We start from the raw sequence: 253,880 nt of genomic DNA, 5'->3' as shown, positions 1-253,880 counted from the left end.
AATTCAGGAGAGATATGAACCTGAGCAAGATGAGGTTGAAGTTATTCAATGCGGCATTAAGCCTTTTCACGGCCACTTCCTCTGGCGTCACCAACACACACACTGTACACCAGCAGTATTTTTACACGGGGTATGTGTGTTAAGTACTATCAAGTGCATACTTATTACTTCACCTGTATTTGCTGCCTTGATACCATTAGAGAAACTCATGAATTATAAATAGCATAGTGAATTTGTGATTCCCTGAAGATATACTAAGGTGGACTTTTAAAAAGGCTTTTATTCCAAAGGGAACTAATATGGAGGAAATGGTTTCGACAAAGAAAAAAGAAAAAACGGAGTCTTTGATTAGTTGTGGGGAAGGCAACATAATGTAATGTGAAGAGTAAAGGAGTCAGACCCAGGAAACCCCATAACTATTATGTAAGTTATCTTCAACTGTAAAGTGGTTAGGATCCTGATAGTCTCAAGGGTTTGAGGTTTCATGAAGCAGATAAATGTTCTTGTGAATTGTAGAATGTTATACCAGTGTTACTCATTATTCTAACGAGAGCGGAATAGTGAAGAGAGGCTCCTTCAGAAATTCCTTGGGATTTTTTTTTGGCTTGTGTTTTTTTATATCACAAGTAGTGTCTCTGAAAAATGGTAGATGATTTCAATGTCCACAAATATGCAGGTGAAGACATTCAATTGAGGTACTGTACCCAAAGGTTCAGCAAAATGCTGAACATAGAAAATAACTTTGTAAACAAAATGCAATATTTCTAGACTGTGAGTTATCACCAGTGTACTGCCTATAACCCTGGTCTTAAGGAAAAAGTAGCAGAGCTGAAGAAGTTCTAAGGATGGAAATTAAAAATTATTAAGGAGATAATAGACTTCGTGTTATAGGAAATAAAAATAGCAAGAGTCTTCAATGGTGAGTGATTTTGAGACTACAAAACTATGAATTCTGTAATATTAGAACTAAGCTTTACAAAGCATTCCTTGAAAAAAGATAATTTTACAACAAAGAAAGTAACATTAGACAGAAAAAAATGTACAAAACTAAAATTATGTGATTAATGCTTGGGAATGTTTCCTCCAATGTTCATCTAGTCATGGTTTTCACGCATCACTCTTGCCAATAAAACCAAAAACCAAAGTAATCCAGTGATTGTAAGAAAAGTTACTGTAAATATGTTTGCATTCGTCAGAATCTATGGAGTCTTTTTTAAATTAAGCAAATCTCTACTGTAATTCATACTATCTGTTAATTATAGTAGAAAAGACTTAAACAATGGTAGTATATTTATGATATATCCAAAATTAAGAGTATTACGCAATTTTTATTAGGTTGATCTGTGTTTATTGACTAGGAAAAACAATGTTGGTGGAGAGGAGTGAACAGATCTAGAACATATTTTAGAGGTAAAGGGAATAAGATTTGCTTAGGAATTAACTATGAGGAGAAATAAATGTTCAGAAACAAGTAGAGCACTTATAAACACCTTTTTGTGCCAAATTAAAAACAAAAAAGTTAGCATTAAGTTAATGCCACCATATACATCCTTCCACATTTATTTTTACAAACTTGTGCTTTTGTTTCTAAGAAACATTTCTAGGCTGGGTGCAGTGGCTCACACCTGTAATCCTAGCGCTTTGGGAAGCCAAGATGGGAGGATTATTTGAGGCCAGGAGTTTGCCACCAGCCTGAGCAACATAGCAGGATCCTGTCTCTGCAAAAAAATGTAAAACTAGCCAGGTGTGGTGGCTCCTGCCTGTTGCCCTAGCTACTCAGGGAGACTGAGGCAGAGGATTGCTTCATCCCAGGAGTTTGAGGTTGCAGTGAGCTAAGATCATGTCACTGCACTCCAGACTGAGCAACAGAGTGAGACTTTATCAAAAAAAAAAGCTACATTTTTAAAATTGAAATTGCTTAGTCAAAGAATGCGTTTAAACTTTTAAGATGCATTGTCAGATTATCTTTCCTAAAGGAGTAATTTATATTCCTATCAGCTGTTTATATTCCTGCCTACTCACCATCACTAACTATAATCGATTTTCAGTTTTTGCCAATCTGAGGAATAAAAAATGAACCTTATATGTCAAATTTACGGTTTATTTTCAAGGATTTTGGGATTCTGATCAAATTTTGGTACCTTCATATAAAATTTGGCTTTTAAATCACATCTTGTATTCTCTGCTTTCCACCCTCTTTTATGTTGTTTCTTGGCTTCTGGCCACATGACTACAGTCTCCGCTTTTGTATTCACATCACCTTCTGTCATTTTTTACCTTCTTGCCTCCGTCTTGTAAGGATCCTTGTAATTAATTATATTGGGCCTGCTGAGATAATCCAAGATATTCTTCCTACTCAAGTTCCTCAATTTAATCACATCTGCAAAAACTGCCTTTTGCTATAGAACAATGACAGGAGATTAGAATGTAGATATAAAGCTTAACACAGTACGTCCCCCTTTACCAGGTGGAGCACATTTTCCCTCTTTCCTTGAGTGTGGGCTGGACTTAGTGACTAACTTCCAAAGAACAGAGTATGGAAAGGGAGGAGGAGAGTAACTTCATAGTACAGAAACCTGGAAACACTATCTTGGCCAAGTGGTCAAAGTTAATATCAAGTCATGTTGACAGCATATACTCCCAATATACTGTGATGAGAAGGGCAGTTCACCTCTGAGGTATTCTCAAAACCTATAACCCAATCTAGTCTAAACATGAAAAAAAAAAATCAAACTAACATTGAAGGACATTCTATAAAACACCTGATCAGTATTCTCAAAACTGTCAATGTCTTGGGGAACAAGGAAAGATTGAAATACTGTAACAGACCAGAGGAAACTGAGGAAACTTAATTGATGACTGAATGCAGTGTGCTGTATTAAACTGGATCCTGGAATAGAAAATAGACATTAGTGGAAAAACTACTGAAATATGAATAGTCTCAAGTTTAATAGTAATGTACCATTATTACTTTCTTAGTTTTGACAAATGTACCATGGTTATGCAAGATGCTAACAATAGGGAAAAATAAGTAAGGGGTATTTGGGACCTCCCTGTATTATCCTTATGCCCTTACTTGAAAGTTGTTTCAGCAATAGAAGTTTATTTAAAATATTGTGAAGGGGCTGAGTATTTTTAAATCAACTGCGGTTACTCGTTTTTGTGTATTTGTGTCCAAATGAGTTTTTCTGCATCAAATTTTATCTCCTCTCCTTGCAGAAGAAAGAGAATTAGCCCTTTACAGAGATAACAGTTGCCTAAGCCAGCTCTTTTCTCCTCTTTTTGATGTTCTTCTCTTTTTCTGTCAGTTTGGAGATTGTAGATTATTTGTTTTTTAAAATATCTGTTGTTACATACACATTCCAGTTATAGTCCAAAAAATCTAGTAAAATATCTAAAAGAAAAATGCTCTTCACTGTATTTTTTATTTTTTAAATATGAGTGAGTGCATTTAAGTAATAGGTTATGTTATTATAATTATGAGCTAAAAGTTTTGAAGTGTGATTTAAAGAGTCTTTAACATTACAATTCTGGACTACAAAGTGTAAAAATTGTATTTTAAAAGGTTCATGTACTGTTTCCGATAAGTAGATGAATCTTTGATCACTGGAATGTGTTAATACTAATTTAAAGGCAGCTATGTATCTTCTGATTTTATAGGAAATTAACCAAGTACAATATTATATTTTATATACAATGGGTAAACTCTTCAAAATTTAAGCTTTCTTAATTTCTAAATTAAGTGACATAATGACATGTCTTTAAATATGTTTGATCTTATAAAATTTTTGTAACAACAAATATAAGGACTTATTATTTTCCATATTCTCACATCTAAATCCAAACATATAAACACAATTGCATTAAATATAAATGTTATAAACACAATAATTAAATGACAGATAATTAAAATGGATTTTGAAAATAACATGAGGAAGACAGAGCAAGATAGCCAAATAGAAGCCTCCACCAATCATCATCCCCACATGAACACCAACTTTGACAACTATTTACACAAAAAAAGCACCTTCATAAGAACCAAAAATCAGGCGAACAATCACAGTACCTGGTTTTAACTGCATATTGCTGACAGGCGTTGAAGAGAGTAGGAAAGGCAGTCTTGAATTGCCAACATCACCCCTCCCCTATCCCCTGGCAGTGACTGTGTGGCACTGAGAGAGAATTCGTACATTTGTGGAAGGGGAAAGGACAGTAATTATGGGCCTTTGCCTTGGAACTTAGTGCTGCCAACACCCATGGAGGGAGCATTTAGATCAGCTTTAGCCAGAGGGGAATCGTCCGTTCCAGCAGTCAGAACTTCAGTTTTGGCAAGCCTCACCACCATGGGCTAAAGAGCTCTAAGGTTTAAAATAAACTTGAAAGGTAACCTAGGCCACAAGCACTGCAACTCCTAGGCAAGTCCTCCTGCTGTGCTGGGCTTAGAGCCAATGGACCTGGGGGCAATGTGACCTAGTGAGACACTAGGCAGGGTGGCCAATGCAGTGTGCTTGTATCACCCCTCCCCCAACTTCAGGCAGTACAGCTAGCAGCTCCAAAAGAGACACCACCACCCCCACCTTCCACTTGAGGAAAGGAGAGGGAAGAGTAAAGACTTGTTTTGCAACTTGGATACCAGCTCAGCCACAGTAGGACAGGGCACCGGGCAGGGTTGTGCAGTCCCCATTGCAGGCCCTACCTCCCAGACAACGTATCTAGACATACCCTGGGCCAGAGGGGAACCCACTATCTTGAAAGGAAGTACCCAGTCCTGGCAAGATTCATCACCTGCTTATTAAAGGGCCCTTGGGTCCTGAATAATCAGCAGTAGTAACCAGGTAATACATGCTGTGGGCCTTGGGTGAGACTCTGAGGTATACTGGCTGCAGGCGTGACCCAGCATATTCACAGCTATGGGTGGCAATGAGGAAAGACTCCATCTGTTTGAGAAGAGGAGAGGGAAGAATAAAGGAGACTTTGTCTTATAGCTGAGGTGCCAGCTCAGCCACAGTGGAGAAGTGAACCAAGTAGGCTCTTGGGGTCCCTGATTCCAGAGTTGGCTCTTGGATGGTATTTCTGGCCCTGGGCCAGAGGGGAGCCCACTGCCCTGAAAGGTGAATTCCAGGCATGGCAGCATTGACCACAAGCTCACTACAAAACTCTTAGGTCTTAAGTGAATATCAGCAGAATCATGGCAATACTCCCAGTGTCTTGTAATGTTGATGGACATGGGGAGAGACTCCTCTGCATGGTGAAAGGGGAGGGAAGACTAGAAAGGACTTCATCTTATGGTTTCAGTGCCAACTTACCCTCAGTAGAATAGAGCACCAGGTAGATTTCTAAGGTTTCTGACTCCAGGTTCTGGAGTTACTGCTGCTGACTCCCAAACAGCATCTCTGAACCCACTCGGGGCTCTGAGGAACTTGCCATCCTGAAGAGAAAGACAGAAAGCTAGCTGGCTTCACTGCCTGCTAATTGTAGAGCCCTAGGACCTTCAGCTAACATTGGTAGTAGCAGGAGTGGTTACAGTGGGCCTTCGGCATAACCCATAGCTGTGCTGGCTTCAGGTCTGACCATCCACAGTCCCAGTGATGGTGACCACAGAGGTACTTGTGTCACCCTCCCTCAGCTACAGGTAGTGTTGCAGGAAGTCAGGGACCCTGAATGGAGGGGCCAGCTGGAGCTGTGGCAGAGGAACATAAATTGTGAAGAGTTCATGGACATTTATCAGTTCCCAAATAATACTTTTATAATTTCTTATGCCTGTCTTTAATCTCTTAATCCTGTTATCTTCGTAAACTGAGGATGTATGTCACCCCAGGACTATTGTGATAATTGTGTTAACTGTACAAATTGATTGTAAAATGTGTGTTTGAACAATGTGAAATCAGTGCACCTTGAAAAAGAACAGAATGACAGCGATTTTTAGGGAACAAGGGAAGACAACAGTAAGTTCTGACTGCCTGCGGGGTCGGGCAAAAAGAGCCGTATTTTTCTTCTTGCAGAGAGCCTATAAATGGACATGCAAGTAGGAGAGATATCACTAAATTCTTTTCCTAGCGAAGAATATTAATATTAATACCCTGGGAAAGGAATGCATTCCTGGGGGAAGGTCTATAAACAGCCACTCTGGCAATGTCTGTCCTATGCAGTTAAGATGAGGACTGAGAGACGCCCTGGTTTCCTGCAGTACCCTGAGGCTTACTAGGATGGGGAAAAACCCAGCCCTGGTAAGACTGGTTCCCTGCTCTCGAACCCTGTTTTCTGTTATTTAAGATGTTTATCAAGACAGTACATGCACCGCTGAACATAGACCCTTATCAGTAGTGCTCTTTTTTGCCCTTTGAAGCGTGTGATCTACGACCTGTTCTTACACCCCCTCCCCTTTTAAAACCCTTAGTAAAAAACTTGCTGGTTTGAGGCTCAGCGGGGCATCACGGTCCTACCGATATGTGATGTCACCCACGGCAGCCAAGCTGTAAAATTCCTCTCTTTGTAATCTTTCTCTATTTCTCGGCTGGCCGACACTTAGGGAAAATAGAAAGAACCTACATTGAAATATTGGGGGCAATTCCCCTGATAAAGTAGCTCAACAGAGAGAGATAGAGAGAGAGACAGACTGATTCTGTTTGGGCAAAAACAAGGAAAAAGAACAAGAGTCTCTGCCCAGTAATCCAGAGAATTCTTTCAGGTATTATCCAAGACCACCAAAGCAGTACCTCTATGTGTGTGCAAGAACTACAATATTACTGCATTTAGGGGCCCACTAATGCAGATATGGCTGCAGTGACCAAAAACTTAGATCACAACATCCAAGTCCATTTGAATACCTGGAATGCCTTCCCAAGAAGGATGACTACAAACAAGCCCTACTGTGAAGACTATAATAAATACCTAACTCTTCAGTGCCCAGTCACCAACAAACATCCACAAGCACCAAGTCATCCAGGAAAACATGACCTGAGCAAACAAACTAAACGATACCAGGGGCGAATCCCAGAGAGACAGAGATATGTTACCTTTCAGACAGAGAATTCAAAATAGCTGTTTGGAGGAAACTCAAAGAAATACAAGATAGTGGAGAGAAGGAACTTAGAATCCTATCACATAAATTTAACAACGAAATTGAAATAAGTAAAAAGCAGAAATTCTGGAGTTGAAAAATGCAATCAACATACTGAAGGCATCAGAGTCTTTTAATAGCAGAATTTATCAAGCAGAAGAAAATAATAGCTTGAAGACAGGCTGTTTGAAAATACACACTCAGAAGAGACAAAAGAAACAAAGAATAAAAAAGAATGAAGCACACCTACAGGATCTAGATAATAGTTTCAAGGGGGAAAATCTAAGAGTTATTGGCCCTAAAGAGATGGTGGCGGGGGGCGGGTGGAAAGTTTGTTCAAAGGGATAAAAACAGAGAACTTCCCAAAACCTTCCAAACCTAGATAAAAATATCAATACTTAAGTACAAAAAGATTATAGATTACCAAGCAGATTTAACCCAAAGAAGACTACCTCAAGGCACTTAACAGTCAAACTCCCAGTGGTCAAGGATAAACAAAGGATCCTAAAAACAGCAAGGGAAAAGAAATAACATACAATGGAGCTTTAATATGTCTGGCAGCAGACTTCTCCGTGGAAACCTTACAGGCAAGGAGAGAGTGGCGTGACACATTTAAAGTGCTAAAGGAAAAAAAAAATGACCTTAGAATAATATACCCAGTGAAAATATCCTTCAACCATGAGGAGAAATAAAGACTTTCCTAGGCAAGCAAAATCCAAGGGATTTCATGAACACCATACCAGTCCTACAAGAAATGCTAAAGGGGGTACTTTAATCAGAAAGAAAAGGATGTTGATGAGCAAAAGAAATCATCTGAAGGTACAAAACTCACTGGTAATAGTACACAGAAAAACACAGACTATTATAATACTGTAACTGGCATGTGTAAACTACTCTTAAGCAGAAAGACTAAATGATGAACCAATAAAAATAATGACTACAACAACTTTTCAAGACATAGTACAGTAAGATATAAATAGAAACAACAAAAAGTTAAAAAGCTGGGAGGTGAAGTTAAGGTGTAGAGTTTTTATTAGTTTTTGCCTAAATGTTTGTTTATGTAAACAGTGTTATTATCAGCTTAAAATAATGGGTTATAAGATAGTAGTTACAAGCCTCATAGTAACCTCAAATCAAAAAACATATAACAGATATACAAAAAATAAAAAGCAAGAAATTAAATCCTGCTGCCAGAGGAAATTACCTTCACTGAAAGAAAGACAGGAAGGAAAGAAAGGAGGAAGAAAAGACCACAAAACAACCAAGAAACAAAATGGCAGGAGTAAGTTCTTGCATATCAATAATAACACTGAATGTGAATGGACTATACTCTTTAATCAAAAGATATTGAGTGGCTGAATGGATTAAAAAAAATAAAAACAAGACACAATGATCTATTGCCTACAAGAAAAACACTTCACCTATAAAGCCACACATAGACTGAAAATAAAGGGATGGAAAAAGATATTTCATGCAAATGAAAACCAAAAAAGAGCAGGAATTGCATTACTTATATCAGACAAAATAGATCTGAAGACAAAAGCCATAAGAGACAAAGAAGGTCACTATATAATGATAAAGGAGTCAATTCAGGAAGAAGATATAACACTCGTAAATATACATGCATCTAACACTGGAGGACCCAGATATATAAAGTAAATATTATTGGAGCTAAGGAGAGAGACAGACCCCCATACAATAATACCTGGAGACTTCAGCACCTCACTTTCAGCACTGGACAGATCTTCCAGACAGAAAATCAACAAAGATACATCAGACTTAATCTGCATCATAGACCAAATAAATGGTCCTAATAGATATTTACAGAACACTTCATCCAGTGGCTGCAGAATACACATTCTATTCCTCAGCACATGGATCATTCTCAAGGATAGACCATAAGTTAGGTATAAAACAAGTCTTAAAACATTCAAAAAATTGAAATAATATCAAGCATTTTCTCTGACCACAATGGAATAAAATTAGAAATCAATAACAAGAAGAATTTTGGAAACTATACAAACACATGGAAATTAAACAATATGCTCCTGAATGACCAGTGGGTCAATGAAGAGATTAAGAAGAACACTGAAAATTTTCTTGAAACAAACACAACATATTGAAACCTAATGGGGTACAGTGATACTAAGAAGGAAGTGTATAGCTATAAGTGCCTATATCAAAAAAGAAGAAAAACTTCAAATAAACCAACCTAATAATGCATCTTCAAGAACTGGAACAGTAAGAGCAAACTGAACCCAAAGTTAGTAGAAGAAATAATAAATATTAGAGCAGAAATAAATTGAAATGAAGAAAGCAACACAAAATATCAACAAAATGAAAAGTTAGTTTTTTTGAAAAGATAAAATTGACAAACCTTTAGCCAGACTAGAAAAAAAGGAGCAAAGACCCAAATAAAACCAGAGATGAAAAAGGAGATGTTATAACCAATACTGGGGAAATTCAAAGATCATTAGAGGGTACCATGAGCAACTATGTGCCAATAAATTAGAAAACCTAAAAGAAATGAAGAAATTTCTACACACATACAACCTACCAAGATTGAATCATGAAGAAAGCTAAAACCTGAACAGACCAATAATAAGTTACAAGATCAAAGCCACAATAAAAAGCCTCCCAGCAAAGAAAAGCCTGGGGCCTGATTACTTGACTACTGAATTCTATCAAACATGAGAAGAAGAACTAATACCAATCCTAGTCAAACTGTTCCAAAAAATAGAAGAGGAGGGAATATTTTCAAACTCGTTCTGCAAGGCTAGTATTACCCTGATACCAAAGCCAGACAACAACACATTAAAAAAAGAAAACTACAGGCCAATATCTCTGATTAGTTTCAATGCAAAAATCCTCCACAAAATACTGGCAAACTGAATTCAACAATACATTATAAAGATCATTCATCATGACCAAGTGGGATTTATCCCAGGGATGCAAGGATGGTTCAACATATGCAAATCAATGAGTGTGATACAGCATATCAACAGAATAAAGGACAAAAACCATATGATCATTTCAATGGATGCTGAAAAAGCATTTTATAAAGTTCGACATCCCTTCATGATAAAAACCTTCAAAATACTAAGTATAGAAGGAGCATAGCTCAAAATAATAAAAGCCATATATGACAGACCCAAACTAGTATCATACTGAATGTGGAAATACTGAAAGCCTTTCCTCTAAGATCTGGAACACAAGGATGCCCACCGTTATTCAACATACTACTGAAAGTTCTAGCTATAGTAATCAGACAAAAGAAAGAAAGAAAGGGCATCCAAATTGGAAAAGAAGTGAAATTATCCTCGTTTTCAGATGGTATCCTATATTTTAAAAAACCTAAGGACTCCACCAAAAAACTATTAGAATTGATAAATTCAGTAAAGTAGCAGAATATAAAATCAACATACAAAAATAAGTAGCATTTCTAAATGCCAATAGCAAACAATCTGAAAAAGAAATTTTTAAAAATCTCATTTACAATAGCCACAAATAAAATTAAATACCTAGGAATTCGAAGTCAAAGATCTCTACAATAAAAACTATGAAACACTGATGAAATAAATTGAAGAGGAGACACAAAAAATGAAAAGATATGTTCATGGATTGGAAAAATCAATATTGTAAAAATGTCCATACTACCCAAAGCAATCTGCAGATTCAATGCAATCTGTATCAAAATACCAATGACATCCTTCACAGAAATAGAAAAAAAATCTAAGGTTTATATGGAGTCACAAAAGACCAGAATAGCCAAAGCTATCCTAAGCAAAAACAATGACACTGGAGGAATCACATTACCTGACTTCAAATTATACTACAGAGCTGTAGGAACCAAAAGAGCAGGGCATTGGCATAAAAACAGACACCTAGACCAATGGAACAGAATAGAGAGGCCAGAAATAAATCCACGCATGTATAGTGAACTAGTTTTTGACAAAAGTGCCGAGAACATACACTGGGAAAAAGACAATCTCTTCAATAAATGATGCTGAGAAAACTGGATATCCTTTGCAGGAGAATGAAACTTGACTATTATCTCTTGCCTTATACAAAAATCAAATCAAACTGGATTAAATGCTTAAATGTAAGACCTTAAACTATTAAACTACTACAAGAAAACACAGGGGAAACGCTTCAGGATACCGATTTGGGCAAAAATTTATTGAGTAATACCCCACAAGCACAGGCAACCAAAGCAACAATGGACAAATTGGATCATATCAAGTTAAAAAAGCCTGTGCACAGCAGAGGAAACAATCAACAAAGTGAAGATACAACCACAGAATGGGAGAAAATATTTACAAACTATTCATCTGACAAGGAATTAAAAACCAGAATATACAAGGAGCTCAAACTACTCAATAGGGAAAAATCTAATAATCCAATTTAAAAATGGGCAAAAGATTTGAATAGACATTTCTCAAAAGAAGACATACAAATGGCAAACAGGCATATGAAAATGTGCTCAACAGCACTGAATATCAGAGAAATGCAAATCAAAACTACAATGAGATATCATCTCATCCCAGTTAAAATGGCTTTTACCCAAAAGTCAGGCAATAATAAATGCTGGCAAGGATGTAAAGAAAAGAGAACCCTCGTACACTGTTGGTGGGAATGTAAATTGGTACAACCACTACGAGAACTGTGCATATGATGGATCTAGGTTGTACACTCCTTATGAAAATCTAATTAATGCCTGATGATCTGAGGTGGAACGGTTTCATCCCCAAACCATGCCCTCCCCTTGGAAAAATTGTCTTCCACGAAACTGATTCCTGGTGCCAAAAAGGTTGGGGACCTAAATCACAAATGCAAAATCTTTGAAATAGAAACAAACTTAAGTGTGTTTTAGGAATAGAGTATTACAATGTAATCTGGGGACAGTTGTGTAACATGATGTCAGGAGGTAGGCAGCAACCAGATCGTGTAGTGCCTTTAAAGCTGTTTAAAGGGGGTTTTAATCTTATTCTATTGAAAACGGGAAGCCACCAGAGAGTTTTAAGCAAAGGGCTAACAGATTTAGATTGTTTTTTTTTCCTAACAGAAAACTGCAGGCCTTTCTTTCCTTCTTTCTCTTTCTTTCTTCTTTTTTTTTTTTTTTTTTTATGGAGTTGAGTCTCGCTCTGTCGCCCAGGCTGGAGTGCAGGGGCACAATCTCAGCTCACTGCAACCTCTGCCAGGGTTCCAGCAATTCTCCTACCTCAGCCTCCTGAGTAGCTGGGATTACAGGTGCACACCACCATGCCTGGCTAATTTTTTGTATTTTAGTAGAGGCGGGGTTTCATTATGCTGCCCAGGCTGGTCTCAAACTCCTGAATTCAGGCAATCCACTCACCTCGGCCTCCCAAAGTGCTAGGATTACAGGCGTGAGACACCGCGCCCGGCTGACAACTGGATTTTGAGTGTGGAGTTCAGAGAACAGAATGGGCTGGAACTATGAATTTGGGAGTCATGTGATTGGATGAGATTGCTGGAAGAGAATGTGTAAAGAATGCCCAGGACAGAGCCCTGAGACATCACACATTTGAAAGTATACTGAAGGAGGAGGAGACTGCAGAGTTGGCCAAAATGTAGCAGGGAAACCAGGAGAGTGCAGCACCATAGAATATAAGAAGAAAGCAGTTCAAGAAGGAGGAGTGAATGAGTGTGTTAGTCCGTTCTTGCATAGCTATAAAGAAATACCTTAGACTGGCTAATTTATGTACAAATTGAAACAAGTTTAATTGACTCATGGTGTATTAGTCCATTTTCACGCTGCTGATAAAGACATACTTGAGACTGGGCAATTTACAAAAGAAGGCTTAACAATTTCACGTGGCTGGGGAGGCCTCACAATCATGGCAGAAGGTGAAAGGCAGGGAGGAGCAAGTCACATCTTATGTGGGTGGCAGCAGGCAAGAAGAGAGCTTGTGCTGAGAAACTTCCATTTTTAAAACCATCAGATCTTGTGAGACCCATTCACTATCACAAGAACGGCACCGAAAAGACCTGCCTCCATGATTCAGTCATCTCCCACTGGGTCCCTCCCACAACATGTGGGAATTATGGGAGCTATAAGATGAGATTTGGTTGGGACACAGAGCCAAACCATATCACATGGCTTCACAGGCTGTATGGGAAGCATGATGCTGGCATCTTCTCGGTTTCTGGGGAGGTCTCAGGAAACTTGCCACCATGGTGGAAGGCAAAGGGGGAGCCAGCACTTCACATGGTCAGAGCAGGAGGAATAGGGAGGGGGGGAAGTGCTACACACTTTTAAACAACCAGATCTTGTGAGAACTCTATCATGAGTACAGCGCTAGGAGGATGGTGCTAAACTACTTCCTATGGGAGAAACCCACTCCCATGATCCAATCACCTCCCACCAGAGCCTGCTTCCAACACTGGGGATTACAATTTGACATGAGATTTGGGTGGGGACACAGATCCAAACCATATCACTGAGTAAGATGATAATTAAGCATTGACCTCTGGGTTGGTGACCTTGATAGAGCAGTTTTAGGGGAGGACTGAGAAGAAAAGTCAAATAAGAGTTGATAGAAGACTAAATGAGAGGTGATAAAGTGCATACAGCAAATACAACTCAAGAAGTATTTTTAACAACTGTACATTCAAAATTGGTTAAGATAGTAAATTTTTTGTATTTTTACCATAAAATTTTAAAAATTATAGTAGAAAATAGCAAAATAGTGATAACTGTGTGTTGGAAAATTTTCATAATAAAGTAATAAAGTTGTATTGTTGTTGTTGTTTGTTGTTTAAAAGAGTATTGCCTGAAAGGCAGCAAGGCAGTGGGGCTCTGCCTTGGGAAGGGTGAGGGTCAAGAAAAGGTTTTTTTTTTTTTAATTTTTTAATGGTAAGAGATTAGACAGTATATTTGGCAATGGCAATGATCTAATAGGGAACCTTAGTGTTGCAGTATGAAGACAATAACTTTGAGAAGTGGAGATGCAATATAATCCAGAGAATATTGGAGCTCACTTTTAAAGGTTATCCATCTAGTCCCAGCCAGAGCAATGACTCCAGACCTCTTGTTCAAGCTATTTCTACAGCTACAGCATAAAAGTAAAAAAAAAAAAGAACATAGAAAATGCAAAATGCATATCTATAACCACCAGGGGTCACTGAAGGCCAATTCTGCTTTTGGATTAGGAGAAACCTAAACAGTTAGTTTTAAAAATAGGAATGTCACAGTTAATTTCATGAAATTACTGAATCATGTAATTCAAATGCTATAGATTTTGCTTCCTTGTTCTTAATAATACCATAATGAAATGCATAGTTTTGAGAACATAGAAAATATACAAAAAATAAATTTTAATAGAAAAAGCCACTTTGTTGTAAATTGTTAAACAGCTAGAAGCTAATCTAGAAATCAGCAAACAAAATTTATTTCACTACCATACCACTGAACCTAACTTTAGCATGTAAGTTTTCTCTTAAATTGGTGACTCCATTTCTTCATGTTTTAGGTATAACAAACCATACTTAAAACAGATACTAAAACTAGAGGAAAATATAATTAAAGTTTTATATTCTGTTATGGAAAAAAAGAAATAAAGGATACTGATAAATCAGATTTCTCCAGGGATTATGCTGCTTTTCCTAGTGGAATAAATAATGCTTTATTTTATCAGATTATCTTCATTCAGATAATTATAAAAGTATAGCCGAAAATATTTTTGACAGCTATTTAGGCTCTGAAAGGATCAACTGGCAAGAGGGCACAAAAGATTCGCTTGTTGGACCTCTATTACAAATTCATAGCAATATGTAAACCAAAATGAGAAAACAAACAGAAGGACCTAGCTAGAGTCTAAGCCAAGATAAATATTTCTATAGACTAGAAACAGAAACAAACAACAACAACAACAAAACACACTAGTCACGTGCAAGCAGAAGCCACAGCAAAGCTGGCCTATGACTTAGATCTAGAAAGGCACCAAAAGTAATCATGTTCTCCTTTCTGCTTGACACCATCACCAGCACAGCCGTATTATGGCTACTTGTTTACATGGAATTGTAGAAACCTAGGAAGGGGGAATCAACTTGCTCTTCACTGGTTCTGCAGTATCAGCCTGGAAGCACCATTATAAGATAGGAGAGAGTGAGTATAGAGAGAAAGAAAAGTGGGAAAACAAAAATGAAAATAAACAAAAACATAACTTTCAACTCAAAATGATACTGCAAAATAACATTTCAAAACATATCAAGAACGCTAATGCTGAGAAAGGTAGCAAACCCGTTGAACCTGAACTCACTAAGATGAAATTAATTGTATAGACTAAGGATGCTGACAGACATAGATAAAGAAGTAACATCTGTAAATACAAGAAAGAAGTATGGAACAAAGCCTGTATAAACACACTAAGAACAGGTAGATGTAAAAAATAATTAACATCTTAGGGCTGCCATAGTAAATTACCACAAACAGAGTTTAGATAAATGTATTGTCTCATAGTTCTGGAAACTAGAAGTCCAAAAGCAAGATACTGATAGGCTCTGGAAAAAAAAAACTCTTCATTGTCTCTTCCTAGTTTCAGGTGGTTCCTGACAATCCTTGGTGTTCTTTAGCTTGTAGCTGCATCACTCTAATCTCTTTTTCCATCTTTGCATGATGTTCTTCCTAATGTGTCTGTCTGTGTGTCCTCTCTTTTTCTGATAAGAATACCAGTCACTAGATTTAGGGCCTACCTAATGCAGTATGATCTCCTCACAGTCCTTAACTAAGTACATCTACAAAGGCCCTATTTCCAAATAAAGCCACATACTGATGTTCTGGGTGGCCATGAATGAGAGAAGGGGAAAATACTATTCTACCCACTGCAATAATTAGTAAATAATCTTGGAAATTTAAAAAGTTAGTCCCTAAAATTCAGAAAAATTATTTAAAAGAACCTAATAGTTGGGATAAATGCTAAAATACAAAGTGAGAGAAGTAATAATTGGAAGACATTTGTTTTTAACATATCACTATTAAAAACTCTTTAGACCAAGTTCATACAAAAATTTTAGTAAGAATTAGAATATCCTTAGAGAGTCCTAGAAAATTTGAATCCAAATTTAATAAGCTTTCTCTAATACTTTATCTAACAGTTATATGTGTAGATAAGGAAAGAGAGATGACAATCATCTGCCTAGGAAATAGGAAACATTTTTTTTTTCCAGTACTTATGGAACACTTACAAAATCTACCAAATACTAGTTCACAGAGGATTTTTACAAAATTCTAAGAATGGTTATCATATGTTCTATCTTCTTTGACCATAATGCATAAACTGCAAGTCAACAATAATCAAATTCTTCCAAGACAAAGTATGGAAAGTAAAAACGTATTTCTGGCCAGGTGTGGCGGCTCAAGCCTGTAATCCCAGCACTTTGGGAGGCCGAGGCGGGTGGATCACCTGAGGTCAGGAGTTTGAGACCAGCCTGGCCAAGATGACGAAATCCTGTCTCTACCAAAAATATAAAAATTAGCTGGGCATGGTGGCACATGCCTGTAATTCCAGCTACTCGGGAGACTGAGGCAGGAGAATCACTTGAACCCAGGAGGCAGAGGTTGTAGTGAGCCGGTATCATGCCACTGCACTCCAGCCTGGGTGACAGACTGAGACTGTCTCAAATAAATAATGTATTTCTAAATTACTCATAACAAAGACATAATCCTCCCAAAAATCCCAAATTATGCAAAACTAGATGATAATGAAGATGCTGCATTATCATAATTTGTAGAATGCATCCAAAGCAGTACTTAGAGGAAAACTCAGAGCCTTAAATGCTTTCATTTAAAAACCAAAATAAGGAAGAAGGAGGAAAACAAACAAATTATGAATTCATCTCAAGATGCTAGAAACACTACAGAGCAAGAGTGAAAAAGCAGAAGGGAATAAATAATAAAAAATGAGCGGAAATTACTGATTGGGGGTAGGAAGATATGAAGCATCTAAACCATGAAAGCTAGACATGAAGCAACTAAACCAAAAAGCTAGTTACTGACAGAAATTATAAAATAGACAAAAATGGCTGGGTGCAGTGATTCACGCCTGTAATCCCAACACTTTGGGAGGCTGAAGTGGGCAGATCACCTGAGGCCAAGAGTTCGAGACCAGCCTGGACAGCATGGTGAGACCCTGTCTTTACTAAAAATAGAAAAAATTAGCAGGGCTTGGTGGCACATGCCTGTAGACCCAGCTACTCGGGAGGCTGAGGCAGGAGAATCCCTTGAACCCTGGAGGCGGAGGTTGCAGTGAGCCGAGATATTGCCACTGCACTCCAGCCTGGATGACAGAACAAGACTCTGTCTCAAAAAATAAACTAAAATAGACAAAAATGTAGCAAGCTTAAAAAAGAGAAAAGGCATATATTAGAATTTAAAAGGGATATACAGCTACAAATATGGTAGAGATGTTTTAATTTATAAGACATTAAATGTCTTTATGCCAATAAATTTTAAAATGGAGAGGAAAAGAAAAATAGAGTGCCCGGATAAGCCAATAGCTATTTTTAAAAAAATGAGTAATTATACATATTCTTTAAAAAACGACTTGGCCCAGACGGATTTATAAGCCCTATCTTATATAATGTATTCCAGAGAATTTTAAAAAAGAAGAAAATCTCTCCAACTCATGTTATAAAGTTTGATGCTACAACTGAAAGAAAAGAAAAATTTTCACCAAATTATGTGTATAAAGTAATCTTAAATAGAATATTTCCAAATCAAACTCAGCAGTGAAAAAAAAGGATGAAGATAACCAAGAAGACGTTATCCAGGAATACAAGGATAGATTGATATCAAAACACCTTTTAATGAAACATATCAAATTAACAAGTAGATGAAAAAATAATCATTCCAACAGATTTGATACAGCCTTAGACCAAATACAGCACTCATTCATGTTTAAAAGAAAGAAATCTCAGCAAAAGATGGAAGGAAACTACTTTAACTTAGTAAATTGTATTTATCCAAATTTCTATTTTGAGGATGGCGGTGTGAAGTTGTCACTGACCACAGGTTCATAAACTGTCATTTAATAGAAACCAGCATGAGGCTGAGAAAGTTTCCCTGGCAAGGCTTTATTGGGGCTTATGCTCCAGCACAAGAGATACAGTACAGGAAGAAGAAATTCTCCGAGGGGCTCCCCGAGGGCAGGTCTTTTTGGTGACTTGAATAAGCATGAGGTATGTGAACGTCATTGCATGTGTAGGGTTAAGCATGCAGGGTGTGCAGGCGCAGTGAGAAATCATGTTAGTACATACATTGCATGATCAAAAAAATGGTGGATAAGCCCCTCCTTGGGCAGAGATTTTAGTATTATAATGAGGATCAGTCGTTTTTCTGGTCTTGTGTCCATGCCATGGATAGGGTTAAGTGTCTTGAGTAAGATTTATGGTGGAATGCTGCTTATCTTAGTTTCTTCAAGATCTCCCAGTCAGAGGATATAATGCCAGTGGAGGTGGTGGTGCAAAGTCTGGCAGTTGGCAGATATGGAAAAAATATGTGTTAGTGGGGACGTGTGCTGAGCCTCATCCTATTCTGTCTCAAAGTCAGCATTTCTCACTTTCTTTCTTGGAAATTACCCAAAGCAACAATATAATGAAAAGGGCGAAAGCAAATTACAAAATATAGGAAACTGTTGAAACTCAAATCCCAAAGTAAGTGGGAGGGATGACAAACAGTAGAGGAATCAGAAGAGAATGACTGTTAGTGCACACCTCAAAAAAATGTGGCAAGATACTCCTCCAAGATTAGAGACATATCCTGTGGTGCAAAACCCAAATACTGTGTTTGCAACAAGAACAATGATATGTGCTGATTGGTGACAGAAGCTACTCAGACACTTTGGTTCCAAGAGGCAAAAGATATGGGCCTGTGATAAAGTTTGGCTATGTCCCCACCCAAATCTCATCGCGAATTATAATCCTCATAATCAAGGGAGGGACCTGGTGAGAGGTGATTGGATCATGGGTCCAGTTCCCCCATGCTGTTCTCATGATAGTGAATGAATGAATTCTCAAGAGATCTAGCTGTTCGATGAGTGTGGGGCTCTTCCCCCTTCTTGCACTCCTTCTCTCTCCTGCCGCCTTGTGAAAAAGGTGCTTGCTTCCTCTTTGCCTTCCACCATGATTGTAAGTTTCCTGAGGCCTCCCCAGCCATATGGAACTGTGAGTCAGTTAAACCTCTTTGCTTTGTAAATTACCCAGTCTCATGGAAGTTCTTAATAACAGTGTGAGAACAGACTAATACAGCCTGAAAGGCAATACATTTATTATTTCCAGCAAGCAGTTTATCCCTTTGGCAGAGGAAAGAGAAACTTTACATGGGGAACAGCCTTACAGCTACTTGTCTCCTTTTGTACAGAAGAAATAAAAACAAAAGAATTCATTAAAAAATATGGACCGTAAGAAAAGTTATAGCTAATGTGGAACACAGGAACACAGCCCCAGTATCTTCCACTATACTGTTAAAATCATTAATTGGGGCCGGGCTTGGTGGCCCACGCCTGTAATCCCAGGACTTTGGGAGGCTAAGGCGGGTGGATTATTTGAGGTCAGGAGTTCGAGGCCAGCTTGGCCAACATGGTGAGACCCTGTCTCTACTAAAAATACAAAAATTAGCTGGGCATGGTGGTGCGCACCTGTAATCCCAGCTACTTGAAAGGCTGAGGTAGGAGAATTGCTTGAACCTGGGAGGCAGGAGGCGGAGGTTGCAGTTAGCCAAGATTGTGTCACTGAACACCCGTCTCGGTGACAGAGCAAGACTCTGTCTCAAAAAAAAAAAAAAAAAAAAAATCATTGATTGGAAGGCCATTAGAAGGAGGAGGCTCCAGCACTACCTACAGAAACTGAAGCCCAACTCAGTGGAAGCAGTAAAATGAAATAAGTTTAACCAATCAGAAACCACGAATTAACCTCTAATTTGGGACTTCCCACTGGAATGATCCAAATAAGGCTACTACTCCCCTTAAACCAACTGAATATTTTTCTTTGCCTTGCTTCTACTTTCCCCTTATAACATCCTTCTCCACCTACCCTTCTTTGGAGCACCCCCAAACTACTTGCCTCTGGAGCTCCCCAATTCATGAATCACTATCTATTCAAATAAACACTTTAAAATTATAATTTGCCTATGTTTATCTTTAAACAATGCAAAGTTCCTCCAAAAGCAGTTTTAAGAAAAATGCACTCATTCAAATATAAGTAATCATAAAGGAATGGGTTGAATGGGCAATAAGCAGATGAAAATGTGCTCAATATGATTCGTCATCAGGGGAATGCGAATTAACCCATAGAGATACCATTACCTACCCACCAGAATGTCTTATAATGAAAAAAATATGGACAACATCAGGTGTCGTTAAGTGTGTGAAGCAAATGGAATTCTAATACATTGCTGGTGAGAGTATAAAATGGTGCAACCACTTTGAAAATCTGGTAATATATTAAAACGTTAAACACATATCTACTCTATGACCTAGTTACTCCACTCCTAGGTATTATTAATCTTGGAGAAATAAAATCAAATGTCCACAAAAAGCCTTGTACAGTAATGTTCATAGCAGCCTTAATAGCTACGAACTGAAAACACCTCATGTGTCCATCAACAGAGTGGATTAAAAAAAAAGAAAAATCTGTGATGTGTTCATTTATATGATTACTAAAAGGTAAACACAAAAGACTGGGTACTGCATAATTCCATTTATATGAAGTTCAAGAATAAGCAAGACAAATCTGTAGTGAATAGCAGTTACCTCTATAAGGGGATAAGGGAGAATAAGGGAAATTTCATATTTGAAATGTTACATATATGACATTATATATATATGTGTGTGTATACATAAATATCTTTTTGAGATAGAGTCTCACTTTGTCACCCAGGCTGGGGTGCAATGGCACAATCTTGGCTTCACTGCAACCTCCTTCTCCTGGGTTCAAGCAATTCTTGTGCCTTAGCCTCCCAAGTAGCTGGGATCATAGGCGGGCCACCACTCCCAGGTTTTTTTTTCTTTGTAGAGACGGGGAGTTTCACCATGTTAGCTAGGCTGGTCTCAAATTCCCAACCTCAGGTGATCCACCTGCCTCGGCCTCCCGAAGTGCTGGGATTACAGACGTGAGCCACTGCACCTGGTCTTTCTAAGTCTTTCTGATGAAAAAGTTGGAGAACTAATCGGAAGACAGTGGGTCCTGACAGAAGTGGAAATGGCAACATCTAAGAGAATCAGGAAGACTTAGTGCAGTGAGTCTTCAAGTGTGATCCCCAGAACAATGGCATAGCATTTCCTGGGAATCTGTTAGAAATGCAGATTTTCTGACCTCATCCCAAACCTACTAAATCAGAGACTTTATGGGTGAGAACATCTTTCTGTGTTTTAACAAGTCTTAAGTTTTATAACAACTGACATAGAGGATCTGAAGTCCTCAAACTATCCTCAAGTTTATCCTCCACCTTCTTTGATTAAGGAAGCTTTGCCACCTTTGCACGTGAGAACTAATATTTTCTCTTTGAAGAGCCAAGCCACACTGTCACTACAGCAACCAGAATGCAAAATTAGCATGGCCTGGTGAGGTTTGGCAGGGTGATGTTAAATATTGCTACAGAAGAGTTAGAAATCTAGAAGTTCTGGGAACTTCCTAATTTATCCTCGAACCTTGAGAGAATATTTGTGGGAATAGATTTTAAGGCTATTAGGTCAAGGAGCATGGTCCATATTTTGAATCAGGTCAAATGTACAGATATGGGCACTTCCCAGAGATTAGGTATTCAGGGTGCTAACAAGTTGGGGAGAGACTATTCAATGCAAATATACACTGAACTTTGTCCCACAAAGTCAGAAATCCCCCAAATCGGAAATCCCTTAACAAGTATAAAGGAAGTAATGTTAAAATTTCAGGAAAAGGGAATAAAAGATTGGATAGATTATGCTCATCCAGTCTAGATACCTCCTCACCACATCTTTGATAGAAACTTTTATCTTAGTTATAAAAAATATAGGTTGGTAAGGCGTATCAGTATGGTTTTAGTGTAGGAAATGGAAACCCCTCTGGGTATTGTAAGCAGCAAGGAACCTGCATAGAATTAGATGCTTGCACAGTCATCTAAAGGCCTAGAGAAGCTGGAACGTCGGGTAGGGAGGGCAGCATTGGAAGTGTTACATTCAGGAGTTCTACCCTCCGATAAAAAAAGTCAGTGCAGCCACTTCTGTCTCAGCAGCCACTTGACACCCTTGAAAGTTGTGACCAGACATGCCGAGTTCAGCTGCTGCCTTTGCCGATGATACTCATCCTTGTAACCCAGCAGACCAGCCAACCCAGCAGGAAAATAGCCTCTTTCTCACTTCTGCCTTTCAAATCATTCAAGAGTAGATCTAATTGGCAGAAACCAATTTGTTTCCAGAATATGTGCTGGAAAGGAGTCCAGAGCATGGTTTTTTGCTTTCTAACCTCTGCAGAGCAGGAAGGCATATCAGAGGAAAGGAGCATGGAAGCGTAGTGAACTAATTCTGTATCTACCCCAGAGGGAGCAGACAGCTCTTTACAAAAAGCCTCCTCTGGACTTGAAATGCTGGCTGCAGGAGCTGCCACTAAAATGGGCTCCCAGACCTCAAAGGGATGGGAGGAGTTCAGAGTGCCTGCACCCATTTGGAAGTTATTAACCATCAAAGATAAACTGATCTTGGTTATGCTAACAGATAGGAACATGGCCATGGTAATCAGATTCCAAAACCTAGTCTGACTTTCATGAATATCTGGCTGTGACCAATTAATCACAGGACTCCAAAATGTGATCTTTCATCAAACTGTAGGTTATCTAATATTTGACCGTCCCATCCCACCCCACCACAAATGCCAGGACTGAGCCAACTTCCTTGAAAGGTAAGTTTGGTTGTGGTTTTTTTTTTAACCTATTTTCCAGTCCTGAGCCAGTTCAAGGGAAGACATTAATGATTCAATTGGACTGGAAGTTGAGACTGCCACCTGGCCATTTTTGCCATTTTCCCTCTAAGCACTGCTTATGTTGCATTGCACAAATTTTGATAAGTTGTATTTTCATTTGTTTCAAAATATTTGCAAATTCTTCTTGAGATTTCTTCTTTGATCTGTGTATTATATAGAAGCATATTGTTTAATTTCCAGATATCTGGGGATTTACCAGTTATTTTTCTGCTATTGATTTCTAGTTTAATTCCATTGTAGTCTGACAACATACTTTGTATGATTTCTTTTCTTTTACCTTTGTTAAGGTGTGTTCAATGGCCCATAATGTCTATCATGGTGAACATTCCATGTGAATTTGCAAAGAATATGTGATCTGCTGTTATTAGATGGAATATCCTATAAACATCAATTAGATCAAGTTGGTCAATAGTGCCTTTCAGGTCAATTATGACATTACTGATTTTCTTCCTGCTTGATTTATCAGTTGTTAAAAGGCAGGTGTTGAAGTATCCAACTATAACAGTGATTTTGTCTATTTCTCTTGCAATTCTAACCATCCTCAGCTATCTGACATTCTGTTCTCATGTACATAGATGTTAAGATTGTTATGTGTTTTGCAAACATTGATCCGTTTATTATGCTGTGGTACCCCTCTTTATCCTTGATAATTTTCCTTGTTCTGAAGTCTGCTCTCTGAAATTAATGTATCCACTCCAGATTTCTTTTGATTAGTGTTAGCACAGTATATCTGTTTCCATCCCTTAACTCTTAATCTATCTGAGTCTTCATATATAAAGTGGATTTCTTATACATCACATTTTGTTGGATCTTGTATTTAAATCTACTCTTAAAATCTGTCTTTTAATTGGTTTATTTATGTACTGGACCATTCATATTTAAAATGATTATTGATATAGCTGTGTTCATATTTTCCATGTTTGTAACTGTTTCTTGTTCCTCAAATTGGATTAAACAATAAAGTAGTTTATTATCTCACTTAACTGGAAGTCCAAATGTAGGACAGACTTCAGGCACAATATGATCTTCTGCTCAATAATGTCATTAATCACCTAGGTTCTTTCCATTTTTCTTCTCTGTCATTGTTGTTAGTTTCATAATTTAACATATGTCAATGATGAATGCCATCCTCTTAGATGTGGTGATTTTATGCAATACATTATCTGAATATATGCAGGACCCTCTTCTATGGCCATCTGAATTACTGCAACTACCTTGGTTTCTTAATGGGGCCACAAAATGTAAAAAATGTTTTTTTCCAGCTTTTCCTTTTTCCTTTTCTGTTGCTTATAGGGTGTGTTAATGTGGCTACATTTACCACCGAGGCTATAGATTTAAGAAACAAGCCATAATTAAAAAGGAACTAGAGGTAAAAATAGACGTAATCCAGAAATTGCCATTTCACAAGTCTTCCTGGCATTGTGTCATGATAGTGGGACGTGCTGTTGGGTAACCTCTCAGTGTAGCATAGGGCAAGTCTGCATAAGGTATTTACTTTTTATTAACAGGATATTTTTTGAATTGTTTGTTACATGATTTGAATATGCCACCTCCAAAATTCAGGTGTTACCAATGTAATAGTGTTAAGAGATGGGGCCTGTAAGAGGTGATTTGGCCATAAAGACTCCTCCTTTTATGAATGGGATTAAGGCCCTTATAAAGAGGCTTCACAAAGCATTTGGTTCTCTTGTCCTTCCAGTTTTTCTACCATGGGAAGATGCAGTGTTTTTCCCCTACAAAGATTCAGCATCAAGGCTTCACCTTGGAAGCAGAGATTGGACCTTCACCAGAAAATGGAACATGCCAGCACCTTGATCTTGAACTTCCCATCCTCCAGAACTGACAGAAAATAAATCTGATATCATAGCAGCACAAATAAAGACAGGCTTCTTCAGCAGCTTCACAGAACCTTGGATGCCTCCTGGCCCAGGCGCTGGGGGAACACCTGGCCATTCCTGGGAGATGGAAAAAGGATGCATGGAGGAAAAGAGGCAGCCACCTGGCTCAGAGAACACTAAGAAGCAAAATATTGAAAGAGTTGTAGTGCTTCTCTTAACCACTTCTGTTAAAATGCAAGAGGAGAGAAATGATTTAAAGATAAAATTTGTAATTAAAAGAGAAGCAGAATGTAAAGATTTGGAAAATTCACAGCCTGAGCATATAAAGATTTTAAAAATGTGTAGGGGAGAAAACCAAGAGAGTGGCCAAGTGACTGTTGATATGGAGATTAGGATGGATACAAGGAAGCCAGGTGCTATTCAGCAAGACAATGGGAGAGTGACCCCAAAGGCAATTCAGAGATCTTTGAGGCTGCCATGTCTATCTGAGGCCCAGAGTGCCAGGGCCTTGAGAGAAGAATAGTTTTGCAGGGCTCAGGGGTCCATGGAACCTTGGGGCTCACTGCCCAGGGCTGCCTTGGGTCTCTGCATTCCGCATTCTGGGGCAGCACTCCTCAGCTTTCCCAGCTGTGGCTCAGGCAGGCCCAGGTGTGGCTTAGGCCACCATCTTGGAAGGCATAGCCATACACACCTTGGCTGCATCCAGGTGGTGCTAATTCTGCAGGCTTGCAGAGTGCAAGAGCTATGGAAGGATTATTGGCCTCCACCTAGAATTTAAAGGATATCTCAGACACCGTTGGGGCCCAAGCAGAGACTTGCTCTAGGGGCAGGGACACTGCAGAGAATCCCCACTAGAGCAGGCCTTAGTGAAGCCATGGGGATAGGGTCTCTGCCCCAGAGACCCCAGACCTATAGAAATGCCAGCATGCAATGCCAGCCTGTGAGAGCCACAGGCACTCAACACCAACCTGTGACAGCTGCTTCATGAGCTGTGCCCAGCAAAGCTGTAGGGGTGGGGTACCTTGGGGCCTTGGGGACCTTAACCTCTGCCCCAGTGTGTTCAGAAGGCAGGACATGAAGTAAGGGAAGGTTGTTCTTAGGCCTCAAGATTGGGTGGTGTTTGCCTTGTCGAGTTTTGGAATTGCTTGGAATCTGTTACTCCTGCTTCCCTATTTCTCTCTTTTGAAATGGGAATGTTTATCCCATGCCTAAATACACCATTGTACTTTTAAAGCCCTTAGCTTGTTTGATTTCATAGGTTCAAAGCTGGAGGGAATTTGTCTCAGGATGAATCATACCCTGACTCTTACCCATATCTGATTTAAATGAGACTCTGAATTTTAGACTTTTGAGCTGATACTGGAATAAGTTAAGACTTTGGGGGCTACTGGGAAAGAAGACATGTATTTTGTATGTGAAAAGGATATGAATTTTGGGAGCCACAGCAGAATGCTGTGATTCGAATGTGTCCCTTCCAAAATTCAGGTGTTGGCAATGTGATGATATTAAGAGGTGGGGCCTTTAAGAGGCAGTTAGGCCATCAAGATGCCTCCCTCATTAATGGGAGTAAAGCCCTTAAAAAAGAGGCTTCACAAAGCATTCTGCTCACTTGCTCTTTCACTCTCTCTTGCCCTTCAGCTTTCTGCCATGTGAGGACACTACCAGAAGGCCCTCATCAGAAACTCAAACCTGCAAGAGGCTTGATCTTGGACTTCCCAGCCCCCAGAAGTATGAGAAAATAAATTTCTGTTTTTATAAATTACCCAGTCTCAGGTATTTTGTTGTAGTGGCACAAAACAGACTAAGACATATCAATAGAAAGAAGAATATGAGTGTGTGTAGCTGCTAAGCAGCCAAGAAGTTGGATTTAATGGACATTGCATTTGTCTTGTTTTCATATTTCTCTATATAGGTGCCTTCCTTTGAGGATTGCTACAGTGTTTTTCAAGTAATTATGGTGGAGCTGTCATTTACACCTGCCTTTAGCCAAACCACTGGTTGGGCATGTGACTAAGTCAACTAGAATCTTTCTCACAGGAATTTATTTATTTACGTATTTATTTTTGAGGTGGAGTTTCACTCCATCACCCAGGCTGGAATGCAGTGATACAGTCTTGGCTCACTGCAGTCTCTTTCTCCTGAGTCCAAGTGATTCTCCTCCCTCAGCCTCCTGAGCAGCTGGGACTACAGGCATGGGACACCATGCCTGGCTAATTTTTGTGTTTTTAGTAGAGATGAGATTTCACCATGTTGACCAGGCTGGTCTTGAACTCCAGACCGCAGGTGATCCGCCTGTCTCGACCTCCCAAAGTGCTGGCATTACAGGCGTGAATCACTGTGCCCGACCCTCCCAGGAATTTAATTGTTATAGTGGCAGTGAATGCAATTGAAGTTGAATTATCACAAGAACAGTGCCCTGTAATCCACAGAACAATCATGAGATGTGGGAGGTTCTAATAGCAGTTAAAATTTGATTTTTCTGCATAAAAGAGAACATCCAGATAAATGTCTTGAAAAGGTTTCTCACCTGGAAGAGATGTCTAGATGTAGGTGGTTCAAGACTGATACGACCCCTTCACAACATCATTCTGCCTTCCCATCCTTAGTATGTGGGTCTGACTTTCAGGTTCCAAGTGTGAAAGAAAATAAAATCTTGGGACCCCAAATTCACTATGCCAAAGGAGATTTGAGCTTGACAACTGAGTTGGGGCAATACTGCCTACCATTTTGTTTCCAAACAGAAGGTTGTAATTTCACAATTCCATGCCAGAGCCTTATATATAAGTCAGATTCCCACAATAATAGAAGGCCATACACCTTCCCAGATGGCCTCCCTCACAAATTACAAAGAAATTCCCTGCAAGCCCCTAAGTACATTTCTCCTTATAAACCAGCCCTAAAATCTGTTAAATCTCACAGTGACTGGTATGAGATGGTATCTCATTGTTTTGATTTGCATTTCTTTGATGATTTGTGATGTTGAGCATTTTTTCATACGTATGTTGGCCGCTTGTTTGTATTCCTTTGAGAAGTGTCTGTTCATGTCATTTTCCATCAGTCAGAATGGCAATTATTAAAAAGTCAAAAAACAACAGATGTTGGCAAGGCTTCGGAGAAAAGGGAATGCTTATACATTGTTGGTGGAAATATAAACTAGTTCAGCCACTGTGGAAAGCAGTTTGGAGATTTCTCAAATAACTTAAAACAGAGCTACCATTCAACCCAGCAATCCCACTACCTGGTATATACCCAAATGAAAGTAATTCATTCTATCAAATAGACACATATACCCATATGTTCATCACAGCACTATTCACTATAGCAAGGGCATGGAATCAACCAAAGTGCCTGTCAACAGTGGATTGGATTTAAAAAATGTGGTACAGGCTGTTCTGCCTATGGAGTACATTTTTTTTACTCCGTCACTTTCTTTATAAACTTGCTTCCTTTTTTTTTTTCTTTTTTTTTTTCAAGACAGAGTCTCCCTCTGTTGCCCAAGCTGGAGTGCAGTGATATGATCTCAGCTCATTGCAGCCTCTGCCTCCCAGGTTCAAGTGATTCTCCTGCTGATATGATCTCAGCTCATTGCAGCCTCTGCCTCCCAGGTTCAAGTGATTCTCCTGCTGATATGATCTCAGCTCATTGCAGCCTCTGCCTCCCAGGTTCAAGTGATTCTCCCGCCTCAGCCTCCTGAGTAGCTGGAATTACAGGTGTGCACCACCATGCCCGGCTAATTTTTGTATTTTTAGTAGAGACGGGGTTTCACCATGTTGCCCTGGCTGGTCTCAAACTGTTGACCTGAGGTGATCCGCCCACCTTGGCCTCCCAAAGTGCTGGGATTACAGGTTTGAGCCACCACACCTGGCCTATTATTCTTTAAACCATGTATATAAAACCAAGGTTAGGTATCTGAAATGGGAATATGAGGCAAAATAATATGTATTGTATCAGACAACACATGTGATTTCTCCCCTTCTTTATTTATTGCCTTCATACTAAAGGACATTAGCCAGGTAATATCAATAACTATTTTCAAATGAGAGAAATAGAAACAATCATTTGAAATAAATTCAGCTACAATGCTTTTGTTTATTTACTGTACAAAATGATTAATGTTCACCAATATTATTATTTCATTCTTTAGGCTCATTTCTGTCTTCAAAAAGCAAATATTTATTTGAGGACTTACTAAATGCTCAAAATACTGGAATACTTGAGGTTCTTATAGTCTAACGGATGAGACGGACACCTTAATCATTAAAAATTTGTATACCATCATACAATTGGTATAAGTGGTTTGTGCATAGATCAAGAATGCATCATGGCTGCGAAGTCATGCCAAAGTCAATTGATTCTTCTTATTCCAATTCTACACCTGTAGGATAGTATACTGACAGTGGAGATGGGAAATACATGTAACTCAAATGGTATATCAACAAATAATATTAATTAAGCAATCATCTCTCTCTCACACACACACATACACACACAGACAGCTACCGAGTTTGCAAAAACCGGATTTTGCAGAACAATAGCCCTATCTATCTCATATTGTCTGAAATTCCTTTTTTTCTTTTTCTTTTCTTTCTTTCTTTCTTTTTTTTTTTTTGAGACGGAGCCTCGCTCTCTCGCCCAAGCTGGAGTGCAGTGGCGCGATCTCGGCTCACTGCAAGCTCCGCCTCCCAGGTTCACGCCATTCTCCTGCCTCAGACTCCCGAGTAGCTGAGACTACAGGTGCCCACCACCACGCCCGGCTAATTTTTTGTATTTTTAATAGAGACGAGGTTTCACCGTGTTAGCCAGGGTGGTCTCGATCTCCTGACCTCGTGATCCACCCGCCTTGGCCTCCCAAAGTGCTGGAATTACAGGCGTGAGCCACCGCGATAGGCCTATTGTCTGAAATTTCTATCTAGAAATCTTTCCGCACAGTACTTAGAGGATTTTTATAGAGATCTTGAATTTTCTTTCAAAATAATTTTAAAATTAGACCAATTTAAAATCCCATCATGGTCATCCTAGGCCTTATGGCTTCAAATAAAACTAAAGCAAGGAATTCAACATAAATGCATATTTAGCTGTTGCTATGTTTGAAGCCTTGTGCTAAAGTATGGTACAAAGTTGATTCTGTCAGGGAGAAGCACAAGGAAAGGCACTTTTACAACGGCATGTTGGTTCAGTAAAAGTTCTGTAGCTACTCGTCTCTAATTTAAAAACTGTATATATATATATATAGCTGCATTAGACACTTAGGTTTTGCAAAAGATGCCCTCAAATTTCTTATGATGGTATATACATACGTTCTGGATTACTTGTTACTTAAAAATACTTACTTTTGTCCCACGTGTTCCAATTTTAGGTTACATAAATAAGCACACTACTCCGGACCCACATCTCCTGCAATTCACAGTGCCTAACTTTCTACCAACAAAGATCCGTGCCTTTCATCCTGAAGTGGGCATAACGGAAAGAGACGCAGAAACCTACGTGGATTTAAATCCTAGAGTGCTTTGGTGAAAAGTCCCTAATCTCGGTTTTCCACGTCACTATCTAATGCAGGGCTACATTAAATAGCCTTTTCAAGGTCCTTTGCATCTGCAGACTTCTGCAATTAAAACGCATCTCTTCTTGGAAGATAATTCACCTGAAGCTCCTCTGGGAAATTAGCTTGCTAAGGGCCAGACCAACCACCCGGTAGGAGCGAATCTGGTTTCTCTTTGAAAAGCCTTCCTAGGGTGAGCATCCAGGGCCAGCAACAGAGCGCACCCCCGCACCACGTGTCTGCGCCAGCTGCCGGATTGGCTGAGTGCATTTTAGCGCTGCGGTCTAGACTCGCGCGGTCCCGCCCAGCTGCCAGAGGAGCCGGGACACCGAAGGAAGAGGCCGGAGGGAGATCGCGGAGGGGAGGGGGCGGGAGGGGGGTGGGGTATCCTGAGTCGTCCGTGGTCCGGAGTCTGGAAGGCCCTGGAGCGGCGCCAGTCGACCGGCCTCGCCACAACTTGCCCAGACCAGACACGTTTCATCCTGCGCCCTGCAAGAAGGAGCCGGCCTGCCTCTCCCCGCTTTGCTGCTCCTCGGCCTCCGCGGGCCTGGCCCGCGTCAGCAGCGACCCTGGGGTCTGGGTCCCCTGTGTCGCCCCCGCCCGCCTGCAGCGCCCGGCACCCGCCCAGGAGCGCACAGCTGGGGTGAGCCGAGACCGGGGATGCCCCAGGCGCCCACAGGAGCCGGTGGCGGACTGGGCATCCTGATACCCGCGAAGCCGGCCCTCCTGCCTCTCCAGGCTGCGAGCCGAGCCTCTGCAGATCCAGCTGGCGTAGCCACCGCAGCCCCCACTGCCTGTTTGCCTTCCAAGGAAGGGCGCCGAGGTTCCCCGGGAACCCGCGCTTCTCGGCTTTTGTCTGCGGGTTCGGCTGCCCGGCGGTGCCATGCGCCTGGAACCTGAGGCGCCGCCCGAGGCTGGGGGCCCTGCCCGGGATGGGGGAGGGAGGGAACGGGAAAGCATACCCCCTTCTTTCCTGTTCCGGCCATCTTGTGACCGAGATCCACGCAAGGGGGAAGGGGTGGTCAACCGCACGGCGCCCCACGATGGAGTGTGGCGGCCAACGGAGATGGGTGCCTCGGGCCTGCGGGCCTCTGCGCCCAGATCTCAGCGGGGGCGCGCGGGCCACCTCCACATTCAGCTCCGAAGCCCTTGGCCCAGATCATGGGTTAATCGTTCTAACAGGCCAGAGGCAGCAAAAATAGGAGGGATAAGGGGCCAGGAGCTGATGTTTCCTTAACTAAGCGCCTAAGTCTTTCGATCGTTCTTCATTCACGTGTCCATTCAGCAAATTCTGAACGCCTTCTCCATGCCTGTCCCCTGCTAGGTGCTAGGGATATATACTTGAGCAAGAGAGACCACAGCTCTTGTTCCCGCTCATCCTGCAGCCCAGTGGATGGAGTCCAGAGTCTACAGACCTGCCAGGTCGGTGTCTTGATGCTCTTAAACAGATGGGGGAAGCTAAGTCTTAGGGTTGACAATTTGTTCTAGATCAGGCAGCAAGTAAATGACAGGATCAAACTTTGAAACTATTTATGTCTTTAGCACTTTTTATGCCCGGTTGCAGGGAATCATTCTTTTTTTCTAAAGGCCAATTAACTTGGACATACGGTTAATTTGAAACCATATGAAGTGCGTGTTTTATTTCCTGGATGTTTTTGCATGGGTTTATTTCTAGTTAACAATATCTTGAAAGTGCTAAATATATTTGATATTACAACTTTGCTTCCAGTTACTCTGAATTGTATTTTCCTTTCTTCTGTTCACATATTTGGATGTTAGGAAAGAAAAAAATATTCCTGATGTCTGGTCCAAGCAGGAATTCCCCGGTGGATTGGGGAATGTCCGGCTTTTCCTCAGCTTATTGATCTCTGTGGTAACCACTGGAGGCCCCCAGAAGACCCATAGAAATGAGAGGCCTGAGGTCTACAAGTTGCTGCTAGAAATATTTTAGCCTCTCCAAAACCCAGAATGCAGCCCCGATCCAAGTTTGTAAGGTAAATACCATGGCCCTGTAAAATTTGTTGGTAAAGCTGATGGCTAAAATCCCCCTCCATCTGTTTCTACCTTCAGCATTTTGAGAATGTATCCTTTTGGAAAGACAGGTGAAGTATTACATATTTTGGGGAATTCTTTGGTTTGTACTTTTATCAAAATGTTATATTTAGGCTGCTAACCCACAAAGGAAGAAAGACGCCATTTAAAAAGCAACTTGGGTGTCAGGAATCTAGAAAGCCTGCCATCAAATATGATTAACTGCAAATTTCATTTAAAAAACAACTTTACTGAGATATAATAAAAATGCACCCTTAATTTTAAGGACACAATTCGGTGAATTTGGTCAAGTGTATATTGCTGGGTAATCAACACCACAATCAAAATGAAAAACATTTCTGTTATGCCAAAAGCTTCCTCATGCCCTTTTGCAGCGAGTCCCCCTCTATCACATTTAATTATATATATTTTTATTGCTTAATGTTTTCTAAGTCGTGTGTGAAAGATGAGGATGAATAGATACTACTTTTTTTCTTTTTCTATTAATGATGGAATGAATAGATACTTCTAATTTCAAAGCCTAAGGCCAGGGCTACAGTGAATAAATAACCAGGGGATGGCAGTTAAGACCAAAGGTTCGCAGGGATGTGGCTCCCCACGCCTGCCTTAGGGACATGGAGTGTCCAGCCCCAAAGGCCAGGAAGGGTGGCGCCCTGGGGAGCCGGCACCCAGGAGGTACCCTCTTCGGGTGAACAGCTGTGTCCATTCGGGCTCGTCCAAGAGGTCTTCTCTGGTCCCGCAGGGTTCTGGGTGCACGCTGACTGCGTGCGGGTGGACGCGCTGTTTGCTCCATGTCCGGACCCGGGCGCTGCCATAGCAACGTCCTGGACGCCCAGACTTTAGGCCGCCGCCGCCGCGGAAGCAAGGAACCTGGCCTTCTCCCGCTCCTGAGGGCTGCGGCCCGGGAGGCGGCCCAGGCTGGGTAGAGACCGCCCGGCTCCTCCTATGCAAGCTGAGGCAGCGGATTGGCTTTCAAGCATGGTAAGAGGCGGGAGGCCGGGGCGCCCCCCACGGGGACGCCGGGCTGGGGAGAACCGGGGCTTCCCCGGACCCCCAACTCTCCAGCCTGCCCACCCCCCATCCCCGCCTCCCGCCGCGCTCTCTTTGTGCCCCCCGCAGCCCTTCCAGAAGCATGTCTACTACCCGCTCGCCAGCGGCCCAGAGGGGCCCGACGTCGCTGTGGCCGCCGCCGCCGCGGGCGCAGCCTCCATGGCCTGTGCGCCCCCCAGCGCGGCTTCGGGGCCCCTGCCCTTCTTCCAGTTCAGGCCGCGGCTGGAGAGTGTGGACTGGCGGCGGCTGAGCGCCATCGACGTGGACAAGGTGGCGGGGGCCGTGGACGTGCTGACGCTGCAGGAGAACATCATGAACATCACCTTCTGCAAGCTGGAAGACGAGAAGTGCCCACACTGCCAGTCGGGGGTGGACCCGGTGCTGCTGAAGCTCATCCGTCTGGCGCAGTTCACCATCGAGTACTTGCTGCACTCACAAGAGTTCCTCACCTCGCAGCTGCACACCCTGGAGGAGCGGCTGCGCCTGAGCCACTGCGACGGCGAGCAGAGCAAGAAGCTGCTCACCAAGCAGGCGGGGGAGATCAAGACGCTCAAGGAAGAGTGCAAACGCAGGAAGAAGATGATCTCCACCCAGCAGCTGATGATCGAGGCCAAAGCCAACCAGGTGGGCAGCTGTGTGTGAGCACGATTCATGATCCAGTAAACAACTCAGTTCCCATTTGATAGGCCTGTCCCGTATCACCACTCTTTCTTCTTAAAGATTTATATTGTATATCAGAAGACACAGTATATTTAAGCAAAAACAGTCATTTTAACCAACAAATGTCATGGTTCATTACCTTCTGCAGACGACCAGGGGATTAATAATTAAACAACAAATGTCGTCTGTGGTGCTTTATGGAAGTTATCTAAATGCTGGTTGTTGAAACACTTTCCTCCTCCGAATCAACCTAATCATGAAAAACCATATACAAATTGCTGTTGAAGTCAGTCCCCAAACGATGCAGAATGTTTAAATTTGTAGGATCTTTTTCTCATTTTTATAAACTTTGAAATATTTTCAAACTGACAGACAAGTTGCCAGGAGACTGTAAAGAATTTTCATATGCCCTTCACCCAGATTCCCCCATTATTAACATTTGCCACAGCTCCTCTATTTCTGTATACATATTGTTATTACTTTTGAACCATTTCACAGTGAGTTGCAGATCCTAAATATTTCGATGTGTATATTTTCTAAGAACAAGAACATTCACTTACATAACAATATTTAAAGAATAAAATATTTTTATCTTCTGGTCTTAATCTTCTACTGTTTTGGGTTAGACATTGAGTCCAAGATAAATATTGCAATTTTTGAGTATAACATAAACCAATGTATATTTTTTTTATTGACTAGTTGGAGGAAGTGCAGAAGGTGTAAACAATGATTGAGAAAGATACTGAAGTAAGCAACAGATTAACAAGATTGATGTCGTGCCCTTACTTTCTAGTCCTTTTGGCTAACTATGGCTTAAAAGCCCTCACTGGCCGGGCGCGGTGGCTCACGCTTGTAATCCCAGCACTTTGGGAGGCCGAGGCGGGCGGATCACGAGGTCAGGAGATCGAGACCACGGTGAAACCCCGTCTCTACTAAAAATACAAAAAAATTAGCCGGGCGTGGTGGCGGGCGCCTGTAGTCCCAGCTACTCGGAGAGGCTGAGGCAGGAGAATGGCGTGAACCCGGGAGGCGGAGCTTGCAGTGAGCCGAGATCGCGCCACTGCACCCCAGCCTGGGTGACAGAGCGAGACTCCCTCTCAAAAAAAAAAAAAAAAAAAAGCCCTCCCTGGATTTAGGAATAGTGGAGCTGATGCATGAATGCTGGAGAGAACTGGGTGCAGGGCAGAGGAAATGGTACAGTTAATATTGCTCAGGACTGACCCAGCAGGATAGGGGAACAGTGGCCGGGTGCAGTGGCTCACGCCTGTAATCCCAGCACGTTGGGAGGCCGAGGTGGGTGGATCATGAGGTCAGGAGATTGAGACCCGAGACCATCCTGGCCAACATGGTGAAACTCCGTGTCTACTAAAAATACAAAAATTAGCTGGGCGTGGTGGCACGTGCCTGTAGTCCCAGCTACTTGGGAGGCTGAGGCAGGAGAATCGCTTAAACCCAGGAGGCAGAGGTTGCAGTGAGCCGAGATCACGCCACTGCACTCCAGCCTGGCAACAGAATGAGAATCCATCTCAAAAAAAAAAATAAATAAAAATAAAAAAGATAAGGGAACAATTAGGAATATTATTAGAAGGACTTAGTGTTTGGTCTTGGGTAGACAACCCTGAGGTATAATCTTTAAATGGCACTGGGCGTTGCTAATTGCTTATTTGTTTCATAAATGCTGCTTAAAAATTAAATATTTACAAATAGTGCTAAGATGGTTTTTTTCTTGTGCAACGACTAGAATGGATTCTATTTAAACATTTTTTAAGGGTTTATTATAGTCCAGCTTTAGCAGCCATCTAGTGAAATGTTAAAACCTCTAACATACAGAAATTCTATGTTTATAAACTTTTTTTTCCCTTTTTTGGGGTTACTATAGAAATAGCTGTTACAAGAGAAGATTTTCTTTCTTTCTCTCTCTCTCTCGTTTTTTTTTTTTTTTTTCGAGATGGAGTCTCACTCTGTTGCCCAGGCTGGAGTGCAGGGGCACGATCTTGGCTCACTGCAGCCTCTGTCTCCCGGGTTCAAGCGATTCTCCCACCTCAGCTTCTCGAGTAGCTGGGACGACAGGTGTGCACCACCACGCCCAGCTAATTTTTGTATTTTTAGTAGAGACGAGGTTTCACCATGTTGGCCAGGCTGGTCTCAAACTCCTGACCTCAAGTGATCCACCCACCTCAGCCTCCCAAAATGCTGGGATTACAGACGTGAGCCACCACATCCGGCCTAAGAGAAGATTTTCAAATGTGAATGATAAGTAATGATTAAAAGGTAATGAATCAATTTATCAAATGAGTGACACCTACTACTTTTTCAGCTACCAGACCTTGGCAAGTTGCTTAACCTCCCTGTGCCTCAGTTTCTACTCTGTGAAATGGGAATATTAATTGTACCTACCATATAGCAGTTGTTAATGGGGATTGAATGACTTAGTGCATGGTCTGTGCTTAGAGCAGTGCTTGGCATGTAGTTATTGTTTTTGCTAATACCTGGGAATGAGGGTAAAACATTTTGTGGCATGACAAATACCAAAGCTGACTTATTACAAAATGTGAACAATCACATGACTGCTATCATGTGAGTTTTTCTTTCTTCTCCTATACAGAAAATCCGAAGCCTAGACTCCTTTTTCTGACACAATGATTGGGTCCACTGCATTATCAGCTTTACCTTTGAGAAACTGTGGTCTCATTCTCATTCTCATACCACTTCTCTTTGTCTCTATTTCCTTTACTTTAAGAAATCATAAGAACTGAGTAGCTGAGACAAAAAAAAATAAAGATGCCAGTTCTTGAAGGCTTGAACACACAGACAGACACACACACACGCACGCACCCTAATGGGTTTTTTTCCCATGGGATGTGCACGCGCGTGTGTGTGTGTGTGTTGTGTATAAGGGGGGTAGTGATGGCAATGTGTAAGGTCTTTTTCCTCAATATTCTATTTAAAAAAATTTAAAACATGGAAAAATTAAAACAACAATATAGTGAATACCCATATATGGGGAATTTTAAAAGAAAAACCTCATTGATTTTCAAATAAAAATTAGTATTGAAATGTTATAAACATACAAAAAAGTGCATAGACTAATGTAAGACACACCATATACCCACCTCTTAGATTTAACTCAGGTTAGGCTGGGCACGGTGGCTCATGCCTGTAATCCCAGCACTTTGGGAGGCCAAGGTGGGCAGATCACCTGAGATCAGGAGTTCAAGAGAAGCCTGGCCAACATGGTGTAACACCATCTCTACTAAAAATACAAAAATTAGCCAGGTGTGGTGGTGCATACCTGTAATCCCAGCTACTTGGGAGGCTGAAGCAGGAGAATCACTTAAACCCAGGAGGTGGAGGTTGCAATGAGCTGGGATCGCGCCATTGCACTCCAGCCTGGGTGACAAGTGCAAAACTCCATCTCAAAAAAAAAAAAAAAAAAGATTGAACTCAGGTTAGCATTTTGCTATATTTCCAAGATAGCAAGTGTTTAAAGAGTTTTAAACATCTTAGAAATAAATAATTTTCCCTTCCTCCATTCTCAGAGAAAAATCTTTCTTTGACTATATCCTTCCTATTTATATGAACATATAAAATATTTTTATGAACATATGTATTCATAAGACAGTGTTTTTAAGTTTGAAAATTTTCTATAAATGATATTATACTTACAGATCTGTACTAATCTGCCTAGGGTGCCATAAAAATAACACAGGTTAGATGATTTAAACAACAGAAATGCATTTTCTCACAGTTCTGGAGGCTGGAAGTCAAAGATCAAGATCAAGGTATCAACAGGGATGGTTCCTGGTGAGGCCTCTCTTCCTGGCTTGTAAACAGCCACCTTCTTGCTATGTCCTCATCACATGGCCTTTTCTGTGTTTGGAGAGAGAGAGAGATCGCTAATGTCTCTCTCTCTCTCTCTCTTTTTCTTTTTTTTTTTAAAGTGAAGGGGTCTTGCTATGTGCCCAGGCTGGCCTTGAACTCCTAGGCTCAAATGTTCCTTCCGCCTCAGCCTTACAAGTACCTAGGACTACAGGTGGGAGCCACTGTGCTGCACTTACCCTGTCAGATTAGGACCCCCGCCATATGACCTCATTTAACCTTAATTATCTCATTAAAGGCCTCATCTGCAAACACAGTCACAGTGGAAGTCAGGGCTTCTCTCCCCATTTCGAGAGTTACACTATCCAGGTTGGTAACTTTCACATTCTCTTACTCAACCATGTCTTACTTGTTTTTTTCCATTCGTTTTATATTTATGTGCTCATTCAAAGTCCTTTCACCTCAACATCTCCATTCTTGAGTTTCTCATTTTGAATTGTCTCTTAATTCATAGGATTGTCCAAATGATTTTTCTTACCCAGAAGGCCCAAAAGTGCTGCATTTCTTCAATTCTGTCAAGTTTGAAAGACATATTGGATGAAGAATATTCTTAGTCACACTTTCCCTCTGAACTTTTTAGATGTGGTTCCTTTGTCTTCTGGCAGTAAATGTTGTTGTGAGAAGTTTGAGGGTGGCCTAAAGCTTTTCTTCTTGTGAGTGACTTGCTTTTTCTGCCTGCATGGCTGAAGAGTCCCTTCTTTCTGCTTGAAGCCTAGTACTTTCTAGGGTGTACTTGGTGTTGAATGTTCTGTATCAGTTTTCCCTGGAACCTGGTGAATTCTTAATCTGCAGATTCAGCTTTCACTGCACTTCAGGGAAACTCTCTTGTATTCAGTCTTTAAATTTTGTTTCATTTTTGGCTTCTCTACTTCTGGGAAACCAGTTACCTTTATGTAGTATTGATTTTGTCCATCAGTTCTCCGTACTCTTCGGTTTCTTTCTCATTGCTTTAATCCTTTCCTTCTAATCTGCATTCACTGTGATAAATTATGTCAGCCTTTCCTTTAGTGAGCAATTCAGTTTTCAACAGTGTCTCTTTTATTCCTTGCTTTTTCTTTTCTTTTCTTTTCTTTTCTTTTTTCCTTCTTTTTTTTTTTTTTTTTTTTTTTTGAGTCAAGGTCTCGTTTTGTCACCCTGGCCCTGAGTGCAGTGGCGCAATCTTGTCTCACTGCAACCTCCACCTCCTGGGTTCAAGTGATTCTCCGGCCTCAGCCTCTCGAGTAGCTGGGATCACAGGCGTGTACTACCACACCTGGCTAATTTTTGTATTTTTAGTAGAGACAGGGTTTCGCCATGTTGGCCAGGCTGGTCTCGAACTCCTGACCTCAGGTGATCCACCCACCTTGGCCTCCCAAAGTGCTGAGATTACAGGCATGAGCCACTGCACCCAGCCCTATTCCTTGCTTTTTCTTATTTATTTGTTCAGCAATGATGTTTCAGATCTTTTTTTTTTTGTATTTTATCTTTCTTTTTAAACTCATTCTGTTTTTTTAAAAAATCATATCATTTTTATAGAATGTATGCTACTCTTATGTTCTGTGATGTGAATATATTGTGAAGAACATCTTTAGATTCCTTTCTTAATTTATAGATCCCCTGCAGTAAGCTTTATCTTTGCATGCGATGTTTTTCCCTCCTTTTCCTCCCGCCCTCCCTCCCTTCCTTCCTTCCTCCTACCTTCCCTCTTTCCTTCCCTCTTTCCCTCCCTACCTCCTTACCTTCCTACCTTTTTTTCCCCTTCTCCCTTTGAAAGGGTGGTGTGTTTGCATCATCTCCATCATCATTGTGCGTTTCTCTCATCTTACACTTACATGGGCAGTGCTGCTGAAGCATTGTACTTGCCCTGATAGAGTGGCTGTATTGCAGTTTGACGGCTGGATGGTCTCTGTCTCTGTTAGGAACAGTATTGTTAGAACACCTTCTGGCAACATGTGAACTCTGGGGTGGGGTGGGGAGAGAGGGAGGCATGGCTTCCTCTTCCTTTCCTTTCTCCAGTGCTGTACACAGCCCGAGAGCCTATGTGACTTACATCAGAGCCGGTGTGAGGGGTCCCTAAAGTCCTATAGGTGAACCAAAGCTGTCATGAGCCCGGGAGGTTGAAGAGATGCTTTAGGGATTCTCTGAGATGCAATACCAAGAAATATGCCAGAATATGACTGGGCACCATGGCTCACGCCTGTAATTCCAGTACTTTGGGAGACCAAGGTGGGTGGATCATTTGAGGTTGACAGTTTGTGCCCAGCCTGGCCAACGTGGTGAAACTCTGTCTTTACCAAAAATACAAAAATTAGCTGGGAGTGGTGGCAGGCACCTATAATCTCAGCTACTCAGGAGGCTGTGGCAGGAGAATCGTTTGAACCTGGGAGGTTGAAGCTGCAGTGAGCCATGATTGCGCCACTGCACTCCAGCCTTGGGTGACAGAGGGAGAGACTTTAAAAAAAAAAAAAAGGAAATATACAGAATGTTAGTTTTAGAAACCAAAGCCTGAAGTCTGGATGCAGTTGCACTGATTAAGAGTAAAGCAGCATGGTGAACAAAAGAACATGTTCAGTGACACAGTGGGCATGAAAAGAGCAAAATCCAAATGGAAGGAAACTCTGCAGGACAAGCTTCAGCCCCTTCAGCAAAAGGATAGCAAGGAAAAAAAAAGAGGTGGAGGGGAAACCTATAGACTAAAAGAGTGTTAGGAAACATAACCATCAGTTGCAGGATAGGGATAGGGCCTTATTTGGAACCAGTTATTAATAATTATTCCAAAACAAACCAAATGGTTTTTCTAAGACAATATGTGAAATATTAGGGAAAAATCATCAAATTAACAAAAATTTAAAAATTATCCAAATAGTTGAATATTTGTTATTTAAAAAGGATTTAATTTTTATATTTTATAAGGTAGAATAATGATATTATGATTTGTGTTAAAGTCCTGTCTTCCTTTCAGAGATACATTCTGAAATATTTACAAATGAAATATATAATATCCAGGATTTAGTTCAGAGTAATCCAGGGATGAGGACATAGATGAAACAAATGGGATTTTTGCTTAAAATTTGAATCAGTGTTAAAGTAGAAAAACAGAGGTATACGTGGAATTGACTTCTTTTTTCTCAGAAAATTTATTTTAATAGGTTATACTTCCAAGCTTTTGTTCATTCATATATTAAGCCTGTGTTCTGGGGATAAAGCTAGAGGCCCTGCCCTCAGAAGTCTATGTTCTAGAACCTAGAGGGACTGGGCTGGAGACAATAAACAAGTGAAGTACATAAACATGAAAATATTAGCCAGTGAGATGTATGAGGATGAAAAGAAGACTATGTGATGTGACAGAGACTGTGACAGGCAGGAGGATCTTGAGGATCTTGTTGAGGACGTGCCATCATCCCCAGCGTGGAAGATGCTTGATTAATGACATCTTGAATGTCAGGAGAAGGCGCCAGCCACGGGAGGAGGGTCTGGATAAGATCAGGCAGGGGCAACAGTGAATGCAAAGGCTCAGACTGGTGTGCCTGCAGGACAGAAAGAAGGCTGGTGTGGCTAGAGTGGCAGGGGCAGGTTGTTGTTGATAGAGTGGAAGCTGTCAGTCTAACAAGAGCAGCATCAGGGGCTCCAGAAAGCAGCAGAAGGGCTCCTTTAACTGTCAAGAGGTGGTCTTCACTGCCTTGTCTTCAGTTTGGGAGGAATGCCCTGGTTTTATTTTTATTTATTTACTTATATTTTTACTTTTTGTAGAGACGGGCTCTTGCCATGTTGCCCAGGCTGGTCTCGAACTCCTGGCTCAAGTGACCCCCCAACTACCTTTGGCCTCCTAAGTGCTGGGATTACAGGCATGAGCCACCGCACCCAGCCTGGTTTCATATCTCTCTTTTTAGTCATGCTTTCCATATCTCTTGCTAGGATGGTATCTTTCAGCGAGAAAGTGCCCAAGAAGTAGTGTTTCAGGTACCTGAATTTTTTTTTTTTTTTTGAGATGGAGTCTTGCTCTGTTGTCCAGGCTGGAGTGTAGTGGTGCAATCTCAGCTCACTGTAGCCTCTGCCTCCCGGGTTCAAGTGATTCTCTTCCCTTAGTCTCCCTGGTAGATGGGACTACAGGCACACGCCACTATACCTAATTTTGTATTTTTTTGTGGAGATGGGGTTTCACCATGTTGGCCAGGCTGGTCTCAAACTCCTAACCTTGGGTGATCTGCCTACCTTGGCCTCCCAAAGTGCTGGGATTACAGGCGTGAGCCACCGTGCCTGGCCAGGTACCTGAATTTTAATTGCAATTAAGTGGGACGACAGTCATTACAGACACTTGGATTTGTTGCTCTCTCCTTTTCAGTGCCATTTTTGTGACAAGGCCTTTATGAACCAAGCTTTTCTACAAAGTCACATTCAACGCCGCCATGCTGAAGAAAATTCTCGTTTTGGTGAGTAATGAGTTCTGTTTCAAAGCTCTTTTCTTCCTGCTCCCTTTTTCTTTTGGTAATGAGACTTGGTCCAGTGCATTTCCCAATCCTCTTAAAAGAAGCATCACGGTCCCTGTCAATTCAGTAAGTAAATGTGGAGCCCTCAGGAGGTGCATACAGTGTAGTAGGTGTGAAGATACAGCCACAAGCTGAATGGAGAAGCCCCACTCTCTCTCGAGTTTTACATTCTAAAGGGGGTTGAGGAGACACATTTAAACAGATAAATGAGTAATTAAACAGATAAATGAGTAATTCTCAAATGGTGGCAAATGCGATGAAGATCATAGCGCAGGACAATGGGGTAGAGAGTGATTCCAGGTGGGGTAGAAGTCTTGGAAAAGTGTGTCACGGCCAAGGAACACTGACTGTAAGGGGTGTGAGGTGTGCCGGGATGATGTGTTTGAGGAACAAAAGGGCTGGTGGAGTGGAGTAGAATAGGTGAGGTGATGGTGTGTGGTGAGGCTGAAGCGCTGAGGGCCTGATCACAGGAAGCCGTGAAGGTGTGGGCTGGAATGTGGAGTTTTTATATGCATAAGGTGGAGCCACTGGAGGATTTTAGGTAGGGGAGGGGCATGATCTAATTAATATGTACCTTAGCATGACCCTTCTAGCTGCGGATAGAGACTAGACTGTTGGGACGACATCAGAAGCAGTGGATGAGTGAGGGGGAGGAGGCTGCAATCACAGCCCAGGTGAGAGAGATGGGGGCCTGGACCAGCTTTGTCCCCAGACAGGCGGGCAGGTGAAGATGTAACAGATAAGTTGTGGATCCAGAAGCTACAGAGGACCCTGGGTTTCTGTCCTCCATGTTTGGGTGAATGGTGGTGATGTTTCCTGTGATGGAGGGCCAGGGCTGGGAGGTAGTTTCAAGGAGGAAGAGGGATGAGAGTTTGTACTTGCCATTGGTGTGTTTACATCGTATGTGCAACAAACATGCAGGTGGGGGTACTGGAGGGCTGCAGCTTGAGGTGGAGACCCAGGCTGGAGATTTAAATCTGGGAATCACTGGAGTAGAGCTGGTCTGGCTGAGGTCACCTAGACAGAGAAGAGAAAGTGGTGAGGCCAGCCCCAACGTCTTCCCAATGCTAGGAGCTCAGACAGAGCAGCAGCAGGGAGTGAGGAATAGTCTCTATCAAAGCTGGAGGGAGTATGTTGTCATGGAAACCAAGGGAAAAGTATTTCACGGAGAAGGCAGTGGTCAGTCATATCAAATGCTCCTGAGGTACAGAGTAAGATGAAGACTGACAATGGACTGCTGTTGTCAAGATGGTTGTTGGTGACCTTGGCACAGCAGCTTCAGTAGACAGGTGGGGACAAAAGTCTGATTCCCCTGAGCTGAGCTGAGAATCATGAGGGAGTGGTCCTACTGTATCCAGACATTGGTTTCAATAACACTTATTGGGAAGGAAAGCAGAGACATGAGGCTTCATCTGGACAGAAATGTGAGACCCAGGGACAATTTTTGTTTCATTTGATGTGGGAGATACTAAGATGTGTTTGGGTGCATACCACTGACAATATAGATGGTATGCAAAATGAAGACGCAAGAGAGGGGAGGGGACTCTGAGGTTTACCAAGGAGCCAGGTTTTCTACCATTGAAGTGTTCTCAAAAGCAAAGAATGTAAGGGCTCTTTCTCCATGGGCAGATCAAAGCTTCCTGCAGATTGCCACAGTAACCCACAGAAATTCTTATTTTGATCTTTTTTTTTTTTTTTTTTTTGAGATGGAATCTCCCGCTGTGACCCAAGCTGGAGTACAGTGGAGCCATCTTGGCTCACTGCAACCTCCTCCTCCTGGGTTCAAGTGATTCCCTTGCCTCAGCTTGCCAAGTAGCTGGGACTATAGGCACCCACCACCACTCCTGGCTAGTTTTTGTATTTCTCTTTTTTTCTTAGTAGAGATTGCGGTTTTGCTATGTTGCCCGGGCTGGTCTTGAACTCCTGGCCTCAAGTAATCCATCCCCCTTGGCCTGCCAAAGGGCTGGGATTACAGGCATGAGCCACTGTGCCCGACCTCATTCTGATCTTAAATGTTCTCAGTATCTAGACATGGGTACTTGGCTTATATTCTCAATATCTGCATTTCCCTCCATTTTGGGCCAGGCTGTTTCCATTCTTGCCCATTTCAGTTAAATAGATTATTTAGGAAATAGCTAAGCTTCGTAGAAACAAAAATAACAGCATAATACGCTCATTAATAAGTCTTGAATCACTGATAAAATTTAGCAATATTTTGGAAAGATGAAATATTTTAATTAATCTACCATTCTTCAGCATGAAACTGACCTTCTTTCTCTTCTGTTTCAGTATCTTATTCTAACTCATACTCGTTTCAGAGAGGGTTTCAGACTCTGAAACGAGTATTATTTCTTCAGGTCATCTTTGAGATTCTGACTTTCTACTTTGGTTTCCATACCTTTCATGTCTACACTCACAGACACATGTACATCCATTCAGTCATGTGTACATCTGCATGTAAGTACATGTACATAAGTATTCTTCCTTTCACTTGTTGCTTCCTTTTACAACTTTTCAGTACCTCACTTCTACCCCAGTTGATAGACTATGGCCCAAGTTTGCATTTTGAATGCCCCCCAAGTCCTCTGCTTGTATTAGCACTGATGGGGTCCTCAGGAGAGTTCAGCAGGCACCTAAAGGATGGTGACCACAGAGATTTCAGTATGGTGGTGCCTGCAGAGGAAGCTTTGCTTGCCTTCTGTGATTGAGACAGGCACCTCTAAGAAAAGCCCAGAGTGCCACTGGGTCAAAGCCCCCTGTATTATTCCTTGTTACCATTATTGCTCCCTGAACAGGGCTCTCATGTGTCTCTGTAGGATAATCCAACCTCAACACAGTGGCTGAAAGAATCTGCTAAAAAATAATTCAGTGCCCCAAAATACACTGGGCTCCAAATAAACTAAAGAGCAAAAATTGGCTCATGTGGCATGAAACAAGTAATCATATCCCAAGTAAGAGGACAGTTTCCTTTGTGTTATCAACAGGACTGTACCCCATAAGTTTCCAGGTACATTTGGTAAGAGATGGTGTTTTAACACGATTTTCTGTTGCAACAGAGTATCAGAAAAATGCACAGACTGAGAAGCTCCGGAGTGAGATCGTTGTATTGAAGGAAGAGCTGCAGCTCACCAGGTCTGAGCTAGAGGCTGCACACCATGCCAGTGCGGTCAGATTCTCCAAGGTACCAGGCAGAATTCTGTGGTATTTTAATTATAATTAACTGTATGTAATTCAATTATGCTATGGACTCTAATGAACAGAGGACACTTAAGAGTTTGTAGAACTTGACAAGGTGATTGCATTTTTTATTGCCAATCTACTCTTCAGTATCTTACTACAAAGCACATCACTGGAAATATATTTCTCTATTTTTTGAAAGCCTTTTAGAAAATTGAGGTGGAATTCGTAGCACACACAATTAACTTTCTAAAATTTTGCTTAAAACAGAAGTCTGACACTTCTCATATCTCACTGGGCTAAAGTCAAGGTGTCAGGAGGACCATGTGCCTTGGTAGAGGCTATAGAACAGAATATTTCTTGCTTATTTGGTTGCTGGCAGAGTTCAGTTCCTGGTGGGTGTAGGCCGGAGGTCTACACTTTCTTCCAGGCTGTCCATTGAGGGAGGGCTGCTCCTAATTTCCTTGTGAGGCTCCCCATACTCCTGGGCTCCTGACTCTCTTCCTCCATACTCAAAGCCACCAACAGAGGGTTGAGTCTCCCGCATGCTTCTGATCTGTTTCCTTTTTTCTTTTTTCCCATCTGTGTGACCCTTGTGTCAGCCCACTGGGTGCTTAGAATTACTTGTTCAGAGATACTTGGGGTGATGAAGGGCCCAAGAGGAAAGAGGCCCATGATTCATTGAGTTCTGACTTCTGTGGGTCACTGTGGGTACACTGTGGGTACCACGTATGCCACTGTTGATCCAACAGAGGGTTGACCTTGGTGTACCTAATGGAGAGAGTAAGGTCATCGAAGAGCATTTATTTCCTTGTGACTGTTGGAGTGACAGTGTGCTCGGTTCTTCCTTGTTTCCCCCATGGGGACAGCAAGTGTGACTTTCTAGGGATAACAGCAGTCATTTCACAGAATCACTGACGGAGCCCTCTGTCTTCCACATGGGCTCACTCTTTCTCTCTCTTTGTAAATTGTAATGTACCTATGACGTAAAATTTATCATTTTAACTATTTTTAAGGGTACAGTTCAGTAGTGTTGAGTATATTCACATTGTTATATGGCCAATCTCCAGAACTGTTTTGTATTGAAAAACTGAAACTCTACCCATTAAACAACAGTGCTCCACTCCCACCTCCTTCCAGCTACTTACCCTCTCTGTGATTTTGCCTGCTCTGGATACCTCATATGAATAGAAGCATAGAGTACTTGTCTTTCTGTCATCATTGGCTTATTTTACTCAGCATAATGTCCTCAAGGTTTATCTATGTTGTAGTGTGTGCCAGAATTTCCTTCCTTTTTCAAGCTGAATGATAGTTCATGGTATATGTATGTATACCACATTTTGCTTATTCATTCATCTGTTGTTGGACACTTGGGTTGCTTCCACTTCTTAACTATTATGACTGATGCTGCTATGAACAAGGGTGTACCAACATCTCTTTTAGACAATCATTTTACAGTGTACAGTCCAGTAGCATTTAGTGTATTCACAATATTGTGCAACCACCATCTCTCTAGTTTCAAAACTTTCAACACGCCAGAAAAATAACCCATACCCATTAAATAATCACTCCTACTACCTTCATCTCCTGGTAACCACGAATCTTTTTATATCTATGAATTTTCCTATTCAGTATATATCTTTAAAAAAAAAAATACGTAGACTGGGTGTGGTGGCTCACAACTGTAATCTCAGTATTTTGGGAGGCCAAGATGGGAGGATTGCTTGAGCCCAGGAGTTCAAGACCAGTCTGCGCAACATGGTGAGACCCTGTCTCTACAAAAAATTTAAAAATTAGCCAAGTGTGATGGCGTGCGCTTGTGGTCCCAGCTACTCAGGAGGCTGAGGAGGGAGGAAGATGGCTTGAGTCCAGGAGGTCAAGGCTGCAGTGAGCTGTGTTCACACCACTGCACCACATTTGGCTACAGAATGAGACCCCATCTGAAAAAAAAAAAAAAAAAGTAATGTATGATCTTTCGTGTCTGGCTTTTTTCACTTAGCATGATGTTCTCGAGGTTCATCTAAGTTGTAACATGTATCAGTACTTCGTTCTGTCTTGCTAATATTCCACTGTATGTATGTATGCATACACAATTTGTTTATTCAGTCATCCATTGAAGGATATTTGGTTCATTTTCACCTTTTGGCTCTAATGAATAATACTACTATAAACGTTCATGTGGCAGTTTCTATGTGGACATATGTTTTCATTTTTCTTGATTATATACTTAGGAGTGGAATTGCTGAGTCATATGGTAATTTTATGTTTAACTTTCTCAGGAACCACCAAACGGTCTTCCACAGTAGCTGTACCATTTTACATTTTCACCAGTAATGTTCTTATTTCTCCACATCCTCACTAATACTTGTTATACTTTTCTGTTTTCTTAAGTAAAGCCATCCTATTGGGTGGGTGGGAAGTGGTATCTCATTGGGGTTTGATTTGTATTTCCTTAACAACCAATGATATTGAACATCTCTTCATGTTTATTGTCCATTTGTATATATCTTATTTGGAGAAATGTCTATTCAAATCCTTTGCCCATTTTTTAATTGGGTTGTTTGCCTTTTTCTTGTTGAGCTGTATGAGTTATTTATATATGCTAATAGTTTCATCACTTTAGCTCTTATATTTAGGTCATTGATCTATTTTGAGTTAATTTTTGCATACAGATTGAGAGAGGGGCCCAACTTTATACTTTTGCATGTGGTTTATCCAGTTGTCCCAGTGCCAATTATTCAAGAGACTATTCTTTTTTCATTGAATGTTCTTAACACCCTTGTTGAAGATCAGTTGACCATAGATGTTTGGGTTTATCTCTGGATTCTCAATTCCATTCCACTAGTCTCTATGTCTGTCTTTATGCCAATATCACACAACTTTGATTACTGTAGCTTTGTAGTAGGCTTTGAAATAGATAAGTGTGCATCTTCCAACTTTGTGTTTCTTTTTCAATATTGTTTTGGTTATTCGTGGCCTCTTACAGTTTCATATGAAACTGAGGATTGGCTTTTCCATTTCTGCAAAGAAGGTTATTGGAATGGGATTACATTGAATTTCTTGATTGCTTAGGAGAGTATTGCCATTTTAACCATATTAAATCTACCAGTCCATGAACATGGGATGTCTTTCCATTTATTTAGGTGTTCTTCAATCTTTACAACAAAGTTTGACAATTTTCAGTGGACAAGTCTTTCACCTTTTAGGTTACGTTTATTTCTAGGTATTTTATTCTTTGGGATGCTATTATAAATGGAATTGTTTTCTTAATTTCTTTCTCGGATTGTTCGTTGATGGTATGTAGAAATATAACTGCTTTTTGCATGTCGACCTTGTACTCTGCAACTTTGCTGAATTTGGTTATTACTTTAGTAGTTTCTTGTGTATTCTATTTTCTTTAAATACTTGGTAGAATTCACCAGTAAAGCCATCTGGTCTTGGACTTTTCCTTTTTAGGAGGTTGTTGATTACTAACTCTATCTCTTTATTTATTGAAGGCTATTGAAATTTCCTTTGTCTTGGGTCAGTCTGATCATTTGTGTAGGAATTTGTCCATTTCACCTAGATTATCCAATTTATTGATGTACAATTGTTCATTATATTCTCTTACAATCCTTTTAATTTCTCTAAGATTGGTAGTCATGTCCTCACTTTCATTTCTTAGTCAGGGTAGCTAAAAGTTTGTCAGTTTTGTTGATCTTTGCAAAGAACCAAATTTTGGCTTCATCTATTCTGTCTGTTGCTTTACTGTTCTTTGCTTTATCTTTGCTCTAATTTTCATAATATTTTTCTTTCTGCTGCCTTTGAGTTTGGTTTGCTCATCTTTTTCTAGCTAGGTTATTTATTTAATATTTTTCTTCTTCTGTATTTGTTTTTTGGAGATAGAATCTCTCTCTGTTGCCCAGGCTGGAGTACAGTGGCACAATCACAGCTCAATGCAGCCTTGACCTCCCACTTCTAAGTGGTCCTCCCACCTCAGCCTCCTAAGTAGATGGGATTACAGGCATGTACCACCATACCTGGCTTTTTTTTTTTTTTTTTTTTTTTAATTTTTAGTAGAGATGAGGTCTCACAGTGTTTCGCAGGATGGTCTCAAACTCCTGAGATCAAGTGATCCTCCCACCGTGGCCTCCCAAAGTGTTGGGATTATAGGCATAGCCATCACACCTGGCCCTTTCTTCTTTTTAAATATAGGCTCTTACAGCTATAAATTTCTTTCTAAGCACTGATTTGGCTGCATCTCATGAATTTTGGTATGTTGTGTTTTCATTTTCATTAACCTCACAGTATCTTCCAATTTCCCTAGTGAGTTTTTCTTTAACCCATTAGTTGTTTAAGAGTGTGTTGTTTAATTTCCACATATTTGCTCATTTTCCAGTTCCCTTCTGTTACTGATTTCTGGCTTTATTCTATTGTGATCAGAGAAGATTCTTTACATGATTTTGATCTTTTTAAATCCGAGAAACACTTTATGGACTAAAAAAAGGTCTTCCTGGTTAATATTCCATGTGCACTTAAGAAGAATCATATTCTGCTATTGTTGGGTACAGAGTTCTGTATATGTGTGTTAGGGCTAGTTGGCATATAGTGTTGTTCAAGTTCTCAATTTAGATTTTAGAAACCCTGAAGGTCATTGAGAAATCAAGTGCTGACCTTGAATCTAGCTCCTATAAATCTGAATTTGTATTTTCTGGGGGTGGGATGGAGTTGCACCACCCGAATTGTTATGGTGCCAAGAAATGTTCTTTTATTGCTCAATATATGTTTTCTTTAAAGTATATTTACATTTTATATATTATGGCATGACTTTTATACAAGTTCACAGAACACAAAAAGCTGGGGGCCTTGGGCCTCTGTGTTGGTATTTTAAGGGATGTAAGGACAAGAGGATTCTGTGTGCTGCCTTTAGTTTAGAAAAATCATTGTGCACAGACCTGCCATGATAGGAAATGTTATTCCAAGCCTAACTGAAATAAGCCATACTAGCTAACATTTTTGAAGTGATGCTATGAACTTTTATTTTAAATACTGCTTATTTTCTTCAGACCAGAACTTTTAAAGCTGTGTATTAAAATAATTTCAGGAATACGAAATGCAGAAAACAAAAGAGGAAGACTTTTTGAAGTTATTTGATAGGTGGAAAGAAGAGGAAAAGGAGAAACTAGTTGATGAAATGGAAAAAGTCAAGGAGATGTTTATGAAGGAATTTAAAGAATTAACTTCAAAGAATTCAGCATTAGAATATGTAAGTATTAAACCTAGAAGTTCTTATGGTATTGATTGCCTTGAGAGGTGGTGTTAGGATGGCATTAAGGCCAGGGGATCCAGGAGTTGCTTTACGGTACCCTCGTGCAGACATTCTTCTCCCTGAGAGTCTTGAGGGAGGCATAGAGGAGATAGAGTGAGTCAGAGATGTTTTGCTGAGAATGGGAGCTTTGGCCTTATACTTCAGTGCAGAACACTCGTGGTGAGATATAGAAGACCCTCTTATATGAAGGTCCCTCTTTTCTTATCTGGTTAGGTTAGCCTTGAACTGTAAACTCCTCCCTGAGTTTTGGAACTTTCCATTGTCCAGTGGGAAGGGAAGGAAGCAGACCCAGAAAGACTAAGAACATTTGCCAGGCTCCCTCCTCAACCCAGGCCCTGGTGGGGTCTCTAAAGCAAGCAAGTTATGGCTAAAATGAGCCCCTTTCTATGGGAACAGCCCTGGTCCATACAGCCCCGGCCTCATGCATAGATGACACCTGAGCTGCTTCTTTAGAAAGCAGCCAATCAATCAGTGTCCTCCTGCTAAGAAGTCTAAGCTCCCTGGTTAGATTTGACGTGAGTCTTCTTTGGGGAAAAGGGAGAAAGGAAGGGAGCTGAGCGAAGGTCCTTGAGCTCCCTCTAGGGGCCAACAAGTTTTATAAACGAAAATAGATTTTTGGAATTCACCTGAGGGCTTTCCTAAAACTCTTTATACTCTAGCGTGAGGTTTGGTGAACTATGGCCCATGAACCAAGTCCAGCATACCGCCTGTTTTCGAATGGCCTGTGACATAAGCATAGTTTTTACATTTTTACTTTTTATTTTTTTCGTGACAGAGTCTCTCTCTGTCACCCAGTCTGGAGTGTAGCGGCACAATTTCGGCTCACTGCAACCTCTGCCTCCTGGGTTCAAGGGATTCTCGTGCTTCAGCCTCCTGAGTAGCTGGGGTTACAGGCACATGCCACCACACCCAGCTAATTTTTGTATTTTTAGTAGAGACGTTTTCACCACGTTGGCCAGGATGGTCTCAAACTCCTGGCCTCAAGTGATCCTCCCACTTGGGCCTCCCAAAGTGCTGGGATTACATGTGTGAGCCACTGTGCCCAGCCAGTTTTTACATTTTTAAAACGTTGGAAAAAAAGGCTATTTTGTGACACAGGAAAATTTCATTAAAGTTCACATTTCAGTGTCATGAGTGAAGTTTTACTGAAACACACCCATGTTTGGTAATTTATGCTCTGTGGCATTTTTGTGCAGGAGCAGTAGAGTTGAATGTTTTGTCTGAGACCTTGTGTTACGAATCTGCATGACTTATAACTGTTGCTATTGACCTTGGCTACCTGGCTGAGGTAGTGTTTGTCAGGTTTCTCCACTGAAAATTTTCTCTTTTTTCCTCCTTTCCCTGCTGTCCTTTCTGAAATGAAGTCACTATGAGCAGCCTACACTGAGGAGAGGAGACGTGTGCTCCCCTATCCTTTTGTTTTTGAAGTTAACATGTTACCTTCTGTGGTTTTCTGAGGGTTTTTGCCATGAGTAACATTGGGAATAATATCAAAAGGAAAAGGTAAAATTAAAACGTTATGTCCCCAATGGATTTACTGATGTGGTCCCTGGACAGTGTTGGCCTCTCACTAAACTAGCTTAAGAACCAGGTGCATTCAGTTCTTCTGTTTCTGGTACCTATTAAGTGCCCATAAAAAATGTTAAGCCCCAGCTGGGCCCAGTGGCTCACACCTGTAATCCCAGCACTTTGGGAGGCTGAGGTAGGCAGATTGTTGCGTGAGCCCAGGAGTTTGAGACCAGCCTGGGCAACATGGCAAAACCCTGTCTCTACAAAAAAATACAAAAATTAGTTGGGTGTGGTGGTGCACGCCTGTAGTCCCAGCTACCTAGGAGGCTGAGGTGGAAGGACTGCTTGAACCCAGGGGGTTGAGGCTGCAGTGAGCCATGATCATACCACTGCACTCTAGCCTGGGCAACAGAATGAGACCCTGTCTCAAAAGAAAAAAAAAATAGACTCGTTTAACATTAGAAAGTTAGATTTTCCTTCCCCTTTTTTCACCCTGTACATATTCTGATAGGAAGACCAGCAAGCAGTAGAAACAAACCAGTAAAACCACAGGGAAGCAGAAGCGGGAGAAGCGTCCAAGAGCGTCCAGGAGCGTCCAAGAGGGCAGTCAGATTTAAAACACAGCTACGTGCTCCCTGATTTTATTCTCCGTTTCAGTCTCATGAAAGTCTAACTGTAGTACTGAGCTTGAATTTTATCTTACAGCAACTGTCAGAAATCCAGAAGTCCAACATGCAGATCAAGTCCAACATAGGCACATTAAAAGATGCACATGAGCTTAAAGAAGACCGTTCTCCATATCCCCGGGATTTCCATAATGTCATGCAGCTTCTTGATAGTCAGGTACGTGCAAGTGGGTGACAGCTGCAGTGGATGCCTTCCTTTTTCTCAATGAAGTAATTTACAGTGAGTGTCATCTGCAGAAAAAGTGTTTGTCTTTTTCAGTAACCATAAAGGTGACTAGCTGTTATTTTTCTCCTACAACATGCCTAAGTCATAAGAGGTGTTTGTTACATGCTTGCTGTTGGCAAATAGCATACACAACAGTTGGCAAAACTGTTTTGTTTCTTCTCTCCATAAAATCAATTTGAATTGGTTAGTATAACCTAGCTATTCATTTTCATCTTTCAGATGTAGCTCTCAATTTCAAAAGGCGTAGAAGGGCATATTGAAGCACCAGATTTAGTTTTAGAGTTTAAATATACTGCTAACTGTATTTTTAGTATAAACGGGGTTTCACCATATTGGCCAGGCTGATCTCGAACTCCTGACCTCAGGTGATACGCCCACCTCAGCACAATTAGCAGGGCGTGGTGGCGGATGCCTGTAATCCCAGCTATTCGGAGGGCTGAGGCAGGAGAATTGCTTCAACCCAGGAGGCAGAGGTTGCAGCGAGCTGAGATCATGCCATTGCACTCCAGCCTGGGCAACAAGAGTGGCACTCAGTCTCAAAAAAAAAAAAAAAAATATATATATATATATATATGTGTGTGTGTGTGTGTGTGTGTGTGTGTGTATTGCACTCCAGCCTGGGCAACAAGAGTGACACCCAGTCTCAAAAAAAAAAAAAAAAAAATATATATATATACACACACACACACACACACACACACACACACACACACACACTGCTAACTGGCCAACTGATGATCTCTTACATTTATCAAACATAATCACTTTCATTTGGAAGTGACAGCGGTTTAGGGGAACAATTTTTTTAAACTAGGAAGCAAATAGAGATGAGAGTTTATGAATTCAGGATTTTTTAAAAAAGCCTGGGTTATTCTAAAAAAGGTAAGTAGACTTTGGAAATAGGGACCACTGCTTCTTGCTTCAGTGCCCACATCTTTCCTCCCCGACCCAAATCTACCTGCTCCACTGCAGTCAGGCTGACCATGTCCCTGTCCTGTCTGAAGTCCTTCAGTGACCCTTATTCTGGACTTCCTGCCAGCACGCAGGGTCCTTCGGGTTCTGGGCCCTGGGCCATCTTTCTCTGTTTTTTGCTTTCCTGGCACTCCAGTGGCCCAGCAGCCCATGCCTCTGAGAATATGTCCTTCTTTTTCCTCGTTTCTGGCAGCTTTCCTGCCTGTCCTGCAGCTCCCAGTTTTCGGGACCTGTCTTTTATTCATTCTTTAGTATTCAGCCAGGGGGGCAGGTACCACTTTCAGAAAGTTCTCCTGAGCCTCTAGGCTATAGCATTTCTGTAGTCTCTAAGTGGGACCTAATCACATACACATTATATGTGGATTCTCCGTGGCTGTGTCTACTCACCTCCTGTGCAGAGCAGGGCCTGTCTCTTAATCTTCTTTTAGCCTGCCAGTGGCCATCCAGTGAGGTGCCTGGTATATGGTAGGAAACCAGGAGCTGTGTCCTGAACTGAGCTGTTGACAGTTGCTTCCAGCAGGCTGGAGACTACAGCTGGTCGCTCATGAACTGAAGGATGTGGCTCTAAAATCCTAGGGTCCCACCTAAATTTCTTCTGTTTCTGTCCTGTGAGTTGTGTTGTCAGTTCAGAACCCATGGCCTCGGAAACGTTGGTGTTTCCTTTTGGCCTCTTAGGTTGGCAAACTAGCACCTACTTTTGTGAAGAAAGTGTTACTGGCTATGTCCCAGTAACATTTTATGAGTGCTAGTTCATTTACGTCTTATCCATGGCTGTTGTCCCAATACAGTTGTGGGATGACACAGCTGTATTGTGTTGTGTTGTGTTTTGAACAAGTTGTCTGGCCCCCAGAGCCTATGATATTTACTGTTAGCTCCTTACTAAAAAATTTTTCCTGACCCCTGCCTTATGGTAAAAGATTAAAACCAGATGCAAACGTACTTAAGCATTTTTGACTGTGTATATTCTAAAAAAAAAACCAGCTGTATTAGTCTGTTCTCACAATACTATAAAGAACTACCTAAGACTGGGTAATTTATAAAGAAAAGAGATTTAATTGACTCACAGTTCCATAGGCTGTACAGGAGGCATGGCTGGGGAGGCCTCAGGAAACTTACAATCGTGGCAGAAGGACAAAGGGGAAGCGAGCACGTCTTAAGATGATGTAGCAGGAGAGAAAGAGAGAGCAAAGAGGGAAGTGCTACACACTTTTAAACAACCCGATCTTGTGAGAACTCACTATCATGAGAACAGCAAGGGGGAAGTCCACCCCCATGATTCAATCATCTCCCACGAGGCCCTTCCCTCCAACACATGAGATCTGAGTGGGGACCGAGAGCCAAACTATTTCATCACTAGCTAAAATTTTACCAGACAGATAGTTGTGTTTCATAGGTATTCACTAAAAAGGAAGCTTCCATATTGCATAGATCTCATTGTTACAGTTGTACATAAATTATTCTTTTATTCTTTTGTAGGAAAGCAAATGGACAGCTCGAGTTCAAGCTATTCATCAAGAACACAAGAAAGAGAAGGATCGGGTAAGGTTAAGAAACCAATGGCCTAAAGTGGGCCATTTTTTAAAGGAATATTTGCTTTTCTTTTTAATAAACGTAATATTTGTCCACTTAATAACATTTGGGGAGAAATGTGTAGCAAAATTAAAATTACCTATAATTCTAACACCAAAGATAACCACTGCTACTACTTTCTTATAATTTATTTGTTTTTTTTTCTCATTAAACTTTTTTAATGGATCTCAAAATTCTGTGACTAATTTTTGGTCAAGTTGTTTCTGTGAAAAAGTACTGATTTTAAAAACCAATAACTTAAAACTGCCACACGCAAAATAGAAAACCAAAGTGGTCCACAAAACATTCTCCTTTCCTTCTGAAGGTTTTACGACGCATTGTTATCATTAACCAGTCTTTTACTACTAAACTTAAATGGCCAATTGAAACAAACAGTTCTGAGACCGTTCTTCCACCACTGTGGAAGAGTAGGGTGGCAGGTATTAGGGATAATATTCATTTAGCCTTCAGAGCTTTCTGGGCAGACTTGGTGACCTTGCCAGCTCCAGCAGCCTTCTTGTCCACTGCTTCAGTTTTCTTTTATGCATTTCTGCAAGTATAGAACCTCATATATACATAGTTTTACAACATTCGAATTATGTTTTATAGGTTTGTACACTTTTCACTTTCTATATCATAGACCTTTCCTAAGTTTTATTCTTCAAAATCATGACTTTTAATGACTTCATGATGATCTTATTGGATATATCATAAGTTACTTAATCATTTCTTCATTGTCAAATACATGTTTCTGATTTTTTTGTATCACAGAACTGCAATGTAAGTAATTTTTTAAAAAGGCAAGAACTGTTTACATTAAAATCGCTTTAATGAAAACAAACTTTAATTATGACACTGATTCTCTTTCACCTGAGTACATCAGAAATTTAAGTGTTAAAATGTGTTTACACTAGTGCAAAACATCTAAAGTAGATGTATTTGAGAAGATCTTAAAATAGGAAAACTTCTATTTTTTCACTTGAAATTGTGTTTTGTACCTTAGTATTTCTTGTAAATATTTTCTGAATGGAAAAAATGTTTCCTCTTTGCACATTTTCTAATATTACCTTTCTTAGTAGAAAAATGAAAAAAGACCATATAATATATATGTGTATAATTGCTAGGATGAAGTGTGTTCAGATGATCAAAAAATTTATCAGCTTATATTTCTCTGAAGTGGAACAAATACTGAGAAAGATGGGGGAAAAAAAAGAAACTGTGAACAGTACTAGAGCCAAACTAAAGCAAAGCAAACAAAAAATAAAAATATTTCACAAAACACCTGCAGTTCTTGAGGAACTTCGATGGGAAAGTTAGACATTAATCTACCTATAAGATTGTATCATTGCTAGAAAAGGAAATAGGAACCACTACTTTTCCTCTATTCCATTTATAATATCATTTCATCAGGCAAATAATTTACAGTGATAATACACAGACATACACCCAATACACATATCTATATACATACACATATACAGTAGTTTATATTGAAAATTGTATCACTGATGTGGCAGTTCAATTTAGGAGATATTTACTGAGCATCTGCTATGTACTACACTTTATAAGGCTAAAAAGAGGTGTGGAACAATGCCTGCCCTCAGACTGCTTACAGTACAGAAGGAGAGTAGGAGTGAGGCTACAGATATGGGAATCAGCATGGGATAAATGCAGAGTGCCCTAGGGACTGAACGGAGAGAGTTTCTTGAAGTGGGGTTAGGGCTGTGTGTGGATCATGCCCATGTTTACTTCTTCAGCCTAAACAACTCTTCTGAGTTCCAGATCAGGTAGCCAGCTCAGTACTCGGCATCTCCATGGGCTTCTCAAGTGCAACATGCCTAAAATGAAGTTCTTGGGTTTGTTCCCCAGACGTGGCAAATGGCACCCTTGTTCCTCCAGATGCTCATCTTGATTCCACCTTTCTCTCTCAAACCCTGAGTCCAGGCTGTCTGCAGGGCCCACTGTATGGAACCAGTTCTTCTGTACTTTCCTGTTGCCTCTACCATTAACTAAGCCTCCATTTCTGAATGTGCCCCAGGGTGGGTCTCCTCAATTCCAGCCTTCCCCTTCCTTAGTCTGCTCTCCACAGAGCCAGCAAAATAACCTGGCTGCTGGCCACCATTCTAGCTTCAGCCTGACCCCCCGGCCCTGTCCCCCGCCTCTCGGAACCTCCTCTTTCCAGCTATGATGACTTTCTGCTAATTTCTAGAACATTCTGGCCTTTTCCTCTTTTATACCTGGTTTTCATTGTTGGGAAGCCCTTCCACTTGCTTTTCACATAGCTACCTCCTTCCCTCGGTATGAGTTTTCTATTCTGTGTAGCAAATGACCACAAATTGAGTGGGTGAAAATGGCATGTATTTCTCTTCTCAATGTCCATGGGATAGGAGTCCAGGCAGGGCTTGGCTAGGCTCAGGGACTCACAGGCTGCATTGAGAGTATCAGCTGGGCTGTGTTCCTGTCTGGGGTTCCTTGTGGTTATTTGAAGGGCTGAGACTATCAGGTCCCAGAGGCTACCCCTTCTCCGTAGCAGTGCACAGCATGGCTGTTGACTTCAAGGCCAGCTAGAGTGTGTCTCTCTTGCTTTCATTCTCCCCCTTCAGGAAGGGCCTGGGACTTCTTACTTCTTTTTTTTTTTTTTTTTTTTTAGTGAGACAGAGTCTCACTCTGTTGCCCAGGCCGGAGTGCAGTGATGCCATCTTGGCTCACTGCAACCTCTGCTTCCTGGGTTCAAGCGATTCCCCTGCCTCAGCCACCCAAGTAGCTGGGATTACGTGCCACCATGCCGAGCTAATTTTTGTATTTTTAGTAGAGATGGGGTTTCACTGTGTTGGCCTGGCTGGTCTTGAACTCCTGATCTCAGGTGATCCACCTGCCTCGGCCTCCCAAAGTGTAGGGATTACAGGCGTGAGCCACCACGCCCGGCCTGGAACTTCTTTTAGGGGGCTCACCTGAGTAAGACAGGCCCACACAGAATAATCTTCCATTTCATAACCCCAAAGTCCACAGACTTGGGACTGCAATTGCGTCTCCAGAGTCCCTTCACCTTTGCCGTATTCTGTGGTTGAGAAGCACAATGGAAGTTCTCTTCAGACCAAGGGACAGCATCACACACGGGGTATACACCAGAGGTGCAACCTTGAGGGCACCCTGAGAACCCTGCCTACCCCACTGCCTCTGGCCTCTGGGCCCTGGTCACCTGATGTCACTCTATCCAAGTAGGTAGTCCCTTTTCTTTATTATTCCCATCACATCTCAAACAGAGCTCTGAGCACTATTTTAAATAGTTTACTTGCTTATTTGTTTCCTTGTTTATTGTCTGTCTCTCCAATCATATCATTGGCCGTATGAGTGAAGGGCTCTATCTATTTAGCTCTCCATTGTCTTCCCAGCATCCACTCATGTGCCTGAAATGTGGTTGGCACTCGCTACACACTTGCAGAATGAATGTGGAAGGTAGCTAGACATCTAGCTAGGGCATCATTCAGCTTTGTTTTCATAGACGGAGAAAGGCTGATTGTAGGGTTCAGAAGAGCAGGGTTACCAGAATTGTCTGGAGGTCTAAGCACCATCTGCTGTAGGGAGGACACTAGTCCAGGTTTCCACCCTGCACCCAGGGAGCTTCCCCCGTGGCAATGACTGTGTAGTTAGGACGGTGGCGTTCACCTCCCAGCATATTTTATCTATGGCAGCTAAGATGCAGGATCCCAGGAGCAGTGGACGGTAGTTTCTCTGCACCACAGGTGGCTCGACTGTGCAAAGAGTGTTCTCCTTTGTCCCCCTGCATCACACTGAAGCAAAAGTGGCCTGTCCTTATGGTTCATGTCCTGGTGTCCTGGAGCTGACTCATACTGGCTCTCAGCTGTGCACATTTCTCCTCATCAGAGTGTTTTTTTTGAAAGCTGATTTAACCAGCACACCATTGGTTTCATGAGAACATTTAGAAATAAATGGATATTTGTAGTTGCCATATACTTAATCCTTCTAAGAGTTCTGTGAAGTAGATGCTGTCACTCATTTTACAGGTGAGGGCACAGGGGCTTAGACAGATGCCGTGTTGCCCACGGTCACTGGTATTTGAATGCAGGCCCTGTGTACTCCAGGCATACTAAACTGGCTGGCCTGTCTAGCTCCAGGCACTCACCTGTGAAGCTCCCAGCCGGGAAGGAAGACAGGCAGTGACAGCTTCGAGCGGAGTGGTTGCTTTTCTGTAAGGACACAGGATCTTTTCTTTGGATGCTCTGACATGGTAATCCCTAACCACAGATGCACTTCAGAATTACCTGAGACTCTTTTCCAAAGTACACGTGGCCAGCTCCACTCCCTGAGATCTTGATTTAGTAGATAAGTCTGGGACATGTGGATTTTGGAAATAAACAAACCAAAAGCCACCCAGGATATCCTGTTTTGGATCTATGGTTTGAACCACTGCTCTTAGATCATTAAAATCCCTACTCTTATTCTTCAAGCCATCTTTCTAGCATTGATATTTAGGGACATAATTCAGGTTTCTTTATTAATTGGGGGTGGGGAGGGATTTTTTAAATCCTGGCTCCTTTAAAGCTGTCTGTGTTTCAGGCAGTTGTGGGAACTTCAGTGGCTTCTGGTTAGAATACAAAGCGAGTTACAGTTTTTACACTTTGTCATTGCGAGTCGTGATAGAGAGAAAGACTGACGGTTGTCATGGAGGAAGAAGGTGAGGCCTTTCCTGGTTCTGAGTGGGGCACATGCCTCACATACTGGGTATGTGGGGGCGGATTTGTGCCACCACTAGGCTGCACTCCTTCCTCGTCTGTTGGTTTGGCTTGTTTAGAAGCTGCTTACCTCTCCCTTCTTTGCTCTTAAACCCTAACAGAGGGGTGAATTCAATCAGGTTTAGTAATCTCTGCCTGAGACCTAACTATTAATTATTCCACATGATTGGTGCCTGCTGTTCCCACAATGCACATATTGTATTTCTCTGTTTAGGGGAAGTTGCATTTGCCAACTTTCTATTGATTTACGTAGATTCTTGGCAATTTTTTTTGTTTTAAATAACATTGGTAGGAGTTCACAGGCAGTCACAGATAAGCGATGGCATGCCCTTTTTACCCAACAGAAGACTCTTGAGAGCTTGGGAGGTTGTCAAATAGTCACATAATGAAGGAAGGGAGGATGGGGTGATGGGGACCAGTAGGGAAAAATGCATAGTGCTTGAAATGGGATCACAGAAAATGGGCTCATGAGCTGCAAACTTCAAAATAATTTCTGGCCATGTTTGCCTAGACCCTCTCCATTCCTCTGTCCATGTACTCTTTTCTGTGCCTTTCTGATTCATTCTTAACTCCTCTATTAAGAATGATGTTGGCCGGGCGCGGTGGCTCACGCTTGTAATCCCAGCACTTTGGGAGGCCGAGGTGGGCGGATCACGAGGTCAGGAGATCAAGACGACGGTGAAACCCCGTCTCTACTAAAAATATAAAAAATTAGCCAGGCGTGGTGGCGGGCACCTGTAGTCCCAGCTACTCGGAGAGACTGAGGCAGGAGAATGGCGTGAACCCGGGAGGCGGAGCTTTTAGTGAGCCAAGATTGCGCCACTGCACTCCAGCCTGGGCGACAGAGCGAGACTCTGTCTCAGAAAAAAAAAAAAAGAGTGATGTTATCCCTTAGATATTCCCACATCTCCTTTCTTCCTGGGGCCTGGAGCAACTCCCCATGTAGTTAATCAAGGCCAAGGTCCTAAACCTCCATCCAGCAGCCTGGACATTTTTACTGGCTTTTCCTTCTATTTTCCAGCTCAGCATTTCCCAGACTGCTTTGGAGGCCACTTTTCCAGGGGCCTGTAAAGATGTAGTGAAAGCTCTTGACAATGCCCTCCTTGGGGGAGGTTCTTAGTATCCACTAGGAAAGGAAATATTCTTTTTAGGTTTCACTTGGAAAATCTTTCTAGATTGGTTCCACCCAGTGTTTGTCCGGCCTCATAGGGGCACAGAGCATTTCAGAGGCAAGGCTGTGCAGGATGCTAAGACACTGCTTTTTTTTTTTTTTTTTTTTTTTTTGAGACAGGGTCTTACTCTGTCACCTGGGCTAGAGTGCAGTGGCATGAGCAGAGCTCACTGCAGGCCCACCCTCCTGGGGTCAAGCAACCCTCTACCTCATCCTCCCGAGGAACTAGGACTACAGGCTCACCCCACCACACCTAGCTTAATTTTTAAAACTTTTTGTAGAGACAGGGTCTTACTGCGTTGCCCATGCTGAACTCCAACTCCTGGACTCCAGCGATTCTCCCTCCTTGGCCTCCCGAAAGAGCACTGACTTTGAAACTTGCATGTGAAAGTTGAAGTCTGGGCTCTGCCCCCCTTCGGCTGTCTCAATTAGGGCCAGTGACTTTACCTTTCCAGACTTGAGTTTTCCTATCTGTACAATGGGGCCAAAACATGTGTCCGTAACATCGTGGTGTGGATTCAACAAAATGAAGTGCATCTACTACACAATGAGTGTTAATTTTCTAAAAGCAGGCAAATGAGGAAATGCTGGTCTAGGTGCCCTTGTATACTCATCTCAGGCACGGATACTTCCTGCTCCTTTATTTGATCAGCATACCCTGTCACCACTTCCAGGCCATAGACTTGGAATGTTCTTCACCCCAATTATCAAGCCTTTTTTTGTTTGTTTTTTGTTTTTGAGACGGAATCTCGCTCTGTCGCCCAGGCTGGAGTGCAATGACATGATCTTGGCTCACTGCAGCCTCTGCCTCCTGGGTTCAAAAATTCTCCTGCCTCAGCCTCCCGAGTAGATGGGATTACAGGCGCCCACCACCACACCCGGCTGATTTTTGTATTTTTATTAGAGATGGGGTTTTGCCATGTTGGCCAGGCTGGTCTGAAACTCCTGACCTCAAGTGATCTGCCTGCCTCAGCCTCTCAAAGTGCTGGGATTACAGGCACGGGCCACCGCACCTGGCCTCAAGCACCCCCCTCCCTCCGCCCTTTTTTTAGCCTTCTGTGTTTAAACAACTACTGAAATTGCTTTAAGCACCTTTCCTTCAATTATTGAAAACAAATTCTTCTTGAATTCTTTCTGTCCAGTCTATGATCTTCTATGACATTATCTCTAAAGATGAATATGTCTGTGTGTCTCTGTATCTCTGTCCTCTGCATCTCTCCCTTTCTTTCCCTCCCTCCCTCTTTCCCTCTAATCCCTACCATTCCCCCTCTTTTTCTCAGTAAACATTTATCAGTAAACATTTCTCAGAGAACCTGCTGAAGGCCAGGGATTGTGCTAGTTTCTGGGAATATAAAACAATTAAGATGTGCCTGGGCACGGTGGCTCATACCTGTAATCCCAACACTTTGAGAGGCCGAGGTGGGTGGATTGACTGAGTTCAGGACTTCGAGACCATCCTGGTTAACATGGTGAAACCCCGTCTCTACTAAAAATATAAAATTTAGCCAGGTATGGTTTTGTGGGCCTGTAATCCCAGCTACTCAGGAAAGTGAGGCAGGAGAATTGCTTGAAGCCGGGAGGCGGAGGCTGCAGTGAGCCGAGACTGCTCCACTGCACTCCAGCCTGGGTGACAGAGCGAGACTCCATGTCAAAAAAAAAACAACAACAAAAATATTAAGATGTGCTCTCTGGCCTAGGATGGCCCATGTGGGCATCGGGAGGACAGGACTGCAGGAGAAATTTAGTACTGAGGGTCAGAGCCACTCTGCAGGAGAAGCCTGAATCCTTTATCGTTGCTCATCATGTGTTATTTCATGTTATGTGCTCCAGTTGGCTCAGCTGCTCCCATTATCAGCGTTGTCTATTTGGGGTCATGAGCTCCCTTGGGAACACAGATGAAGCACCTAGAGCAGCCAGGGCCAGGATATACCATGATCAAAGATTTATTCAACGACTTGATATGCACAGATAGCATCAGGCCAGCAAAACAGGCAGGGCATGTACCTGAAATCTGGAGAATGAAGACATTTGACATGCAGCTCACAGATGGATGCCTTTCTTAACTTTTTTTCAGCTCCTGTCACATATAGAGAAACTTCGAACCTCAATGATAGATGATCTAAATGCAAGCAATGTTTTCTACAAGAAAAGGATAGAGGAGCTAGGACAGAGACTCCAGGAGCAGAACGAGCTGATTATAACTCAGAGACAGCAGGTATGTCTGGCGACAGTGTGGCACCGTGCTTCTTTAAGCAACACAGTCTATCTAAGAACATGTGTTTTTACTTTAGAGCATTTGTAAGTGGTATAAGGTGAGGAAGATGGAATATTTTTCCCCTTGTGATTGCTTGTAAAAGTTAGTGCAATAAAATACATTTTTAAAAGGTATTTAAAAGTAATATGTTGAAGATTTATACAGTTAAAGTTCAAAATTAATTTGAAGGTAAATAAGAATTTCTTTCAGTAATTACTCTGAGAAGCAGCTAAATCCAAATGCAACTTAAAAAACTTTTTTTGTTATTTTAGATTCAAGGTGTACATGGACAGGTTTTTTACATGAATGTATTGTGTAATGGTGAGGTTTGGGTAATAACTTTTGCCTCTATGCTTTTAAAGACCACATGCCCTATGTTCCTGGATGATTTAGTGAAAAGGTTAATTTACTAACAACATTATCTGTCCATTATCCCATGTGTGTGTCCCTATCTAATTTCAAACGTATCACTAGAAGACTGTATTTCTTTGCAGATTAAAGACTTTACCTGTAATCTATTAAACAGTGTCAGTGAACCCAAAGGTAAGTGGATGGGATCCCGGTGCTGGCGGCGAGGGACACCTCCCCAATTGCACTGGGCTTCAGAAGAATGTGGGCCCCACTTGTTTATGTGTGCTAAGATGGCATTCTTCTTGTTGTATTAATTTGGTAGATCTGTCCTCTATTATTTTAATTTGAGAGATTTCTTACCACAACCCAGAAAGGTGAAGAATTTTAAAAATCTAAACTATCATGTAGTTGTTTCATTTTTTTAATCAGAGTACTGTTAGGCACATAATACCTGCTTGGGAGCCATTTACCTCTTGACTTATACACTGTAGAACAGAGTTACACGTATAAAAGCACAGGGTCTGTTGACAGACTGGGTTCAACTCCCATCTCTGGCACCTCATACCTTTGTGAATCTCTGCCTCAGTTTCCTCAGCTTTATAGTACGAATATGAATAGTGTTTCAGTCTATTTTCTCTGCTATAATAGCATACCACAGACTGGTATTTATAAAGAAACAGAGTTTCTGGAGGCTGAGAAATCCAAGAGCATGGTGCTGACATCTGGTGAGGGTCAACCTATGGTGCAAGGCATCACCTGGCCAGCTAATGCATGAAACAGAGAAAGGAAATTGGGCCAAAACTCATCTTTTTAAATCAGGAACCCACTCTCAAGAACTAACCCACTCCTGCCACTGTTGCCATGTAACATTGTTACAATGGCAGTTAAATTTCAACTTGCATTTTTGAGGCGACATTCAAGTCGTAGCAAATAGTAACTACATTATAGGCTTGTTAGGAGGATTAAATGGGATAATATACCTATTAAGCCCTCATTAAGTTAGCCATTATTATTAATATTAAGCTCTTAGTAGGCCAGGCACAGTAGTAATCCCCACATTTGTAATCCCCGCACTTTTGTAATCCCCGCACTTTGGGAGGCCAAGGCAGGAACATCACTTGAGGCCAGGAGTTCGAGACTAGCCTAGGCAACATAGCAAGTCCCCTTTCTCTAAAAATAAAAAATAAAAAATGAACTGTGCATGGCAGCAGGCACCTGTAGTCACAGCTACTCAGGAGGCTGGGGTGGAAGAATCACTTGAGCCCAGAAATTCAAGGCTGCAGTGACCTATGATTGCACCACTGCACTCAAGCCTGGGTGACAGAGTGAGACCCACATCTCTAAAAAACAAAAACCAAAAAACTCTTCATTATTCTAAAGTGCTATAAAGGCTTGCTGCGTTATTCTCAACTGTGGCTGTTTGGGGGTTACAGGTTTGTTCTAAGCTTAATGGGAATATGCACAACCTACTGACTGCAGTAGTGATAGCCTGCCTGTCTCCATATCATTCAAGAACTCTCTGTCTCTGTCTCTCTCTCTCTATCTCTCTCTCTCTCACACACACACACACACACGCGCACGCGCACACACATACACACACACACACTCTAAACCAGTCAACACCAGGGCAAGAGCTGACTTTGCAAGAGAAAAAATAAAAAAGAGACCAGAAGGGAGACTGGAAGCCACAGGTTCAGGGTCTCACTTCTGCCTAGTTTTCTTCCCAGTGATTCCAGTCCTGGTTCCTGCACATCTCAGGTTGTTGAGGAATCTTTGTCTATTTAAGGGATGCCAACTGGGAGTGGTACTGGGGGGTATGAGCTGGGTTTCCTCCCCCTTGTTTTGAGGTAAATAGTTGGGGAAAGAGAGTTGTGGTTCCCTTTAACTCCTCTTCAAATAACAAGAGCTCAGGTAGGGAGGAATACTTGCAAAATTAACTAGATATCATAAATATTTGACTGAAAAGTAATTCTGGGGAAAATTTAGCTTCAAAAAGATATCTGTTACACATATTTATTCTCCTGGTTATGTGCTATATATTGGTACATTTCATTTATGTTTTTCATGGGGGCAAAAACTAGGATAAGGGCTACAAAAATTTAATCCATAGCTTGTGATGTTTTTTGTTCATTTATTTTTCTGTCATTTCAGGGAATCCTTTAGCCTGGCAGGCTTTTGAATCTCAGCCAGCTGCTCCAGCGGTGCCTAGTAAGTTCCTATAACAGATGCAGGGCTCCAAAGGTGTCTTCAAATGCTAAACCAAAACATAACTTTTACTTAATATTTTTAGAGACTTTTCTTTGAAAACCAATGTATTTAGAGATCGCATAATGATTTATTTTGATTCTCGGTTTTGACCTAGTTCTAAAACCCAAGACTACAAATATCCACATGATGTTGTGGTGATTTTGATTAGCCATAGCTATTATTTCACAATTTGTCTAAAAAGGGATGACCAAAAATTCCTTGGCATCACCTTACTTTATACTTGTAGACTTCTCAAAGTGACACACTGGGTGACTGTGTGTGTGTGGTGTCACCACACTTTGAAACTGCTGACACTCTTACTGCTGCAGGCTTTGACAGGTGTCTTGTCTGTCCCCACTTGTGGTCAGCCTGGCCATCTGCACTATCTCCCGGAGCTGTCAAGATTCTGCAGTAAACCAAAAGGACATAATCTTTACAGTTTAGAAACTGACAGATGGTTGTTTAAAAATACTAGCTAAATAGTTGAGATCGTTTTGCTTCCATTCAGGAACGAGTAAGGGCAGATACCCATGCCATGTGCACAGGGATCTGACCATGAGAGGAGTATGGGCTGAGGCTGAGTAAGACGGCACCATGCACATGGGCCCAGGGATCATGAGAGCACTGTGTAGTGAGCAAAGGACATTCTTGAGCGTGTTTTGGAATTTGGCACTATTGGCTGGAAAATGCTGATGGTTTTAACCTCTTAGTCTTCTCGGAGGCTTCTTGAAGCTGAAGAAGTTAAGCGGTAGTTAAGGAGAGGAGAGGAGTTTAAGTGCCAAGAGTAGGGTTGAGAGAGGAAGAGATGCTGAACTTATGTCTCATGAAATGAAGGAAAAAAACACATTTCAGAGAAGGACAGAAAGGTCAAATACTAAATTATTCAAACAAACAATCTTCAGCAGCTGACCAAACTCAAATATATAAGCAGAAAAACAACAACAACAAAAAAAACCCAAGGCTATATTTAGTTAGGGTGGTTTTCTCCAAATGGAGTATGCAAAATTATCTGTTGGAATGTGGGAAAAAATTATTAGAGGTTATTTTTGTATATTAATAAATCTCATCCTTTTAATTTTTTCATTTTTTTGTTTCAAAATGTACACATTTATATTATAGTACATATAAAATTCATTTAAATAAATATGTGTATTTCTGGGGGAACTTTTACTGATTGGAGAATGTGGTCAAAAAAATATGGATGCCACTGGCTCTAGAAAATTGCAAAAATAATTTTAAAAAATAGTCCCATAGCCCCATAGGTAGGGGTCCCTTCCGAGTGAGGCCCTGGCTTGTCCCATTCCTCTTCCCAGCATACAAAAGGATCTAAAAGGCAAGGTTCTAATGATGGCAGGGAAGTTTTCATCACTTAAAAGAAAACATACATTCTAAAGTTTAGGATCAGAAAATCTAAATCACAAGGTGAAAGTCAGCTTAGGAGATATGCAATAAATAAATTAGACGTATACCCAGTAAAATGAAGATTTGTAATGTCTAATGTAAGGCAGATATGGTCAAACCTGTTGATTCCACCTGTCTATACCCTTGGTGATTTAGACACTAGTAGAGACGGGGTTTCACCATGTTGGCTAGGCTGGTCTCAAACTGGTGACCTCAAGTGATCCACCTGCCTTGGCCTCCCAAAGTGCTAGGATTACAGGCATGAGCCACCACACCCGGCCATCAGCTACTTCTATAGGTATGCATTTTTTATCTTCACAATGGCTAGTCAGTCATTTACTGATTTACCACCCTTTCATAATAAGGGAATGATTTCTTCTAGTTTAGAGAAAAGACCAAATTGTGAACAATTTTAACAGCATCACATCTTTTGATTCTGTAAGCTGGGAAAATATCTAGATCAGGAATAGTTAGTATTCTGTATTTTTTTTTTTCCTGTAAAAGGCCAGACAGTGATTTACATTAGGCTTCACAGGCTAGATGGTCTGTTTTGCAACTACTCAACTCTGCCACTGTAGTGCAAAATCAGCCATAGACAATACGTAAGTGAAGGAGCTTGGCTGTGTTCCAATAAAAACAGGCAGTGGACTGGGTGGACTGGGTATGTTTCATGGGTTATAGTTTGCCAAAACTTGATCTAGATTATACAAGTTGCAAATGGGTACAAAGGCAGTATTTCCAGAGTTTGTTAGCAATTTACCAATAGGAATTTAACAATTTCACTAGAAGCCATTGTGAAGATAAAAAATGCATACCTATAGAAGTAGCTGATGGCCGGGTGTGGTGGCTCATGCCTGTAATCCTAGCACTTTGGGAGGCCAAGGCAGGTGGATCACTTGGGGTCCCCAGTTTGAGACCAGCCTAGCCAACATGGTGAAACCCCGTCTCTACTAAAAATACAAAAATTAGCTGAGCATGGCGCTGCATGCCTGTAGTCCCAGTTACTCAGGAGGCTGAGGCAGCAGAGTCGCTTGAGCCCAGGAGGCGAAGGTTGTAGTGAGCTGAGATCATGCCACAGCACTCCACCCTGGGCGACAGGAGTGAAACTCTGTTTTTTAAAAAAATAAAATAAAAAAGTAGCTGAGGTTTGTGGCCAGTATTTTTTAGGGTAAGATTAGAATTAAAAGTCTGTCTTGATAAAATGAAGAAGCAGTAAACTAATAGACCAATACTGTTTAGTGAAAACAAACTGGATATATAAATAGTCCAAAGAGGACTCTCAGATAAGAATTGTCAAATATTAGAAGAAGGCCGTTGGAATCTAATTTTCAAGAGAAATTTAAATTAGAGAGGATTGAGTCTTACTTAAGTTGGGTAAACCTCTTTCCACAGGCTGTGACTAAATTAATACCTTCATATAATGTCTTCCAGCCCAGTGATTAGAGTACTTTTCAAAACTGGTTTATTGTGCATGAATGTTCATTGCAGCATTATTCATAATAGCTAAACAGTGGACACAACTTATATGTCCATCAGCTAATGAAAAGGTAAATGAAATGTGGTCAGTTTATAAAACAGAACGTTATTTGCCCATAAAAATACATACTGATATTTATATACATGCTCCAGCATGGATGAACCTTGATAACATTGTGCTAAGTGAGCAAAGCCAGACGCAAGGGACCACATATTGTATGATTTCATTTACTATATGAAATGTCAAGAATAGGCAAATTTATAGAGACAGATAGTAGATTAATTGTTGCCTGGGGATGGGGAAGGGGCAGAAATGAGGTGTGATGGGTATTGTAGAGACAGATAGTAGATTAATTGTTGCCTGGGGATGGGGAAGGGGCAGAAATGAGGTGTGATGGGTATTGGGCATGAGTATTTTGAGGGAGGTGATGAAGAAAATGTTCTAGAATTAGACAGTGGTTGTGGTTGCACAGCCCTGTGAATATGCTAAAAAACCACTGAATTGTATATTTTTAAAAGGTGAACATATCTCCATAAAGCTGTTATGAATATAAGTTTATGTTAGTTGTGTAATATCTTTGTCACTTGAAATATTTGTCCCTTATGGTCTGTATGTATCTTGACTAGTTTGAGGCATATTTGGCTATCATCATGTTCGGATGCTTATGCTTTAATTATGGAACCTCTGAGTTTTTCCTTTTTATGCTGTTTCAGTGAATGCCCCAGCCCTGCACACTTGGGAAACTAAATCAAGTCTGCCAATGGTGCATGGTAAGTTTCAGTAATAGTCTCAGCATTTTATGTGGAGTTGCCACCCTGAGTTGGATAACTTATTAACCAAAAGTGATTATGTGGAGGTAATTAATAATAAAACAGGAAACATTTTAGTGATTGCAAAACAGTTATTAAAACTACAGTCTTCATGTGTAATATTGTTGTAAACTGGACATACCTCCCAAAGTCTTAAAGTATAAAAGGTGTATATAGGTATAAAAGGTTGCCAGACTCACAAGTAGAGATTTTAACTTTGGGTAGTGCCTTGATTATTTATGATTTTTGTGGAAAGTAGTAGGTGTTATGTAAGAATGAGGGTGACCTGCTACCAGACCAACCAACCAGCACATGCCACAGGGCGTATGTGGTTGTTTTTATAACTTTCAATGTGGCAGCAAGTCACCTTTTCTAAACAGTTTGAATGACTGGTTGGGAAAATCTAGAAAAGACATGTGATGGAAACTAAAGGAAATAGTTAGGAACCACTGGGTGAAATCATTACCAGGGTTCAGTTCTTGGACCAGATCAAGAGGGTGATAGTTGTTATTAACATGATCCAATAGATGGGCTGAATGTTTGTAGTCGTATTTCACTTTTTATAAAGTGCTTACAGTTTTTACAGTATGTTCTTTAATATGATGTTTTCCTGTGCTCTGTTGGATATTACAAATGAATTAAGACAGGAGAAGGGCCATCTTTTTCCTGTCTCACATACAGTTGCTCTGGAATCCAAGGATTACTTCACTCTTCTTTCATTTTTGGTCTTTTAAAAAGGTTACACTTAAATCCATGATCTAACTGGTCAGTATAGTGGCACTTTTTGTCTTCATAGATATTGTGGTCTGTATATCATGAACTCTAGTAATAATCCTTTTTACTCATCACTGACTCATGAAGTGTTTATTGCACCTTATTTTTTTCCCGAAGATCATTTCAGGTGGGTCAGTTGTTTTGAGTATGTGATCACAATATGTAATGTGTAAATTCTCCACATATTGATCTTCTTATTTACAAGTGTTTAGAGCATGCAGTTTTTTCCTTTAGACCAGTAACAGATAAAAGTACATTGGACATAAATAAATTTGCTTTAATATTGAATATATAAGAAAAGTATCTAGCAATCATTCTGTATTCATATTATTTTATGTCAAGTCTAAAATCTCTCTGTTGCATCCTTTTGTAAAGCATTGCTGGCCACTTCTCTTTTGTACTTCAACAGTGTATTTTAGTTTCTTTTACTTCCCCGCCCCTCCACTTTGTTATTGTTAGCTTTCTGTATGACATTACACAAGGTCCCTAGTTTCTTTGTCGTATATTTTTGTTGCTAACTAAAGGACACCCCAGTAGGTAGGTTAAAGCTGTCTGGGGTTAATTCAAGGGTCCGGACAAATCGATCATTTCTAAAGCATGTGTTCATGGGGACCCTACCCTCACTGGCCCAGAGCTGAATGAATCAGTCATGCCCCCTTCTTGGCATCTGCTGGGATTGAAATGCTAGTTTTAAATGCCAGCCAGACCTGGCAAAGGGCCTACAGCCCTTGGATGGGGATCAAAGCTGATTTGTGAGCATCTCAGTGGGCAGGAGCTAGGAAGAGACTTGGCCAGGGCCCGCCGACATCCCCCACCCCCTCAGGCCAGCTTCCCTGGGGCGGCAGGGGCGGGCAGGGCAGGTTAGTCATGGATTGCGTAATGTTTATTCGCCTGTTCACTCTCTGTCCTTTGTTCCATCTCAAAGCTTGATGAGGTTCTTTACCATGAAAAATCTCGCGATTTCTTACCATTGTATGTCGGGTCCCCTGGAAACAGACTGATGCAGAAGTTTACAGGTGGGAGGTGGGGGTGCCCTCGGACAGCACCTGTGTTGGGCGAAGGGGACGATGAACCCAGACGCAGCCACAGCGGAGGCCTCAGCTGGCCCTGCTTCAGAGCTGCAGAGCTGGGATGAGTGCTCCAGCTTGTCCTCCACTGAGGCAGGGGTGGGCCCTTGCCCCCTCGCACTGATTTTTCATCTGATGGGAGCTGCCCCAAGGAGAGGGTGAGCTAAAGCAGCCTGGAAGGGACTCCACTGTGAGCTGCTAGGAGCCAACATTGCCAGAGTTTCTGTCCTGAGAGGATCTAGGTAAAATGGGAACCCTTGTGGCTCCCTGCTTTCAACTCTGCTACACAAGCTAAACAGTACAGGCTTCTGATTCTAAGGCAGCTGATAGGATGAAACACGGGTTCTGGAGAAGATAAACAATCGTGCTTGATTCCCATCCCCTAGTATGTGTTTTTTTCTGGACAAAACTCAAATTTTTGTAGTATTTTCACCACTGGAGACCACTTTGCTCTTTGCTCATGGAGCTGTGACTAAATGGTGGTATTAGGATGCCCAGAAAATAAAGTATACTTTGTTGATGTTAAACTGACCCATACACCAATTGCTTAGGTTGCCTGGCCTGATAATGTGGCCCACTTTTAGAGCGATGAGTGCAGTGAGGATGCAAAATAACCACTTTTCCCAAAGTCTATGGGCACCTGCTAGGTTCTACCTACATGTAAAGCCCTCCTTTAATTTCGTCTCTAAATTGTGAGGGGTTTATGTATACATGACTTTAATTGTATGTAGCTACAATGAGGACCACAAAAACTGGAAACTTTTTTTTTTTTTTTTTTGGAGACTGGGCATTTCTCTGTCGCCCAGGCTGGAATGTGGTGATATGATCATAGCTCACTGCAGCCTCAACCTTCTGGGCTCAAGTGATCCTCCCACGTTGTTGAGACTGCAGAGGTGCACCACCATACCTGACTAATTTTTTAATTTATTGTATAGACGGCATTTCATTATGTTGCCCAGGCTGGTTTCAAACACCTGGACTCAGGTGATCTTCCCACCTCAGCCTTCCAAAGTGCTAGGACCACAGGTGTGAGCCACCGCTCCCACTTAGAAACATTTTTATTAGACTTTACAATTATTATTATGTTTTGCTCTCAAAGCAAGTACTCTACATCTTGAAATACTGAAACTTACCACAAGCAATAGTTTATTGTCCAATACAGACAGGTGGTGTGCTCCAGACTTCTGGTGTATTGTGTCTCTTGATGGAAAGAAAGATGGCTTCCCCCTCTGGACACCACTGGCCCAAATAGTGTTGCAGAAGTGGGATGGGGACTGTTGAAAGGAAGTCTCAGTTCAGTGGGATTCCACCCTCTAAAGGAGAATGGGCCTGATCCCTGTCAGGTGACCATGCTTATGTGCAGTCACAAGGGGAAATGTTTGGATATGCCAACAGGATCTCCTAGACATATATCCCGGAAAAGCTCAGGAGAGTCTTCAGTGAACATGTCTTTGACAGGAGTTAACATGCCACGTGTAGTTATCTGTTTCTCCAGCGGTGTTACGCCACTCCTGCCTTCCTTCCTTCACTGACCACTGGGTAATGACAACTGTGGGCCACTCCTGAGTGTAAGGCCAAGGCTGGCATGACAGATACAGAAATGAATCAGAAACGAAGCCTGTCCCCAAGGAACTTACAGCCTATAAAGGAGACCACATGCTTATAATTATGGTGCAAGGTGAGAGCCACTGAGAAATGAAATGGGTATCCAGGCAGGGGAGAGATTTTCTCCATTTGGGAGACTCTGGGAAGACTTCCTGGTGTAGCTGATATTTGGCCATTTGAGCCGTGTAGGAGGTGAATATATTGGGATGGCATCCTAGGCAAAGCAAACAGTAAGAAGGAAAAGGTGGCAGGAAAGCACTGGATGTGAATTAGCAGTGCAGAGTAATTACTTGGCCATGCATAGAGAAGAAGAGGAGATGTGAGGGAAGTGAGGTTGGTTGAGGGCGTTCATGGCAGCTGTTGAGTGCCAGGCTGCAGCTTTCCAGGGTTGTTCTTGGGGCAGTGTGTAGCCGCTCAGTGTTCTTGAGGCTGGGCATGCAGAATTGGAGAACTGGGCTATGGGAGGCTTGGCCTGACCAGAGCATCTCCAAAGAATCTGAGATGGGGAGACCAGTTGTGGGTGTGGGTGTGGGTGATCCCGCATTTGAGATTCCTCCCCGGGAGTCTGTGTTGTGGTAACGAGACTGGAGAAGGAGTGGACAGACCAGCGGTTTGGTGGAGTTGGCAGAAAGGCTGAGCAGGTGATTGGGGACCAGGGCCAGGACCAAGGAAAGTCAGAGCACAGTGAACTCTGATAATGGGTGGACAGCAGTGGCATTTGGAGAAGTCAGGAAGACAAGCCCGGTGAGCGCCAGTGGGCAGGCATCATCGCTTTGTGCGCAAGTCCCCAGATTTTGGAAGCAGGCAGTCCGGATTCACAGCCCACCCCTAAGCCGTGGGCTCAGGGGCTTTGCCTGCCAAGTGCGGAGAACAGCTGTGGCTACCGCAGTGGCCATTGTGATGGTCCAGCAAGGCACAAGCCACTGAGTAAGCTCTGGCCAGTGTTAGCTTCTAAGGTAGGCGTGATGAAGTCCAGCTGAAGTCAGCCAGGGGCAAAAGGGCAGGGCTAGTTAGAGGACCAAGATCCTTTCTTCTGGAGACAACGGCAGGAAACTGACAAGGATTTTTTTGAAAGCCTCCAACAAGTTCATGGGAGACTCAGACCTTTGAGTGTTTTGACTCTTACCCTGGATCTCAGCTCAGGACAGGATCTGGGATGTTTGAAGGCTAGACTGATGGCTTACAAAGCACAAGCAGGGCAGGTCCTTCCCTCCTGATGTGGGACATCAGCCTGCTTGTTTTGGGAGCTGGGGTTTGGCCAGCTTCACTTCCCCAGCCCTTGTTATGGGAGCCACGTTCAGGAATCTCCCCTTCTACCAGAACTCTTCCTCTGTACACAGAGGGAAACACATTAGAACCTGGCAGTTTATCCTGACTCTAGAGAAATAAGTCATAGGAGTATCCCTGTTATAAAATAATAAATATGTGTGAGATGATTTCATGAAAATTTTATTAAAAGTTTCCTCATGACCTTATTTTGATCACAAGTACAATAAAATACAAATGGTGTGACTTTTTAAAATCTGAAATTAGTTATCCTCCTTAAATCTCTGTTTTCAGCAGTTCAAACTAGTAATATAGCCTATTTGTATAATTTTTTAAAATCTTGATGCTCTATAGCAAATTCGAAAAGCACATATTTGGTGGTCAGCAGTTGTGGTACCTGCTGGACTTAGATGCTTCTTCATGGCTATGTCCACACTTCAGCATTTAGGTGATTTTACTCAGTCACAGGCTGTATTCCAGAAGTGAACTTGAAAGTAGTTTAAGATGCGTTTCTCCCATACAGCCAATGTTACATACATTGACTAGGTTGCTGGCTTAGCTGTAAGAACCTATTTATATATACCTAAGCCTGTCTGTCTGTCTGTCTGTCTATCTATCTATCTATCTGTTTTTTATCTATCATTCTCTCTCTCTTTTATCTATCTGAAATAGAGTACTAGAAATACTTTAATGAATACAAAACCAGACCCTTTAAAGTAGGAAGCATTAAATCTGAGATACCACACATGTGGATCCCTGCCCGACCACCTGGTGAGCACTCGGTAACTGTTGGCCATTTTTACCCTGGCCCGTCACCCACTCCCAGGTCTGGTGGTAGAATGAAATGACCTCCCCCTTGGAGGTAAAAGTGGAGAGCTGGTGGGGGGAAGTGCACTATATCAGTCTCCAAGCTGAAGGTGAGTGAACCATGCACCAACTTTGCTGGTTGCATTTCATCCCATGTCTAATGCCTGACCACCATCATTAAACCTTCACCTAAAACCTGACCTTCCCCATGAAGGAAATTTCCTTCAGTTGGTAGGATAGGGCTTGGTTTTATACCTGCTGCTGGCAGGCTTCCTTGTGTATGCATATGACATTTCTCTGGGAATAGTCACCCAAAGACCTCAACTCCCGTGAGTGCGGTTGCCGTTCTAGGGTGAGATTGGGAAGAGTCTTTCCTCATCTGCCCAGCTGTGGGGCCAGGGCATTCCCCAGCCCCGGAAGTAGGTCTTGAAATGCACATCCATGCAGGTGTCGAAGAATGGCTCTCAGTCTTGCTGCTGACCTCTCTCCTGTCGTTCCCCTTTTATCTTCTTGGTCTTACCACTTGAAAACCATGGGGTTATCACCAGGAGCAAGTGGGAATCCCAGGACCTTGGGAATTTTTTATTGTTTTGTAGTTGAAATATTTTCATTAATTTTCTGTTTAGCCACTTGATCGAAATACTTTATAAGTAATGAAGATCTTTTGCAGTTGTGCCTTGTGTCTTAAAAGGCTATCGCATACTAGGTTGATGAATGAGAAACTTTAACTTAATTATTTAAAACTATAATTTCTGTAGAGTGTAGTTAATGGAAAGTACATAGAAATCGAAGATACGATGAAAAGGTGACCATCTATGACTGATTGCCTCAACGTTTTTTCCTCAGTAAATTCTTGCTATTCAGGCATGACTAAAATACCATGGAATTATATCTTTCAAAATCATTTGAAAGGAAACTAATGTTACTTTGCCATTGTCCTGTTTGTACTCTTCTTATTTTTCCTTGTTAATAGAACAGGCGTTCTCGTCGCACATACTGGAACCAATAGAAGAACTTTCAGAGGAAGAAAAAGGTAACAAAGGGCTTGATCAGGTTTACCTGCACAGATTATATTTATATGCCAAAATCTAGGCCTGGAAAATATGAGCCAGTGGTTTTTATTCCACTACATCAAAATTAGGAAAGACATTTAGATTTGGATTTTACTTTCAACCCACATGGAGTATCCTGTTATCCTAGTCCCCTAATATTCTGTTCTGTTTTCCCCTGCTTTGTGGTATTCTTATGCAAGCAGATAAGAAATTTTCTGTGTCAGGGAACTTGAAAAAAAATATGTCTTTATTTTAATGCAGATTTTTCTGATGAGATGATGTATAGACACACACATGTGTACCAGAAGATCTGAAAAGATTTGTATCATAGTGGTGATTTATCATACCCTTAATCTGAAATGAATTGGTGAAGTGCTTATTTCCAAATTATTATTAATAGCAAGAAAAGCATAATATCTAAGTTCTGAATGTGGAATATTTATGTGCAAAACAGTATCTTTATGGTGGAATTTGGAAGCTGTTACAGGTGTTGGGAGATAATTACTACTGCTTACTCATTTCATTTGATAGTCCTAAAAATTCTGTCAATTAGTTTTTAAAGTTTATGAAGAAAGTTTTAATTATGAGGAACATTTTCTAATGTTAGATTTGTAGATTTTGAAAACAATTATATTTGAATCAATCTATCATAATTTTTTCCTATTAATAATAATAATTCACCATATATCACTTCTTTAGGAGAAAGCAAATTGTCAATACTTATATGGGTTCTGGTTTTGTCATTTTTGTCAGGAAGAGAAGTCAAATGATATATATCCTAATACATAAATTCAGTATTTATTATAACTCTTCCCTTGTTCTCTAGACATTTACCATTTTGTTTTTATTTTTATAAGGCTACAAATTGAGAATTGACTACATCAGGCATATTCATAATACCTATATGATATACACTTTCAAGTCTTATCTTGCAATGCTAGTGATCAGCAACTTTTTGATATTTTTATGGGGTTTGTTTATTTTGCTTCCATGTAACTTTGTAATTTGTCTTGACATTGTATATTTTAGACAGACCATTTAGTTTAGGATTGCATGTCTTCCTGTCCCAATAGTTGTTCATATTTGGCACTGATTTTGAAGAGTTTGGTTTTAGTTGCTTGATTTCCTCCTTATTTCTTTGTAATTGCTGTTCCAATGTTTAGAAACCTGCTTCTTTCAGAAACAAGAGTGACTATAGGTACATTAAATTACATAAAGCCATAAAAACTTGTTGAGGGAAATTTTGGGGTACTCTGATGAGCATAACTTTAAAAGATATTGTCACCTTCTTAGGAGGTCCTCAGCCTTGTTCCATTGCTAAACAAATAAATTGCTGGAGGGGGTCATTCCCAGACACTTCCAGCACCTTCAAGACCACCACAGCCCAGGCATCAAACGAGATCCTGCAGGCTGAATCGATTCCACAAACGCCGACTTGATCGAGCTGCACTATTGGCAACTATTTTACAATAGGTTGCCAATATTTAATTGTAGTGCAATCTACACAATTTAATTATCTATCACTAGGTGATAAAGTCCCTTCCAACTCAGAAATTCTGGTTGTTGTTTTTTTTAAATTATTTGCTTTGTGCCACACTACAATACCCTGGAAACCCTGGGCGCATGGTCTACTTAGCAACATTTAGCAGGGCTGAGCCGCCATCGCCAGCTATGGAAGCAACCTCTGGTTTGCCATAATCCCCCTCAACTCTTTTGCCCCACATTGCCTTCTTTGCTTTATGTAGGTAATTGAGTTTCTGAGCCCTATAGGTTGAAGGGAAATAGTGCTTAAAAAATATTGTCTTTAAGTGATTTTCAACCATCCCTATTGGTTTTCCAGAAACGGGATGAACAAATCTTACCCTATTTGAGTTCTGAATAATGACACATCATTTTGCTTGCAAGTAACATGCTTCCGCCTCTGCTACATACATATCATTTACTGATGTCCAAGACATAAAATCCCATATTCTTTGAAGAATCTGTGAAACATGTCAGGGGGTTCGTAGAAAAGGTCACGTACCTTCAAAACTAGAAAAAACTAGTGGTCTTGTAACTTCCAGTTCCAGATTTCACTCACTGCATCCCTCTGCCTGTGCTTTTAGAGTTCTTCCAGTCAATGTAAGATGGTAGTTTGGAATCACTGACAGCAAACACCACCATTGGTTGCTGCCACATTTAGGGGGCTGGCCTGGAAAAGAAAATAACTCTTGTCATTCTCCATGTGTTCAGCTCTGGTGGTAGACGGAAGAGTGCTGAGGACCATAGAAAACACCCCAGGGTCCACGTGCACCGCTGCAGAAACCAGTGACTGCCTCCTTCTAGCACCTCTGTGGAGTTAACATACTGGCAGCAGATTAATTGCCATCAATAAATTCCTCAGCTTGTGCTAACATTTTGCAGATAGGTGCCTGAGAAGCTCAATTTCGGCAGTGGTTTGCAAAAACACTGTGGCTTTTACTAAGAAGTAACTCACACACGCATATTTCTGTGTACCTGCTTTTTGAGCAGAGGCATACTTGATCTTGCTGTTTTATAGATGCTAGAATGTGAGGGCCAGAAGGGATCTTAGAGGGCATTTTATTTTCCAGAAAGAAAACATAGGGGAGATTAACAGCCTGCTTCAGGTTGTTGAGTTTAATTAGTGACAACATCTGGGTTTTCTACTGTCCATAGTTTAGTGCAGAGAGCAAATGGAGAAAGGGAAGCTGATGTGGCCTTTACAGGACCATCTGGATGGCCTTTGGGGAAGTTACTGCTGTTTCTAGTATCCTCATGTGAAAAATCTATCATTACTAGGTGGTAGATAAAGTCCCTTCCAACTCAGAAATTCAAGGATTTTTAAAAATCATTTGCTTCCTGCTACAATTATTTGTTTACCATAAATGGGATGTTGTATGTCTGATAAAACTGATCCCATGTATGGACTGTTGTGCATTAGCCTGGGCATCTGCTTGCTTGTGTTTGAAAATTTGTATTTGAAGGAAATGCTAGTCTTTAGAAAGTTTTGTCTTGGTCTTGGTGAGCAATATGTGCTTTAACTAAAATCTTCAGCTGTGGTTGATTTTCAAGTGATTAATTCCACTTCTACATAAAAACTTTATTTTTCCCTGCCTACTCTACATTCTTTTCTCTTGCTTCCATTGGCCAGCCCCACCCTTGTAAGAATCTTTACCAAGGGTGCCCTAATTATTCATAAATGGTTTCCCAAAGCAAACACCAGTATATAAGGTGAATTTGAGGACAGAGGGAAATGCGTAATCTGCAGTAGTTTGAGGAAACTCAGTCATCAAAATGAACCTGTCATCAGAGCTGAGGGTGATCACAGACACATCGGCAAATGAATTCAACAACTAACAGCAAATGCTCTTCTAACTGCAGCCAAGTCATTCCAGGCATCACTTGCCCCTGTATGTGGCCCCAAGTCCCACAGGAAACAGGGCCCAGAGCCTCTTTTTAGGCAACGCTTCTGTGTACATCCTTCATTATCTGAGATATTGGCCAAAAGAGTCTTCACGTAATTGGGGTAGGGGGTATGTCTATTTCAATGGTAGCACCAAGACTTCCAGGCTCTCTCTTGGTGCCTCTTTTTATTTTTGGCCCTAGACAGTTGCACACTTGATGGCCACCTAGAAGCCAAAGCCAGTGACATAGTGGCTGCAGCTATGATTTTGATGGATTGTTCATAGAAGTGCTTTTTTTGGTGGTTTCAGAATATTTGCAAACATTGGTGGTTAAACAGCAGCATGATTGCTGATAATATAAGATTTAAAATTAGTTCTGACTTTTAATATATAATTATATGCAGTTTTATCACTTCAGCTTAGCAAGCTGCAATAGCAAAACATAGAATAGTATTTTTGTGCAGGATTTTGTTCTTCTATTTAATGTACAAAAAAGTAATTTGACTAATTTTGCTTTCAATAAAACCATCTATTTAATAGAAATACTTTTTAATGTGGGAATCGAACTGGTGTTTAGAAAACATCTTAAGCAAAAAGGCATTTTGTTCAAGATCTCCTGAAAATCCAAGTAGTATGGGTATTAAGAATCCCATCTGCTGAGATGGGTGAGGCAGCAGCAGAAGGGAGAGTCTCTTGGGCAGCCTGGAGCCCTACACCTAGGAAATGGCATTTGATGCCATCCTTTGGTGGGCAAAATGCCCCTGTTAGGAGATTAGACTCCAAAATGGTAGTATAGTTGTCACATTTCTCCCAGATCAGGCCTTGGACAGTCAGTAAGGGTCTGAACTGCCAAACGTCACATCTCTTTAATGAAGTCTTTAGTTCCTTTGTACATAAGAACTCAGGTTTTTAAAGGTTATGCCATCATTCTTCTCCAAACTCTTTTGAACTTGACTTTTTTTTTAGTGGGGAATAAAAAAGGGATAGGGATGGAAGTGAGGAGAGGATGTCCTGTTGTTTGTTGTTTTTGGTTTCTTTGTTTTTAATTATAGGTTGTTTTAAACAAAATACACTTTTGCTAAGACCTTTGTTATCCTTTTTCGTTTTGCTAAATATTTTGAAGGGGATAATGTTTTTCACATCTTGAAATTTTATATATACTTAGCTTCTAGTAAACTAAAAAACTTTGAAAAAATTTTCTTATATTTAAAATAAATTGAAGTGGGATCTCGCTATGTTGCTCAGGCTAATCTCAAACTCCTGGGTCCAAGTGATCCACTCACCTTAGCCTCCAAAAGTGCTGGGATTACAGGTGTGAGCCACTGAGCCTGGCCAAAAACTTTTAATTATTTAAAGTAAATTGGGCTTTTTCTTCATAAGATGATACATAAATTCTAACTGAGTGAGCTTGGAGATGAATTTTTCAGGAAATAGTGATATAATTCTAGTGATAAAACATTAAACTCCTAAATAAATTTTTTTCATCATGCTTCTATAGATACATATATATCTGTAGTTGTCATCTGATTAAGTGATCCAGTCTTTAAAAATACTGAAGTTTTGAAGCAGACATAAAATAGTTTTAAAAGCTACGTAACTTAAGCATTCTGTATTGCGCTGAGTGACTAAAATATCCAAAAAGTTTAAAACATCACAAATACTTACTTGCTGCTTAAAAGCTGCGCTTAGAGATTTTTGATGTATTTGCTTAATTCTTTTTTTAACACATTTTTAAAACCTTATTTCAGGAAGAGAAAATGAACAGAAATTAAATAACAACAAAATGCATTTAAGGAAAGCTTTGAAGAGTAACTCCTCCCTCATTAAGGGACTAAGAACAATGGTGGAGCAGAACTTGATGGAGAAACTGGAAACCTTGGGGATTAATGCAGTATGTTCATTCATTTTTGGAATATTTGTTAGTTTTGCTATGTTTTGTTTTCTAAATTAGAAATGATCATAGAAGAGAAGAAAGCACATCAATTCTGTCCATGTTTGGAGACCAGAGGCTAATGTGACCTACTTTATTTATCAAACACTTGAATAGCGTTCACTGTGTGCCTGGCACATTTCTAACACCTTAACAAATATTAACTCATTTAAACATAGAAACAAATCTCTGAAATAAATGACATTAGTATCTTGACAGTTTACAGAAAAGGTAAGTAACTTGATTAATGTCACACGGCTAGTAATGAAGGAGCCAAGGTTTGTATCTAGGCAGTCACAGTGCTGCTTACATTCTGATATTAACCTCAAATCATTGCCTATTACAAAACCAGCACTTCATTAATACATGTTGAATGAATGGATGAATGGATTGGATTTCATATTGTTGCCAGATTGAATAATTTTGGTATATCATATATAGATTCTTTTTGCTTTTTATATTTTTATTGACATACATAAAAGACACAAATCTTAATTGAACTTCCTTAGTTTGTATGTATATAAAAAAGTGCATCTACATATGCATACATACACGTATATGCAAAGCTTGCGAGCACATATGCATGCATGGGCACACATGTGGATGTGTATAGTGTGTATGTATGCATGTAGATATGTATATATACATGTATGTATCCATGTGTGCATGCAGATATCTGTGTATGTGTATACACATTTGTGTATATGTGTACACACGTTTATGTATATGTATGTTTTCAGATTGCGTATGTTTTCAGAAGTATGTGTGTATGTGGCTATATTTGTGGGTATACATGTTTGCATAATTTTATGTATATAGGTGGATTTGTATGTACATGGATGTGTGGGTATGATCTATAACCAGCACCCAAATGATGAGATTGAACATTTCCAACACTCTGGAAGACTCTCTTTTACCTTCTGCTAGTCAGTATCACCCCCTACTTCCCAGTCGGAGGGAAAGGGTATTCTGACTTTGTTTTGCTTGTTCTTGAACCTCATAAAAGTGGAGTCATACACTGTGTAATATTTTATATCTTCTTTTGCTTATGATTTTATCTATATGATTCATACCTGTTGTTTCATGTAGCAGTAGTTTGTTCTTTATTACCTTATAGCATTCTATTGTGTGAATATACTGCAGTTTATCTTTTCCCTGCTGATGGACATTTGTGTGTCTATTTTGGGGCTCTTCTTGGCTATTAATTCTTGTACATGTCTTTTGGTGAACATGGGCATTTGTTTTTCTTGAATATATATCTAGGGATGAAATTGCTGAGTCAAAGGGTAGGCATATGTTTAGTATAGTAGCTGTTGTCAAATAGTTTTCCAAAGTCTTTGTACCAACTCACACTGTCCCTAACAATGTTTGAGAGTTCGGTTGCTCCACATCTTTTCATCAACTCAGTCAGTCTTTTTAAATTTCCACATAGACCCTTTTTAGGTGGGTTTTGACCACCCTTTGGGCAGTGGAAATCAAAGACATTCATGGAATGTGTGTGGTTCTTGTGCAGATTGTTTCTTGAAATTGTAGTTTTCCATATTGGTTGTTTGCAAGTGGTTTTTTCAGTTTTAATTTTAATTAGGACATTTTCGTTTATCCTAAGATTATTAAAACATTCTTTTTTCTCCTAATGCTTGGAGAGGTTTTCCTAGTTTTTTGTTTATTGTTTTGCTTATTTTGTTTTTGTCTATCTGGGCTTTAAGAGTTAGGTTTTGAAACAGTGATTTGGAGAGTTAACTTAATTTCTAGTTGGATCAGGTGTCCCAATATCATTTGTTGAATAATCCATAGTTTCTCCATTTATTCAAAAGGATATTTTTGTCATATAGGAAATCCCTATATATATTTGGATTTGTTTTTGGACTTTCAACTGTTTTACCTTGTTTTTTTGTGTGTTCCTTTTCCCATACCATACTAATTGTAGTAGCTTTGTCCTGTGTTTTAATATCTTTTATAGGCCATGCCTTCTTCATTAGTCTTCTTATTTCAAAAATTTATTGGTAATTCGTCCATGTTTTGTTTTCCAGTGAACTTTAGGAATAACTTTTCAACCCTTGTTGGGATTCTGATTGAAATTGTTTTAAATTTTGTATATTAAGTAGGAAGGATTGACATTTGTACAGTATTAGGTCTTATCCTCCAGCTACATGGTATAGGAAGACAGGCATGAAACAAATGATTGCCCAGACAAATGAGAGCTCTCTAATTTAGATTATATGAAGTGAAATAAAGGAAAAGTAGAGGAGGGGGTTGATTGAATAACTGAGGTCAGAGAAAACTTCTTCTTGGAGGTGGTACTTAATCTGATGATGGAGATTTCTGTCCTGGGCAACTGGGTGGGTGGTAGGGCCACTCTCTGGGACTGGGAAGGCTGAGGGAAGCAAGGGGGATGGGAACAAAGATGGGAGGTAGCTGTGTGTGTGAGACACTGTTATTCAACAAATATCCCTTTAACTAGTTTTCTTCTGTCTAGATTCTCATCAAATCTAGATGACTTCTCTCAAATTGTCTCTTTAATTATGCTATTTTCATAGTTAAATGTCACCTCTAGCTGGGCACGGTGGCTCACGCCTGTAATCCCAGCACTTTGGGAGGCCAAGGCGGGTGGATCACGAGGTCAGGAGTTCGAGACCAGCCTGGCCAACAGGGTGACACCTCATCTCTACTAAAGATACAAAAATTAGCTGGGCATGGTGGCGGGTACCTGTAATCCCAGCTACTCAGAAGGCTGAGGCAGGAGAATCATTTGAACCCGGGAGGCGGAGGTTGCAGTGAGCTGAGATCACGCCATTGCACTCCAGCCTGGGCAACAGGGTGAGACTCTGTCTCAGAAAAAAAAAAAAAAAAAGAAGTCACCTCTGATGCTGTGATGACCTATTGTTCCTTGTAGAATAACCTTTCAGCCTTTTGGGTTGGCATTTAGTCTCTTCTGCTGGTTTCATCACCCAGGTCTTTTTAAGCATTAGCCTGTGGGACGTGCCTTACCTGTTTCTGCCTCGACACCTTCCTTTCTCACAGGTGTCCCTATCCCATGCCTACCTATCTGGAAATTTCTCCTTGTTTTTACTTGTCTGACTCCACCTGTCCTTCAGGTCACAGCTCAGCCTCCCATTTCAGCCTTCTCTGGCCACTGGGGCCTTCGATGGCCTCTCTCCCTGTAATTCTTCTAGCCTTTGTAGACTCATTGGGTCCTTATGACACACAGCCTCATTGGTCAGCCAGTCATAAACATATGCATGCCTTATGTGCCCAACTGAACTCATGGCCCCTTTGGGGACAGTGTGTTACTTGTTGGGGCACCCTCACCTTCTACACACAGCTGGAGCCCTGTAAGGATGGATTGAAATGTTGGCACAGTTAATGCTGATATATGCCCATGACATGAAACCTCCCAGGATAACTGGCCAACTTAACATCTTATTCTTTCAGGATATACATGGCATTTCAAGTGATCAATTGCATAGAGTACTAAAAAGTGTGGAATCACAAAGACATAAGCAAGAAAGAGAAATACCTAACTTTCACCAAATTAGAGAATTCCTTGAACATCAAGTCAGCTGTAAAATTGAGGAGAAAGCACTACTCTCTTCAGGTAAGCTTGTTACCCACTGCAAATGGGAGCTTAATTTAACAACTTTTTCTTTTTTTCTTCTTTTTGCACCACAAGATATCATTAAACAAATTATTATAATTTTAAATGGTTAACAAACTTCGCCACTTCATTGGCAACCCTCTTACTGTTTGTACTATTAAATGCTGGGTCTTGGATTTTGTTTTTACGGTAAAAACAAAACAACAACCCTAGAGTCTGGCTTTAAACCCTGGAGATGGGATTGTTCATTGCCACAGCAGCATAGGGGGTATTATACCGTTTACCTTTGCTTTTCACTTACTGATCATAAAGGCAATGGAGACTCATGAATGACACTATATTCCAGATAAGTGCAGTGTTTCTCAAATGGATACCCTTTCAACTGGAGAAGTACCCAAAATGATACAACTTCCTTCCAAAAACAGACAACTGATTAGACAAAAAGCTGTTTCTACTGATAGGACATCTGTTCCAAAGTGAGTATTTCAGCCTGTAGATTTATTTTATCAGTGTTTGTCTTAGCTCAGACTGCTTTAACAAAATACCATAGACTGGGTGGCCTCACAGAAATTTATTTTCTCCCCATTTTGGAGGCTGAAAGTCCAAGATCAGGATGCCAGTATAGTCAGGTTCTGGTGAAGGCTCTCTGCCTTGCAGACAACTGCGTTCTTGCCATGCCTTCAGATGGTGGAGATACAGCAAGCTCTGGCCTCGCTTCCTCTTCTTATAAGGCACCAATCCCATCATGGGGGCCCCCATCCACATGACCTCATCTAAACTTAATCACCTCCCAAAGACCCCCCAGATACCATCATACTGTGGGTCAGGTCTTCAGCATATGTATTTGGGGCAGGGGGGACACAGACATTGAGTCCATAACAGTGTTTGGTCCAACTGAGAATCACACTTGTAATTCCTACCAGTCTCTTGTTGACGCTGGGTGACTTTTGTTGCTGCTCTTCCTCGTTAGTATATGTCAAAAGCAAAAATCACCAGTTCCATAGAAATGTATGTGAAATTATATTATTAAATTATGCAATTTAAAAATATTTTTCTGTTGTTTTTTAGAATTAAGAAAAATACGATGGAAGATCCTTTTCCCAGAAAGTCTTCAACTATTACGTGAGTACTGACGGGGATGGGAGGGTCATTTAAAAAATTATTTTCACTGAACATTTCTTTCATTTTAAAGTAGTGTGCTCATTATGGTTGAATGAAGCCATAATTATTTAATATCATAATTTGTCATTCCTTTGTGATATGTTATTTGTGACATGTTACTTTGTTTCTTTATCAGTTATTACATAAGTCAATAGCCCTTAACCACATGTGGTCTCCATTAAGAAGCAGGACACCTGAGTCATTCTTATATCCAACCCCCCACAATGTTGAGTAATTTCTCAATAAGTACATTTAACTTAAATGGCTGATGTTGAGTTTTTATGGCTAGACTCGTGACAGTGTAAGTTTGTTTTAAATGTAATAATTTAGTGTTCCAGTTTTTTGTGGAAGTTAATACTGACCCTAGTAGATCTTCCTCTCTTAGGTTCTCTTAGGATACTAAAAACCCTAGCCCAGTTGCTCATCACCTGTGTGCTACTGATTTAGTTGATTACTGTTTTAAGCCTGTTTTCTTATCTGTAATATGGGATGTTTTAAGTCTCAATTTCCTTATCTGTAATATGGAATAATGCTGCCTTCTTCACGAGATAGTTCTACAAATTAAATGGGAATGTATGAAGAGGGCTTGACTCAGTGCTTAGCACTTGTGGGTACTCAATAAATTGTAGGTATATTGTTACTAATTATGAGTAAGACTAATTTTATCAGGAATAATTTAATCATCATTGCCTTATTCTGGAGATATTGATGACATAAATATCTCTTCATTGAGGCACTGTGTATTAGAGACAATAAACAATGATTCACCCTTCAAAAGCACTTTTCTTATATATAATTTCATGGGAAGAGCATTATTTCTTGGGATGTGGTGTGAATGAATCAACATGTACAAGACTGACACGTTATCTGGCATTTAGGTGCCCAATAAATATTTAAATGAACGAACACTGCTTTGAACTTCTATTTCACTTTAAAATAGGGGTAATAATTCATGTGATGATACAAATGAGATTGTGTATGTAAAAGCTCTTTGCAATAAGGTGCAGTATAAAGAAGCTGTAAGTAATGACACAATTTTAAAAGATGGAGTGGTTTTACTGAGGAAATGTTTTTCTTTGAGAAATGTTTTTCTTAGGTGTGTGAAAACCAAAATTATTAAGAATATACACATTTGGGTATAGAGGAGACAGGCCCTGGCTTCAGCCCATTTTGATAAACACGCCCCATGGCTGGCAGAGATCTGGGCGTGGGAGGATGCTACAGCCGTGGGTATAACCTCTGGCCTCGCCGCCATCTTGGCCATAGCCCCAAAGGCACTTGTGCCCACTGGGAATTACCTGAGAAAGGTGCCACCACTTTAAGAGGCACATCTCTTAATATCATAAATCCTGAAGCGTTACGAAAACAGCGCCCCTGTCTCGGTGTTGATTTGTGTAGGACCCCTCCGTTTAGTTCAGAGGAGGAGCAGGAGGACGACGACCTCATCCGGGCGTACGCATCCCCAGGCCCACTTCCTGTGCCGCCATCGCAAAACAAGGGCAGCTTCGGGAAGAACACAGTGAAAAGTGACGCGGACGGGACCGAGGGAAGTGAAATCGAGGACACTGATGATTTTCCCAAGCCTGCAGGTGAGCTGTTACCTTGGAAAACTCTCTGGAAACTTTATTTAGGACTGTGGTCCTCACCCGGGTGTACCGAGCATTGGGAGTCTGAGCTGGGAGGGTGTGCAAGGAACAGATGCAGCGGATCCCAAAGGCGCCCACAGAAGGTGGGCAGGGCTTATCATGTTCCAATTGAAGGAGAGGAAGGAGTTGGGAATGATACCTGGTGTATTAGTTTGCTAGGGCTGCTATAACAGTAGCATATACTGGGTGGCTTAAAGAACACAACCTTATTGCCTCACAGTTCTGGAGGCTGGAAGTACAAGATCAAGGTGTTGGCACTGTTGGTTCCTGTGAGGGCTGCCAGGGAGGGTCTGTTCCACGCCTCTGTCCTTGACTTGTCTTCTCCTGTGCATCCTCACATCATCTTCCCTCTGTGTGTATCTCTGTCCAGATGTCTCGTTTGTATAAGGACATTGGATTAGGGCCCACCCTAATGACCTCACTTTACCTTGATTTCCTTTGCAAAGACTCTGCCTCCAAATAAGGTCACATTCTAAGCAATGGGGTTTAGAAATTCAACATGTGAATTTAGAGGGACACAATTCAACCCAGGACACTGGGTGACTATGAGAATGGCTGTTCTAATACACTGTGCTGCCTCTTGGAGCTGAAGTAATACTAAAGGAAGACAAGATCTTAGCCTGTCACTGCAAATATTTGCTGAAGAGAAGTAGAGCTGATGGGTCATTATATTTTTTAAAAATTCTGCTTAATGCAATTTTAAAATTATATATTATAAACATATCAGATGTAATTTATTATATTTAATATATTGTATGTAATTTATTATATTTAATATATTGTATGTAATTTATTATATTTAATATATTGCTGGATGTAATTTATATTGTATATAATGTGTATATACCATGTATTTATATAATTAGGTAAAATGTAATTCATTTAAAAATTCATATTGTTTTTGTAAATACCCATACGAATATTCCACTCATGCAGGTTATCTCACTGAAATTAATTTCTGACCACACAGTTGAATGAGATCATCTTTCTTCGATTTAAAATGAAAACTTTAGACTGGGCACAGTCACTCTCACCTGTAATCCCAGCACTTTGGGAGGATGAGGCAGGAGGATTGCTTGAGCCCAGGAGTTCAAGACCAGCCTAGGCAGCCTAGCAAGACCTCGTCTCTATTTTTTTAATTAAGTAAATAAAATGAAAACGTTATAGCTCATAGTCTTAAGGATTATGATTTTTTTAAAGATTATGTGTTTAATTTTTTAACCCCAAAGTACACCAACTGATTTTATTTTAATAATACATAATTACTTCCAAAGCTTAGACTCTTTCAAAGTTTCCTGTAAGGTTATTTTGGAACTAAAGATAGATTCAATTTTTAAATACTTCACTTGCCTAATTTTTATTGATCTTATAGGAGCCGCCATTAAAACACCTACTGAAAAAGTTGAAAAGATGTTTCCACATCGCAAAAATGTGAATAAACCAGTCAGTGGAACTAATGTTCCTGAGATGTTTATCAAAAAAGAAGAATTACAAGAACTAAAGGTGAAATCACTTTTACTTGCTAGATATACATAAATTTGTCTTTTGACAGCACCTTAATGGTCACACTTTTTGTAGTGAAATATAAAACAGATAGTTAGCTGGTAGAGTAGAGGTTGAGATTTTCACCTTTCTTGTTCTCAGTACTGCATTTCTTTCCATTCCATAGACAAAGATATTGGAGTGATAGCTGTAACAATACATAATAAGCATCACACTTTACAGGTTTTCAAGACCCTGTCACATGTATTATTTGATACTTGCAGATATCAAATGGTTTGTACAAAGAAATTTGTGACTGGCCAGAATTGGGGCCCTTCAGATCTTCTCCACTACCCTGGCATGAGACCTCAGGTACTTTTGAGGGTTTAGCCCCACTTGAGAGCCGAAATGAGGGCGGAGCCCAAGCTCCTCTGTCTGCATTAGAGAAGAAGCCCTAACATTTTCCCAGTGGTTCTAACAGCCAGGACGCCAGAAGTGTTTCTGTGGATGGAGCTCTCCCATTGTATTTCTGGGCACAGCTCATCTGTGTTGACTGGTCCTCCAGTCCAGGGCATTTTGTCAAGTTACTTTTATTAGTTAATACTATTTGTGTTACACAAGCCAAAAATGACAGAAAGTCCTGTGTCATTCAAGAGAGAGCGAAAGCATCTTTCTTTAGGAAGGGCATGGTAGAACTGTGTGCACCTTTCGGTTGGGGGCTATTTCTGCAGGCCTTGGTGTGATGTACCCACAGTTAGATGTCATTATTATCACAGAGGTATGAAGCGAGAGCAGGCCTCACTGCTACTCCGGAGCACCCTGACTTTTAGAGTTTCATACTGCTACAGTGTAGTATTTCCGGAATTTTCTACATTCATGATTGGTAGAGTAGGAAACATATTTCCATGGCAGAAACGAAAAAGAGATGATTCAGATTTCAAAATACCAACTTCCAAATCCATTTCATTGCCCTGCAGAAATGACTAGATTTGGAAGTATTAATAGTTCCCCACTTCTTTCCTTATGGTTCAGTGTTAGCTGCTCAGTCTAACCAATAAAATGATTGAGGGGCACCATTTTTTTCTAAGAAACATTAATTATTCTCCATGCCTTTCTTTTAGCATGCGGATGTGGAGGATGAAGACTGGGACGTATCATCCCTAGAGGAAGAGAGATCTTTGGGAAAAAAATCCGGGAAAGAACAGAAGGAACCTCCACCTGTGAAAAATGAACCACATTTTGCTCATGTGCTAAATGCCTGGGGCGCATTTAATCCTAAGGGGCCAAAGGGAGAAGGTTTGCTGCTTTCCCCTCTAATACAAGCTCAATCCATTTTCTTATTAGTTGTGTTTCATCTTTATAAATATCTAATTAACTTATGCTAGTATATCATCCGACAAAAAAGAAAGCTGTCAGTGCTTTATGTTATTTAAATAAGGATTGGATATGTATAACTTACTGATTCATATATATTTACTTGTTATTCTTATTTAATTATAGGACTAATCTTTAGTCTTTAAATTTTTAATTTATTTTTATTTTTTCATTTTGAAACAGGGTGTTATTTTCACCCAGGCCGTCATGGCTCACTGCAACCTTAACCTTCTAGGCTCAAACAGCCCTCCCACCTCAGCCTCTGCAGTAACTGAGGCAGTCCTCCCACTTCGGCCTCCCAGAATGCTGGGATTACCGGCATGGGCCACCACTCGTGGCCCCCAAATTGTTTGTATTCTTTAAATTTTTTTTTTTTTTTTTTTTGGCCAGGCGCAGTGGCTCACACCTGTTATCCCAGCACTTTGGGAGGCCGAGGCGGGCAGATCACGAGGTCAAGAGATTGAGACCATCCTGGCCAACATGGTGAAACCCTGTCTCTGCTAAAAATACAAAAATTAGCTGGGCGTGGTGGTGCACGCCTGTAGTCCCAGCTACTTGGGAGGCTGAGGCAGGAGAATCGCTTGAACCTGGGAAGCGGAGGTTGCAGTGAGCTGAGATCATGCCACTGCACTCCAGCCTGGCAAAAGAGTGAGACTCTGTCTCAAAAAAAAATTTTTTTTATTTTTTAATTTTTTTTAGGATATGGGGTCTCACTATGTTGCCTAGGCTGGATTCAAACTCCTGGGCTCAAGCAATCCTCCTGCCTCAGTCTCCTGAGTAGCTGTGACTACAGATGTGTACCACCATGCCTGGCTTTTATATTATTTTTGAAAATGTCTATATACATATTCTCTTCATGAAGATGCCTTTTAGGAATTAAAATTTCTGATCATATACCTGAATGAGACCACTCTTCTGGCAGTCTTTCTGTATTAGTCTGTTTCCCTTTAAATATTTTTCTTCATTTTCTCCCAAGGGAGGTTTCTCTTGTAGCATTGTAGTCAGTGGGATGAAATACTATGAGATAATTACTTGAAATGATTTTCATATCCCCCAATCTAGAGCCTAGATAAGCCCAATAACTTAGTAAATTTTTTTAAAATTAGAAAATTGTAATTTTTTTTGTCAAAGTAATTCTTGCACATGTTGAAAGCTGAGTTGTTCAGAAGGCTTCTCAATGCCATTCCACCACCTTCATTAGTGCTACCTGCCTCTCAGTAATGGCCTTAAACCACTCTTTGTTGATTCATTGACTTTAGATATTAACTATTGATATCCTGCAAAGACAGATGGGGACTTGGCTCATTTTCACCACCCACCACACCTCTCACGCCTTCTTCACTGTTTTTGTACTCCTACGTATAATTTTATTACTTTTTTTTTTTTTTTTTTAGAGATGGGGTCTCACCAGGTTGCCCAGGCTGGTATCAAACTCCTGGGCTCAAATGATCCTCCTGCCCCAGCCTCCCAAACTGTTGGGATTACAGGTGTGAGCCACTGCACCCAGCCTGTAATTTTAAATTAATACCTGCACATCTCCACCCTTGCTCTTTACATTTTCAGCAGCCTCTCGCCCCTTTGTAAGATAAGCTGTTGCTGCCTCTGTCCTTCACGCTATCTTTTCTCTCACATTGTCCAGTTATAACATAGCTGTTGCATAACTGGCATCAGTTATTGAAAACCAGGAGACCCTGTTTGCACTACAGTGACTCTTTACATGGCCAAGAGGATGCCCTAAGGACATCTCCTGTCTCTTTCCTCCAGCATCATAAACCTGTGCCCCTAGAGGAACACATTTCTAGAGTCAAACTTGAGTGGAATTCTCTGCACTCTATTTCACTGGCTCAAAATCATGGCATTTTAAAATTAACTTCATTGTTAAACCTATCTACCCTAGAAAATCTGTTTTTAACACCTTAATCTCTACTTGGCTTGCTAATTTCATCCTTCTTTCTTTACCATCTATTCACTCAGAGTCAGTAACTACAACACAAATGTACTGAGCACCTTCAACATCCAGGCCCTGAGCTGAATGCTGGGGAAGGAGTGGGAAGCAGGATGTGGCCCCTGCTGTTTGTAGGGTGCAGGGCGGACGCTTGCATCCAAGGGTCCTATGAGTGTATCCTAGAGATGCGACCAATTCAGGGTTGGATTTTAAAGTGGCGTCCTATACATAGCTCATGGGGGTTGGGAGATGAGGATTCATGAACAGATTTAGACACTGAGTGATTGATGACAATATGAAATTATGGATTTTTATAGACTTGACAATGTGCTTGTTTAACCGTTGAGGCCTTCTCTTCTGCCTCTCCCCACCACTTACAGGACTTCAAGAAAATGAATCAAGCACATTAAAAAGCAGCTTAGTAACTGTGACTGATTGGAGCGACGCTTCAGATGTCTAATTCCACATGTCAGAAGATTCTTCCAGAAGCCAGCAGTATTTCAGTATCACAGTGTTTCAGTAACTTGCCTCCATGATTCCAGTGCTTCTGCCTTACCATGTTTCCCACAGCAACACAGAGACTGATTCAAAGAACAGTGGTCTCTTTAATGGCACCTAATACAGTATTGAAAATCAGATCATCAACAGTACTTCGAAGCATATAAAGATGTTTAAGACTTCTGCTGCTGCTTAAAAATAACATGTCATTGAAGTCATAAAAAGTTTTTTCTTCAGAACGGTACTCTAGTGTTAAGTTTTTTTTTTCAACTAATTTTTAAGTGAATTTTTTTTAAACTTACAGCATGTTTTGGTTTGAATTATTAAAACTTTAAAAAATATTTTTCTTATGTATGCTGTCATATCGTAGGTGTTTATATTATAAAATTCTGTTAGTAGTCTTAAAATTGAATTGGTGGAACCACTAATCCCTAAAAGTTAATCTGGTTATTTTTCATGTAGAAGTAAGTTTAATCTGAGTGTGGTGGTGTTCACCTTTGATCTCAGCTACTTGGGAGGCTGAGGTGGGAGGATCGCTTGAGCACAGGAGTTCAAGACCAGCGTGGGCAATATAGCAAGACTCCACCCCTCCACACCCCAAAAAAGTAAGTTTAGAATTAGAATATAGCTAGGTCCAATGTTAAATACATTTTCCTGAAGTACATTTGTCACATTCAGCTTTGAGCCACTGTAAGCATGTTACTATTAAATGGTTGGTTATTTTATATAGCATATTCTTTATCTTGGATATTTTATGAATAAAGTGTAGTTATTTTAAGTGCCAATTAATTTATCAGACTAAATAGAAAATATTTGAGTCATTACTGAATTCACTTGTTTTTTTTTTTACTATTTAAAATACCCAACATGTATTATGAAATACCTCAAAAGTAATTTAGTTACATTCTTAAACATTGTTGAAAGAAAGTTCATATAAGCTGTTTTTTGCATTTTTATAACTTGGTGGTACTATATTCTGTTTCCAAGTAACCTTTTAACTAAAAGATTTGTTGGGTTTTAGATCTCTTTTCATTTGTCAACCTTTTCAGTAAAGCCCTCTGTTACATCACTGTGACTGCGGCTGTGTTATTAGAGATGAATTCTGAGTTAAATTTATACTTATTAGGGGTCTTAGAGAGGGAGAATCTGGCCTTGATTGCTATGCCATATGACATTCTGTCCTAATGGTTAGAACAAATCTTTATCTGTTTCCACCAACCCTGAGATCCTTTTTACTTGTAGCCCATTCCTGCTCTCTAAAAGAATCCTTCCAGCTTCCTATAGGGGCCATTTCATGCAGATATACTCACTTTATATGTATGTTTCTAAAAGCTTTAGTGAAGGCTGAATCCAAGTTTCATGTAGTAGGACAGAGAACGGAAGGCTGAATCCAAGTTTCACGCAGTAGGACAGAGAACAGAAGGCTGAATCCAAGTTTCACGTAGTAGGACAGAGAACGGCAATCTACAAAAATACACCATGCCTAAGATGGCCCATGTGCCACTTTGTTCATTCAGTTATTTATTCAACATATTTATTGAACCACTTGGTCTGGTTTGGTTTTGAACATGCGCTAATTCATTTAATTACAATTTTGCAATGTAGCTATTGTTATAATCCTCATCCTAAATGTGTGAGAAACAGAGTTATTAAGTAACTTGCCAGAAGCCATACAAGTACAAAGTGTCAAGGGGAGACTTTAAGCCAAATTTGTTTGAAATTTGTTTTAAGGCAAATTTGTTTGAAATGCACACCCACACAACCCTGTCCCCCACTGGCCTGTAGGACCTAATCTACCTTTATGTCTTTCAGTTAATTTGTATTTCTGCAAAAGATATTTCAAGGATTATCAAGGTATGGAATTTTTTATTTTTTATTTTTTAACAAACTTGTTCATTTCCTTTTCTTTCCATTGAGCACCTCTGAACAATGTGATTTTTTTTTAAGTCTTTCACACTTCAGGAAAATACTACATTCACCCATGTTGTGATTCACATTGGACAGTTTCTTACTCAAAGATAACACAAATACTAATTCTTATTCATACTTTGAAACTATATTTTACCTCAGACTGCCTTGGTTCAAAGGCCTAGTTTCGACATTACTGTGGCAAATTATTTAAGCTCTCTGCTTTCATTTCGTTTTCTGTAAATGCAGGATGAAAACAGTATGTATCTCCTAGGATGGCTGTGAGGAGTGAGTGAGACAGGACATGAAAGGCGTGTATTAACTGTGATAACTGTTGCCCTTGTGGGCATGTTATATAGGGCTGGCTGTAGGAAGAATCCTGTGTCTTTGTTCAGAAATCCCTGGAGCAACTTAAATGTCTTTAGAAATGACAAGTCTCTCAGTTATCCAGTTAGTTCCGTAAACAGGTTCTGGAAGACACACCCAGATAGAACTCAGCCCGGCAGTTCTGAGTGAGGCACGTACCACTTTGGCTTGGGATGTCCTTAACCCATTTATGCCTGAGTTTGCAATATTTTGAATTTTTCCAATCAGACCTTGGCGATGACCTTGAGCAGTAGGATATAAATAACTCCCACATGCTTAGCGTTCCAATAATGGAACACTATGCATAAACAGGTTTTAATTGACTCCACAGTCAACCACGACCAATATCTCCATCTCAGCTTCTGCTGATGCCCTAGCTCAGGGCTCTGCATTCCATGCCAGGGGATGCCTCAGCCCCTTAACATGGATGTGCCACATGACAGGCAATAATATATTGGCCCCATTAGCCCTTCCTGGAGCAGTCATAATGAATTACAGTCTTACATGTGTCTGTAAGAAACCAAAATTTGCTAAATATATACATGAGTCTTCATCACAGCATCATTTATGAAAACAACTAAATATTCACTAATGGTGCCAGTGGAATAAATCAAAGAACATCCCCCTGCTACATAACTCTGCATACATCAAGGAGAATGCTGTGGCTTTGCTTTTTCAACAGTCTACTGAGCGGCCATGGGCATGTGGATATGGCCATGAATGAGCAAGATCCTCTCTGATCCTGTAGAAGTTAAGTTCTACCACATAACTTGCTGCTTCAACAAAAATATTTAGCTTTTTATATAAATGTTGTAGAATACTAAAAAAAAAAAAAAACAAAAAACTAGAATTTGCCTGTATGCAGCCAGTAACATGTCTATTTAACCTGGACACCTTTTGAGGAATATTCTCAGATTGCCCCCATGCTGTTTATAAGACATTGTTCCTTATATACCTGTTTATGAATGAAAAGAAACATAAGGAGTGGGTACAAAGACTTCTATCTATGAATGATTAAAAAGGCTAGAGTACGAATACTTCTTGAACCTTTGGTACCAAATGCTTTTCATGTTCTATATAAATGTAGAAAACATTTTACAAATCCTGTAAATAACCTGTTTATTTTTTATAGAAAGCCACAACAGAAAATGATTAGTATATAACTATGTAAGAACACTTACATCCATACAATCAACAGATGCTTCAAATGCGTATTTTAAAAATAGTTTTGAGTGTTAATTATGAGAGGGCCTTGATGGGATCATTTTGTGAACAGTTCGCTTTTATAACAAACTCAAGATGCAGCTTGCCAGCGAGCTCTTTTAGACATAAGCATTTTTATCAAACTGTTTTGAAGGGTTTGTTGTTTTAAAATCTTCTCCACCATGATACTTTGTCCGAGAAGACATGACAGATGTGGCCCCGTTGTATGCGTATCTGAAAGGTAAAACATAGTTTGGTAGATTCTATTCTACACATAGGGCAAACAAAAATGGGAAGAAACTGTTTCAGCCTGTCTCTGCCAATATCTAAGTGTAAGTCTTCCTCTTTCTTAGATAGCTTGCTTCTCTCCTCTCTTGCCCCAAGAAGTATTTTCAGTGTCATTTCTGAGTAGGATGGAGAATCTCTGAAGAAGAAACTCATGACTTGGTCATTTGTTCAGTTATCCTCTTACAAAACCATGTTTTAAAACTCATCCTCCTGGAAGCTAGGAGACTTAGTAGAGGCCATCAACATTCCTGCCTACCTAGAGGAAGATGATGATGATGAGGCCAAACTGAAGAACTTGTCCTCATATTCAGACCCTTAGTTCTACGTTAGAATTTTCTTTGGAAGATAATAATGGTAAAACTTTAAAAAATTAACTGTCCTGCTAACCTTTTCCAATTCCGGATTTTGGAAGTTTCTAAGAATCATATGAACTATCTGTAATTTGTCCCACATGTAATGATTTATGATAGCATTCTGCTTTTTAACAGGTCATTTTTGTCTCTTTTTCATACCTGGGTGTTTTGTTGTTGTCAGATATTGAAAAGCAAAATATGACACCACCAATTATGCACAGTGAGGCTCCTGCCCATCCAATAAACAGAGCGGCTCCTAATTCATACCTGTGAGAAAGCATTACACAAGTATTACAGCTCACTTATTTGGAGAGTAAACAGTATTTAACACTGATAAGTCAACATTTACTAAATGCTCATTATGTTTTTTTGCTATTGAAAATTGTGAAGGAAATAATAACACCTTGTGTCTGTAAAATGCTGTAAACTCTTCCCAAAGTGTTTTTATAGCCATTAGACCATCCCAACATCCTGAAAGGAAATGAGGGCATCCACGGGGGCAAGGTCAAAGCAAAAGTAGTCACAGCCAGGGTCTCCTGACTCAGCCAGCACCTTTCCTTTGCACTCTGCCTTAACCTTGCCAAGCTTTCCATCTATTTATTCTGTTCTGCAGCGCAAATCATTTAGGCAAGCTGTAGTTAGAAAATGAAAGGTTGCTTTTCCTTTCATGTTAGTTCAATTTAGTAAATATTAAGCACCTGCTATGTGCAAATCGTCACTAATCGCTGTAGTCTAGTGGGGAAATGGATCAATAGCTATCATTTAGTGATAAATTGCTATTAAGGATCTCCCATATGGCAGGTCACAGTGCTCTGCCGATGACCACAGCAGGAGCAGATGCAAAGATAAGACAGTTCTTCCCCTGGGAAAGCCATGAAACAAAGGTATGAACAGTGCTACTGAGGACCAAAAACAACATCACTTGCAGCAGTGGACTAGAGGAAATCCTTTCAGGGGAGATATATTCACCCAGAGAACAAGGAATGAGAAAAGTACACCAAAATCTCAGGGACTATGTGTGTTCTCATGTTTGTTTAGCTTTCTCTGGAAGAATAGGTTGATTTTAGGTTTTTGTTTGTTTGTTTTTATAAAGAGTAACTCTCACTTGGGGCCCATAAACTTCCACTGCAAGGCAAAAGAAATCTTGGTGCTTTTCAGTGTAAAAGCCAGGGTCAGAGGGTCTGTTTTGATCGCACAGAATCCATAGGGGAGATGAGGCAAGAGACTAAGAGGTCCAGGGGAAGGCAAGACAGGGCCCAAGATTAGTTCCTTCCCCAGGGTGCAGGGGAGCCAAGTTCAAGAGCTGAGGCCAGGCTTCGGTATCAGATCAAGGCCACCCAGTGCTGCCTGGGGTCGTCCTAAGCCTTGCCGCACCCCCTCCTACTTGAAGCGTCACTATCTCTGAACTCTGGCTCTGCACATGGGCAGGCTTTCTGGTGTGGTCTGAGTCGAAGGCAGGGTGGTGTAATACGGTGGGCCCATCACTAGCCAGGGGAGCAGGAAGCAGGGCGTGCTTTTAATCAAGCACGCATGATACCTGGCACTGGCCAATTTTAGTGAACCTCAGTATTTTAAGACACATATCACACTGATCAGGGACACGGGGCCCACTTGTGCATTTTCAGTTGGGATGGAGTTACGTGCACAAGAAATGCTGCTCTGTGACCCTTTCTTTACTCACTCTTGTGTTGCCTTTCCTGGGACATCAGGGCAACTGATAGGGCAAGGAACAGCTGCAACAGAACAACTATGGGGAAGCCCCTCCTGCCCTGGGGCACTAACTGTGCTCTGGCATCTGAGAAACTTCAGTGGGTTCCCTTAAGGGGCAATGGCAGAGACAGAGTGTTTGTATAATTGGGGAAAAACACCCTCAGTCTACACACACACACACACACACACCACACACCACACACGAGAACTGAGCAGGGAAGTCCACAGGTGAAAAAAGAGCTGGCCAAATCGGGAGTGCTGACCTGGGAGTTTCAGAAAAGATACTTTCATTAAATATTGTTACACATCTGAAAAAGATGCCCTGGATTTCTGCAATCAGCCCTGCTTTTATGTTGTTTTAATGAGATTATGCACAGACAACAAGCAGCATGCCTGCCAAACTGGAGGTGCATGTCATTTGGCCCCTGAAACACCTGGAAATCCTAGAAGATGGCATCAGATCTGTCTGTTGGCACCCTTTTACTGCAGACAACTAAAGGAATGAGCATAACTGAAAAATTCTGCATGAAGTACATTATTATAGGATGACTATAATTGTATAACACTTTCTATTTTTCTCTTTTTTTTTTTTTTTTTTTTTTGAACGGTCTCGCTTTTTCCCAGCTGAGCAGTGCTCATCTCGGCTCACTGCACTCTGCTCCTGGTTCCCCTCCCTCCTCCCTCCGAGTAGCTGGACACGCCCCCCACCCCGCTAATTTTTTTTTTTATAGACGTTTTTTTTCTTTTTTTTCCCAGTACAGGTTAGGCTATCTTCTCTCCTGAAACTATACCTTAATATTACTCTTAGTGTAAATATGCCCTGAAAACATGGTCTGAGATTTTTCTGAAAATATTGAGCTTCACTAAAATAGAATGCCAGTGCCAGATACCATGGTTGATTACAAATAAATAAACATCTAATTATTAATAGTGACCAGTTGGGGGATGAAGATGATAGAAATCATAAGCATAGCTTGGCACAATGAGTTCACTGAAAGGAGCATTACAAACACAGACACAGGATTGCTACAAATCACAGGATAAATTACCCAGGTGGATGAGGAATTGGGTCTATGTTAATTTAAGCCGTATTGAAACTTTCTGGAGAAATTTAGGAATCTTGAGTTTGGCTTATATTAATATTTAATATCTTTTTAAATATATCCTTTTTTATGTATCTTTTTCTTTTTTTGAGATGGAGTCTCACTGTGTCGCCCAGGCTGGAGTGCAGTGGTGCAATCTTAGCTCACTGCAACCTCCACCTCCCGGGTTCAAGCGATTCTCCTGCCTCAGACTCCCGAGTAGCTGGGATTACAGGTGTGCACCACCATGCCCAGCTAATTTTTGTATTGTTAGTAGAGACGGGGTTTCCCCATGTTGGCCAAGCTGTTCTCCAACTCCTGACCTCAGGTGATCCACCCACCTCAGCCTCCTAAAGGGCTGAGATTACAGGTGTGAACCACCACACATGGCCCTTTTTGAAAAATATCTTAAGTCACTACATATTGACTGTATTCCAAGGAAAAAATCATTTCCATTTGAATTTCAGTGTGAATTATGTTGGAGACAAACATTTAATAGTATCCATTTGGAGATGATTTCAGAAACCATACATCTACCCCAGTATTTTTTTTTTAACAATTTGGATGTGAAGGCCCTTGTTTGTTCTTTCAGAGACTTTTCCTTCTTTCTGTTGAAAGATACATATCACAGACTTACTCAACAGTGACTTTAATTCACACCTCTCCGTGTCTATCTGGCAAAAATTGATGTGTGTTTGTATGTTTTTATGTTTATTGCAGCACCATTCACAATAGCAAAGACTTGGAACCAACCCAAATGTCCAGCAATGATAGACTGGATTAAGAAAATGTGGCACATATATACCATGGAATACTATACAGCCATAAAAAGGATGAATTCATGTCCTTTGCAGGGATATGGTTGAAGCTGAAAACCATTATTCTCAGCAAACTATCACAAGGACAGAAAACCAAACACCACATGTTCTCACTCACAGGTGGGAATTAAACAATGAAATCACTTGGACACAGGGTGGGGAACATCACACACGGGGGCCTGTTGGGGGGTGGGGGGGGAGGGATAGCATTAGGAGAAATACCTAATGTAAATGACGAGTTGATGGGTGCAGCAAACCAACATGGCACATGTAAACCTATGTATCAAACCTGCACGTTGTGCACATGTACCCTAGAACTTAGAGTATAATAAACACACACAGACACACACAAATAAATAAAAATAAAAATAAATTTAAAAAAAATAACAAAAAAACTGACGTGTGTTACTGAAAGACAGGATTGAGAAAGAGATGAACATAATATCCACTCCAGTTTGTTCCCAAGGCACATATTCTTCCACATTGATTAGGAGACTTATTTAGTCTCTGTCTGGAAATCTTTCTTCCTTTTAGGTAACACTAAGAAGCTAATTTCAACACCTTGGTAAGATTATCCAAATTTCAGATTCTCTGTTGCACGTCTTTTGTGAACAATATCCTCTGGGCCCTTGGCCAGCCTTCCTGCTCAGAGTGTGCCCTCTTTATGACTAATACCAAAGTTTATTCATCATTCTGAAAGGTTGCAAATCTACATGACACTGGACCAATCCATATCCATGGCTTTCAGGTTGAGGACAGAACTTCATTTATGGAGGAAAACATTGTTTTTAGAGGATCTTGGTTGATGGACTAATCAAAAGCTGTGCGTATAACTTCAATATACATGAATAAAGTCACTGAGTGGCTTTAGAAACAAGGAATGTGGAACAAATTTACTTCTAACAGAAATTAAAACACAGATAACCACTTATTATTTTCTCAAAGAAGAAACCGTAAAGATCTAAGGTGAAGCCACTCTCCACCCGGCTGTATGTGGTGCTGTAGGCTGTTGCCCATGGCTCTCATTTCATGTTGAGCTGGCCAGGGCTACACCAACCTGGGGACCTTGATTCTGAGGCATTTCATACTCCAACTCGTATTTTAGCCATTTAGAGTAATCCTAAGGAAATGGAATGCTGAACAACTTATTTTCACCTCCTACTTTTGTCTTCCTGGCACCCAAATCCCTATTCTGATTTAGGTTTGCCATCCATGGGGAGCTGGTATAACCTCCTCTGGTTACCTACACAGAAATGACATGCCAGGAATTGTGCTAATCAGGTGTTCAGGGCAGATAAGAGGGACATGGTCCTGGCTCACAGATCCAGATTGTATAGTCTAGTGGGGATAGTCAGACATTAAACCAATAATTACGGTAAAGTGTGATCAAACAAGAAGAAGAGCATGTTTTTGCAAAGTAAACATTACCGCGGTTCTCCCAAACACACTCAGATGTGGTTCAAGTCAATGTCCATAGGAGCTAACAATAGCTACTATTACTGTCAGCTCATTGTGCCAGGACTTTTCTGTGTGTGCTAAGATTTTTTTTACAAACATTACCATATTCAATCTTCATCACAAGCCTGGGAGATAGGTATTACTATCCTCATTTTACAAATGAGGAAACTAAAGCTCTGGGAGATTAAATTACTTGTTCCATCATGTCTCAGCCAAGTAAATGGTAGACCCAGGATTTAAAACCCATAACTGTGATTCCAAACCATAGCTCTTAATTGTCATGCCATCATCCTTTTATGTACACTTTAAAGATTTTATAAATTTAAAAAACCCAATCAATGCAACATATTTTTAGTTGTCATTTCAGAAAGATGGGAGTTGTCTCTCTCCCTGGCTCATTAAGTTCTCAGTGGCTCAAGAGCTTCAGGGCACAGGATTTTTTTTTCTGAATGCCCTCAGGCTGCCTTTTCTTCTGGCACAAAAAGAGGTGAGGATACCAATTAAAATCAGGGCATGTTGGAGCTGAAAAAGGAAAGAGCAGCCCCTCCCAAAACAAAGCAAGATCCGTTTTAACAAACGAAAGCACCTCATCCTTTTAAGATCCCCAGAGAAGTGAAGTGACCTTGCTGAAGGTCACAGAGCTGGGAGCCAGGTCTTTTGTCATCCTTCAATATTGTGTTTTTTTCAAACATATTGTCCTGCTCCTCATTTTAATCAAGAGTAGTAACAGCCAAAATACATTTTCCAATTACCTTAAAATAACTACCTACGTTTTTTTACAAAGTTTAAAATCCAAAAAATACACTCATATATTATCAAAGTTAACATTTCAAAATTGAATTATATTGGTCTAACATAAAACTTTTTCTTCAGTGCATTGTCTTATATTAAATATAATCTAAGATCTATATAACTGCATGAATTGATTTTATTTTTATATAAATAAGTATTCTACAGCAATTATCTGCATTTCCCCCAAATACGCCTCATTCTTTTGGGGTGCCCGCTGATCCTGCATATCTCTCTGAGGCTGCCACGGTCCAGTCTCTCCTATGAGACGCTCAGCCTCCCCCTCTGCTGGGTTCTCTCCCACTGCCTGGCAGATGCCAAAGGACTTCCTACCCAAGGCATCCAACAAGACTTGCAAAATAGTGGCAGGTGCCTCCCAAATGGTGGCTAAAGTAGGATGGAAAAATTTAAATTGTAAGTGTCTACTTATATATGGAAACTTCATAGAGAATTCTTACATTTAGGAAACCTAAAATAAAGACATTTGGGAGGGGGTACCTAAACAAAAAAACTGCTTTTCTGTGGCTAGATTATAACAGACATATGCCTATTATCCTTCCATGCACTGGAAGGGTAGCTCAGAATTCTATAAATTGTATATATTAATAACAGGTAACATTGATTGATTACCTACCATGTGTCGCTGTGGTGGATGCTTTATAGACGTTTTCTTTGTATTTTCTAAAATGAACATGTTTCAAGGATTTTATTTAGCTCATTAACTAATTAGGGAAGCAGAAATATTAGGTCTGTGCAAAAGTAATTGCAGTTTTTGCTATTAAAAGTAACGACAAAAACTGCAATTACTTTTGCACCAACCTAATATGTTACAAATTGTCCAAAGGTAAATTCAGGAAACATATTTAGACAATCAGGAATGCTGACATGAATTTATAAATAGATATAAAACTGGTCTCTCTCTCTCTCTCTATATATATATATATATATGTGTGTATATATATATATATATATATACACACACACATTTTTAAATTATATATATATTTTATTCCTCCTAACTGAAATTTCATATCTTTGGGCCAATATCTCCCCAATATGTTATCTTCTCTAATCTTCTTAACATTCAGAACAGGAAATATCACCTCTGTTATCCAGTCAAGGCAACTGCACTCTACCTAATATAACAGTAGAGCAAGGGTCAGAACCAGGGCCCGGGCCAGGATCTGAGCTGAGTCAAACTCCAAAACCTCACCCTTCTCTCCGCCACCTGCCTCTCTAATAGTGTGTAAAGTGATCAGTGAGTGTCTACACAGAAGTACTAATTCTTGAAATTATTCACAGAAATTTAAAAACCATCCACAGTAGGACTAAATCTAATGTTGGCTAATCTTTGTTAGCCAAAGTACACTGTAATGTAAAAGGAACATCTCATGTTCCCAAAGTCACATAGTTCAGTTCAAAACGAAATCTGTTGCTTAGCACCATCCATGCCATTGATTTCCATTTGTGTGTGGGTAATTGGGGGGTTTGCTTGACCGTAAGTGAGAAATGAGGCGCTGAGTCATAATAGTTACGGTAGGCACAATAACAGGTTTACAGGCAGACTTTGAAGTCTGAATAAACTGACATCACTGAGAAGGCTGTGCTTCAAGATGGGAAATTCCTAAAATAACAAATACTGTCCTGAGGTGCCTTAGGGCATGGCCAGTATTGCTAAGCATGGGTCAAGAATCCGTGTGCGGATGTGGGTGTACATGGCTTTGTGTTAAGGTAAAAATATACAGATGGACTTGCAGCAAAAGAAGCTTGGGTCAATCAAAAGTGAATCTGACATTAGGAGATCGAGACCATCATGGCTAACACGGTGAAACCCCGTCTCTACAAAAATATAAAAAATTAGCCAGGTGCGGTGGTGGGCGCCTGTAGTCCCAGCTACTCGGGAGACTGAGGCAGGAGAATGGCGGGAACCCAGGAGGCAGAGCTTGCAGTGAGCCGAGATCGCGCCACTGCACTCCAGCCTGGGCGACAGAGCAAGACTCTGTCTCAAAAAAAAAGTGTATCTGACATTTTATTCAGTCTTCAAGTAGCCTACCTGAACACATTTTAGAATCGAACCAAGAGTATCCAGTTGACAATTTTAAATTACTTATCTCTAACTCAATGCTATGACAGAGGTGACCAACAATTTTTAAATTACACAAGCCTTATTTATTTTATATCTATTTATTTATTTTTTGAGGCAGAGTCTCACTCCCTCTTTTGCCCAGGCTGGAGTGCAGTGGTGCGATCTCAGCTCACTGCAACCTCCACCCCCGGGGTTCAAGTGATTCTCCTGCCTCAGCCTCTTGAGTAGCTGGGACTACAAGCACCCGCCACCACACCCAGCTCATTTTTGTATTTTTCGTAGAGTCAGGGTTTCACCTTGTTGGCCGGTCTGGCCTTGAACTCCTGACCTCAAATGATCCACCCACGTTGGCCTCCCAAAGTGCTGGGATTACCGGCATGAGCCACTGCACCCAGCCAAGCCTTATGGTTTCATGCTAGGTCCCCTTCAAACGTGCCTTCTACTTGAGAGCCAAGTGTCTTAAAACAATTATCTCTTCTACTACGTCTCCAACATTTCAACATACATTTCTCTGTGGCTAACCTTAATAGACTACATAAGGTAATATACTATACATTAATATACTCTGCATTAGGGTCAGTATCCCTAATAATAGTAGCTAGCATTTAGTAAGTGTTTACTATGAACTAGCATGATTCTAAACAGTTGAAATATACTATCTCATTTAATCCTGACAACAGCCTCCTAGTATGTATTGTCCTCATTCTACAGATGAGGGGCACTGGGCACAGAAAGGGTAAATAACTTCTTCAAAGTTACACAGCTAGAAAGTGGCAGAGCAAGGGTTTACTCTCAGGCAGCCTGGATCCAGAGTCCTTATTCTTAAACAGTGTGCCATGCTGCCTCTCCCTGTTCCTTTAAGCGATCACCACAAGCACACTCCGTCTTACCATTCTAGGAGATATGCAGACAGGCAGACAGTCCTACACCACTGCAGATTTACCATCCTTGCTGTAAGGGTCATGGAGCATGGGTCCTCTACAAGAGATTCCAAAGTGAGCAACACATTGTTTTGACTTCTAGATGCTTGTGGTCTTGTTTAGGAGAACAGCCAATAAATAAGCAAGTGCAAACCACCCAGTAGGGTTAGGATGGAGGCATGAGGTGGAAAGGGAGTACCCAAAACAGGGACACCCCAACCAAAATGCAGGTTCTGAAGGCTGATCAGAGGTTAGCCAGGATGTGAAAAGGAGAGGAGCAATGGGGTAAGAGCTGAATTACGAGAAAGCAGGGCACACTGGCAGAAATCATGATGTCACGCACTAGTCAGTAAAAACAAAAGAGATGCCAAATATTTAGTTCCCAAGCAGATTTTTAGGTCATGCTAGCATAACAAAAGCATCAAAGTAATTCTGGTGATCTAAGGTGGCCTACACTACTTCTGAACAAACTGAAACCACTGAGTAACACTTTCTTAATATTTAACAGTTGAACTCTGTTTTGTTCTTACCACTTGGCACTTATCTGGAATCTCCTATCTGAGAATATGTGCGATCACTACCAACATTAGTTCATCCTCCAAATAACTTCATGAATGGAGTAAACTTAAATAAACAAACATCCATAATGTATTAAATTATAATAAGTATAGAAGAGAGAAATTAAATATCTTGACAAGGTCACCTGATGAGGTCAATATTCTTTTCAACCTCACCCAGGAAAATCTATATAATCTAGAAATTTACTTCTTACATTGGCTAGTGTCCATTCAACTTGACAACAAGAATGAGATAATTTGACTGAAAGTAGGTAGTTATTCATATGCAAATCAATAAACGTAATCCATCACATAAACAGAACCAACGACAAAAACCACAATATTCAATATCCCAATATTGATTATCCCAATAGATGCAAAATGGCCTTCGACAAAATTCAACAGCCCTTCATGCTAAAAACTCTCAATAAACTAGGTATTGATGGAACGTATCTCAAAATAATAAGAGCTATCTATGACAAACCCACAGCCAATATCATACTGAATGGGCAAACCTGGAAGCATTCCCTTTGAAAACTGGCACAAGACAAGGATGCCCTCTCTCACCACTCTTATTCAACATAGTGTTGGAAGTTCTGGCCAGGGCAATCAGGCAAGAGAAAGAAATAAAGGGTATTCAATTAGGAAAAGAGGAAGTCAAATTGTCCCTGTTTGCAGATGACATGATTGTATATTCAGAATACTCCATCGTCTTAGCCCCAAATCTCCTTAAGCTGATAAGCAACTTCAGCAAAGTCTCAGGATACAAAATCAATGTACAAAAATCACAAGCATTCTTATACACCAGTAACAGACAAACAGAGAGCCAAATTATGAGTGAACTCCCATTCACAACTGCTTCAAAGAGAATACAATATCTAGGAATCCAACTTACAAGGGATGTGAAGGACCTCTTCAAGGAGAACTACAAACCACTCCTCAACAAAATAAAAGAGGACACAAACAAATGGAAGAACATTCCATGCTCATGGATAGGAAGAATCAATATTGTGAAAATGGCCATATTGCCCAAGGTAATTTATAGATTCAGTGCCATCCCCATCAAGCTACCATTGACTTTCTTCACAGAATTGGAAAAAACTACTCTAAAATTCAAATGAAACCAAAAAGGAGCCCGCATAGCCAAGATAATCCTAAGCAAAAAGAACAAAGCTGGAGGCATCATGCTACCTGACTTCAAACTATACTACAAGGCTACAGTAACCAAAACAGCATGGTACTGGTACCACAACAGATATATAGACCAATGGAACAGAACAGAGGCTTCAGAAATAACACCACACATCTACAACCATCTGATCTTTGACAAACCTGACAAAAAGAAGAAATGGGGAATGAATTCCCTATTTAATAAATGATGCTGGGAAAACTGGCTAGCCATATGTAAAAGCTGAAACTGGATCCCTTCCTTACACCTTATGCAAAAATTAACTCAAGATGGATTAAAGACTTACATGTAAGGCATAAAACCATAAAATCCCTAGAAGAAAACCTAGGCAATACCATTCAGGACATAGGCATGGGCAAAGACTTCATGACTAAAACACCAAAAGCAATGGCAACAAAAGCCAAAATAGACAAATGAGATCTAATTAAACTAAAGAGCTTCTGCACAGCAAAAGAAACTACTATCAGAGTGAACAGGCAACCTACAGAATGGGAGAAATTTTTTGCAATCTACCCATCTGACAAAGAGCTAATGTCCAGAATCTACAAAGAACTCAAACAAATTTCAAGAAAAAAACAACCCCATCAAAAAGTGGGCAAAGGGTATGAACAGACACTTCTCAAAAGAAGACATTTATGCAGCTAACAGACACATGAAAAAATGCTCATCATCACTGCTCATCAGAGCAATGCAAATCAAAACCACAATGAGATACCATCTCACGCCAGGTAGAATGGTGATCATTAAAAAGTCAGGAAACAACAGATGCTGAAAAGGATGTGGAGAAATAGGAAGGCTTTTACACTGTTGGTGGGAGTGTAAATTAGTTCAAACATTGTGGAAGACAGTGTGGCGATTCCTCAGGGATCTACAACTAGAAATAGCATTTGACCAAGCGATCCCATTACTGGGTATATACTCAAAGGATTATAAATCATGCTACTGTAAAGACACATGCACATGTATGTTTATTGAGGCACTATTCACAATAGCAAAGACTTGGAACCAACTCAAATGTCCATCAATGATAGACTGGATTAAGAAAATGTGGCACATATACACCATGGAATAGTATGCAGCCATAAAAAAGGATGAGTTCATGTCCTTGGCAGGGATATGGATGAAGCTGGAAACCATCATTCTCAGCAAACTATCACAAGGACAGAAAACCAAACACTGCATGTTCTCACTCATAGGTGGGAACTGAACAACGAGAACACATGGACACAAGGTGGGGAACATCACACACTTGGGCCTGTCGGGGGGTGGGGGACTGGGGGAGGGATAGCCTTAGGAGAAATACCTAATGTAAATGATGAGTTGATGGGTACAGCAAGCCAACATGGCACATGTATACCTATGTAACAAACCTGCATGTGGTACACATGTACCCTAGAACTTAAATAACAATAATAAAAAAAGAAAGTAGGTAGTTGCTTATTTCTAACTACTAAATAGCCACAATGGTGAAAATATTTTATTATATAAAGCTTAAATCCTGAAGTAGAAACCAAATACATGCCAGGAATGAGAAGTGCGACATGATTTTGAAAAGCGTGGAAATAAAAAAGCCTAGAGGATGATAAGACCCCAATACAAGAACATCTGGGCCAAAATATTAATGGTAAATCTCATATACAAAAAAAGAGCCTGGTGCGGTGGCTCACGCCTATAATCCCAGCACTTTGGGAGGCCGAGGTGGGCGGATCACGAGGTCAGGAGATGGAGACCATCCTAACACGGTGAAACCCCGTCTCTACTAAAAATACAAAAAATTAGCCGGGCGTGGTGGCGGGCGCCTGTAGTCCCAGCTACTTGGGAGGCTAAGGCAGGAAAATGGCGTGAACCTGGGAGGCAGAGCTTGCAGTGAGCCAAGACAGCGCCACTGCACTCCGGCCTGGGCAAAGGAGCGAGATTCTGTCTCAAAAAAAAGAATAAGATAACAATTCTGTTCTACTTCCTCAACCAGAGCAATCAGTGAAGTCGTATAACTTTGCATGATTTGAAAAGAAGTTTCTTAATGTTGATCAATTCTTACTTGCAATGGTTTATCTAAGAAAACAAAGCAGGACATTCAGAAAGTCAGTGGTTTGGACAACAAAACAATGGTGGGAGTAACGTAAATAAATTTCAACATCCTGGTATGGTGAATCATGCTAAGGAGTACCTATTACTAGAAGCTTGTAGGATATTTTTTTTTCAGATTTGTTAGTTTTTGTTTTAATAAAAAGGAGGAAGTTAGTTTGACACAGCCTAAAGGGAAGAGTTGAAAAACACTTTTCAAGGCTCTGCAAGAGCTCATGTTGGAGTCATCAAACATAGTCATAGCTCGAATGAAAAAAAGCAAAACAAAAGAGAAAAATAGAGAAATAGCAGAACACGATGAAACTCTTTACAGATTGCAGTTCTGTCAAATGATTGTAGCTTGGAAGAAAAATCTTCCCAGATATGTGGTGGGAAAGGAAGGACTTTTAGAGGAACTAGCCACTGAACATAAAGTGCAACCCTGCCTGTTATGTGCCTGCTGCAGTCTTTACTCCAACTCCATGCTAGAAGCCACTCGTTTTTTTCTCATCCACAAAGCTCCTGTTGAGTTCTCTGCATATAGCAGGAATGTAGTGGGAACTTGGTTCCATGGGCTTAGTTGTGTTTTCCTAACTTGGGCAACCAAGATGTGCCTTATATAGAGTTGTCCTGGGAATCTACAAAGAAGATCCAATTAACACAGCATACAAATCTGAAGGAAAAACAGCAGCAGCAGCAAAGCAAGAACAACAAACCATGCTCTGAGGTCTAAACTCTTTTCCTTAGGGGTTGGGTATTGGAAAGCAAGTATTTGCTCACCAGAAATTTAAACTAGAACATGTGACAAGTCGCTGTCTCTCACTGCGCTTCCTAAGGGCCCAAACACACATGCTCCTGCACGGAGAGATGGTATTTAGTGGCAGCTAGTTTTTGTAAGATTAATGTAAGATAATAGTGGGAAGAAGAGAGCTTTCTTGCTCCATCCTTTGGGAGGCTCCCCCTATCCACTGAGACAACAATTATCTCTGCTAATTCTGAAAGGACTAGGTCTACAGATAAGAATTTCACTTCTAGGTACTGTGCTAGGGAGAGAAGATACAGTTGTATAGACGTTTTCTGACCTCAAGGAACTTAATTCTCATGCCAGCTGATTAAGACACCAAAGACATTGTCAGAACATCCCTGTAGTGGCATCCTCCACATCCCAGCACACCTAGGGTTGGCCCTGCCACAAGCTTTGATTCTACAACGTATTCCTCTCTAAGTTCACATACAAACAAAACCAGAAGCACCAATTATCAAATTCCAGAAAATGCTAGCCAAAGAAGTGCTATCCCTAGAATAAGCCAAAATAAAATATTGCTTTAAAGATGACATTTCAGACCTAGGAAATCAGTTCACTCTGTGCTGATAGGCAATTTATAGCTTATTCATCTTCCCAGTTTTTATCCCCTCTACTAGAAGGTGTTGATAAACGGAAACCAAATGAAGTCATGTTAGTTAACATACTGGTTTTTATACAAGCGTGTTTTGTTTAAATGAGGTCTGAGTTCTTGCGGGTGTCATGTCATTTTTATGCCCCTTTTCTATCATTGTGGGTAATTAGAATCTGATGGTATCTACAGTTCTCAGGCCTTGATAATTCCTTGATCCAACTGGATTTTGTTGAAATCATGGAGGACTTTTCTTTGTGAAAGGCACTGCAGGGAAAACAGAGATGAAGGAGAGAAAGTCCCAATCTCAAGGAGTCAACTCATTCTCAATATCAGGTTTTTTATAGTCTATATTTTCTATAGACCTTGATGCAAAGGGCCTGTTATTTGTAAATATTACCAATGGATAAGCAGTGCTGTTTTTCATGACCCCTGGTTCTTGTGCTTTTAATTACATTAGGTAAATTGGTGAATTGTAGGTGTTATATTTTTAAGCCACCACAGAAAAGAGCTAATAAAGGCATCTATAAAGATAAGCCACCTCTTACATACTATACAGAATTAAAAAGCAATCTTAATAATAGTTAATATGACACAATAAGAGCTAATACAAGCTGTTTGCTCTGTGCCAATCACATCCATCTCTCTCTCTCTATCTCTCTCTCTCTCTCTATCTCTCCTCTCTTAACTCTCACAGCAATTCTGTGAGAGGGGTACTATTATTACCTTTGTTTTACAGATGAGAATACAGACAAAGAGAGAGAGAGAGAGTGGGTAGACAGAGACAGAAAGAGAAATTCCAAGAAGCTAATGAGAATGTAATAGCTCAATATAGCACTAAGAGATTGAAAAAGAGGAAAACCTCTCATAGCACCTAATTACTGAACTGAGTTTAATCAAAATCTGAAAAGAGAATAATAAATTCCAATGGCACTACACAGAATTAGGTGACTGAGGTATAGTAAGCACAGAAAACAGTCACACAAAGATAGGTTTAAGTTATTGTTTGTACACAAATTAGCCTTGATCATTTGAGGAAAGAGTCCAGTGATTTTTAAGATATGGACAAAGATATCCTTAATAATTGTCAGGAAAATAAAACCAGTAATATAGAAAAGATAATGCAGAAGAGTGAGCAATGTGTTTAATAAAATAAACCATGAGAAATACAGGTTTGTTGCATATTTATGATATCAAACCCTAAAATAAAAACGTATCATTTAAATACAATATTTCATTTAAATATCATTAAAATATTTCTAAGCTTCAGAAATACAGCCTCGGTTTTTATTTCAACGTTTGCTGCCATGTACATCTGTGCAAATCTTATTTGAAAGATAAGTAGGAGAAAATTAATAAATCAGGACATGTTTTTGTATCATAGGCAGAGGATAAAAAAGTTATATTGAGGTCTAAAACCCATTTAATAAAATTTGTTTTTCTTTCCCATTTAATAAAATTTCTGAATAAAAACTATTTTTAAATGTCTAGAAAAGGCTGGGCATGGTGGCTCATGCCTGTAATCCCGGTACTTTGGGAGGCTGAGGGAGGAGGATCATTGAAGATCAGGAGCTGGAGACAACCCTGGGCAACATAGCAAAACCTGTCTCCATTAAAAAATGTAAAAATTATCCAGGGCCAGGTGCGGGTGGACCACCTGAGGTCAGGAGTTTGAGACCAGCCTGGCCAAAATGGTGAAGCCCTGTCCCTATTAAAAATGCAAAAAAATTAGCTGGGCGTGGTGGTGCGTGCCTGTAATCCCGGCTACTAAGGAGGCTGAGGCAAGAGAATCGCTTGACCCCGGGAGATGGAGGTTGCAGTGAGTCGAGATTGCACCACTGCACTCCAGCTTGGGCAACAAGAGTGAAAACTCCATCTCAAAAAAAAAAAAAATTATCTGGTTGTCGTGGCACATACACGTCCCAGCTACTCGGGAGGCTGAGGTGGGAGGATCACTTGAGCGCAGAAGCGCAAGGCTGCAGTCAACTATGATCGCACCACCACACTCCAGCCTGAGTGACAGAAAGAGGCCCTAACTCTTAAAAAAAAAAAAAAAAAAAAAAAAGGACGAAAGAAACCTCTTGATGAACATGTAGCATATTGCCACAAAAATTACAAAATAGTGGAATATTATAAATCATGCTTTTTAAGAGCCAGTGTTCTGAAGTTCAACTGCCTGGTTTGAATCACAGTTCAATCAGCCTACTAGTTTGGTCCAAGTTCCCCTGAACACATCACTTGGCCTCTTTCCTCAATTTAAAAAAAGAGTACCAAGAGACCTACTTTATAAGGTTGTTGTAAGAATAAAATAAAAAACATAATAAAATAATATTTGCAGTGCTCTGCTTGGCTCCTGGTGGGGACTCAACATGTGCTAGCTATTATTTTCATTACATTTCATGATATAAGCATTTACTATTTATGCATAAGGTACACTTAAGCCAGAACTAGAAAATCAATTTCCTCAAGATTCCTAAAACCACCAGAAAAAAAGTAAAGCCCAGCTGACCAGCTATTTCAGTAATATACTTCTTAAAAATTCTATAAGATTTGACCTGAAGTCTAAAATAAAATTCCTAGCCTCATTGATAGCAATACACACATACATACGTGAGGCTTCCTAAAGAGGGATGTAGATATATTCTTAGGTAAGACAAAATATTTAATATATTCTGATTTGGTATCCCTGGGGTTTTCCCAATCCAAAGAAATAAGCCTAGGGAAAGTATAAAAAGCAACAGCCCATAGTTTAAAAACAACACCAACAAGCAAACTGATCTGTTAATTCCACAGCATTCATCTGCAAGACTGACCAGCCACATTTGGGTAAAGGTGCCATGCTCCTACAGCATTTTTCAAAAACCTTGCATCGTATACAGTTTCTTTATAAAGGTTTATCAGGAGGAGCTTGTTAAGACAGTAGTTAATACAGCAAATTTAAAAGACCCAGAAACCAGCATCTGGCAAATATCATTTTGAGTGGGCAGCAATCAAGGCCAGGTTTTAATTTTCTATTTGCACACCGCATCATTCTTTCCTCCCCGTCTGACACCTTTCACTTTTCCTCTACTTGACCTCAGTTTCATGATGTACAGCAGACGATGAAGTTTATAGTTCTAAATTTGATGCCTTGAACTGTTTAGAGACAAGACACTGCAATACTAGCAAAGTAATTAAATGCATATTTTGCGTGTGTGGCATATGACACATTTAATCTTGAATGATGTCATCAGTTACCATTTATCAGTATGACTTACTTTCAAAAGTCATATAGGAAATTCATGTCTCTTGGTTGAGAATATTAATTTATATGCACTTCCTGTGAGCTGGAAACAGACTGAGAAGAGTACTTACTTTTGCTCAACAAAGAGAGGATCAAAGAATTCCGTTGTGATTTTGTTTGCATATAGGGAACAGCCGGTCATTGAGCACAGCCCTAACAAATATCAGAGGGAAAGCACTACGGTTAGTGTGATTTCATTAACATCATCAAGTACCTTGTTTGGAAGAAAGTTACTATTTACCTGACAGTATGAATACAATCCCAGCCAAACAAGCAATTTTAGCTTTGGCTTTATCAGAGCCTCCGACTTTGGTACACTTCATTCCAAAGAGCGCAAATATGGAACCAAAGAAGCCTAGGCTGACAGCAGCGATCATAAGTCCTCTACATGCCTGGATATAACCTGCAATCAGAGTAGATGAGTTACGTTACATAAAGCATGTGGCTGTCCAGGTAGAAATCCTCATTTTACGTTGTCATTCTGGATATTTGTTTTCCAAAAAGGTAACTGTGATGGTGAAAACATGTGGCAAGACAAGCAAGAAAGGAAAGCAAGTTGATCTACAGGGAGTGCCTATTCTAGGTCACACACTGTGAAGTGCAGTTTATGCGGAATCCTCAGGATAGATCTCTGTTATTTCCATATTCACCGATGAGGAAACTGAGGCACACAAAGGTTATGTGACTTACCAGAGGTGAGTTAGAAAGTGGCAGACATGGATTCCATCCCAAATCAGACTACAAATTCCATATAATATTGCCTTTCACTGTGAAAAAACATCATCTGCCACCATCACAACCCTGTAGCTCCTCCGCTCATTGGACCTTAAAAGGGTATTTTAATGGTTTTGACATTATCAAATCGTAAGATTTATAACTGGGTGGCAGAAAGAACTCCAAAGAGTCAAACCTTCCAATACTAGTAGAAGCTTATTAATAGGAGACTAACTGGAATATCATCATGAACCATGGGGGGGTCTAAGGGAATATTTTAGTGAAGTACTATTGTTTTCAGGGCATATATAATAAAACTGGGTTTTAAAAAGCACTATTTTGTAGAAGAATAATTTATAGTGACTAAGTCAACTGTTCTCCTATAAATGAAGGCCTTTAAAGTACCCTAGAAAGTATGTTCTGTCAGTTCGTTTGCTCATCCTTCCTGTGCTATTCATTTTCTTAGTCACATATTTTTATTTGCACAGCTAGGGTACAGGGTAAACTTCAGTGTGGCTTTTGTCCAGGTTTTTACATTAACAGGATTTAAACTAATAAGCTTTTACCACATAAGCCATTTTCATTTCAGCCTGAAACAATGCCATATTTCAATCTAAAATAGTGATAGTAGCATATACTGGGTGTTAAGTAAATATTTGCTAAGCAAATGAACATATATACCTACATCAGGTTTACGTTTGGAATTAAACTTTTTAACTGGAAAAAACCTCTTACGTGCCAATATATGACAAGTCATTTATTATTGGTGTTCAAGCAAAGCCACAATAAATAATAATTCCAAGACCATTATAATCATGAATTTAGGGAGTACATACTAGTGGCCTTCAGTTCAGTTTCTTTTTTTCTTTATTTTCTTTTTTTAAGACAGGATCTCACTTTTGTCACCCAGGCTGGAGGGCAGTAGCATAACCATAGCTCACTGTAGCCTCAAATTCCTGGGTTCAAGAGATCCTCCTGCCTTAGCCATCTGAGCAGCTGAAACCATAGGCACTTGCCACCACCTATGGCTAATTTTTAAATTTTTTCTAGAGACAGGGTCTCACTATAATGCCCAGATTAGTCTCGAATTCCTGGCCTCAAATGATCCTCTTGCCTCGGCCTCCCAAAATGCTGGGATTAGAGGCATGAGCCACCGCACCTGGCCCCAGTCTGTGTTTCTTTGGAAAAGAATGAAATTGAAGTTTTAATCCTATTCCTTGGACCCATTTTTGAAGAGCAAACGGGAGCTGCTCTACTTAGTTGTAAACACTTTAGACTCCCACAAATGCAGACTGCAAGGACAGTGACCTTCTATTATATAGTGTGAACTATTTCCATAAAAAAAAATTTCACCAACACCGTGGCTATCAAAAACAGCAAAACAAACTTATTTTTAGCAAAACAGGATAATGAAGGCCTCTTTCATAGCAATCATTGTGCTGCAGGGCTATCTGGGTCTCTGCTGCCAAATGCTGAACCAGCTCTATTTTAAACTTCAGTCCTCAAGTTCCCCAGCCAGAGCCCAGACAGCAGGTAGAGGCAAGACAGAGAGGGGAAGCCTGTCAGTCCCTTGCAAGTTTCAAGAGAGCCTGTGAGGATAACCCAGGCTGGTTCATCACTTCCCACCAGGGCTACTCGGACAGTGTGGTTTCGCTCTTTTTGTGAAATTCATTTTAATCTATGGTTTTGAGGTTTTATAGCTGACTCTGACTGCAGTCATTAAATAAACAAAAAATGGGGGACTCATCCATTTATATATACTCCCAGAAAATATTAGCATGTACCCTAATTTGCATTTCCTTTAGTTATCTTCCATGCTTTGTTAACAGAAAGTGCAAGTTGTCGGGAATTTACCAAAGGTTAAATCCTACAATCTGGTCATTTAGAACACGGAATGCATTTCCCAGATGATAAACAGTGGGTAGAATCCCAGACCAACCCATTCGATTCTTAATAAGACAGGGAAAACAACAGTAGTCTATAAACTCTATGTAATCACCACTGATAACATTTTTCCCGAGTTTCTCACTCTGAGATGCCCCGTCCCAGCCCCGGTATTGGCAGCAGGACCCCCTTTGGTCTCTTGACACAGCATGAGAGAAGTGGCAGGGCAGATTCTGATCTGGTCAGATCCTTCTTTTGTGCCAACCAGAATCCGGATTTGGAAAATGAGGTACATTTCTCCAGCATGAACAGTAGCAATAACTTGCTAATTTTGCACATGCACAAAGAAGGCAATTTACAAGGACAATCATTGGCCAGATTTTCTGAAATGGAGAGCAAAGAGCAGGGGATAAACTCCCCTGCCAGCCATAAATGTAATGGAGTTGCTCGTAAGCCTGAGATTTGTAAATTCTCAGTGTTCGAAGGCTACCAGTCCTTACAATACCCACAGATTGGAACCAAGAAGATTCCAACAAACCCTTTCAGAGTTCATCTTTTGCAAAGCAGACCTCTACAGCCTTGCTTTCTAACAGTTCCTGAGGGCAAAACTTACAAGTAACACCACCAGGAGAAGTGTTAGTAAAAACCTAGTCAAGGAGGCCATTATTTTTGACAGGTCTAATTTACTGACACTGTTAATAGCTAATTAACACATTAAGGTGCTGAGGCATGAACATATTTATTTAGAAGTTCTCTGAAGTATAATTTATAGTTAGCTCTCCTGGGAGAAATGGCAAGCATTCCCACTAGCAAAAATAGATGGCATACACTAAAAACAAGCTGGCTGAAAATCATTCTCAGCTGAAGTTCAAGTGGTACTTTGAAAGGAGTATATGGGTTAACAATAAACCGAAATCACAAGCTCATTGAACTGTGAAATTTTCAAATAGTAAAATACAGCGACTTTAAATTAACGAACTCTGTTGGAGGAAACCTTCAAGGTGTTCCTTAAAAGTTAAGTGTTTTCCAAATTATGTGTACTTTATTTTCAATTGCAAATCAGCAAAAAACGAAAACATCCACTTGGTGGAGACAATTCGCTAATAGCACCTGTGCTAGTTGATGGATTTAGGGGGGAAAAAAGAATGTGCTTTTCTTTTCCTGGTAGCTTTGTGTACTTGTGCAAATCATTTGAGAGAACAGTGGTATGGGGAGGGCAGGAACTCTGAGTTTCACCTCTGGTGCTTCTGTTTACCCAAGGTATGCCCTTGGTTATAGGACCTAATCTCTTTGAGGCTCAGTTCTCTCATCTGTAAAACAGGGATAGCAGCACCTCCTTCACAGGATGAATACTATGGGTGTCTGCTGAGTAGTAAGAAAGTCATCAAAGCATCCCTTTATATTATAATACTACAATGGATTCTAGGCAGAAATTAGAGCTGGGTTCTTAACATGGCATAACATTAAATCTAGACATATAGCTTTGCTAGGCCTCATTTTCCTTATAAGGAAAACAAGTGGCAATGATACCCCTAGGGGAGGGGAATCAGAGATTTCTTTATATAAGAAATTTAGGGCTGGGCTCATGGCTCACGCCTGTAATCCCAGCACTTTGAGAGGCAGAGGCAGGCAGATCACTTGAGGTCAGGAGTTCAAGACGAGCCTGGCCAACATGGCGAAACCCTGTCTCTACTAAAAATACAAAAATCAGCCAGGTGTGGCAGTGTGCGCCTGTAATCCCAGCTACTCAGGAGGCTGAGGCAGGAGAATCGCTTGAACCCGGGAGGCAGAGGTTTCAGTGAGCCGAGATCATGCCATGGCACTCTGTCCTGGGGGACAGAGTGAAACTTTGTCTCAAAAAAAAAAAAAAAGAAAAGAAATTCAGAATAATGACCTCATCGTTTGACTCCAAGAGTTCTTCCACCTAACACAAGACAGGCAAGAGTCACGGGCCTCCTCTCTCCCTTCCTGGATTCTCTTCCCAATCTAGAGCTCATGCCTGGGTTTAAGGGGAGGGCTGTTCTACTCAGGCCACTGTGGCCACTTTCTTCAAAGGCAATGTCAGGACCAGCACCCACCAGATGCGGCTGCCCTGGGAATGAAAGGTAGAGAGGACAGAGGGGCCCTACCCTGGAAGCTTCCACTTGCAGGTGGGGGAATCAACTCCCCTCCACAGGAAAACACAGTTGTGTGATTTAACCCTCCAAAATGTTATTCTGAGAGATACAGAAAGGTAAATTTGTTTTGCAGTAGGAAATGCCATCTTAAGCCACAGAAGGAAAGTCATCAAAAAACAGGCTGATAAATATGATTCTATTACAAATTTCAAAGTCCTGTATGAGAAAAGGCATCATAAATTTAAGACAAACAATGGTGTGAGATTGCAACCTGCATAACAAATCAAGGACTGACAAATCATCGAAACCACAAAGAAACAACAGAACCACGGGCCTAAGATATGGACGCCAATTCACAAAAGAGAAAAAAAAATGGTCAGTGAGTTTTGACCATTTTTGTAACCAGTGATTTTGACCACGGCAATAAGGGAAATGCCAACTAAAATGATAAGATGGCTGGGCGCGGTGGCACACACATGTAATCCCGGCACTTTGGGAGGCCGAGGAGGGTGGATGATCTGAGGTCGGGAGTTCGGCCGGCCTAACATGGTGAAACCCTGTCTTTACTAAATACAAAAAAATTAGCCGGGCATGGTGGCACATGCCTGTAATCCCAGCTACTTGGGAGGCTGAGACAAGAGAATCACTTGTACCTGGGAGGCGGAGGTTGCAGTCAGCTGAGATTGTGCCAGTGCACTCCAGCCTAGGCAACAAGAGCAAAACTCCGTCTCAAAACAACAACAACAACAAAAACAAACAAACAAACAAAAAACTGGATTAACAGAGTGGTGAGAATGTGGAGAAGCAGGTATTCTCATACACTGTCAGTGGAAAGTAATTTGACAGTATGAACTGAATATTAAAATGCATGTGTATTCTACTGCTCTTACAATACCATTTCTGAGTGGAATGGAGTCTACAGAAATACACACACACACAAAGAGGTGAATATAAGATTTTCAGTAAAGCACCACCAACAAAGAAAACCTGGAAAAGGTCCAATGTCCACAATGCATCCACGGTTAACTAAGCCATTTTATGCAGTCTAATGAATATACCATGCAGCAGTTACACAGAGTCAAGTCACTTCTATTAAGTACTGACTTGGAAAAATACATTGATTTTAAAGTGTTGTACAACAGTAGGTAGTGTCATGCCATTTATGTTTTTAAAAATCATTTTTTAGTCACATGAGCACACAGGAAGGCCATTTTGCAAGTTGGATGGCATATAAATGTCACCCCTCTCTGCTCTCCTCCCAGCTAACCAGGACAACTATTCCTACTTCCTCTTCACTCCCCGATCTGCCCCCAAACAGGTATGGTACCACCTCCACTCTCATTGCAGACATGTAAGAGAAAACTTTATTATTCTGCACTTAATAATATTCATAGAGCATTTATTTCCTTCTCTCCCTTGTCCCCCAACTGTCCTACAGAAGGAAGCGTACCTATCTGGCACACTATCTCAAGGAACAATAGAGTTACAACAGAAGAGTGTTCAGAGGACAGTAACATATTCCTGACTATAAACCACAGGAACAAGAGAATGCCTGTTCTTCTACCTGGATGCGTGCTCTACAAACCACAGGAAATTCAACGGTAAATGCTGGGGAATAAACACTGTTCCGGCTGCTTATTTTACGGAACAGGACACAGACCCGGGCGCCACCCTTCTAAAACTAGATGCGTATTCTTTATACGAAGGTTCCATCAAATACCACGTTGAGCAACAGTTTGCTTTTCGTGGCAAACCCCATCTTAGAAGAATCAACTATTTTCTTTCATTTACCCAGCTATATAAACAAAACCTGCAAGTGCGGTAATAAAAGAAAAAGAAACACCTCAAATCTAGAAATATGTTATGTAAATAACTCCTCTTAAGTTTCTGCCAGGATTCGTTTGCTGTAAAATCCTGGAAGCAACGGGCCTAGAACTTGAGCAATCAATGGGACCGGGCTGACACCGGCTGCTGTCTTGAAACTCAACAGAGCCAGAGTTCTGTGTGAATATCCACCAGCTGCTAAGGCCTGGCTAACCGGAGCAACGCAGGTGAACATCTACAACGGAACAACCCAGGACAGCAGCAGGCACCGGGGACTCAGATGCAGAACAGGTCAGCTCCCCGCGCCACGCTCGCACGGCCCAAGATTCCCTACCCTCTGCGGACTCATCTCGGCACCGCAAGGGCTATTATTTTCCTAAAACTCAGAGGAAGTGTCTGTAGTGTTGCCTAGGCAGACAAGTTTGTAGAAGCTCTTTAAAGGGAAACAATAACAACAACAACAACAAACTCTGCAATATGTTTTCCCGCTTCCAACCTCTCAACCCCCACCCCCGCCTACTTTTAAAAGAACCAACGAAATGGCTCAAGGGAGGTCAGGACAAACGGATTTGGCTTGCAATGACACCATTTTTATCAGAACCCAGCCTTCGGGGAACGTAGGGGAGGTGGAGGAGACAAGCCCCTGCAGCACGAACTCTGGGTCCCAGCGGTCCCCAAGATATGGGGGGTGGGGGAGGGCAGCCGCGTCCTCGACTCTCAAGACGGCAAAGCTTCCCCATCCCCCGACCCCTGGGAGTCACCAACCCGGGCCTGTCTGCGTGTCCGCCCTCCCGGGGTCCCGGGCTCGAACAGGCGCCTCGCGAGACAGCCGTCAGGAGAGGGCGGGCACCAAGGAACGTCCCTGGCTCCCTGAGGCCCTGTGGGGAGAGACGGGTCGGGCCTCAGAAGAGTCCAGTCTAGGGGTCCCGCTGGGGGTATTGGGGGCGAGAGGGCGCCTAGCCGGCTGGCCATCAAGGAAGCAGGGCTGAGGGCGGGGGCTGCGGGGATGCAGACCGTCCAGCGCCAGCATGGAGGGAAAGTCCTTGCAGTTGGAGACGCCCGTGGAGTCGGTAACGCACGTCTTCCACAGGTTGGCCCAATAGGTGGCGGTGGTGATGACCGTGCCGTCGATGGTAGACACCTTCCAGTAGTCGGTGGGCAGCGTGGAGGACACCAGTACCCAGCCCGAGATGGAGACCATGAAGGCGATGATCTCCGAAGCCGTGCTAGCCATGCCGCCGGCTGCAGCCGCGCTCGCTCTCCGGCTCCCACTCTGCGCGGCGACCCCCGCACTCCCAACCCCGCGGCTCCGCCTCCCGCCTCCGCCTCCGCCCACCGTCTCCGCCCACCGCCCCGCCCAGCGGACCCGGCGCCAGGGGGCGCACGCGACCCCTCACACCCATGCCCTGGCCATTGAGGGGGCTCAGAGGGCTCGCGGTCGCCCCCCGGGTTCTCCACCTGCAGCTGGCCCGCGCCCGCGTGCGGGAGGAAGACCGGCCTGCGCTCCCCTGAGCCCGAAGGGCCGCAGAGAAGGGCTCGCTTGTTGGAGCGGCTCGGGTTCAGACTGGCAACCGGGTGTGGACAGCCTGCTGCGCCCCCACCTCACCACCCCGACCCAGCCCTACCCAAGGCAAATAGCTTGGCTTCCTGACTACCTTGTAGAAGCAGAGCAGGAAAAGCCTTTTGCGTGCCCTGAAAGGACACGGTTTGGTAACTCAGCCCTCGGTTTGCTGAACTCTAAAGGTTTGCGTGCCACGCTTGTTTGGGTGACTCTGTTTGGCTTGTCAAGGAGGGATCACTGTGCAGATTCTGGGCTGGAAACCGGCCTTGCCCTCAAAACTCTGCAGTTCTTTTTGGCCTGGTGGTATGCGGAAAGTCATGGTAAAACGGTGTGTGGCACAGGCCTAAAGTCAAGATAGCAGCAGATGGGGCATCCTGACAATCTTGATCTTGCTGGTGTACTCATACTAATACACTATGCAGAGGGCATTTGTTTAACACATTTTCCCTGTAGGTCCCTTCCAGCTTCCAGGTCTAGAGGCTATTCTATGAAAGGATGCTGTTATCCCAGTCAAAACTGCTATCTTGTCTTTTTTTTTTTTTTTAAACCACCTCCATCTCTCACGCCTAATTGAAATATAAACTCATTCATTCCTTCATCCCTTCATTGCTGTCTCAAGGTAAACATAAAGTTCAGGGTGTACTTCTGGCTCCTGAAGCCACAAATCTGGGCATAAATGAGAGAACAAGGACACGGGTTATTATTTGTTCACTTAAAGGTTTTTGCAGTTCTTGTTATGAGCTTCCAGGTTTCACTTTTTGCCAAAAGTAAGGAAAGGTCTAAAACCTATCAGCCTGCTTTGATAAATCTCGTGCTAACCTTCTGTGTCACTATCTTTAGGTAGAAACAACTCTGGTTCAATGTGAAGAATTTCTTAATTTCCCTTTGTCACTTTTTTTTTTTTTAACCAAATGGGTGCCCAATGAAAGAGGCACCAAGGTGGTGACAAGGTGACTGGAGAAGAGAGGAAGCTGGACATAGAATCATCAAAACTTAGATTGGAAGAATCACTGGAGACCAGCAGGACACGCTCCACACTCAAAACAATTATCCTGTCTATTTCTAGAGATAATGTTTAGCCCATGCTCCACCCTTCAGGACCGGCAGTTCGGTGCATGGCAATGTATCTATTGTTTTTTCATGTTGTTTTGACAGCCCTTTTAAGAAAGTTTTTCTTCCTGTTGAGCCCAAATCTGTCTCTCTTCAATGTCTATCCAAATGTTGTAATCTGTGCTCTGAGAACACAAAGTAAGTCCTACTCTTGCAGCCGTGCAGCTGCTGGCAGGTGGTGGGCTTCTGTGTGCTTAATGGTCCCATGGGTACAAGGGTGACGATGCAGACACGGTTTCCCTAATGTTCTGCTCCGAACCCCAACTTGTCCTGATGTATCATATTAGATTCACTGGTAAACTAAACTTAAAAACCGAGTTTGAGAAGTATCTTCCTAACCTCTTCCTTCTCATCCTCCTTGCTATGCAAATCAGTTACCTTTGAGCAATGACCACAAAGCATCCTCTATTCTTTTGTATGGCTTGCCTTTTTAAAGTGTTTTATCATCTGTTTTTTTGCCCTCCAGCATATTTCCACTATTATTTCTATGCCATATTCCTTCCTGAGTAATCTGCCTATTTCTGATCCAATTACTATTTGAAAAACACAAAAACCCATTAACCATAACATTTCTTACTGATTTTTCTAAAATTACAAATTACACAAATTATTTGTATACAATACAGTAATTATTTCCTGGCCTTGTTTGATAGTCCCTTTGTTTACTGTGGCTTGCCTATGGTAGGTACTCACTAAATTGATTATTTCTTTGTTTTTACTAGACAAAACCCTGACTTACTTTTGACACAAAACAAGTGTGGTGCTGTGACCTTTAAGACTCAAGCACTTCCTAATTTATCACCTAGTTGGCTATAAAGTCCACGGTTTGGATCCAAAGGCACATTGTTTGTTTTAAAGAAAGAACTTTGAAGAATGGTTTGGTGTTTTAAACCAGTCTGCAAAGTTTATTTAACACATAATGTAGCTCTACCTATTATACTTCAAACATCCATAAACCCAGATTACTGTTGCAACATAGCATCCAGAAGAAACAAATTCTGAATTCCTACTTGGAACACTCTTCTCTCTGCTGCATCGCCACACCAGTGAAGCCAGAATCTCTGGGGGTGGCCATGGTAGCAATATTTCCAAAACTTCTAATGTGTACTCAGGCTGAGAACCACAGCTCTGACCAGTTGAGCTTTGTGTATGTGTGTATAAACAGTTAATTTAGCATAACAGATGGTGATATGCATCACAGGAAGAAAGAATATTAATCTCGTTGAATACTTTGAAAAAAGAAATATTCTATTACTGTAGAGATTGCAACACACAATTTCAACTTAAAAGGGATTGGAAACACCACAAACAATCCATAAATTAAAACTTAAATGGCAGCACTATTAGTTCCTTTGCCAGCTAAAACAGACTAGGGTCGTCATGCCTGTGGACTTGGTTAATTTTCCTTTCTCCTTTCTATGAGGTTGGACAACCCTAAACTCTTTATCTTCCCTAGGATGTACTACATAGTTACTGTGGAAAGCTGTATGTTAGAGGCCATGAGTGCCTGACCAAAGAATGAAAAATGTTAACTTTCTTTAATACCTAGATAATATTATATAATGAATCAAACATTTTTATTTTAGAATGTCTTATATCTTATGCTTCTCAAGCTAGTTTAGTCAGGAGAATTCTAAAGATATTAGGGAGTAGCATATAATCTAAAAAAAGAATGTCCAGAAAATAAAAATGGACCAAATAGAGATTTTTGAAAAGAAGTAATGGATAAATGTCTTGTTTTGCTTTAAGATTATACAGTTCCCAAATAACGTTTGCAGTTAATCTGCAAGCCGATTTACAGAGTACTTTCGACTGATAAATGCTTCCTTATTTTCTTTAGGATTCAGTTCACTGAAATTTCATAAGAGACTATTCTTAATTTAAATATAAAAGTGAATACATGAAAAAAGGTTGCCTCCTCTAAATTATTCAAAGTAACATCTTAGTTAACAATAGTTTAGTCTTTACAAAAAGCTGTAGATCTTTTCCAATATGAAAACTACTAACTGATCTATAAATTTGACCTGAAGACATACAATGCTCTGAAACATATTCTGAACCTTTCTACTTTTGAGGTCTAAGTCACTGGAATTAGCATTGAAAATTATTTCTTTGGCTTATTATAGTTATTAAGGAGAAATAGAGGATCCCCCCACCCTGGGGTTGTTCAATAGGAGTGAAAACAGGTTTAGCCAACTAAACAGGAGATTTGCAGAAATTCCTTACTTGAGATTCAGTACACCTACCAAGCAACACAGGTGTGCCTTTCAATAGCTCAAGGATTTTCTAAGCATCAAATTTGGTTTCAGTATACATTAGCTCCTTCCTAGATTCCAGTGAGGTGACATGCTGCTAATCAGGTGGGAAGAAACTGAATTCCTGATGATACGATATTAACTAAAAAAACAACTGCCCAGGAGCCAAGTATTGTTACACCACATTAAAGAAGACATTAATGCCGGTACCAAGATATTAAAAGAGCATATCTGTGTTCTTTTTCCTTCCATTTTCCCTAACATTTCATATATCTTAATGCTTTATGCAAATCCAATGATATTTGTAATCTACTTAGCATGAAAGCTACAGAGTGATAGGAATAGTTACAGAATGAACACTTATTCTCACCATTGCATCACCATTCATATATAAATATATATCTATAATTTTTTGCAGATTATAACTATACAAACAGTTGCCTTATTTTGTCATCTGGCAACCTGTGAAGTTGTACTCCATCAGAATGTTCCTATGGCCTATTACAAGTCAGCGCCATATACCTTGTGGATTTGTTTTTCATGCGTTCATTTGAAACACACTCATTCCCAATTCTAAATTATCTTAGTAGACTCCTCTTGAGCCCCTGGAGGGGAGGGGTAAGGTTTGGGCCCCAACAGGAATACCCTTCGAGCCTGGAATGACTCTCACTCTGGGATGCTAGAACCTTCCAGGGTTTGTAGACAGGTTGGGTACATTTTGTTTGTCCGTAAGCACTTGATGAATATCAATTTAACCTCCCACCCAGGTCGGGGCAGTATGTTAATTTATGTGTTTTGGGCAAGTGATTTTATGTCTCTGAGTTACAGCTCCCTCATTTGTAAAACAGAGGAGTTATCTTGGATAGCTTCCGAGACCACTTTCAACTCCAAAAACCCCTGAGTCTAGGATTCCTAATGAACTCAGTCATTCACAGATAACATCAAGGAGAGGAGAGAAGCAGTTTTCCTTTGGTGTCTTTACTGTTTTATTCCCACTCACTTTCTGCTTCCCTCCTTTGCTAAATTTAAAGGTGGCATCTGTATAGATGTGTATGTGGGAGGCAGTGTGTGGAGAAAATCTAAAATCTCTACATGTAGACTTATTGTGACTTTTTCCTTCTGTTTAGGAGAAACATGTGATAAAGCATGGTAGTTTCATTCACTTAAGAGTCAGGGAGATATAGCGGACAGAGGGTAGATGATGTAACCAGAAAGATGTGAGATAAAATTCTACCTCTGAATGACCTTGGACAGGTCACCTAATCTCACTCAGCATCACTTCTTCAAGTATAAAGCGGGACTAAATGACAGCTTCTTTCAAAGGCATTGTGAAGATTAGAGACAATGTATATGAAGGACAGGAACGTACTGGACGCTTAGTAAATAATGAATATTATTCAGTTCACTCATGCCTCTCATTTCCTTGTGTCTCTTTAAAGAGATAAAATTACATTTTTCATAAAAGTGGTATTAATCGGTTAGGCTAACAGCAGTAAGTGAGTAAGGCTGAAGTGTATTGCACATCTCAAAGTAGGAAAGCAGAAAGTGTGGAGTCAAATGCCAACATGGAAGGGGCTGGTGCCCAGAGTGAGGGCAGAGGGAGGGAAACCAGGAAGTCAGAGCAGAGGATAGTCCAGGGGAGCAAAGGTGGTGGGGGGTGAGGGGCCTGCAAAGGAAAGTGAGAAATAAAACCAGAGGCCAGTTCAATTTAAAAGGGTGAACAGCTGGGTGCCTGTAATCTCTCTCAGCCTCTCCAGAGGCTGAGGCAGTGAGATCACTTGAGCCTGGGAGTTCCAGACCAGCCTGAGTAACACAGGGAGAACCTCCATCTCTTAAAAAAAAAAAAAAAAAAAAAAAAAAAGCCAGCTGCCTGTAGTCCCAGCTCTTTGGGAGCATGAGCCAGGAGTTCAAGACCAGCCTGCCTGTCTCTAAAAAAGTAAAAATAAATGAAAGAAGTGACCAACGACAAGGCAGAGAGAGTAAGGGGAACAGAAATTGCAAAGAGAATAGCAAGGGGCAAGAAACAAAGATAAAGGAGAGAAGAAGCGGGAAATCAAGGGGAGACAGCACTGGGACAAGAAGCTGAGCAGAGGACACTGAGGACAGAGTGAATGATTTCCATAGCTCTCGGTTTTCTCAATGACTAGGTGTAAGGAGTGGGAAGCAATACAGTCTAGTGTCTGTTACCAAATACAGATACTTGCTCCTCTCCCTAGTCCTCACAATACAGCAGGTGCAAAGTTTATTCCAAACTACTCAGAAGTCCCAAGTTACCATGTGGCTCACATTGTGGAGAAAACCAGAGGAAGTTTAAAATGAATTATTTCAGGGTTAAAAATGCATGTTCTTACAAAGACATACCTATAAGCTAGTGCTTCATTTTGAGAGTTTTTTTTTTCTTCAGAATGTAGGCATTCTCTTATTTCTATCTAACAAACACTGATCTTGGTACCTTTTAACAACTCCATGCAATAGATACTATTTAATAAAAACTCCATGCAGTGGGGTACTATTTTCATTCCCATTGTACAGAAAAGGAAACTGAACCGCAGAGAGATTAATTCACTTGCTCTGGAAGGTGGTGGAGGTGAGGTTTCAATGTAGCCAGCTCAGTTCTAGAGTCTCCACTCCTTGTGAGAAGTTGCCACCAAGACAACTCTTTGTAGTTTGTGAACAGGGTACAGTCAATATCTACAGTGTGTGAACGAACATGCACAAAATGCATTAAGACAATTCTGAATAACTTGATTTTTTTCAGGAAAATTGCTTTTATAATCAGAATTATTTGAACAGGGTACCTAGTTTCCTTACTTCATTTCAGTATATGTCTAGATCTTGCAGTAAGTGAATTGAAGTTCAATAATATGCTGTTTAATGGTGTCCTGAGCAAGGCTCATTCACTGTGTTAGTTTGGGTCTGGAACATTTTTCTTTGAGTCCACACACACAGTAAGAAGAGTTCATTAGAGAATTCTTAAATCTGTCTTCTGCGTGCTTTGAGCTCTGGCTCGTGCTCTCAGCCAAACGGAGCTGGCCCAGTGACTTGAATGGGAACATTCTGCCAGTGAGCCCCCACCCTTCTTCCCTGCCATCCTGAGTTGGGGATGTTCTGCAGTGGGTATCATTTACTGTGCTGTGGACGCTCCTTCTCATGTTTATTTCATTTTCTGGTGAAAATATTTAAAAACCAACGGTTTTTAAGTAGCCATAAAAATATTGTTATTTTAAAGGACATCAAACTCAGGTATATATTTTTATTTCTAGAATGCTGAAGTTAGAAAGGACCTTAAAAAAGTTACCTAATTCAATTTTTCAAATGAGGAAACTGGGACCCAAAAGTGACTTCTTTTTTTCTTTTATTTTTTGAGACGGAGTTTTGCTCTTGTTGCCCAGCCTGGAGTGCAAAGGTGCGATCTCGGCTCACTGCAACCTCCACCTCCCGGGTTCAAGTGATTCTCCTGCCTCCCGAGTAGCTGGGATAGCAGGCATGTGCCACCATGCCCGTGTAATTTTGTATTTTTAGTAGAGATAGGGTTTCTCTATGTTGGTCAGGCTGCTCTCGAACTCTCTACCTCAGGTGATCTGCCTGCCTCGGCCTCCCAAAGTTCTGGGATTACAGGTGTGAGCCACCGTGCCCGGACTCAAAAGTGACTTCTTAATGCACATTAGGTCATAAAGTATATGTTGAAATAGTATATCAATTGGAATAACATTTTGCATGTTATTAATATTTTTCAAAAATGTATAAATCTGAAAAATTATCTGAGTTTGATGCTGAAGAAAAATCTGAATTAGAAGCAAGATTTGAATAATATTTAAAAGTTGAGCCAGGCGCAGTGGCTCACACCTGCAATCCCAGCACTTTAGGAGGCTGAGGCAGGTGGATCACCTGAGGTCAGGAGTTTGAGACCAGCTTGGCCAACACGGTGAAACCTTGTTTTTACTAAAAATACAAAAAACTAGCTGGCTGTGGTGGCACATGCCTGTAATCCCAGCTACTCGGGAGGCTGAGGCAGGAGAATTGCTTGAACTCGGGAGATGCAGGTCGCAGTGAGCTAAGATTGCACCACTGCACTCTAGCTTGGGCAGCAGAGCGAGATTCCATCTCAAAAAAAAAAAAAAAGTTGAAAACTACCCTATTTCATCTAGGTTCTCCTCAAAGATATATTTATGCCCCCCAATAAAATATTTACAAGTGTATTACTAGGAGGCTTCGTGATTCAGGTTCATGCAGTCATCTCTATACATGACTTCTGAATAGTAACATAAAAAGAAAGGAAATCACAGTGGAATTGTATGCTGATAATACGGCAGACTGATAATAGACACACCTCTCTTTGTGGTTCAAAGCAATAGCTGTTTCTATGATTTAGGGTTTGTGAAGAATGAATAAAAAGATCTAAAGAACAAAGTTGATGTCATGTTTTGCCTGTATTATCATAACTGCCACACCTCTAGGATTTGTGGCATAAATCTTTCTGACAAACAAACATGCCCTATGTCAGCTGCCTCCCACCATACAATTCATCCATATACGTAATACTATAGAGTTAAGCCGTGTTTTATTTCCAATCAAAACACCATATGAAAGATTATAGTGTAATTTTTTTGACATGCTAAATAAAGCAGCCAATGAAATTTGGTTAAGCAACCTGAATGAATAAAATACTCTGTTTATTCTTGAGTTTCTAGAGTTCATATACTGTAGAGGAGAAAAGCAAATAATAAAATTTTATTATTTCATATTAATTTCCAGATGTGATTGAGAGGATCCAACAAATTAAATAATAGATATTATAGAACTGGGTATACTATAGGCATTTGCTAAATGTTGTTGAATTTAATTTTATTAGTCAAAAAAGGATATATGATTAAGATTGGTAGAATGTTAAGCATGAACTCTCAAAAACAGACTAAATGTTTTTACATTTGTAAAATAATTTGTATTTGCTCTTTTGAGTATAATCTTCTTACATGAAGAAGGAATGTCATATCCTTTCAAATGAAAATCTTATGAATATAAGGCTTTGTCAGTTTATACTCTAAACAATTAAATTAATCCTCAAATAATTGCTTTTTTGTCTTTTACAGTCGATTGCATATATGTATATAAATGTTTATCACTAAACAATTTTTCTACAGATAGTTTGGAATCACACAATATTAATATGAAATGAATAGAAAAACATATGAACTAATAGAAAATATGAGCTAATAGAAAAACATGCTGCATTTTCCTAAATACGAATTTTAGGAATGAAATTTATGAATTTTCCTAATTCATAAACAAACTAATAGAAAAAATAAACTAATAGAAAAACATACTGCATCTTCCTAAATTCATAAACTTTATGAATTTGGGAAATTTTATGAATTTTGGAAAATGCAGTATTTTTTCTTTTAGTTTGTTTCGCTACCAGGAATAGGTATATGGTAACTTCACTCACAGATTAGACTCACCAGTTTCTTATACTCTTTTTCCTAATAGCCAATTACTTCTGACTTTCAAGACTCTTGTATTTCACTGGCTTAGGGAGAATCAAGCTGAGCCCTAAGTGGTATGTACCTCCACACTTCCACCTATTTTAAATGGCACCATTCTTTGTAACTTAGCACCTGAAAATCTCTGGCTGACTCTCAGTCTCAGGGCAGAAGTCTTCTCAAAAGGGTGGATTTTATTTATTTATTTATTTATTTTTTGAGACAGAGTCTCTCTCTGTCACCCAGGCTGAAGTGCAAGGGCACGATTTTGACTCACTGTAACCTCTGCCTCCCAGGTTCAAGCAATTCTCATGCCTCAACCTCCCGAGTAGCTGAGGTTACAGGCATGCGACACTATGCTTGGCTAATTTTTATATTTTTAGTAGAGACAGGGTTTTCAACACATTGGCCAGGCTGGTCTCAAACTCCTGACCTCAGGTGATCCACCTGCCTCGGCCTCCCAAAGTGCTGGGATTACAGGCATGAGCCATCATGCCCAGCCTAAAGGGTGGATTTTACATCTCCATATATACTGGTGTTTGCTTTACCTCTTACTGGACAAATGTGAATGTGAGTTTTACCATTTTTTTTTCTATGGTCATAACTATGTCTTTATTATTGTTATTATTATTATTATTATTTTAGACAGAGTCTAGCTCTGTTGCCCAGGCTGGAATGCAGTGGCACCATCTTGGCTCACTGCAACTTCTGCCTCCTGGGTTCAAGAGATTCCCTGCCTCAGCCCCCCAAGTAGCTGCAACTACAGGCATGAGCCACCATGCCCAGCTAATTTTTGTATTTTTAGTACAGATGGAGTTTCACCATGTTGGCCAGGCTGGTCTTGAACTCCTGACCTCAAGTGATTCACCCGCTCTGGCATCTATGTTCATAACTATGATTATGACCTTTAACTCTCATTTTTAAATTATTTAGTGAATGTAGCATACATATTTCCAGTGCGGTATTTTATTTCTGGCCAAACTGGGCCAAAGATGAATCATACTCGTGGATATACTTCAAAACCACGTTGAATTTCGAAGTACATACATTCACACTCTACATCAAATAATTCCATGTACATGAAATAATGGTGTTTAAATGCTGTCACATCCTCCACCTGCCCTAACTCCTGTGGTTGTTGATAAGGTTTGGATCTGTCTGCACCAAATGTCATGTAGAATTGTAATTCCCAGTATTGGAGGTAGGGCCTGATGGGAGGTGATTGGATCATGGGGGTAGATTTCTCACAAATGGTTTAGCACCATCCCCTTGGTGCTGTTCCTGTGATAGTGAATGAGTTCTCATGAGATCTGGTCATTTAAAAGTGTGTAGCACCTCCCACATCGCTCTCTTGCTCTTGCTCTGGCCATGTGACCATGTGACATGCAAGCTTCCACTTCATCTTCCGCAATGATTGTGAGTTTCCTGAGGCCTCCCCAGAAGCCAGGTAGATGCCAGCATCATGTTCCTGTACAGCCTGCAAAACCTAGCAATTAAACCTCTTCTCTTTATAAATTACCCAGTCTCAGATATTTATAGCTATGTGAGAATGGACTAACACAGTTGTGAGGTAACAAACATAGAATACATTTTTACATATGAAAAATATAAGGTCAGTTCAGCCTTGGGAGTGTTATTGTTTGTTCTTAATCATTAAACTTGGGTGCAATGTATGGAAATAGCACTGGACCGGCATTTAAAAGACCTGCCATGTATTCTAGCTGTCACTACCTTGCTGTTCATTCACATTTGATTGAGCCCATTTTTCCCGTCTAAAAAGTGAGTGTGGAAAAAAAGTGAGTGTGTCAAAAGGAGTCTCAAAAGCTCTGCCTAGCTCTAGTGATAGAGAAAGTAAATAAAAAATGCAATAGGGGAATATTGTCTCCTCCTCCCCTTCAAACAGTGCAAACAAAGGAAAAACAAGAAGGAACAGGGGAAACAAAGAAAAAAACTAGAAAGAGAGGGAGGCTCAGATGCAGAGTGTGATGGGGTCATTGTACACATATGCAGCTAGCAAGAGAGAGAACCATGGAGGAATCTCTTTCTCACCACTCCAGAGATTTGCCCTTTAGTTTTCAAAGTTGGCTTAAGTTTTGCCCATACTTGCCCCAGCTGCCCCAGTTTCTCCTAATTATGCTCACTTGCGTATAGTTGCCTCTTAATTAGAAGCAAAGAACAGTAACCTGCAGCCTGGTCATTCTGAATTCCTCCCTGCCTCCAACAAGTGTTAGAAAGGCAAGGCAGACGAGTTCTGTTTATTTTCTGCACAAGGCCTGATTTCCTTTACAACTATTCTCAGGTATTGGTGCCTATGTTTGCTTTCATGGTTGGAATTAAGCATTTGTAGAAGGTCCCTCGGCAGGTTAATGACAGAGCCAGATTTAGCATGCACAGCTGCTGAATTCTCAGTGTGGGCCCTGGGCCACTGGGCCACGTGGCCATTCCAGCCAGTGTTCCAAGTCACATACTTGTCAACTGCAAGCCACTTCCTAAGCCAGTAGTTGTGAACAAGCTTTATTAAACATGACACGTCCTGTACAAGAGCAGAACACCCAAACCTCAAAATTTATCTCTTCTAGTTCAAGCAAAAAGTGTCACATAGTAGTAAACTGGTATCGTCAGTGTCAGTGGAAAAAAGCAATGTCTCTCCCCAACCCCCAATAAAACTTCACTCCCTATATCAATTACTCAAGCTATTAAGTTAGACCAACAGGCTTGATCATATTTTACAGGTGACAAATGTAGCCAACGTTAAGAATTAACATCGCTTCTCATTTCCCAGTCAGAGCCACTAGCTAGCATGCAATTTTGTTTAGTTATTTGTCTGATATTTTCAAAGAATGCATATATGCCAAGTATTTGTTACCTAATGCATATTAACAACTAAAAAGTGGTCTTTTGTAATTAATGTAAGCAGTTCTTAAAAGTAAGCTTTTTTTTTGAGACAGAGTCTGTCTCTGCTCTGCTGCCCAGGCTGGTGTGCAGTGGTGCTATCTTGGCTCACTGCAACCTCCACCTCCCAGGCTCAAGCGATTCTCCTGCCTCAGCTCCCACCAAGTAGCTGAGATTACAGGCGCATGCCACCACGCCAGGCTAATTTTTATTTATATCTATCTATCTATCTATCTATCTATCTATCTATCTATCTATCAATATCTGTCTATCTATCTATTTATTTGAGACAGAGTCTCCCTCTGTTGTCCAGGCTGGAGTGCAGTGGCATGATCTTAGCTCTCTGCAACCTCCACCTCCCGGGTCCAAGCAATTCTTCTGCCTCAGCCTCCCAAGCAGCTGGGACTACAGGCATGTGCAACCACACCCGGCTAATTTTTGTATTTTTAGTAGAGACAGGATTTCACCATATTGGCCAGGCTGGTCTTGAACTCCTGACCTCAGGTGATCCACCCACCTCGGTCTCCCAAAGTGCTGGGATTACAGGTGTGAGCCACCGTGCCTGGCCACGCCAGACTAATTTTTCTATTTTTGTCAGCGAAGGGGCTTCACCATGTTGCCCAGGCTGGTCTTGAACTCCTGACTTCAGGTGATCCGCCCACCTCGGCCTCCCAAAGTGCTGGTATTACAGGCGTGAGCCACCTTGCCCAGCCAAAAGTAAACATGTGTTAAAGGGTCAAGATTATCTTTTGAAAGCTGAATAAAATACTGTACTCTATGGGATATCGCAAATTTCTATAGAAACAAGAGAATTATAACTACGGGAGCTGAAAATAATGAGCTGTGCCTTCTTCATTCCAGTTTTTCTTAAAAAAAAGGAACATGTAAGTGTTCTCGGGACAATATTCTGGAAAGGTAGAAAATACAGTTTCAATAAGAAATAAAGCCATCTTGTAATTAACTTTTTATTACTAACTTACCTTTATATATTATTCAAGCCCTTAAATAATGCAACAACTTTCTTCTAGCCACATTTTTCTAATTGACTCCTTTAAAATTTATGTTATAAAATCAGATTCATCTTCTAAGCAAATTAATTCAGAACGCGAATTTTACTCCAATGAATATAGCAAACCTCTTAGTCATGTACCAACTAAAAAATGATTATTTGAGAGAAGGCATATTGAAACAATACTGTATTCCCACATGTCTCAATATAAATACTGAAGGTGAAAACAGATTCAAAATCCAATTGTAATGCCACCATCCTGACTTTTTCTTCTGTGTTGTTTTAAGAGTCCAGTGACTTTGGTTCCTTTGTACCCTCTACTTTTACACTGCTGTCCTCAAACATTTGATCTGGTTTCTATTCTCGGAGAGCAATAAAAGGTTTTAGAAATGTCACAAAGTTCAGCTGGGCGCGGTGGCTCACACCTGTAATCCCAGCAGTTTTGGAGGCCGAGGTGGGTGGATCACCTGAGGTCAGGAGTTCAAGACCAGCCTGGCCAACATGGTGAAACCCCCATCTATACAAAAATACAAAAATTAGCTGGGCATGATGGCGGGTGCCTGTAATCCCAGCTACTCGGGAGGCTGAGGCCAGAGAATCGCTTGAACCCAGGAGGCGGCGGTTGCAGTGAGCCGAGATTGTGCCACTGCACTCCAGCCTGAGCGACAGAGCGAGACTCCATCTCAAAAAAAAAAAAAGAGAAATGTTACAAAGTTCAGCATTATCAAACAACTTGAGTACTTAAAAATCGCCTTCTCTGTGGAGTCTACAGGAATGGAATCTAAGGTGTTAGGGTTGTTGCCATAAGGGGGTACAGCAGGACAACGGTGTTGGCTACAGCAATAGGCAGAGGAAGAGGAGGAGTCATGGCATCAGAAATTCAGAAAAGAAAATGTAATCCAGGCTCTACCCTATAGAAGAAGAGATCAGATCTTATGGTCAGGAAAGGAGGAAGCTGGCCAAGATGCAGTGTGAGGATTTCAGAGCAAACACACACATTGACCTTGCAGCTGCATGGGGTGCATGATGGAGGCAGGTTTGGCCACTGACAAGTGGAAATCAATATGATGAATCAATTGATATCACTCTATCATCATATATGGAGAGGAGGTATGAATGCTTGTTGGTAATTCATAGAAACAGTTTGTTGGTTGGGTGTGGTGGCTCATGCCTGTAATCTCAGCACTTTGGGAGTCCCAGGTGGGTGGATCACGAGGTCAGGAGTTTGAGACCAGCCTGGCCAATATAATGAAACCCCGTCTCTACAAAAAATACAAAAAAACTAGCCAGGCGTGGTGGTGGGCGCCTGTAAGGTGCCAGCTACTCTGGAGGCTGAGGCAGGAGAATCGCCTGAATCCAGGAGGCAAAGGTTGCAGTGAGCCAAGATTGTGCCATTGCATGTCTCAAAAAAAAAAAAAAAAAAGAAAGAAAGAAACAGTTTGTCAATGGGTCACAGATTTGTAATCAAATGAATGCTGGAAATAATGCTTGGCTCTTGTTGTCATGTTGGTTCTCTACCAAAAATTTCTGCAGATCTTGGCAACGTCATTTTAGACTGGTGCATAAAAAGGGACTATGAATTTAGCTCTGCACTTGCCCTCATTCAGTGCTGTTTGTATGTTGCCACTGAAGGATGTAGTTTTGGGTTCTAGTTGATAGCCACCAGTGCTTATCAACTGGCAGATAAAGTTTCAGGGATTCTCTACTTAGAATTGGTTTCACTTTTAGGGGCTGAAGCCAATCCGAATTACCCAGGTGAGTGTTCATGGTTACCGCACCCCAGCAAATTACCAGGCAGGTAGGTATGATGGAAAACCTGGAATTTGGAATCCGAGCCAGTTACAGAAGCAAGAATAAGCACAGGACTTCAAATTTGGAAATGCCATCCTGTGGAGTGAAGTTGTACCCTAATTTATATATTTCAAGTACAGAATTTGGTTAAATGAATTTCTGTTCAGTAAGGGAAACTTGTGGTACGTTACTACCATTGAAAAATGGTTTCGTCTTTGCACTTTCTTCCATTTGCACAGTTCATATTTATGACACCCAGCACAGTTCATATTTATGACACTTCAGCACCTCTTTGGCATATGATCCCTGTCAGAAACGTACACAAATTATGGTGGGACTCAAGCTACAGGAATAGCTGAGACCAGAATTCACTTGATCCCCCCTGTTCGCAATTCATACTGCCTCCTGTATGCAAGAAGAGCCGTGCATACTGGGTATTCATTGAATTATGAATGTTTCCAGCTCTGGCAACAAAACAGAAAACCAACAACCCCCCCCCCCAAACTGATTAGCTATTAACCAACCCCACACAAAGTCTGAACTATATTAACTTCATTAGGCATTCTTTAATCTGTGGTAGAATGGAAATACATCCTAAAATTAAAAGATCGTAAACAGAGGTTTTCTTTTCCCCCACTTAATGTTTAATTTTAAAATATTCTATCTTAATTTGATTTGGCTACCCAGAATAGAAAAATGTTAGCTTCAACTTACTTCTTTACTTCAGCAAGCCTTAGCTCTTCTCTGAAACTCCTCTAAAGAAGCAAAAGGCTCTTAATTAGCACACACACAACAGAACAGGATTCACATGCATATGCTGCAGGAATAGTGTTTCTGCATTAAATTACCGCAGCTGTGAAATTTAAATACCACTAGCAGCAAAGACATTTTGTAAAATACCACACTATATTTCATGAGAAATTTGCGCCCTCTTTTGGATAAAGATTGCTAAGACATTTCAATATGAACTTTTTTAAACAGGCATGCAGCTGTTAAAAAATAAACAGTTTTATTGTAAGGGCCGTGGGAAAGGACGAGGAAGAACAGGTGTGAGGACATTGCAAAGCCAGCATTAACAGAACTAGAAGGTGAAGATTTTGTAACTGCAATGCAAAGATGGCAGTATGAAGGCCCTCGAATTAGGAATCTATTGTTTTCTTTTAATCAAGATGTGTTGGGAAATTGTGCCAATCATTACAAAGTAATGATTTTTAGGACCAATTTTCTCTAGAAAACAGTAGTCAAAGCTCATCTTCCTCTTGAGGCTGTAAGTTTTGTATGGGTAAGGATAAATTGTCCCTTGGGTGATTTTTCTTTTTTCTTTTTTTGAGACAGAGTCTTGCTCTGTCGCCCAGGCTGGAGTGCAGTGGCGTGATCTTGGCTTACTGCAACCTCCACCTCCTGGGTTCAAGCGATTCTCTTGCCTCAGCCTCCCGAGTAGCTGGGATTACAGGTGTGTGTCACCATGCCCAGCTAATTTTTGTATTTTTAGTAGAGATGGAGTTCCACCATGTGGCTAGGTTGGTCTTGAACTCCTGACCTCAGGTGATCTTTCTGCTTGGATGAAGCAGATATTAAGGACTTTTTTTTTTTTTCAAATTTAGGAAAGTACACGAATGTATTTAAAGATATCTTGAGGGACATTTAAAACATATTCTTCATTTTTCTTCTTTAACTGACCATCTCAATAGACTTGTCTATTACAGTATCATAGTCTCTCTGTCCACCACCCACCTACTTCTCCATCCACTGCCATCTTTCCTACCTTTCCTTTCCACTGAAACACCATAGGCAAAAGTGACAAGTGGTTTTGTGCTACCTGATTTAGTGAACAGTCCCCATTCTTTATTTTGTTTGTTTTCTCTGCACCTTTTACATAGTTGCTCAGTTCCTTCTTTGTGAAATACTTTATTCTTTTGGCTTCCATAGCCCCATTCTTGCCTAGATTTCTCTGCCTGTTCCATGATTCGTCTCCATGTCTCCTCATGGGCTGGTATCCCCAGCATTCTGTACTTGGCACTTACCCCTTTTCACATCACAGTCTTTCCCTGAACCAACTGGTGGCTCCATAATGGGATTCCCTGACCCAGAATCAGTTCTTCTGATTTCCAGGACCTGCCTATGGGACATCTTCTCCTTTCTCCTGGTGACTCGCAGGTATGGAGACCTCAATTGTGTCTACAACTAAACCTCTCACCCCCACCTCCCCCGCAGCTCCCTTCTGTATTTTCTCCACTGAACCATGAACCATATTTGTTTGTCTACCCACTCAGTCTGCCAAGCGAGTTATGAGTGTTCCTGAGTCATCTTGGATGGCTCTCTTCCCTCTGTACTCCTCATCACTCAATCTTGTTGACACTCTTTCTGAACTGCCATGAGTCATTCTCACCTCTCCAGGCCCACACTACTCTTCCCAGTTTAGACCCTCATCACCTCTTCCATCCACTAGCCTGACTGGTCTTCCTGCCCCAGGGCTCACCCCTTCTAATATGACTCCCCAGCTGATTTTCCTAAAAGATAAGCCTGATTGTTTCTCTACTCCTTTAAAACCCTTCACGGGCTCCTCATTACTTGCAGCATGAAATCTGTGTATTTTATCATGACACAAAAGGTATCCCAGGATCTTCAACCCATCTCCGGCCATGCCCCACCTTGGAATACTCTGCTGGATCATAGCAAGCACGCATGGCAGTGTTCTTCCACTGAGGATGCCTTTTTTGCTTAATTAGCCTGGAGAATTCCTTTTAATTACTTTTTAAACAAAACTCTTTCCTCCCCCAGTAGACCAGGCCTAAGAGTCACTCTCTCATTCTTGGTGGCATGCTTCCATTGTTGCATTTACTGCGCAGAATTGGAGTTTGTACCCATGTCCCTGCTGAGCTGTGAGCGCTTTGAGAATAAACACAGATTCTTATTCATCCTCACTGTTGTTGTTATATTATAACAATGATTGGCTACCGTTTATTGAATGCCAGGAGAAAAAAAAACCCTTAGGTTTGGAGATATTAGGCAAATTGCTCAAAGATGTATTGCCATTTAGAGGCAGAGTTATAATTTAATCCCCTTTTTTAAATGATCCAAAACCCATGTTCTTATCAAAATAATGCACTACAACTTAGAGGTTTCCTGGTAATACTCCTACTAGTAGTAGTTATTATAACTATCACTGTGTATCATGCATTATACTAAATGCTTTATATAATAATCAGTTTCTGAAGATGGAGAATTGATTTGGTTTTTCAAGTTTTTAACAGTTTGATATAAAAAGTTATTTTTAAAAATGTAAAATAACTAAAGATATTTACTAAAGATATTCATAAATTTGACAGGAGTATAGTTAAGCTTAGGTGGACCAGATGACCCACAATATCCCTTCCCACGTAAGATTTTATAATTCTACAAATATCTTTCCCCTTTTGATTTTAACAAATCTTTTCTTAAATTTATTTTATTAACATATTGTCCTGGCAGTAGCTTCATATGGTTATAACCATGTTTTCTTCTTCTTTTTCTTTCCTATTTAAAGGAAAAAAAAAACACCCAATGCTTTCTGTGTGTTTTCATATGTAACCTTCTACATAGCAGATGCTGCTAAATTGCTGCGGACATAATGAGAATTAAAAAGGAAATACAGTTCTTTTTCTCATGGAGCTGAAAATCTAGTAGGGGAGACACACATTACCCAAACGATCCCTCAGTGACCATGTAATTGTAAACTGAATCAAATGCTCTCTAATAAAGGACTACTGTACTCTAAAACTGTATAACAAAGAACGTGATATCTGCTCTGGGTCAGGGAGCACGTCCCTGAGGAAATGGGCGGGGGCTGAGGCTTGGTGAATGAGGTGGAATACTCAAGCCTGGTGCCGGGGAGGAGAGCCTGGCAGACAGAGCCAGAAGTCTGGGTAGAGGGACCTGTGGTGGGAGAAAGAGAGAAGATCAGAGTGGAGGGGAGAAGCAGGGTTGGGGCCTTGAAGGTACTGCTGAGCTTGTGGGTCCTTATCCTTACCCTGCATTGCCCGCAGACCTGACCTTTGCTTCATTCTTCATGGCTGCCCAGTGAGAGTGTGGCCCCTGCAGGTAAAATCTAACTAAGTATTGGATGTCTCTGTATCCCACCGGGTAAGCAGATAGTAAAAGCTCAATAAATACTTCCTAATTTATTTGACCTACAGGCTTTCCCCTCCACCTTCTTATACCTGTACAATTACTAGAAGAGACTCAAGATACCAGCGTGATTTATTTTTTAACGGATTGAACAAATTAGTTATTTATTATCAAATAGTCCCATTGGAAAACAATTCTGTGAAATGTATTAGGGAAGTGTTATATCTAAAGATTATTGAAAACTGGTTCTTTCTTCTAAAAATCTACTTTTGTTTTCCCCAACATTTTCTCATAAAACTTTATAAAATATATAGCAATATTGAATTTTACAATAAACACCCCGTATATCATACCCAACACCTACATTCTACCATAAACATTTTATTTGCTTTGCTCTCTCGCTCTGTCTCTCTTCTTCCCCCTCTCCCTCCCTCTATCCATCTTTTTTTGGGGGGGGGGAATATTTTAAAATAAATTGCAGGCCTCAGTACAATTTCTCCTAAATCCTTCAGCAAGCATATCACTAGCTAGATATTAATATTTAGTTTTTCTTTTGATGTAAAAATTACATACAATGAAATGTATAAATCTTAAGTGTACATTCACTGACTTTTGACAAATGCATACATCTGTGTAAATGAAACAAACACTATCTTTCTAGAAAGTTCTCTCATACTCCTTCCCAGTCGATCCCATTCCCCCTGTTTTTCTTATGTTTTCCACAGTAGACTAGTTTTATCTATTCTAGAACTTTATCTAGATAGAATCAAACAGCATGTACTGTTTTGTATAAGGCTTCTTTCATTCAGTATATTTTAAGATTCATCTATGTTGTTGCACATATAAGCAGTTCATGTCTTCTTCTTCTTTTTTTTTTTTTTTTGCTGAGTTGAGTTCCAGTATCTGAAGATATCACAGTTTGTTTATCCATTTTTCTGCAGATTAACATGTGAGCTATTCCCAGTTTTGGGCAAATAAAGCTGCTATGAACATTCTTGTACAAGTTTTTTTGTGAACATGTTATCATAGGTAAATATCTAGGATCAGAATTACTGAGTGGGAGGGTAAGTGTGTGTTTACTTTTGTAAGAAATTACCTGACCATTTTTCAAAGTGTACTATTTTATATTCCCACTAACCATGTGTGAAACTTTTAGGTACACTACATTCTTGCCAACGTTTGATGTTATCAGTCTCTTGTTTTAGCCATTCTTATAGGTATTCAATGATATCTTACTGTGATTTTAATTTTTATTTCCCTGATAACTTCATGATGCTGAGCACTTTTTCATGTGCTTATTGCCCATTCAAATACCTTCTTTTGTGAAGTGCCTGTCCACATTTTTTGCTCCTTTTCTATTGAGTTGTTTCTTTGTTTTTGTAGGAGCTGTTTCTATACCAGGCTGTTATCAGATATATTTTTAGTGAATGTGTTCTCTCAGTGTGTGGTTTGCCTATTTTCTCAAAGGCATCTTTTGATGAGCAGAAGTTTTAAATGTTGATGATGTCTAATGTATACAAATTTTTTTCTCTTATGGTTATTGCTTTTTTATGACCTATCTTATGAAATCTTTGCCTACCCCCAAGTCATGATGATATTCTCCTATATTTTCATTTAAAACCCTTTGATTTTAGCTGTTTTTTATGTGGCTTGTGAGCCATCTCTAATTATTGTTTGTTTGGTATGAATCAGGGGTTAGATTCATTTTTCCATATGGCTCTCTGGTTACTTTAGCACCATTTGTTTAAATTCCTGTTGGACTGTTTTGGTGCCTTTGTGGAAAATCAAACACATGTGTAAGAGCAGATCTATTCCTCTATCTTTTTAAAAATGTAAATACTAGCCGGGAGCGGTGGCTCATGCCTGTAATCCCAGCACTTTGGGAGGCTGAGATGGGTGGAAGTCAGGAGTTCGAGAGCAGCCTGGCCAACATAGTGAAACCCCGTCTCTACTAAAAATACAAAAAAAAAAAAAAATATTAGCCAGGCGTGGTGGTGGGTGCCTGTAGTCTCAGTTACTTGAGAGGGGAGGTAGGAGAATCGCTTGAACCCGGGAGGTGGAGGTTGCAGTGAGCCAAGATCGCACCACTGCACTCCAGCCTGGGTGACAGAGTGAGACCCCGTCTCAAAAAAAAAGGAAATACTGAGCCATCAACATCCAAAAGTTTCCTTCTTTTAATTTAAATTTTACATCCTGTAATCTGGATAAGAATTTAATAATGAGGATATAATGACTTTTGACCGCCTACTAGAAAAATGGATGCCCCATGACTTCTTTAAAATATGAATCAATTTGTTTCCCTTTTAGGGATATAACTTTCATATTGCTAATCAAATGCATTGGAATCTTTACTCAAAAATTAAGTTGGCCTTGAAAATGCAAAATAAAAAATTATGTTACTGCCATTATGTCCTAATTTAAAGTCTACCATATTTTGTTATTTAAGAAAGATGATCAGCCAGGTGTGGTGGCTCACGCCTGGTAATCCCAGCACTTTGGGAGGCTGAGGTGGGCAGATCATGAGGTCAGGAGATCGAGACCATCCTGGCTAACATGGTGAAACCCCGTCTTTACTAAAAATACAAAAAATAAGCCGGGCGTGGTGGCACACGCCTGTAGTCCCAGCTACTTGGGAGACTGAGGCAGGAGAATCGCTTGAACCTAGGAGGCTGAGTGAGCCAAGATTGTGCCGCTGCACTCCAGCCTGGGTGACAGAGTGAGACTCCGTCTCAAAAAAAAAAAAAGAAAGATGATCAGTTTCTTCTCATTGGAGTCTAATATGGCTGAAGGGCTAGAGGTGTTTCTAGGAAGGAACTTACTATATGAACTTAGGTAAGTGAATTTCATCTTTCATTTTTTATTTGTAAAGAAAGAAAATAATTCTTAGACTGTTCCTATTATAATAAGGCATTGTAAAGATCAGTGAATTTCAGGGCCATACTTTAGGAAAACATATGGATAAAACAATAAAAAATATAAGCACAAGGTAGTTGATAAACACAAGATGTTTTCCTTGAATGTCTATGTAGCAGGTATTTTTCTTTGTGTAAAAGCTTGTAACCATAGCATTAACATTCTCCTTTATGAAATTTGGGATTTGATCTCTTTGCCCTAATGAAGATAGACACACAGGGTCCTTTGGATGAGTATACTCAGGCAGGGAAGGGTGAAGAGTGGTTCTAAGTCCTTCTTGGCAGCCTTTCCTGGGCTTGCCAACCCAGATGCATTTGCCTGCTCCTGAGTCCAGTAATTCAATAGCCTGTTTCCTTCCGGTAGGGATTGCCCAACCACTTACAAACTGCCATGAGTCTTTGTCTCATGCCACTCATAAATGTTGTGGTTTAAACACAAAGAATTTTAACATCTCTCACATCCCAAAGTAAACAGCAGTTCTGGAAATGTCACAGGGCTTTCAGTGCATGGGAAATGGATTCTGTGAGATGGATTTAAATAACTCATGGTCCACTGTGGAAATTTTTTGAAGCCGCCCCCCTCCCCATTTCTTCCCTGTCAAAGTGATTAGGTGAATTAAGAGGAAACAAATAAAGGTGCTTGAAAATGTGAACCTAATCACACACTTTCTGGTTGGTGTTTGTGGGCACTAAAAAGCATTATATGCATGTGGTTTGAGGTTTTAATATGTGAAATTTATTCACCTTTAATATCTTTTTTGATTTAAATATAATCAACTCAATGTTTTAAATAGTGAAAGTGACCTATAATAATTATATCACACTTGACTCTAGGATAATTTACAATGTTTTCCTCACCAGAATTATTAAAAAGCATTACCAGCTGTTCACATCTAATAAGCTAGTTTCAAGGGAGAGCTATCTCCTGATAACCCAAGAAATAACAATCTTAAACCCAAATTATTTGGGGAAAAAAGCAAAATTGGAATATTAACTGTAACCTACTTATTTGTATAAAAATCTGGATACAACCAGAGATTTTTGCACACTTCATGTAGACAAGTAGGGAAAGAAAAGAGATTATCAGTGTCCTACAGAAGACTTTTGGGGAATGGAAAAGGACCACTTCTGCATGAATACTACCTCATGAAGCCGAAAATAATAAGAGTTACAGGAAAGCCAGGTGACTAAATTATTCCAGCCTAGAGGCATGCTCACCTAGAAGCTAAGAATTCTACTGCAAAGGACTGAAGTTCCCAATGCCCTTGACAGCACCAAAAAAAAACATATTAATAAGGCGAATGGTTCTTAACAATTCCTTTCAAGCCCTGTTTTCTATGTAACACAGTACATTCTTTTGAAAGAAACGTGTTTATTCACTTTAATTAGTTAGAAATCTTACTCCTAAGTAGAAGTATTCCAGAAGATCTGATGAAGCACTGCCAATCAAAGGAAAAGAAAGCACCACTAACTTACTGATTGAAGAAATAAATTGATCAACAGAGCAAAAAGAGATCTCAATAGTATCTGTTGAATTTTCTTCTGATTATTTTGAGGATTCCTTTTAAATTTAGAAATTATAGGTAAATTTATAGGTAACAGCATGCCTCCATATGATATTAAGACAAAAATTAAAAAAAAATACTAGATGTGGGCAGCAATATCTTACTGACCCAACCAGTTCTACATTAAAAACAACAACAACAACAACAACAACAAAAACATTGTTCCCAGCTTTGTTTCAGAAAGAAACAAAACACCCTTGATTGGCCATCACTCAGTTATGTGTCTTGGCACCTTTTCTAACTCTCTGTAGACAACCAATTCATACTATGTTCAAGCTCTAAATATTAGTGACTGTGGTGTCTTAATGACCTGCTTAACTTCTCTCTTTAACTTGGTGTTGCCAACTTATTGAATAAACTTTTTTTCTTGCCAACTACCCATTTAATAAAATGGCTCATTAATGCAGTCAGATCTCCTTCAGTGGCTTTGCCATAGTGTCTGTACTTGTTTCTGCTGCCACAAGCTCCACACATGACATTCTCCCTTTCCTTAGCTTTACTCAATATGGCTATCAGTCTTTCAGGAGAAGGAATCATCTTGTTTATTTCTGTTTGATCTTACTTGTTACTGATACCTTATTTGAATTTATCTTTTGGCAAATGGTTGGATCATCCATCCAGTTCTTTGCTTCCTCTAGCTAATATCCTTCTTTGCTGTACTATATGGGAAAAGCAAGAAATATTTGACACCAAAATGTATGATTCACTTATATATTAGTCCATTTTCACACTGCTGATAAAGACATACTCGAGACTGGGTAATTTATAAAGAAAAAGAGGTTTAATGGATTCTCAGTTCCACATGGCTGGGGAGGCCTCACTTCATGGTGGAAGGCAAAAGGCACATCATACACGGAGGCAGGCAAGAGAGAATGAGGACCAAGTGAAAGGGGAAACCCCTTATAAAACCATCAAATCTCATCAGACTTATTCACTACCACAAGAACAGTATGGGGGAAGCCACTCCTATGATTCAATTATCTCCCACCGTGTCCCTCCCACAACACGTGGGCCTTATGGGAGCTATAATTCAAGATGAGAATTGGGTGAGGACACAGCCAAACCATATCAACTTGCATATGGTGGCATTATAGAGACAGATACAGCCAGTCACACAAGGAAAGGAAAAAGATTTGAACAAAGCCTAGAAACAACTACTTGATGTAGCCAGAAAACATGTGTCAGATCACAGCACAGATCCTAGAATCAGGAAATCTCCAGGTTGCCACCAATCTTAGAAGTCAATGGTTCAGCATACATCCAATTCAATGATAGCAGTCGAATAGCAAAAAACTTTTCCCTACAAATGTCACACTCTTGCTGGAATGAACGGCTATAGCTGACACACTCTGCCTTTGGATGCATAGAATAATATTTCATCATAAGATGATATACACTGGCCACAGAATTTTTTAAATTTTGTTTATTTATTTATTGTTGTTGTTGTTGTTTTCGAGACTGAGTCTCGCTCTGTTGCTTAGGGTGGAGTGCAATGGTACAATCTCAGCTCACTGCAACCTCGGGCTCTGGGGTTCAAGTGATTCTCCCGCCTCAGCCTCCTGAGTAGCTGGGATTAGAGGCACCCACCATAATGCCCAGCTAATTTTTGTATTTTTTTTTTTTTTGTAGACATGAGGTTTCACCATGTTTCCCAGGCTGGTCTTGAACTCCTGACCTCAGGTAATCCACCCACCTCAGTCTCCCAAAGTGCTAGGATTACAGGCGTGAGCCACCGTGCCTGGCCTGTTTTTGTTTTTTCTATATCAGAATTTTAAAGAGAGAAAAAGATGGACTTCTGGTTAAGGATGGGAGACACACACATTTGTATTTGTTTCCTCATGAAATTTTATTAAAAAGACAGTAAATGGATTTCTTAAAAATTATTGCTGAAAATCATCAAGAATAAAGAGGAAGCAAACAAGAACATAACATTTCTCTTATGTAAGCTACCTAACAGAATTGAGAGGTTTGATCCTAAATTGGCAATAAGGAAAACCAAGAAACAACCCAAATTATATTGCAGAACTGCCACAATTAGCAGGCCCCTGGAAGCTTTGGAAGAAGGTGGCAAAAAGGATCTAAAACAGGAGGATTTGTTGAAAGTCCAATTAGAAGAAGTTTGACACTCATATTTCCTGCTCAGCTCTGGTCAATGGGGGCAAATCCTCCCTCCTCACCTGAACAGAAAGCTGGAAGTATACTCTCTGGGGTGGATGAAGTTTTGGTTGTTGAACTAGGGGACACCTGTTCCAAATGAAGAAGGGAGTTTCATTATTAAAACAGTGTGATTAACTAAAAATTTTACACTAAATACTAAGACAGCTCTCCTTTCCTTCTCGCCATTTTTATGTATTTCTTTCTTTATTTATTTATTTATTTATTTATTTATTTGAGATGGAATTTCACTCTTGTTGCCCAGGCTGGAGTGCAATGATGCAATATTGGTTCACTGGGGTTAGTAGACAACCCACAGAATGGGAAAAAGATATTTGCAAATATGATAAGGATCTAGTGTCCAGAATATATCAAGAACTCTTACAACTCAATAATAAAAACCAAATAACCCAATTTAGTAATGGACAAAGGACTTGAATAGACATTTCTCCAAAGAAGATACATAAATAGCCAATAAACATATGAAAAGATGTTCAACATTATTAGTCATTAGGAAAATACAAATCAAAATAATAATGAGTCACCATTTCAAACACACTAAGATGGCTTTAATTTAAAAGAGTACAAATAGGCCAGGAGTGGTGGCTCATGCCTGTAATCCCAGCACTTTGGGAGGCCGAGGCGGGCAATCACCTGAGGTCGGGAGTTCGAGACTAGCCTGACCAACATGGAGAAACCCCGTCTCTACTAAAAATACAAAATTAGCAGGGCGTTGTGGCCCATGCCCGTAATCCCAGCTATTCAGGAGGCTGAGTCAGGAGAATTGCTTGAACCTGGGAGGTGGAGGTTGCATTGAGCCGAGATCTCGCCATTGCACTCCAGCCTGGGCAACAAGAGTGAAACCCTGTCTCAAAAAAAATAAATAAATAAATAAAAAATAAAAGAGTACAAAATAACAAATGTTGGTGAGAGCCTGGAGAAATTAGAACCCTCATACATTACTGGTGAAAATGTAAAATGATGCAGCTGCTGAGGAAAAGAGTCTGGCAGGTTCTCAAAAAGTTAAACCTAGAATTACTATATGACTCAGCAATTATTATCTTATTGGTATATATCCAAGGTAATTGAAAATGTATGTTCACACAAAAACTTGTACATGAATGTTCTTAGCAGTATTATTCACAATAGCCCAAAGGTGCAAATAACCTAAATTTCTATAAACTGATGAATGGATAAACAAAATGTGGTATTTCCGTACAGTGGAATATCATTTAACCGAAAAGGGAATGAAATTACATGCTACAACATGAGTGAGTTTTGAAAGCATTATATTAGTTGAAAGAACCTAGACACAAAGACCACATATTACACAATTCCATGATGTTTGTTTCACAACATAGTAATATACTAAAAGCCACTGACTAATACACTTTAAAGTAGTAAATTTTATGTAACGTATATCTCAAAATAATTAAATAGAAAAACAGAGTTAATGGCTGCTTTTCAAAACGTATGAAAGGCCTCGTTCATAGACTCAAGAAGCCCAACAAATTCCAAACCAAATAAAGAAAAATTCACAACTATAGCCATCATTGTGACAAAACAGAACACCAAAATCAAAGATAAAAATGTTAAAAGCCATTCAAAGCAGAGTGAGACTCTGTCTCAAAAAAAAAAAAAAGCCAGTCAGAGTACCTAAGATCAAACATTGGACGTATAGCTGACTTTTCAATGGTAATAGTGAAAGCCAGAGGACAATGAAATTATATCTTAAATATGTTAAATGAAATTAGAATTCTATATCCAGTAGACCAGTTGTTCCCAACCAAGGTAATTTTGCTCCCCAGGAGATATTGTTAGTTGACACAACTGAGAAGGGAAGTGATACTGTCATCTCATGTGTAGAGGTCAAGGAAACTGCTAAATGTCCTACAATGCACAAGACAGCCCCAACAACAGTTGGGCTAAATAAATAACAGCCCCAACAACAGTTGGGCTAAATAAATCTGGCCAAAAATATAAAGCGTGCCAAAGTCGAGAAATCACGCAGTAACATATCTTTCAAAATGTAAATAAGCCGGGCACTGGTGGCTTGCTTCTGTAATCTCAGCTAGTCAGGAGGCTGAGGCAGGAGACTTAAGGCCATGAGTCTGAAAACAGTCTGGGCCACATAGTGAGACCTTATCTCTAAAAAAGAAGAATGTATATAAAATAAAAAATATTTGAAGACAAATGAACGTTGGGATAATTGGCTATCAGTAGATCCACGTTAAAGGAAATAAATGGCAAATATTTACCTGATCTTTTCAGGTAAAAGAAAATAATCCCACAAGTAAAATTGAAGATGCAGGAAGGACAATGAAAATAGCAAATGTGTGAGTAAACTTAAACGGATGATAATAACATTAAACAACAGTAACAATTCCTTATGTGGTTTAAAATACATATAGAATTAAAATTTACAAGAATTGCATATAGGTCAAGCTGAGAGTAAATGAAATTAAAGTGTTCTGAGATTTTATTTTGGTTCAGAGTGAGAGTGAAGTACCATATAGCATTAGAATTGATAAGTCAGTTGTACTCTAGGGGAACAACTAAGAGACTAGTAAAAGAGTATAAATTATAAATTAACAAAAAAAGATAGAATAATAAGCAAATTAATACAAAAGAAGGAAAGAAAGGAGTGGAAAAGGAGTATAAAATGTATGGGACAAAAAAGAGGGTGAAAACATAGTAAACTTAAATACAAATTATTATCATAAATATACTAGATGTAAATGAACTAAATGTTCCTAAGGGCAAAGAACTAAAGCCAAAGATTTTCAGGCTGAATAAAAAATAAAAGACAAAACCCAAGAGACAAAACAAAAACATGAAGATACAGAAAAGTTGATAGATAAAAAATGAAAAAGATATATAATGTGAATGCTACCTAAAATAAAACAGATGTCTATTAATATTAGACAAACTACTTAGGGCAAAAAACATCATCACACAGTTAAAGAGAGTCACTTTTAATGACGTAAAAAAAACCCAATTCATTAGTAATATATAAAAATTCTAAATTAGTATAACTTAACAAAATTGCCTCAAAAAATAAGGTGAAATTGGTATAAGTACTACAGGAGATAGATAAATCTACAACCATAATGGGGGGTTTTAGTGTACAATCTAAAAAATCAGTAAAGATATATAAGGCTTGAGAAACACTACCAACAAACTTTACCTTCCGGATGGCTATACATCACCCAAGAATCACATTTTGAATTAAGCATCCATGGAACATTTACTTTGTAAGCTAGGTCACAAACAAATCTCAATAAATTTCAATGAGTTGGAATCAGAGTATGTTTTCTGACTGCAATAAAATCAAGCTAGAAATGTATAAGAAAAATGTAATAGAAAATCCCATGTATTTGAAAATAATTATAAAAATCAGTTGTCAAAAAAGAAATTATAAAATTTAGAATAAATTTTATACTGAATGATAATAAAAATATAAGATATTAAAACTTGTGGAATGCAAGTGAAGCAGTATTTAGAGGAAAGTTATAACCATAAAATGTATATTTTAAAAAAGAAGAATGAGAATTCATCACCCAAGCATGATCTCAAATAAACAGAAAAAGAATAGCAAATTAAAACCAAAGAAATAGTAAAGCAAGCCTTCATGAAACAGGAAACAGAGAACATCAAGAAAGCTAACAGTTGTTTCTTTGAAGACATTAGACTGATAAACTTCTGGTGAGACTGAGTAAAAAAAGAAAAAGAAAAGAAGCAGCACAAACAAATGGTATCATGAAAGAAAAAGGAGGCATCAGTATAGATCCTGCAGTCATTAAAGAAAGAAACAAGATTCATGAATTACTTAAGGCCAATAAATACAAAAATTTAGAAAAAAATGGACAAATTTCTTCTCCAAATTACAATATACCAAAATGAACACAAGAAGAAATAGAAAAATGAAATAGTCCTACAACAATTCATAACTGAGAGAGGCAATTTAAATCTTTTCCATTAAAAACAAAAAACAAAAAAACAAAACCTGTGGGTCCAGATGGGTTTACTGGTAAGAACTACCAAATATTTAAAGAAGAAATAACATCAATCTTATACAAATTCTTCCTGAGAATATGAAGCTGGTATATTTTGATACAAAATCTTAATAAACACATTATAAAAGGAAGGAAAATTACAGAGTGTGTAACTGTCATTCATGAATATAGATGCAAAATTATAAACGAAGTGTTAGCAAACTTATTCCAGTAATATATAAAAAGGATAACATAATTATCAGTCTGGTTTTATTTGACATTGTGAAGTTTGGTTTAATATTAGAAAATCAACCCATGTAATTCATTACAGTAATAGATTAAAAGAGAGAAATAATATGACCATCCCAATAGATGTCAAAAAAATCATTGAATAAAATTTGACTCCCACTCATGATTTATAAAAATCTTATCAAAAAAGGAATAGAGAGGAACTCTACGAATCTGATGTATCTACACATCCCCAAAGCAAACCTTATACTTATTGACAAAACACTGAAAGTTTTTCTTTTGAAATCAGGAACAAAACAAGGATGCCTACTATTGTCACTTCTTTTCAAATTGTACTGTGGCCTAGCCAGTGTTGTAGGCAAGAAAAAGAAACAAATGGTATAAGAACTGGGAAGGAAGAAATGAAATTATTGTCACTCGCTCACAAATTATATATGATTGTATGTATAGAAAATCCACCAGAATCTACAGATAAATTATTAGTATTAATATGAGAGTTTAGCAAGTTTGCTAAATCAAAAGTCAACATATAAAAATTAATTGAATTTCTATGTATATGCATCCAACAAATTTTTTTTTTTTGAGGCGGAGTCTCGCTCTGTCACCCAGGCTGGAATGCATTGGTGTGATCTCTGCTCACTGAAATCTCCGCGATTCTCCTGCCTCAGCCTCCTAAGTAGCTGGGACTACAGGCGCGTGCCACTACGCCCAGCTAATTTTTGTATTTTTAGTAGAGACGGGGTTCACTATGTTGGCAAGGATAGTCTCCATCTCCTGACCTCATGATCTGCCTGCCTCGGCCTTTCAATGTGCTGGGATTACAGGTGTGAGCCACCACGCCCGGCCGCATCGAAACAATTTAAAACACGGACTTGGCTGGGCACTGTAGCTCATGCCTGTAATCCCAGCACTTTGGGAGGCCGAGGTGGGTGGATCACCGGAGGTCAGGAGTTTGAGACCAGCCTGACCAACATGGTGAGATCACATCTCTCCTAAAAATACAAAATTAGCAGGGCATGGAAGCTGGCACCTGTAATCCCAGCTACTTGGGAGGCCGAGGCAGGGGGATTGCTTGAACCCGGGAGGCAGAGGTTGCAGTGAGCCAAGATTGCGCCATTGCACTCCAGCCTGGGCAACAAGAGTGAAACTCCGTCTCTAAAGAAATAAATAAACGGGAACTTTTTTCCATCTAAAAATAGTGAATAACTAGAAATAAATTTTAAAATTAATATTTGAGATCTCTATGCAGAATGTCTTAAATCATATCAAATGTATACGTACATAAAAAGAAACCTATCTTAATACAGAAATTTTGCATAAAATCAATCTACGTAGACTGAGAGCCTTTATTAATAACCTAGAAAGATTAATCTGGTATTAGTTTTGATTAGGTTTGGAGTTAAGGTTAATATGGTGGGGTCTATTATCATGTGTGTGAATGCACTCACTAGAGCACGTGCATACGCATGTTCATCTGAACACACACACACACATGCACGTGTGCGCACGCGCACACACACACTATATTCCCCAAACATTGTAAAGAAAAACAGAAAGTTGTGATTGTATGAGCAACTCTTTCTTTGCACTTTAGATTTTCATACACTTGCATATCTGATTTTCACAGATGATTTCCATGGATGATTTTCATGTCTGAATCTCATTTACTTCTTATGTTGTTAAGCTTTCCTCTCCCTTTCCTCCTTACCTAGATCCAGAGATGCTCCTAGTATGTTAGAGCACATAATTTAAATTTAGATTTAATGATATTGACTTCCATTAACGCTTTTTCTTAAAACTCATCCTTGAGCCTGCAGCAAAGACTTGCCCCTGTGGCAGCTTGGTGCACTAAGAGTTAGGAACTAACAGCCTGAACAAGGACTGAGTTAGAAATTTGTGTCTGCCACTTACTGACTACTTGTATGGCATTGTGCAAATTTCTTCACCAATCTGGCCTCAGTTTCCACATCTGTAAAATAGAAATAATACCTCCCATTCCTACCTCCAGGGCTATTATGAAGATCTAGGTTGATCAATTGCTATATAACTTCTAGCTAACTGTAGCAAACACTTCCATATCAATTCTCTTCAATTTTCTTTTAAAATGAACAGACCTCAAATTTGTATGTTCCTGCTTAAAGCAGGAAGCATGGATGCAATGGCGGCAGCAGCCCTTTTGTGACCAGACATGAGAGAAAGGCCTGGAGAGTCACAGAGACCTTGCATCCATCTGCTTGTTTAGGTCTCTGGACCAGCTCAGGGTCACCAACCTTCATACTTCTTGTTTGGTGACAGAAAAAGCCCAGATCTTTAAGCCACTGTTACCTGTGTTTTCTATATCTGCAAGTAAATTCAATTCTTAACTAATACACTAAGCTCTAATGAACTTGTATGATGTGCCTGACACTACACTAAGCACCTGATGTGTGTTGTGCTCTTTGATACCCCAGTACAGCTCTCCTACAGGACACTGAGGTGCAGAGAGATTAAGCAATTTACTCAAGGTCACGTGGCTCTACCGATGCCTGTCACGTACTCACAGAGGCCTCAACAATTGATTCAGTTATTTAATTATTGTCAGAAAGATGACACAAGATCACACTGTAAACCAAAATACTTTTGTAACCAACATCAGCCAATATTCTATAGCGCTGATCACATCGAGTTACCTAGGGTCCATGTTGCAGCCACTCTGTCTTAGGGCAGTCATCAGGAAGTTGAACTTTCTAAAATTAGAGTTCTTTTTTTTTTGAGACAGTCTCGCTCTGTCACTCAGGCTGGAGTGCAGCAGTACAATCTTGGCTCACTGCAACCTCCGTTTCCTGGGTTCAAGCAATTTTTGTGTCTCAACCTCCCGAATAGCTGGAATTACAGGCATGTGCCACCACCATGCCCAGCTAATTTTTGTATTTTTAGTAGAGATGGGGTTTCACCATGTTGGCCAGTCTTGTCTCGAACTCCTGACCTCAAGCAATCCACCTTCCTCTGCCTCCCGAAGCGCTGGGATTACAGGCATGAACCACCACACCTGGCCTAAAATTAGACATTTTTATATACAGATTTTTTTTCTTAATGATTGCAATTGGTAAATCCAGGTTTTGCAAATGTTCTCATGTAAATAATTGTGGATATGATCTATAACAGAACTTTGCGACTTAGATCATCAATTTTTCTAGGTTTCTTGAAGTGGACCCAAAACTGTTTGAGAAACATCTTGACCCTGCCTGTAAAGATTCTCTGTGAGGATATGATAATAAAAAAGAATAGCGACTAAACACTGAGTGCTAACTATGTGCTAGGCATGCTTCTAATCACTTTACATGCATTCACTCATTTCTATCCTCACAACCCTGTGCCAGGTAATGTAATTATCACCATTTTTCAGGTGAGAAAATCAAAGCCAAGAAATGTTAAGTTGCTTGTCCCAGGCTTCTTAATCACTATAAAATGGAAGAAAAAGAATTTGAACCCTGAAAGGCTGGCTTCAGGAATATGCCCTGTCTAACTTTTAAAATGGACTGTTCATTGATTATCAAACATATGCCCAATCTCTCTCTCTCTCTTTTTTTTTTTTTTTTGAGGTGGAATTTTGCTCTTGTTGCCCAGGCTGGAGTGCAATGGCGCAATCTCAGCTCGCTGCAACCTCTGCCTCCTGGGTTCAAGTGATTCTCCTGCCTTAGCCTCCTGAGTAGCTGGGATTACAGGCACACACCACCACGCCCGGCTAATTTTTGCATTTTTAGTAGATAGGGTTTCACCATGTTGACCAGGCTGGTCTCAAACTCCTGACCTCAGGTGATCCACCTGCCTCAGCCTCCCAAAGTGCTGGGATTACAGGCATGAGCCACCGTGCCCGACCTCAGTCTCTCAATTGGTAAGACAGAGTGTCTATGCTTCAGAATCTTGTCAGAAAATTCTCCCTGCATGTTTTAAAGTGTGATGTCAAGATATAATCATCATTTAGAATTTTCTGAAGAATATGAAGTGTATCCATATCCTTGACTCAAGCCAGTTTCATCGTTTGGGACTACAGTGTCTTAGTTCCCTTTGGAACTAAGATTTTGTTTAGCTTTTAATATTCAATTCAAACATCAACTTTCCTTCCTGGATTGCACCCTTCTCCCACCACCGGATCCCTAGGTTCGGGGAGTGTCTACCCCAACACACTCCCATTGTTTGTCTGTGGGAAGAGCTCCCCAAGGGCAATGGCTGTCCCGACTCATTTGTCTGTATCGCCAGCTCCTAAGCAAGGGCTCAGTAAATGGCCACGGAAGTCAGGAAGAAAGAAGAAAGGAGAGAAGGAAGGAAGTTAGGAAAGAGAAAAATTTAAGAATGAAAAAAATAGAAAGAGAGGGAAAGAAGGAAGGAAGGCAGGAAGGGAGAGAAAGAAAGAGAAAGGAAGAGAGGGAGGGCGGGAGGGAGGGAGGAGGACAGGGAAGGAAAGAGAAAGAATGAAAAAGGGAGAGAGAGAAAAAAGGGAGAGAGGGAGGAAGGAAGGAAAGAAGAAAGGAAGGAAGGAAGGAGAGAATCTATTAACTTAGAGAATGGCTTCATCACAATGGTCTGTATGGGTAAATATTGCCCATGGTTTTCAGACCATCTCATATGCCTGGATGCAGGAGACACTCTCCCCTCCCACACACATTCTGATTAAATTTTTGGTTTATAGAGCAAAGAATTCAGAAGCTTATATTAAGGATGAAGATCTTAAGAAGATGAGATTCCCCTCTGTGCCCTTCTGCGCGCACACAGAGATCCAAAGCCTTTTCCATAGCTGCCTGACAGGTTTCACAGCTGCCCTGAAGAAGTCCTTGAGACTTGCAGCAGGAGAAGGATCTCTGTGTAATCTTTGTTTGCCTAATAATAGGGCTTTAAGGGTTTTTAAAAATTGGTTTTCTTTGGGGATCATTTAAATTTCCCATTTCCTTGTAAATATTTTTGGTAAAAACATTATCCTCTTGGACTTCAGAGGAAGTTAAAATAGAAAAAGCTTGAAAGCATTCACAAAGCAATGTGCTCTCAAAACACAGCCATTCATTTGAAGTTGTCTTTTAGTCGTGATCTGCCTGCCTCGGCCTCCCAAAGTGCTGGGATTACAAGTGTGAGCCACCGCGCCCAGCCTTCAATGCTGTTTCTTATATTTTATAATACTGTTTAATCTGCCTGAAGGTGTAGGATGTAATGTCATGATACTGTACAAACTTCTGGGCTACCAGCCAACCGATACAGATGAGAAATATTCTATTACTGTGAAGCTGGAGTTCCTTCCTACTATTTCATTGGTATACATTTGTATTCATAGCAATTATTTATTTAAATATTTTAGCACATATAATTTTGAAATTATAAAGGAGATCTTTTTTTTTTCTTTTTTTCTTGGAGACAGAGTCTTGCTCTGTCACCCAGGCTGGAGTGCAGTGGTGTAATCTCAGCTCACTGCAACCTCTGCCTCCCAGGTTCAATCAATTCTCCTGCCTCAGCCTCCTGAGTAGCTGGGATTACAGGCATGCTCCATCACGCCCAGCTCATTTTTGTATTTTTAGTATAGATGGGGTTTCACCATGTTGGCCAGGCTGGTCTCAAACTGCTGACCTCAAGTGATCCACCTGCCTGTCAGTTTGGAGCCAAGTAGGCAGAAGGTCAGCAGAGGACTAGAAAGAAACTCTCTGTTCCCAAGCCAGTCAAGCTCCTTCCTCTGGGCTCGCGTTCTACAAGCCATCATCAAGCGAACCAAGCTGGAACTATGTCAGCCGCCTCCCCCATGCATCTAATCAAGAGGTAGCTAGCTGTGTGATGGCACAGAGAGAAGGTGAGCTCTGAGGTGAATCCAAGACTTTTCAGTGACCACAGTTTCTCTTGGTTAAGGCCCCTGACTCAGAGCCTCACTTCATACAGTGGGGAAGGACCTGTGGGAAAGACTCACATTCATGCCACAAAAGGCAGTCCATTCTGTTCTTGAGTGTAACATCTTTCTGTCTTAAAAATAATAGTAATTAAGGCCAACACAGGCAGATCATTTGAGGTCAGGAATTCAAGACCAGCCTGGCCAACGTGGCGAAACCCCGTCTGTACCAAAAATACAAAAAATTAGCCCGGCATGGTGGTGCACTCCTGTAATTTCAGCTGCTCAGGAGCCTGAGGCATGAGAATCGCTTGAACCCAGGAGGTGGAGGTTGCAGTGAGCTGAGATCATACCACTACACTCCCTCGTGGTGAGAGAATGAGACTCTTGTCTCAAAAAAAAAAAAAAAAAGCAACGAAAATGTAATTAGTCAGGTGCAGTGGGTTGAGTGCCTCTAGTTCCAGCTCCTCAGGAGGCTAAGTTAGGAGGATTGCTTGAGCCCAGCAGTTCAAGGCTATAGTGTGCTATGATCAAGTCTGTGAATAGTCACTGTACTCCAGGTTGGTCAACATAGCAAGACCCCATCTAATAATGATTGCAAGTTGCAGCCAAGTTCTCCTGCAAGTTCACCTTCCATAGTGTATCTCAAATCTGTCTCCTCGTTACCATCTTCAGCGCCATCTCCACGCAATTCTGCGGGACATCATCTCACAACTGAGATACTGCAATGGCTTCCATGCTTGCCCTTGTCACCTTAAAATTCATCTCCTACTTGGTAAGCAGAGTGAGCCTCTTAACTTATAAAGCAAATCATGTCACACACACCCCTACCTGCTTCAACCCCTTAAAGGGCTTTCCATTTCTCTTAACTAAACACCTAAATGCATGACCTTGACCTACAAAGCCCCATGTTCCCTGATCCAGACCTCATCTGGCTTCCATCCCCATCATAGGCTACTCTCACCTGCTGACAGGTGCTAGAAGACCCTTGAGGCTACCTGCCTTAATGACTTTGCACTTAGGGATCCTTTTGTCTGAAACACTTTTACTTTTCTCTTCTCAAACCTTGGGGTCTGTTTAAATATTATCTCCATAGACAGGGTGTCACCCACCCTCTACATAAAAGGTAGCCCAATTCCTCTACCCACCATTATTGGTTGTTTGCTGGTAAACATTTAGCAACTGGCTCTTGAGGGTGGGGTGGGTGGGGTGGGTGGGGTAGGTGGGGGAATCCTTGATTGTTAGTGTTTGCTTATTTCTGTGGTGTAAATTCTCCTACCACAGCTCATTTTTAGCTATCAGTCTGAAGTCAACAGGCTGGAAGGTCTTTTTCTCTTTCTTTTTTTCTTTTTTGAGACAGGGTCTTCCTCTGTCACCCAGGCTGGAGTGCAGTGGTGTAATCACAGCTCACTGTAACCTCCACCTCCCAGGCTCAAGCCATCCTCCTGCCTCAGCCTCCAGAAGTAGCTAGGATTATAGGCATGCACCACCATGCCTGGCTAATTTTCTAATTTTTTGTAAAGATGAGGTTTCTCTGTGTTGCCCAGGCTGGTCTTGAATTCCTGAGCTTAAGCCATCCTTCCGTCTTGGCCTCCTAAATTGCTAGGTTTATAGGCATGAGCCACCGTGCCTGGTAATAGGCTGGAAGAGTTCTGAAGCTTAACAATCAGTTCTTGAGAGCTGATGCAAGCTGGCTCCAGCTCTTCACTGCATGATTGTCTATCATATAGCACTGCTTATTTCCTTTAAGGCACCCATGAAAAGCTGTCAGATTATATATTTGATTCTACACTTGTTTTTGTGTTTGTCTCTATAGACACAGATTTTATAGACAGAGATTACAATGTAAATTCCATGAGAAAAGATCTATCTCAACCCTAGTCCAATGCTTGTCAATGTAGAATATATCCAATATGTACTTATGAATGAATGGTAAGAGCTCATTCTGTACACATGAGTCTTCCCTTTTACAGCCTTTTCATTTTCTTAGTTTTCCTAAGTTTAAAAAAACAATTTGGCCAGGCGCGGTGGCTCACGATTGTAATCCCAGCACTTTGGGAGGCCGAGGCGGGCGGATCACGAGGTCAGGAGATCGAGACCACGGTGAAACCACGTCTCTACTAAAAATACAAAAAAATTAGCCGGGCGTGGTGGCGGGCGCCTGTAGTCCCAGCTACTTGGAGAGGCTGAGGCAGGAGAATGGCGGGAACCCAGGAGGCGGAGCTTGCAGTGAGCCGAGATTGCGCCACTGCACTCCAGCCTGGGTGACAGAGCGAGACTCCGTCTCAAAAAAAAAAAAAAAAATTTTTTTATTTCAGGGAAAAAGCTCTATTTTACTGCTTTTAACACCCAGAAGCCAAGAGGGAGAGAGGATGTTGAGCAAGAAGAGTGTGAAAGAAGAAAGGGCTGGAAGCGTTTGTTAGAGGGGTGTCATACAATATGACGTGGAAGGAATTTATAGTTTAAACCCCTCTAGTGAAATGATTTTTAGTCATTATGTTAATTGGAAAATAAGTTTATCCTTAGCATAGAACACATTCTGCCCCTTGTTACGTATACTATAAAATTTCTTCTTCATCACAGTGCCTCCTGCCCAGCACAGTGCCTGCCAGACAGGGGATATGTAAATAGTAAGTGATAAATAATGCTCTTGACTATGGATTCTAAGGGCCATTCTACAATGGTAGGAAAGTTCCAAATTCAAGCTAATAAAACATTTATTGGACTGGGCATGGTGGCTTATGCCTGTAATCCTAGCATTTTGGGAGGCGGAAGTGGAAGGATTGCTTAAACCCAGGAGTTCAAGACCAACCTGGGCAGCAATATAGTAAGACTCTGTGCTCCACAAAAAACTTAAAAATTAGCTGGGCGTGGTGGCATGCTCCTGTGGTCCCAGCTACTCAGGAGGCTGAGGTGGGAGGATCAGTTGTGCCCAGGAGGTTGTGGCTGCAGTGAGTCAAGATTGTGCCACTGGACTCCAGCCTGGGCAGCAGAGTGAGACCCTGTCTCAAAATAAATAAATAAAAATAAAATAAAACTCTTACTGTGTACCAGGTATTGGTGAAAACAAAAATCAAAACCTGGCACTTTCTGTGGGTGAAAAGCTGATTTTTCCCTAATCAGGTTCAGTCTATTTTCCTAAGGAAGCCTATAGGGCTGTAAGCCTGGACACAAAAGTGCAGTGCTCTAGCCTGATTGAAAGCATGGCCAGCGTGGTGGAGGTGGCAGAGAGGAGACAGGTGACTGGGGGACGTGGCACAGGGCTGCAACTGATACTGCTCTGGGCCCCTGGGAAATTCCCAGGACAGCATCCTGTGTGGCACAAACTAAGATACAGTCCTTGGGTGAAATCATCTCCCTCTAGGGAAGTTAAAACACTCGCTATCCCCCTATTCTCCAATCTCTCCCTTCCTAGACTTGTTGGCCAAACACATTGCTCACATTTACATCGAAAACAGATACACAAACCCAAAACAAACAAACCAAAAACAACAAAAAAGGAGAGAGAATCTTTATCTAAGATGACTTTTCTTAGTTATGTCATTGGTCTTAGCCTTGTTGGTCAAACACATTGCTCATATTAACATCAAAAACAGATATACAAACAGAACACAAACAAACAAAAAACAAAAAAAAAAAGGAGAATCTTTGTCTAAGATGACTTTTCCTACTGATATCGTTGGCCTGGGTCTGAAACACCAAAGGAGAAGCTTCCTCCCCTCTTCTTTCTCTCACCTCTGCCTACTGCAGAAAACTCTTTCACAAAGAAACACTTTTGTATGAAACCAGTTTCCTTCACATCACTCAAGTTTCTCAACACTGTTTCTGTTAATAAACAAACATAGGTTTGAAAGTCTTCCTTGTTTTAGGACTTTCAAACCCATGTTTGTTTATTAACAGAACAAGGATTTAGGATTTTTTTTCTCTTTCCTTTTTTGTTCTCTGCCATTCTATCATAGGTTTTGCTTTTTCACCTAAAGAAAATCCCACAATGGCTTGGATGAATGATACTAATCTGTATTTACAGTATCTCACTTTACTTCTTGCTATTTTGAGTTTTCACAGTTGACTGACATTCAGATGTATGAAAAAATTGGACCAAGTTCTTGAAAAACTGGTTGTCAAATCCTAATTCTGTAGATGTTCCAAGAATTCCTGAGCTTTAAAAAATGATCCCTGTCATGAAATGTTTTATTTTCTAGAAAATTCTTATGCCTGACAAATACATCATATTCATAGAGTACTTTTATATTCGATTTCAGGTGCTTTACATTTTTTTTGGCTGACAGAGCGTTTCCAACACTCTGAAAATTTTCTTAGTACCTTTGTTTTATACTTGGAGGACTGAGGCCTGAATAACTTGTCTCACATAGCGAGGTAGTCAGTAATGGAGTAAGTTTCTGACTGGTTTATTGGAAACTTACTGGTTCATTGGAGACTTACTCCAACAAATTTTCACTTAATTTCCTAGTAATATAATTTATGAATTATCAATATTAAAATATTTCTTTATTGTGCAAAGACATTTTATGTGCTTCCAAGAATCGTTTTCATAGTGTATAAAAGAGAATATACATATTTTATATAATTATATATACATATTATATGTATATACTTAAGCCATAAAAACAATTCAAACATCAGGGTATAGAAAAGATTATGGTAAGGCAAATGAGCAAAGGCTTAATAAATAAGCCGGTAATCAAATGTTCAAAAATCAATGCTATGTAAAGATAAGATCTTTACCCTTAAAACATTTACCATTAACCTGGGAAAACAGAAGACAAACAGTCTCTAATTGATGCCAGCACAAAGAACTAGAGTCCTTGTGCAAAATACAAAGACCTTCTGGAAATGGCAAAGGAAGGAACGAATTCATAAACATTAAAGTGTGCTCAGAGGGGTCAGGACAAGCACAGGCTTCTCAAAGGAGGTGAGTGCTCTTTAGGTGGGAAGATGGTGACCACGTGGATTGAGGGAGAATTGCAAGATTGGCCTAAGCAAAACTCAACGGCAGAAATGTCCAGATTTTCTCCCTTGTCAAATGTTCTTCACTGGAAGCCAGACTCTCCCTATCACTCCAGGGTTTCCCTCTGGGGAAGGGGAAGGGGAAGGAACACCACCACATTAAATGTGACTCATCTCAGTCTCAGAAGCTGTGGTGTGCTGGAAGTTGCTTGCAAAAGCTCAAGAGAGCTTTCCCGTTGCAATTTGGGGAAGTGAATGACAACACGTTGGTAGTTTTGGTAGTTTAGAATCAGCCAAGGTGGGAGTATTTACGCCACAGAAAATGACAAATGCTGCAAGTCAGCCCCCCATGCCCATCCTACCCACCAGCTGTTAAACATTAACCAGCACACCTGGAAGCTGTGCATTTTACAGTCAGGGAGCTATTGTGGCAGCTGTGTGAGAGGAAGAGAAAGGAGATCTCTGGGAGTGGGGCAGAAGAAACAAGTAAGGAGTCGGAGGTAGAGACAAAGACAATGGTGGCAGGAAACCACCAATGACCATCAAGAAGAGCGAGTGAGTCACCTAGGAATTCACGGGAAAGAGATGAGTCCAGAGGGGACTGGAATCACCGTAGGGAAAAGCAGAGTTGCTTAGTGCTCTTACTATATGAGTGCTGACTTAAGATGTTAAAAATCTGCTTATATTCGGTCTGACACCTAACATTTTTATGAAGCTAAAATTATTGTTGCTTTGCTATGTCACCCAGTCACTTGTTTCTGTTCATTGGAGCAGATCCAAAACAATTCTTTAATGAATTTTGGCACTGCCTGCAGGTACTGCTGCCACTCACCTCTGAATTAAGGAATTTCAGGGGTAATCTCATTATGCTCAATTTTCCTCGATGTCAGACCTGACCCCCAGCCAATTTCCTGTTAAAGTGCATAGGTCCATCTTTATGGCCACAGGGAGTGGCTGGTCTTCATACACTTGCCATTGTAAACAGATCTAGCAGTCCAATACCATATTCACAGTCTCTTATTCCAAAACTTGCCTTTTCTCCTACATCACAAACCTTAGTTATTGTCTAAGTAGTTATCCAAAACAGAAACCTGGGAGTCATCTCTAGTTTCTCTATCTCTTTCATCTCCCACGTCTGACCAGTCAGCTTAATATCTTTAGTATCTGTTCCCAACTGCCTCTGCTACTGCCTTACATCAAGTTCTCATCCCTTTTTCCCTGAGTTCCACAAAAACTGCCTAATCATCAAAATTCACAAATGGATCAAAGGAATATTTTTTTCTCAAAGGAGAAACTGGGGTGTTTTCAAAGGCAAGTATATCTTTCTATATTTATTCTTAATTTCCATGAAAAGTTGTGCTGATTGGGATAACTTTAACACTATGTTGAGACTTTGCAAGTCCATGTGACAGGATGGTATCATCCAAGGACCACAGTGAGAAAACAAGGATCTAAATACCCAGGGTTCTATGTTCAGCCCGGCCCCAGTTCCTCGTGGCCTGCTGAGAAACTCTATTTTAGGAGCTTTACTGCCCCCAAACCCCTCCCCCATGCATCAGTGTGAGTGCTGGACTGGGCAAAAGAAGGTAGGTCACTTTTAGGAGTTTGTGGGGTGGCAACCCTCCTTTGCCCTCCCCTTCCTTTTGAGGAGAAAGGGAATTTTAGTCTTCTCAGAAGGCTGATGGACCCTAGACTACAACTCTCACCAAGTTGGATAAAATAGTAAAGAAATCAGACCGTGTTGATAGAGAGACCTAACCATACTTGGTTCACCAACTTTTGTCCTGACTGACAGGACCGGGTCCACCTTGAGCAGAGAAGGGCCACCATCAGTGAGGGCCTGAGGCTTGAATCTCTGGGGTTTGCAGACACCAGGTGGGTCTGAGGTGGCAGAACTTCTCCCAGAGAGAGGCAGAGGGGAGTCTCTTGAGAAGAGAGGCAGCAGGGGGCATGAAAAAGATCAGAAGGAGAGAGAAACATCCATGGAGATACCCTTCCTTTTGGAGGCCTGCGTCTTCAAGGGCAGAATTACACATTTGTTCTTCCTGCACTGACTGGCTGTTCTTCTGAGATCTGCCTGACCGTCCTGAAGAAAACTCCATCATAGTTCAATGTGTGTTTGGAAAGAGAAGGCTGCTGTAGCAGAAGGGACTCATGGGAAGGGATGGAAATTAAATTTCAGCTATTTTGCAGGGCTCTCGTGGAGACAGGGCTGATGAGAACATCTCTCCACTAGTCCATCCCATGAGACACACACACACACACACACACACTAGCATCAGCAGCTGCAGACATTCCTAAGGTGAGGCATTAAGCAGTGAGGTTGAATTCCCTAACCCTACCGTATCAAGGATTAATTAGTTCTCCTTTGAAGACAGAAAGGAGCCGGGCACAATGGCTCATGCCTGTAATCCCAGCACTTTGGGAGGTCGAGGCAGGTGGATCACCAGAGGTCAGGAGTTCAAGACCAGCCTGGCCAACCTGGTGAAACCCCATCTCAACTAAAAATACTAAAATTAGCTGGGCATGGTGGCAGGCACCTGTAATCCCAGATACTTGGGAGGCTGAGGCAAGAGAATCACTTGAACCTGGGAGGCGGAGTTTGCAGTGAGCCGAGATTGCACCATTGCACTCCAGCCTGGACGACAGAGCGAGACTCCGTCTCAAAAAAAAAAAAAAAAAAGAAAAGAAAAGAAAGAAAGGAAAGGGTCTTGGCACAAGCCAAATTACAAATGTGTCTATTTTATGTTTATTCAAGCGTTAGTCCTCACTTCGTAAACATCTGCTTTGCCCACCGCCTCCTTAGTTCATTTTACCTGTTATGGCAGTGATCCGACAGAGATGAGAGCTTTGAGTTGTATTTGCTTCACTGTCTGCCAACAACCACCTTGGAGCCAAAAATATCCTTCAGATAAGGCACAAAGGGACTTGGCCTGGGCTGAAACCAAAATCAACTTCCAAAGACCATAGTCCTTATACGAATGAGAGCTCAGAGCTGTGCACTGAAGAAAGTGAGTCAGCCAACAACTTTAAGTCCCCCTGTGCCCATTGTAAGACATCCCTGGAATGTGGCTCTCTGCATTTGAGCAATGGGTAAACAATGGGGCTACAACAATACCTGCCTTTAAAAAACAGTGGGTTCTGCTAAATTTCCAGAGAGAGAGAGAACCAGATCTGATTTTATATTTTTAGTTAGGAAATTCCTTGTTTTCTCCCTGTGGACGCTCAGAACCTGATACCATCCTATCACATGGACTTGCAGTCTCAACATAGTGTTACAATTATCCCAAGGAACACACCTTTTCATGGAAATTAAGAATGAATACAGAAAGATGTATTTGCCTTTGAAAACACCGAAGTTTCTCTACTGGCAAAAAATATTCCTTTGATCCATTTGTGAATTTTAGCTATTACCCTAATTTCCTGCCACCTTCAACAGATAAATGTTCTTGAGTTGGGGGAAGAGTAGGGTTAAAGCTCAAGGTAAATTTCACCACCTTTAATCTGACGTCTCCTTCTACTTCTTGAAATTAGTGAGAATTTCCAATGTAATAATCAACAGTGACTTATGCAGATAATCAAAATGGATGCTTTTTAAAAATATGCAAAGCTGGCCAGGGTGATGGCTTACACCTGTAATCCCAGCACTTGGGGAGGCTGAGGTGGGAGGATCACTTGAGCTCAGGAGTTTGAGACCATCCTGGGCAACATAGTGAGATCTTATCCCTATAAAAAGGAAAAATAAAAATATTTTAAAAATTTTAAAATTGCCAGGCGTGGTGGCTCACGCTTGTAATCCCAGCACTTTGGGAGGCTGAGACAGGAGGATCACCTGAGGTCAGGAGTTCTAGACCAGCCTGACCAACGTGGTGAAACCCTGTCTCTACTAAAAATACAAAAATTAGCTGGGTGTGGTGGCACGTGCCTGTAATCCCAGCTACTCAGGAGGCTGAGGCAGAAGAATGTCTTGAACCTGGGAGGCGGAGGTTGCAGTGAGCTGAGATCAGGCCACTGCACTCCGCCTGGGTGACAGAGTGAGACTCTGTCTCAAAAAAAAATAAAATAAAATAAAAAATAAAATAAAATAAAAAATTAAGGAATATGTAAATGTCATCTCATATTTTAGTAAATGTGATTAATGTTTCTTGCAGAGGACTTAATGTTTCTTGCAGAAGTAAAAAATGTAGGCAGACGGAAGAGAATATTCCTGTTTTCCTGTCCATAAATATGCCCATATATAGTCTTCCATAACTTACACTATTCACCTCACTGTAGTCCTCTTTCTGGTTTAATTGTCATGCCTCTTCAGTAATGATATTTGCTTGCTTGGCTGGCTTTATTGACAATCTCTACTTCAAACTCTTTTCAGTGTCCAAATCCAGGAAATATTTTAAGGTGTGCATTTTCCTGTTAATTCCATGTAGTGCCTATGACTACTCCTTTTCTTCAATGTTTAAAATTCTGATAAAATACATGTAACATAAAATTTATTATTTTAACCATTTTTAAGTGTACAGTTCAGTAGTGTTAAGTATATTCACATTTGTGCAACCAGTCTCCAGAACTCTTTTCAACTTGCAAAACTGAAACTCTGTACCATTAACAACAGCCCACCATTTCTGCCTCCCCCTTGTCCCTAGCAACCACCATTCTACTTTGCGCCACTATAATTTTGACTAAGTGCCTTATATAAGTAGAATTATACAGCATTTGTTTTTTTGTGACTGGCTTATTTCATTTAGTGTTATGTCCTTAAGATTCACGTATGTTGTAGCTTGGGTCAGAACTTTCATCCTTTTTAAGGCTGAATAATATTCCATCATAAGTATATAGGACATTTTGTTTATTCATTCATCCATGGACACTTGGGTTTCTTCCATGTTTCAGTTTTTGTAAACAGTGCCGCTATAAACATGGGTGTACAAATATCTCTTTGAGATCTTGCTTTCCATTCTTTTGAGTATTTAACCAGAAGTGGAATTTCTAGATCATATGGTAGTTTTATTTTTAATTTTTTGAGGAATCTATGGACAGCTCTTGATATAACATCCTTCCCTTTGGTTTTATATAAAAATGCATTCTTTTGAATATTGTAACTGTATTTTTATCAATACTTTTTAACCCTCAATATTAGCCACTTTCCATGGTTTAGTATTTGACTCTCTAATGTTTTTTTCTTTACATTTTCTCCTTTGGTAAACACATTCATTCTTGTGGCTTTTATTAATATTATCACCTCTATGAAAATCTACATATTCACCTCTGGCTTCTGTCTTGAGATCAAAATATTTAGCTATATATTAAATATCTCCAATGGTCAAATATCCAAAATACAGGCCCAAGACAGACTCCATCTGTGAATCCATTTCTCTTCACCTACACAGGAAGCATTTGAGCAAATTTAACCCTACCACAAGATAGAGCCAGCCAACAGTTAGAAGACAGTATGCTTGGATGGGCACTGAGAACCTGTTGAAACTTTGAGTTTTACTCCCATCCCTTTCATTCATCCACACAAATGTGTCCATCAGAAGAGATAGATGCTCCAGAAACAGGACATCTTTGCTGAAGACCTTTTTACTGAGTGAGCATAATGCACTGGGAGAGTGCACATCCCCCTCATTTAAAACATGCTCCCGGTTGGGCAAAGTGGCTCACGCCTGTAGTCCCAGCACTTTGGGAGGCTGAGGCGGGCGGATCACTTGAGGTCAGGTGTTCAAGACCAGCCTGGCCAACATGGTGAAACCCCGTCTCTACTAAAAAATACAAAAATTAGCCAGGTGTGGTGTGGGCTCCTGTAATCCCAGCTACTCGGGAGGCTGAGGCAGGACAATCACATGAATCTGGGAGGTGGAGGTTACAGTGAGCTGAGATCATGCCACTGCATTCTAGCTTGGGTGACAGAGTGGGACTCTGTCTCAAAAAACAAACAAACAGAACAAAACAAAACACAACAACAAGAAAAAACATGCTCCCAAGCTGCTCCTCACCATAAATGTCCTAGCAACAGTTGAAGTGGGGAAAAATTTCTAGAGAAGGAGTGACTAGGCTGATTCACAGGTTTGTACAACCACTCCCTGGGGCTTCTCAGACATTTGAGAGGTGAGAAATCACAAGTAAGGCCAGACTTCCTGTAATTAAGCAGGTGGGAGGACAAAAAAATTAAGATTTGAGGTGTTACTGCAATTATGATCTCATTTGTACTCCCAGACTGGTGATTTCTTTTCTAGATGAATTGTAGACTATATGCCCAAGTCGGGAACCTTGGAGTTGAGCTAAACTTCTTTTTTCTCACCTTTAAAATCTAACAAGTTTCCAAGTGAATCTATCCTTTTTAACATGTGCAGAAGTAAAATACCATAGCTTAAAGGATTGGGTGTGGGGGCGGGGGTGGTTATAAATGGAACACAACTATTGTAAAATTCTTATATTAGATGATACGAATTCAAAGTAGACCCTGATAAGTTAAGGGTGTATATTGTAATCCCCAGAACAACTATTTTAAAATGCTGAGAAGTATAGCTAAAAGATCAATAAAGGAGATAGAATGAAATATTAACAATTATTCAATAAACAGAGAAGATACAAAAGAAGAACAAAAAGCAGCTGGAACAAATAGAAACCCCCCACCAGCAGGATGTAGACTTGAACCCAACCGTATCAGTGATTACATTAAATGTAAATGGACCACCAAACATTTCAAATAAAGGCAGAGATTATTAGACTAGATTTTTTTAAAAGATAAAATAGGCAAGACCCAATTATAAGCTGTTTATAAAAAATGCACTTGCAATATAAAGAAATAGACAAGTTCAAAGTAGAAATATGGAAAAAGATATCCATGCAAACACCAATCACAAGAAGGCTGGGGTAGCTGTATTGACTTCAGACAATGAAGACATCAAGACAAAAAGAATTACTAGAAATGATTAGAGTCATTTTATAATGATAAAAAGGTCAGTTTACAACAAGACCAAGAAAAGTTGGACATGGTGGCACACACCTGTAGTCCCAGCTACTTGGGAGGCTGAGGCAGGAAGGTCGCTTGTGCCCAGGAGATCAAAGCTGCAGTGAGCTACGAATGCACCACTGTACTCCAGCCTGAGAGACAGAGTGAGATCCCTATCTCTAAAAACAAAAAAAATGGGCTGGATGTGGTGGCTCATGCCTGTAATCCCAGCACTTCAGGAGACCAAGTCGGGTGGATCAGTTGAGGTCAGGAGTTCGAGAACAGCCTGATCCACATGAGGAATCCCTGTCTCTACTAAAAATACAAAAATTAGTGAGGCATGGTGGCATGCACTTGTAATCCCAGGTACTTGGGAGGCTGAGGCAGGAGAATTGCTTAAACCCAGGAGATGGAGGTTGCAGTGGCTGAGATCATGCCACTGCACTCCAGCCTGGGTGACAGAGTGAGACTCTAAAAAAGAAAATTAAGAATTAAAAAAAATTTTTTTTAAAAGACCAAAATAATCTGCCCTCGACGGTATCCCTTACATGCCACGCCCTCTCTGCTTCTCCCACTCCTTTTGCTCAGTTCAATTTTCTTTGTTTCCCAGGAGAATGGTGTCATCCTTCCATTCAAATCCATCCCAGCAACAAGTTTATTTTTAAAATGAAAATGAGGTCACTTCTCTAATTAAAAACCTTTAATGGTTTCTGGTGGTTAGCTGGATAAAGTTGAAATCCCTTCCTTAGCTTCTTATTGGTGTCTCAAAGGCTTAGCCCAACCCACCTCTCCAACTTTGTCATTCACTGATCATCACTCATGCCAGACCCCACTCACAGCAATTGCTTCTTGTTCCTCAACAAGCATTGCTTCTCTCTGTGCATCCTTCCTCCACTTGCCAGAGACCTCCTCCTTTACCTTCCTCCACGCATTCCTGAAACATCCTTCTGTACTCAGCTACAAGCTGTGCATAAACTGGCCTCTCCCATCCTCCCACTCCACCCTCACTCTACTCCAACACTGGCCTCAAATGTAGTGAGTTGGCTCCCATTTGGGGCTCGCTCTTGGCATTTGCTGTTCCCTCTGCCAGGCGCACTCTCCTTCCTGGATCATTGCATGGGGACTAACTCCTTTGAGCCATTGAGGCCTCAGGCCAAATAGGTACTTCCCAGAGATGCTTTCCCTAACTTCCCATTCTTATTTAGACCCCGCCTCACTTGCATGCATCATGCTGTTTTACTGACCTCTCAGCCTTGTTTATTTATCTGTTTAGTGTGTGTCTCTCCACTTCAATAGACTGTAGACTCTAGGAGAATGGGGAGCTTTTGGGCTTTATTCAAGGATATATTCTCACATTGTAGAACAGTGCCTGGCACATAGCAGGCAGTCAATAAGTATTTGTAGACTACATGAATGGTAGGTGGGTGGGAACATTTAGTATAGAGCAAGCTTGTCCAACCCATGGCCTAGGGGCTGCCTGTGGGCCAAGGATGGCTTTGAATGAGGCTCAACACAAATTTGTAAACTTCCTTAAAACATAATGAAATTTTCTTGTGATTTTTTTCTTTGTGCTCATCAGGTATTATTAGTGTTAGTGTATTTTATGTGTGGCCCAAGACAATTCTTCCAATGTGGCCCAGAGAAGCCAAAAGATCGGACACCCTTGGTATAAAGGAAATTTTTTCTAGTGCTAAATCCCTTCCCAACGTGTCAGGCTTGCTTTGTCAGTGCCTGGGTCAGTGTTGGGGCTCCGCTGCTGATTCCATTTATTACCCCCTTAGGCAGTTTCCCTCCCAGACTCTCAGGCCTTCCTGGGAACCCTCCACCTCCACTGGCAGCAGGGCTGGTCAGATCTGGATCGCTCAGTCTGCCCCAGCGCCTGTCTATCTGCCTGTCAGCATGCAGATCCAAGTCACTTAGTCCTGTCTATTTTCTTTTCTTTTTTTTGAGATGGAGTTTCATTCTTGTCGCCCAGGCTGGAGTGCAGTGGCGTGATCTCGGCTCACTGCAACCTCCGCCTCCCGGGTTCAAGTGATTCTCCAGCTTCAGCCTCCCAAGTAGCTGCGATTACAGGCGCTTGCCACCATGCCCAGCTAATTTTTGTATTTTTAGTAGAGATGGGGTTTCACCAGGTTGGCCAGGGTGGTCTAGAACTCTTGACCTCAGGTGATTCACCTGCCTCAGCCTTTCAAAGTGCTGGGATTACAGACGTAAGCCACCGTGCCTGGCCAGTCCTGTCTCTTTTCAATGCTGGCTAATCAGAAAAGGGTGCTTAATAATTGCTGCCAATCATGACTTATAAAACTCTTTTAAACACAACTCCAAGCATTTTCATGGACTTCTTAAAACGTATTCCTGGCATGGATGGATTAATGGATAAACAAGATGTGGTCTATCCATACGATGGAATGTTATTCAGCCTTAAAAAGCAAGGAAGTTCTGACTCATGCTACAACATGGATGAAACTTGAAGACATTATGCCAAGTGAAAAGCCAGTCACAAAAGGACGAATTCTGCGCGATTCCACTTATACGAGGTATCAAGAGTCATCAAATTCATAGAGACAGAAAATAGAACAATGGTTGCCCGGGAGTGGCAGAGGCAGAAATGAGTTCTTTAATGGGTACAGAGTTTCAGTTTTGCAAGATAAAAAAGTTCTGGAAATTGCTTGTGCAACAATGTGAACGTACTTAACGCTATTGAGCTGTACACCCAAAAATGGTCAATATGGTAAAGTTTATGTTGTACATATTTTAATTTTATCACAATTTAAAAATTATAAAGGAGAGGAATAGGCCGGGCACGATGGCTCATGCCTGCAATCCCAGCATTTTCAGAGGCTGAGATGGGTGGATCACTTGAGGCCAGGAGTTTGAGACCAGCCTGGCAAACATGGTGAAACCCCATCTCTACTAAAAATACAAAAATCAGCCAGGTGTGGTGGCATGTGCCTGTAGTCCCAGCTACTCGGGAGGCTGAAGTGGGAGGATTACTTGAGTCCAGGAGGTCGAGGCTGCACTGAGCCATGATGGCACCACTGCACTCCAGCCTGGGCAACAGAGCAAACCCTGTCTCAAAAAAAGGAAAAAGAAAAAAGAGTATATCGCCTATAGAATATTTTGCCCATAGACATATTGTGTATGTAGTTGTACTGGAAACTGAAATTCTCTTTGGAATGTTTCCTACTGTGATGCTGCTGGAGAAGGATCTAAAGGAATGAGGATCTGGAGTTTGGCATTGTGGATCCCAGGAGGATTCAATGAAAAAGTAGTGAGAAGGCAGGATAGTCATGCTGGGAGATGAGGGCTGCCTGGCAGCTCCAACGAGGTGCTTTCCTCAGGTCACACACTGACCTTCAGATTGCCTCTCAGGAAGAACCTGATCCATAACTCTGAATGCTCCCGGGATCTGTTAAGCAAGAATCTGTGTTTTAATTTTATTACATCTAGAAATTAATAGACTGTAAAAATTTTCCCTTGGTTTGCTTTTTAAAATCATCTTGTATTGTTTCTCTTTTTGTTGTGTTTTTATTTTAAAGAAAAATGTTCGTTTAAGTTTACCATCTCAATGTCCTAAACCTTTAAGTTCAACATCATTTTACTTTTCCCAAGACATCCCTTTTCTATTCTTTGATTTTTTTTTCCTTCCAGAATTCCCCTTTCTAGTATTCAGTGGCCTGTTTTCTTTTGAGAGAAAAATGTTTGGCAACTTACTTTTTGGCTGCAAAAGTGCTGAACGGGTTTTAAACACTTGGATTTTCCCAGCTGGCCCTAATCCTTTGCCTGTTACATAAAGGGACCCCTTAAGCCCCTGAAATTGCAGGGGACATTTGTGTTGAAGTTCACTGTTCTAGGATTATTTGGTGAGGTAGATATGGATGTGAAACTGCAATGCACATTCAAAGATGACACTACCACGAGTCCAAATCTATCTGCACAAAGCTGGGAGGATGGGCAGGCCTGCCTCCCTCCTTGTGTGGCTGGTCTGTCCTTTGCAGAGTAACAGCTCTGCTTCCTGTCAGGGCTGTGGCAGTTGGCACAGGGTCCTGGCACTGAGCTCAATGGCCCCTTCTCCCTTAAGCCCAGCCACACTGCTTCTGATTCCTGGCTCACGCTTGCCATGGCTTCTCTTGTGATTTTCTTTCAATGCAATATTGTCCTCTAAGAGCCTAAAATAGAGGCTTGACCATGATCCTTTCATAGAATTCAATATTCAGCCTCAAAAGAAATTAAATATTGCCACATAATAAGTATTATTCACTATTAATATGTTTATTAATAACTGATATAATAGATTGCTTAATTATAGTTAATTATTGATACTAACATTTCATGATTATAGCTGACATTTTTTTTTTAGTGCTTCCTTTGTGTGGCCCCGTATTGCCCTGTATAGAAGCATTTCATCTTCACAACAACTCTATGAGGTAGATACTATTATCCTCGTTTTCCAGCTGGAAAACAGGCCTGGGGAGATTGAGAAACTTACCCAAGTCCCACAGCTAGGGAGTGGTGGAGCTGGGATTGAGTTCAGGTTGTCTGTTTTCAGACCCAGAGCCTGCACTGGAGTTTGTGTGTCCCTAGGTGCATTCCACAGAACCCAGTAGCAGATGGTGCAATGAGGAAAACAAAAGGAGTGTCATGTACTGGAGGCTTGGGTTCCCCTGAGATCCATATGTTGAAGCTGTAACCCCCAATGTGATGGCATTTGAGGTGGAGTCTTCAGGAAATAATTAGGTTTACATGAGGTCACGAGGGTGAGGCCCCCGTGGTGGGATTAGTGCCCTTACAAGAAGAGGAAGAGACAAGAGCTGGGTCACTCTCCAGAACATGAGCACACAGTGAGATGGCAGCCATCTGCAGGCCAGGAGGAGTGCCCTCTCCAGGAACTCAATCTGCCGGCCCTTGACCGTGAACTTCCCAGCCTCCAGAGCCATGAGAAGTAAATGTCTGCTGTTTAAGCCACGCAGTCTATGGTATTTTGTAATCGCAGCCTGAGCACAGTAAGACAAGGGGTAGTGCTTTTTAATTAAATCAATTTTGAAAATGCCCCATACAGTACTATTTTCCTATCTTAAAGGACCAACGACGCCTATTGAAATCAGACTCTGAAAAGTCCTGCAATAAAGGAAGCTATTTAAATTTGTTTAAACAATTGCTTCTCAAACTTTTTGACTATGGAACATCTCCCCACTTATGAATATCTCAAAGAACACACTGGAAGGTACTACTGGAAGTGAAGCATATGCGTCAGAGATGAATGTGTGCTTATTTTCCAGGTGGGATGAACTGCCCAGTGAAGCCATAAAGTTGTATAGGCGAGGGTTTGGTAGTTGAAAAGAGAAGAATGCAGACAGAGCCTGAGAAAGGGCAGAGGGCCGTATCCAACAAGTGGGAAGTGCCATTTCAGGGAAAAGAGCCCAGATATTCCGGAACATCTGGGGAAGATAAAAGGAAGTTGTTCTTGGGATAAATCTGGTGAGAACCTACTTTCAAGAGCAGAGTTTAGGGCCTGTCCTGGTTGGAGGAGCTGATTTTAAGAACAGAAAGAACAGTCCAGTATTAAATGTTTGAATATAGGAGGATAGGATAAAAAATGACTCACAGAATTATTATGTCATCTGGGCTGAAAAGTGTCATATTTACTGCCCATTAGAAATTCCTTACAGGCTGATTTCCTAAGTCAGCTTCATTTCTTTCTAGGAAATTACAAGACATGAACTCAAATAAAAGGCTCAGTTGACCAAGGGAAAAAGATCTTGCTTAGTCCTGGTAATACCCAATAAATGTTTGCTAAATATATTCAAAGGGGCCGGGCATGGTGGCTCACGTCTGTAATCCCAGCACTTTGGGAAGCCAAGACGGACAGATCACTTGAGGTCAGGAGTTCGAGACCGGCCTGGCCAACATGATGAAACCCCGTCAGTACAAAAAAATACAAAAATTAGCCAGAGGTGGTGGCATGTGCCTGTGGTTCCAGCTACTCAGGAGGTTGAGGCAGAAGAATCGCTTGAACTCAGGAGGTGGAGGTTGTAGTGAGCTGAGATTGTGCCACTGCACTCCAGCCTGGGCAACAGAGAGACTCCATCTCAAAAAAAAAATAAATTAATTAATTAATTAATTATATTGAAAGGACAAGAAAGGGAGGATTAATTGCACAATTTGGGTTTTGCATCCTTAAAATGAAATATTAATTTTACCAAGCAGTTAGTTTTTTAGAGTAGGGGTGGAGGGGAGAAGGTGAGATTGCTGGCAGAAAGATAGCAAATTACACAAAAGCCATCAAGTTGTTGTGTGATCTTATGATGAGGCTTCATGTCTGTTCATCTGTCAGATGATGGGGTCAGACTAGATGGTCTTAAAGACCCTATCCATATCTACCATCCTAAGATTCTCTGTTCTTCAGAACACGCTAGAGGAAGTTTGGGAAAGCAACTGTTTCATTCAGAGATAAGTACACTTAATACAATTCAGACAATACATTTGTAATGGGCATTTAACACAGCAATCAATTGTACAAGATTCTATTTACTTTTTCTTGTATTAAGCAGAAGAATAAATAAACATAACTGGCCTCAATTATTTAACACTAAAAATGTTGACATTGTAGAGATAAATGTCAACACCAAGAAATACGTTTTCCATGTTCTCCTTAAAACAAATAGAAAGTTTGTCTGGTATCAATAATTATCCCTTAGAATTGGGATGTATTCAGGTTTTATGCATGTTACACAGAGCAAACAGGCTATTTTCAATTTCTGTGTTTGTATATTTACCTGTAATTGCCAACTTTCTACAAATGATGTTTCCTCTTGTGTAAATGCCAACTGGATTTAGCAAATGTCATGATTATTCGTGCCACCTATTGGTGAAATGTAGTATGACAGCATCTTTTGTGTGCAAGACAGGTACTATGGGGAGAGGAGGGTTGTCAGGACAAATTAAACAGGAATTCTGTACTCAAGAACAGTGGAGAATCTATCTTTTATGAGGCAATTCAAAATTTGAACACTGGAAGGGTATTTGATGGTAGTAAGGAATTACTGCCTTTTTTATTTCCTATTCTTTTTTAATTGTTTATTTTTAGGTGTGACATTGGTGTTGTGGTTATGTTAAAACGTCTTTATCTTTTAGAGACACATAGTAAGATATTCTGAATGAGCGCAAATGATATATGTAACTTGATTTAAAACAGTATTAGCAATTTTGATACATGCACAACGTGGATGAACCTTGAAAACGTGCTAAGTGAAATAAGCCAGACACAAAAGGACAACTATGGCCGGGCATGGTGGCTCACACCTGTAATCCCAGCACTTTGGGAAGCTGAGGTGGGCTGATCACTTGAGGCCAGAAGTTTGAGACCAGCCTGGCCAACATGGTGAAACCCCATCTCTACTAAAAATACAAAAATTAGCTGGGCATGGTGACATGTGCCTGTAATTCCAGCTACTCGGGAGACTGAGACAGGAGAATCGCTTGAACCCGGAAGGTGGAGGTTGCAGTGGAGCCAAGATCGTGCCATTGTACTCCAGCCTAGGTAACAGAGTGAGACTCTGTCTCAAAAAAAAAAAAAAAAAAAAGTGGTGGTAGGCAAATATATAGGGTATCTAGAGTAGTCAAATTCACAAAGACAAAAAGTAGAATGATGATTACCAGAGACTGGGGGAGGGGAAGTGGGGAGTTACCATCTAATGGGTCCAGAGTTTTAGTTTTGTAAGAACTCTTTTCTGGAGACAGATGGTGGTGATGGTTGCAAAACAATGCAGATGTCTTTAATACCACCGAACTGTACACTTAAAACATGATTAAAATGCAAAAATTATAACATGTATTTTTTAGCACAATAAAAACAAAATTAGGGCCAGGTGGGTGCACCTGGGCCAGCGAGGAAGGGGCACATGTCTGGGTGGGTGGGGCAGGGAGGGTACCTGAGGTCACTGGCTCGGCGGTAGAGGCAGGGGCGGCAGAGGTGGAACTGCAGAGCTGCAGGGTCCACTGACCCTTACCCTCAGCTGGAGAAGTAACCCTCCAGATCAACTGCAAGAACAAACCAGCAATCCTGAGAGGAGCCGCAGACCCTCTGAAGGAAGCGGACTGCTCCTGCAGGACCCAGGAGACACCCCAAGTAGTGTGAGTGCCCCAACTGCGGAAGTGGGAAAGGGGGACCCTCCTCTTCTGAACACACACCTCCACTGGGGAAGCTGAAGGTCTGTTTTCGGGAGAAGTTTCCAACTTTACCTCAAGCTGAGTCAAGTTAGAGAGCTGAGCCGAGCAAAATACAAGGGTAGAGGAAGCAGCAGAAAGGCCCTGGGAGCTCGCTGGGTCCCCAAGCAGCCCATTCCTGCCTGACACCACAGGGATCCATCAGGAGGGTGGCCAGAGGAGCAGGGGGTAAAACTCCACAAGGAGAAGGAATTCTCTAGCTGAACTTTATAACAATTTGAAAGTGGCAAGAAGCCTCCTGGCCAGAACCTGGGGGAGAGCATGAATCCAGCGTGCAGACTTCACATGCAGGGGGATGAACTGAAGCCCTTTTCTTCCACAGCTGGGAGGCGAAAAGCCTTGGGCAAGTTTTCAAGGCCATCTCACCCTCCACCCGGAAACAGACTCGAGGCCATTGGGGGAGGCACGGTGGGAGTGAGGCCGGCCTTTCGGTTTGTGTGGGAGCTGGGTGAGGCCTGTGACTGCCGGCTTTCCCCAACTTCCCTGACAACCTGCATGACTCAACAGAGGCAGCCATAATCCTCCTAGGTACACAACTCCAGTGACCTGGGAATCCCACCCCCATCCCCCACAGCAGCTGAAGCAAGACCTGCCCAAGGAGAGTCTGAGCTCAGACACACCTAGCCCCGCCCCCACCTTATGGTCCTTCCCTACCCATCCTGGTAGGGAAAGACAAAGGGCATTTAATCTTGGGAGTTCTAGGGCCCCACCCACCAGCAGTCCCTTTCCACACTACTACAGCTGATGCTTTCTGGAAAGCGCCACCTCCTGGCAGGAGGCCAACCAGCACAAAAATAGAGCATTAAACCACCAAAGTTAAGGACCCTCACGGAGTCCACTGCACCCTCCTCCACCTCCACTGGAACAGGTGCTGGTATCCATGGCTGAGAGACCCATAGACATTTCACATCACAGGACTCTGTGCAGACAACCCCCAGTACCAGCCTGGAGCTGGCTAGACTCACTGGTTGGCTAGACGCAGAAAAGAGACAATAATCACTGCAGTTAGGCTCACAGGAAGCCACATCCACAGGAAAAAGGGGGGAGTACTACATCAAGGGAACATCCCATGGGACAAAAGAATCTGAACAACAGCCTTCAGCCCTAGAACTTTTTCTGACAGAGCCTACCCAAATGAGAAGGAGCCAGAAAATCAAACCTGGTAATATGACAAAACAAGGCTCTTCAACACCCCCCAAAAAATCACACTAGTTCACCAGTGTGGATCCAAACCAAGAAGAAGTCCTGGATTTACCTGAAAAAGAATTCAGGAGTGCAGTGGCATGATCTTGGCTCACTGTAACCTCCACCTCCCAGGTTCAAGTGATTCTCCTGCCTCAGCCTCCAGAGTAGCTGGGACTACAGGCGCACGCCACCATGCCCGGCTAATTTTTGTATTTTTAGTAGAGACGGAGTTTTGCCATGTTGGCCAGGCTGGTCTCAAACTCCTGACCTCAAGTGATCCACTCACATCGGCCTCCCAAAATGCACCTATTGCATCTTGGGCTGCAGTTTCTACCACTTGCAGGAGTTGAGTGAGACAGAACACTCACAGAAGAAGTTAGGCAAAGCAACTTTATTCATCACAGATAGGCAGCAAGGCACAACAGAAGCCTAGCATCCACTGCGAGCTGATTCTGCAAGGCTCAGGAAGCTACTCAGAATGGATAGAGTCTTGTCTGCACATGCCCCACAATGCACTGCAGCCGAGGCACTCTGAAAGCACTCCACTCTGGGTTTTATACCCTGGGGGGAAACTGGGATCACTGGACCACAGCATTGGAGGACATCTTGTTCTAAGAGGAACAGAAACAGAATCTGGCATGTTCCGGACAGCTTTCCTTATCTCAGAATGTTGTTTCCAGCACATTCTAGAGTTATTCTGAGAACTACAAGTGAAAAATGGGGGAAGAGCTGGGTTATCAAGGCCATCCAGGCACTTGTCCTGCAATGCCCAGGAAAGTCACCCCAGAGGAGGTTACATTTGAGTTGGCCTCAAAGGATGGCTAGAATTTCTAGCCCTTATCTGGAGGAAATAGAATGAGGAAAAACATACAGCCGTGTATGCCAAAAACACAATTTGTCCAGTAAATGTGTGTAAACTCAGGCTGAAATTTAGCAGGCATGATGAGAAAGGAGATATGGATTAGGCCTGATTAGGAATGCCCTGATGTGCCATTGTAGGGAATCTGGAGTGGGCCCGGGCTTGAAAACCAGCAGTGATGAATGGTAGAATTCTGTTTGGCCAGATCAGATTTGAAAATAATTTTGAATGTCGTTGGATAGGAAATTCAGCTCCAATGACTCATAGACCTGTGGTGTAAGGCCTGAAATTAAGATTCAAAACTAAGTGCTGCCTTGCCCATGAAGGCTGGTAAAATCAGGGTACAGAGGCTCAAATGGATTAACTGCAAGTTCTCCTCCCACTCTGCTCCTGGTGGATAAGGTCCTCTAGCCAAGCAACCCTCCTTATCAAAGGGACCAGGTGCAGCGCTAAGCTTCAGGTCCCCGTCAGCCTGTAGAATTATCCAAGCAAACCAAACACATCCTCCTACAGGAACCAGGGGCACCTCGCCCTCTTGTTACTACAAAGCCTGCCTCCCACAGCTCCTGGTGGTTCACTCTGTTCCCAACTGCAACCCCCACATGGCTCTGTGTGGGACAGTGTGGTCCTCCCCTGGGCCATGAGCATATGTGACTAATTACCTGCTGCCCATCTCATCTGTCTAGGGTTGGGTGTCATACATTCAACCATCCTCTCAACCCTAGGGCGGGAATCCCTCCCTCCCCAGTGGGGTGAAGTGGAGGCAAACTAAATCAAACTAAATAAGACCCCATCATACCATGTTGTATTGCACCCTGTTCTTTTTTTTTTTTTTTTTTTTTTGAGACAGGGTCTCACTTTGTTACCCAGGCCGGAGTGCAGTGGCACAATCTTGGCTCACTGCAACCTCCACCTCCTGGGTCCAAGTGATTCTTGTGTCTCAGCCTCCCGAGTAGCTGGGACTACAGGTGCTCGCCACCACACCCAGCTAATTTTTGTGGGTTTTTTCTTTTTTTGTATTTTTAATAGAGATGGGATTTCACCATGTTGGCCAGGCTAGTCTTGAACTCCTGAACTCAAGTGATCCACCCACCTTGGCCTCCCAACGTGCTGGGATTACAGGTGTGACCCACCACACCTGGCCTCATCCTGCTTCTTTACACACTTACATTTCCTGCATAACTGAAAAAACTTGTAACATCTTTTCAGGGGAATGACATATAAAATTATTCATAATGACAGATTATGAAATATTTTACCAATATTTTCCTTTAAGAAAGATTAGGGAGGTAGTGTTTAGGATAGATTCTACATGGAACAAATTAGAAGTAGAAAGACCAGTCAAGAAATATCTGAACAGAATGATAGCCGAGTGGTGTGCAGTGGATATTGTGATATGCTGCCCAGAAAGGACAGTGAAGGACATCAGGCCCCAGCTGCTAGAAGTGCTGCTGCAGTCAGCCTGTAGCTCTTAGCCCTCTCAGAAAGTGCCTGAGCTGCAGAGAACTGCCTCACCCAAGGACATGCCCTATCTTTGTCCTTTTGGGCTGCTATCCTACCAGAGACTAAGTAGTTCAAAAACAACAGAAATGTATTTCTCACAATTCTAGAGGCTGGGAAGTCCAAAGTCAAGGCACCAGCAAATTTGATGTCTGGTGAGGGTTGGCTTCCTAACTGATAGACAATGTCTTCTTACTGTATCCTCATGTGGTGGAAGGGACAAGGGAGGGACCTCTCTGGGGTGTCTTCTATAAGGGCACTAATCCCATCCCGAGGGCTCCATCCTTGTGACCTAATCACCTCCCAAAGGCCCCACATCCCAATACCATCACCTTGGGGGTTAGGATTTTAATGTACAAGTTTTGGAGGGACACAAGTATTCAGACCATAGCACACTCGTGCCTGGGGAAGCTCATATTGAGTGACCAATGGATGGTGGAGCATAAGGGTTTGGCCAGCTCAGCCATGCTTGGCCTGTTTCTGAAAGTCCACCTAACTCCAGAGCTCTTGGTGAGGTTTGCTGAGACTGTCAGCTTTGGGTTGTAGCTCAACGTCACTGCTCTGCCCACTCCTGCTTCTGTCCCCTACCTTCCACAGGTGTGGTCCCTCCCACAGGCACCCCTTCATGAAATGCCTCTTTAGAGTCTGGTTTCTGGGGATACAACCTGTGATGCTGAAAAAATTAAGAGGCCAGGCACAGTGGGTCATGCCTATAATCCTAGCACTTTGGGAGGCCAAGGCAGGAGGATTGCTTGAGCTCAGTAGCTGAAGACCAGCCTGGGCAACATAGTGAGACCATGTCTCTACAAAAAATGTTAATAAAAAAGAAAGAAAATAAATTAGAGATGGGAAATGAGGGGAGGAGAGGGTAATTGAGAAAGAAGAAGCTTAGATAATTTTCACCCTAAGGGTAAATCCCCCAAATAATGTTTCCCCATCTTCTCAGAGAGCCCACAGTCTGAATGAGGAGAAAGCTGTTCAATGAAAAATCAACAAGTAGTCAGGTGAATGCTCCAGGAATCTGCAGAGTGGCAGTGCCCATGCCTTTTACATAAACCAACCTCCTCACTCTCCCTCCTCAGCAGCTCCCAGGCCTGAAAACCGGCAGCATCACCTTCTCCCAAGTACAATCGAGAATCATTTCTCACCAGTAAGAATGTTGGTGTCACATTAAATTTGTGATGCTTAATGGGCTTATTTATGTATTTATTTATTTTTGAGATGGAGTTTCGCTCTTGTTGCCCAGGCTGGAGTACAGTGGTGCGATCTTGGCTTGTTGCAACCTCTGCCTCCTGGGTTCGAGAGATTCTCCTGTCTTAGCCTCCAGAGTAGCTAGGATTACCGGCACACGCCATCACGCCCGGCTAATTTTTTGTATTTTTAGTAGAGATGAGGGTTTCACCATGTTGGCCAAGATGGTCTCAAACTCCTGACCTCAGGTGATCCACCCATCTCAGCCTCCCAAAGTGCTGGGATTACAGGCGTGAGCCACCACGCCCAGCCGGCTTATTCATTTATACTTCAATCAGGATTAAGTATATCATGAGAATAAAACAATCCAGATGGTTCTGAGACTGAATCTGAGCTCCTGGGTAACACAGCAGGGTGGATCTGGACTGGACTTCCTGCCCTGGATCAGCAAGATTGGTCTCATAGGTGTGCACTGAAGGCACCCGAGAAGGTGTGATTTGATGGGCACCTAGAAGACCCATCTACCCCAAAAGACATGACTCAGTGAGGCTGTAGACCCTCTCTGCCACAGCAGCTTCATGTGGGCTTTGTAGATCAGCACAGCTCTTAGACCCAGCCATGCATGGCTCCTGACTGGGCCATATATATTAGAGAAGGGGTCAACAAACTACAGACTTTGGGCCAAATCTAACCTCCCCATCCAGACCTGTTTCTGTACAGCTTATATAAAAAATGTTTTTTACATTTTAAAAATCTTTTGTAAATTTTAAAATTTGTAATTGTTGTGGGTACATAGTAGGCGTATATATTTATGGGGTACATGGGATGTTTTGATACAGGCCTGCAATGTGAAATAAGCGCATCGTGTAACATGGGGTATCCATCCCCTCAAGCATGTATCCTCAGTGTTACAAACAATCCAATTATACTCTTTTATTTTTAAGTGTACAATTAAGTTACGTTATGATTAAGTTTTTACCTTTTTGAGGCAGAGTCTCACTCTGTCGCCCAGGGTGGAATGTAGTGGTGCGATCTTCACTCATTGCAAACTCTGCCTCCTGGGTTCAAGTGATTCTCCTGCCTCAGCCTCCCAAGTTACTGGGATTACAGACATGCATCACCACACCCAGCTAATTTTGAATTTTTAGTAGAGATGGGGTTTTGCCATGTTGCTCAGGCTGGTCTCCAACTCCTGATCTCAGGTGATCCACTCACTTTGGCCTCCAAAAGTGCTGGGATTACAGGTGTGAGCCACTGCTCCTGATCGAGCTTTTACATTTTTAAATAATTGAAAGAACCCAAAAGAAGAATATTTTGCAACATAGGAAGATTATCTGAAATTCAAATTTCAGTGTTCACAAATGAAGTTTTCCTGGAACACAGCCATGCTCATTTTCTTAAATATCATCTGTGGCTGCTCTCATGCCCAGCAGCAGAGTTGAATAATTGCCATAGAAACCACATGGCCCTCAGAGACTAAAAGTTTGCTACCTGGTACTGACCCCTGCTTTACAGCTTTGCTGCTTCACTCTGTGGTCTGAAGACCAGCCTCACCAGCTTTACCTGGGAGGCTGTTAGAAACGCAGAATCTTGGTCCCTGCCTAGACCTACTGATTCAGATCCCAGCAAATTTCTATTCCCATGAATGTTGGAGAAATGTCAGCTTAGAGGGCTCTGCCCTGGCCATCCTCTGCTGCCCCTCCCCTCAGTGCAGGCAGTCCACAAGGTCAAGGGCATGCATCCTCCCGGAACCTCTTCCCCATCTAGGCCATGCTCTGAGTGCCTGGGAATTTTCTGCCTCCAGGGTCAATGCCAGCTTCCTCTCTGGGGTCCATTCTAGCCCAATAGGTGGTCAAGATGCAGCTGTTACAGGGTGGACAGAGAGTGCCTGTGCTTGAATTTATGGATGGTGTGTCCTCTTGCTCAGGCAGCAAGTTCCTCATGGCATAAAGTGGGAAGACAAAGGGGAAGGATGGTGGCTGGGGAGTAGTTCTTGCTGTCCCATTACCTTCTGGCTTGGGCTCTAGAGCCCAGGAATTCTAGCCTGCCATGTAGTTATGTATATATATTTGACAGTTTATTCACTTGATAGATAACTTCTAAATATTTCAACATAGCTTATGGGCCTTCATTGGTACTTTTGACACAGGACCCATGAATGTGAATAGTATGTCTATTGAATGTTTCTCAACGTGTGTTCTGAGGACCCCCTGCAGCAGAATTCACATAGGTTGTTTGCTTAAAATTCCAATTCCTGGGTCCCGCTTTTGATTATCCTGAATCAGAATTTTTGAGGGTGGAGCCAAGGGATCTGCATTCTAACAAGTTTCCCAGTGGTTCTGGTTCACACCAGAGTTTCAGGAACTCTTGGAACTGGGGTAGGGTGGACAGGAGCTGGCTCCCAGTGGGCAGGAGCTTCAGGGGAGAAGAAAAGGAACCAGCCAGCTCAGGGGACCACACTGGCTGCCAGCTTCAAACGCTTCCTATTTCTCTCACTATCTCTTCCTCATCTGGCCTGAACCCAGCTCTGGGTATGAGCTGCAGAGAGAAGTTTTCTGCCAGGATTGGGCAAGGGCGTTCTCCCCCTATGGGGCCTTCAGAGACTGCTCTACCAAAGGAAGTGTCTGAGTCAATGTGAAATTGGAAAGAAGAGAGATATGGTTTGGCTGTGTCCCCACTCAAATCTCATTTTGAATTATAGCTCCTACAATTCCCATGTGTCGTGGGAGGGACCTGGTGGGAGGTAATTGAATCATGGGGGCGGGTCATTCCCATGCTGTTCTTGTGATCGTGAGTCTCACAAGATCTGATGGTTCTATAAGAAGGAGCTCCCCCGCACAAGTTTTCTCTTCCCTGCCACCATGTAGGATGTGACGTTCCTCCTTGCCTTCTGCCATGATTGTGAGGCCTCCCTAGCCATGTGGAACTGTGAGTCCATTAAACCTCTTTCCTTTATAAATTCCCCAGTCTCGGGTATGTCTTTATCAGCAGTGTGAAGATGGACTAATACAAAGGGGAACTAGGGGAGCTTGGAGGAACCAGAGACTCAATCAGGGATTCAGGTGAAGTCTCTGTTGCAAACCCTTGAGCAGGTGAGAACCCCTGGACTCTTGGAGGGGACGTGGGAGGAGCTGCACACACAGACGGTGCTGTCCAACCAATGTGGGTTCAAACCCTGCATCTGTCACTGGCTATGTGACCTTGATCGAGTTCCTTAAGGTCTCCAGGTTTGTTTTCTTATCTGTAAGATGAGAATCCTCTTCCGCAAACCATGTCTGTTTAAAATACATGCTTATTTTGAAAGTCTAGTTGATGTTCTTTCTCACTTATAATTTTAAAACATTTATTCATGGCTATAATATTAAATCTGTGACTTTATTTTTGCTTAATGTCCATCTCAGAGAAGAATATGACTTTATATAGCTAAGTATTTTTTTAAAAATAAGCCTTAGTAATGCATATTTGAAATAAAAATATTTGACAATCCTAATACCTTCAGGCTTGTCACTGGAATGAAATGTGATAATTAAGTAAAACCCATTCTTGCCACAAAGATCTAAGTGGTGGCCATTTTTTTTTTGCTGAGGCAGAGTCTTGCTCTGTCACTCAGACTGGAGTGCAATGGTGTGATCTCGGCTCACTGCAACCTCTGCCTCCCAGGTTCAAGCAATTCTCCTGCCTCAGCCTCCCAAGTAGCTGGGATTACAGGCACCCGCCATCACACCCGGCTAATTTTTATATTTTTAGTAGCGATGGGGTTTCACCATGTTGGCCAGGCTGGTCTTGAACTCCTGACCTTGTGATCCGCCCGCCTCGACCTCCCAAAGTGCTGGGATTACAGGCATGAGCCACCACGCCCGGCCGGTGGCCACTGTTTATTAGGAAGCTTGTTATCTTCTACCGCTGCACCTTCTGATGATTGCTCTCACAGGCACTTAACCACTGGCTAATAAAATGAAATTTCCTTAAACCTCATGCACAGGAAGCCACTTAGGCTGCAGTTGCAGCCCTGTGCCAGGGCAGTGCTTGGCCAGTGACCTCTAACTCCCTGAGGCTCCTTGTGAGGGAGCAACTCCTGAAGTCACATGGCGAAGGTGCTCACAGGACATGATTCTTAGGATGATCCCACCTGTCGAGACCACAGCCTGGGACTCACTGTCACAGGTTAGTGATGAACGCGGAACCTTAATGAAACCGCCAGCGACAGCTGTGCCATACTGCAAGTCACCACTAGGGGGAAGCAGAATACAAGCGTCCAGGTGAGAACCAAGGAAGCGCTGAGGAATGTGGCCCAGGAAGCCAAATGGGGATGGGAGGGGAGACGGATCCTAGGCGCACCCTCCCTGTTCACCCCACCCACCGGGCAGACATGCACACTTCTGGTCTTGCTCTCAAACCATCTGATTCCTCTGTTACTCTGTTCTCTGGTCCTGGTACAGCACATTATATCTTCCGTATGGCAAAGGCCAGTGGTTCTCTAACTTGGCTGCATGTTTAAATCACCTGGGGAGTTCTGTAAACTCTCTACATCCTCGCCTTATCTCAATTAAATCTGAATCTCCAGTGTTTGGAAGCAGGAATCAGTGCTTTTTATATTTATTTATTTACTTATTTATTTTTGAGACAGAGTCTCACTCTGTTGTCCAGGCTGGAATGCAGTGGTGCGATCTCGGCTCACTGCAACCTCAGCTCCCTGGGCTCAAGCAATTCTCGTGCCTCAGCCTCCCAAGTAGCTGGGACTACAGGCATGCACCACCACATCCAGCTATTTTTTTTTTCTATTTTAGTTGACATTTTTGCCATGTTGGCCAGGCTGGTCCTGAACTCCTGACTCAAGTGATCTGCCAGCCTCAGCCTCCCAAAGTGCTGGGATTATAGGCATGAGCCACTATGCCCGGACTCCAGAGCTTTTTAAAACACAACAGGTGATTCCAGTTTGCAGCCAATTTTGAGAACCACTGCTTTAGGCAAAAGATCTCATTTCTTTTCCAATGGAAGCTGGCTTTCACTGTTAGAGGACTCCTCCAAGAAGCCTCCTAACGAACCACACATTTTCCTCCTCCTCCTCCATCTGTCCACGGGCCTGTCTGCAGCTGATGCCAGTACTTATCATGGTTTAAGATACATACGGGTTACCTGAGGGTGTTGCAGATTCAGATTCGTTCGGTCTGGGGTGGGGTTGAGACGCTGCCTCTCTAAGTCCCAGGTGCTGCTGGTCCACAGACCATCCACAGCAGGGTTGGCAGGACATCATCCTGTGTTTCCGCATGTGCACCTTTGCAGTTGTTCTCTAGCTGTTTTGCATTCCTTTTCTGCTTCTGTATTAACCACGTTTCTCCTTTCTGTAAACTTGATGCTTTAACATCTGCCCCGCGTGCATCTGCAGGACACACCTTGCTCTGTGCAACCCAATAATATGTCTCCCTCACTGTTCCCCTCCCCCTGGAAGGAGTCCTCCGGGGCATGTGCTTTTCAAATGAAAACCAACCCAGAGCTCACATCCCAACCAATTCCCTTATCTGGTTCTCACACTCCAGGCCACTATCCCCCTGCCCTAATCACCCAGGGCCAGCTACCCGACAAATAGGAACAGCCCGTATGCCCCAGAACCTGCTGAAATGATTTAAACTAGCCAGTCCTGAGCTAGCTAACCCTGCCTTGCCCACTCCTTCCTATGGAAACCATAATAAGGGCTCTGGCCACATTCTCTCCTCCCTCTGCCTCTTGACCGGCCCTCATGCTGCCCTGGGTGCCCTGCATGGCGTGGCATGCCCACTTCTCTTAGATCTGAGAGTAAGAAACTCTCTTCAATGGCAGTCGTCATCTGATCTGTTGGCCTCACCAAAGCTGAATAAAAATAAAACCTATTAGAACAACTCCCCTGCTAGGAGGAGAGGCGTGGCTGGTTCCCAACTTGTCTGCATTCTGCCGCTCCTCCCAGTCTCACTCCAGTCCCTGCTATGCTGCTTATGGTATGAACACAAGACCCTGAACGCACACAGAAAAGAGCTCAATCAGTGACTGTTGAATGAATAAGTGAACAAGTGTAGGGAGAAAAATTCTGAACTTGGAGTTGGAGACCTGGCTCTGCCACTAACAGCTGTGAGAAATTGTGAAGGTGCCCCCGAGACTCAGTGACTTCATCTGTCCTGTTATTTCATAGCGAGGCCACTATGAGCAATATGTGTTAAAGCCCCTTTTCGTCCACTTGGTAGCATCCTTCTTTCTCTCTCCATCCCCTACTCGTCACTGGTGTTCAGGGTTCCAGCCTTGCCCTTCACACACTGCCTGGGAGGTCCTATCTGTTCCCGAGTCTTTGAATCTTTACCCACAGCTACTATGGTCTGAATATCTGTGTCCCTCCAAAATTCACACGTTGAAATCCAAATGCCCAAGGTGATGGCATTGGGAGGTGGGGCCTTTGGGAAGTGATTAGATCTTGAGGGTGGAGCCCCCATTAATGGGATTAATGCCCTTATACAGAAGGCTCCAGAGAGCTGCCTCACTTCCGCCACCATGTGAGGACACAGAGAGAAGACTCACATGTGAATCAGAAAGCAGCCCTCATCAGACACCAAATCCATCAGTACCTTGACCTTGGACTTACTTCCCACCCTCCAGAACTGTGGGAAATACATTTCTGTTGTCTATGAGTTACCCAATCTAAGGCATTTTGTTATAGCAGCCCGAACAGACTAAGATACCAGCTCAGGCTCCCCTCTTGAGCTCCACACATGTCTAACCAAATGCTGACAATCCATCTCTATCCTGTGAACCTGCCTGTAAGTCATATTTGACACATTCAAAATTGAGTTTATCATGCCTTTCCGCCTCCCAAACCAGCTCCTCCCCTCATATGTCCTATCACAAGTGCCCAGAAGCAGAGTGGCACATGGAAGGAAGCGATCTGGGCGATGGGGGTGGAATTAGATGGCAGAGATTTGTGACAAGCATAGAAGACCACCCAGCATGCTCAGGGGGCAGCATCAATCATAAGTCACATCACAGCAGAGCCATGGTGTTCGAGTCCCAACAGGCAGAGGGAGAGAGGGTGAGGGAGAGGAGAGAGGAGAGAGAGAGAGGGAAAGAGGGAGAGAGAGGGAGAGAGGGAGAGAGAGAGAGAGATGCAGGGACCTCCGACCCATGCAGGTGGGCTTGGGATCATGAGAGCATATGAGGATAGACCCCAGGCTGGCTTCACTGAGACGCCACCCAGAGAAAGGCAGCCGGAGGACATGAGGTGGGAATGGAGCCCTTGCCACCTTCCTGGAGCTCCAAGCCAGTCACCCTCACCAGGGGCCCAGAGGCCACTGGGGCAAACAGCATTGAAACTCTTTCAAACCCTGCTGGCCACTTCCCTCCCTAGGGGAGCAGCAGAGAAGCCCACAGGTGGCCGGTGCTCAGTCAGCACAGCTGAGGTGGGCTGGCAAAACTCCTGGCACTCTCTGTCTCCGAGAATTGGCTGGGGCATCTGATGGTGGTTGCAGAACCTCATCTCCCCTCTCTTGAGCTTAGTGGAGATCAGGCTCAGCAGATCTGCCCAGGTCCCCAGGAGGCTGGGCTGGTTACAGTCGCTGGGGACCAGGTGCTCCCCTTTTGAACCAAGGTCATTTCTCCTAACCAGGGAGCTTCCATAATCACAGGGGTGTCCCCTGACCCCATCCCTACAAACATGTAGAGTGCAAAGGAGCACGGGGCAGGGGTGGGCTCTTAATTCCTGGCAGGGAGCTGCTGCCGTCTGATCCGAGTTGTGGGACAGCACTGGGTGTGTGCTCCTACTTCCTGGCTTATAGGTTTCCTTCTCTGTGTGGCACTAGCATGTGTGTCCTTGACCCCTTAGCAGAGAGGAGCCAATTCACTCTGTCTGTGAAGCCAAAACACAAGGGACCTGCAAGTTTTGAACCCTTCTCTCCACCAAGATGTGAGATGTATACTGGCAGATCCCTGAGATCCCACTAGGCTCAGGCCCTCCACCCACCTGCCTCTGCTGGGCTCAAGCCTCCCTCTGGCACCTGAAGCACAGAACAGCCTCCTCCAGCCTGACTCCACGCCCGCCCCGCCCCCATCTTCCTCCTCCCTACCCACTGGAATGAGCTTCCCAAAAGGCAGATCTTACCAGGTGTCACTCCTCCTCAGAACCCTTATCAATCTCTGCTTGCCTTTTCCATTCTCTTCTCTCCATCCCTTTCTACATACGGCTTTCCTCCCCAGTTTCACTGCGACAGGGCCATTGCCCTTGCAGGTCTCCCTGCTGTTTCTGAATACACGGCTTCTTCTTGGATTTGTTCGCTTACTCTCTTCCCTGCTAGAAGCCGTGGCTAACCTGTTCTTATCTTTCCTGACTGAGGTGGGCCCATTCCTCCACTCTGTGCTCATAGCAGCCTCCTCTAACCTCCATTTGAGCCTTTGTTTTATTGCAGGGGTCCCCAACCCCTGGGCCATGGGCTGGTACAAGTCTGTGGCCTGTTAGGAACGAGGCCGCACAGCAGGAGGTGAATGGCAGGCAGGTGAGTGAAGCTTCACCTGTATCTGCAGCTGCTCCCCATGGCTCACATCACCGGCTGAGTTCCGCCTCCTGTCAGATCAGCTGGGCATTAGATTCTCATAGGAGCACGAACCCTATTGCAAACTGCACATACGAGGGACCTGGGTTCCCTGCTCCTTATCAGAATCGAATGCCTGATGATCTGTCACTCTTGATGATCAGTCACTGTCTCCCATCACCCCCAGATGGGACCGTCTAGTTTCAGGAAAACAAGCTCAGGGCTCCCACTGATTCTACATTATGGTGAGTTGTATAATTATTTCATTATATATTACAATGTAATCATAATACAAATAACCTGCACAATAAATATAATGCATTTGAATCATCTTGAAACTACCCTGTGACCCCTGTCCGTGGAAAAACGGTCTTCCACGAAACCGGTCCCTGGTGTGAAAAAGGTTGGGGACCGCTGTTCTATTGCATTACATTCTAATACTTTATTTTTATTTCTGTTTCCTTCACTGTGGGCGAGCCCCTTCAGGGCAGGGGTTTGTTCCCTCCGAAGCTTAACAGCCTAGTGGCAGAGCTGGCCTTTGAAGGTTTTCTGTGAAATGAGTTCACTGGTGATTCTCCAGGTGTGGTCCCTGAACCAGCAGCATAGCAGGGCCCAGGAACCTGTGAGAAATGCATTTCTCAGTCCCGCCCCGACCTGCTGAGTCAGAGCTCTGGGGACGGCGCCCGGCCCTCAGCCCTCCGTTCCTGTAGCCGTTCAGGGTGATTCTCATGCACGCTCTCATTAGAAGTCAGCTGAATAAGCCACGTGAGAACCTAATGAAATATGATGTGAATGGGATTTGCTATTACTACTCAGCCTAGACTGAAGGATCCCAGGGTGGTGAGCGGCCGAGGGCAGAGCTGTTCCCTGGCCCCCCATCCTCGTCATTTGGCATGCAGGCTGCCTGCGGCACCCGAGGCCCATCTCTTCCTCAGCCCTTGTTAGACTGTGTTATTTCTTTTTTAATTTTAATTTTTAGTTCTGGGGTACATGTGCAGGATGTGTAGGTTTGTTACACAGGTAAACATGTGCCATGGTGGTTTGTTGCAACTATTAACCCATCACCTAGGTCTTAAGCTCAGCACGCATTAGCTATTTGTCCTAATGCTCTCAATTGTGTTGTTATTAATACCCACGGAAGTTCTAGGGAGGAACCCAATGCCCAAAGAAAGACCCTTGATTCTCTTTTTTTTTTTTCTTTTGAGATAGGTTTTCACTCTGTCACCCAGGCTGAAGTGCAGTGGTACGATCATAGCTCACTGCAGCCTCAAACTCCTGGGCTTAAACAATCCTCCTACCTCAGCCTATTGAGCAGCTGGGACCACAGGTGCAGGCCACCACACCCAGCTAATTTTTAAATTATTTGTAGTGACAGGTCTCCCTGTGTTGCCCAGGCTGCTCTTGACCTCCTGGGCTCAAACAATCATCCTGCCTCAGCCTCCCAAAGTGCGGGGATTACAGGTGTGAGCCACTGCACCAGGCCAGAGAGCACCTGATTCTAGGAGCCATGGGTGCGACATCCAAGTGGAACTCTGTGGTCATAGAACCGGGTTTCTCATCCCACACTCTCAAATTAAAAACATTTTGCTAAGGGAATCAGCTCCTTTTGCCTTAGAGTTTGTTTTACCTGTAGTGACAAGCATCCTACTCTTTTTTTTTTTGAGACGGAGTCTGGCTCTGTCGTCAGGCTGGAGTGCAGTGGTGTGATCTTGGCTCACTACAACCTCGGCCTCCTGGGTTCAAACAATTCTCCTGCCTTAGCTTCCCAAGTACCTGAGATTACAGGCACACACCACCACGCCGGGCTAATTTTGTATTTTAAGTAGAGCCATGTTGGACAGGCTGGTCTCGAACTCCTGACCTCGAGTGATCTACCCACCTCGGCCTCCCAAAGTGCTGGGATTACAGACTTGAGCCACTGTGTCTGGCCTATCCCACTATATTTTAAAATTTAGTCTAAAGGAGTTGATGATGAGTTTCTTTTAGCCCTTTATTTTTTGTCTCTTGGTTTTTGAATGTATTTGTTATTAGTATCTGGAGTTTGAAAAAGAGAAAACCTCATTTTATGAGCTCTGTAGTGGGAGGGCTGCTTGTTATCCCTGGATTTTCTCCCATGGCCTAGTACTACCATATCTGCTTCTAGAGGGTGCTCAACAAATAGTGGTTTTCGATTACTCAAAGCAAAACTGAGAAGCCATTTAAGAGGCTGGGAAATAACTTCCTCAAGACTGAAGAATATATCCATAGGCTGGGCACAGTGGCTGATGCCTGTAGTCCCAACACTTTCAGAGGCTGAGGCTGGAGGATTGCTTGACTGCAGGAGTTCAAGACCAGCCTGAGCAATAAAGCAGACTCCATCTCTACAAAAAAAGAAAAAAAAAATACTGAGTGTGGTGGCATGCGCCTTGTAGTCCCAGCTACTTGGGAGGCTGAGGCGGGAGGATTGAGGCTGCAGTGAGCCATGATGATTGAGCCCCAGAGGCTGAGGCTGCAGTGAGCTATGATGGCACCACTGTACTCCAGCCTGGTGACAGAGTGAGACTCTGTCTGTATTAAAAAAAAAAAAGGGTTAGGCCGGGCGCGGTGGCTCATGCTTGTAATCCCAGCACTTTGGGAGGCCGAGGCGGGCGGATCACGAGGTCAGGAGATCGAGACCACAGTGAAACCCCGTCTCTACTAAAAATACAAAAAATTAGCCGGGCATGGTGGCGGGCGCCTGTAGTCCCAGCTACTCGGAGAGGCTGAGGCAGAATAATGGCGTGAACCCGGGAGGCGGAGCTTGCAGTGAGCCGAGATCACGCCACTGCACTCCAGCCTGGGCGACAGAGCGAGACTCCGTCTACAAAAAAAAAAAAAAAAAAAAAAAGGGTTAGGTGCAGTGGCTCATGCCTGTAATCCCAACACTTTGGGAGGCCGATGAGGGTGGATTACCTGATGTCAGCTGTTCGAGGCCAGCCTGGCCAACATGGTGAAACCCTGTCTTCACTAAAAATACAAAATTAGCCAGGTGTGGTGGCGGGCAACTGTAATCCCAGCTACTCAGGAGGCTGAGGCAGGAGAATCTCTTGAACCCTGGAGGTGGAGGTTGCAGTGAGCCAAGATCACACCACTGCCCTCCAGCCTGGGTGACAGAGCAAGACTCCATCTCAAAAAATATATATATATATATGTGTGTGTGTGTGTGTGTATGTATAGACGTGTGTGTATATATATGTGTGTATATGTTGTATATACATACACATCTATACATACACACACACACACACACACACATATATATATCCATAAGTCAGAGCTGAAGTTCTGGTGAGCACTTCTTGGAGTTCTGTGACAAGCCCCTCCACCGTCTAACTCTTGCCTTCCTTGCTTGAGTCACCTCGAGACAGTCGCTCCAGCATGCCTTACTCTTTCAGTTCCTCGAATTCCCTGAACTCCCGTTGTTCTGGACCTTTGGATCTGTCTTTCCTCTGCCTGGAAATTCGCCTCCCCTTTTCCTTCAGGTCACAGTGAAATCATTTGGCTCAGAGTGGCTTCTAATCCTCTGTGAGGCTAGGATTTTACCCTTCTCCGTGCTCATGCTCCCGGGCTTTCTTGTAACCTTTCCTTTCTCGTCTCCTTTCCCCCTCTAGCCTGGAAGAGCAGGAACTGTGTCTCCTTCACTTTCCCCAGCACCTATCTCAAAGCCGGGCCCGCAGCAGGGGCTCATGCATTTGTTAGCTGGCGTTAACATGAACCAGCACATACGGTGTGGATGAATAACTTTCCAGGTCCCAAAATTGTCCACTTGCTTCTCTTTCACCCTTGGGCTGAGAACGTAGCTACTAATAAACCTGGAGTGGAAGGGGGTATCAGTAACAGAGACAAGTGTGTGATTAAAATGGAAGACAGCTGGAGAGAGAAGAACAGAAATAGGCTGGACGTGCACGGCCAGCAGGAAGTTGCTGTGATTCCCACAAAGCATGTCTTTTCATTTGTGAAGAGGGGTCCCTAAGATGACAGTTCCATGGAGACTTTCCCTAAGGGCTCACTGTGCCTTATTCTCTGATATGTTGAGTCTTCGGGGGTTGGCTGTAAATAGAGACTGAACTTGGACTTAGAAGAAAAAGGAGAGGGAAGAACATGTTGTGTCTCTTTGTATAAGTGGTTACTACTCGCTCCCCAAACAAGCTACTTTAATAGGGGCATCACAGAAATTATAGAATACAGGTCTCTGATCCAGCCAGCCATGATGGTGCCCACCTATGGTTGCAGTTGCTTGGGAGGTTGAGGTGGGAGGATCACTTGAACCCCAGAGGTGGAGGTTTCAGTGAGCCAAGATCACGCCACTGCACTCCACCCTGGGTGACAGAGTGAGACCCTGTCTCAAAAAAACATGAAGAAAGAAAACGGCCTGGGTGCTAAGGACACACTTAGCTACTCTTAGTCAAGGTATCTAGGCCTTTTCAACAGACAGAGCTAGGAATAATATATTTTAACATAAAATACATCATGTGTTCTCATTAATATTTCCAATTCAAACTTAGGATAGAAGGTTTTTATTTAACTTCTTTGATTTGATATTTATATTTTTCTTGCACTGAAAACCTTAGTTCCTAATGAAATAATGTAATTTATTTTTCTACTAAATATATTATGATTTCATAATAATCATGCCTTACTATCAGAAAATATCATATCAGAGAAAAAATTATTCTAAAAAGAGAATTACTGAAAACCACTTCAGATTTCTTTACAGTTTTTTGGTTTTGTTTTCTGTTTCTTTTTTTTTTTTTTTCCTCCTTTGGCATTTACCCCACTAGGATTATGTGGTCTCATGACTGTAGTTTAAAAATAGAATCATTTAAAAAGTCTAGATTCAGCTGACATCCAGCTGGGATTACAAGTGTATGCCACCACGCCTGGCTAATTTTTGTATTTTTAGTAGAGATGGGGTTTCACCATGTTGGCCAGGCTGGCCTCAAACTCCTGACCTCAAGCAATCTGCCCATCTCAGCCTCCCAAAGTGTTGGGATTATAGGCATGAGCCACATATCTGGCCTGGCCTCATGCACTCTAAATACCATTTCTGGCTAAAGTGAACAGGGTTCTTTGGAGAAATGGTCGATTCAACATCAGGGATAGGTTTGGAACATCTTGTCGTATCAGCCAGCAAAGAAACTATCAAAGACCATAAAAGCATGCCAAAAAGACTTAGGAACCAGGTTGAAGAGCTTATTGGCCAGAGGTAAGACAATTACCAAAAACAAAAACAAAAACAAAAACAAACAGAAAAATCCAGGAAGAATCCAGAATCTAATCAGGACCTAACTACTAACTACAAACTTATAGGAAATATACTCTAGGATAGTGAATTTTGTATGTCAACTTGACTGGGCCATGGTGTGCCCAGATATTTGGTCAGACATTATTCTGGATGTTTCTGTGAGGGTGTTTTCAGATGAGATTAATATTTAAATTGGTAGACTAAGTAAAGCAGATTCCTCCCTGTTTGGATCATTGTAGACCTCATCCTACAGCTGAAGGCCTGAATAGAACAAAAAGGTTGACCCACCCTAACTAAGAGAGAATTTTTCCCATCTGACAGCCTTCCAAATGGAGCATCAACGTTTTTCCTGTCTTTGAACCAGAACTGAAACATCAGCTCTTCTTGAGTTTTGAGCCTGCTGGCCTGTGGACTGAACCACACCATCAGCTCTGCTGTTTCTCAGTTTTTCAGATTACACTCTCTTGGGGCTCCAGGTGGTTGACTGCAGATCTTTGGACCTGTTAGCCTCCATAATTATGTGACCCAATTCTTTATAATAAATCCCTCTTCTCTCTCTTTCTTTTATTGGTTCTGTTTCTCTGGAGAAACTTGGCTAAGCCACACCTCCACAGGGATAAAATCAACAAAAAGCAGAGTATAGGACATTTTATAGGCCGACAGAAAGTATTACTTATCAACAAATAAATTGCCCAAAGAAAAGAAACAATAGAGGGAGGGGTAACTTATAGATTAAAAGAGATTTAAAAGGCATATTCACCAAATGCAATGGAGGAGACTTAGTTTGGATTCCTATTTGAACAAATCAAGTTTTAAAAAAATTATGAGACAATCAGGGATATTTGGAACATTGCCTGGATACTTGATGATGTTATGGAAATATTGTTGATTTTTTTGGATGCAATGACATTTACAGGGCTATGCTTTAAAAAGTCCTTAAATTTTAGAGATATATACTGAAATATTTATGAATAAAATAATTTCAGTATCTGGAATCTGCTTCAAAACAATTCAAGAGTAGGAGTATGGGTTAAAAGTAGAGCGGGTGGCCGGACGCGGTGGCTCACGCCTGTAATCCCAGCACTTTGGGAGGCTGAGGCGGGCGGATCACAAAGTCAGGAGATCGAAACCATCCTGGCTAACACGATGAAACCCTGTCTCTACTACAAATACAAAAAAAAAAAAAATTAGCCGGGTGTGGTGGCAGCTGCCTGTAGTCCCAGCTACTCAGGAGGCTGAGGCAGGAGAATGGCATGAACCCAGGAGATGGAGCTTGCAGTGAGCTGAGATCGTGCCACTGCACTCCAGCCTGGGTGACAGAGCAAGACTCCGCCTCAAAAAAAAAAAAAAAAAAGTAGAGGGGTACAGAGGAAACAAAACTGGTCATGTGTTGATAATTGTTGACGAATACAAGATCAGAATATGGGGGATTTTTATACTATTTTCTCTACTTTTGTACATTATTTCTATACTAAAATTTTTACAAGTAAATGCTTTTTTTTTTTGCCTACCTCGACATTAAACTTGTATTTTTAAGGCATCAATGACAACTTATTCCTTTCTTGTCTATTACAAATACATTTCCACTTGCCTCCTAAACTGTATGATTTTTTTTTCATTTGCTTCCTAAACTATGTGATTTCAGCTCTCCTTTATCTCATGAGGAGGGCTCCCATTTACTTTGTCATATATATTTACATGTAGTGATTTGTTAAATTATTATTTCAAAATTATTACTGAAATGCATTCTCTGGATCAAGTTCCAATGGGTTCTCACTGCCCTGTTATAAAGCCAGGCAGCCTCACTTTAACAGTCAAAGCCTATCATAATAAAGCTCTACCCAACACATCAGACAAGCTCTTCCAAAAAACAGAAGAGAGGAAACACTTCTCAATCCATTTTATGAGACCAATATTACCCCAATACCAAAACCAGACAACAATATCAAAAAAAAGAAAGAAAAAGAGAACTACAGACTAATATCCACATTTTAATGAATAGTAAAATCCTCAATAAAGTACTAGCAAACCGAATCCAGACACATATAAAAAGAATTATACACTTGAAAATGGTTCAAATGGCAAATTTTATGTTATATGTATTTTACCACTATTTTTAATAGTAAAATAAATAAATAGTGGTAACATATATATAAAACATAAAAATATTTTTTAAAATAGTAAAATAAATAAACATAAACATACACCATGACTAAATGGGATTTATCTCAAGGATTCCAGATTGGTTTAATATTAGAAAATTAATTAATGGAATACATTATATTGATAGAATAAAAAGAAAATCACACAATCATCTCAGTAGACACAGAAAATACATTTGACAAAATCCAAGTTCATTAACTGCCAGATAAAGAGCACCTGTTCTAGAGGATCTCTAAACATAAAGAGATGACAGTAGGGAAGAAAGACTCTGAGTATCGAAAGTGAATGGATCTCAGATATTGCCACAGGAAAAAAATATCTTTTTGAATCTAGTGGAGAAAGTCTTTGTAAATCCACTTTGATCATAAACAATGCCGGCATGAATGACTTATCCAAGATCTAAGAGGAGCGTAGAATGAAAACTCTTAAACGATAGGAAGTGTGAGTATTCCTCCTTTGCCGCTGGCATGGTTATTCACCTGCCAGGTGGCCAGTGAGTATTTTTGTAGTGAATGGCTTGGAGGTTTAGGGCAAGCACTCTAGACTTAAACTTAACTTTCCTGGCTGTGTGATTGTAAACAAATTACTTAACCTTAAAGTCTCAGCATTTTGCTTATTGTTTCATCTCTAAAGTTAAGATAATAATTCTACTACCATAGGTGAGAGTTTTAAAACACAGTATCAGCTGGGCATGGTACACCTGTGATATGGTTTGGCTCTGTGTCCCCACCCAAATCTCAAGTTGAATTGTACTCCCATAATCCCACGTGTTGTGGGAGGGACCCAGTGGGAGACAATTGAATCATGGGAGTGGTTTTCCTCATACTGTTTTAATGGTTGTGAATAGGTCTCACAAGATCTGATGGTTTAATAAGGGGCTTCTGCTTTCGCTTCTGCCTCATTCTCTCTTTCTGCCACCAAAAGGCAAAAGTGCCTTTTGCCTTCTGCCATGATTGTGAGGCCTCTCCAGTCACGTAGAACTGTGAGTCCATTAAATCTATTTTCTTCCCAGTCTCGGGTATGTCTTTATCAGCAGTGTGAAAATGGACTAATACAACCTGTTACCCTAGCACTTTGGGAGGCCACGGTAGGCGGATGACTTGAGGTCAGGAGTTCAAGACCAGCCTGGGCAACATGGTGAAACATCATCTCTACAAAAAATACAAAAATTAGCCATGTGTGCTGCTGCACACCTGTAGTCCCAGCTACTTGGGAGGCTGAGGTGGGAGGATTACTTGAGCCTGGGAGGCAGAGGTTTCACTGAGCCAAGATCACGCCACTGCACTCTAGCCTGGGTGACAGAGTGAGGCCCTGTTTAAAAAAAGCAAAAACACAGTATCTTTGAAATGTGCAGCATTGCAGCATGGCATCTGGGATATGGACACCCTTGTCATCATGAACAGCATCCAAGACTGTAAAAATCACGGGTCTCTAGCCATCCCATTACTGGGTATATACCCAAAGGAATATAAATCATGCTGCTATAGAGACACATGCGCACGTATGTTTATTGCGGCACTATTCACAATAGCAAAGACTTGGAACCAACCCAAATGTCCAACAATGATAGACTGGATTAAGAAAATGTGGCACATATACACCATGGAATACTATGCAGCCATAAAAAATGATGAGTTCATGTCCTTTGTAGGGGCATGGATGAAGCTGGAAACCATCATTCTCAGCAAACTATCGCAAGGACAAAAAACCAAACACCGCATGTTCTCACTCATAGGTGGGAATTGAACAATGAGAACACTTGGACACAGGAAGGGGAACATCACACACCGGGGCCTGTTGTGGGGTGGGGGGAGGGGAGAGGGATAGCATTAGGAGATATACCTAATGTAAATGACGAGTTAATGGGTGCAGCACACCAACATGGCACATGTATACATATGTAACACACCTGCACATTGTGCACATGTACCCTAGAACTTAAAGTATAATTAAAAATATATATATATACATATATATATATATATATGTATATATATATAAAATCACAGATCTCTCTTGGGACTATTAGGTTTGCCAGTTGTATACATAAATACTATGAAGCTTCATAATACCAAGTTAAAAATGACTAATGTCTTTGTGTAATGAATAACCTTGCTCCAATAACCTTGAAAATGAAAGAAAAGTTTGATCACAGACTGAAATTTAATTCAGACAACTTCAGCAGCTGTGTATTTCAGATAAACCCATAAATGTCACAAAGAAATGATAGCCCTAGCTGAGTTGTCCAAAAAAGAGGGTTTTGCAGGGCAAGTCCTTAGCCTGTGTATTGGGTCACTGCCAAGGGATGATATTGTCCATGTGGAGGCAGACTGTGAACTTCCTTCAGTTCTGACTGACTGCTGTGTATAGTGTCACATTGCTAAACCTGTGTAAGTAGTTCCAAAACCTGCTTTAAAGTATAGTTAAGGCCAGGCTCAGTGGCTCATGCCTGTAATTCTAGCACTTTGGGAGCCTGAAGCGGGAGTATTGCTTGATTCCAGGAGTTTGAGACCAGCCTGAGCAGCATGGTGAAACCCCATTTCTACAAAAAATACAAAAATTAGCCAGGCATGGTGGCACATGCCTGTAGACCCAGCCACTCAGAAGGCTCAGGTGGGAGGATCACCTGAGCCCAGAAGGCCAAGGCTACAGTGAGCCATGATCATGCTACTTAACTCCAGCCTGGGTAAAGGAGGGAGACGCTGTCTCAAAAAAAAAAAAAAAAAAGACAAATATATATATGAATATATATAGTTAAGAGTTTGCACTTTTGACTCAACTATATGTATATATACACACAAATATACATATATACATATATATGTATGTGTAAAGATAGATAGATGATAGATAGGTAGATAGTTAGATATTAATAGTTAAGAGTCAAACTCAAATGCTCTCATGGGCAAAACAATGGAGAAAACCTTAAGGACTTGATTATAGGGAGATGTGGGCCCCTGGTTAGAGGGCTTGCCCTGTCGACAAGGATTTACATGAGAAACAGTTCAGAAGCACCAACATAGCCCGACACAAAGGCTCTGAAGGCCTCAGGCCTTGGCAAGCAGCTTACAGCCACTGATTAGGGGAACAAGGCATAAATTAGGCATTACTCTTTTGCATCCCTGAGCCCATAGATTGTTTTTCTTCTTCCAATCAGATAAGAACCTTGCAGAAACTGGACTGTTAAAGCAGAATTATAGCATCACAGTATCTTTTGAGTTGTTTATATTTTCCCCATTTCTGGTTGCTTCCAGTTCCGTTTATAAATTCTTCCTTTCCTTTTTCTACCTAAAACTCAGCTGTTATTTAGAATGAGGTGGAACTTGGCTACCATTTCTGTTTTTTGTCTTCTTCTCCAAATACTTAATGCCTCAAAGAGATTCGTGTGTTCTGGCCTAAAAACTGACTCCTCTGCCAAGCGGTCCCCAGGCGCTGACTCCTTTTTCCTCACTTCCAGCATCTGAGAGACTCCCAACCACTCTTGTGAAGGGAACCGCGTGATAGGGCTGTGCCCACCCTAGGTCCTGCCCACATGTTTATTCTGGGCCTCTTGGCTTCCTTTGATACCCAAGTCTTTGTCTTTATGAAAGTTATTTACTTCTGAAAAATGTTTAGAGAATGATGACATGAAATCAATATTGGTTTTAATAAATTTAAATAACTTTCCTTACAGGCAGAATGAACAAAATAAGTAAAAGCGGCTATAAAGATTATAATCTGAATGTGATTTAGCAATGTAGTTTTGAAAGGCAATTTTTAAAAAGGTAAAATCGTAACTCTCATACAAATACAAATGACCATCGTTAACTCATGTGTTATTTATTATTAATTATGATTAATTAATGCAGGACTCAGTGAGATATTACAGCTGGATTTTACAGGCTTTACCCAACAAAATTCTTCAATAGAGTTTAAGAACTACTGCATGTAAAGTGTTTATTTTTATTTTTGAGACAGGGTCTCACTCTGCCATCCAGGCTGGAGTGCAATGGCACTGTCATAGCTCACTGCAGCTTTCACCTGCTGGGCTCAAGTGATCTTCCCACCTCAGCCTCCTGAGGAGCTGGAACTACAGGTGGCACCACTGTGCTTGGCTAATTTTTTTTTTACTTTTTATAGAGATGGGGCCTTGCTATGTTGCCCAGGTTGGTCTTGAACTCCTAGCCTCAAGTGATCTTCCTGCACTGGCCTCCAAAAGTATTGGGATTACAGGCATGAGCCACTGTGTGTGATCAAGTGTTTCATTAAGAACAAGTTCTGCTGTTCTGTGTCTCACAGAAGTGCACAGTTAAAGCATTTGCACTTGTGAGATCAAGTGGTAGCTTTGATTTATAAAGCAGAATTGTCATCAGGAATTTGGTTGAGGAAGCTGAAGTTGTTTTATCTCAAAGTTTTTTTTCCTGGAGTAATTCAGTTCTCCAAGGGAACTCTGGGATTCACAAATCATGACTAAGTCAGGAAAACAGTCATGCTAATGATAATGGGGCCTGGTATGGGACAGGGGAAAGACCACTAACTTCTTTTTCTAAAGGAGGATGCTGGAGACACCACCATAGAACAAAAAAAGCCACATAACTTGAGGACAAGAGTGAATAGGAATGAAAGGCAAAGGAAAAAAGTAAAGTGACTTTTAGCATAAATAAAGGCCTCAAGAAGTATCTGTTCTTCCCTCTCCTGAATGACTCCATTATGAGGGATAGAAATCAAAGAGCAATAGAATGGGGTGGAGTAGAAGTACTAGAGTGTTTTAGCTGAACTTCACTCAAGGTCACACTATTATTTAAGAACACAGAATGCAAGGCTGGGCATGGTGGCTCACACCTGTAATCCCAGCACTTTGGGAGGCTGAGGTGGGAGGATTGCTTTGGAGTTTGAGACCAGCCTGGGCAACATAGGGAGACCGTGTCTCTAAAAAAATATATATTTTTTTCTTTTGAGACAGAGTCTCACTGTGTCACCCAGGCTGGAGTGCAGTGGGCTGATCTCAGCTCACTGCAACCTCCACCTCCCTGATTCAAGCAATTCCCCTGCCTCAGCCTCTGGAGTAGCTGGGATTACAGGTGCACACCACCACACCCAGCTAATTTTTTTGTATTTTTAGTAGAGACGGGGTTTCACCATGTTGGCCAGACTGGTTTCGAACTCCTGACCTCAGGCAACCTGCCCGCCTCAGCCTCCCAAAGTGCTGAGATTACAGGCGTGAGCCACTGCGCCCACCTAAAAAATAAAATTTTAACTGAGTGCGGTGGTATGTGCCTGTAATCCCAGCTACTCCAGAGGAGAGAGGCTGAGGTGGGAGGATTGCTTGAACCCAGGAGGTTGAGGCTGCACTGATATGGTTTGGCTGTGTCCCCACCCAATATCTTATCTTGCATTGTAATCCCCATAATCCCCATAAAATCTTCACATGTCAAGGCAAAGATCAGGTGGAAGTAATTGAATCATGGGGGTGGTTTTCCCCATGCTGTTCTCATGGCATTGAGTGAGTTTTCATGAGATCTAATGGTTTTATAAGGGGCTCTTTCCTTTTTGCCATGTGAAGAGGGTGCTTTCTTCGCCTTCTACCATGATTGTAAGTTTCCTGAGGCCTTCCCAGCCACAAGGAACCATGAGTCAACTAAACCTCTTCCCTTTATAAATTACCCAGTCTCAGGTATTTCCCTATAGCAATGTGAGAATGGACTAATACAGTCAATTGGTACCACAGAGAGTAGGTTGCTGCTATAAAGATACCTGTAAATGTGGGAGCAACTTTGGAACTGGGTAACAGGCAGATGTTGGAAGAGTTTGGAGGGCTCAGAAGAAGACAGGAAGATGTGGAAAAGTTTGAAACTTTCTAGAGACTTGTTGAATGACTTTGACCAAAATACTGATAGTGATATTGACAATGAAGTCCAGGCTGAGGTGGTCTCAGATGGAGATGAGGATCTTGTTGGGAACTGGAATAAAGATGACTCTTGCTATGCTTTAGCAAGGAGACTGGAAGGACTTTGCCCCTGCCCTAGAGATCTGTGGAACTTTGAACTTGAGAGAGATGATTTAGGGTATCCGGCGGAAGAAATTTCTAAGAAGCAAAGTGTTCAAGAGGTGACTTCAGTGCTCTTAAAAGCATTCAGTTGTATGCATTCACAAAGAGACGATTTGGAATTGGAACTTACAATTAAATGGGAAGCAGAGCATAAAGTTTGGAAAATTTGCAGCCTGACAATGCAATATAAAAGAAAACCCCATTTTCTGGGGAGAAATTCAAGCAGGCTGGAAAAATTTGCATAAGTAATGAGGAGCCAAATGTTAATCACCAAGACAATGGAGAAGATGTCTCCAGGGCATGTCAGAGGTCTTCATGGCTGCCCCTTCCATCACAGGCCTGGAGGCCTAGGAGGAAAAACTGGTTTCATGGGCCAGATCGAGGGTCTTGCTACTTTGTCCAGTCTCAGGACTTGGTGCCCTGCATCCTAGCCATGGCTAAAATGGGCCAATGTACAGCTCAGACCGTTGTTTCAGAGGGTGCAAGTCCCAAGCCTTAGCAGTTTACACATTGTGTTGGGCCTTCAGGTGCACAGAAGTTAATAAATGAGGTTTGAGAACCTCTGCCTAGATTTCAGAGGATGTACGGAAATGCCCAGATGTCCAGACAGAAGTTTGGGGCAGGGTTGGAGCCCTCATGGAGAACCTCTGGTAGGGTAGTCTGGAAGGTAGATGTGGGGTCAGATCCCCCACACAGAGCCCCCACTAGGGCATAGCCTAGTGGAGCTGTGAGAAGAGGGCCACTGTCCTCCAGACCCCATAATGGTAGATCTACTGATGGCTTACACCATGCACCTGGAAAAGTTGCAGACACTCAACGCCAGCTTGTGAAAGCAGCCAGAAGTGGGGTTGTACCCTGCAATGCCACAGGAGCGGAGCTGCCCAAGGCCATGGGAGACCACCTCTTGCATCAGTGTGACCTGGATGTAGGACATGGAGTCAAAGGAGATCATTTTGGAGCTCTAAGATTTAATGACTGCCCTGCTGAATTTGGACTTGCATGGGGCCTGTAGCCTCTTTGTTTTGGCCAATTTCTCCCATTTGGAACAGGTGTATTTACCCAGTGCTGTACCCCCATTGCATCTCAGAAATAACTAACTTGCTTTTGATTTTACAGGCTCATAGGTGGAAGGTACTTGACTTGTCTCAGATGAGACTTTGGACTTGGACTTTTGGGTTAATACTGGAATGAGTTAAGAATTTGGGGGACAATTGGAAAGGCATGATTATGTTTTGAAATGTGAGGACATGAGATTTGGGAGGGGCCAGGGCAGAATGATGTGGTTTGGCTGTGTCCCCACCCAAAATCTCATCTTGAATTGTGATCCCCGTAATCCCCGTAATCCCCATGTGTCAAGGGAGAGACCAGGTGGAGGTAATTGAATCATTGCTGTTCTGGTAATAGTGAGTGAGTTTTCACAAGATCTGATAGTTTTATAAGAGGCTCTTCCCCCTTCACTCAGCACTTCTCCTTCCTGCTGCCTGTGAAGAAGTTGTCTTGCTTCCCCTTCACCTTCCACCATGATTGTAAGTTTCCTGAGGCCTTTCTAGCCATGCAGAACCATGAGTTGATTAAACCTCTTTCCTTTACAAATTACCCAGTCTCAAGTATTTCCTTATAGCAATGTGAAAATGAACTAATACAGCCATGATCACCACTGCACTCCAGCCTTGGTCACAGAGCAAAACTTTGTCTCAAAAAACAAAACAACAAGAACAACAAAAACACGGAGGTTATTTCTCCACCTCTTGACTCTGTGTTTGGCCATATGACTTGCTTTGACCAATGGGATGTCACAGATATGATACAATCAGAGGTCTACACAGCCACTCATGTAATTGAGCTTGTTTTGCTGTGCTTTTGCCATGAAAAGAATATGCTCAGGCAAGCCTACTGGTCTAGGAGGTAGACAGGTAGAGCAGAACCAAGTCACCCCAGCCAATCTCATCTAAGGTCTGCCAACCCCCATTAGACCCCAGGTGCATGAGTTGAGTCCAGTTGAGATCAGCGAAGTCCAGCCTAGATTAGCTGAACCTCACAGGTACAAGAAATGAATGTTCATTATTGTTGTTGACCATGAGGATCTGTGATTGTTGGTTACATAGCAATTTTCTGAACAATAGCTAACTCACAGGTCAACTTATTTTCAACAAACCCTAATGAGATGACAGAGATTGCTGCAGATATGCCCAGTGCAGTTTTGGCTTCCTAGAGGGTCTTCAAGAGAGTACACCATAGAAAAAGGGCAGAAACCATAACTATAAATCCAGGCTGCCTCTTCTGTTTGGAAGAGATCCTTATTTGAAAACCATTCATATGCCAGGCTAGTGGCATCCACAGTGAAACTGAGGGTCAGAAAATATCTAACTTGGAAGAACCAAGGTCATTTCTAGTTGCAGAGTATCTGAAACTCGAGTAGGAAATTAGAGAATGGAACAAACAGTGGTAGCAACAGGGAATCCCCCTACATCAGTATGTGATTCACGAAAAACAAGGTCAAACAGATAACCACAACTCCTCTGTCAGTTCCCAAGACTGCACAGAACACAGAGCCCCAGGCACCTTGTTTTGGTCCTCCCTGAGTTTCTACACACCTGGCTTCTCAACGAAAGAGGATCCATTTGCATACGAAACAAACTCGGCAATGTAGAAGACGGCTGTTTGATCTGAAGCAGATTTTGTAAGCTTGTGCAATGGTAAAAACATAATTTAACTCAACAATTTTTTTTTAGTAACCCATTAATGCTGAAAACTGGAATAATCTCCAGAGATGTGGATGGACTAGGAATTGGATCTGCCTCCGTATGCCAGGGTTAGGACATAGTCCTGCTAAAGAAACAAGCAAATGCATACACAACAACAGAGGTGACCAGAAGATGGGCGCAATAAAATGCTTCTGGGTCACAGGAACACTTGTGGGACTGAGACACAACAGGAAGGCTGTGGGAGGAAGTGCTTTTGCAGAGGAACATGATGAGTTTGGTTTGGGACCTATGCTATTTACAGCCTGGCAGGGACTCCACCTGTCTTACGTATTTGTACATATCAGCTCCATCTTTTTCCTATTTCCCATTCTGCTTCAATCCTGCCTGCAAATTTAAATCTCCCTTGGAGAATAGACAAAATAACTTGTTTTTCTGTGATCTGTCCTTACAAACGAAGCAAAACGCCTTATGCATAGAAGATGCCTAATGAATGTTTTCATTTCGTTTTTGTTTCATTTCATTTTGTTTCGTTTTGTGCAGGGTCTCCCTCTGTAGCACAAGCTGGAGTGTAGTGGCATGATGACACTTTCCTGCAGCCTCGAATTCCTAGGCTCAAACAATCCTCCCATCTCAACTTCTTAAGTAACTGAGACTACAGCTGTGCTCCATCATGACCAGCTAATTTTTTTTAAAATTTTTTGTGGAGACAGGGGTCTTATTATGTTGCCCAAGCTAGTCTCCAACTCCTGGCCTTAAGTAATCCTCCTGCCTCAGCCTCTCAAAGTGCCGAGATTACAAGAGTGAGTCACCATGCTCAGCTGACTTTTGTTGCATGAAGGAATAAATACATATTTGAATATTCTTGGACAGGGGCTTCACCTCTGCTTCCTGGAGTTCCTTGGCGAAAAGTGGCGTGGAATAGGAGAGTTGATATGGGAAAGGGGTTGGGAGATTTGTGGAGACAAGGAAAAGACAAGGAATAGGTAAGAAAGCAGTGTTGGCAGAACCCAGAATTAAGATTTTTGTGAAAGTAAAGACAGGGAGTAAAGATGGGAGACGATTTACTTGGATGTGCAGATAGCAAGTGTAGTTTAATACCTGCAAGATAGGAAATTAAAAGTTTCACCCCAAATGACACACAATTTTATTGCCTCTGGCATCACAATAAAAGCCTCTTTCAGCTTTTTTGTACCTGCCTCTGGCCTGATGCAGTAATTTTTATTGCACTGGATGGCATCTGTATTTATTATCAAACCAGGGAATTTCTGCTAAGTCATCTTGAAGTCTAACTTAACTAGCACAACATGCTGTTTCGTAATTAAATTAAAATTGCAGGATGTTTTGGATTAGAAGAATCTTCCTTCAGCCAGGCCTGAGGTTGGTAAGGGAGTGTGACCTGTAAGAAATAGAATTCCCTCATCCAAAACATCTGGAACATTTCAATGGATTAATTTGTAACTCACTGGGAGATTTTTAGTTCAATTCGCTAAAGATTTTCTGTTTCCATTTCTCTTTTCAATTCGGGTCAATATACAGTCATTCAACTCTCTTATTAAAAATGATATGAAAAGTGTTACTGAGTCCAAAGAATAAAGAAAATGAAAGGTAAAATGCAAACAAAGGAAGAAATGTAATGAGTGAATAAATAAGTGCATTCATGAATAAAGAATTTATTCATGAATAAATAAATCCATTCATCCAACAAATGAACTTACAGAACCCTTATTTTTACCATGCACAAAGCTAAGTAAGTACTGTGCAGTGGAGGCAGAGCTATAAGCCACAGTTTCTGTGCTCTAGGATTTTAGAATTTTGTTTGTTATAGAAAATTTGGCATTAGACAGTTTAAGTCCAATTTATATTGGTGTTTTAATTCAGTCAAAAACTTCGCAAAGAAATAAACCATGAACAATTCCCTTATACCTTTAAGAAGACATTAAATGCCCTCTGTGGGAAAAGCCTAACAAAATCACTTTTTTGTACTTCGCACCACTGGACAGGATATGTGTGTACTGGCTAAACAGAATCCTGTGGCCACTGGCCAATAGGCTGCAGGAAGAGAATTTTAAAATAGTTTTTTTTTTTTTTTTTTTCCATTAGAGGCTATAGAAAATAATCCTTGACTGGGCACGGTGGCTCGCCTGTAATCCCAGTGGTGCGATCATGGCTCACTGCAGCCTCTAACCCCTGGGCTTAAGCAGTCCCCCCACCTCAGTCTCCTGAGTAGCTGGGATTACAGTTGTACTCCACCACACCCAGCTAGTTTTAAAATGCTGAGGTCTCACTACCTTGCCCAGGCTGGTCTCCAACTTGTGGCCTCAAGTGATGCTCCTCCCTTGGCCTCCCAAAGTGCTGGGATTACAGGCATGAGCCACCACGCCCAGCCAAGATGTTGTTTTGACTGGACTTGCAGGCTTGTGACTCAAACTTGATTGTGAAGGGGTGGAAGTAGGCGCCACACCTCCTCCAAAATATTCATTTGCATTTAAAAACCAGAAGCTGCCTATAAAGTTGGACAGCATCTTTGCCCTCAGTATATCCTCAGATTCATGAATTTTCATAGGAGTCAAGAAGTTTTCTGAAAGGGCCCAGGACCCTGACAAGGCTCCCACACCCCTCTCTTCATCCTTCCACACTCACACCTCATCCCTTCTACTGCCTCTCCACTAATCTTCTGTGACAAGGCTGGAGTATAGAAAAAGGACATTTTCCTTCCTGCCCTGCAATCCACAACCCCACAGCAGGGTGGGGAGAGAGGGGAGGGGAGCCTGCACCGGTGGTTCTGTCTCAGCATCAGGCTTGCTTCCCCTTCCCCTTCCCCTTCCCCTTCCCCTTCCCCTTCCCCTTCCCCTTCCCCTTCCCCTCCCTCTCCCTCTCCCTCTCCCTCTCCCTCTCCCTCTCCCTCTCCTTCTCCTTCTCCCTTCCCTTCCCTTCCCTTCCCTTCCCTTCCCTTCCCTTCCCTTCCCTTCCCTTCCCTTCCCTTCCCTTCCTCTCTCTCTCTCTCTCTTTCGTTTTTGAGACAGAGTCTTGGTCTGTCACCCAGGCTGGAGAGCAGTGGTGCAATCTCACTGCAACCTCCACCTCCCAGGTTCAAGTGATTCTCCTGCCTCAGCCTCCCAAGTAGCTGAGATTACAGGCATGCACCACACCTGGCTACTTTTTGTATTTTTAGCAGAGATGGGATTTCACCATATTGGCTAGGCTAGTCTTGAACTCCTGACCTCAGGTGATCCACCCGCCTCAGCCTCCCAAAGTGCTGGGATTACAGGTGTGAGCCACCTTGCCTGGCCTGGCCTTCTTTCAATGGCTGGGGAGAAGTGCAGCCCTGGCCCAGTGGACACCTGCACTCAAATTATCCTGACTTGGTCAACCTGGTTGCAGGTAGATCTTCTGGCAAACACTTGTCCGAAGATAAACTGAAATTGTTACCATGCTTGGGACCCTTGGAGGGTGAGAAAGAGAGAAGGTAGATTCAGGGCTGTCAGAAGCCAGCATGGGGGAATGAGATTGAGGAGCAATGTTGGCACTAGATCCCGAACTCCCAACCTCAGGTGATCCACCCACCTTGGCCTCCCAGAGTGCAGGGATTACAGGTGTGAGCCACCGTGCCCCGTGAGGCACTAGAATCTCAAGTGGGAAGGGTTCATACACAGAAATGTTACTGGGACAGCCATGCCTATGGACCTTTCCTAGAAGCAGTGTTAGCATAAAACATGTAGTTTTTAATCTCTGTGCTTGTTCTTTTTTTCTTTTTGAGATGGATCTCACTCTGCTGCTCAGGCTGGAGTGCAGTGGTGCAGTCTTAGCTCACTGCAATCTCCACTTCCTGGGTTCAAGCAAGTCTCCTGCCTGAGCCTCCCTAGTAGCTGGGTTTACAGGCATGTGCCACCACAACTCGCTAAGTTTTTGTATTTTTAGTAGAGATGGGGTTTCTCCATGTTGGCCAGGCTGGTCTGGAACTCCTGACTTCAGGCGATCCTCCTGACAAAGTGCTGGGATTACAGGCTTGAGCCACCAGCCCGGCCTCTGTGCTTGTTTATTTAGAGGTAAGGCTGATGGAGTTTGAGGCTGGTGGGTGAGGATGTTGGTGGAATGAGAGCCCAGCCCAGTCCTGCTGACAAGAGAGTGGGTTCTCCTGATAGACAAGAGCAGTTAGGAGAAGAGGAGATAATTACAAATATTGATAGGGAAGAGACGTTTAGGGAGGGGACTCCTGGAAAAGTCTGGAGTTTCTGCCTAGATTTCATGTGAATTGGGACATAAATGTAAAGATAATAGCATTTGTTCCCATAGGTTGGTATAGTACAGAGAATAACTTTTACAAAAATAAAAATTTAAAAACAAAACAAAACCAAAAACCATTGCATGCTGATTAAGGGAAGAATCAAAGTTTATAAATAGGAAGGCAAGACCTGTACATTGAAGTTAATAATAAAAGGCAATTACAAATATTTTAAGAAACACAATATTTGCAATGTTTGAGTTGGGTAGTGTGTGTGGGGTTGGAGGCAGAGGAAGTAACAGAAAGTCCTGACAGGAAAAAAAATTCAGATAGGAAATAATTTATTGTTAGAAAATTATTTCCACTTCTCATCTTAACCATTTGAGTCAAAGGAAAATAAAGTAAGATACATGAAAGAACAACTATTTCCAAACCAATCATCCTCAGCACGTTTTATAAAAGAGATAATCCAAATGGTACCAGGCTATCTCGAGAAGGTTATGGCTCGTAATTTAGTCTGCTCTCAGTGAATGGTACTTTATGTTTACCTTGCACTTTTACTAAGTTGCTCATAACATTCCGAAACTGGAGCCCTCATGGAAATGTCCACGCGACACAGTCAGTTTTCTGAATCCAGCAGCTGAGGAGCTGGAAAGTTCTTTTTCTGCTGACTGTGGTCATGCATGACTGGATAATTTATGGGCAAGACCAACAACCACATCCATATCTCAAATTCATTAATAACCAAGAGAGGGACTCAGCCCAGAATCACTCAGAGGATGAAAGTCCTCAGGGAAGGAATCTGTTCAAATAATCATAGCCTTTTTAAAAATAAAAATAATAATAAATTATGATTTTTCTCAGCAGTACCTTTCAAATACAGGAGGGCTGTTTCTTACTACCCAAAAGGAACATTTGGAAGGGTGCCTGAGATTTTTCATGTTAATATCTATATGAAAGGACCAGATGTGATCATAGAATGAAGGAAAACGTGAGCAGGGAGAAAATTAGGCGTTAAGAAAATGTCCCAAATTTCAAAAGGGTACGTTTCGGAAATTGCCATTGATAACACTTGGTAGCTTTGATAATAGCATTGATAGCTTGGTAGCAAACGATAGGAAAATTCAAGAATAGATCATTAAAGAGATGGTGTTTGAACCTTAGAGATAAAAGGGGCTCCTGTTGAGAACCAGGGTGAGCTGCTGAGAGCAAGAGATGTGTATTAAATACTTTCTCTTTTGAAAAGTTTGCTAGCATGCTTTGCAACATCTAGCACACTGTGCTTTGGACAAGAAGGTTGAAGTTGGGCTGATAACCATTCCAATAGACTTGGTAATGGCACCAAGGAAGGTGAACCTGGAAAGTCTCCATGCCCTGTGGTCTGCTCCTTGCTGTCACTCATTCAACTCAACAAATGGTTCTGCACTAACTCAACATACTTGGATAGAGCCTGGATTTTATGCAGGGTGCTCTTCCAGGCACGGGATAGAAAGAAGTTGTGGGATCCCTGTCTTCATAGAGCTTCTAATGTAGTGGTGGCAAAGGACAAGTGCACAAGTAACCACAATGCAAGGCAGAGTAGCAAAGCCACAAGAAAAGAAGTACCAGCTGTGCATGGAGGCTTGCACCTGTAGTCCCAGCTACTAGGGAGGCCGAGGCAGGAGGACAGCTTGAGCCCAGGAGTTGGAGGCTGCAGTGAGCTATGATTGTGCCACTGCACCCTAGCCTGGGTGACAGAGTGAGACCATATCTCTAAAAACAAAAGAGAAGTACCAAGTGCCAGGGGGACCTATGAAGACAAAGGTCCCTTCTAGCTAGAAGATTAAAAAGGCGTTGAATAAGAAATGGCATTGGAGGTGGAGTTTGAATGAAGAGAGAGATGCGGAGTGATGAAAGAAGGTGTGTGCCCCAAATGGCATGAGCAGAAGCACAGAGAAGGGAGAAATTAATCTTGAAGTCCAGTTCGATTGAAGCAGGAGAACTGAAAAGGACAGTCAGGACTGTTTTGATGCGTTCTTCCTGCCAGGAATTGGCCATTTCTGAGAGTCCTTGATGGGTAAGTGATAGGACTTTGGGACTCAAGAATTATACAGTTTCACATTTGCATCCTGCTACGGCCATTGCCTTAGCCATGACACTGAGCAAGTTATGGCCCTTCTCCAAGCTCTGTGTAGTTACCTCACCTGCAAAACGGGCATGGGTAAAGCTCCTAGCACAAGAGGTCACTCTGGGAACCCAGCAAGGTGATAGTTACAGTGGTGCATGCACACAGTAAATGCTCTCAATGCAGCTGAACAGAGCCCAGGAACTGGAGGAAGCTCTGCCTTTGGAGGTGTCATCTGTAGCCTTGATTCGAGCAAGTATAACAGTGAACATATTTCTTTTTACTATTTGATCACAATCTAAACTCAGCAGGGAGAGCCTTGATGCTGAGCCCGGGTAGACGATAACCTGAGCCAGAGATAGAGCAAAGCTCCCTTCAGGGAGAATGGGAGGGGTGAGCATCAGATTTGACAGGACTTGGCATTGGCCGGGCGTGCAGTCTGAAGAAGCAGCAGATGGGCCTTATGTGTCTAACCTGGGTGACCAGCTGAATGGAGTAGCAGGAAAATCAGAGGAGACTGTGAGGAAGACATATGGCAAAGAACATGGAATTCAAAAGGAGGAAGCTTGGCGAAAGCCTGGGATCAGCGCTCTGGGAAAAGAGAGGAAGAGAGAAATGTACTGCCACCCTACTGGATTCAGACCTCTCAGAGCAACACGAGAAAAAGAGGGGAGGGCACTTAATCCCTGCAGGATTCCCACAGAGACCTCCAGGGAATGTGCAGAAGGTTTTTAGGTGATGCCAAACTGGGAGATTAGCTAACACAAACACAACAAAGTCTGGTTTCAAAGCAATCCTGAAAAGCGAAAATTGTGAGTTGGAGCAAACAACAAAAGCTAACTCATATATTAACTTTCATATAAGAGAGATTCTGTTACTATCTTCATTTTACAGATAAGAAAACTGACACACAAGGCCAGGTGCAGTAGCTCATGCCTGTAATCCCAGCACTTTGGAAGGCCAAGGTGGGAGAATTGCTTCAGGCCAGGAGTTCAAGACCTACCTGGGCAACATAGGGAGAACCCTGTCTCTACAAAAAAATTTTAAAAATTAGCCAGCGTGGTGGTGTGCACCTATAGTCCCAGCTACTCGGAGGCTAAAGTAGGAGGATTCCTTGAGCCCAGGAGTTCGATGTTACAGTGAGTTATGATCAAACCACTGCATGCCAGCCTAGATGCCAGAGGAAGACCCTGTCTTTAAAAAATAAAACAACAACAGAAAAAGAAAACTGAGTGGCCAGGTGCAGTGGTTTACGCCTGTAATCCCAGCACTTTAGGAGGCTGAGGTGGGCAGATCACTTGAGGTCAGGAGTTCGAGACCAGTCTGGCCAACATGGTGAAACCCCATGTCTACTAAAAATACAAAATTAGCTGGGTGTGGTGGTGCATGCCTGTAATCCCAGCTACTCGGGAGGCTGAGGCAGAAGAATCACTTGAACCCGGGAGATGAAGTTTGCAGTGAGCCGAGTTTGTGCCACTGCACTCCAGCCTGGGCAACACAGCGAGATTCTGTTTCAAAAAAAAAAAAAAAAAACTGAAACACAGACAGAGTTTAAGTCACTAGGTCGGTAGTAAAGCTAGTAGCAGCAGACCTGGGATTCCAACAGGACATCAGGCTTCGAGGTCTCTGTGGGAATCCTGCAGGGATTAAGAGCCCTCCCCTCTTTTTCTCGTGTTGCTCTGAGATGTCTGAATCCAGTAGGTGGCAGTACATTTATCTCTTCCTCTCTTTTCCCAGAGCGCTGATCCCAGGCTTTCATTTTCCCCTGCCCACCTCACAAATGTCCACATTCTGTGTTCTGGAGAAAATCGGTCTCCCAGTAGGAGGGCGGGTCTGTTTTTATGCATGGAGTATATTTGGTGCATATAAACTAGAAATATCAACCCAAGGAAATTTAGTTAAAGGCAGGACTCGTTCTCTTGTATCCCCCCGCCCCCGCCATCACTTGGCTCTGTGGCTGGATTTAGAAGTAGTAGTCCTTTCTCCCAGAAAAGGTTAGATGGCATACACTGTGGGCTTCTTAGGACCCTTCCAGATATCAATTAGAGATGGAGAGCTATGTATTTCTTATACTAATTATATTAATTCTTTTTTTTTTTGAGACAGAGTCTCACTCTGTTGCCCAGCCTGGAGTGCAGTGGCATGATCTCAGTTCACTGCAACCTCTGCCTCCTAGGTTCAAGCGATTCTCCTGCCTCAGCCTCCCAAATAGCTGGGATTACAGGTGCCTGCCACCACGCCCAGCTAATTTTTATATTTTTAGTAGAGGTGGAGTTTCGCCATGTTGGCCAGGCTGGTCTCAGACTCCTGACCTCAGGTGATCCTCCCGCCTTGGCCTCCCAAAGTGCTGGGATTACAGGCATGAGCCACTGTGTCCAGCCTTCTTATATTAATTCTAACATTGATTAACATATAGGTTTAAATAGAATGGCATTAACATAACATATATAACATTTACTGCTTCAATTCATGATCCCTTCTAGGCTATGAACATCTAAGGGCAGAGATGAGGTATTTTTATTGCCTTATTCCAAGTTATCTAGCACAGAGCTTGGCAGTTGTTCAAAACTATTGAAGTCAATATGCAAATCAGAGACATAGATTTTTAACTATTTGTGTTTATTTGCACATGTGCACAGAATCTCAGACCTCTCATACTGGAAATTGCTTGAGAGATTACCTCATCTATCTTCCCAGCCAGTGCAGGAAGGGGTTCTACAGCCTCTTAACAGACCTCCCTCAACCTCATCTGGGAACTTCTAGCCAGGTCTCTGTGAGACAGCCTGTGCCATTGCGGGGCAACTCTGATAGAAATGACTTCTTCAAAGTGATCCTAAACCGGACTCTCTAGTAACATCTACCCAGTATCTTCTCCCACTCTGTGCCCTATATATTTTTTTCTGTTTCTTCCAGGTGAAACAAATGGCCATGTGAAGTGATTTCAAAACCTCTCAACCTCCTAGTTACCCTCCTCTAGAATCAATTAATTGGTTTATATTCATGTCCCTTAAAATATATGGTGTGCAAGACTAGAACTATGCAATTTGACTACAGAATAGTTGGGGAGTATTACCTATCTAACTTTGTTATTCCTGTGCTATTAATGTCACCTACAATTATATTAATCTTTGTAGCTGTCACATTTTCCTCTTGTATTAGACATCTAAAAAGCACAGTTAAAAAAAAATTAAACTCAGTCAAACTAATCTGTCTCACTCTCTACAATTGTTTTTTCAAGGCCAAACCCCATTAAGTTAAAAAACTGACTGAGATCTTGGTACGTATTGGAAAACACCACACTAGGAGAAGGAACTAGAGGTTACGTTGGGACAAGCTTTCTCTATCCCACTGCCCATCAAGTTTCCTGGCAGGAATACTTGGAGACATCCTTGACCCCTCTCATTCCTCATAAGTCACCAAGACTTAACAATTCTGCCTCAAAATATCTTCCTTTGTATTCCCACTGCTATGCCCTTTGCTCGGATTCTAACACAAAATACTGCAGGGTCTTTGTTAAGTGTAAGCCCCATGGGTATTCTCTGCTTAAAATGTTTCAATAGCTTTCAGCTTCTTCCAGACAAAGTCTGGATCCCTTTGTAGGGCTTAAAGGTCCCTTTGGGAGCTTTTGTTATCGACATCTGCAGCCAGATATTCTCCCTCCCTCTGTGCACATCTTAGGTATCAGCCATTCCAATTATGTGCTTCCTGTTCCTGCATGCACTTGCCTTCCTCCTGCTTTTTAGGTCTTTCTTGTATGTCCCAGGCATTGCTCTAGACGCTGTATGCAAATTCATGCATTCAGTCCTCACCATCATCCTCTGAAGTAGATAATATTTCCATTTAACAGATGGGAGTGCTCGGGCCAGGCGTGGTGGCTCCTGCCTGTAATCCCAGCACTTTGGGAGGCCGAGGCAGGTGGATCACCTGAGGTCAGGAGTTCGAGACAAGCCTAGCCAACATGGTAAAACGCTGTCTCTACTAAAAACACAAAAATTAGCCAGGAATGGTGGTGCATATCTGTGCTGAGGCATGAGAATCACTTGAACCCCGGAGGAGCAGGTGGCAGTGAGCCAAGATAGCACCACTGCACTCCAGCCTGTGTGACAGAGTGAGATTCTGTAAAAACAACAGCAACAACAACAAAACAAAACAAACAAACAACAATGAAAACAAAACTAAACTAAAACAAAAAATAGATGAGAGAGCTCAAATGTTAGGCCTTCTTCCCAGAAACATGCAGTTAATAATTTTTGGGCTGGATGAGTCCCTTAGCCTAAAATACCCTCCTTTCCTTGGCAAACTTCTTGTGAAACTTCTGCCCATCTTTCATGACAGTTCAAGCCTCAGCTCTTTGGGAAGTCTGCCTCCCCCTGAACTTAACCGTCCAATAACATTTAGCATTCTGGGCTAATTGCCAAATGGTTGCTTTACTCCCAACAGCATATATCTGAAGACCTGCCCCGTCCTCTTCCTCCCTGCGTCCTCAGAGCCTATATTCTGCACCAGGAATCTGCTGAATGATTTGCCAAATTATCAACCTTTGGTAATCAATTTTTCCTGCAATGCACACAAAAATCTGGCAAAAGCTTAACTGTAGACCTGCTGGCTTCTGAAATTCAAGCCAATCATCCCAAGTTCATTTAGGAGCAGTGGCGCTTTCTATAATGTACATTACCTAAACATGCACAAGGGCAGGAAGATTTTAAATGACTAAGCCCGGCACACCATTTGCTCAGAAGATGTTCCTCAACTACATCTCCTTTAGGATGCAATTTAGTCTGTGAAGCGTGAGGAAAGCTGTGCAGTGGAGACAGCCAAATGGGCAATGAGCAGGGAGAGGAGCTATGAACCTTGTGAAAGATAAACCTGAACCTCTTCTATACTACATGTTCACCAGGAGAAAGTCAGGTAAGTATGAAGTCTTAAAGGAGCAGGGGACAGCAAAATCCATGCCGTGCTGTCCTACAGTCCAAACACCACCAAGGGCTCTGGCATCTATGCTGTATTAACTCTGTTTTCTTGTTTTCTGTATTCTCCATGCTCTGGCACCTGGGGCCTCGCTGACTTGGGGGAAACTGCTCCTCCAACCCGAGGGCTAGCCAGTTATTACAGATAGCAAGTGACCCCCTACAAGCATATCTTTCATAGGCAAAACAACCAGCCCGAAGACCACACCCCCAACTACCTCCTCTCCCAAGTGTTTACCCATTAAGCAGATATTTCCCTGCCCTAATCACCCCAGGGTGGCAACCAGACAACTTGGGTCTCCTACACTCCAAAGCCTGCTGAAAGTATTAAAATGAGCCAATCCTAAACCTGCTTAGTTTTCCCAACCTGGCTTACTCCTTCCCACAAAAATCACAACAAGGACTCAAGAACATGGTTTCCCACCCAGTTCCTGAATGACCCTGGTTCTTCCCTGCGTGGCCCCGCATGCCATGCCATGTCTCCCGCTTCTCAGGATCGACGAGTATAAAACTTCTTTCCTGACAGTCATTTCCATGTCTGTGCATCTTACCGTACCCGATTAAAACAAACCCCAGTTCATTTTAAACACAGGTTAGTCTACGTCATAGAATAAGATTCTTTTCCTTGACCTTCCCCGCAAGCTTTTGAAGCATATTACTAGACATCAACATTGTCAACAACATCATCACCATCGTTATCCTACAGCTAAGAAAGGGAAACAAGGGCAAATGCCAGGGATTGACGTAAGGTCCACAAAACATGGCCAAGCTGGGACTTAAACACAAATTTGGGGGCTAGTGCCAAATGCTGGCCATTTCCCCAAAAAGATTGCAGAAGCCCACAGGAAGCTAGAAATATGGTCCCCAGTGAACCTCACTTGCTTTGTGTATAAAATGGAGACTATAGAGTATCAGTCTTCTGGAGAACTATGACAATGTATGTGAAAGTACTTTGTAAAACACACTGTATACATGCATTTAAAAACCAGTGACCTTATGTTACATGATTAAAGTCATCAATGAATAACATGACGGCTAACTCATGACTGTGACAGCTGCTCATGATGTAAAGTGTTTTACGTTATCATTTCATTTAACCCTGACAACAACCCTATGAGTTGATTCGTATTATTACCTCCATTTGCAAATGAGAAGATTGAGTCTATGAGAAGTTAAGTAATGTGCTCGAGTTTGCATCGTTAGCTCTATGTGGAGCTAACGATTCAAACCCATATATTAAACTGTCTGTCCCAAAGTTTTTCCCTGACCTCAGACCTAAGAATACTCAAGTAAACATTTGCTCTTTTTGGCTGCCCGGCATACCAAACACACCCTGAGCTTGGAGGAGCCCTGCCTTCCCCTGTGGAGCCCAAAGGGGGCCTTTTCTCCCCACTCCGAGCTGTTAGAACGTGTGATTGACACAAGGAATAGATCCACCTCTTTAGTGAGAAACTGACATCGAAATGCAAGGTGGTCTTGCCTTATACAAAATAGCAAATCCTAAGTGCAAACTATAGTCCAATATCCTTCACATCATTAGCACAATATCCTTTACATCATGAAAAATATGACAGGACCCGCAGGAAAGGAGCAAAGGCAAGCTTCTATCAGGCTTTGCATTCCAAGAGGCAGCTACTGCAGTTCTGGTTGGAAACAAATGGATGGAGCAGAGTAATAGCCACTTTCCTACAGCTGAGATGTGACCTTTCAAGGCATTGAAAGAGGTATTCATGGACATAATCGCCACTCTTTAAGGAGAGCGTTATTTGTGGCTGGTACTACATAAGACACTTTGCCTGTGTTATTTGTTGTTGTTTTTTGCTTTTTTGAGATAGGGTCTCACTCTGTCACCCAAGCTGGAGTGAAGTGGCTCAATCACAGCTCACTGCAGCCTCGACCTCCCTAGCTCAGGTGATCCTCCCACCTCAGCCTCCTGAGTAGCTGGGACTATAGGTGCTCACCATCATGGCCACCTAATTTTTGTATTTTTTGTAGAGACGGGGTTTCACCATGCTGCCCAGGCTGGTCTCAAACTTCTGCACTTAAGTGATCCACCTGGCTTGTCTCCCAAAGTGCTAGGATTACAGGCATGAGCCACCATGCCTGGCCATATGTGTCTTATTTAATCACCATTTAACAGGAAAGAACACTGAAGCTCAGAGGGATTAAGACCCTTTAGTAAATGTTGGGTTCATCAGATTCCTAAGGCCAAACTCCAAGCAAAGATTTCTCAAACATTTAATGTGCATAGAAGACACCTTGAGATCTTAAAAAATTGCAGATTCTGATTCAATAGGTCTGTAGTGGGGCCTGAGATTCTGCATTTCAAGCAAGCTCCCAGGAGATATAGATGCTGCTGGCTGGTGGATCACATTTCAAAAGGCAATACTCTAAATGTCTGTGCTTTTTAGATAGCATCATAAAAAATATTCATGGCAGGCCAGGTGTGGTGGCTCATGCTTATAATCCCAGCACTTTGGGAGGCTGAGACAGGAGGATTGCTTGAAGCCAGGAGTTTGAGATAAACTTGGGCAATACAGTGAGATTCCTGTCTCCACAAATATGTGAAAATTAGCTGGACGGTTGGCATGCACCTGTAGTTCCAGCTACTCAGGAGGACGAGATGGGAGGATTGCTTAAACCCAGGAGGTTGAGCTGTCATCACGCCACTGCACCCCAGCCTGGGAGACAGAGCAAGACTCTGTCTCAAAAAGGAAAGAAAAGACCACAAAAACAAATCCATGGCTCTTTTACTTGTTCTAAACACTTCCCTAGGACTCTCTCCCTTTTCTAGAACTTGGTGACATGAGAAGAGATTCCCTCTGCAATATAAATGTCAGAATTTAACTCAGTGAACAATTTCTCCTTCCATTTATTCAATCCACACAATTTCGTTGAGTGCCTTCTAAGCCAGACGCAGCAGTAGGTACAGGGGAGACCAGGATAAATGAGATAAGGTCCTGGCCTCTAAAAGAGGAGCTATGGATGGAGACAGGATGTCTTAAAAGGTCTCTGATGCTTCCATGAAAGAACAGCCTGCAGCACACTGCTTTAGGATCCCCAGTCCAATCGTCCACTGCTATGGCAATTGAGGTCATTCTGACTGCTCCAGCGCCATCTTCACCACTGTAAGGCTAGGGCGCTTTTCAGCATTGTGCCTTCCAACCATATTGATACAGAGACAATTTCACAGTGGCTCAACCTGTTTAGATTCTACTGCGAAAGTCCAATTCACCTACCTTGGGTTATGACTGTGTCAGTACACATATAATATTGTGCCTCTGTTTGTTGGAACAGGAACATGTTGAATGTTTCTTGGACTTCACCCAGGCTGGAATGCAGCTGTGCAATATCAGCTCACTGCAGTCTCAATCTCCCCAGTTGAAGCAATCCTCTCACCTCAGCCTCCCAAGTAGTTGGAACTACAGGCATGTGCTGCCATGCTTGGCTATTTTAAAATTTTTTTGTAGGGACAAGGTCTCCCTGTGTTGCCCAGGCTGGTCTTGAACTCCTTGGCTCAAGTGACCCTCCTGCCTCAGCCTCCCAAAGTGCTAGGACTATAAGCATGAGCCACTACACCCAGTCTCAATATACTTTTAAATAATTTTATATGCATTTGTGACGGAGCATAAAAACTAATCTGAAATTAAATTTAACCTTAAGTTTATTTAACGAAACTTAGCTTCAGAAAGCAGCATCAGGATCTTAGAGAATGGAAAGGTAAGTGTTATCCAAGGGTGCAGCTATCTATTAAAAGTATTAATATTGGCCATGTGTGGTGGCTCACGCCTGTAATCCCAGCACTTTGGGAGGCTGAGGTGGGTGGATCACCAGGTCAGGAGTTTGAGACCAGCCTGGCCAACATAGTGAAACCCCATCTCTACTAAAAATACAAAAATTAGCCAGGCACGGTGGTGCAAGCCTGTAGTCTCAGCTACTTGGGAGGCTGAGGCAGGAGAATTGCTTGAACCCGGGAGGTGGAGGTTGTGGTGAGTTGGGATCACGCCACTGCACTCCAGCCTGGGCAACAGAGTGAGACTCTGTCTCAAAAAAAAAAAGTGTTAATATTTTGGAGGCATCTAACTTATTAATTTTCCCTCTTTGACATGGTAATTCGTTTTAATTTATTCATTATTGTTGTTTGATATTTATTTACTATTATTCTTTAATCATGGACTAAGGCACTGCTATGTTGTGACTCTTTGTGTGCCCCCTAATTTATAGGTGGAAATCAGAACCCCCAAAATAATGGTATTAGTAGGTGGAGCCCTTTGGAAGGTGATTAGGTCAGGAAGGCAGAGCCTTCATGAACAGGATTAATGCTGTTATAAAAGAGGCCCCAGAGGGTGGGCATGGTGTCTCATGCCTGTAATCCCAGCATTTTGGGAGGCTGAGGCGGGCAGGTCACTTGAGGACAGGATTTTGAGACCAACCTGGACAACCCAGCAAAACTCTGTCTCTATTAAAAACACAAACATTAGCTGGGTGTGCTGGTGGGTTCCTGTAGTCCCCGCTACTTGGGAGGCAGAAGCAGGAGAATCACTTAACTGGGAGGCAGAGGTTGAGATTGCACTACTGCACTCCAACCTGGGCAATAGAACAAGACTCAGTCTCAAAAAAATAATAATAATAAAATAAAATAAAAAAGAGGCCCTCAGAGAGCTGCCTTGCCCCTTCCACCATGTGAGGATGCAGTGAGAAGGTGCCATCTATGGACCCTCACCACACACTGAATCTGCCAGTGTCTCGATTTAGGACTTCACAGCCTCCAGAACTATGAGAAATAAGTCTCTGATGTTGATGAATTACTCAGTTTATGGTATTTTGTTATTGCAGCCTTAGTGGACTAACACAGGCATACATTCCAACTAGCAAGAAGTCTAAATTGATGACATCAGATGGCTCCCAGCTGTTCCCTAGATGTGAATAAACTCCCACAGAAAACCATCTTTCTCTAGCAAGTGCCATTCCTTTACCTCTGCTTTTTTTTTTTTTTTTGTGATGGAGTCTTGCTCTGTCACCCAGGCTGGAGTGCAGCTCGATCTTGGCTCACTGCAACCTCTTCTTCCTGGGTTCGAGTGATTCTCCTTCTTCAGCCTCCCAAAGAGCTGGGACTACAGGTACCCCCCACCACGCCTGGCTAATTTTTGTATTTTTAGTAGAGACAGGGTTTTGCCAAGTTGGTCAGGCTGGTCTTGAACTCCTGACCTCAGGTGATCCAACCTGCCTTGGCCTCCCAAAGTGCTGGGATTACAGGCGTGAGCCACCGTGCCTGGCCTCTTTACCCCCATTTTTATGGCATGGCCGAATAAGGGAGTGGGGAGACAGGTGAAGCATCTGGAAAGTGAGGAGAGAAGGCTCACACTCCTGTAGACAGCCAGCATCATTTGACTGCAGCTTCCAGACGCCTGTTTGGTTTCATTCCACTGAAATCCTGGCACTTTTACTTGGGTCTTGTGGTCATTTAAGGTCATTTAAACCTATCTCAACCCAGACGCAGAGAAGACTGTAAACAGTCAGGAACACAGGAAGCTGGTCAAGATAATAGATAAGGGGGAAAAAAAGGCCTTGGCAGGGCAGGATGGCTCATGCCTGTAATCCCAGCACTCTGGGAGACCTAGGCTGGAGGATCACTGGAGCCCAGGAGTTTGAGACCACCCTGGGCAACATCACAAGACCCTGTCTTTACCATGTCCAGCTAATTATGTTTATAAATAAAATTATAAACAAAATTATAATTACTTATAAGCAAGATTAGCTGGGCATGGTGGCACGTGCCTGTAGTCCCAGCTACTCAGGAGGCTGAGATGGGAGGATCACTTGGGCCCAGGAAGTCAAGGCTGAAGTGAGCCATGATCGTGCCACTGCACTCCAGCCTGGGTGACAGAGTGAGACCCTGTCTTAAAAAACAAAAATTAAAAACAGAAGGAAAGATCTTAATCCCATGAGCAACTATAACAATTATAATAGAGGATACTTTTATGACTATAATTTTTTGGGAAACTTCTACTGCCCCGTGGCGAAGCATTGTGAAGTTCTGGAATTGAACTCTAGGTTGAAAGATACCTGAAGGAACTCTTGGAGACCCGTTCTCTTAATTTATGGATGAGGCACAGAAGGTGTCATTGCTGAAGTCAAGGTCTCACAGCAAGTCATAGAGGAGCCAGAATGCGAGGCTCAGTCTGCTGAGTCATAATCCACTGACCTCCCTTCGGGGTGCCTGCGCGCATTTCCTCACTCGCTCCTCAATTCAGCACACTCCAGCCTTCCTCCAGGAATACAATTTTGCCCTCATCGTGAATCATCTGTAGTCTCACTCATTATTTGGTTAATTCAGTCATTTTGTAGCTATATATCCGGAACCCAGCATGTGCCAGGGGCACGACAGGGACATGACAGATCCAGCCCCTGTCCCAAGGTGATCAGGATTTCCTTCAGTTCCTCACCGCAGCCATGCTTCTTGGATTCAGTCTTCCCCCTCAGAAAGAACTGCTTTTCTCCCTACTACGAGAGATGCTTTACTTTCATAGTGAAAGCATTCCTATTAACGTTGATATGAGAGAAAAACAAAACACAACAAAACGAGACCTAGCTTATGGTAGACTTAGTGTCTAAAGATAGTGAATTGGCTTTGGATTTTAATCAAGCTTTCAGGCTCCAATAAGAATTGAATTGCAGGTGTTCCTACGGTTTATTTCACAGAATGACAGTTGAAGTTCTCCTCTGTATTTTTTACTATAGCTATAAATGCTGCTCACCCAAAGAGCTGTTTGCTTACATCAAATTTTTAAGGGATACAGTCACTATTAATCCAAATGAAGCCCTCAAAAGCTGTGGCTACACTGGAGCATTCAAGAGGGTTAGCTATGGGAAGGTATGACTCCAGCAATGAAGTTATATAATCAGTAAGAAAAAAAAAATACAACCGCGACAGCTTAGACAGATTTTCTGCTTTTCTTTCTTAGAGGAGGTTTAATCTGGCCTGAGTCTAAGAAGATTTGTCTCAAATTGACAATATAGGCTTAAATAGTTTATTATTTTAAAAGGTGATATAACCATTTTCATTCTTCATTGACTTCTGAGTTCTTTTCTCAATTTATAATTATTGCGATGTTGGAGAGATCATTGGCATAGATAGCTTTCCTGATTCCCTCATTGTTATGTTTTCAAATAGGAATAAAAGAAAAGCAACCAGCAATGACTCCATGGGAAAGGAAATCCAAATGTGTGAATCCCCATTTCCTTTGGAAATATGAGTCAGTGTTTCTGACATTGAAAACAGATTTCTGCAGCAAAGTGTATCGTTCATAAAGATTTTGACTCGGGATGAAGAAGGTAGAGAGATTATATTAATTTAATTGTACTTGTTCTTAGGGAAGCATTGTCAGTGGGTGAGATTTTCAAATTACCTCCTATGTGCAGCGTATACAGGAGATAGAATAAATTATTTTTACAATCAATAAACAAAGTTAACTTTAAAAATAAAGTTTTGGCAGGTGTGGTGGCTCATGCTTATAATCCCAGCATGTTAAGAGGCCAAGCCAGTAGGATTGCTTGAGCCCAGGAGTTCAACACCAGCCTAGGTGACACAGTGAGATCTCATCTCTACAAAAACCTTTAAAAATTAGCCAAGTGTGGTGGCATGCACCTGTACTCCCAGCTACTTGGGAGGCTGAGGTGGGAGGATTACTTGAACCTGGGAGGTGGAGGTTGCAGTGAACTGAGATTGTACCACTGCACTCCAACCTGGGCAACAAAGCAAGGTTCTGTCTCAAAAACAATAAATAAAAAATAAGAAAGTGTTAAGGGTGAGAGATATCCGGACCATAATAAAATGCCTAACTCTGTGATGATGTGTTTGGGGAAGTAGCGAGTTAAAGTCATGTAAAATATACCATGGTTCTTTAACCCACTTTGAAGCTGAAGTTGAACACATATTTTCCCCAATAACTGGGTTTCATTAAGAACTACAGAATGAAACATATTAAGGCAATTTTCTTTCTTTTTTTTTTTAAGGTGAGGCCGGGCACCGTGGCTCAGGCCTATAATCTCAGCATTTTGGGAGTCAGAGACAGGTGAATCTCTTGAGCTCAGGAGATCGAGACCAGCCTTGGCAACATAGAGACACCCCATCTCAAAAAATATATATGATAATTGAACAAATAAAAGATGAACCCAATTAAAAACAAACAGACTTATCACATGCCATCTCTTCTACCTGATTCCTAAGGTGAAAAAGGGCCAAGAGGGGCCACTGGAGAAAGAACGATTGTAAGAGGTGCAGAGTGACAAGAGGGTCTCCACACACACTCTTCTCTTGCTCTGTTTCTAGGGCAGTCTTCTATGTCAGAAGGAGCAGTGTTGAAATACCCAAAAGAAGTTTAGAAGTTGAGCCCGAAGACAGACATAGCATGGATTCCTCAAATGGGTACTTAGGAAAGTCCATGTTATTTCAGGGCCTAACTGAGGCATCCACGCTTGAATATTTCTTTTGATTGTCATTAGAAATCTCCTGGATTTAGTTAAGTATTCTCTCTTTATCCCCTGGCACTCATTGTAGACTAATGATGTGCATACTTGACACAAAATCTCCTAACATATTATGCTTTAGTAACTTCCTAGTTAAAATTTTATTTCATTTTCTTTCCTAGGGCCAAGGTACAGTTTTACTATTTGACTGTGAAAAGTCTCTATTTTACCAAGAAACAAGGAGCAATTTTTAAGGTAATAAACCCACAACTTGTGGCAGATTTGTAAATGTATCAAATTTGCAGAAAGCAGAGGCAGACAGTAATTCTCTTAATGACATGAAAGCAATGACAATTGTTTCCCTGAAGGCATCCTGGAGTAAGAAAGTGTCCTTAAAAAATATATGTTCCCTCTTTAAGATACGTACACTTGTAATAGAGTTTCTAATATGCACAACGATGAAAGCTTGCCCCATGTATTCTCAAATAAACAAAATCAGGTAACTAAAGGGGAAAGTAAACAGCATTTTCTTTCACTTAACTGCTTTCAAATTTTTCTTGCTGTTATTTTGTCATTCAATATGTTTTTTTGTTTTGTTTTGTTTTGTTTTATATCTACGCTGTGACAAACATTAAAAAAACATGGAAACCCCTCTGAAAATAGAATTCCTTCCTCCGTTATCAGGAATCTAGGATAAAGTAGATGTAAGGAGACATACAGATTACCTTACAGGCCTTTTGGAATACTCAGTGTGACTCCAAAGGAAAAAGTGGAAGTGGCTGGATTGTTTTAAAAGACAGTTTCAATTTGCCATCATTTGCCAGTTCCAATCTAGCAATGGCATATTACATATATATGTGTGTTTTATATGTGTGTGCATGTATATATGTATATATATTCATATAGATACCTGTGTGGGTTATATATGTGAATGTATATATATACACATGTGTGCATATATATATATACACATACACATATAGATACCTCTGTGTGTGTGTGTGTTTGTGGGTATATATATATATATATATATAGACAGAGAGAGAGAGAGAGACAGGAAGAGAGAGAGAGACAAGATTAAATCAATGAGAGCGTTTCCTACATAGAGGTGATGACCCATCAAGATTCCTCCATGACTCAAGGCAAATTGAAACTGACTTTTAAAACAATCCAGTCACTTCCACTCTTCCCTTTGGAGTCACACTGGGTATTCCAAGAGCCCTGTAAGGTTATTCTTACATCTCCTTTGTCAAATAAAATAAATAATGTCATTCTTTCAGCCAATACTCATACACCCCATCCTTCCTAGGCAAATCTTGGTACTTTGATTAAGCACTCAGTCTTCAGAGAGTTAACAGCCAGCCATAGACAGCTACTTCAGCATAGTCGGGGGGGAAAAGTACATTTTACCTCCACCCCAAACAAAGCCATTATATTTACCTGCTACTTTGAAGATAGTAAAATGCGGTCGGCAATGGAAAGAACCCAACGCGTTACCTGCGCAGTTCATCCACAGACCCTGGTAAACCCAAGTGGCTGTTATCACCGAGGAGGCTCGCGTGGTCACTTTCCACTCATTGGACGTGGTAGCAGCAACGAGAGCTCCAAACCCTCCGACACCAGACACCAGAGCCCAGATCTGCGCCCTGGACATGTCGCGCCGCCTTCTCCAGTGACAGTGTCCGGACAGAACGCTTTGGTGGTCTAGGCATGCAGCCAATAGAGAACACTTTGACAAGCGTCACAGCCAGTGGATGTGGGTAGGTGACAGCGTTTCATGCTCGGATGGCCTGAGGAAGTACAAGAATTTAGGATCAAGTATGGTTTACCAATGACATTTTAAAGATGGCCTGAAAGAGTCGTTCTGATTTTCTACACGGATATTTATTAAAATTTCGTAGACGAATTTTAAGGGTTTTGATTTCGCAGATTTTTTTTAACTTGGCACCATAGTTAATGCTTAATTTTCTGTTAGCCTGAAGCTTAACGAACCATGCAACTACCAGATATTACAAAGTACAGATTATACAGTAACAGTTAAAGCTTATTTGACCAATTGCTTTAGTCTCGCCTGCTTTTGAGTCTTTACATAATTGAATCATATTGTAGAAATTCTCCCATAACCTATTTTTTTCATGTATTTGAGGGATTTATCCATGCTCAGGAATGTAGCTGTCATTCATTAAATATTACAGCTGAATATAGTATTTCATTAAATGCAATTTAATAAACATGATTTATTCATGTTCCTGGAGCTGAACATTCATGCTGTTCCCTTTTCTCCCTAATAACTATTGGAGCAGATATAAACATTCTTGTGCATTTCTTCTTGTGCACGTGAGTGAGAGTTTCTCTAGGGCATATCCTAGAATCAGAATTTTGCTAGGATGTAGGAAACACTCGTCTTTAACTTTATAGGTAATGCTAAATTGTTTGACTAAGTAGTTACAGCAATTTAGAGTCCCACTGGCAGTGGGTAAGTCCTCCGTGTTCCACTTCATAACACTTGGTATTGTGGGGTTGTCGAGATTATTATTTTTTCTTTTGGCCAGTCTGATGGGTATAAAGGTGTCACATTATGATTACTAATTTATATTTTCTGATTACTAAGGAGGTTGAGCAGCTTTTTGTGTGTTTATTGGTTAAGTTTTTGTCTACAATGAAATATGCAACTTTTTTTTGCTCACTTATCTATTGAGTTGTTTGACTTTTTATAATTTGTTTTTAGTTATCTATATACTCAAGACAGTAATATTTTGTGGATTATTTATGTTGCAGGTATCTTCCCCCAGTTTGTGGTCTGTCTTTATGTCGCCATTTGAGAAAGAGTCTTGGTTTTAATATAGCTAAATTTATCAAGTTTCACCAAGCAATCTGTGGTTTGAGATCTTGATTAAGAAATCCCTATCTTGGGCCTGGCATGGTGGCTCCCAGCTGTAATCCCAGCACTTTGGGAGGCCGAGGTGGGAGGATCACTTGAGGCCAGGGGTTTGAGACCAGACTGGGCAACCTATTGTGACACTGGCTCTATAAAAAATTCAAAAATTAGCTGGGTGTTTTGGCACAGGCCTGTGGTCCCAGCTACTTGGGAGGCTGAGGTGGAAGGAGGATGCCTTCAGCCTGTGAGGTCAAGGCTTCAGTGAGCTGTGATTGAGCCACACACTCCAATCCAGGTGACAGAACTGAGATCTTGTCTTGAAAAAAAAAAAGAAAAGAAACAGAAAAGAAAAAGAAATCTCTACCTAAAAGAAAATGAATTTTTCCCCTTCACTTCAAAAAACTTCAAAGTTTTAACTGACATATTTAAGTTTTTAAATCATCCAGATTGATTATTCTGTGTCTTGTGATTTGGGACCTATTTTATTTTGCAATGTGGAAACCCACTTTTCCAATTGTAGTCCCTTGTTTCCCTATTGATCAGCAGTGTCGCCTCTGTCATACATATTGGGCATTAATATTCACATGATCTGTTTTTGGATTTTTTACTCTGTTCCATTTATTTGCTTGACTATTCCTGGGCCAGTACAATACTTTCTTAACTCCTCTAATTTTATAAATATATCTCAAAATCTTGTTGGTGAGTGTTTTACCTTGCTTACCTTGCTCTTCTTTTTCAAGAATGTTCAGAATTTTTTTTTTTTTTTAGCTCTTGGCTATTTCTTATATAAATTTAATTCCTTCCCTCCCTTCCTTCCTTCCTTCCTTCCTTCCTTCCTTCCTTCCTTCCTTCCTTCCTTCCTCTCTCTCTCTCTTTCTTTCTTTCTTTCTTTCTTCTTTCTTTCTTTTTTCTCTGTACCCCAGGCTGCAGTCTACTCGGCTCCCTGCTGCCCCACCCCGCGGGCTGCCTGGGATTGCCCGCGCGTGCCACCACCGCTGCCTGCTTTTTCCCCTTTGCCTGGAGGCGCCGTTTCGCCATCTTGGCCACGCTGCTCTCCAGCTCCTGACCCCGAGTGCTCTGCCCGCCTCGGCCTCCCAGGGTGCTGGGACTCCAGACGGAGTCTCGCTGACTTGGTGCTCGGTGTTGCCCGGGCTGGAGTGCGGTGGCGTGGTCTTGGCTCGCTGCAGCCTCCGCCTCCTAGCCGCCTGCCTTGGCCTCCCAGGGTGCTGGGATTGCAGCCCCTGCCCGGCCGGCGCCCCGTCTGGGAGGTGGGGAGCGTCTCTGCTCGGCCGCCCCTCTGCCCGGCCGCCCCGTCTGGGAAGTGAGGAGCGCCTCTGCCCGGCCACCCACCGTCTGGGAGGTGAGGAGCGCCTCTGCCCGGCCACCCACCGTCTGGGAGGTGAGGAGCGCCTCTGCCCGGCCACCCACCGTCTGGGAGGTGAGGAGCGCCTCTGCCCGGCCACCCCCCGTCTGGGAGGTGAGGAGCGCCTCTGCCCGGCCACCCACCGTCTGGGAGGTGAGGAGCGCCTCTGCCCGGCCGCCCCGTCTGGGAAGTGAGGAGCACCTCTGCCCGGCTGCCCCATCTGGGAAGAAGTGAGGAGCGCCTCTGCCCGGCCGCCCCATCTGGGATGTGGGGAGCACCTACCTCTGCCCGACCGCCCTGTCTGGGAGGTCTACCACAGAGGCCAGAAGCAATGTGGGGGCTGGACGTGGTGGCTCACGCCTGTGGTCCCGGCACTCTGGGGGGCCAAGGCGGGTTGATCACTTAGGGCTAGGAGTTCCAGACCAGTCTGGCCAACATGGCGAAACATATGAAAAATACAACAGACAAACCAACCAACCAACCCAGTGACAACAAGGCAGGTCTACCCTGGAGTCATACTCTAGTTTTTTCTATTTTCCTCCCTTTCTGATCCTTTGTCCCACTTTCTTTTTCTTCCTCTTCCTTCTCCTTCTTCTTTGTCAGATAGAGGATTGAGTTGTTATCACTGATCCATATAAAGTCCCTCTCTCATTTGTTTTCTTTGATTCCCACTCCCCATTTCTATTCCCCATCTTCCCATGTGCAACCTCCCTAGTATGTTTGATACGCATCTTTTTGTTTGTATGTATTTTTAGAAAATGTTTATTGTTTTGTGTGCAAAAAATTAATAAAAAAACACACAAAAAGACAGGGGAAAGAAAAAGAAGAAAATAAAATAAAGTAAAATAAATAAATTTAATTAATTAATTTATTTATTTATTTTGAGACAAAGTCTCGTTCTGTTGCCCAGGCTGGAGTGCAATGGCGCAATCTCAGCTGATTGCAACCTCCATCTCCCAGGTTCAAGTGATTCTTGTGCCTCAGCTTCCCGAGTAGCTAGGACTATAGGCGCCCACCACCACACCCAGCTAATTTTTGTATTTTAGTAGAGATAGGGTTTCACCATGTTGACCAGGCTGGTCTCAAACTCCTGACCTTAGGTGATCCACCTGCCTAGGCCTCCCAAAGTGCTAGGATTACAGGCGTGAGCCACTGTGCCCAGCCCTTACATATTTTAGAATCAGTTTATCAAATTAGACACATACACATACATATAGTTTGTGAGGTTCGTTGGAATTGTTTTGCACCTATTTATTCAGTTTGAGGAAAATGGATAGCTTTATAAAATCAAGTCTTCCTGTTCATGAACATCGTATATCTCTTCATTTATTTAACCCATCTTTAATGCTTTTAGTGATGTTATATACTTTAATCTCTAAAAATAGTTACCTTTTGTTATATTTATTCTTAAAGTTAGGACTCATTCTAACATCTATTTTGTACTTAGTTTGTCCAATTTTTTTCTTGAGTATATGTAGGGAGACACCCTGAAACTGTTGCTATGGAATAAAAGATGAAATGCTCCTGATTATTGTAAATACAAAGTTGCATGCAGGATTATGTAAAGACAATGCCAGGTTGGACTGCCAGAACGAGCCAACAGCGCGTGATGTGCTTCACCCTGCAGAAAGCCTATGAATGGATGTGCAGTCAGGGAGGTTTCACATCACCAAGATTCCTATCCCAGAAAAGCAGATGTTCATAGCTCTGGGAATGGAATGCGACCCTTGTGGGGAGCCTATAAACGGACACATGGGGGGCAACTGTCCATATGGGTAAGATAGAGCTATAAATGCCCTCATCTTGCCACGGCTCTTCTAGGCCTCTTTAGGGTTAAAGCATACTCCCTTCTGAGAATTTCTGGTCTAACCAGTTATCTAGCTTCATGTCCTGTTTCCATGGATTGTTTGTAACCAGCTTTTGTTGCAATTGTTACTGCTGATTAATATCTTGCTAATCATAGGTTATGGAAATACTGTGTTTCTGTTCTAAGGCTCTGTTAGAAATTACTGATGCACACACTATATTGTAAATTCTTATCTCTGTATACTGTACTTCTACATACAAATGTACTGTACTTCTACATACAAATGTTATGTTAAAGAATTACTTCATCCCCATGTGACCATCTCACCTCATAATCAAATGACCCTAAATCCCTCACTAACCTACCCCCGCCCTCACTAAACTTAATAATAAATGCTGGTATATCCAGTGCATTGTTGGCGCCGTGGGACCAGAAGGCGGTGACCCCACTGGACCCAGCTTTCACTATCTTGTGTGTGTCTATTACTTCTCAACCTGCCAATCCACCTGGGAACAAAGAGAGAGCCCCATTGCATTGCAGGCTGCTGGCCAGATCCCGCAATAAGTATACCTATAGTTTTTCTCCTTTCTTGAGTTGTTTTGAATTGAGATCTTTTTTCACATTTCAATTTTTCTGCTCCATTAAATTGGAAATTACACTTTATTTGCATTGTTTAGTGATTGCTATAGAAGCTTTAATGTATATTTAGCTTAATATATAAAAGTAATTGGCCAGGTATGGTGGGTTACACCTGTAATCCCAGCACTTTGGGAGGCCAAGGTGGGTGGATCACCTGAGGTCAGGAGTTTGAGACCAGCCGGGCCAACATGGTGAAACCCCCTCTCTACAAAAGTACAAAAATTAGCCGGGCATGATGGCAGGTGCCTGTAATCCCAGCTGCTCAGGAGGCTGAGGTGGAAAAATCACTTGAATCTGGGAGGCAGAGGTTGCAGTGAGCTGAGATTGTGCCATTGCACTCCAGCCTGGGTGAGAGAGAGCGAGACTTTGTCAAAAAAAAAAAAAAAAAAGTAATCATCTCAATAGATGCAGAAAATACCTTTGATAAAATTCAACACCCCTTCATGCTAAAAACTCTCAATAAACTAGGCACTGATGAAATGAATCTCAAAATAATAAGATCTATTTATGACAAACCCACAGCCAATATCATACTGAATGGGCAAAAGCTGGAAGCATTCCCTTTGAAAACCAGCAGAAGACAAGGATGCCCTCTCTCACCATTCCCACTCAACATAGTATAGGAAGTTCTGGCCAGGGCAATCAGGCAAGAGAAAGAAATAAAGGGTACTCAAATAGTAAGAGAGGAAGTCAAATTGTCCCTGTTTGCAGATGACATGATTGTATATTTAGAAAACCCCATCACCTCAGCCTAAAATCTCCTTAAGCTGATAAGCAACTTCAGCAAAGTCTCAGGATACAAAATCAATGTGCAAAAATCACAAGCATTCTTATACACCAATAACAGACAAACAGAGAGCCAAATCATGAGTGAATTCTGAACTCCCATTCACAATTGCTCTCAGTTAAAAACCACTGGGGTAGAGAACCTGAGTGAGATAGTGCTGTGCCTTGAGTTAATACCAGCCTGCAGGTCGTTACCCCAAGAGTGGAAGGAACAGAGGGAGGGGAGTGGCTCCCAGAACTGGATGGCAGAGAGGTTTTGTGGAAACGACTGCCTTATAGGAGCTGGATCCCTCAGTGGAGGGTCAGGGTCAGTCCTGCTGTCCTCCCTAACCCCGATCTTCCACCCGAGGGCAAGCCTATTGATGACATCCCAAGAAGTTGCCTCCCAGGTAAGGAGCAAGGTGGGGGAGAGGACAAAGTGGGGCTAGAGGGGAAAACTAAAGAAACCCAGCACAGCCCTGACACTGATTTGGTGGCAAAATTCAACTGGAACTAAGCCAAGACGATTTCAGTTATTTACTCCATTTACTACAGAAATACATAGGACTTTGATTATAGGATGCTACCCTAGACCCAGTTGAGGGTGTTATACAATATATATACCATCTTACCTTTCTAAAATTTGAAAACTTTTGAATTCCAAAATATAGCTGGCTCCACGCATTCCAGACACGATCGTAGAAATACACCTTTCATAGTTAGGCCTTAAATCCATCTGGAGTCCATCTTTGTGTAATGTAAAACAGGGATTCAGTTTTATTTGTTTCCACATAATGAACCAGTTTTATCCACACCACCTATCCCTCCTTCTGTCATTGGTTCATTGCAGTTTTCATCCTATATTAAGTTCTCATATATATCTGTGAAGCTATCTTTCCATTCTTCTGCCAGTCCCACACTATTTTATTACTTTGGCTTCTTGATATGTCTTAATATCTGGTAGATAAGTCCTTTCTCTTTGCTATTTATTTATTTATTTGAGACGGAGTCTCACTCTGTCACCCAGGTTGGAGTGCAGTGATGCAATCTCGGCTCACTGCAACCTCCATCTCCTGGATTCAAACAATTCCCCTGCCTCAGCCTCCCGAGTAGCTGGGACTACAGGCACTTGCCACCAAACCCAACTAATTTTTTTATTTTTATTTTTAGTAGAGATGGGGTTTCATCATGTTGACCAGGCTAGTCTCAAACTCCTGACCTTAGGTGATTCGCCTGCCTTGGTCTCCCAAAGTGCTGAGATTACAGGCGTGAGCCATCACACCTGGACTGCAGCTTACTTTCAAATGGTTCAGAAGAGTAAGCACACAGAAAGCAAAGGTGGCAAGATGTTGTGGATAATTGTTGAATCTGGATGAAGGTGTCTGGTGTTCTTTACATGACTTTCAACTTCCTTGGCTTGCAAATTTTAAAAATAAAATGTTGTGAAAAAAGGAAATCATAGAATATTGACAATGTGTATTGAGAATTGTCTAAATGGGCTTTTATCTCCTCAGAAGCAAAGCACCCAGTCTTCCAGGGGCAGGAGTGAAGACTACATTCCATGATCCCTCTGCTTCCCTGAGAGGAGCAGGGTCCTGTGCAGATTCATTCTTCTTTCTCCAGCCTCCTCAGCCCTATGTCCTTCACACTTCAGCAGTGGTCTCTGGAGCCTGGGCAAAATTAACCCTGTATTGACCAGAACCTTCACCAGTGTTGCAACTCCTAGGTCTCCATGGTGAAGAAATTTGGGTTCAGCACACCTACAGCCTGCCTCGATGGCCAGACAGCCCTGGTCTCCTTCTCGAAGGTTGATTTTACTATTTGTGTATCAGAAGTGGGTTTGTCATGAAGAGTAAGAAGCTTAAGCTTCAAAGTCCCTCATTTGTACACATCTGGGGATCCCTGAAAGTAGTTGGGAGTCATAGAATGTTCTAGGTGGAGAAAGAAAAGTAAGTTGCAGTCAGTCAGCATTTCTAAGTAAGCACATCTGGTAAGTTACATAAACAGAACTCACAGAAAAGGGACCTGAATTTCCAAGCTCCCAGTATTTTGTACTTTCTTTTCTCATTTTAAATGAATATCCATTTTCACATCTAATTTTGAATGTATTCAAAAAATGCCTCAAAACTAACTATGTAAACCTTTATTTTCTGAGATACATTTAATCTATTATTATTTTTATTTTTTGAGACAGGGTCTCACTCCAGTTGCCCAGGCTGGAGTGCAGTGGTACGATCTTGGCTCACTGTAGCCTCGACCTCCTGAGTGCAGGTGATCCTCCCACCTCAGCCTCCCGAGTAGCTGGGAGTAGAGATGCGCACCACCATGCCTGGCTGGTTTAGTTTTTAGTAGAGATGAGGTTTCACCATGTTGCCCGGGCTGGTCTCAAACTCCTGGACTCAAGTAATCTGCCTCAGACTCCCAGAGTGTTGGGATTATAGGTATGAACCACTGCACCCAGCCCTACATACATTTTAGAATAAGTTTATCGATTCTTCACAACACCGTAGTGGAATTTGTATTAGTATTGCATTGAATCTATTGACTAATGAGAAGGTGATTAACACTTTTGTAACAGCAAGTGATCACTCTGAGTATGAACTGTCTCTCCATTTGTTCAGATCTTCTATGTCTTTTATTACCGTTTTCTTCATAGAGAGGGCTGTTGTGTCTTATCAGTTAATTTCTAAATACTTCATGATTTTTATTAATATTATGAATTGTAGCTTTTTGATATTTTCTAGTTAATTATTATTCAAGTAAGGAGATGCTATTGAGCTTTCTACGTTAACCTCACGTCTGGTAGCTTACCTAGGTTCTGTTATTAGTCCTCATAGTTTGATTCTGTTAGTTTCTTCTAGATGAATGTTTATGTAGTCTGCAAATTATGACAGGTTTTTTATTTTTTTTGAGACAAAGTCTCACTCTGTTGCCTAGGCTGGAGTACAGTAGCACGATCTCGGCTCACTGCAACCTTCACCTCCCGAGTTCAAGCAATTTTCCTGCCTCAACCTCCCGAGTAGCTGGGACTACAGACGCACACTGCCACACCAGGCTAACTTTTTGTATTTTAGTAGAGATGAGGTTTCACTGTGTTGCTCAGGCCAGTCTCAATCTCCTGAGCTCAGGCAATCTGCCTGCCTCAGCCTCCGAAAGTGCTGGGATTACAGGCATGAGCCACCGTGCCTGGCTAGGTTTTTTTATTTTATTATTTTATTTATTTTATTTAATTTTATTTATTTTATTTTATTTTATTATTTTTGAGACAGGGTCTTGCCCTATTGCCCAGGCTGGAGTGCAGTAGCTCAATCATGGCTCACTACAGCCTCAACATCCCAGCCTCAAGCGATCCTCCCACTTCAGCCTCCTGAGTAGCTGGGACTATGGTGCATGCCACCATACCTGCTAGTTTTTTTTTTTTTTTTTGAGATGGGGTCTCTCTGTGTTGCCCAGGCTAGTCTTGAATTCCTGAGCTCAATTCATCTGCCTGCCTTAGCCCCCCAAAGTGCTAGGATTACAGGCCTGGCCAATTATGGCAGTTTTGACTCTTTTCTACCAAGCTTAAAGCTTCTTATTTCCTTTTCTTGCCTTATAGCATTCTTCAGCTCTCCAGTTCAAGGCTACATATCAACAGTAATACTTTGTTACTGGTCTTAATATTAATAAAATGCATCTACAATTTCTCTGTGAAGTATAATATTTGCTCTGGGGTTTGGCAGTGGGCCTTTACCAAGTTATGAAGGTGCTCTTCTATTTTTAGTTTGCTCTGAGTTTCTTTTTTTCCCCCTTAATCATAAATAGATAATGCCCTTTATCAATTGCTTTTCCTGGAAAAATTGAGTTAATCGTATGATTTTTCCCTTTCAGTCCATCGAAGTGATGGATGATATTGACAGATTTTCTAATGGCCAAGGCTTCTTGCTTTTCTAGGTTGAGCCCCACTTGATCATAATTTATTATTTTAATATGCTGTTGGGTGCAATTTTCTAACATTTTATTTAATATTTGTACATCCTAATATAAAGATGAGATGGACCGGTAATTTTCTTTTCCTGAATGTCCCTATTGTGGTTTGGAATCAAGATTACATGGGCTTCAGAAATTAAGCTAGAAAGCTCTTACTCTTTACATAAATTTGGGGTTGGGCATGGTAGCTTACATCTATAATCCCAGCACTTTGGGAGGCCAAGATGGGCAGATAACATGAGGCCAGGAGTTTCAGACCGGGGTGGCCAACATGGCAAAACCCCATCTTTACTAAAAATACAGAAAAAATTAGCCAGGCGTGGTGGCACACGACTGTAATCCCATCTACTTGGGAGGCTTAGGCAAGAGAATCGCGTGAACCAGGAAGCAGACGTTGCCGAGATTGCACCACTGCACTCCAGCCTGGGCGACAGAGCAAGACTCCGTCTCAAAAAAAAAAAAAAAAAAAATGGAACAACTTGACTGGGGACATTGCTTTCCTGCCACATTGAGCTGCATGAGCCCTGCAGGCAGCTTCTGTCATAAGCATGGAGAAATCTGGCAGCCTCTGGCTCTCTTTGAGTTGCAGATCTTGAGTTTTCAGGGTAAAGTTAAAGGAGCTTATTTTTCTGCTTAATTCTTCCTCACCTTATTTCTAGCTGACCCCCCAGTTTTTTTATTTGTTTGTTTGTTTTGTTTAGATTTTGGAGACAGAGTCTTGCTCTGTTGCCCAGGCTAGAGTGCAGTGGCATGATCTTGGCTCACTGTAACCTCTGCCTCCTGGGTTCAAGACGATCCTCCTGCCTCACCCTTCTAAGTAGCTAGGACTACAGGTGTGCACCACCACACCTAATTTTTGTATTTTTAGCAGAGATGGGGTTTTGCCATGTTGGCCAGGCTGGTCTCGAACTCCTGACCTCAGGTGATCCACCTACCTCGGCCTCCCAAAGCGCTGGGATTACAGGTGTGAGCCACCATGCTCAGGAGATGATCAGAACTTTTAAACAGAGCAAAGATTTATTTATTTATTTAATATTATTTTTTGAGACGGAGTCTCGCTCTGTTGCCCAGGCTGGAGTGCAGTGGTGAGATCTCAGCTCACTGTGACCTCTGCTTCCTGGATTCGAGTGATTCTCCTGCCTCAGCCTCCCGAGTAGCTGGGATTACAGGCACCTGCCACCACGCCTGGCTACAGAGTGAAGATTTCTCAAGACGTTTATTTTTGGTTAGGACTTGTCTCTTGCCATCAGAAGTGGATACTGAGGAGAGATACACCTTTTGACACTAATGTAGGTGGCAACTCGATGGCTTGGCTGTGCCAGGGTCCCCTGTGTGCTTCACTGTGAAGCTGACAACAGAGAGGCAGGGTGACTTCCCATAAAGTGTCCTTGCACTGGACAGCCTGAAGGCCTGTAGAATTTCCTGTGCTCCTTCATCAGTTCAGTCCAAAATCCTAGAACCAAGCTCTTCCCTGACTGCCCGTGCCTTTCCCAATATACCTCTATCTCCTACAATGTATCCCCGGCCCAAACACTCCAGTTCACCAGGAGGCTGCTCACCTCCGGTTTCACGAGGTACAACACTGTCACCCGGCTTCCACTTCCAAATAATGTTCTAACATACACAATACGATTTTAGCATTTTTAGGCAACAGTATGATAAAGAAAAGAGACCATGGGAATGGAAATAAAGTAAATCTCTAGATATATATGCTTTCATTTTAGGTCTTAAATTACCTAAAAAATGTGATGCTTTTTTTTTTTTTTTTTTTTGCTGAGACGCAGTCTTGCTCTGTCACCCAGGCTGGAGTGCGGTGGTGCGATTTCAGCTCACTGCAACCTCTGCCTCCCGGGTTCAAGCAATTCTCCTGCCTCAGCCTCCTGAGTAATTGGGATTACAGGTGCATGCCACCATGTCCTGCTAATTTTTTTGGATTTTTAGTAGAGACGGGGTTTCATCATGTTGGCCAGGCTGGTCTCAAACTCCTGACCTCGTGATCCACGCACTTCAGCCTCCCAAAGTACTGGGATTATAGGCATGGGCCACTGTGCCTGGCCAAATGTAATGCTCTTGATTGTGCTTAGACTTAAGTTTAGGCCGGGAGTGGTGGCTCACACCCGTAATCCCAGCACTTTGGGAAGCTGAGGTGGGAAGATCGCTTGAGCCTAGGAGTTCGAGACCAGCCTAGGCAACAGAGTGAGACCTCATCTCTACCAAAGATAAATAAAAATTTTAAAAATTAGCCAGGCATGGTGGCACACACCTGTAGGTGCAGCTACTTGGGAGGCTGAGGCTGGAGGATGGCTTGAACACAGGAGTTTGAGGCTTCCGTGAGCTATGACCATGCCACCACACTCGAGCCTGGGTTGTAGAATAAGACCCGGCTCAAAAAAAAAAAAAAATCACAGTATAAGATATTCTTGAGTAAAGAAGTCCAATTAAAAAATAGTGAGCTTGCTGACAGTGGGTAGAGAAGTAGGGGTTTACAGTATTATCCGTGCACGTTCCTACACCTATCTCCCTTGGAGAAACTCATTATTAACAGTAACTGTATTTTTTGCTCCATGTCACTGAAAAGTATCTAACATCAGGAAGGATTGCTATCTTGCATCTATTTCTCTGAGATTATACTAACGTAATCACAAGTCATGATAATAGTTTTGCTGCAGGAAATTATAAAATGTGTTGCCTTGCCAAATGTGTTTTCACTTTGGCACACTTATTTTAAAGTGGCTTTCAAAGCAAATATAATGGACTCATTATAGACAGAAAATTGAATGGAGGTCTGCTCAAGCAACCAGTGCTGGGATCAGTGAACAAACAACCCCATCCAAGACTGTGGTGGTATAAAAACGTGCTGCTGAATATTCATCATTTTATTCAACAAATACTCTGATGCATGGGACTAGGCACACAGGAAGAACCAGAAAGTTCAGATAGTTCAGATTTATAGGTTTGAACTGAATTTTACAGAAAGCTATTGTCTTCATGCAGTTCCTTCTTATTTTATTTTATTTTATTTTATTTTTTTGAGGCAGAGTCTTCCTCTGTCATTCAGGCTGGAGTGCAGTGTCGTGATCCTGGCTCACTGCAACCTCTGCCTCCTGGGTTCAAATGATTCTCCTTCTTCAGCCTCCTAAATAGCTGGGACTACAGGCATGTGCCACCATGACTGGCTAATTTTTTTAGGAGAGCCAGGGTCTCACCATGTTGCCCAGGCTGGTCTTGAACTCCTAAACTCAGGCAAGCTGCCCACCTTGGCTTCCTAAAGTGCTGGGATTACAGGCATGAGCCACTGTGCCTGGCTTTCACCCAGTTCTTATTTCTTAATTTCAAGTTGGTCAGTGGCACCATGAATAATGAATCAAATTGCTTGATTTGGTTATTACCCAGGATAGAAAAACTCATGCCTTTCTACTTATAAATAAACAAACAAAATTAGGAGCAATTATTCTAAGCACTCTTGTTTGCTATAAAGTCGGGCAAGAGCCTTCACTGGGTCCAGACAAGTGTGAGCTCGGCTGGTTCTCTTGTTTGATGTTGCCCAAATCTGCCCTGGAATGTGCAGGATGGAGATCCTTGGGGGATATTCCTCCTGTGCATCCCCAGAAGGGCGGGTGGGAGCCAGGAATTTTGCTGACATCTCAGGCTTCCATTTTCAAACCACAGCATTAACATAACCATCCTGCAACTTCAGAGAAGGCAGAACATTAAAACAGCAACCAGCCTTTGTCTTCAGCTCCTAGATGAACTGCAACATGGTGAAGATCACACACAGCAGGGATGACTACGTGAAGCAATGATAGACACGCCCTCCCCCCCACCTTATGCTCAGACAGTGCACTTTTTCTTCTCTTTATTGTAAAATATAACACACACACAAGAGAGTAAAGCATAACATACAACATTACTGGGTGTGGATAACATGCTTACTAGGAGAATTTCGGCTGTTTCCACTCAGAGAGCTAGTTTACTCAATTCTCATTAATGGCCTGCAAATTTGTATTCACGCATTTGTTTTCAAATTCCATGTCTATTTCCAAATTGTTCTTTTTAAAAACAAAATGTTTAAACCACTTTATTGTTGTATGACTGACATGTAAAAAGCGGTGCATATTTAACATACACAAGCCAATGAGCTTGGGGATAAGTATACACCCATGAAACCATCACCATCAAGGCCATAAACGTATCTGTCACCTCCCAAAGTTTCCTTCCACTCCTATTATAATTATTATTTGTGTGTATGTATGGTAAGAGTATTTAATATGAGACCTACTCTCTTAGAGAATTTTAAGTAAACAATACAGAATTGTTAGCTATAGGCACTATGTGTATAGAGATCTCTAGAATTTATTTACCTTGCATAATTAAAACTTCATACCCTTTGACCATCACCTCTAGATTGGTTTTTGATATTGTCGTTTTGTTTTGTTTTGACAAGGTCTTGCTCTGTCACCCAGGCTGGAGTGTAGTGGTGTCATCACGGCTCATTGCAGCCTCAACCTCCTGGACTCAAGCCATCCTCCCGCCTCAGCCTCCTGAGTAGCTGGGACTACAGGCATGCACCACCACACCCGGCTAATTTTTATACTTTTTATAGAGACAGCATTTGCCATGTGGCCCAGGCTGGTCTTGACCTTCTGGGCTCAAGTGATCCACCAGCCTTGGCCTCCCAAAGTGCTTGGATTACAGGTGTGAGCCACTGTGCCCAGGCTAGATTGTTAGTTATCTCACCCAAGCATCTATCTTCTTGTTTCTCTGTATGGATGTAGGCTTAACTTTTTTTTTAAAACACATTCCAGACCTCCTTTCCAGAATCTTCTCTTGTTATTGGTTGACATATTATTGGATCTCACTTCAGACTGACTCCCCAACTCACCCCAATAGGATCTAAACATACAGAGATTCCTCTAGAATCATCTGTGGCATCTACACCTCCCTGAGCAGATGGAGAAGGCATGTGAATTACGGCATGGATCGAGGTCGGGTTGCTAGCCTATAGCAAACCACCCTAACTTCCCTTGAGAAACTTTCTGACGTCTTTAGGAAGATGAAAGATCATTCAAAGCAAATATTTATGCTAGTTCAATATTTTGTACCCCTCAACAGCTCCTTGCAAAGTGATTCCTCATCTCCAGATGACATGTCAAAACCTCATCCTCTCTCCACGTCTTTCCAAATTAATATGGATTTCAATACATTCTAGACAGATTTCAGATGACAATTTCATAACTATATCATCATTTTGTGCCACCACTGCATTTTCTTGATTATTTTGCAATGATTCAAAGCTTAACCTAAAATTTAAAAAACATAATTATATCTTACATGGAGTTGAGTTGCCATTTGAGGCTGGCCCCATTGTCAAAACACTTGCAGCAATGGACTATGAGCAAGAGGCTGGGGATGCTCGAGTGAAGAAGAGGCAACGACAGTTACAGCCCTGTCCACCCTCTGCTTCTATGAGTGGGGCCCAGGACAGACGTTGCCTTTAACGAGTGAAGTATTGTGGTGACAAAGAACAGATAGGAGCTTTGGAGCCAGGAAAAGCTATGTTGGCCAGAAACTTTTCAGCAGGTGCTATCTAAGACGAAGTTACTTATTTTAAACTTTAAAAAATATATATTGTGGGTCAGGTGCAGTGGCTCAGGCCTGTAATCTCAGCACTTTGGGAGGCTGAGGCAGGAAGATCAATTGATCCCAGGAGTTTGAGACCAGCCTTGGCAACAAAGTGAGACCCAGTCTCTACAAAAAAAAAAAAAAAAAATCAAAAAATTAACTGGGTGTGGTGGTCATACCTGTACTCCCAGCTACATGGGAGACTGAGGTAGGAGGATTGCTTGAGCCCAGGAGGTCGAGGCTGCAGTGACCTGTGTTCCTGCCACTTCACTTCCGCCTGGGAGACACAGTGAGACTCTGTCTCAAAATAAAAAGGAGGGGTGCTGGGCACAGTGGCTCACATCTGTAATCCCAGCACTTTGGGAGGCCGAGGCAGGAGGATCACTTGAGGTCAGGAGTTCAAGACCAGTCTGACCTGGCTGGCCAACATGGTGAAACCCCATCTCTACTAAAAATACAAGTTAGCCAGGCGTGGTGGTGCACGCCTATAATCCCAGCTACTCAGGAGTCTGAAGTAGGAGAATCGCTTGAACCTCAGAGGTGGAGTTTGCAGTGAGCCGAGATCATGTCACTGCACTCCAGCCTGGGTGACAGAGCGAGACTAAAAATAAAAAAAGAAAGAATTATGGTAAAATATACATAACATAAAATTTATTATTGAGACAGGGTCTCAGTTTGTCGTCCTGCAGCCTCGACCTCCCCAGGCTCAGGTCATCCTCCCACCTCAGCCTCCTGAGTACCTGAGACTACAGACGTGTGCAACCACACCTTGCTAATTTTTGTGTTTTTTGTAGAGACAGGGTTTGGCCGTGTTGCCCAGGCTGGTCTTGAACCTCTAGACTCAAGTGATCCTCCTGCATTGACCTCCCAAAGTGCTGAGATTACAGGTGTAAGCCATCATGCCTGGCCTCATTTTAACCATTTTTATCTTATTAATTCAGTATCATTAAACACATTCTCATTGTTGTGCAACCACCACCACTATTCATCTATCGGGTTTTTTCATCTTTCCAAACTGAAACTCTGTACCTATTAAACCATAACTCCCCATTTCTCCTATCCCCAACCCCTGACAACCGCCATGCTACTTTTTGTCTCTATAAATCTGACTACTCTAGGCATCTCACATGAACAGAATCATACAGTATTTGTCCTTTTGTGACTGGCGTATTTCAGTTAGAATGATGTCTTGGCCAGATGCAACATAGAGAGACCCCCATCCCTACAAATAATAATTAATTTAAAAAACAATAATTTAAAAAATTAGCTGAGCATAGTAGTGTGAGCCTGTAGTCCCAGCTATGGGAGGCTGAGGTGGGAGGATCAATTGAGGTCTGGAGGTCAAGGCTGCAGTGAGTCGCACTGGTGTCACTGCACTCCATGCCAGGCGACAGACCAAAAAAAAAAAAAAACCTAGAAAAAAATATGGAAAGCAAGCACAGTGCTTGGCATACAATCAATGGCCAGTAGTTGCATCCATATAAATGATCCCATCTCTACCTTCAAACTGGGCCTGATTTGCTTTTGTTTATTTATTTATTTATTTTTAATTTGAGACAGGGTCTCGCTCTGTCACCCAGGCTGGAGTGCAGTGGCATGATCTTGGCTCACTGCAACCTCCGCCTCCCGGGTTCAAGCAATCCTCCCGCCTCAGCCTCCTGAGTAGCTGGGACTAACGTGCCTGCCGCCATGCCTGGCTTTTTTTTTTTTTTTTTTTGAGATAGTCTCACTCTGTCACCCAGGCGGGAGTGCACTGATGCGATCTCTGCTCACTGCAACCTCTGCCTCCTGGGTTCAAGCGATTCTCCTGCCTCAGCCTCCCGAGTAGCTGGGATTACACACCGGGCTAATTTTTGTATTTTTAGTAGAGATGGGGTTTCATCATGTTGGCCAGGCTGGTCTTGAACTCCTGACTTCAGGTGATCCACCCACCTCGGCCTCCCAAAGTGCTGGGATTACAGGTGTGAGCCACCATTTGTAGCCTGGCTAGTAAATCAGAGATGCCACCAAGAAGCCAATGAGCACAGAGCAGTCAGCCTCCCATCCGATAAACAGGAGTCACCTACCTGCTGCCACTCATGTGTACCAAGTATCACCTGGTGCCCTGGTCTGTGCATACAGTTTTTCCAGGGCTTGGAAGGGGTTCAGTACTGCTCCTTTTGTTCTAGCTTTCTGTTGTCCTAGACTCCTCCTGGGCTGATGACTGAACTGAGTAGTGCTGAATTTGTTTTTTTATATTATTATTACTGAGAAACAGTTTCACTCTGTCGTCCAGGCTGGAGTGCAGTGGTGTGATCTTGGCCTCACTGCAACCTCTGCCTCCCAGATTCAAGCAATTCTCATGCCTCAGCCTCCCAAGTAGCTGGGATTATAGGCATGTACCACCATGCCTGGCTAATTTTTGTATTATTAGTAGAGATGGGTTTTACCATGTTGGCCAGGCTGGTCTCGAACTCCTGACCTCAAGTGATCTGCCCACCTCAGCCTCCCCAAGTGCTGGGATTACAGGTGTGAGCTACCATGCCTGGCCTGGAGTGCTGGATTTATAACTGCTGTGGGTCAACTTGAATTTGCAGCGAAATCTGTTTAACGGACTCTGCAGATGGAGCGAGCTCTGTCGCAGGCAAGCCTTGGAGTCCAGGGTGAGTGCTTTGTACACACCCTCTGATGGACGTGGGGAAGGTAATGTGTAGAAGGAATGGCAGAAGTAATGTCCACGTCTCTTTGGGATGAGAAACACATATTTTACTAGCCTTGGAGAAAATGTAGATTTTTAAACCTCTAGTTGGGAGGCCCAAAATGTTTTTCTTTATAAAATTTGCCACATGCTTAGCAGGACCTCCATGAGTCGGGGTTGTGATTTAGGCAGAAGATTGTCTTTGCCCTGGTTCCCAACCTAAGGACGACTGTGTTCTCTTCTCCCTTTTCCTCCCTCTTTGATGAGTCCCCCATCATCAGCACCCCCTGCCCACTCCCTTCTCTCCTAGCCCCCAACCCCAAGCTGCTCTCAGGCAGGGATCCGCTACCACCTGCAGGTTAGTGTGGATTTCAGTCGGCATGCTGCGTTTCCCAGGAATAAATGTTTTTCAGTTCAGTGAAGGCTAATTCAGAGCTGCCCCCTCCCACCTCCATCACTCTAAATAAAAAATGTGTTTGCTAAATGCTGTGGACTGAATTATGTCCCCCTAAAAGTCATTACGGTGAAGCTCTCTATACCCCATTGTGATGCCTTTGGGAGGTGATGAAGCCTAGATGAGATCATGAGGGTGGAGTTTGCACGATGGAATCAGTGCCCTTTTAAGAGACACCAGCGAGCTTGCTTCCTCTTCCTCTTTCCATCCACACACACTAAGGAAAGGCCATGAGGCACGGCAAGGAGGCAGCCATCTGCAATCCAAAGAGAGAACCCAGACCCCAACCCTGCCAGCACCTTGACCTTGGACTTTCAGTCTCCATAACTGTAAGAAAATAAGTTCCTTTTGTTTAAGCCACTGGGTCTGTGGCTTTTTGTTAGGGCAGCCAGAGCTGACTAATACACTAAGAAAATGCAGGTTCAGGCCAGGCACGGTGGTTCATGACTGTAATCCCACCACTTTGGGAGGCTGAGGCGGGCAGATCACTTGAGGTCAGGAGTTCGAGACCAGCCTGGCCAACCTGGTGAAACCCCATCTCTACTAAAAACTACAAAAAATTAGCTGGACATGGTGGCACATGTCTGTAATCCCAGCTACTTGGGAGGCGGAGGCACAAGAATCGCTTGAACCCCAGGAGGCAAAGGCTACAGTGAGCCGAGATCATACCACTGCACTCCAGCCTAGGTTACCAGCATGAAACTCCCCATTTCTTTAAAAAAAAAAAAAAAAAAAAAAAAAGAAAGGAAAAGAAAAAGAAAAAAGAAAATACAGCTTCAAGACCAGCCTTCCAGCCTCTTTTTCCAAATAAATTATTTTCCCTATGTCCCTCCTACATGGAATTTCCGACACTCAAACAGCTTAACCCTTACCTGTACTTATGTAGGAAATTACCTAGACACACAGTAGCTCCCAGAGCACCACCAAGGTGAGCCATCCCAGGGTCGTGGAGCAGGAAGACACACAATCCAAAAGGTTAACAAGCTTAGGATAGGGTGCAAGTGGGACAGAAGGAGCACACTGTCTGGATCCAGATCACGCAAGGTTTACATGTCCTATCCCTTTCTCAGCTATATCAGCCTCATGGTAGCACGGATGTAAGGACCAGCATGGAAGTTCCAGTAGAGGGACCCAAGAAATGGCCGCACCCAGAGCCGACACATCCCCTCCTCCACCAGAAGACACAGGGCACGCAACACCTGCCCATGGCTGCAGCTGGCTGGTCAGCCCACTGAGCAGCACTGGGTTTATCTCCCTTTTCTTGGGCAGAGTGCATATGGGGCCAGAATGGGACTACACTGGGTCTTACCAATGTGTGGTTGACTTAGGCATGACATGACACAGCTGTCAGCTTATAAGGTGCAGAGTGATTTTCTATCTTTGAGGAACATTGCTGTTTGTTCCATTATACCGTTTATTCCATTTATCTTAATATGGCTTACAGATCACCAATTTACTTATTAACTATACTGAACATATCCTTTTAGTTTTGTGTACATTATCTAACTTGCTTCCTTACAGGGAGAACAAAGCACCTTAATATTGTCCCGAAATCACCCCAGGTGGGAAAGTCAGTCATAGCTTCTGCAAAGGAATCGTGGAACACTGTCAGATGTACAAGTAAGGGCTAGCAGATACATAACCAGATTTAGATATTACCTTTACATAGACATTTATTGCAGTGAGGAATATATATTTGGAAGGGTCTGTTTCCACAATGCTATACATTTTTGAAAAGTACTACTGTCACAATAACTCATGCACTATTATTCTACTGTGTCTTTCTAATGCTGGAAGAAGAGGTGCCAGGATTGTGTTAGTCATCACCATGCCCCTGGCAACCCATCTTGCTCCTGCAGTCCTCTGCCTTTCTTTTGGCATGTGCACTTCTTGTTCCTGCCATATGAGTCTGTTAGAATAGGAACATAAATTATTTTGAGCAGATGTGAACTAATGTCACCCTACTTGAAGAAAAGAACGGAAAAACCTGCCGAACAACTCTGTTGTCACCTAAAAGAAAAGCACTGATGAGCTCCAAATAGATGGAAAGTCGATTCCTACAGTTGTCCTGTTCTGCCACGCGGTGGCGCCCATGCACCAGGAAGACACCACGGCTCTGGGGCGAGCGGCTGCTCTGCCGTCCTGGGTCTGTCCCAGAAAGGTCTGAAGGAGGTGGTGACCCTGAGAAGGGAAATGGACAAGATGACGAGCCAGAGAAAATGCATGAAAGGTAAGAACATGGAGAGAGTGTAAGGCAGAAGTTAAGAACGTTGACTTTGGAGCCGGGCGCCGTGGCGCACGCCTGTAATCTCCGCACTCGGGAGGATCGCTTGAGCCCAGGAATTCGAGACGAGCCTGGGCAATATAGTAAGACCTCCCAACTCCTCCAACCCCCACCCCGCGAAAACGGAGTGTTGACTCTGGGATCCACTACGTTGCTTTCCAATCCCAGCTCTGCCACTCAGGCACCTCAGTTCGCACTTTCTTACTGAGAAAGTCAGAGGGCCAAACTGGCTAAGGGCAGACCATTTGGTGGGAAACAAGTGGGGATACGGTTCGAATTGTAATCCCCAGCGCTGGAGGTGGGGCCTGGTGGGAGGTGATTGGATGGATCGCTGGGGGAGGGGTGGGTTTCTCCTGGATGGTTTAGCGCCATCCCCTTGGTGCTGTCCTGGCGATCGTGAGTTCTCGTGAGACCTGGTTGTTTAAAAGTGTGTGGCATCTCCACTCTCTCCTGCTCCTGCTTTGGCCTTGTGAGGCGCCTGCCCCCCCTTCACCTTCCAACGTGATAGGAAGCTTCCTGGAGCCTCCCCGGAAGCAGATGCCGGTATAATGCTTCCTGCACAGCCTGCAGAACCAGGAACCAATTGAGCCTCTCTTCTTTATAAGTTACCCAGTCTCAGGCATTGCTTTATAGCAATGCGAGAACGGACTAATCCAAGTGGAATTACCCTGCTGAGGACAGGCACACACTAAGCACACAGGACTCACCTAAGGGCCTAGAACACAATGGAAACTCGAGAATATATCATGTTGGTGGAGGGGGAAGATGCAGTGACTTTGTATATACAAAGGGTCTTTTAGCTTAATTCTCTCTACTATTTGTGGAAAAAGGAAATGAAAAATTCACTGAACTGATTTATCCACAGCTGGTACGTAAAGCCACTAAAACTGACCCCCTGTTTACTCCTTCTCTTCCATCCACCCCAGCAACTTCCATTTGTCAGCAACACTGCTGGATAAAGTATTGCCAGGAGGAGGTACTAATTCACCAGGAACAGCCCACAATTGCTGAAGACTGAGTTTTTGCTCCCCTCTCCCTAAGCAACCTGACACCAATTAATCTTTTATTAAAGAAAATTGAGGCCGGGTGCAGTGACTCAGGCCTGTAATCCCAGCTCTTTAGGAGGCCAAGCGGGCAGATCACCTGAGGCCAGGGGTTTGAGACCAACCTGGCCAACACGGTGAAACCCCGTCTCTGTTAAAAATACAAAAATTAGCCGGATGTGGTGTCAAACACCTGTAGTCCCAGCTACTCAGGAGGCTGAGGCAGGAGAATCCCTTGAAACCAGGACGCAGAGGTTACAGTGAGCTGAGATCGTGCCATTACACTCCAGCCTGGGTGACAAGAGCAAAACTTCATCTCAAACAAAAAAAGAAAAAGAAGATTGAGAGTTGCTTGACAGCAGTTGCCCAACTTGGCATCATTTTGTTGTCGGTTATCAGTCTAATGACTAATTTTTTGTTGAAAAGGAGAAGAAAAAGGGGGTGGGGGGTAGTTCATGTGTCCAATCCACAATGACACTGGCTTCTTTTTTTGAATGTATATAAAAGCAAAGAAGCAATTGTCTTCACATAATGGATCATTTCTAGATCATTTTTACATTTCAAAATTATTTTAAAAATATTTTTAGTGGCCAGGCACAGTGGCTCATGCCTGTAATCCCAGCACTTTGCAGGGCTAGGGCAGGCAGATTATTTGAGGTCAGGAGTTCGAGACCAGCTGGCCAACATGGTGCAACCCTGCCTCTAACACAAGTACAAAAATTAGGCGGGCGTGGTGGTGCATGCTTGTAATCCCAGCTACTTGGTAGGCTGAGGTGGGAGGATGGCGTGAACCTGGGAAGCAGAAGATTATATATATATTTTTTTTCAGTTACCATTAACAATTGAGTGGCGCTGTAGGCTGTAATCATAATAAAACAGAGACTCAAAGGGAAAATGAATCTTAGCTATAATTTGGCTGACATTCTGATATACCATTCATTCTGAATGAAAGCTGGGGTTTAGGCAAGATATGTTTCCTCCAAAATAAATAGGTAACAATTTTTATTTACTTAGTATTGTATTTTAATTTGTTTTGTTTTTTGAGACAGAGACTTGCTCTGTTGCTCAGGCTGGAATGCAGTGGCGTGACCTCGGCTCACTGCAAACTTCATCTCCTGGGTGATTCTCCTGCCTCAGCCTCCCCAGTAGCTGGGATTACAAGCATGCACCTCCACACCCAGCTAATGTTTGTATTTTTAGTAGAGACGGAGTTTCCTAATGTTTGTATTTTTAGTAGAGACGGGGTTTCACCTTGTTGGCCAGACTGGCCTCAAACTCCTGACCTCAAGTGATCCGCCCGACTCGGCCTCCCAAAGTGCTGGGATTACAGGCATGAGCCACCTGCCCGTCCCTAGGTAACAATTTTTATATTTCTAGTTGCTTATTTTCTCAGTTGTAAATACTGCAGTGCCTACTAGAGTGCTTGATACATTCTTCTGTGTGTGGTAGAGGCAATAGAAAAATGGTACCCAATGACAGTAGTTTATGTAGGAAAAATAATAATCTTATCTCCCCCTCCTACAACTCAGCATCACCTCCAAAATTACTGAAGGAAAACTAAAATATTTCACCCCAAAATAGATTTCCTTGACATAGTACAACATGGTTATTCAGAAGGTCTGGAAATACAGGAAGAGCTGCAAAGCTACCCTTTGTTGGGGAGATTTGCACCTGTAGAGAAAATCCACACGGATGCAACCAGGCTTTCCCTGAGGCCTTCCATTGTCCAATCTGGGAAAGATGAACTGAGAGTCCGACACCTTTAAACATCTGAAAAGAACATTCACCATCTCTTCTTTCTGAGGGCTGCTACCTGTGAGATTTCATCTACATAACAAGACGACCTTTGAAAGCCAAGCCCCCTCTTCTCTCCTTCCCATAACCTGTCTGGTCTTGCTCCAAGCCCTCGTTTTTTCTGAAACTTCAAGATGGTTACAGAAAAGCATCAACCAAGCTGGGCAAGGTGGGACTGTAATCCCAGTACTTTGGAAGGCCAAGGTGGGAGGATTGCTTGAAGTCAGGAGTTTGAGACCAGTCTGGGCAACAAAATAAGACCCTGTCTCTACCAAAAAAAAAAA

General features: G+C 41.9%; 2 protein-coding genes across 6 annotated transcripts; one reads left to right on the top strand and one right to left on the bottom strand.

The window, feature by feature from the left end:
- Positions 1 to 30,722: 30,722 nt before the first annotated feature.
- On the top strand, positions 30,723 to 94,811 carry DZIP1 (DAZ interacting zinc finger protein 1). Of its 3 annotated transcripts, XM_030813561.1 has the most exons (23): positions 30,723 to 31,052; positions 31,734 to 31,831; positions 32,189 to 32,403; positions 33,204 to 33,442; positions 33,581 to 34,135; positions 42,372 to 42,459; positions 45,573 to 45,697; positions 50,777 to 50,938; positions 53,216 to 53,353; positions 55,871 to 55,933; positions 63,963 to 64,103; positions 64,637 to 64,685; positions 66,645 to 66,701; positions 70,332 to 70,388; positions 76,920 to 76,979; positions 82,151 to 82,293; positions 85,765 to 85,927; positions 86,274 to 86,403; positions 86,996 to 87,049; positions 88,487 to 88,677; positions 90,107 to 90,237; positions 91,338 to 91,512; positions 93,916 to 94,811. In XM_030813561.1, the coding sequence occupies exons 4-23, from the start codon at positions 33,407 to 33,409 to the stop codon at positions 93,993 to 93,995; spliced, it is 2,598 nt and encodes an 865-aa protein (XP_030669421.1). In that variant the 5' UTR covers positions 30,723 to 31,052; positions 31,734 to 31,831; positions 32,189 to 32,403; positions 33,204 to 33,406; the 3' UTR covers positions 93,996 to 94,811. The 3 variants fall into 3 exon arrangements, with proteins under 3 accessions (XP_030669421.1, XP_030669420.1, XP_030669419.1); XM_030813560.1 differs by lacking the exon at positions 66,645 to 66,701; XM_030813559.1 differs by lacking the exon at positions 66,645 to 66,701 and having other exon boundaries at positions 33,204 to 34,135.
- Positions 94,812 to 97,400: 2,589 nt separating this feature from the next.
- On the bottom strand, positions 97,401 to 229,958 carry CLDN10 (claudin 10). Of its 3 annotated transcripts, none has more exons than XM_003257391.3 (5): positions 123,055 to 123,358; positions 115,743 to 115,904; positions 115,573 to 115,654; positions 98,311 to 98,418; positions 97,401 to 97,744 (listed from the first exon to the last, which is right to left on the bottom strand). In XM_003257391.3, the coding sequence occupies exons 1-5, from the start codon at positions 123,272 to 123,274 to the stop codon at positions 97,630 to 97,632; spliced, it is 687 nt and encodes a 228-aa protein (XP_003257439.1). In that variant the 5' UTR covers positions 123,275 to 123,358; the 3' UTR covers positions 97,401 to 97,629. The 3 variants fall into 3 exon arrangements, with proteins under 3 accessions (XP_003257439.1, XP_003257440.1, XP_003257441.1); XM_003257392.4 differs by lacking the exon at positions 123,055 to 123,358 and adding an exon at positions 229,745 to 229,958 and having other exon boundaries at positions 97,410 to 97,744; XM_003257393.4 differs by lacking the exon at positions 123,055 to 123,358 and adding an exon at positions 229,802 to 229,958 and having other exon boundaries at positions 97,410 to 97,744.
- Between the last annotated feature and the right edge of the window lie 23,922 nt (positions 229,959 to 253,880).

This window comes from Nomascus leucogenys, chromosome 5, assembly GCF_006542625.1.
Source record: "Nomascus leucogenys isolate Asia chromosome 5, Asia_NLE_v1, whole genome shotgun sequence".
Classification (NCBI taxonomy): domain Eukaryota; kingdom Metazoa; phylum Chordata; class Mammalia; order Primates; family Hylobatidae; genus Nomascus; species Nomascus leucogenys.
This window is presented reverse-complemented; position numbering and strand designations above follow the sequence as displayed.

Bases quoted from the DNA above. Each gene is read 5' to 3' on its own strand.
- CLDN10 (XM_003257391.3), bottom strand. From the start codon at position 123,274: ATGGCTAGCACGGCTTCGGAGATCATCGCCTTCATGGTCTCCATCTCG. The intron at 115,655-115,742 runs GTAAATAGTAAC...GATATTTGTTAG, and splicing joins GATTGTATTCATACTGTCAG to GGCTGTGCTCAATGACCGGC. The intron at 98,419-115,572 runs GTAAGTACTCTT...GCTTTCTCACAG, and splicing joins CCTCTCTTTGTTGAGCAAAA to GTATGAATTAGGAGCCGCTC.
- DZIP1 (XM_030813559.1), top strand. From the start codon at position 33,407: ATGCAAGCTGAGGCAGCGGATTGGCTTTCAAGCATGGTAAGAGGCGGG. The intron at 82,294-85,764 runs GTATGTTCATTC...TTATTCTTTCAG, and splicing joins AAACCTTGGGGATTAATGCA to GATATACATGGCATTTCAAG. The intron at 86,404-86,995 runs GTGAGTATTTCA...GTTGTTTTTTAG, and splicing joins GATAGGACATCTGTTCCAAA to AATTAAGAAAAATACGATGG.